General features: G+C 39.3%; 7 protein-coding genes and 3 long non-coding RNA genes across 23 annotated transcripts in view; 5 read left to right on the top strand and 5 right to left on the bottom strand.

The window, feature by feature from the left end:
• Positions 1-28,079, bottom strand: part of LOC111575742 (complement C3-like) — a 37,246-nt gene extending 9,167 nt beyond the window's left edge. The window contains exon 1 of the mRNA XM_055011074.1: positions 27,789-28,079. The gene's annotated coding sequence lies outside the window, so the exon portion shown is untranslated. The remainder of the gene's footprint in view (positions 1-27,788) is intronic.
• LOC118471855 (uncharacterized) lies at positions 2,121-3,346 on the top strand. The gene is made up of 2 exons (XR_008601876.1): positions 2,121-2,305; positions 2,965-3,346. It is a non-coding gene; the product is annotated as an uncharacterized LOC118471855 (long non-coding RNA).
• On the bottom strand, positions 11,744-15,093 carry LOC118469458 (probable serpin E3). The gene is made up of 3 exons (XM_055011075.1): positions 14,716-15,093; positions 12,219-12,417; positions 11,744-12,120 (listed from the first exon to the last, which is right to left on the bottom strand). The coding sequence occupies exons 1-3, from the start codon at positions 14,750-14,752 to the stop codon at positions 12,000-12,002; spliced, it is 357 nt and encodes a 118-aa protein (XP_054867050.1). The 5' UTR covers positions 14,753-15,093; the 3' UTR covers positions 11,744-11,999.
• A 9,898-nt stretch (positions 28,080-37,977) lies between the features above and the next one.
• On the bottom strand, positions 37,978-52,054 carry LOC111588482 (cadherin-6-like). The gene is made up of 6 exons (XM_023298895.3): positions 51,914-52,054; positions 49,978-50,033; positions 45,651-46,594; positions 43,794-43,911; positions 43,371-43,622; positions 37,978-41,040 (listed from the first exon to the last, which is right to left on the bottom strand). Exons 3-6 carry the CDS (start codon positions 45,657-45,659, stop codon positions 40,544-40,546), a joined length of 876 nt encoding a protein of 291 aa, XP_023154663.2. The 5' UTR covers positions 45,660-46,594; positions 49,978-50,033; positions 51,914-52,054; the 3' UTR covers positions 37,978-40,543.
• Positions 47,929-59,614, top strand: grsf1 (G-rich RNA sequence binding factor 1). 3 transcript variants are annotated; one of them, XM_035943182.2, is made up of 10 exons: positions 47,929-48,315; positions 49,985-50,132; positions 51,924-52,079; positions 54,211-54,354; positions 54,701-54,839; positions 55,195-55,328; positions 56,510-56,595; positions 56,680-56,815; positions 59,233-59,284; positions 59,509-59,614. In XM_035943182.2, the coding sequence occupies exons 1-10, from the start codon at positions 48,106-48,108 to the stop codon at positions 59,510-59,512; spliced, it is 1,209 nt and encodes a 402-aa protein (XP_035799075.1). In that variant the 5' UTR covers positions 47,929-48,105; the 3' UTR covers positions 59,513-59,614. The 3 variants fall into 3 exon arrangements, with proteins under 3 accessions (XP_035799075.1, XP_054867475.1, XP_054867476.1); XM_055011500.1 differs by having other exon boundaries at positions 59,233-59,310; XM_055011501.1 differs by having other exon boundaries at positions 47,931-48,315; positions 54,211-54,342.
• Positions 59,615-66,384: 6,770 nt separating this feature from the next.
• On the bottom strand, positions 66,385-122,531 carry rufy3 (RUN and FYVE domain containing 3). Of its 7 annotated transcripts, none has more exons than XM_055011494.1 (18): positions 122,024-122,531; positions 109,097-109,270; positions 108,653-108,770; positions 104,816-104,917; positions 104,362-104,485; positions 103,336-103,400; positions 100,542-100,607; positions 100,386-100,455; positions 100,162-100,251; positions 87,217-87,300; positions 82,541-82,708; positions 80,454-80,551; positions 75,187-75,306; positions 73,747-73,870; positions 73,580-73,665; positions 72,564-72,591; positions 72,365-72,442; positions 66,385-67,824 (listed from the first exon to the last, which is right to left on the bottom strand). In XM_055011494.1, the coding sequence occupies exons 1-18, from the start codon at positions 122,274-122,276 to the stop codon at positions 67,708-67,710; spliced, it is 1,965 nt and encodes a 654-aa protein (XP_054867469.1). In that variant the 5' UTR covers positions 122,277-122,531; the 3' UTR covers positions 66,385-67,707. The 7 variants fall into 7 exon arrangements, with proteins under 7 accessions (XP_054867469.1, XP_054867468.1, XP_054867470.1 ...); XM_055011493.1 differs by having other exon boundaries at positions 66,385-67,906; positions 122,024-122,530; XM_055011495.1 differs by lacking the exon at positions 122,024-122,531 and adding an exon at positions 113,958-114,135 and having other exon boundaries at positions 66,385-67,906.
• An 11,877-nt stretch (positions 122,532-134,408) lies between these two features.
• On the top strand, positions 134,409-228,103 carry slc4a4a (solute carrier family 4 member 4a). Of its 6 annotated transcripts, XM_055011188.1 has the most exons (28): positions 134,411-134,567; positions 135,160-135,261; positions 142,904-142,977; positions 156,564-156,737; positions 172,516-172,651; positions 174,852-175,012; positions 178,848-179,027; positions 181,073-181,168; positions 183,138-183,214; positions 191,494-191,651; positions 193,051-193,138; positions 195,237-195,391; positions 197,117-197,230; positions 198,954-199,128; positions 199,203-199,336; positions 199,986-200,260; positions 202,603-202,673; positions 203,086-203,271; positions 203,363-203,476; positions 204,621-204,782; positions 205,270-205,448; positions 207,746-207,818; positions 211,772-211,840; positions 212,019-212,192; positions 215,223-215,384; positions 218,472-218,565; positions 220,406-220,485; positions 224,468-224,605. In XM_055011188.1, the coding sequence occupies exons 2-27, from the start codon at positions 135,245-135,247 to the stop codon at positions 220,447-220,449; spliced, it is 3,342 nt and encodes a 1,113-aa protein (XP_054867163.1). In that variant the 5' UTR covers positions 134,411-134,567; positions 135,160-135,244; the 3' UTR covers positions 220,450-220,485; positions 224,468-224,605. The 6 variants fall into 6 exon arrangements, with proteins under 6 accessions (XP_054867162.1, XP_054867163.1, XP_054867167.1 ...); XM_055011187.1 differs by lacking the exon at positions 218,472-218,565 and having other exon boundaries at positions 134,409-134,567; positions 224,468-228,103; XM_055011192.1 differs by lacking the exon at positions 181,073-181,168 and having other exon boundaries at positions 178,848-179,000.
• On the top strand, positions 207,853-209,627 carry LOC129349114 (uncharacterized). Its single transcript, XR_008601975.1, has 4 exons — positions 207,853-208,705; positions 208,808-208,920; positions 209,006-209,117; positions 209,201-209,627. It is a non-coding gene; the product is annotated as an uncharacterized LOC129349114 (long non-coding RNA).
• On the bottom strand, positions 209,604-211,850 carry LOC129349113 (uncharacterized). Its single transcript, XR_008601974.1, has 3 exons — positions 210,271-211,850; positions 210,105-210,167; positions 209,604-209,992 (listed from the first exon to the last, which is right to left on the bottom strand). It is a non-coding gene; the product is annotated as an uncharacterized LOC129349113 (long non-coding RNA).
• A 44,506-nt stretch (positions 228,104-272,609) lies between the features above and the next one.
• The window catches only part of npffr2a (neuropeptide FF receptor 2a), a 43,291-nt gene continuing 27,542 nt past the window's right edge, over positions 272,610-288,358 (top strand). Inside the window, exons 1-2 of the mRNA XM_023288320.3 lie at positions 272,610-272,819; positions 281,748-282,082. Of these exons, the coding sequence (XP_023144088.1) occupies positions 281,755-282,082 (328 nt within the window). The 5' untranslated portion in view covers positions 272,610-272,819; positions 281,748-281,754. The remainder of the gene's footprint in view (positions 272,820-281,747; positions 282,083-288,358) is intronic.

Raw genomic sequence — 288,358 nt, 5'->3', positions numbered from 1 at the left:
TGACCAAACTGAAGCAAAAATTGCCATCAAAAGATGAAAAATGACCAAAAACAAGCATAAAATGCTGCAAAATGACCCCTAAAGTCAAGCAAAGCAAAAACAGCCATCAAAAGATGAAAAATGACCAGTAAACTCACTAAATTAACATTATGAGACAAATAAATGACCAAAATCAGCCAAAAATAACCATCAAAAGGTGCAAAATGACCACAAAAGTCTTTAAATTGACATTATGAGACACAAAATCAAGCAAAAACAACATTAAAAGAGGAAAGTGACCACTAAAGTCACTAAATTATCAATATGAGACAACTGACAAAAATGAAGCAAAAATGGTTACTAATAGATGCAAAACAGTCAAGATGTGGCACAAAATGAAGCAAAAACAGCCATCAAAAGATGAAAAATGACCAGTAAACTCACTAAATTAACATTATGAGACAAATAAATGACCAAAATCAGCCAAAAATAACCATAAAATGATGTAAAATGACCACAAAAGCCTTTGAATTAACATTATGAGACACAAAATGAAGTAAAAATAACCTTAAAAAAGAGGAAAATTACCACTAAAGTCACTAAATTATCAATATGAGACAAAAAATGAACAAACTGAAGCAAAAAGAGCCATAAAAAGAAAATGAACCCAAAATAAACATAAAAAGATGCACAATGACCAAAAACAAACAAACAGATATTAAACAGTCAAGATGAGACAAAAAATGACCAAACTGAAACAAAAATCAACATAAAAAGATGCAAAGTGACCACAAGTCACTAAATTAACAGTATGCAGTGTTTCCTGTGCATCCATTCAGGCACCGCTCCTTTAAATTCCTTTTTTTGTTGTTGTTGTTATTGTTGTTGTTATTGTGGCAAATCCACCACCACCACTTGTCTCCACCTTCACAGCAGAGTGCTGCACTGTGTCGGGTTCTCGTGAGTACTAAGGTAAACTACAGATAACTATCTCGTTTAGCATCTACTCTTTGATACGTTGGGTTAATATGACGTTAATTACTCGTCAGAGCGCGTCACGTCCAGCATCCAGGCAGCAGGTCACAGAGTCAGAGGAGTAACGTCTTGGAAAATAAGACAGCGACTTACCAGAGAAAAGTTATTAGCTCAAAACAACTCATAATAGATTCTACAAGTTAAACACATTCTCTAAATATTGATGTCCAGCTAAATTTTATCATTGGCACCAAAACTGCACAAAACACAAAATCCAACAGCTTGAACTGATCAGAAATATTAGAAAACAGATTCCAAAATAAACATTAGAGTTGGATAACAGACCCAGAAATGACTGTGCCTGACTTCCTCTCAAAAAATCCTCCCGTTCACTGGGAGCTTCATCACCAAACTCAGCCTCATGTGGGATCAGATCAGAGCAGGGGGCGCTACTGCCCTCTGGCGGACACAGGCGGTAACGACACTGTTATTATTAATTGTAAAGCTGGCGACATTACAGATGAGCAGCACTTCCTGTTTCAACGCAAAATTATTCTAAAACGTGATTTTGTGAGACTCAGAAGAATCTGCAGGATGAACCAACACGTATCTATGGACCACTAGCTTGCAAACTCCCTCAAATTGTGTTTGTTGTCATTTTACGTCCAAAAATGAACACGTTATAGCTAATGTACAAATGCATTCATGACCTAACCAGGACCTGGACAGGAGCTGGTCAGTTCTTGGACAGTGTGAATCCTGAGCTGAATAACTGAATTATTAAATGATTTAACATATTTTTATAATTTTGTGGGTTTTTTACATGTCATAATATTCATAATATTAAAAGGTCACAGTTTCTGATAGAAAGTGGTTCTATTAGTTCTACTGTGCTATAATCCACTATAAAACATAACAGAGAGCAGCAGTTTATCTGGAGTTAGTCGATTGCTGGTCACAGTTAAGAAAAAAAGAGAAATGCTTAAAATTGTGTTTTAAAATTCTATTTTTATTTTCACTGCTAAAAGTGCTTCTTAGTAGAATTTTAACGGTTAAACTGAATTTCCAGTTTAATGTTTTATTTCTGTCTGGTCACCTCCAGATGTTTGTTTTCCTCCAGAACAGGGCCGTCCACATCCTTCTGGCTGCTGACGATGACTCGGGGAGTGTTTCTACAGTCTGTCATTTATCCACAAACCCAAACATTAACATTTTTCTGCTGAGAACATCCAGGAGGAGAGGAGGCTTTCTGCTTAAACTCGCTTCCTTTCTCTTCGTCCAGACTTTGCATCAGTCCAGCTTCTTCCTTCACACGTTGTTGTGGATTAATGACCGTGGCTCCTCCCACCAGGTGAGAACCAATCAGATCAGCAGAAACAGCCTGACTGTGTTCAGTGACACAGGTAGAGTCTGAGTAATCTGATTACAGGATAACAGCAACCAGCTTTGTATGACAGACCTGAGTTTGGTTTCCATGGGACCAAGCTGCAAATGCTGCAGTTTCCTGTTTATTATCTGACTAAAGACTGATTATTGTGAATGTAGTCATCTCTGCTCATACAGCACAGACAGAATGAAACAATCATTGAGTTTCCATTAATGTATCCACTGTACAGGTTCAGGGAAACAAAGCAGCACAGATGGAGCTCTTCACATCAATTGTTTTAGTTTCATTCTGACTAAAGAACATTTAGTGGCCTGTCTGATCGCTGACATGTTCTTCTGTTTTGTCATGAAACTGGACAGCTGACCATGATGGTGATCAGCACCGTTAGGGTCACATTTTAGTTCCTGGGTCAGGTGTTGAAAATGAGGTAAAACATGTTCAAAATTACAAAAGAAATATTTCACCAAAAGCTGATTCAAGGTTTTGGAAAGGTGCAACAAGCTTAATACATGCCACTGTGATTTCCTGAGGTGGAGAGTAGAAGAGGAGACATGACAGGCCGGAATGCAGCAGAATGATCACTTAAAGTAAACTTACATGACGTGGATGTGTTGGTCTTGCAGCAGAACTCACCTGTAAGTCGTCTGGAGCTGCCATGTGGACGTCGCTGAGTCCAGCTGGGTTCCTGCTCTGCTTTTTGCTGCTGGATGTCGTTTCTTCAGCACCAGTCAGAAACAAGAAGTCGTCTGCCACAGCAGGGATCCAAAAGGACTAAAAACTGTCTAAATTAACACGAAACCAATCGTAAATGACACAAACTTCAAACTCAGAAATGTCTCTCAATGCTCAGAAAAGACTTACAAATGACTAAACTTTTTCCAAATTGATTTAAAAATTTGTCTTGAAATGTTTCCTACTGAACAAAAAGATGTTTAAAATGACTCAATAACTGTCCAGAAAGAATCCAGCGTGTCCAAAATGGAATAAATGTTGTTGAAAATGAAAGGGGAATGTCCAAAATCACAGGAACTTGTCCAATATGACTGAAAACTTGCCTAAAATGACTTAGAAACTGTTAAAATGACTACAACTTGTCCAGAACGGTTTGAGAACTCTACCTGGATGAGCAGGTATCAGTAGGTTGGCTTTGATTCTAGTTAATAGAAATCTGCTGCATGTTGTCCTCTCTCTCCACAACCTTTCTATCTTCTGTCCAAAATGACTTAAAACTGCCACAAACTGCTTAAAAGGCTTTAGAAAGATGAAAGTGTGCAGGCTGACAGCTGATGTAAATAATCAAACACAGACAGGAAATATTAACAGGTAGCTTCTAGAGATGATGAATCAGAACACAACCATTAAAACAAAAGGACTGAACCACGAGGAACAGCAGCTCTGGAACTGGGGGGAGTTCTCTAAGAACAGATTGGAGTATTTTAAAGCTCTGTGGTTTCTAGCAGGCAGAACAACATGGTTTCACTGATTTAGAAACAGGAAACACAGAGCAGAGAGATGTTTTTAGAAACCCTGATGACCACAAACAGTCTCTGTTGCACATTTACTGTCCTCATGTTCCTCTGCTGTAAACTCTGGATGTAGTTAGACCTGCAGCTCTACAACACTAAATACTCTGCTAAGCTGTCAGACGACCTGCTTTAAAGCCAACAAACCAGCAGAGAAGATAAATTAATGCCCTCATAGACTTTCTAAACACAACTGAACACCCAAAGCAGCAGTGAAAGTGTCAGATATATGAACTGTTAGGAAGTTGTGGTGAAGGCGCTTCAGAATGAGATGTTTCTCTGTAAATGTGCCTCAGTTACAGCTTTTATATCTTTCATATCCTTGAAGAAAAATGAGGATATGTGTTAAAAGCTAAAACTGTATTTAAAAGCAGAGAGAAGCAGATCTGGAATATCCTTCTGTATTTGAGCTCAGAGCAGGAATTCCAGTAAAACACTTCACTGATGGAACGACTGCAGACCAGATGACCCTCTGCTCCTCAGAGTTCCAGTTAAATCCGTTTCCTCCAGGGGGCGTCAGGAGAACATCCAGAGCTCTGGATCTCTGTGGACTAAAGCTCCTGCTGTGTTCTGAGTTTCCATCGCGGTCTGAACCCCGTAAAGCTCCGACTGATCAATCAGGAGATGTAAACAAAGAACAGACAGGAAGACTCTGTTACTGTCGATGAATTTTAAAAGCTTAACAAGGTCTGCACTTCTGTCAGAGGACTTCTTCTGTAGCTCCAGGGCTAGAAGGATAGCTTCTGAAGAACAGGGAGCAACAAACAAAAACAGCTGAAACCGTTGTCAGTTCCAGGATTTAAAATATTGCAAATTATACATTGAAAAAGCAAGAACTTGACTAATTGAAACCCTTCAGCACTGCAAAATGCCTGCCCTGAAAGGTCCTGAACCTCCAGAAAGTAGGATCATTCCTGGAGCTTTGTTTAGATGCTGGTTCTTCTGGTGGAGACGGTAAAGAACTCATACATCTTTAGGGAGCTCTGAGTAGAACTGCCAGCTGAGGTGATCCAACATCTGATCTGGGTGAAGGTCTCTCGCTGGAGGTCCCTCTGACAGGAGACCTCAAAGTCCTACAAGAAATAATAATAATAACCTGGAGCAACCTGAATCTGACTGGGTTCCAACCACAGGAATCATCGTTGTGGTTCCTCTTCAAGGACTTTTGTGAGGTTTTTCCTGTATAGACCTTCACGTCTAATGTCTCCACATTAAAAAAACTCCAAACTTCATATTTTCATGTGGTCCTGATAAATTTAATGGAAACTGCCAACACCTGCACCTGAATGTTCCCTATTTCAGACCTTGGACCCTCACTTTACATGTAGATCTAAAGTGAAAAAACATTCAATATTTGTAATGGTAAATTGTGAACCAAATATGGTAGCAGCAGGAAAGGAATGCAAAAATATGAGCGATCACCTCCTTCTTCTCACATCTCTACTGAAAGTTCAGGTCTGTAAACTGTCCTCCCTCTGCAGCTGGGTTCAGACAGAGATTCATCCTCTGAGGGTGATGAACACCTTCAGGTACAACCACTGACTACAGGATAAAGCATGACCATAAAGACTAAGGTCGTCTCTGTGTTTTCAGCTTCCTGCTGGGTTTCCTGTTGTGGACAAAGTGACCAGTCTGATTATTGAGGTCGAAGACACAAAAACAAATGTTACTGTGAGCTTCGCCATCTTCATCATCACTGAGGAGGATGAGGGGAGTGGGACTAGAGGAGGAGGGGGGTAAACAGCTGTTCTTCTGCTCATCTTGTTGTTTTTCTTCTGGTTAATAATCTTGGTTTCATCGTAGGCCAGACAACAGCAGCTCCGGCAGCAGCAGTGATGATGTCAGCAGTGAGGAAGTTACACTGCAGGACTTCCAGCCAATGGCATTACTTCCCCCTATGAGGCTGGAAACCAGCAGCCAGCCAATGAGTGAAGAGGACAGATCAGAAGAAATGACGATGGATCAGCCAGTGTTTAGTGCCTTCTCCAGCGGAGACAATCTGAACCAAAAGCAGACTCTTTCTGGTGACTTTAATTATTTTACCGACTCGCTCACTGAGTCTAACATGCACAAAACCTTTAGTGCTTCAGAGGACTTGGATTTTAACAGCAGCACAGAAAGCAGAGAGATAAATGACCAGAAAGGCAGGACTGGGTTGGATGATGTTGATAAAAACAGCACTGAGACCAATGAACCAATGTCCTCTCTGTCTGATGCTTTAGATGTTTTTGAACAACAGCACAGAAAGTGGACTGATGAAGGGTCAGCCCCCTCAAACCATTTTCAATAACTTTACTGACACAGGGACCGGGTCTGCTGTCTCTGGCACCTCATTACCCTTGGAGATCAGTGAAATAAACCCAAACCTTCAGAGTATCAGGTCAAGGGAAGTTGTTCTGGATTCAGTCTCACAGGAAGGGACAAGTTCCAGCTCAGAAGAAAGTAATGCAGACAGCAAGAACAAGGTTTTCTACAGTAGAAGTCGAATTAGCAAAGATTTCAGGTGGTGTTTCAGTCCATCCAGGAAGTTGTCCATCTGCTTTCAGGCAACCAGGGAGTGAAGGAACTGATGGGAGTGAGTGGTGACCATCATGAGGTTCAGGATTCAGTAGTTTTAACTTCACGGACAGATCTGAGGCCGAGCTCTGATGACACTGAGGAGAGTTCAGAAACGGTTCATTTTGATCCCAGAAAACAAACAGATGTTGGTTTAGATCCTGACAGTGATGAGAGTCTCGAGTCCACCATCGCCAAAGTCCAGCGAGGAACCAGTAGAAATTCCACACAGAAGATTATTGATCCTACAGCAAGTCAAAGTCAAAGTCAGCTTTATTGTCAATTCTTCAATATGTACATGACACACCAAGAATCGAAATTTCGTTACTCTCTCTTCGTGCAACAGTAGACATTAAATAAAGACTTAGAAAATAAGACATTAAAGGGCAAAACAGAACAAAGGAAGCAAAATTAGAGCCGAGCAACAACTAAGAACTAAGAAAAGTAGAACTGTAGAACAATGTAGAAACTGTTAGCTTAGCTTAGCACAAAGACTGGAAACAGGTTAGAACTGCTAGCCTAGTTTAACAAAGACTGGAAACAGGTGGAACTGTTAGCCTAGCTTAGCACAAAGACTGGAAACAGGTGGGAACGGTTAGCTTAGCTTAGCACAAAGACTGAAAACAGGTTAGAACTGTTAGCCTAGGTTAGCAGAAAGACAAAACAGGTTAGAACTGTTGGCCTAGCTCAGCATAAAGACTGGAAACAGGTTAGAACTGTTAGCCTAGCTTAGCAAAGACTGGAAAAAGGTGGAACTGTTAGCCTAGCTTACCACACAGACTGGAAACAGGTTAGAACTGTTAGCCTAGCTCAGCAGAAAGACGAAACAGGTTAGAACTGTTAGCCTAGCTTAGCAGAAAGACTGGAAACAGGTTAGAACAGTTAGTGTAGCTTAGCATAAAGACTGGAAACAGGTTAGAACTGTTATCCTAGTTTGGCAAAGACTGGAAACAGGTGGAACTGTTAGCCTAGCTTAGCACAAACACTGGAAAAAGGTGGGAACTGTTAACCTAGCTTAGCAGAAAGACGAAACGGGTTAGAACTGTTAGCCTAGCTCAGCAGAAAGATGAAACAGGTTAGAACTGTGAGCCTAACTTAGCAGAAAGACTGGAAACAGGTTAGAACAGTTAGTGTAGCTTAGCATAAAGACTGGAAACAGATTAGAAATGTTAGCCTAGTTTGGCAAAGACTAGAAACAGGTGGAACTGTTAGCCTAGCTTAGCACAAAAACTGGAAACAGGTGGGAACTGTTAGCCTAGCTTAGCAGAAAGACGAAACAGGTTAGAACTGTTAGCCTAGCTTAGCATAAAGACTAGAATCAGGTGGGAACTGTTAGCCTAGCTTAGCATAAAGACTGATAGCAGGTTAGAACTGTTAGCCTAGCTTAGCATAAAGACTGATAGCAGGTTAGAACTGTTAGCCTAGCTTACCACACAGACTGGAAACAGGTGGAACTGTTAGCCTAGCTTAGCACAAAGACTGGAAGCAGGTGGGAACTGTTAGCCTAGCTTAGCAGAAAGATGAAACGGGTTAGAACTGTTAGCCTAGCTTAGCATAAAGACTGGAAACAGGTGGGAACTGTTAGCCTAGCTTAGCATAAAGACTGATAGCAGGTTAGAACTGTTAGCCTAGCTTACCACACAGACTGGAAACAGGTGGAACTGTTAGCCTAGCTTAGCACAAAGACTGGAAACAGGTTAGAACTGTTAGCTTAGCTTAGCATAAATACTGGAAACAGAGGACCACGTTACCCATGAGCCTCTGCTCCTGGCTGGCTCAGAGACACGTTACCCATGAGTCTCTGCTCCTGGCTGCCTCAGAACCACGTTACCCATGAGCCTCTGCTATGATAATAATATGAGACAAAAAATGAACAAACTGAATAATAAAATAGCCATTAAAACATGCAAGATGACCCCTAAAGTAACTAAAGTAACAATATGAGACCAAAAATGAACAAACTGAATCAAAAATAGCCATAAAAACATGCAAAATTAACCCTAAAGTCACTAAAGTAATAATATGAGACAAAAAATGAACAAACTGAATCAAAAATGTCCATAAAAACATGCAAATTGACCCCTAAAGTCACTAAAGTAACAATACGAGGCACAAAATGAACAAACTGAAGCAAAAATAACCATAAAAACATGCAAAAGGACCCCTAAAGTCACCAAAGTAACAATATGAGACAAAACATGAACAAACTGAAGCAAAAATAGCCATAAAAACATTCAAAATGACCCCTAAAGTCACTAAATCTTTACTGTACACATTACTGCTCTCTGGCGGACACAGCGGGTAACAACACTATTATTATTTGAGGCAAAGCTGGCGACATTACAGATGAGCAGCACTTCCTGTTTCAACGTAAAACTATTGTAATGCTATTATGCTAAAACGTGGTTTTGTGAGACTCAGAAGAATCTGCAGTATGAACCAAAATGTATTTAAGGACCACTAGCTTATCGTCTCCCTCAAATTATGCTTGTTGTCACTATATGTTCAAAAATGAACACGTTATAGCTAATGTACAAATGCATTCGTGACCGGAAGTGTTAGCCGAGCTAGCGGAAGCGCTAACGGGGGTTTGATATGACACGGACTAATACCGTAACACACGTAGTTCTAAAATCAATTCTCTCCAAGACACAGAGCTCTAACTCCGTTTCCTGTCCCAGGTCTAATGTTTCAGCCTGATATCGTGATCAGCACCTTTTAAAGAGACGCTTCTGGTAGCGCTGGAGTTAGCTTGTCACTTGCTTCTGATTAGCTGCTAGCTCGCGAACGCTGCCATCACAAATGTAGCATTAGATTGTCATAAGCTACATTGTGGATTCATTTCCTGTTTGGACGTGACTTTTACGTTGAAGAGTAACAGGAAGTGCTGCTCATCTGTAATGTCGCCAGCTATACAGTTTATAATAATGTCGTGTCGTTACCGCCTGTGTCCACCAGAGGTCAGTAGCGCCCCCTCCTGTGACATGATTTTACATGAGAGATTAGATGACAGCAGACTCATAAAATACAGTAAAAAATACAGTAAAAAATACAGTAAAAAATACAGTAAAAATATACTAAAAAATACAGTAAACTACTGAAAATATATAGTCAAAATACAGTAAAAACACACCAAAAATATAGTAAAAATATTGCAAAAAATGTCATAAAAATATAGGAAAAATAAAGTAACAATAAAGACAGTAAAAAAATGTAGTACAAATACAGTAAAAATATAGTAAAAATACAGTAAAAAATATAGAAAAAATACAGTAAAATATAGTAAAAATATAGCAAAAATACAGTAACAAAAATACCTTCAATTATTACAATATCACTGTGATTCTCCACTGTGTATTATGCAGAATTGTAATATGATAGCAATTTATTTGTGTTGTGTTCATTATTGATGCCTTTAACCCTTCCATGCATAGAGGTCATGACAGTGTGCAGCTCTTCTAAAGCTGTTTTCTTGTATGTGCATAAGTTTTGATGGCATAGTTGGACATCAGCCACTACAGTGGATCCTATTGCATCATTTCTTCCACTGCCAGTGATTGGCTAGCCATTCCAAATTCTTTAAAAAAAGAGTCAAACCAAGATGGCCGGCAGGCAGCCAGAAACACCAAGTAGCTCATTTTCTTTTGTTCAAACCTTCTATAAAAAGAGACCTTTGCAGGAAAGAAAAATATGGTGACATCGAGGAACATCTAAGGAGTCATGCAATTGCAAAATTTTCCAAGTATTGATGTTATACTGGGAGGCAATTATGATTAATCTCATGTCCACTAAAGTGCACATCATGCATCACCAGCTATATTTCAACTACAATTCATTGACCACAATTAGGCTATTACTGCTGCTGTTCTTGAAAATATGTCATCTGAGAGACTTGGGAATCTATACAGGAGAGTGAATCCCTCAATGCTGTTTGAATTATTTATGCATCAATTATTTTATTTTATAGTTCACATCACATTTCACAGTTCAATACACTGTATATCATTTTATCCATTTGTTTGTTAAATCCATATTTCTAGAGCAAAATGCATGGTGGCCATCTCAGTGGACATGTAAATGTATTTTTTAGAAAAATGGGTTGAAATAAAATAAAGTTCAAACCTTCTTTTTCATGCCTAAAGATGAATAAAAACAATCGGGGGAAAAAAAAATCCTAACTGAGGTTATCATAATTCATGCATGAATGGGAGTTAGGTAAAGTTGGCAAGATATTCACAGATTTGGACTTCCGGCATCAATAACTCATGAGATATACATTGTAAAAACATAAACAATGCCTCTTTCAAATCGCTGTAATCTAGACAATGTGCTACGAGGCCAGTTTTATCAAAAGTCGCTGTCTTTCAAGTTGCAGAAATAGCACTGATGTCTATGAGCAGCCGGCTGTGCAACGAGTGAACAGGGACCGTCTGCAAATAGCAAAACCGCTGCAACAGCGAAGAGAGACAAATATTCAATTACTTAACTTTTATACACTGTAGTGTCACCAAATTTACTGCAGCCATCAATTGTCTCCTGCTGGTCATACTACAACTCTTGGTTTGACACTAAATAAAAAAAAATCTGAATTTTAAGGAATTTTTTATCATTTTATTAGTAATAAAATACAATAACTTCCCCCTTGTTTACTGTAGCGTCACCAAAATCATTGGAGCCTTCAGTTGTCTCCTGCTGCTCATACTACAACTCTTGGTTTGACACTAAATACAAAATCTGTATTTTAAGAAATTTTCATTATTTTAGTATTGTTTTAATAAATTCAATAACTTCACTCTTGTTTACTTTAGTGTCACCAAAATCACTGGAGCCTTCAATTGGCTTCTGCTGGTCATACTACAACACTTGGTTTGATATTAAGTACAAAATTAGAATTTTAAATAATTTTTATTGGTAATAAAATTCATTAACTTCACTCTTATGTACTGTAGTGTCACCAAACTCGCTGCTGCCATCAGTTGTCTCCTGACTGAGGAGACAACTGATGGCTCCAGCGAATTTGATGACACTACAGTGTATAAGAGTGAAGTTAATGAATTTTATGACTAATAAAATAAAAACTCCTTAAAATTCAGATTTTGCATTTAGTGTCAAACCAAGAGTTGTAGTATGACCAGCAGGAGACAACTGAAGGCTCCAGTGATTTTGGTAACACTACAATGTATAAGAGTGAAGTTATTGAATTTTATTACCAATAAAAATTATTTAAAATTCAAATTTTGTACTTAATATCAAACCAAGTGTTGTAGTATGAGCTTTTGCAAATTTTCAGAAATTTGGGGAATTTTTTTGCTGAATTTTTGGATCTTTTTTCAGACAAGGAAACAATATTTTTTGGTGCCCGTAAATGAGGACAACAGTAGGATTAATATCTATTTGTTATATTAATATCTATCATATTATCACCAGTAGCAGCAGCTGCTTTGGTCCCGTCCTCCGTGACTTCTATCCTGACTTCATGGAAGGCATCAGACACATAGAGACCCTCCTCCACTTCAGAAGGAACAAACTGTCAGATACCTGAAGAACCTGGGATTAAACCTGAAGGACATCCTGGATGTTTATGAACTGATGGACTGACCTGAGATCCCGGTGAAGTCGGCTGCTGTGGGGTTGAAGGCGTCACTGATGCCCATAGCGGGGAGCACCGACCTCAGGTTGAACTTGTTCTGCATTCTGAATCTGGAAACACCAGAAGAAGATCCATGTTTATGAACCAAGCCTCATGAAGAGTCTGCAAGTCCTGAACCAGTCTCTAATCCTGAAGCATTGTTCTCTACCTTGGGAGGAAGATGTCCATCCTGGTTCTGCGCAGGCCGGTGTCCCAGGACGCTAGGTGGCGCTGTGTGAGCTGAGCCTCCAGGGAGGACTGTAGCGTCTTCCTCTCGCTGGGTAGAACCACCTGCAGGCTCAGGGAGCGGCCCAGGAACGGCAGCTCCAGAACCGTGTAGCGCTGATCCGATCCCGTCCTGAGCTGACCTGAGGGGAGATCAATGAGGTCAGGACTTCTTCTGATTCAGTCATCAGTAGAGTTTAGCTCAGGTCTATTTCCACCTGATTTCACTTTAAACGTCACAGAACCATGTCCAACAGATTAAAAGAAAGACAACACCAGAGTAGAAACAGAAACGACTCACATCATTTGTAAATGCGAAACATATTTAACTAAACATTTTATTAAATATCGAGAAAGTGCAACATTTTCTCTTGTCACTGTGATAATAAACAATTATTGGATGGTGAAAGAAAATGTATTTAAATGTTCTGAATGGAACAAGGTTGTAATTAAATACAGGCAGGACTGGAAAATAAAGGGATTACAGAGATAACAGTGAGTTTCTAATAAATGTGGAGCTGCATGTCTGATAGAGGAACTGGTTGATGAGAAACAGATGGTAGAAGCTCCACTGGGATCAGCTGCAGAGAGGGATTAATGTCATTTAGTTCAGAAAATGACAAAGAAACAGTCAAACATCACCTTGATGATGATCAGAACTGTCACTGACAAATGTTATTGAACAACCATCTAAGAAGTTTAAATAACTGAAGTTCCAAATGTTCATAGAAATACTGCTCTTTTAAATTCACTGGATATATATATATATATATATATATATATATATATATATATATATATATATATATATATATATATATATATATATATATATATGTGTGTGTGTGTGTGTGTATATATGTGTGTATATATATATATATATATATATATATATATATATATATATATATATATATGTGTGTGTGTGTGTGTGTATATATGCAAAAGTATTGGCTCATCCATCCAAATAATCAGAATCAGGTGTTCCAATCACTTCCATGTCCACAGGTGTATAAAATCCAGCACCTAGGCTGCAGACTGCTTTTACAAACATTTGTGAAAGAATGGCTCGCTCTCAGGAGCTCAGTGAATTCCAGCGTGGAACTGTGATAGGATGCCACCTGTGCAACAAATCCAGTCGTGACATTTCCTGGCTCCTAAATATTCCACAGTCAACTGTCAGCTGTATTATAAGAAAGTGGAAGTGTGTAGGAACGACAGCAACTCTGCCACCAAGTGGTAGGACACGTAAACTGACGGAGCGGGATCAGTGGATGCTGAGGAGCATAGTGCCAAGAGGTGGCCTACTTTCTGCAGAGTCAATGGCTACAGACCTTCAAACTTCATGTGGCCTTCAGATTAGCTCAAGAACAGTGCTTCAGCAGAGAGCTTCATGGAATGGGTTTCCATGGCTGAGCAGCTGCATCCAAGCCATACATCACCAAGTGCAATGCAAAGCGTGGGATGCAGTGGTGTAAAGCAGCCACCACTGGACTCTAGAGCAGTGGAGACGCCTTCTCTGGAGTGACCAATCACGCTTCTCCATCTGGCAATCTGATGGACCAGTCTGGGTTTGGTGGTTGCCAGGAAAACCATACTTGTCGGACTGCATTGTGCCAAGTGTAAAGTTTGGTGGAGGGGGGATTATGGTGTGGGCTTGTTTTTCAGGAGCTGGGCTTGGCCCCTTAGTTCCAGTGAAAGGAACTCTGAATGCTTCAGCATACCAAGACATTTTGGACAATTCCATGCTCCCAACTTTGTGGGAACAGTTTGGAGCTGGTCCCTTCCTCTTCCAACATGACTGTGCACCAGTGCACAAAGCAAGGTCCATAAAGACATTGATGACAGAGTCTGGTGTGGATGAACTTGACTGGCCTGCACAGAGTCCTGACCTCAACCCCATAGAACACCTTTGGGATGAATTAGAGTGGAGACTGAGAGCCAGGCCTTCTGGTCCAACATCAGTGTGTGACCTCACAAATGTGCTTCTGGAAGAATGGTCAAAAATTCCCATAAACACACTCCTAAACCTTGTGGACAGCCTTCCCAGAAGAGTTGAAGCTGTTCTAGCTGCAAAGGGTGGACCCACGTCATATTGAACCCTATGGATTAGGAACGGGATGTCACTTATGTTCATATGCGAGTCAAGGCAGGTGAGCGAATACTTTTGGCAATATAGTGTGTATATATATATATATATATATATATATATATATATATATATATATATATATATATATATATAAGAGCAACCACAGGGAGAGCAGAAGGGAAGGATGCTGCGTGAAACGTGCAGCAGAAGCGACTTCAGATGAGTGAAACTAATCACAGAATTACACCCAGTCATATAATACACTGTATATACGCTCTATAACTAAACTGAACAGTTCCTTCTAACTGCATCCTAGAAGCTCATCCAGTGGATGATTCTGGTCTCTTACCAAAGCTGACCTCTGCAGCCTGGTACTTCATGGGCATCTTGATGGGAGTCCCATCAGACAGGATGAAGGGCAGGTTCTGGGAGTTGGTGAACAGAAACTGCTTCTGCCAGATGCCCCTGAAGGCCACCGTGTTGACCAGCGCCACCTGCAGGTGGTGTCCCCACCACAGGGCCTGGGCCTGGGCCTCTCCTGATCCAGAGAGCTCTCCGCTGCTGCTTCCTGACTGGAGGGGCCACGACTCATCTGGAGGGAACCAGGGAACGGCAGGGGTTAATGGAGAGGCCACGAGGCTGTTATCGACTCATGTGGTCTGATGCCATGAATAAATGAATGAACTGGATGACTCACAAGAACACAAAAAGAAAAAGCCGAACAAGAAAACAAAAAATCAGCCATCAGGTATCGCTGCAAAAGAAATAATCTTATCATGGACTGGGACAGGGGGAGGATTTTAACATCAGAGACAAACAAACATAAACGATGGATCAAGGAGGCCATCGAGATCAGGAAGCAGGCGAGCTGCTCCATGAACCGGGACGAGGGGGACTACACCCTCTAATAACTGGGACTCCATCCTCCAGAGACCACCGGACGGCGGGGGGCGTGGCCTATCTGACAGATTCTGACAGATCTGTCAGACTGGTCACATGATAAAAAGGACACGTCAGCACACGCCAGATGACGCTCTGAAGCAGACTGCAGTTGCAGTTGAAACATGTCAGCTAAGGTGAAACCATCTTATTTTTGATTTGTCGGTGTAAAAGAAATAACGTTATCCTATGATAGTCAACAACAAAATGAACACCATCCAAATAATAAAAGTTTCTGTCTATCTATCTATCAAAACATGATTACAGTGAAACAGCTTTGAAAGAAGTCAAAAGTCACACTGTTTTCCTGTTCAGTCCCTTCAAATTTATTCATTTTTCTGTTTTATTTTTGGTTATGTGATCATTTTGCATTTCTTTATGGTCATTTTGTGTCTCTTTGCGGTCATTTTTGTGTGTTTTTGTTCAAATTTTTTGTTTCTGTGATTATTTTGTGTCTTTTTGTGGTCATTTGGTCAACACTCAGGCTTCATTAGCTGTAGCACATTAGATCTAACAGTACAATTGATGATAAGCATTAGCTCTAATACGTTACTGTAAAAAATTAGCTGTCATACATTAGTTGTAGTATAATATATGCAATACATTAGTTGCAGTACAATAGATGCAAACAATGAGCTCTTATACATTTAAACTATTGCAGTAAAAGATGAATATTAGAGCTAAAATGCTGCAGTAAAAGAAGAATATTAGAGGAAAAATACTGCAGTAAAAGATAAATAATATGTGTGTGTGTGTGTGTGTGTGTGTGTGTGTGAGACACTAAACCACAGAAACATAACCTGTAGTTACTGTGCGTAGAACACAGCTGTGTTTACTCACACTAAGCTCCACTCTCCTTACTGAGCATTTAAAGGTTTGGAAGATCCTCCATGATGGCGGAGGGGACTGATTTCCAGGTCACAGTAGCAAAGAGCACTCAAGGAGTAAGTATAAGTTGGATACTTAGAAGCGCTATTGTTAAATATAGCAACTTTCATTATTTTCGAGCAGCTGTTTGCCACATGCAACCCTAAACTGTAACAGCTCTCCAATAGAAACACTTCTTGGTGAACAGTTTTATGACCAGGAAAACAATTTGGACTACAATGTACTCTTCATATATGTTTATATTCATGGAAACAAAACCATTGCTCACTTGTTGAACATTGAATGCAGTGGACACACACCATCAGAGTCAAATGGTTTGGACAAAAAGGAAGTCTCTTACTACTAAATCAAGACATCAAACTTGCGGAAGATCACGGTGGAGTTTCGCTCCAGCCATCCATTTGTAGCCTGAAGTCCTGCGAGAGGTTGGACATGTCGGCCCACTTCCTCATCTTAGAGAAGAACTGGATCAGACTGAGACAAGGACCTGTTAGGATTTATTTTTTTAAGGCACTGCTAGCTGAACACTGAACTTGATGTCACATATGAGTAATACAATATTGATATTTGTAATGTATAAAACAGTGTTATGGTCACTTTAAGAAGTACCTGCGCAAGGTATTATGGGATGCCTGTTACCCCATGTTTGGCAGTCTGGTCTGGCAGTTCAGAAGTAAACACATTGAAAGACACCACTCTCGTTTCGCCTCATTATATTTTATGTCTATATAAGATATACAGACATTACAATATTAATAACCATTTGTTGTGTAATTAATGTATGAGTTGTGTTGACCTGAATAGAGAGAGAGAATTAACCCCAGGCTCTGAAGGGTTAAATACATGATGGATACACACAGGTCAGGCTGGAAAGCTACAGCTGCGCGCGCACACACACACACACACACAAGTACAAAGAGTGTTTTCACACACACAGCACATTCCTATGTCCTTATAATAAAACAACTAATTTTACTGAAACCACTAAACTCAAGGTTGTTTAAGAGTGGAAACCATAATAATCCTCCCTATGAGACACCACCAGCAGCTGCATCACATCTCAGTTAACAGAGGAATAAGACTGACAGGTAGAGAGAGGGAAGAGGGATCTAGGAGGTTCTTTTACAGGATGGTTCCTGGAGATTGGATGAATTGTGTGCCAGAGATATGGACGTATCTGTGCACCAACCAATGGGAGAGCTAAGTCTACACCACGGTTATCCCCACCTTTAGCCAATCACTGTTCAATATTTGAATGATATGTTTGTGTTCAATAACCAATCACATTTCACAATACGGTATAAAATGTTCTGTTCATATCAGACTTTGTCATTTTCTGGGAGGCTGTTCCAGACAGAAAAGGTCCTTGATCAAGATTCTTTTGAGACACTGATGGCAGAAAATAAACAGCTTAATTGGAAAGTAGTAGTTTGTTTTCCATCTCAAAAAACGAACCTGCTCAACAGACACAAGTGTCAAAAAGCATTCACACAAAGCAACTAACTTTCCACTGTAAAATAATAAAAACAAGGGTTTTCTTGCAGTGAGAATTGTTTTACACCATCCAGAGGTTTGAGCAGGCACCAAAGGAAAATAATAACAGAACTTAGTATGAAATCCGTTTTCACATTTTGGGTTCCAAGTACTCAAGCATTATTGATGTGTCTGTTACTGAATAGTGAGAAAAAACAGAAAAATACTCAGATTTTTGTCAGATAAATTCACTCTACAGCATTTTATCAGTCATGCTCACTGCTGTGTGTGGTCAAACATCCATTTTAAGATAAGAAAAACTCAGCAGTAGGTTTAAGAATGAAACTAGCCCAGATGTTAAAGAACGACAAGTCTAAAAAAGAACAGGAAAACATTTTCAGTTCAGTGGCTGAACTAAATAGTCTGATACCAAGTCGAAGAAGTCATCTTGATGGTGTGGTTGCATTTTTGTTAAAATCGAAGATAAACTTTGCAAAAAACTTTTTAATATCACAACTCAACAACCACCTTGGCAGAGCATCTAAAGACAGCAGGTTAAACGCATTCGTTTTCTAATCCTGGATCATTCTTGTGTTGGAATCACCAGTTCACATATTTCTGTTTTCAGAAATCATATGAATAAGGGGCTGCTCTGTTGTTATCATCATATCACAATATCTCATTCAGAGTGCAGTTATTTCTTCTGTTACTGATCTACATCACCATGTAACACAGAACGCCTGCCTGGTGGCTAGTTTGGCCTCAAACAAAGAATGAGCAGCTTCTTCTGATGCTGCTACATCCCAATACTCATGTTAAAATAATGTGTTTTTTGAAAATGAATACTTGTAAACATTCTACTCGACCCACAAAATCAATTCGGAACCTCTAAATGTGTACACTATGGGCTCTCTGAGAAATGTTTATAACCTGAGGTAGCTCTGTGACACAGACAAAGAGGAGATATAAAAACAGGTCTACTGTGCTTGTTCACTGGCTCCTGTTTAAAATAACTCACTGAACAACTGCTGACATTTTTCAACTCCCTTTGGCAAAGCCTGAGTTTGCAAACACATAGTTCATGATCCAGTAGTTTGAAGGATTACACAGCTTTAAAAGAATAAAAGACATTTAACCAGAATCCATTAGTTATTTAAAATAGTTGAGTGTTTTTATGCATTGGGCCGTATTCAGAGGCAGGTTTTACTGGATTATTGTCCTGCAGAGGCGCCAGCGTCTGACCTGAGTTTGGACGAGTGAAGGATCCTCCCTCCATCAGTCCTTTACCCACTGTGGGAGTGGAGCCCTTCCTGCAGGCTGCATCCAGCCAACAGGCCAGCCAGTGCACCACCTCCCCCTGCAGAGACACACAAAGTGAACCATGTTAGCAAACAGCGGCGGCACAATCGTTCTGCTGATATAGAAAGCTTGATGACCGCTGGTCCGCTTCAAGCAATTTAAACAGAAGCATGAAAGGTTATGCACCACAATTACACATGTACACACACTTAGCTAAAACCTCTGCAAAACTTTAACAGCAGAAATCACAAGTGGTTGTTTTGACGGTGAGTCTGTTGAATGCCCCAGTGAGACATAATTGCACAGCATTTTAGCTGAGGTACTGAGAATTACATTTTTAGAAATAAAAGTCAATTAAAAAAAAAGCACAAAAGACAACTGCATTTGGTCTTCTCATTTTCAAACATAATACCTACACAAAACAGCTGACAGCAACAGCAAATTGGGTTTGAATTATTCTGACAATTATTTCATCTAATGCATCACTTTTTAAGAAAAAAGTCAAATGTGTGTATTTTCAGTTTTTTTATGTCACTGTAAGAAAGCATTTATGTCCACTTTATGATTTTAGATCCTGCATTTAGGTTTTCAATCTCATTTTCTCCTTCCTCTGTACGTTTTTGACATCATAGTAATTCTAATTATTATTATTTCCCACCTAACACATTTTGTAACGCACAGAAATGTGACACAACCAGGTTGTTGTTGTTGCTATTACAAATTCAATATATTCAGGTGTGTGGCCTGTTCAATCTGGCATCCCATATTTTTTTTTTTTAACCAATTTTCTGACAAGCGATTAACAGAATGATCAACTACTCATCTGGACAATAATCTGAATATTAGACAATAAAAAAAATAATAGTAGCAGCAGGCTGCACAGTAGCTTGGTGGTTAGCTCCGTCGCCTCACAGCTAGAAGATCCTCGGTTTGTGTCCCAGCCTTCCTGGGATCTTCCTGCATGGAGTCTCCATGTTCTCCTGTACATGCGTGGGTTTCCTCCAGGTTCTCCCACAGTCCAGAGACATGCTGAGGTCAATTGGTGATTCTAAACTGTCCATAGGTGTGAATGTTTGTCTCTCTGTGTAGCCCTGTGATACAGTTACCTGTCCAGGTGAACCTGTGATAGACTGTTACCTGTCCAGGTGTCCCCTGCCTTCACCCGCAGTCAGCTGGGATAGACTCCAGCCCCCCATGACCCTGATGAGGATCAAGAGGATCCGACGACTCGACGGACAGACGCTTTATTAATCCCGAGGGAAATTCAAAATATTCAGCAGCTTACATACAAAAACAAAAATAACAAAAAGGCAAAACAGACAGGTTAGTAACATGAACGTTAACGGTTAGTATATACTCTAAAAAACTTGCTGTATAATACTATAAACATTTCTAATTTTAAAATCTATAGAAATACAAATTGTATTAAAAGTCAATAAAACAGTGTTTACACCTTTCAAGACAACGTGGTTTAAAGTGATTTAAAATTATTTAAATGGTTTAAAGTGATTTTGACAGGTAGCACGAAAACACTTGTAAACTACATAAAATGCAGACATTCTACAATCACATTGGATCAGTCCTGATGTGCTCATGACTGCGTGAGTATCAGCTAAACAACACTTAAAACAGGATGATGAAATTTAAGAAAAACAATGCAATATATTATTAATGGTAATAACTTTATTTACACTGACCTTTCTCTCTGGCTGTGGTGAGCACTGGACACTTTACCACCAACAGCTGCTGGAAACTGCTTTTTGTTTCACACCTTTGCTTTTTCCTTCTGAAAAACAATCACAGTCCATAACATCTATTTTTTCAGGACAACTCAGATCATATGTCACATAAGGATGCAAGAGTGTGACCTGAGTCATGCACTTCATTTCAGTGTGAAAGAAACTTGAAAATGATCAGGTTGAAATGCGAACATTTTTCGACGGTGAATCCCTCATCCCTGGAACACACAGGAGAGAGAGAGAGAGACAACTGTCATGGGGACAGGAGGAGTGAGAGACAACTGTCATGGGGACAGGAAGAGAGAGAGACAACTGTCATGGGGACAGGAGGAGTGAGAGACAACTGTCATGGGGACAGGAGGAGTGAGAGACACCTGTCATGGGGACAGGAGGAGTGAGAGACACCTGTCATGGGGACAGGAAGAGAGAGAAACAACTGTCATGGGGACAGGAAGAGAGAGAGACAACTGTCATGGGGACAGGAAGAGAGAGAGACAGATCTGTCCTGGGAACAAGTAGAGAGAGAGAAAAACACCTGTTATGGGGGACAGGAGGAGTGAGACTTGTCCTGAGGGACATGAGCGAGACAAACAGGAAAACCTTCATCTTCATCAGTAACACCTGACAGGAAAACCTTCATCTTCATCAGTTACACCTGAAAGGAAAACCTTCATCTTCATCTTCATCAGTTACACCTGACAGGAAAACCTTCATCGTCATCTTCATCAGTAACACCTGAAAGGAGAACTTCATCGTCATCTTCATCAGTAACACATGACAGGAAACCTTCATCGTCATCTTCATCAGTAACACCTGACAGGAAAACGACACCTGGGCGGAGAACCTGGAAGAGAACGACAGGAGGGGCGACCTGGGCACAGAACTTGGAGGAGAACCTGGAGGAGAACGACAGGAGGAGCAACCTGGGCACAGAACGTGGAGGAGAACGATAGGAGGGGCCACCTGGGTGGAGAACCTGGCGGAGAACAACAGGAGGAGCGACCCGTGCACAGAACTTGGAGGAGAACGACAGGAGGAGCGACCTGGGCGGAGAACCTGGCGGAGACCGATAGGAGGGGCCACCTGTGCGCAGCATTTCGAGGAGAACCTGGAGGAGGACGACAGGAGGGGCCACCCGGGGGCAGAACTTGGAGGAGAACCTGGAGGAGAACGACAGGAGGAGCGACCCGTGCGCAGAACCTGGAGGAGAACCTGGAAGAGAACGACAGGAGGAGCGACCTGGGCAGAGAACCTGGCGGAGAATAACAGGAGGGGCCACCTGGGCAGAGAACGTGGAGGAGAACGATAGGAAGGACCACCTGTGCACAGCATCTGGAGGAGAACGACAGGAGAAGCGACCTGAGCACAGAACTTGGAGGAGAACCTGGAGGAGAACGACAGGATGAGCGACCTGAGCACAGAACCTGGAGGAGAACGACAGGAGGAGCCACCTGTGCGCAGATCCTGGAGGAGAACCTGGAGGAGAACGACAGGAGGAGCGACCTGGGCACAGAACTTGGAGGAGAACCTGGAGGAGAACGACAGGAGGGGCCACCTGGGCACAGAACTTGGAGGAGAACCTGGAGGAGAACGACAGGAGGGGCCACCTGGGCACAGAACGTGGAGGAGAACCTGGAGGAGAACGACAGGAGGAGCGACCTGAGCACAGAACTTGGAGGAGAACCTGGAGGAGAACGACAGGAGGAGCGACCTGAGCACAGAACCTGGAGGAGAACGACAGGAGGAGCCACCTGTGCGCAGATCCTGGAGGAGAACCTGGAGGAGAACGACAGGAGGAGCGACCTAGGCACAGAACTTGGAGGAGAACCTGGAGGAGAACGACAGGAGGGGCCACCTGGGCACAGAACGTGGAGGAGAACCTGGAGGAGAACGACAGGAGGGGCGACCTGAGCACAGAACTTGGAGGAGAACCTGGAGGAGAACGACAGGAGGAGCGACCTGAGCACAGAACCTGGAGGAGAACGACAGGAGGAGCAACCTGGGCACAGAACGTGGAGCAGAACGATAGGACGGGCCACCTGGGGGCAGAACTTGGAGAAACTTGGAGGAGAACGACAGGAGGAGCGACCTGGGCAGAGAACCTGGAGGAGAACAACAGGAGGGGCCACCTGGGCAGAGAACGTGGAGGAGAACGATAGGAAGGACCACCTGTGCGCAGCATCTGGAGGAGAACCTGGAGGAGAACGACAGGAGGAGCGACCTGAGCACAGAACTTGGAGGAGAACCTGGAGGAGAACGACAGGAGGAGCCACCTGTGCGCAGATCCTGGAGGAGAACCTGGAGGAGAACGACAGGAGGAGCGACCTGGGAGCAGAATTTGGAGGAGAACCTGGAGGAGAACGACAGGAGGGGCCACCTGAGCACAGAACGTGGAGGAGAACCTGGAGGAGAACGACAGGAGGAGCGACCTGGGCACAGAACGTGGAGGAGAACCTGGAGAACGACAGGAGGAGCGACCTGGGCGGAGAACCTGGTGGAGAACAACAGGAGGGGCGACCCGTGCGCAGAACCTGGAGGAGAACGACAGGAGGGGCCACCCGGGGGCAGAACTTGGAGGAGAACCTGGAGGAGAACGACAGGAGGAGCAACCTGGGCACAGAACTTGGAGGAGAACCTGGAGGAGAACGACAGGAGGAGCCACCTGAGCACAGAACTTGGAGCAGAATCTGGAGGAGAACGACAGGAGGAGCGACCTGAGCACAGAACTTGGAGGAGAACCTGGAGGAGAACGACAGGAGGAGCCACCTGTGCGCAGATCCTGGAGGAGAACATGGAGGAGAACGACAGGAGGAGCGACCTGGACGGAGAACCTGGTGGAGAACAACAGGAGGAGCAACCTGGGCACAGAACGTGGAGGAGAACGATAGGACGGGCCACCTCTGCGCAGACTCTGGAGGAGAACCTGGGCGCAGAACGTGGAGGAGAACGTCAGGAGGAGCGACCTGGGCGGAGAACCTGGCGCAGAACAACAGGAGGGGCGACCCGTGCGCAGAAACTGGAGAAGAACCTGGAGGAGAACGACAGGAGGAGCGACCTGGGCACAGAACTTGGAGGAGAACCTGGAGGAGAACGACAGGAGGAGCCACCTGTGCGCAGGTCCTGGAGGAGAACCTGGAGGAGAACGACAGGAGGGGCCACCCGGAGGCAGAACTTGGAGGAGAACCTGGAGGAGAACGACAGGAGGAGTATCTGGGCGCAGAACGACAACAGGAGGTAGGGCTAATGCAACTTTTGGTTGTTATTGATGGTGAACCAAGATGGACAGCGAGCGGGTGATGTTTTGCCCGTTTTGTGGGGAACATATAAACCGATTGACGCGGTTTTGTTTTTCGTGTGGTCGGTCTTTAGAGTGTTTAAATGGCGCAGATCAGACCGACAGAGTGCATTAGCCGCTCCTCATTGTCACTTCCGGTTCAATCCCGGAGTTGGGACATTCCCTTTCCGGTTAAATTTAATTCGTAAATTTGTTTTTGGATTTGTAAAAGTGTTTTGTCGCTTGTAAATTTGTCTTGGAGGTTGTAAAAGTGGTTTGCATCTTGTGAAATTGTTTTTCTAAAATGTAAATTTGTTACAGAACTTGTCATTTTGTTTTATGATATGTAAAAATGTTTTTCTAAATGTAAATTTGTCTCAAGTTTTGTAAAAGTGTTTTGCATTATGTAAATTTGGTTTGCACCTCTCGGCCACCGTATTGTCCTCTATCCTCGATGAATAATATCGGGGATAGAGGACAACCCTAGAGCAATATTCTGCTTTAAGCCTTCCATTAATGATGTATTTACATTCGGCTGACCCAAAGAACCTGAAAAGAATGACCAAGAATCCTTCCCTGAAAAACTCCATTGATAATTGGTATAAAGTGCACAAGCATATTGGAGACACTCCATCTATTTTCCGCTTTGCCCCGATATGGGGTAATATGCAATTCAGTGCAGGAAGGGCAGATGGTGGCTTTAAAATCTGGAAAAATGAAGGTGTGCAGAAAATAGAAGATGTGTGTTGATAATATTCTCTAAGGGCAGCCTCCTTACATTTGAACAATTGCGCCAGGTGCACGATATTCCGAAAAAACATTTCTTCAAATATTTACAGCTACTGGAGAAACTCACTCACATGATCAAAACATAAAAATGTAATGACTGAACCACCACTATCATATTGAAAATGTCATTATTTAAAAGGACAGAAGCAGGTTTCTTTGTTTTACGAGGCCTTGAAGTGTCATGATAAAGAGTCTGCCACTGATAGGCTGGAAGCATGGCAATCAGATATGCAAGAATTGTATATCTGATTGCCTCTGAATGGGAGGCAGCATGTATCAAAGCCCAGAAACAAACTATTAATACCAGAATGAACTTATTACAACACAAGTGGTTAATGAGAACCTGTATCACACCAGTGAAATTGAACCGTTTGTCCCCTGACGTTCTAGATACCTGCATTAAGTGCTCAGAAGAAAAAGGAACTCTGATTCACTGTGCTTGGGAATGTCCAAAAATCTCCAAGCCAAACTGTGTACTTTAGGTATATATCCAGAAAACTTTAAAACAATCGACTCTGATTTTGGACTCCTGCCGGCCAGGAGGACGATATCTTTATCTAGGAAGAAAATGGACATTCCTCCGATAAGCGTATGGGTGAAGGAGATGGCATACTGTACTGTATTGGAGAAACTCACTCACATGATCAGAGGTAGAACGGAGGTGTTTGAAAATGTATGGAAACAGCTGTTGGAATATCTTGAACAACAAGGTGCTGTGGGATGAACTGCTGAATGTTGAGCGTTGTGTCTGTTGTACTATTTTTATTTTATTTTTTTTCAAATGTATTCATTCTAGTTGTCTTTCTGTTTTGCCTTTTGACACCATATTGTCTGAATGTTTGTATAATGTTAAAATTGCAATAAAAATAGTGTTTAAAATTTTTTTTATCCAGATCTTAATTTCTAGGGCATCAAGGTTACGATTACTATAGATAAGGGAGATAAACTTTGCCAAATGTGAAACCCTGGGGCCTGGACCCTTCCATCCACAAAGTGTATTGGATTCTACCATATCTGGATAGGGTTCTGGACAGCCTGAGATCTTTGTAATTTGTAATTAATTTAGGTCCTTGACTTTGTTTCAGGTGACCTAATAAGAACCGAAAGTGGTAAAAAATTGTGGTTGCATTAAAATACACCCCATACTCGGCTATGCATTTATTGGGATTAACTTGTCAGTTCAGCAGTCTATATCATCATCATATCACATCACACAGTCTCTTTTTAAAACTGACTACCAGCTTTAAATGTTCAAACAATCAGACAATGTTTGAATTGCCAGTTAGTTTTGAATGATGTACTAAACGTACAACTGCAATGTTGTGGAAAAAAGAAATGTTTACTTTTGTTTAAAATGAATACCAGTAAATCTAGTCAATGATTAATATAAACACGTTAATTTTCTTACACCACACATCCTGACATTGGTCTTCCACGTTTCTTATCCTCCGAGAAGAAACGTGGAAAACCAAGAAGGGCAGCTGTCCTCCTGTTCTGATTTGTGTCCTACACAAAGTTAGACAAAAGTGAGCTCATGCAATACTACAGTTCTTATGGAAGTTCACATTGACAAATTCACACTAAACATACCTCTTTATCCAGGTACTGCATAACACTTTGAAGGGTCAACCTCCTGCTTGAAGAAATGGCTGCTTTATACAACTGCAAGAGAAAAAAAACCAAAATGAGCTGCATGTTTTGAAAAAGATAATGTGAATCAATTTTTAACCTATCTGCATCATCTTATATCGCATGAGTGAGTAAGAGTGAGAGGAAGAGATATTTTGGGTCCTTCTACATGAAACTGCATTTACGTTATCAAGTATTTCTACAAAGAACCAAAAAATCTACTACAACATTTAAAAAAAGACACAGGGATTGGATCTAACAAATATTTGATATTGTAAGTTGTACAGAAAATAAATTCCAGAATTTCAATCAATAAAAATAAATTAATTTCCCCAAATTTGCCTTTTACAAGCTCCCAAATTGAAAAAAAAAATTGCTCCATTGTTTTGTTTAATGTGACAGTGAAAATAATCTATTTGGGACAAATTTGAGGGTGTCAATATGAGCTTAATGAAGCTGTCATTAGGAATAAGAATTACATCAAACCAGATTTTTCTGAACTTTTATGGAATAATCAATTTAATGACCACCAGATTAACAGTAGACTGTAGGGTAAGTAGTAAAAGTAGAGAAAGATAAACTAGACAAGCCACACAGTTCAGACAGTGCTGCACCCTGACAGAGATCTTCATCCCCAGAGCAGCTGCGGTAGAGGAGCTCTGTTGTGATAGAGCGAGCAAGAGGATGAATACAGAGAGAGAGAGCGATGGTAGATAAACAGCGTGAATGCAAGAAATTCACAGTATTTCAGCTCGTTTCATTACTATACGCCGTACAAACACAAATGCCTCCCCTCAAACACTCGGACCATCGACAAATACGTTGACTATATGCAGTAAATATAAGCGTCCAAGTCTTTAGACTTCATTAACTTGTTATTTCACAAGTTAAAACTTACCGTGCAGATGGACAAATAGACAAATAGCGGCCCTTTTGATCCGGGGAGGGGAGGGGAGGGGAGGGGAGGGGAGGGGAGGGGAGGGGAGGGGAGGGGAGGGGAGCTCAGTTTCGCGGGCATACCGGCACAACTTTAACTGTGTGCAAACTAGCTAGCTAACAAAAGGGTAACGTTAGCCAGAAGTTGCTTGCAGGCAAATGTTGAATTCCAAAGTTTTTTTTATTGCTCCTGTCACGTCGGAAGCATTTCTAACCTAAATGAACGCCCCTCAACTAAAATGTCCGCCATTGACAACAGTGGTGTAGTTTACTAATGCGCCATTTCAAACTTTGATTAACGCGATGGATTAGCATAGAGAAAAACACGGAAATGTAGTCATATTCGCAAAGCTCTGTCAATGTGCTGATTTCATTCCATTTTATCACAGAAGAAACTGACATTGTTATTAAATTTTATCAACAAAAACTCAAAAGCACTTTCAGAAGATAACTTACCTCCTCGCTGTGTCTCTTCTCCCAGCAGAATGACGTATCCCTCCGCCCTGGTCAGTTGCACTCTGCTGCGTCACTGCGTCAGATTGCAGCTAGCTGGAAAAGGGTGTCCCTCCGCAGCTGGAAGTAGTCCGCCGCTGTTTTCTATATTGTTTTGTCAATAATTAAGTTGGGGTTGAAATACTGTGGTTTGTCCAGTTTAGACAACAGGTGAGGTCGACAGTTCTTGTATATCATAGAGTTAGGGTTTTATTTTTGATTAATCCCAAGATTATGGTATTTCTTCAGCAGGGGAGGGGGAGGCGGAGGGGGGTGGGGGGAGGCGGAGGGGGCCAAAGCACCTGCCCCTTTGCTCCTTGATGCCCAAAGTGCCCTGTTGTCAGTTTTTTTTTTAATTCTATTTAATTTTGTTTTTATTTGTAAGTGTGTGTGTGTGTGTGTGTGTGTGTGTGTAAAAGTCTCTGAGGACCAAAATAATAAATAAAACAAAACTAAAAATAATTCAGATCTACCGTCGGTCGGTCACGTGATCTACGTAGACATCCCTCACTGCTCTGAGGGGTCCAGATTGTGTTGTCTCGTTATTTTTTATAATAATCAGACGAGGCGTGTTGGCTGGTCTTGGCTTTTAATGCGGGCAGCTTCCACATAAACAATACAGTGCGTGGGGTTGCTATGCACATTTCCTGTATGTGGCATGCTGGGTAATTGAGTTCTTGTGTTACAACACTTCATAACATCACATCTTTCCCCCATAAAGAAAATATTTTTATTTTTTTTGTTTTGACCCATAAAAATAAAGCCCTGCCAAAGTGCCATTTTTTCCCAAACATTGCTTTGAATTAAATACATTGCTTTGAAAAAAATACTTTTCAATCTGTAACCAAACTTTACTTTTTTTTTTTTTTAACTTTTACCTTCTTCTGTGGTAAACTAATAAAGTGCAAACCATTCATATTAACATTTTGTTTCTTTCCTTCCTTTTTTTTTTTTGAACTTAACATTAAAACATTTTTAGCAACTTTCAACCAACCTCTTTGGAGGCTGAACACGTCTCTTAGGTCTAGACAGTTTCTCAACATGTGGTGACTTTAGTCCAGCAGCTCTTGGTGATGCACATGCTGCAGTCAGACCAGAGTCAGTGTTATCAGGTTCAACATTTGGTAGTTGTGTAGACTCAGCTGTATCCTGTTGAATCATCTCCTGAGCTGTAGTGTCCTTTTTGTTTTCGGGCCATCCTTTTTGTATTGTGCTTTTGAGTTCTTTCATTGTCTCATCTGCATTTGTCTCTCTCCGTATTTGTTCTGTTCTGTCAGCAGTAACTGGCAAAGATGTCACTATCATGTCCACATATGCCTGTATTTCTGCACTTTTCTCGCTGTCCTCGTGTTCTCCCTTATCCACTGCTCTAGACAAGGTGTCAGCTGTGTACATGTACTTCCCTTGAGTATATATCATGTGCACATCATATTTTTGCAGTCTGAGTAACATGCGCTGTATACGAACTGCACAGTCATTCAGAGGTTTGGACATGATGGACACCAACGGTTTGTGGTCAGTTTCCACCTCAAAAGTTTGACCACAGACATATTGATGGAAACGTTCACATGCATACAAGCTGGCTAACAGTTCCTTCTCGATTTGGGCATACCTGGATTCGGCGCTAGTCAACGCTCTGGATGCATAAGCCACTGGTAGCCACTGCTCATCATATCGCTGCAGCAGCACAGCTCCCAAGCCATACTGTGATGCATCTGCTGAAATCCTGGTGCTTTTTTCTGGGTCGTAGAACTTTAATACCGGCTCTTGTGTGAGGATCTCTTTCAGTTTCAGAAAACATTGTTCTTGCTCATGGGACCAGATCCATTCATTCTTTTGTTCGAGAAGACTCCTGAGAGGTGCTGAGATTGTTGACAGCTGTGGGACAAACTTAGCAAGGTAGGTGACCATCCCTAAGAAGTGTCTGACCTCATCTTTATTGCTTGGCCTTTCCATGTTGTTGATCGCTGATGTTTTTTTCGGGTCTGGCTTCACCCCTTCTTCACTGACAACATCTCTCACAAAAGTAAGTGTTTTCACTCCGAACTCACATTTATCTTTGTTAAGTTTCAGATTCACTTCTCTAATCTTGTCGAGTACTTGTCTCAGTCTAACATCATGTTCTTCTCGAGTAGTCCCCCAGACTATAATGTCATCCATCATTGTCTCTACTCCTGGTATGTGCTCAAAAATCATGTGAATAGTCTTGTGGTAGACTTCAGGTGCTGACAAGATCCCGTATGGCAGACGAAGAAACCTGTACCTTCCTTCAGGTGTGTTAAACGTACACAGCTTTGAGCTCTCCTCATCAAGCCTCAGCTGCCAGAAACCTGATGAAGCGTCAAGCTTACTAAACCATTTAGCTCCAGCAAACTGTGCCATTATTTCCTCTCTGGTTGGTAACTTGAAATGTTCTCTCTGGATTGCTTTGTTCAAGTCTCTAGGATCTAAACATGTTCTCAGAGCACCTGTTTTCTTTTGCAGAACAACTAGTGAGCTTACCCATTCGGTTGGCTCATCGATTTTCTTGATAACCTCTAATTTTTCCATGCGCGCTAGTTCCTCTTTCAGTTTTTCATGCAACGCAAATAGAATCTTTCTGCAAGGATGCACAACAGGAGGGACACTTTTATCCACATGTATTTTGTGTATCCCCGGGAGACATCCTAGTCCTTCGAAACAGTCTTTATACTCGTCCATGAGTGAGTCTTGATCATTTGCAACATTTGGTGATGTCACTACAAACACTCTTTTGACTAGATTGAGCTTTGTACATGCACTGAGTCCTCGGATTGGTTGTACACACATATCCACAATCAGTAGTTGTGCTCTTATCAGTCGGCCTTGTACAAGTTGTACAAGCCTGCACCACGTCCACAATAAACTCGTCGTCATCCTCTTCTTGCTCATCTATTGTATGAACTTTCTGTTTTGACGGTGCTTTACAGCATTTGGCATAATGATTGCCCTTTCCACAGTTGTTGCAGGATTTTCCAAAGGCAGGACACGTTTTTGGTTTGTGGCTGCCTCCACATTTACCACATTTGAACTCTTTAGATTTTTCTTTTTGTTTGGTAAATGTTTTCTTTGTCCTTCCTTCTTTCTGTATTGAGTGAACTGTTGTTTCACCTCTCCGGAGCTCTTTTGCTTGCGCTCGAGTGGTTTCTGCTGCTCTGCACATGCTGACACACTTATCTAATGTAAGTCCAGTCTCTCTGAGCAGTCTTTCTCTAAGTGTATTATCCACTGTGCCACAAACAATTCTGTCTCTGACAAGGGAGTCTCTCAGCGTGTCAAATTCACATGTTTTACTTAGTGTATGAAGCTCTGCCAGGTATTGATCAAAAGGTACTCCTTGCTTTTGGTCATGGGTGAAGAACTTGTACCTTTCAAAGGTCACGTTCTGACTTGGCACAAAGTATTCCTCAAACTTTGTCATTAACTGTGCCAAAGTCAGATTAGCTTCATCCATCTGAAAGCTGTTATAAATGTCCAAAGCATCTTCTCCAATAACATGCAAAAAGATGTGAGCTTTCAGTTTTTCATCATTACCTCCTGCTCCGCTTGCAGCAAGATAAATACTGAATCTCTGTTTGAAACGTTTCCAGTTATCAGCAAGGTTACCGGTCAGTTGCATAGAAGTAGGTGGGCTTAGCTTGTCCATGACTGCACCTCGGGGTCTCGGGATTTCCACAGCCCTATGTTGTTGCTGGTTTTCCTCTATTTCAGGCACGAGATCGTCTTCTAATTGTTCGATCTGTCTTTCATTCCCCGTTTCACTTCCACTGCCGCTCTTAGCCATCCCACGCCGCAGCAAAGTCAGTTTAGCATGTTGCTATTTTAGCACTTTTCACTCACGCATTTGTAGACTTGACTTTTGCCTTTCTTTTATTTTATCTCTCGTGGCTCTCTCGTGGCTCATCTTTTTTTTTTTGGAACTGCTCACGACCACTTCTGACACCATGTGTTGTCTCGTTATTTTTTATAATAATCAGACGAGGCGTGTTGGCTGGTCTTGGCTTTTAATGCGGGCAGCTTCCACATAAACAATACAGTGCCCCCGGTTGCTATGCACACTTCCTGTATGTGGCATGCTGGGTAATTGAGTTCTTGTGTTACAACACTTCATAACATCACACAGATGTTCCCTGTAGCTCTGCGCTAGCGCCGCTAGTCAAGAAACCGGAGACCCGAGGGAGGACATCAACAACTGATGGTCCTGATGGAGAGGAGGTTCTGCAGCGGGATTCGTTTATGTACGGTGTATTTTTGCAAGATGACTGATGAAGTGAGCATCCTGTGTGTGTGTCTGACTCTGCACACACACCTGTCATCAGTTCTAGCCGCTAGTTAACCACACAGCTGCTGAGAGGATAAAGTCTGCCAGGCTTCTTTTTGTTTCTGTATGTTTCTGTTGTCATGGGCAAAGTGCATCAGAGAGATGTATTATTTTACTGTCAGTGAGTTGCAGTGTGTTTCCTGTTTCTAGAGGCAATGAGACAGAGGTTATGTTATTTCACTGAAACTACGTACATGCATTTTCACATAATTTTGGACTATTGCAGTATAAATACAATAATAATTAGAAGAATTTGAATTGTGATTTTCTCAACCTCTCATTTAAAGATATCAGTACTTGTTTATAACATTGGTATATATAGACAAATTAAATATATTATGCATAAATAGAAAATATATAACTTTTATAACTTTGCTGTTGTAGTATCTGATCTGAGACATGTATTAGTTGATAAGTTAGTAGAATGGAATCTGTTTTGTCTATTCTAGTAGCTGACCAGCAATTTGTGGGAAAACTTACATTTCTTTTTTCCCTACGTAAACCGGTAGTCTCTGACATAAAATATATGCTTTTCTGTTTTGGTTCTGGGAATGTTTATGTTGAAGAGGCTTCTGTGCCTGGGAAATCTGCAAAGTGAAGTGGGGCCTGTTATTGAAGGAAGCCATAAGTTATGTTGTGTTCCCATACACGAACCTATATAAGTGAGTGCATACTATTATTCTGTGAGATTTTCATCTTGGCTGGGAAACTCTCCACAGGCAGACCATGGTGCCTGTTCAGATGCTGTCTTTTTATATAATAAAATTATATTATAAAAGCAACAGTGTCAACGGACATTTTCTTCAACATCTGCACATCCTTGAGGTCTAAGAGAAACTACGACATGAGAAACATCCCCATATCATGATGCTTGCACCACCATGCTTCACCGTCTTCACCGTGTACTATGGCTTGAATTCAGGACATCTGACAAACTGTCTGTGGCCCTTAGTTTTTATTGTTTTGAGCAGGTTTTTGAGGCATTTTGCATGTTTTAGCTTGTTTTGAACACATTTGCCCTCATTTCTGTCTCCTTTTATTCCTTTTCTCTCTGCAGCAGATAATTTAATGAAATACTGGAAAAAATGATCCCACAGAACAAAAGAAAAGGACCCTAAAAACTGTGTTAAAACCCCTACTAGAAACCAAACAGATACCACAGGAAGCATAAAACCATCTGATACCCACAGCCAACGTTACCCCCCCAGATATATGGAACACCCAAAATACACAAAAAGACACTGCACTGCACCCCATAGTGGACAGCATCAGATCAGTCACCTACAACCTTTATAAAGCTCTGGTAGAAATCATCAAACCCCTCCTTGGTACATCACAACATCACTGCAAGAACTCCAAACAACTGGACAAGAACTAAACCATATCACAGTAGAAAAAGAGGAGATATTCATATGACATGACGTAGTTTCATTCATCACTAAAACCCTGTAGACGTCACATTACACATCGTACAGGAACGACTCATGAAGGACAGGACACTGAAAGAACACACAAACCTCCCAGTAGACGACATCATCACATTACTCCGGTTTATTGCCAAATCCACCTGTTTTCAGTTGAAAGGAATAATCTACAGTCAGAAACCAGGTTTAGCAATGACACATCTGGCCAGGTCATCATTGTAAAGGAGAAACTGTTCTCATCTGATCTTACCTGGTAAAATAAAGGTTAAAAAAAGATCCACTTTCAGCCATAATGAGTAACTTTTTCATGGAAGACCTGGAAACCAAAGCCATCCCCGCTCTGCAGACCCACACTCTGGAGAAGCTACGTCCACGACATCCTGGAAATAATAAAATCTGGACACACACAAGAACTCACTGATCATCTGAACAACATGGACGACACGGGAAACATACAATCCACACACGAAGAGGAAATAAACCGGACCATTTCATTCCTGGACATGAACATTCACCACAGAGAAGACAGCAGCATCAAAATAACAGTTTACAGGAAACCCACACACATGGACCAGAACCTCCTCTGGACATCAGAACATCCACAGAACACAAACTACCAGTTAGAACACTATTAGAACGGACCAGAACCTCCTCTGGACATCAGAACACCCACAGAACACAAACTACCAGTTAGAACACTATTAGAACGGACCAGAACCTCCTCTGGACATCAGAACATCCACAGAACACAAACTACCAGTTAGAACACTATTAGAACGGACCAGAACCTCCTCTGGACATCAGAACATCCACAGAACACAAACTACCAGTTAGAACACTATTAGAACAGACCAGAACCTCCTCTGGACATCAGAACATCCACAGAACACAAACTACCAGTTAGAACACTATTAGAACGGACCAGAACCTCCTCTGGACATCAGAACATCCACAGAACACAAACTACCAGTTAGAACACTATTAGAACGGACCAGAACCTCCTCTGGACATCAGAACATCCACAGAACACAAACTACCAGTTAGAACACTATTAGAACAGACCAGCATCATAACCGATGATAAAGACAGACAGGAGGAGGAAAAACACATCAGAACTCACTCACACACTACCAATATCCCATATGGGCCATAAACAAAGGAAAACAACAAGCCAAAAACAAAGAGAAAAAACTAAAACAAACTAAAACAAAACATACACAAAAACCAGACAATAAAAATAAAGGCATAATCAGCATTCCATATATCCAAGGGACAACAGAACCCATACATCCCATAATGAGATAACAGTCACAAAAACGTCATTGTACGGTATGTTGTTAAAAGTAACGTCAGAAATGTTACACTTTAGTATGTCGTCAAAAATGTCATCAAAAAAGTCATAGTATGGTATGTCAACAAAAGTAACACAAAAAAGTCATAGTATGTCGACAAAAATATCGCAAAAACGTCATATGTCGTCAAAAATGTCAAAAAAAGTCATAGTATAGTATGTCAACAAAAAATATCAAAAAAACATAGTATAGTATGCCATCAAAATGTGATAATTATTATTGCTGCTGTAGTTGTTTCTACAAGTATGTGACAAATAAATGTTAACTTTTTCGAACAGTCTTCGTGGAAAGAAGTTTTCAAACCTTTAGTCTCGAGTATTTTACTAGTCTGGTTGTTCCTCGGCTCTCGTCATATTTGCTCTGGCTCTCTATGTGTTTTACCAGATTTGGAAAAGGCTCCAGCAGAGTTGGCAGCGAGCAGAAAACCCAAATCAAGGCTTCAGAACTTCTCTTTACTAAGTAATGGCTCTGCTAGCCAAACGCTGCATTCATGTTTTTCTGCAGTTTGCTGGTTGAGCGCCAAGTAGAAGCATTTGTCAGATTCAAACGAAGTCTGAAATGAGAGGTTCTGAGAGCTTTTTAAAGATTGTCTGTGCTGGAATATATGTGAACATCTCTGTTTTATGTCTGTCTTATTACAGATCTCACAGAGAAATGTTTGTGACATTTTATGTAAATATAATGCATGTTATAAAAAAATGTCATATTATGTTATGAAATGCCACAGTATTGTATATTATAAAACTAACATACCATTGTATAAAAAATATATATTTTGTAAAAATGCCATAGTATATTATGTTATAAAAAATCCTGTTATATGCTTTTTTTAAAAAAATATGCAAAAATAAAGCATGCAAAAAAATCATAGTATGGTACATTAATAAATGGTAACATATAGTAAATGAAATATTAAAAAAAAGTTAATAAAAAATTTAAAATTTGAAAATGTATAAATTTCAATTAAAAATGGTCAAAAATAGTGTAGTTTTGTACAAAAATCATAGCATACTATGTTATAAACATGTCATAGTATAGTATGTTCGGAAAAAGTAGATGGTGTAGTCTATATCAAAAACATGCTAACATATGATAAATGAAAAAAGTAATTTTAAAATGTATAAATTTCAATCAAAAATAGTCAAAAATTAAGGTCATATTGCATAAAAAAATCATAGCATGCTATGTTCTAAAAATATACATTTTATTATATAGTGTGTAGTAAAATTGCTAACAGAATAAAAAAATGAAAAGTAGGAAAGTTAACAAATTTTAATTAAAAATAGTAAAAAAAATGTAGTACTGTAAAAAAAAATCAGTGTACTATGTTATAAAAACATCATGGCATAGTATGTTATAAAATCTAGATTTTATTATATAGTGTACAATAAAAAATGTTACCATAATAAATCCAATAATTAAAAAAAGTTGAAAACATAATTTTTTACTAAAAATATCTTTTAAAAATAGGGTAGTATTGTACAAAAAAAAAATCATTGTGTACTATGTCGTAAAAAATTTCATAGTAGAATGTTTTTAAAAAACTAGATATATAATAAAAATGCAAACAAATATTTTTTAAAAATCAATTAAAATAGTAAAAAAAACACATAATGTAGTATTGTATCAACAAATCAGTGTATTATAATAAAAACTAAAATGTTTTGTTAAAAAATGAGAGGCTCTTGTAGCTAAAGCTTTTTATAGAGTCTATATGTTAACGTCTGTTTTCTGTGCACTGTCACACTGAACCATCTTATTCCAGATCTCATTTAGAAATGTTCACTAGTAATTATGTTATCAGATCTCGTCATTGTGCTGAAACTAAACGAGGCCTGTCTAATTCTTTGTTACTTCATCATTATTAATGAAATAACAATGCGGGGGCAATTTAATCGCCACGCCGCTGCCTGCAACACTTTCACCCGTTTGACCAAAGTGACAGCAGTGAGACACTTGTTATGCAAACTCCAGTCGCTGCAATGTGAGACCCTAAATTGCCGCCTGGTTGGAAACTGACCTTGTCTCTTCACACCTCTGCCTCTGTGTCTCTTTATCTGTTCTCCTTGGTCGACTTTCTCTGTTTCCCGCTCTGCCTCTCCCCACCCTGCACCAGATAACTTCCCACAGATGGCTCATCAGAAGCGCTTCATCCAGCGGAAATACCGACAGGAGCTGAAGGAGATGAGACGAGAGCGGGAGCGGCAGGAGAAGGAGACCGACGAGGTGGAGGAGGCCAGGAAGTGACGGCGCTTTTATTTTGGCGGGGTCGGAACCTCGCCTCCAGGCGAGAGCTTTGAGTCGACGACGATGATGGACTGTTTTTCTGTGGATGAGATTTAGGTGAAGACGAACCGCACTGCAAACATTTAAGAGTGAAATCACTTTCCATGTCCACAATTTTCAAAGTAAAAGCGGGACAGAAGGCAAACAATAAGAAATGAAGGCGTCATGTTTTATGCTGAGTCAAAGGTGGCCTTATGTTCTCTCATGTTTGTGTCTCTTGACTCGTAATTAAATACACAGTGAGTTTTAAACAACCCCAAAGTGTTACTGACACATGCCGAAAACTCAAAAAAATACCAAATTGTTAAACATTAAATCACAACTGTAAATAAAGTCCCAGATTTCTGCTCCATCCAATCTGATTTATTTTTTTCTTTTGCATTAAAAGGCTTGAGTCAGTTACATTCATCCACTAGTGTCACCATCTGCTTCACATCTGCCACTCATCCTCTAATAATCAAAATGTGATTCCCCCCCCCCCCCCCTTTTTTTTTTTAAACCTCTCTCTAAATCCGATTGGCTGTGTAACAGATCTTAATTATAGATTGTCTAATTAACAATTTCCTCAGCTTCAGTCGCCTCTGGATCCAGCTATTTAATGATGGCCGTCACATTAATAACTGTCTGACATGCAGAGTCGGAGTCTTTTATACTCAGATTTACTGAAAATAACACACCTGAGAGGGAGTTTAGATCGCTAGCCGGTGGCTGCTGTCACATTTTCCTGAAAAAAAAAACTCACAAAGACGGTGGATTTTTAAAGATATTTAATTGTGTCATATAAATATTCAGTACAAAATATCACGGTTTACAAAGCAGATCGATGAATGGCCCCCAATGGGTCCACCTTTAACACTGAGTTACATTAAAAGCAACACAGCCAATGTTAGGAAGCTACACTGCTGTTGTTTTCTGTATTTTAAACAATTGAAAAAAAAAAACAAAAGCAGAGCTGTAAACACTATTTGATCAGTTGTCAACTAATCCGCCAACCAACATTAGATTCAAACTTGCATAAACTTTTGGCCAACAAAAATAGAGCTGCAACTACTAAATTGCCAACTATTTAGATCATTTATTAGTTTCACCAAAGTTATTGTTAGTTTTTTCAGTTTTTTCACCAAATTCTGACATTTTAGAGATCAAATTACAAATCGATTGAGAAAACAATTGAGACTGAACGTTATCGTTAGTTCCAGCCCCACTTTTAACAAATGGACTTCACTGTTGTTACAGTAAAAGTAGTCGAAGTTTCTCAAACTGTGAAGTCCACTAGTTATTATGCAACTTTCTAGTCCTTTCAGAGGCCGAGAATAGGTTGGAATTTATGTATTCTGTAGAACAAGACTGCTGTTCTTGTAGTCGTAGCTGATAGTATGTGTTTTTCTGGGATACGTGCTTTCTATATATTTTCTTTAGCTCAAGAATGTTAAATAGAATGAAACCATATGTTGAAACGTTTACTTTAGCCATCATTCATCACAGGTTGACCTGTGGGTTAACCTAAAGGGACTAGGGACCTCCTGGCTCCCTCTTTCTCTCTTTCTTCTTCTCACGCAATGTATTCTAATCTATGCCAGATGTTGAAACCTATAAAGATCTAGTCATTGTAACTCTCTTCATTCATCCACCGCATGATGCTTGAATCACGAGCTCGTCCGTATTAAATGTACTCTTAATTTGATCTACCTGTGTCATCTCTTCATTGATGAACATCCACCTTCAGATCAACATCATTTCAGTAGCGTTGGCATCAATTTTTGGCTTTACATAGAATTTATCGGTTTTAGTGGCTCATAAGTTGCAGCTGTGTAAAAAAACACAGTAACTTCATTAATTCATGTAATTTTTAAGTGTTGACAAAGATGGAAGTACTAATCCCACATCGTAGAAGTCTTGCATTGAAACTGTTACTCAAAGTACTCAATACAGGGAAACTCCTTCTGTAACATATTATAATAAAGTACATCATTAATGTGAAAGCAGGATTGTCGTAAGAACCGGAATCGATGAGCAGAATCGATCAAATACAAGCAATACCCAACCTTAATTTTATCTAAAAGAAAAACTTGAAAGTAAGGAAGGTCATGTGGTACATTTATATTTTATTTCCTGATGAGAAAAGACTGACCCCAAAAATGAGAACATCTAGTTTGTAATTTTAGAATTTAAGGCAACTGTTAATTCATTTATGGGACTTTACAGACAGACAGAATCAAATTAGAAATACTTGTTTCTGCTGCTTGTTGCACTGATTCAAATCCTGTTTTCCCTTCATCACTTGAACGGATAAAACAAACCATTTAGGGGAAGAAAATAAAACAGCATAATGAATTTTAATGGTAACTAATGTAATTTGATGCTGTAGTTTCAAGCTCAGCGGCGTCGTCTCGGCACTGATTCGACTTACTGATCCTCCAACATTTGTGGGGTAAAGTGAGCAAAAAAAAAAGGCTGACAGGACCAGTATTTTCCTCTAACTGAGCCTAGAATATTTATTGTAGCGTAGAAAATAACACTGCTGTATACTTCACTTCTCAAAAACCTGCTCTAATGACATTCAGCTCAAGAAGGAAATATCTGCTATTTGGGCTCACCTCACAGCGGATGCTCGAAGCTGAAAAAATGACAAAGTGGTGCGTTTCTGAAGCCACAAATCCCACAATCCTGTACCGCGACTTTGAAGAACATTCTCCGCTTTTTGCTCCTCTCCCGTCCAATCCAGTGCAAGATTCTTCCCGTGGCTCAAACTCAAGGGTGGTTAATGTGAGGCAACCGTCGCTGAAAAGGGGGGGATCGTTCGGAAGATAGAAATCCCTAGAAAAACAAAACAACTGTACAGTGTATCGTATCATGTTACTGTACATACACAAGCTAAGATAGAACTCACAATATGCAGCATGTTTTTGTCCCAGAAACACTGAAAAATACATAGGCATATCTGTTGGTTTACAAAACTGCTTGTAGAGTGTGTCCATCACAGGCAGCTTTGGAAAAAAACGAACCAAAAGAAACTAAAACAAAAAAATATCAGTATAGATATATTTGGGCCTCGTGTACACCCCATATACACACACAAAAAAGTCTCGACACAAAGTCTCTTTTTACTGTGCGATCGCAAAAACGCAACTAACACGGACTGGACACACAATGCCTACGTCTGGTCACCGGAGGGACAATGAATGGTGGTCGAAGGTGGCGAAAGAGCGCTTTGGACAAAACCGAGCTCTTTCCTCTGTCCTTTAACTCACCGCACATGCACCAGAACTGCCCGAAAGTTTTCTACATTACTTCCTTGTCTGTGTGCCGAGGCTCTCGTTAGGAATCCCTGTCGTCGCCCCCGTACATGTCCGCCAGTTTCTTAAACCGCGGCCCCCACTCGCTCAGGTAGTTGTAGTCCTGGTCGCCCTCGGTAGTCACCGACTGCAGGGAGCTGAGGGACTCCGCCACCGAGCTGTTGCCCTCGTAGGCATAGTTGGCGAGGGAGTCGTAAGGCGGCACTGTCGGGTCGCTGTCGTTGTCCTGGAGCCTCTGGTTGATGAAGTCTCTCACGTCCCCGTTATTGTCCCGGGTTGGGGGCAGAACTGGCCATCGGACCGGAGGGTAGAAGGTCTCGGGCATGATGTCCCGCCGCTGTTTGCTCTCCACAATGGCCTCCGGGTTTCGCAGTGTGCCGATATCGAAGGCCTGGGTGTCCTCCTCGCCACCGCCCTCGTCGTTGTAGCTGACGATGTTGTCTCTGACATCCTCTTTGGAGATGATCAGAGGCTCCTTCTTCCTCTGCCTCCTCGGGGCAGCGAACAGCACCACGATCACTGCAGGGAAAACAAAGACAGCAAACAAAGAGAGTTTGGTGACTTCTGCTGTTGTTTCTTTGCTCCCCCTCCTTGCTCTGAAGGCCGGCCACCATCCAGGGGGAATTGTTGATGTTGCATGAGTGTTCACTGATGTTCAGGGACTTTGTAGAGCAGCCTCTGCTACCACAAGGATGCATTATGTATTCCTTCCTCCTCAGGGCCACTGCTGCTTAAGAACCTATAGGAGGCCAGTTGAAGTACACAGCGGAATGAAGTGTGTGTGCTACAAAGTCAACTTCAGTGCCATTAAGGAGCATTATGACATGTGAGTGATGACTTGAAGGTGACCCAGCCTCTCTGACTTAAAGGGATGGTTCTTTGAAGTGGGCTTGTGTGGGTACTTATCCACAGATGTACAGTAGATCGACACGCCCCCAGTTTGAAGCAGCAGAGAGGACTGCTGGAAAGGAAGCTAAGCAGTGAACGAGGTCAGCAGCAAAATGTATTTCCGCCACCTAAGAAAATCAATGGCCGTTTAAGCGTGCGCTATATTTAGAATATTCTCACCAGTTTCCCTTGCCGATAGACAGCCCTGTTCTTTAGCACTACATTTTATCTCCAGAACTTTCCGACGCACACACGTTACATACTGTATTATTTCACAGATCAGCAATATAATCCAGTCCACGGCGCTGATGCACACAAATACGAAAGGGCTGTCTGCCAGCAAGGTAACATTATTCTATTCAGTGTGGTCGAATGTAGGTAGTACTTTGACCATGAATAAGTACCTAAGTACCTTATACAATCCACTTCAACAAACAAAACTGTCTCTTCAAGGCAAACATGGAATCATTGATTATACAGTTGCAGAACTGCATCCTGGCCTCAATGAAAACACAGTTATTAGTGTCTAAAAGCAATAACTGATTGCGGTTGTGAAGTTGTTTTCTTTTGCATTTGCAAGAAAGAAGTGATTTGTAGGCATGAATACTATAGCTGAAGTATCTATAGTTTGTTATGACTAATGGAATTGGTAGTAAAGGTATGTTTTATGCTAATCCTGCTGCACTACTGATAGCAACAACTATCATTTCCTTAGTATAGAATGAAGTCATACTCCCTCTGTGTGAGCTTCTCTGTTGGCTGTTTTGGTGGTTGCTGGTTGTGGTTTTATGTTCGTGCATGTGAGTCCCTCCTGTTGAAATGATTGGGTTAAAAGTGACCCATATTCAATGGAAAATGGGTCTCTTATGACCCATGTCGTGCATCAAAAGGTTAATAAATGCAACAATAGCTGACTAGACACATGCCGATTGGATGTAGGAACCGCTAACATAGTTAATCCCAACTTCATTTAACATAAATGCAGCAGTCAGAGGTCATTAAGCATCACTGGAGACTTTGTCATGGAGCCCTTATTTTATCTAAACTCCCACAATGCTCTCTGCTTGATAACACAACATTGCCTGCCTCCTCTGGACACTATATTATTTAACAATACAAGCGGCACACTGACATGCTACAGCTAATCTGAAATGCTTGAAGTGTATTATGTACGAAAATGATGTCTGATTGGGATTTGATACGGGGAGATACTCAGTAATAAACTAGTCTGATCAAACTGGAGGCTAAGAAAGTTAATCTGGACTTCTCTAGTTTTGGGTGTTTTGTGTTTTCTACTACTGTGTTGCAGCTCTCATCTTTTCTTTGACTTCTGCTTCCTCAAGTGTGGAAACAGACATAAAGATCAAGACTAAGTTGGAATGAAGGGACTGTACCTAAATTAGGCACATAACAAATACTTTTGTGTTGTTTTGTTTTATTGGGCATTGGGTGAACATTGGACTGCACTTTTTGGTGTGGTCAGATTCAGTGGGAGGGACTCACATGCACACAAAATGTTGCTGGAATCACAACACTCACAGAGGAAGTGTGGCTTTGTTTTTTGCTAAAGATACTAATACTTCTCTATAGCTTTACATAGAAATTAGCTGCTTTATACATGTTCAAAATCTGGCCTTGAAAGCTGCACCAGGCAGTGGTTCTATGCAATAAAGACCACATTTGAATAAAGCACAGTGTCCTGTTCAGCCAGCTGAGATGCTGTAGATCTTTTCTGCTGGAATCAAATTAAAAAGACAGCTGTGGTCACTGGCAGGATTATCCGCCCACAGGAAGTGATAAATCAAATTAAGGGGCGAAATATAAAACTGTCTCTTTAACACCTGCTAGTGGTCGCTTTGCTTTAGTAAGAAACTCTAAATTCCTGTTGTCAGTGAAGCCTCCCTGGTTAAATACAGCTCAACCTGAACAACAAATGTGTTCCTAGAGCATCCGCTACTCACTGAGCAAGATGATGACGCAAAGCAAAATGGCCACCAGGGCTCTGGTGCTGAGTCCTGCCCTCGCCGTTAGTGCCTCGGCGTTGCACAGCTTCATGTTGCCTTCACGGTCGCAGGTGCAAACCCTGATGGTCAGCGTGTTGGTGCTGCTCTGCATGGGGAACTCTCCGTCAGAAATGACCACGGGGATGTGGTAGACACTCTTCTGGAGGCTGCTGTAGCTGTTCCTCCATGTGAGGATCCCGACCGTGTTGTCTGACAACAACACAATATCCGGTTACTAACCTGCATGAATATTTTACAGTCTACATGTGCCATGTGAGATATCAATAAAACATCCGCAGTACAGTTCTAACAGTTTGTCACCATGTATACATGCCTCATGGGAACTTTTTACAGATGATTCCTCAGCTCAGAGTTTGTTACCTTTGTTGTCACTGACAGAGAAGTTGGCTTTTCCAGCAGCTTCCTGTGCAAGACCGTAGAAGAAGCGATGTCCTGCGAGCGGCTCATCAGGATCCGTGGCGCTGATGGTTTGTCTCCTCTGGAACAAGAAAACGACTGCTCAGTAACACAGAAACCTCCAGCAAACACATTTAACCCTCTGGAATGAAGATGAGGTTGTAAATGCTCACAGGGTTTAAGAACCAGGCTAATTCCTGGGTAGATTTTCTGTGGTGCCAATGAAATCACAATGTAAAAGATAAACAGTATTCATTTTTGACAGTCTGGTCAATATTTGTGCAATACTTCTATCACTGAAATAGGAAATGTTCTTTTAAGATGCATTTTCATGTCGATTTTTTTTGCACAAAGTTACTTTTGTAATGTTGACTACAGTCTTTTTAAAAATGTTTCCCCCTGCACCATTTAACAGCAAAAAAAAACCCCAAAGAATCTTCCGATTTCCAATTTTCTGACAGTCTTTCAACTACTCATCAATGACTTGCTGTTCCATTGAAAAACTTAACCAAATCTAAGTTTAAAATGTGATATTTTGCAGTTTTCTCTAAACAGATTTTGTAAAAACGAAAAGCCATTATTAGTTTTGTGACAAAAATTCTGGGACTATCCAACAGAAGTTCAGAGCAGATTCAAGACAAATATGGAAGCAAATTAAAAACGTCAGTTGTGAAGAGTTTATCTCAACACTGTCTACAAACAGCTGCATTTAAATTCTGTATCTATGTTAGTTGTTGAACTTTGTAACTGGATACTTTCACCTCAGCTAACCTGACTGGTGTTTAAATGGTACATTATTAGTGGCAGCTAAGTTTGGTTGGGCTGTAAATTGATCGTTTCTAAACAAAACAGTGTGATTAAATGAGACTGAGTAAATTAAACACCTGGCACATGAAGGTATTACATGTTTTATACACAATAGGCCACATATAAGATAAAAGGTCCTTCATGTAATCAGTGATATTAAAGTGATTAATTTCTCTCGGCGTGCGTCTCTCCAACAGTAAACCATGTAATTAAAGATATCCGCAGTACAAGCTCATTCATGTTAACATCAGCGGATATGATAAATAACCTGGTCGTTTAATCAGATTAAAGGGATCCTTTGGTCTTTGGGGAATTCGCAAAGACAAACAGTTAAGGGCGAGCTAACGAGTAACAAACCTCGAGAGTTTTTCTGATGGTGTGCAGTAACACAAAACAAGGCTTAAAGGACTCAACAGACACACACCTAATACCTGTTTTATGTATATTACAGGAGTCAAAATTGGCAAATTAGCATGTTGTGGTTGGAGTAATGAGTACAAGTGTGGATTAAGCTACATTAGGATTATATTCAGTGCCTATTACAAGTATTCACCGTGCTTGAAGTTTTCCCCTTTTAGTGCTTTTCAACATCAAATCATGGTCAGCATTAAACAGATCTACAAGGTAATGCCAATTAATTAGTACAAATAAATGCATCATTAAGAAATAGAAGGAATGTGGCACATGGGCGAATCTGCTGGGAACAGGTCATCCTTAAAAATTAAGTGTTTGCAAGAAAGAGATTATTAAGGCCACCAAGACACCAATTCAATTCAATTTTATTTATATAGCGCCAATTACGGTCAAATTGTCTCGAGACGCTTTACAGAACCCATATGCCTGAACCCCCAGAGCAAGCCAAAAGGCGACAGTGGCAAGGAAAACACCCTTTTAACAGGGAAAAAACCTCGAGCAGAACCCGGATCTAATGTGGGGGGACCCATGCAGACTGTCAATTTCACAAATGTGTGAATGAGACAGAGTTTCAGAGGTCCCGGCTGATTAAATTCTCACCTGATGCATGTAGAGTGGAGCTGATGCGGTACAAAACAACAGCCTTGGGTTGCACAGAAATTCCTTTCTCAATCCACCGCCACCTCGGTGAACGATCTGGCGTCGCTCCTCAAATCGATCCTGGAAAGGTCACGGCACCGTTGTAACGGGCCACATTTCCACTGATCCGGGTCACGGCACCATTGTAACGCGTGTGTGCGTGTGCGTGTGTGTGTGTGTGTGTGTGCGTGTGTGCCTCTGAAAATCTGCCTTCACACCAGTTGTTATTGTCCTGCATTGTGTTCTTTTGTTTCTTGGTCGTGGCATAAATAAACAGACTGGCCTGTTGAATGTTGCTAAACATTTATTCCCGTCTCTCTTTAACGTGAAAATGATGTATGTCAATCATGCGTCCATATTACCGCTCTGTCTCTCTTTAGCATGAAGATAACATCCATTAATCAAGCGTCCATACCGCTGCTCTATCTTTCCTTTACGTGAAGACAATGTTCATTCATTTCATGTCTATCTCCGACGTACAATGTCCATCCAGCTCATGTCTATCTTCACCACGAAGTTAATGTCTATCCTCAAATAAAGAACCCATTCGGTCTGTCTGTTTTCTCCCGCGTCGTTCCGACGTATTCTCTTTACTTCCGGCGCAAATGTGACATCATCAAAACGCAACCTCTTAAAGAGACAGTACTAATTCCTATAACAATGAAAAGTGAAATACATTTTAAACACAGAAGAGGAAACAAAAAACAATTATTTACATGAATTTTTGGAAGTTGGTGGAATTTCATATATGAAAATATATCTGTTATTTCAACCTGGTTACACAGGGTATAAAGGATCAGTGTCATTTTCCAGGAAAGGCAGCAGAAAAATGAAGACTCAATCACTGAGCAGTCAGCAGGATGCCACCAGATCCTGGAAGTATTCTGAAGTTGGAATGGAATCAGCTGTGGAATAAGGAGACAAGGCAGCAGAATCAGTGATTTCTATTAAATCACTTCTTAAAACTGCTTTTTAACAGACATGCTCTTATGTGCTCTCTTTTACTGTCTTGTATACTGTGCTGTGGCATTTTGTCTTTTTATAATATTTTTTGTATCCACGGGTGCCTGTTCAACTAATTTATTTATGCTGAAATTCTGTATTTTATTTATGCGTTGTATCTTTTACTGTTTGAAACTCTGTTTCCCCCTTTCTCTGGTCTTTATTTTCTTTCTCTTTGAGCCTAGCTGGCTTTCTATTTTAATATTGTCTTCCTTAATATATATCCTCTTATTTGGCTTTTCTGTTGAAACACTTTGTAAACTGTTTTTTAAAAGGTGCCGCATTCATAAAATTATGATTTTATTGTATAACTTTTTCTTAACAGACTGTATTTGTTGCAACTATATAACTGTATTTATATTGCATGTTTTAGATAGTTTTGCTTAAAACGGTAAAAAAAAATGTGTGGGGCTGCTTTGTTTTTAAAATTTTTTTCTTTATTTCTTTTTTTTTGTTGGATGAGAACATGTTTCTTGTCAACAAATCCAGTGAAACAACCAAAAGCATCATTGTGTTGGTCTGGTTCTCTGTACCTCTGGGCTCACTGGTTTCTACTGAAGACATAAATCTTTAAAAATGACAGTATATTTGAAAATAAATGTTTTTTTTTTTTTCAATATTTGTCTTTTCAGATTTACTTCAAAGCATTTTTAAATCATGGTTTAGAAGTGTATTAAACTAGTAAAGTTCTTCTTATTGTTATTAATTATCATTATTATTGTTATTATACTACATACAATTATTATTATTAATATTTAGATAAATATCATTATTATTAATGATAATCAGACGAGACGAACCGCTGAAAGTAAGCATATTACTAAGCAGAGGAAAAAACTAACAACACAAACAATAGTTATAGCAATATAATAATAATAATAATAATAATAATAATAATAATAATAATAATAATAATAATAATAATAATAATAATAATAATAATAATAATCTTTATTGTTATTATTATTATTATTATTATTATTATTATTATTATTATTATTATTATTATATTATTATTATTATTATTATTATTATTATTATTATTATTATTATTATTATTATTATTATTATTATAGTTTTGTATTTTAATAAAGTGACTTTGAAAATTCACTGATTAATTTTTAGTTTATTAATTTTCTGTCAAATGACTATTTTCATCACTTGTCCCAAACCTATGACGTACTTATTCAATGTCTCGACTTTTATTGTGAAATCTCAAACCGGACGTGTGCTGCTGGTTGACGGTGAAAACGCTCGTGCGCTGTCTGTCCTTGGCTGTCACCGACGCACGTGAGCTTCGAGCTTCTCACCGGGACGTTAAACCGGAGCCCCGTTAAACTAACCGGCTGCATTCAAAGAGACCGGCTGATTTACTGACAACACACCGGCTGATTCTAACGGGACTAACGGTAGCATGTCCGGTACCGGGAGGTCTCTGCTGGCCCTTCTGCAGCGGTGTGTCGCAGTTACACAGCTAACGTTACCGGCGGCCGTCGTCAAAACAACACGGAGCGGCTTCACTCAGAACCGGACCTGGACCACGGCGGCCCGGACAGTCTATCTGCCGAGGCTCGGTGAGCTGCAGCCCGCCGTGAGCTGCAGCCAGCGCCGCTTCTGTACCAAGGTTAGCCCCGGAGAGAGTGAGCGTGAAGCGGTCACTGAGACCCAGGAGGTCGTTAAAACGGAGCTAAAGATGTTTCTAGAACACTTTTATAGGCCTCTACATTATTAATAATTAGCCGTTTAATCTTAAACAAGTACTGTGTTCAAGTACAATGTTAGTATTTTTAAGAAATTTTATTTTTTAGGTAGTTTTATTAGAAGGAAGCGCCTCAAAAATTAGCACCTATGCTACTTTAAACTTCTACTACTACTGCCTTTAAATTCAAAGGCAAATATATAATTATAAAATATATATATATAATATCTAATTATAATAATTTATTACCTCAGAACTATTGCTAGTATTACGTATGTGTTGTTACTATTCTATTAACTGCATTTATTCTCATGTATTATTGTTGTTGTTGTTATTATTATTATTATTATTATTATTATTATTATTGTTATTATTATTATTATAATATTCATTTACCAATATCTGGCACAGTAATTTTACCTCCATATTAACCAAGTTTTATTTTAACTTTATTATTCCCAAAGGGATTTCTTCACAAAATACAATTACATAATGTACGAGTGATAATTATTTAAAATAAGAATATTTATCCTACAATAAAACTAGAATAAATAAGTAGTACTTGCAATGATACTGAAGCAGTAAAGTCTTACCACACGTGATAAAGAAATACTGCAGATAAAATGAGAAGTATTACACGATAATAAAATATCACAGCTGAAAAATGACACATTTCACATTACAATGGCATGTGGTACATTAAAACTTAATTGTACATGTCATTGCAATATGCAATATTTCATTTTTCAGGTGCAGTATTGCACATTGCAATGACACACAGGTTTGTCTTAGATTATATTAATGAGAAAGAAGAGTTTTTATGTTGAATATGTTGTTATATGTAAGTAAAATTTATTTATATAGCACCTTTCACAGATACAAAAATCACAAAGTGCTTTACATGAATAATAAAACTGAATTAAAAACAGTAATAATATACACACACACACACACACACACACACACACACACACACACACACACACACACATGAACAGATAAAACGGGAAAACAGCTAAAATACAGTTTATCACAAAGAGTAAATAAAATACAGCAGCTAGAGGTCAGCCAAAAGCCTGTCTAAATAAAAAGCTGCCTCATAGAAGCTTCACAGGAGTCGACCGATCTCAGCTCTTGAGGAAGAGTATTCCACAGCTTTGGTGCGAGAGCTTGGAAAGCAGTCACCACGGGTTTTATTCTTGGTTAGTGGGACAACGAGTAACTTGTGTTGACCTGACCTAAGAGCTTTATGTAATTTATAAACTGTTGGAACTGGTATCTACAACAACAAAGAAAAGAAAGAAAAGTAGTAGAGAAAATTAAAATGTGTGTTCAAGAAAACCGTTTTCCCTATGTGCTGCAGCTCCAGCAGGTCTGTGGTTAAACAATTTATTGATTTTAAATCAAAATTGTGATGTGAAACAAAACATTTAATAAATCTCAAAGGCTCCAATTTAGGATACACGTGTCTGATCCATTCATGTCGACCTTCTTGTGTGATTGTATCTCGTGGTTATTGTCTGTTACATGTTTTAAGTCTGTTACACATTATTATCCCCAAATCATTCAGCTCTATCTGACATTTACCTTTCAGACAGGATCGTCTTGTGAGGATGAATACCCTCCACTGCCGGCCTACCAGCCTGAATCAAAACAGACACAGACCAAAGAGGTTTACATTGTCCAGGTGAAAGGTCTCCCGTGGTCATGCACCACTCTGGACCTCCTTCACTTCTTTGGAGGTGAGAGTCTGGAGAGCGATAAACCTTTTATTTATTACTGTGCAAGTATAATGTGTTTAAATCTAAGGATTTAGTCTTACTAGGTTGGACCAAGTAACAATTTTAGTTTTAGCATGGCACTAGTCTGAACAGCATGGAGCCACATTAACAGATAGGTACGAACAATTAGCGTATTTTAAGTTGTGTGAAGTGAGTTTGTGAAGACTTTGGGGACATTTTAGCATCATTATTGGTCCAAAAACACTTTATTACAAACTAAAACGTCCATAAAAATGAGACTTGAAGATGGAGACTTAACAGAGTCCTCAATAATAACAACAATTAATTCAGGATTTAACAGGAGCTGAATTGAATTTGTTGCTTCCAGCTGTTTGTAGGATTCTTTCTTCTGAGTTAATTAAATACTTGCAGCTTCAAACAGCAGCAGGATCCATATGAGCATCTCCAAAGAAAGAGAAACGACAGCAGTAACTTCAATAATTACCTGTAATTATAAATTATACCTGACATGGAGACCTAGATGCAGCAACAAGTAACACTGCAAACTTACTTTACCTCAGTAAGGTTGAGTTATCTCAGTTAATCAGCTCCAACACAACGGTCAGGATATTTTTTCGTACTGTTCGTAAAGTCGTCATTCAAGATTTAAGATTTTTTATTTGCCATTTGTGTGCAGACAGTCTAGGCACAAAGGAATTCTTGTGCAGGGCTCTAATCAAAATGGGAATTCCAAAATTTAAAAAACAAAAGACTCTACAAGAATAATAAAAGATAAAATACAAAAATATGATAAATAAATCTGAATGCTACAGGGAATTAGTAACGCACTAACAATTGTCTTGGAATATGTCGGGGATATTGGACATACGTGATGTCATGGACAGAACTTTTAATGTTTAGGGAGTCATAAATAAATTAGACGATTAGTTATTTAGACAGTTTGATTAGCTTTTTGTTAGTTTAGATGTATTCTTTATTAGTGCATTATCGTGCATCGCTGTTCTCGAGTTTGTCTGAATGAAACCACGAAGAACATTAAAAGTGACACAATGTCGGCATTTTTGCAGACCGATGGTAAAGTGAAGCTTCAATGTTACATGTACACCACTGTTCAAAAGTCTGGGGAAAAATTCAAAACAACCTCCTGAATTTCACAAGAAGTTTTCACACTTTCTTGAGGTGTTTTTGACTTTTAAAAAAAGAGTAAATGTACATATATGGGAGATAAACACCTTTTCTAAATGAGTTCTGAAACGTCTGATCAGCTGTTTCTTTCTTCGCATTGAGATTGAGACTGAGATATTTATTTTGAATATGTAAAGTCAAGTACCAAGAAAACAAGGAATTAATATTATATATACACATATACAGTACCGTTCAAAAGTCTGGGGTCACTCAGAAATGTCCTTATTTTTGAAAGAAAAGCATTTTTTTTTCAATGAAGATACCATTAAATGAATGATAAATCCAGTGTAGACATTGTTAATGTGGTAAATGACTATTGTAGCTGGAAACAGCTGATTTTTAATGGAATATCTCCATAGAGGTACAGAAGAACATTTCCAGCAACCATCACTCCTGTGTTCTAATGCTACATTGTGTTAGCTAATGGTGTTGAAAGGCTCATTGATGATTAGAAAACCCTTGTGCAGTTATGTTAGCACATGGAGAAAAGTGGGAGTTTTCATGGAGAACATGGCATTGTCTGGGTGACCCAAAACTTTTGAACAGTAGTGTACATCTTATGGCATATTTGAGTTGATGTAAATCATAAATATTACCGTGTTTCAGAGTGTAGGATCCGTGAGGGTGAGAGGGGGATTCATCTGTCTGTGGACCGGCTGGGGAGGCCGACGGGTCAGGCCTTCATCGAGATGGAGCACGAGGAGGACGTCAGCAAAGCTCTGGAGAAGCACCGGCAGTACCTCGGTCCACGATATGTTGAAGGTTTGTCTCTCTGGCTTCCACACAGAAAACTGGAATACACAGCGAGAAAATAGCACAGATGTGACTAAAGAGCTTTATAACAACTAGATTTCATTTAGCTGCTTCAGTTTTAGGGTCCTGGTAGTGTGTGTGCAGGTTTACTGGCCCAATGCCATGGTTTAGTGGATTTAAACAGAACTTATTAATGTTCTTAGTAACATCTGTAATTTCCAGGCAGTGACTCGAAGGACTGGAGGTTCTATCACCGCTTAATCCTCATTAGGGTCGTGGGGGACTGGAGTCTGTCCCAGCTGACTTAACCCTCGTGTCGTTTCAAAGTTTGAAAATGTATAAAAAAATATATCTTCACAGTGAAACTTCTGATTTCAACATTTCTTTGGTGGAAACAATGTTTCTTTAAGAACATTCATCAAAAAATCAACCAAAATCCAGCGAATTTCTCTGAATTTTGGTTGATTTTTTGGTGAATGTTCTTAACAGGCATGGCAATTTTCCGCCGTTCTGCGGAAATCCGCCGTTTTAATTTTCAAATTGATCATTTCTGTGAATCGTCCAAATCCGTTGAGAAAATTTTAGGGGGGGTGAGGTATGTTTTTGTTACTCTTCTCCCCGTTTTTGAGACGCGCTCGGCGTTGCTCCCGCAGCGTAACAGACCAAGAGAACCAGTCTAGCTCCTGCTGCATTGTAAAAGGCCTTGCGATTGGTCGAAATTGGTTAGCTGCCAACGATTGGACCAATCAAATTGCTCGATGCATTCTTTTGTTACAATTCATGGCGGCATGTTCGTGTTGGAATTTTGAGCTATTGGGATCGTTTTCGGTGGAATCATGAGGTTTTTATCGAAAGATCAAGAGTCATCGGTGCTAGAAATAGATAAAAGTGTCAAAAACAAGTTCCGATGGAATTGGCTTGAGAGAAAAGTGACGGTAAAGGTGAAAAATGGTTCAAAGTATGACGAGGGACGAGGTGACAAACACGTTTTTCATTCTAAATCACCTCTATTTTACTGAAACCCCCCCCCCCGAAGATTGTATACCGAACATTTTCAGCTGAAATCAAAATTTGCTGTTGCCATACCTGTCTTAAAGAAAATATTAGAAGTTTTACATATATATATATAATCACTTTAGATATTTTTAGGATTTTTTTGGAAGATATTTACTCATTTTTTTGAAAATATTTACAAGAATTTTCTTGCCTTTTTTTTTAGGGAATTATTGGAATTTTCTTCCTGAAGGTTTTGCAAATTTTCAGAAATGTGGGGAATTTTTTTGCAGAATTTTTTTCAGACAAGACAACAACATTTTTTTGATGCCCATAAATGAAGACAACAGGAGGGTTAAGGTGAAGGCAGAGGACACATGGACAGGTCACCAGTCTATCACAGGACTACATATAGAGACAAACAGTCACACTCACGGACAATTTAGAATCACTAATTAACCTCAGCATGTTTCTGGACTGTGGGAGGAAGCTGGAGAACTTGGAGAAAACCCACACATGTAGAGGAAAACATGGAGACTGCATGCAGGAAGATCCCAGGAAGGCCGCGACATGAACCCCAGTTTGCTTTCTGGGCATCTTTTAGCTGCAAGGCGAGAACGCTAACCACCGATCCACTGTGCAGTAGTTTGTTTTACAGGCTTTAGCAATGTCCCAAATGAGTGTTAAGATCTATATCTATCTCCTTTTTTATGCATTATTGTAAAACTCAGCAGGTATACTGTCATCTTTGTCATCTTTTCCTGTTTGTAGTCAGAACTTTTCAAATTAAGTACAGGTGATGCATTTCACGCCCTGAAAATACAACCTGCTATCTGAGACTTAAGCAAACATTAGCTAACTGGAAACAACAACCAGTCCACACAGCGTTGGGTACTTTATCCACATTCTATCAACAGGGCAGGTGTCTAAATCAACACTTAGCTGATAGAAATACTGTGTGAGGTTCTCGTTTGTGTAAAAACTCCAGAGACAGATTAAGTTCAACAGCAGGCGAATGCACTGATTAGCTACCACACAGTAGACATTAAAGCTTTCTTAAAGAGCACATTATATGCACATTTAAAGGTTTATAATTATGTTTAAGGGACAATTCTGTTCATGTGAATCATAAAAATCCTTCTCTCAGTGTCTGAGGTGACGAACAGTGATGCTGAAGCCATCCTGAAGAAAACCGTCCAGCCTCCATCAGATGGGGTTGTGATGCTCCGAGGGATTCCCTTCACCTGCACAGAGAACGACATTGTTCACTTCTTTTCGGGTAAACTGACATGTATGTTGGAAAAGTGTTGCTCATTGAAAGCTAATTGAAAGTGTGAGTTCATCCTTGAGATGTTTTGTTTTCATATTATAATTCTGTAATTGATCCAACTTTAGACTCTGTTAATCTCAAACTATCACCACAGGCACTCAGCAAATGTTATGATTTCACAGCTCAGTGTGCTCATTTCCTGCACCACCATTATAAAAGATGCTTTGGTTGGATGTTCCTTTATCAGCTGAGATCATTTTCAATATGAATAATGTCGATCAATCCTTTAAATTGACAGTAACAAATGTTGCCTTTGGTTACTGCAGGTAATAACGGTCACAGACTACTTACTTTCTGTGATTTGCAGGTTTGGATATTGTGCAGAACGGCATCACCATCGTCACAGATTCCAAAGGAAGAAAGTCTGGGGAGGCTTTTGTGCAGTTTACCTCTCAGGAAGCAGCAGACGAAGCTCTGCAGAGAGACAGAGACCTCATAGGAAGCAGGTAGGATGCTGCAGATTAACAAATTTACCAGATATTCTGAAACTGAAAAAAACTCAGTGTGAAAGCTTGAAATGTAATAAAAGTTTTTGCAAGATTTGCACTAAGATTTGAAGGTAATGCACCAGGAGAAGAAGACAAAATTGAAACACTTTTGAAAGAAAAGCTCAAATGCAAAATAATGTCTACAGGGATTGGATTGTTTTCCCAGCCTATCAAGACCTCATGTAAGCCTTTAAAACTATGTTTCAATCTTGCAAAAACTCAGAATCACTGTCAGAAAGTAGCAAGTGCGACACTTCAAATACAAACAAACTCGTCTTTGTGATTACATTAATTCTTCTTTTACTGTTTGCAGATACATCGAGGTGTTTCCCAGCACGAGTGAAGATATTCAGTCTACTTTGAGGAGGAGGACGAGCCCTCCTCAGACTCAGACCATCTCTCAGTCAGCAAACAGGAGGGTTACCTCTCAGGCCAACTCCAGAAGTGGTGAGGAGGTTTTAGGACTCATTATACATTCTTTTTCTATATATACACTCCTGTTCAAAAGTTTGGGGTCACCCAGATAATTCCATGTTTTCCAGTAAAACTCCCACTTTTATCCATGAGCTAACATAACTGCACAAGGGTTTTCTAATCATCAATTAGCCTTTCAACACCATTAGCTAACACAATGTAGCATTAGAACACAGGAGTGATGGTTGCTGGAAATGTTCCTCTGTACCTCTATGGAGATATTCCATTAAAAATCAGCTATTTCCAGCTACAATAGTCATTTACCACATTAACAATGTCTACACTGGATTTATCATTCATTTAATGTGATCTTCATTGAAAAAAATTTCTAAGTGACCCCAAACTTTTGAAAGGTAGTGTATATATATGAAGTGTTTTTGATATTATTAGCATTTAACTTTATTTTCCAACCTTTTCAGTAGAAATTTGATGCTTAATCAATTGCTCACTTAAATTTTTTCCTGGCATATCAAGTGGATTCTTACAGTTTTTGTTGTGCTGCTTGAATATTTACAGTAGTTTCATTACTACATCATGTACAACTATATACTTTGGCCTCTCACTCTGTATATTCTTGTATATACTGTTAATTCTTTCTTTTCTAGTTTATTTTATGTTACCTTCACTTTATACCTGACCTAATGTTCTGTGTCATCTTGTTAAATACCCAGCTGCTGTAACAACAGAATTTCCCTCTGAGGATTAATAAGTCTGTCTAAGTCCCTGGATATAGACTCTCTATGAGCCCCTACTTACTCATACAAATTGTGGCTCTCCAAGTGCAATCCACAACCAGACAGCCCGTGTTCTTTAAACTTGTATTTATTATTTAGATACACTAAATTGCTGCAGAATTTACATCTTAAATTGTCAAACACACAATTTAATTTAAATAAAACTGCAGCGAAAACTATCCCACCTGATCAACCTGCTTTTTCTGACTTTTTTTGAAGATATTGTGTTATGTCCATAACACAGTTTAATATGGATGTTGTAGACTACAGGTGATAACTGATCAGATTTTTACTTGAACTGGATTACTAGATGCTGGTGAAGTGGGGAGATCTTTGATAGATGTGTGAAGTCTTTACCTGTTGTTAACATTTAGTTTTTACTAAAAATGGTTCATCCTGGTGATGCTTTTTCTCCTCCAGTTTCCCCTCAGAGCTCCACCGTGCCGCTGCATTACATCCACATGAGAGGACTTCCTTTCCAGGTTTCTGGAGAAGATATCGCGAAGGTAAAAGAATGTTAAGAGACGCTGAAGCTAATTCTGCTGTCAGGAGCTGATGTGACTAGAAGGTATTTGTTCTTTCTCTTGCAGTTCTTCTATCCTCTAGTCGTGTCTAAGATCCTGATTGAATGTGGTCCTAATGGGAGGCCGAGCGGGGAAGCTGATGTTTACTTTAGTTGCCATAGAGACGCCTTGGCGGCCATGTCCAGAGACAGAATGAACATAGGTGAGAGCGTTGAAGAGTTTTTCAGATGTTTCAGACTGCTTTGAGATTAAACCAAAAAAACAGGCAAAACTTAATTAAAGCAAACAACTCACCCTGAACTAAGACCTAACCTGAGAATAATACAGTCTAATACAGCAGTTCTGCAATCAGTCCTCCGTTTGTGAAGGTTCTGATGTTCAGTTCTTGTTTTAAGTGTCTCAGAAATGTTGATTCACTTGTGTGGTCATCTAGCAGGCTGCAGATTTTTGGTGCTGTTGAACTTTATCATACAGAATGTTGTTTAAATGGGATAGCAGTATAATGCAGTACAATCCAGCAGCACTAAAAACTGCAGCTTTCAAGGTGACGATAGATGTTGAATCAACATCAAGACAGTTATAACAAAAGCAGAAGATTATAACCTTCATGAAGGGAGGATGAATAATAAAGGTGATTATTTTAACCCTGTAAAACCCACTGTTGCAAAAATACATCAGTTTTATTTGTTTTTGTTCAATTATATTAAATTTTTATCATCTATATCTAAATAAATATCTATTATTCTTGCTCATCTTTTTCTGTATTTGGGTTTTATAGATTATATATATATATATATATATATATATATATATATATATATATATATATATATATATATATATATATATATATATATAATCTATATAATCTCTATCTCTATATATATATAAAATTTATAGATTATATATAAATTTTTAACATTTTTTAAATAATTTTTTATATTGAAACAAATATAAATTTTGCTCATTTTTGTCTGAGTTCTACAGATTATATATACATATTTTGTAATTTTTAAAAAATTATTATTTAGATCTAAATAGATACTATTTTTGCTCCCTTTTTTCTATATTTGGGTTTTACAGATTATATATATGTATTTTTTTTAGTTTTAAAATTTCTATTTTTATTATTTATATCTAAATAAATTTAGATTTGCATTTTTTTTGTTATATTTGGGTTTTACAGATATGTAGCACTTGCAAATGGCAATAGGCTACCATTAGGTGGGCTAAGGGATAGGCTGTGAAAAGGTTCAGCTCTGGGAGCTGTGTGAAAATTAATGAAGACAAAACACAGAAATTAGGTTACCGGTAATGTATTAAAAATAATCAACAGAAAATATTTGAATGTATCAAGGCAAAACAATGATCAAAATAGTAATACAAAAATACAAAACAATAACAGAAAATCAGAATCAGAAAATCAAACCTTCACCTATCCTTCAATCAATCCAAATCACAATAAGCAGCTTCACTTTAAACAATATAAAGTGACTATGTGCTTTGTTCAATATCAATAGTCCACTGACAATTCATGGTTAATTCATGGTTGAAGTGAAAAGTAAGTTAATTCATAAAACAATTCCAAACAATTCCAAAATTTCCAACAAGTCCTACCACACCATTCTGGAAGGGATGAAGCTGTGGGGCTTTAGACCTGCCAATGAGTGGGGTGGGTGAAGGGGTGAAACTTGTCGGACGGTTTTCCAGTTTGGTCCAGGGTAGCTCGCCATCAGTTCAAGCCTAACCAATATTCAATGTTCAGCACAATGTTGGTTCAGGTGGGTGGCATCCAGAAATCCAAAAGCAGTTGAAGGTTTCCTCTTTGATGCTGTGATTTCCAGGTTTCCAGGCTTGAAAAAAGTGAATGGTTTCCAGAGATGAGTGGTGTGGGGTGATCCTTTTGTTCAAGTGACTGTGTGACTGAATGAAGCTGATGGGCTTCAAACAAAGGAACAGGGGTGGATTCCAGGTGGGAGAGGTGATTGGCTCAGGTGTTGAGAGTGACTGTGAGGAGGTCCAATAATATGGAAGTGACTGACTGCGACTGACTGCGACTGATTGTGACTGATTGTGACTAGCAGGTGTCTGTTCATGTTGGGATTCCTGATAGCCAACAATGAACTATTCCAGAGTGAATGCTACAGATAATCTAAGTATATACATATACACACACACACACACGTGTGTGTGTGTGTATATATATATATAAACTACGAATGTTTAAAGCATCTTAAATCTGCAATCTCGTTATACATTGTATAATGACAATAAAGAATATTCTATTCTATTCTAAATGCCTGAGATTTATTAAATAAAGTAAGAATAGTGAAATATCCCGATTTTAAACTGCACATCACACAGGAGTAGTTCTGTTGCAAAGATGAAAATCCAGAGGTTTATTCTATTTTTTTTAACACAATTTTTGTTCTTAATGACAGCATCCTGTTCAAACGACTCAGTAGAAACCAGAGGACACAATCTGAATGGTTTTATCTCATATTTTGGAACATTTTCCACATATTTATAATTTGTAATAAGAAATAATTATTACATAATGATCTTCACTGTTCACTGATCAGAATTAATCTTCACGTTTGTTTTCTGTCTGGTTTTTAGGCCACAGATACATCGAGTTATTCCTGAACTCTGTACCAGACTGTGATGGAAGGTGAAGAACACCAGAAATGCACATCTGTAAATGTCTCAGATCATCTTTCAGATTCATTAATTCACATTTTTAAGAAGACAGAATGCAGAATCTCTTTAAGGCAGTTTATAGTTTTTAAAATCTGGATCAGTGCAGCTTTAATTTAGTAAAAAGATGTTTTAAAATAATGTCGTTTTTTTTTTACCTCCAGACAGATGTGACTGATCATATTTTCTCTCCTGCAGGTGAATGTGGACATACTGATGCCAAACACACATACAGGAGAATCATATTTAACTTCCAGCCTGACATCAAACAATAAACATTCCTGGTGTCGATGAAACAAACAAACTTGTCTTCATTTATCAGAATTTATAGTAAAAGTTTCTTATACTGAGTGATTTGTAGCATTGAAATGTTGGGACAACGTTGTGTAAAAAGCACATTTAATCTTTTTCCAACAGAGAAATAAGATTAAAGCTACTAATTCAGCCAAAAAATATTAATACAAGGCCTTACAATATTATTTATCGTGCAGATTTGGCTTTATATTATGTATTATAACAAATTATCTTATTCTTTTAAAGTTTAGACTACATAAAATATGACTTCTGAACAAGATTGAGATGTGTTATCATTATTTTTGTTAACGGATATGTTTTTGCTTTATCTAAATGTTTTTTTTCTTGTATTTAACCCTCCTGTCGTCCTGCAGGTCAAAATTGACCCGTTTTAAAGTTTAAATTGTGGGAAAAAAAAAAATTTCACATTGAAACTTATAATGTCCACATTTTCAACATTTTTGGGAAATCTTTGAACATTTTTTGGTGGAAAAAAAAATGTTAAAAAAATATTTCTTAAGAACATTCACAAAAAAAATCAACCAAAATCCAGCAAATTTCACTGGATTTTGTTTGATATTTGAGAAAATATTAGAAGTTTTACTGATATATATGTAATCACTTTAGATATTTTAGGATTTTTTTTGGAAGATTTTTTTTTTTTTTTTTTTAAGTTATTTTTTTGGCCTTTTTGTCAGCTTTATTCGATAGGCGCAGTGAGAGAGACAGGAAACAGGGGAGAAGAGTCGGGGGAAGACATGCAGCAAAGGGCCGCGAGTGGGAATCGAACCCGGGCCGCTACGTCGGGGACCATCCCCTGTACATGGGTCACCTGCTTAACCTGTTGAGCTATACGGGCGCCCTTTTTTGAAAGATTTTGACTCATTTTTTGAAGATATTTACAAGAATTTTCTTGCCAAATTTGAGGGATTTTTTTTTTTTTTAAATAAAACTTTTAAAGGGAACTTTTAAGGAATTACTGGAATTTTCTTCCTGGAGGTTTTGCAAATTTTCAGAAATTTTGGGAATTTTTTTGCAGAATTTTTGGATTTTTTTTTCAGACAAGGAAACTATAGGTTACTTGCGTAACCCCAGTTCTCAGAGTAGCATTCGTTTTGATGTCTCACTATGAGATACGCCCCCTGTATGCCTCAGAAGCATTTATCTCATTACGCCAATCCTGATTGGCTGGTGATCGTGACACCTGCATCAGGTGGAGCCACGTACCCTTAAGTAGCCTGTGCTACCACGCAGCATCACTCAAAATAAGCACCTCTTCTCATTCGCCCAGCAAGAAGGGCTGTCTGGGGAGACATCTCAGTCACGCTACTCTGAGAACCGGGGTTACACAAGTAACCTATAGTTCTCATTCCTAGCATTCGTTTCGATGTCTCACTCTGGGATATGGACACTCCCGTATTGCCAGACATGCTTATCTCAAATCAACCACCAGCACTCCAGGAACGGTCCTCTGCCCTAAGTGGGCTCAGTACTCAGTACTGCATGAGCCAGGCTCAGAGCAGAGACGTCCAGCTTATAAAAGTGAACGAAAGTGAGAGGTGAAGACCAGCTTGCTGCTGCACAATCTCCTGAATTGAGACCCCTTTATAAAAGGCCCAGGATGCAGCAAGGCCACGTGTGGAATGAGCACGCAGGAACCTGCAGGCCCTGAGACGTGTAGGCCAAGGCAATTGCTCCCACAATCCGGTGGGAGAGCTGCTGATTTGTGATGGTCCCCTGTAGCCCAAGACACAAAGAGCTGGTCACTTTTCCAAAACCCCCTTGTCCTGTCCATATAAATCCGCGAGGCACGGACTGGACACAGCATGTGCAACCGCTGTTCTTCAGGAGAAGAAAATGGCAGTGGAGAAAATGCTGTAAGAACAATGGGAGAGCATGAGCCAACCACCTTGGGCACAAAAGCAAGGTGGGGCTTCAGTGACACCCTGGCATGCCCAGGAGCAAACTGAGTGCACGAGGAGTGCACTGAGAGAGCATGAATGTCACTCACGCTTGGCAGAGGCCAACGCCAGCAGCAGCCCTGTCTTCAGAGACAGGTGCTTCAAGCTAACCTCCTCCAGTGGTTCAAATGGAGCCCCAGAAAACCCATCCAAACCCACTGCCAAGTCCCATTATGGGGGGCCAGCGACCTGGAAACAGGAAGCGGCCTGCGTGCCGCTTTCATAAAACGGCAGACCAAAGGATATTGGCTGGCCGTCTTTCCTTCAAATCCCACATGGCATGCTGCAATAGCAGCCAGGTACACCTTAATTGTGGAGAAGGCTTTTTGTTTAACAAGCTCTGCAGGAAAGACAAAATTACACTAACAGTGCACTGAAAGGAGATGTGCCCTCTCCTCTGACACCACTCCTCAAACACCCTCCACTTACAGTCATAAAGAGCTCTGGTGGAGGATGCTCTAGCGCTCTGAATAGTGTTAATCACACTCTGAGGGAGCCCCGTAGTATTTAATTAAACCACTGATGGGCCAGGCGCTCCGGGTGTGGGTGAAATACTGCTCCCCCTGCCTGGGACAGCAACCCTAACCCTAACCCTCCCTGTGCAGGGGAATCTGCCATGGCTGTCCCCACAGGAGCTGATATATCTCCGCAAGCCAGTGCATGGATGGCCAATGCGGAGCTATCAGAATTAGTGTGTGGCGATGCTCTCTAACTCTGTCCAGAGTCGGAAGTATCAGAGCTAATGGGGGAAAAGCGTACAGGAGGACCGGCGGCCAGACGTGCGCGAGCGCGTCCACGCCGAGCGGCGCACCTGGATCGCGTATTGAGAAAAACAGCAGACACTGTGCGTTTTCTCTCAATGCAAACAGATCCACCGCGGCTCTGCCGAAGCGGGCTCACACCTGCTCTGCAATAGCTGGATGTAGCGTCCATTCCCCGTAGAGTGGCGCGCCCCTGGACAGCAGGTCCGCCCCCTGTTCAGAGCTCCCGGGACGTGGGTGGCTCTCAGAGACAGGAGATGCTTGCTGCTCCACAGAATCAGTCTGCGTGCCAGCATGTGTAGTTGCCGGGAGCGCAGACGCCCCTGGCGCTTGATATATGCCACCGTCGTTGTTTTGTCTGTTCTCACCGGGACATGATGTCCACTGAGAAACGGGAAGAAGGTCGATTGCTGTGAACCAGTCGTTCTGATGCTCATACGCAGCAGGGATGCGTGTGTGAGCATCCTGAACTTGTATGTTCTGAGGTATTTGTTCAGGACCCGGAGATCCAGGATTGGTCCTCCTCATTTGGGGACCAGAATATACCTGGAGTAGAAGCCGCTCTGACATTGCTCGGGAGGCACTACACACATTGCTCTCTTTGACAACAGCGAGTGAATTTCCTCCTGAAGAACACGAGCTGAATCTTGGCACACCTGAGAATGCACTATACCGGAGAAAGGGGGGGGGGGCAGTGGCAAACTGAAGCCTGTAACCCCGTGAAGTCGTTCTCAGAACCCAGGCTAAGCTTGTGATCGCTGCCCACCTCTCTCTCATCATAGAAAGAGATGCGACGGCCTCTGACACACTGCCTGTCACCAGGGTCTCCAATAACGGTGTTATGGGGCCCTCTAGTGGCACGATATGGTTGTGACCCTCGGGCGTCACTGCGCATGCGCTGAGGGTTAGCGCATTTACAGACTCTGTACCGCTCTGCGGCACCGGCACCGAACTACCTGTTGTGTTCTCATTTGTTGTAACTGTGCCCTTGACCGAAGGTCTGGATGCGGCAGTGAACACATTTTTATTAAACAAGAACAATGGTGTACGTTTGTGTGACTTAGATGAGGGACAGAACCTGCTGTCCTCACAACGAAGTCTCTTTCCCCCTCCGCTGGAATGCATTGTTGCTGCACCGGCAGCACATGCAGCGGTGGGGACTCGTGGGCTCGGGAAACCCGGAGTTGCACACTGTGGAAGAGAACCAGTGGGGCTGGTGAACGGGAACAACCAGCACGGGCACCGGTGGGAGGAGGGGAGGCTGACAGGCTGCCCTCTTCTTCTTCCTGGCCTGCTGACTGGCAGTCTGCGTGGTCTGAACCGGCGGAGCTGCTGTCATTGCGTTGCGGGGGCCTTTTTGGGCCAGCCGGTCCTCGCCTCCTGTCTGGGTGCAGCACTAGGGGCAGGATGGGCTTTAGGCTGTGTCGGGATTTTAAACTGAGAGACTGGAGGCCGCGGTGAAGCGCTGTCGCGGGGCTGGGGCCGGTGTGGGCTCGGCTTTGTGAGGGAGGCAGAGCTGGAGAGCTTTGTCCTCCTCCTTCTTCGCCTCGCAGCATTGCTGCATTGAAGTGAGAGCAGAGCCAAAGACGCCGTTTGGAATGACCGGCATGTCCAAAATGTCCTCCTCCTCTCTGTCCGATAGGTTGGTCAGGTTGAGCCATCTGGCTCTTTCCTGCAACACCATCATTCCCAGAGATTTCCCCGTGGCTTGGACCGCACAGCGCTGTACACGGAGGCAGATGTCCGTTATCACGGTAATCTCGTCCCACATCGCTGGATCAGGCTTGGTCGTCATATCCTCGCATAGCTCTGTTTGGTATGCTGTGAGCATGGGGGAGACGTTCAGTGCCCTGACAGTCAGCGATGCTGCCCTGTAAGCTCGCTGACCATCAAGGCGGACTGGAAGCGGTCTGCTTTGGACGGCAGTGTGGGGTTCCTGGAAGAGGTAGTCAGCCATGGGTGAAGGTGCATAGGTGCTCCATAGGGGGCATGCGGAGAATGCCAAGCTTCTCCATGCCCTCACAATCCAGGGAGGATGCTCCGTATATCGGGCTTTTGCTGCTGAACGGGTGTTCCTTCCATGAGGAGGACACCTCGTCCAGCAGCTCAGGAAAGACAGGAAGTTGCTGTTTTGCCATCCTCATAGCCTGGGGCAATTTCTTCCCTTCATAACAGGATCTGGTGGCTTCCGTTATTACTGCAGGCCAAGGGATGTAGCGTGTTTGCACATGGACTGCATATCGATGCTGGTGAAGAGGGAAGTGGCCTTCTCCCTGCTCGTCTCTGAGGGCAGCTACAACGCCTGGCATGGCAAACTGAGTGGAGGGGATGGGGACGTCGTCCTCACTCTCATCCTCCTCGGATATGAGGAACTCCGAGGCATCCTTGTCGTTATCCTCATAATCCAACTCCAGTACGTCCTCCATACGCGGAGTCGGAGCGGCTAGGTCTAGCTGGGAGCCCTAGCTAGCCGTTCATCATACAATGACGCACGAAACACGCTCGTCTAAAGTTCGCTCAAAAGTACAGCATTTATTATTGAGCCTAGTATATAGTATAGCCTTAAGGCTGGAATATACTTTCCGCACGAACGAGCCGCGCGGAAATCAGCCGCACGGAAATCCGTGCGAGAGAACGTGTGTGCATTTATAATCCGTGCGCGTCTGCTCCCAAACTGCAGGGGGCAGTGTATCTCAAACACACGTCTACCTGGTCTACTCTAGTAATAAACTAGAGAAGAAGAAGTCTGCTCCCAAACTGCAGGGGGCAGTGTAGCTCAAACACACGTCTACCTGGTCTACTCTGGTACTAAACTAGAGAAGAAGAAGTTTGCCATGGTTTACACCACTTACAACACGGCATTTTACCGAATAAAAGCATTTCAGCAGTTAGTTTTATTTCACACCATGAATAGTTCATAACCCGGTTACCACGGTGATCTCTGTGTGATGAATCGTGTAAGTTCACGTATTTCTAGACTTCAGCTACGAGTAGGTCCTGGCCCTCCGCCATGTTTTTCCGTGCGACTCCGTCCGCTTTGGTTAGAAAAATGTGGAGGTGCGCGGAGCGGAAATTTTCCGCACGGAAAGGCCGCTGGAGGGGCCGTGGGTGTGAAAATGACGTAATTTTTCCGCACGGAGCCGCACGGACCTCGCGGACGCGGTAAGCATAAAACAAGCTTTAATGCTACCGCGCAGTCCGGTGTCTGCGGCAGTCCCGTCCTTGGCCTCGCTGGTCACCCACGGGCAAGTAGGGGTCCTGTCCAGACAAGCTAGCTTGGCGTGCTAGGCGTCGTCAGAGACTCTTCATGGTGAAGCGGGAGCTGTGCCCGCATGAACCGGGGGCTTCGATAGCCTGTCGGGCGTGTTGCAGCCCACGGCAAAACGAGCAGACCTGGTGTGAGCCGCGGCTCGATATTTTATTGCCACAGGCACAGAGCCGAGCCGCGGAGTCGCCATTTCCCCTGGTGTGAGGAGCATGAACGTCCATCCTGATTAGCGGGATTGCTGAACAAGAGACGCCGTGAATTAGCTGGTGTGCTAATTAACCGAAACGGTATTAGCTGGCTTGCTCAATTGTGTGGTCAGGCGGCCGAATCTCCAGGCTACGGTGAAGGCTGGAAGTTCACAAATTTGGCAGCTGGCGTTCAGCAACGGAGCAATAGCCGAGTTAGCTCCAATCTATGAACAGTTAAGCTAGCCAGCGCTTAGAAAGTTGAGATATGCTACTCGAAGCGAGGTGTTTGAGTGATGCTGCGTGGTAGCACAGGCTACTTCAGGGTACGTGGCTCCACCTGACGCAGGCGTCACGATCACCAGTCAATCAGGATTGGCGTAATGAGATAAACGCTTCTGAGGCATACAGGGGGCGTATCCCATAGTTAGACATCGAAACGAATACTAGGAATGACAATATTTTTTGGTGCCCGTAAATGAGGACAGCAGGAGGGTTAAAATCACATCTTAGACATTTTAAAAGATTGTTCCTGAAGGAGCTGCTGTTAGTTTTTGCTTTGCAGGAGCTGAAGATGATCTGAAATAATCCAGTGCCGAACACCGTTAAGATCTGAAAAAAGTTTATTGTTGATCTAAGAAGCATTGTTTTTTCCACATCACGTTAATCAGCGTCGACAAGAAATGAGCTGTCTAGTTTTACTCAATCAGCAAAACGTGAAAACGGCAAATATGAAGCTGAACTTCAAAGCAGTCGGGCGTTCAGAAGTCTGAGACAACTTCACCCAAATATCTGCAGGTTTCTGATTGTTAGCCTTTTGCTAATGCCACAGCTAAAAAACTGTAGAAATAATACCCAGAATATTCAGCTTTGTAAACGTGAAAGAACAGCCTCATAACTTGTTAAATATTTGCCTTTTTTTCATACTTCGCCAGTAGAGAAAGTTAGCTTAGCTTAGCATTAAGACTGAAAACAGAAGGAGCTACGTTAGCGTACTTAATGTGCACCAATTAAAGCATAATACTGTAAAAATTGCTTGTTTTTTTGGTTTTGTGTAACAGTAGCTTTGTGAAAGTTCCATCCTTTGCATTGTTTTGGCACTTGGATTCTAGTTTTGATTTTAATTTTTAAGCTTTAAAGGTGGATTTTTTCACCTGTGGGGAGCACTAGGCTAAATTTCCCTTTGCTTTCAGTCTTTATGCTAAGCAAAGCTAATTGCCTGATATCCAAAAATATTAAATAAACTACTCCTTTGATAATTCTACATTCTGAACCCCAGCTGGATGAGACATTCATCAAATATTGGTATCGATATTGCGATAAGAGACTAGATATAGAAGCATATTTAAATATATAATCCAGTCTAGGATTTTTGGTTTTCATACATTGTGATGTAACCTAAATATTTGTCTTTTCCAGGTCTTAAATTCTGCACAATTTTCTGAACTCTCTGTGAGAAATAAACTTATTTAGGAAAATTTTTGATTCATTTTGTCAGTATTTCCCTGAACCTGAAGCCACTTTGTGCACAAATTGTTGGAGTGGATCATGAATCATATCCAAATACTGACAATAAATCCAGTTTTTCCTTCTTTTTCTCTCCATTTTTTAAAAGTGAGGTTAAAATAAACTTTGCATCAATAATCCACTTAGTGGACACTGTGGAAAGTCAGTTTTTCAACATGAGATGATTCACGCTGTTGATTAATATCCAGCCAGGTGACTTTTTCACGTATAGTGCAGGTTTTCACTTTAAAACCACCAATAAACACGATGTGAACCAGGAAAAGGCGATAAATTGCTTTCTTGGTGTTTAATCGTAAAAAAAACCTGCAAGACGCGGCTCTCAGCAGCACACAATTGGACACAAAGTAATTAAAACAACCCACAGAGTTCAAGACTCCAAGGATCTTTTGTGACGTTTGAAGTCAAAAAGTGCTTTTCTTTCTGCAGTTTTTACACGTGGACTCCTCCGGTTTGGGATCATGTCGGCATGGAGGCGTATTGCTGGAGCAGCTGGGAGTAGCAGGAGCTGCAGACCGCCTCTGGGAGGATGGAGGAGGGAAGAGGCAGCTCGTTGGACACACAACTCTCACAGAAAACACCGCTGCAGTTCTTACACTGTTTCTAGAGACACAAAGACACACAGCTGTGAAAGACGGAGGAGTCTTCAGCTGACAGGTGGATGAGTTCCTCAAGAAAAATCTGCTGTTTGTTTAACCCTACAGAGCCTAGCATAGAGCGGGCACTATGACCGCATATTCATTTTTGATTGGTGGTAGATTTGAAGCCAGATAAGATCGATCGATCATTCTTTTTGCATATAAAATCTGGGGAGTTACGCTAACATTACACTCATTCACCAGGTATCAGAGCGCTGTTGTGAAGCACGGAAATATGGGATCCCAGAATCAGTCATTTATAAGGGCTGACTGTGATCTCATAGTAGGGGGTGTTGAGAAACATGGAGGTATGAGATTCCAGAATCAGCCACAAGGGTGAGACTCTGGCAGAATAACAGCAAAATAAGGGAACATTGTGATATTATAACCTGTGATTTATGATCAAATTATGCCATAACCTGAAGAATGTGTTGAAGCTAACTCAAATACATATTTTTATAATCTTTGTTTAAGAAGTAACTAAGTCAGAACAGCAACTCACTGTGAAATGTGATGTTTTTGATTAATATGAGGAACTGATGCTTTATGAAATGGAAATGCTTTTAAGAGTTTTGATTACTATGAAACTGAGATGTTTTAGAGATTTAATTACTGTTAAACTAAGAGGTTTTTAACCTGGTAATAAGGTGAGAAGTCAAGAGCTAAGGTGAACTGGGGTCAAGTGTTCACGGTAAAGGTTATTAAGCTCGAAATAGACGTCAGGGATTTTTGTGAGTCTGACATCTGTTTCCTGACCGGAGGCCTGCTCTGAGCTGCAGATGGAACAAATACATCCTGTGGAATCCTAAGGCCAGTAACCTCCTAAATCAATCAAATTAATTAATTAACTGTCAGAGAATTACTGGACCAGCTCTCCATCTAACGGGTCCAGTTCCTGCAGGTCCCATCCCCCAGATGGGATCTGAGGAACGTTTTTAAGCTGGTTAATGAGAAAATTCGCCTAGCTTCTAACTGCCTCCATCCAGACGCCTATCCTGCTTCCTCTGATAACTAACTCAACTGAGTAGCCACTTTCGAATGGTCAAATTAATTACCAGTCACGTCTGTTAACGGCAGCTTTTCTCTTAAAGGATTCTGCACTTGGTAAGTTGCTAGGTTAAAGTTTAGAGGTTAGGAATAGAAAACCCCTGGGATAGGTTTAAAAAAGGCCACCCACGGCCCCAACGACTAGGTAACCTGACAGAACCTGTTTAGATGTAATGCACACAATAACCTGACTTTTTATAACCTGAGAAGATATATGTGGTTAATTCATCATCATGATAAAAATAAATAGAATTTCCAATCTATTAACTTTGCAGGATAAATGTTTTATTATAATTTCAGCAAGGGCGTAGCATAAGCTCCTAAATCACAACACTCAATCAAACATTAATATTCTTCCAATTGCGTAACCTGACTCATAACTGGAACTATGCTTTTATCTAAGAAGAGTAATAATCACCCAGACTATGTAATCTGGAGGGGGAGAGCAGACGGTGTGGCCACACCTGGCTGCTCACCTGAAGACCGACGAGCCACTGGGGCTCTGCTCCAGGGAGGAGGTGGAGGAGGTTCGGTCCAGATTTAGATCTGCTTGTATCCATTTTTGTTCTTTGGGCCAGTAAAAACTTTGTTAATCCATTCTGGTGTTAATCCTTTGGAAATAGTAGAGTTCAGTAATGTTCCTTCAGTCAGCCTTATTTTTAGATCACAGTCTTTTGTAATCCTCAAACAGTGCAGAAAGAGCACTCCTTCAGTCCATAATTCCAATAGAACAGTTATTCCTTTGCAGATCATGTTGAATCCCCCGTCCGAGTTACGTGGTAAAATCCCCTTTGCTCAGAGCATTTCTACCCTGGCTTGCAAGCAGTGACCACCTCGCAACGACTCCCAACTCGTGTCTCAATCCAGTGCAATTTATACAACAACTGAACCTTTTCCATATGCAAGAACTGCACACTTAATTAACATACGTGATGACAACATCCATCACCCTCCGTGCACTGCTTCCATCCACCGACCTCGTGGCCTCTGCATGCTCTGGAGGAACTAAAACCATCTATTCTGGACTGTTCCACCAGCTCCCCCCCAACTCATCCTAAGACCTCTCCATGTTTGAGGAACTGAAACCACCCATTTGGACTGTTTGGACCCTTCCACTCAGTCTCACTTCTCTATTAATTTGCTCCATCTGCAGCTCAGAGCAGGCCTCCAGTCAGGAAACAGATGTCAGACTCACAAAAATCCCTGACGTCTATTTCGAGCTTAATAACTTTTACCGTGAACACTTGACCCCAGTTCACCTTAGCTCTTGACTTCTCACCTCATTACTAAGTTAAAAACCTCTTAGTTTAACAGTAATTAAATCTCTATCTAAAACATCTCAGTTTCATAGTAATCAAAACTCTTAAAAGCATTTCCATTTCATAAAGCATCAGTTCCTCATATTAATCAAAATCACTTTTCACAGTGAGCTGCTGTTCTGACTTAGTTACTTCTTAAACAAAGATTATAAAAATAGGTATTTGTGTTAGCTTTAACACATTTATTAGGTTATAGCATGAATCAGTTATAAATCACAGGTTATAATATCACAATGTTCCCTTATTTAGCTGTTATTCTGCCAGTCTCACCCTTGTGGCTGATTCTGGGATCTCATACCTCCATGTTTCTCAACAGCGCGTTTTGGTTGCAGTGATGGGTTTGTAAAAATACACAATAAAGCGCACATAACAAAAATCTTTATTAACGAGACCACGGGATAGTGTGCAGCTTTTTTTTAATTTTTTTTATAAATTTGACGGATACAGCTATGCAATTTCTGTATTTTGAAATATGTTTTAAAAAAAACCCAAAAACAAATTTTTTTTAAGGTTTGCTGCACTTTTAAGCAATTTATTGTAGTAGTGAAGACATAAGTCAATATATATTAGTAAAACTTGGGATAAAAGGGTTATATTGATATAAAGCAAATAAAAATACTCCAAAAAAATTGCACTACAGTATGTAAAAAATGTAGGAATATGTCCTGGCAGACTTGCACAATGGTAGGTCTTAAAGGGTTAAGAAGAAATCAGGAAATTTTTCGAACAATTTCTGCACAACCATCTTTGATTTGCCGGATATTTACATAGCATGGAATATGGATATTTATAAAGATATTTGTAAATTCTTAGCTTGATATATCAAGTATTTTAAAAGGTTGAAAAACACCAAAATTCAGTTTTAATGTGGTGGTTTTAAGGGGTGACATGGAGAACAATGCTGAGTGAAGCTAAAGCTGCTTGAATACGATTACCTCCACCAAGAAGGTTGTGTTTTAATTACGATTTCTTCATCTGTTTGTCAGTAAGATTAGACAAAAGCTACCAATAAGATTTACATGCAATTTGGAGAAGACGTGGAGCATGGCTGAATGGAAGAATCTATTTAATTTTGGTGCTTTTTATTCGCAGTCAGTCCCAAAATATTGACATCAAAGGTGATTTTGTTAGTATTACCTTGAATATGATGCAAATTTGTGTACTAAAGTGTGACGGTGTATGGATGATCTGAGTAAAATCATGAATCACTACACACAAATCTGCAAAAGAGCAAAGCTGAGGTGGATATTAAATCCTTTTTGATCTTTAAAACATCAAAATTAGACATTTTCTAAACGTGTGCATGAAAGAGATGATTAAAGTTGTGTGTTTATAGCCAGTCAGGTGCCTTTTTCTTGTTTTTTCGTGTAAAAATCACACATAAACACATTGTTAACCAATAAAAGGAGAAAAATGGTAAAAACTTGCATCCACGTGGCTCTTAATGGCACCCATTTGGACTTTTTGTAACTAAAATTATCCTGCAGAGCTCAGGATTTGAAGGATATTTTTCCAGATCTGTTTTGGGTTGTGAAACCACAAATCATATAAGTGTTTTACTGTTTATCTTAAAATTCTTAGTTTCCACCTGTATTGGTAATTATTGGTTGAAACAGACTAATTTTTTTGTTTGGAGATTAAATGTCACTGATTTATTGAGTCTTACCTCCTCAGCTGTTGCCATTTTGTCTTGTGAACTGTCTTTGGCATCTTGTGAGAACAACTACTTGACTTTTTTCCTTCCTAAATTTGACTTTGTCCTTCTATTAATAAAGGTGGCGCCTGAACTGATTCGGATGTGGAGATCGCAGAAAAATTGGACTTAAATGAAAAGAAAGGACAAAAAAATAAGCTGATTTCATTATCAATTCCATGAAGAGATGCTATAATTGACTGTTTTTATAGAATAAAAATGACATACAGGAGGCTAAAACAGCAGCAGGTAATGTCGTGTTTTGAGCCACTTTCATGAATATTCCAGTAAATTTATGACTCAAATCCTGATCGCTATTTAAAACAACCTAAATGTTGGTGAGAAATGTGAAAGTAGTTTGTACCTTTGTCTTCAGGAGGGAGTCGTCCTGTTCACACATCGTACACAACGATGGCTCACTGATCTCCAGGAACGACTCGTCCTGAAAGAATAGTAATCTGGCATGAATTCAATAAATCACTGGATAATCGGTTGTGAATTAACTTGTTAATGACATTTTAATGAACCAGAGCAGCAGAAAGATACAGAAGGTCAAACCTCACCTGCTCATCCTCATGATGTGACAGAGACCTTTAAAGTAGAAGTGAGATGAGGCATAAAGAAGTCGACATTTTAACAAAACAAAAGGAACTTCTATAACACTGTTGACTCTAAACCAGGGATGTCAAACTCATTTTAGTTCAGGATCTGAAGTGGATCGGACCAGTAAAATCACAGCATAATAACCTACAAATAACATCAATTCCAAATATTTCCTTTGTTTTAGTGCAGAAATGTTCACATTTAAGGAATTATCTTTTTACAAAACATTATGAACAACCTGAAATTTCTTAAGAAAAGTAAGTTCAATTTCAAACAACAAGATAAAATATTACAAAACTGAGCCGCAAAACAACAAAAATGAGAAACAAAATGATAAAAAAATTAGACAAACGACAAAAAACAAAACAAAAAGACAAAAATTAGACAAAAAAGTTACAAAGCGACAAAACAATGGAGAAATGACAAAAATGAGACCAAAAAATGACAAAAGCAAGAAACTACAAAAAATAGACAAAAAACACAAGCGAGACAAAAGGAAACACAAAACAACCAACGACACACGAAACAATGAATTAACAACAAAAACAAGACAAAATATTACAAAAATGAGAAACAAAATGACAAAAATGAGATAAATGACATAAAACAAGAGAAAAAATTTGACAAAAGTTACAAAGTGACAAATGACAAAAACAAGATAAAGAATGACAAAAGCAAGAAACAAAATGCCAAAAGTCAGACAAAAAACAACAAAAATAAGCCAAAACATTACAAAAATGAGACATAAAATGACAAAAGAACAATGATCAATCTAGTATTTTACTTGAAGATCAAATCAACTTGTCATGGTCTAGAAATTATTTTAAAACTTATAGTTATCAAATTTACAATCTGCAGATAATGTCTTCTCTGGAATTTTTACACTTTACAAAGTCGTCCTATGGGCCGGACTGGACCCTCTAGAGGGCCGGTTTTAGCCCGCGTGTCACATGTTGGACACCTGATCTAAACTTACAAGCTGGAGCTCAGACTGGTTTTGTCCTCTTGTCCACTCTGGAACTGGTCATTCTCCCTTTTCACTGGTGAGGGTTCTGGGAGCTGCTGTTGGGTTAAACACACATATTGACATTACAGCTGCAGCTTAATGTTTTTATTGTAGCAGAAATGTGACCCCAGACGTACCTTCGGTATGTTCTCTGGGGCTCTCTTCTCCCTCCGAGCAGCACTGGTCTGTCTGGATGCAGCTCTAGCGTGATGCTCAGTCCTTCGTTCTCGCTCTTTTCTCAGCTCCTGCTCCAGACTCGACCTGAAACAACAGATCAAACCAAAACAAAGTAGGTTTGCACTTTGAATTAGGCAGTAATAAAGCTCTGGTTTGTTGGATAAAATTTAAAAAAACACCTGGTCCTTCAGTATCTTCAGGTATCAGCTGACCTCATTCTTTGGGAACATAACGTTGGTGAACCTGACCAACCCCAGATCATAACTCTAACCCCCACAGGCTGGTAGGCACTAGACATGATGAGGGCATCACTTCATCTGCCTCTCTTCTTACCCTGATGCCCCCATCACTTAAGAACAGGGTAAATCTGGACTCATCAGACCTCATGACCTTCTTCCATTGATCAAGAATCCAACCTTTATGCTCCACAGCAAACTGAAGCCTTTTTTCCTGATCATCCTCACTGATCAGTGGTTTTCTTAGAGCTACAGCTGTTTAGTCATGATCCGTTGAGTTTCCTTCATGTGGAAATGCTCTTAGTTTCACTATTAAACAGCCGCGAGTTCTACTGTTGGTTTCCTACGATCATCTCAGAGTTTGTTCCTGGAAGATGATGGTTTTCCATGATCCTTTGGGTTTTAATGATGCGTTGGATCTCACTGACCACGGCGAGATGTTGGGGACAGTTTGGTATCGGCAGGGTAGGAGATGGATGTTTGATTGGAACTTGGTAAGTCTGTTTGATTTGTTCACCAGGAGCTGTGAGCTGGTCAGGATATAAAAGGAGGGGTTTGGTGTCAGTATTTTCAGCGTGAATTGGCTCAGAGATCTGTTGTTTTTGTTGCTGCGTAGAACCAGCAGAACTTAAGACTGATCTGATCCAGTCTGGACTGAACCTGATTGGAGTTTTGTTGGTTCCACGTACCTGTTCTGGACAATACCTTGTGGTCTTTTTGCAAATTGACCAGTTTTACTGCTGCTGGGGGTTTTTGGAGATGCAGTAGTTGGCGGAATCAAAACATACAGGCAGAGATGATACCTCGGCTTGGGAACTTCGTGGGGATTCTTTGGATCTTTTGCAGAACCTTTGCTTGAAGAACCAGATGGAACGCCACTCTGGTCATATTTAGCATAATCGTGACAGTTCTGATCTGAGCCTATAGTGCCTGAACCGAGTCCAATGTTGAGAACAGGAGTCTCCAGGTTGAACTGGAAGCCTCTGGCTTTGGGCGATGGAGGAACTTCTTGTGACAGTTTGGTGGCAGAACAGGACTGTGGCTGATATGGACTCAGGGTTTGACGGTACAGATGTGGCTGATGTTGTCCAGGGATCCTCATGAAACCTAACAGAACCATAGAGTATATGACAACAACTCTACTGTAATTCTCTCTGATCTTACCTGTGTTTCCTGAGCTGCCCCACCTCCACCTGCAGACTCTCGATCTTGTCTCCAAACTCCTGCTTGAAGAGCCGGTTGGCCTCCACAGCCAGATCTCTCTGCTTCTCAGCCTGTTTGCATCTGGTTCGGGGTGAGTGGGTTAAAACAAAACTCATGGTAAAATAAAAACTTGATGGTCGGGAAGAGAAAATTAAAACAACACAAATGTGACAAAGCGGAGTCTGAACCCAACGAGGACAACGGGCGAGACTTTAGCCAAAGAAGATGCAGCAAAAGGCTGTTGTTTATTGTTTTATTAGCCTAATGATTACTACAGTTTACACCAATGTTATGTTCACATACAGTTCAAAATTAATTTTGCCCTTTTCTTCTTACTTTATCTTGCTCCTTGGCCGGCCTCTGACACTCAGAAAATAACAACAAAGCTCTTGGATATCGGCCCCTATGCATTGGACTGTTTAATTCTCTTCAGTCTCCGGAAAAAGCCGAACTCCTTGGAACAATATTACAGCAGAGTCGCTAAATCTCAAATATCCATGATGTGTTTGTTGGCACATCAGTCCACACCATGCCATGTACTCACCTAATGTTTGACAGAAAGCATTAATGGGGTCGTTTTAAGAAATGAAACTCAAAGTATAAACCCGGTGTGGCGAACACATCATCAGAGAACACAAAGGTTATGGGCTGCTAGGAGGATCGACTCGGTACACACTAAAAGCTGATGCTGGAGACCCACTGCAGGAGGTCATGGGAAGATGTTTCTTTATTTTTTATTTTCAACAACAAAGGAGCTTCGTACAGAAAAGATAACATCCTAGTTTGGTTATTTCTATATTAGGCAGGTTGTATTGAGACGTATGAAAGCGGGGAGCTACTGCTGCAGCTGGAGCAGCTTCCCTGCTGCTGAGTTCAGGTTTCTGGCCTGCTTCACCACATGTTTGTCACTGGATGGGAGGTTTTAACAAAGGCACATGAGCAAATGATGAAAAAATAATGATAATGGAAGTGGAGAGAGAGAAAAATAACATAGATAAGTGTTTCTGTGAATAAGAACTATCTCTGTAGTCAAAATTAGGGATGTCCCGATGAAATTGTGTTTGTTTCTCCCCAATCCCATCAAAGTCTTTTATATTTACTCGGCAAAGGAACGCGTTGGAGTTATGTGACGATCGGTGTAGGTTTGTCTGTCCATCTGTCTGTCTGTTAGCAATATTATTCAAAAACAGATTTGGATGAAATTTCCAGGGAAGATCAGAAATGACACAAGGACCAAGTGATTAGATATTAACAGTGATGCAGCTTATAGTCTGGATCCACGGATTAGTTAAAGATTTCTGTATCATTGCCAGATAGCAGCACGGCATCACTGTAACCATGACAACCAGTGAACACTACATCAGCTGCCTGCTGACGATCACATGATTGTGATGCTACTACAAATCCACCGCTGAGGACTTATCAGGACTTATCCGTCAGAAATGATCCAAGGAACAACTGATTAAATTGTGTGGGTGTTTCTGAGTCCCATCAATTCCAGCCGCCCGCTACATATTTAGGTCACGTGATTCGGTATCCATACATAACGTACACATGCAGAACACACACCTGTGCTCAGCGCAAGGTCATTTTTTTTCTTTTAAAGTTTTTTTTTTTTTTGCCTTTTATGGCTTTATTGATAAGTGCAGTAAAGACAGACAGGAAAGGGGGGAGAAGAGTGGAGGGGAAGACATGCAGCAAAGGGCCACGAGCGGGAATCGAACTCAGGCTACTGCGTCGAGGACCAGCCTCTGTACATGGGTCGTCCGCTTAACCCACTGAGCTATACAGGTGCCCGACAAGGTCATTTTTTATAAAAGATTTCTTCCGTCTGAAATGATACAGTGAGTGAGCAGCCTTGGTGGCGTACTGAGCTCTCTTAGTGCTTTTCTTGTTTAATATCTGCTGACACCATTCTCCTTTGAAAAACACACTTCAAGTATAGTCAATTAGCTGTAGTACCGGGTTATGCCACCAGGCTTACTGTTTAATACTGTAGCGGTCAGAGGAGGTGGGCGGTTCCATGGTGGCAAGCAGAGACTTTTGTGGGTATTTAGCTAGTAAATGGGCACCATGACAAAGACGTCTGTGAAGCTTAATGACCTCCGATTGCTGTTGCTGTATATATATATATATATATATATATATATATATACACACACACACACACTATCAAGAGGGAATAAATTAACACATTAATTCTTATTCTCAGTGGCAATTTTAACCCTTGGGGGTCCTGGGGGGACAATTTGACTGAGGTCCGTTTTTTACTAATTCTGATTTTACCTTTGTATTTCATCTTAAAAACTGTTGCTCTTGCTTTGCTTGGTGTCTTTTTTCAGCACAACCTCACCTGTGTGATTCTACAATTATTTATACATTTCTGATATAATGTATGAACTTCTGATATAATGTATGAACACACTTGATTTAAAATTGCAGAAAAATACAAAGTCCGAGTAGAAAAAAAGCTAGATTTTTTACTGTGGACACCATAAACATGTGTAACCAACCCTTTTCAGAACTTAGAATGCAAATATGAATTGTTTATATCATTAAATAATGTGCAAATTTAGCAGTCAACACAGTTATATACCACTATTTGCACTAAAATGCAGGAAAATTTTAGGCGCTTTTGCACAGCTATTTACAAAATTATCAGGAGTCACAATAAAATTTTGCATAATTGAATTTGTGCCACTCCTAAAAAGTTTTTCTGTCCACCACAGTCTCTACAATGGCAAAAACAATAGAACGGGTTTTAGGACCACGGGGAGAATGTGGAGTTCTGGTGTTCTCAATTGCTGGAATATGTTCATTATTATTATTATTATTTTACATCTGAAGCAAAGTCTTCATTTTCTTTGCATCTTGTGTCTCCTGTGTTTGGCAGAGAGAGTGATCTGTGGCCAAAGCCAGTGAAGGACGTACTGCTCTGTGATGGAGAGAGGAGAGTCAGCTGTCAGCTGCAGTCAGAGGCAGGGATGAGAATGACAAATGGAAAAAAACTCTGAAAATGTCTGCCGAAGGGTTTTACGCTTTGAAGCGTAAATCGGGTCCTGAGACTTAAGAGCTGCTATTGTGGCCCTTACTGCACGTCATGGCTTGGCAAGCAATATTAGCACATCACCAATAAAAAAAAGTGCTGAATTTATATGGTCATTGAATCAATTATTGATTTAAATCGTTGCACATATTAAATATATTATTAACAATTACAACAAATTAGGGCTAGGACTTCAACGCATTAATTCCGATGAATTAATTACAGAACAAATAACGCGTTAAAAAAACAACGCATTAAATCGCACCATTCCTCAGCTCCCTCATTTCTGGCACACCAGTAACACTGATGAACACTCCAGCCCAGTAGGTGGCACTAATGAACCTGAAGTCTGTTTGCCAGCCATGAAGAACATACACAGGAAGCACTATCAGCGCAGAAGAAAGTTTGGTGAACAGTGAAGGAAGACGAGACGCACTGAGCTCGTTGGGTGGAAAGCTTTCTTTTAAAAATTTTCATGATGGCAGCTTGGATAAAAAAAAGTGTGGTTGTGTGCAAATTGTACAACAAAGAGTTTTCTGATCACCTCAATGTAAAACATGTTGCTGTTAGCACCAGAGCTAACGTTAGCTACGACAGTCCTGGTACCAGCCAGCAGTGTAGCCATCCAATAATACAGTGGTTCCCAACCTGTTTGGCTTGGAGCCCCCCCATAAGCTGCACCCCAGCCCCAGCGCAGCACCCCCACCAGCACCAAAACCACCCCATAAGTACACTACAAAACATAACAGGGAAGTTATTGAATTATATTACTAATAGAAAATTCCCTAAAATTATTTTAAAAAAATAATATTTTGTATCAAACCAAGAGTTGTACTATGACGAGGAGGAGAGAGTTTATGGCTGCAGTAAATTTGTTGACACTACAATGCATAAGAGTTAAGTTATTGATTTTTTTTTTTTTTTTTAACTAACAAAATCCTGAAAATTATGATTTTTTTTTTATATCAAACCAAGAGTTGTAGTATGACCAGCAGGAGATGATTGATGACTGCAGTAAATTTGTTGAATATTTGTGTCTCCGCTGTTTGCAGCGGTTTTGCATTTTGCAGACGGTCCCTGTTCACTCGTCGCACAACCGGCTGCTCATAGACACCAATGTTATTCCTGCAGCTTGAAAGACAGCTACTTTTGATTAAACTGGGCTTGTAGCATATTGTCTACCTGACAACGATGGAAAAGAGGCATCGTTTATGTTTAGACAACGTATATTTAATGAGTTATTGATGCCGGAAGTCCGAATCTGTGAATATCTTTCCGACTTTACCGAACTGTGTTTTGTTTCCTGACGTCGTCGTAATTCGCTGGCTTCATGCTGTCATTTACGAGCATTTCACTACAAATAACATAATTCTGTCTCGTCTTTTAATAAAACCAAATTTACGGTAACTCTCGAGGTATAGCCGGAGTTTTTAGATACTGATGAATCTTCACCCGTTTTGCGTTTTTCAGACATCGTTCCCGTCAGTAATTTTCTAACTGTAACACAAACTAATGAATCTGGATGAACTAAAAGCCAACCTTAAGAAAGCGTGGAGAGAAGTTGAAAGGTCAAGGAGGTGTGGCCATCGAAGCAGCAAAGGATTTTTGAAGAAAGACCAAATAAAAGTGTTTTAAAAATGTTTTATAAGTAGACTTGTGATGACACAGTGAGTCTGTTACTCTGATTTTATCCAGAATGTAAATATCTGTTTTTTATAACATCACAGCCTCAGAGCAGACAAAACTTGGCCCCCCTCAGATCTCTGGCGTCCCCCTGTGGGGGTACGGACCCCAGGTTGGGAACTACTGCCATAATAGACCATTTTTCAAGACACTGGAAGTGCTTGAGTTTTCAAAAAGTCTTAAAATGTTGAATATAATCGCTATAATTGGACTTTAAGTTTGAAGTGATCTGCGAATGTAGCAGACAGATGAAAAATGCAGATAAATACGTTGCTATTTGACTAAATGTGATTAATCGCGATTAATTCATTACAAAGCCTCTAATTAATTTGATTAATTTTTAAAATGGCGTCTCACCACTACAACACACGTTTGCCTGCAGATATACACAAAGGATCGGGTTTGGGTTCTTGCAGACATTGCTAAGTTAAAAATTGCCTTGACTGAGGTTGGGACATCCCTAATAAAAACATATCATGCTGTACTAAAGTGTCCTCACCTGGTCTCTAGCTGTTTTATGGTCCCTGACATCTGGTTTATTTTCTCCTCCAGGCGCACGATGGCTTCACTCTTCTGCTTAGAGCTGGCATCTGCACTCTGAGGGACCAAATCAAGGTTAGTTGGAGGCAACTGGAGGCGATAACTCAGCGCACATGTGTGAAAAACTCTATTAGAGGCTTTTAGGGTTACCACGGCAACTTCAGGCTTTTCTTTCCCTCACAAGGATACACATGAATGTCACAGGTTTGTCCTTGTTCCATTTATCCCCCCACTGACTGCAAGAAATTTCAAAGCAGTGTTACTGTTCCACAGGTCTTTGTACAGCGATATAATCCTACACCAGAGGCCGATTAAAGCACTAAAGCCTTGTTCTTGTTGGCCTTCTAAGATTTGCACTAAAGCCTACTTACCAGTTTAATTAATGATTTTAAATGAGTTCTTTTCTTGCTCCAAAGGCTGTTAAACTCTGACAGGGTTGTAACTGAGCTGAACACTAAAACTGTCATCATAAGAACAGGCTACATCTAAGATGCACATTTTATACAATACTTAATTATAGATCTATTTGTGTCTGATGATGGGGTAGTGACACCAATGAGACAATTAACTTGCATGTTCACAGAGTGTAGATTGTTTGTCAGCTTTCCCTCCTGACTTTGGGTTTTTAATCTGTATTATATCTTTACAAATTATTGTTCTAGTGGGAAATATGTCCATATATGGTCATCTGGAGCCACTTTAACCTGAGTAAACTTGCACACAGCTGTTCAGAAACTCTGACTTGACTTACTGAGTTGATAAGCAGCTTAGCCTGACTGTGGTTTGTCGATAACAAAAAGATATTCATGGTATGTTAAAAATGCTTCGTAGTTCAGGCTCCAGGAGGTACAGGAGTGTTTGTGGTACCTCCTCCTACCTCATATGTTTTGAATTGCATCCTGTTTAGGTCACTTTAGGACAAAAAATATTTTAAAAAATGAAAAGTTTCGAGTCTTTTCATTAAGTTTTGCTTTTGTCAAATGAGGTTCAATCCTCAAAATTCAAATCAGCTGTAGTTACTGTGTGAAGTTTTCAGGCTGTTACTTCACCAAGAAACGTGGCGGAGTTATGTGATGATTGGCGTACGTTTTTCCGTCTGTCTGTCTGTTAGCAACATTACTCAAAAACAGACCAATGGATTTGGATGAAATTTTCAGGGAAGATCAGAAATGGCACAAGAACTTTGACATGGATGGCTCAAAGTAGAGAAGCCATCTCTGACCAGGGGGGTGGTCTGCGACATCATCTTTCGCCGATTTACAATCAGGTCCTTTCAAAACTCCCCAAAAGAACTACTCAGCAGAATGACTCAGGTGAGGTGGCTCATGCTAACGACCACCATTAGCATATGAGGGCTCGGTGAAACTCGCATTTCAATGACCCCCTTTGTCACTCCCTGGCTCCCAACGACCATCGTTGAGGAGCCAGGTGGGCCTTGGCAATGGTCGTCGGAATGTGAATAACACTGACCACACCTCACAGAGGTTATAAGCCGAGGCAACATCAACCACCACCAAAACTGAAGAAGCCTCTTGGATGAGAGGTGAAACATCTTCAAGGAACCTTCTTAAAGTCCAGTTGGATTGATTTAAACAACTTTGGGTATGTCAGATTGTCTAAATGGGTTGGAGTTTTAAAGAATTAATTTCGGAATAAATATTGTCAATTAAAATGTTAGAACGTTCTAAAAGCTGAAAAAAATGCAACTTTTTAGCAATTGCCGCTGACTCCCGCAATTTTATCGCAAAAAGTACGCTTAAAACATTGCAACTTACGTCACAATTTTTTAGAAAAGCTGCAGTGAATTCAGCCATTTTTGGCTGCAACAATATCAAAAAACGTCCGCAAAATCGTGGAAGGACTGAATTACATATATTGTAAACCCCTTAAAATTAAACCTGTCAGTAAAACTTTCCCTACAAATATGAAGACTGATGTGAATTTGAACATTCATGCATCCTCTTCTTGCCTCAGTATTCTCACATAAATCAGTCTCTGCTGCTTACAGTAGTTATGTGTCATTCATAAACTGGTCAGCATCTCTACCTGTGACTTGTGGCTGAGCTGTTGGTTGATGGCACGAAGGTCTTCCAGCTGCTGTCTGAGCTCCACCAAGGCGTCCTGCTTCTCACAGATGTCTTTCTCCAGCATCTTTATGGACAGCTCCATCTCCTGCTTCATCCCGATCTGCACCTCCAGCTCCTTCTCCACGTCCTGCACAGAGGCCAGTTGGAACTTTAGACTCACATTTACTTTGTCATCAGAAAAATATCGGTCTTGGTTGGTTGCAACTGCAGGAATTCACACTGATGTGAACACCAGAACTTCTGTTACATTCACATCTAGAGTCCACAGTGCTGCTGCATTTTAGGAGCCTTTAAAGAAACTTTTGGAAATACTGCTGCCCCCATTATAGTCTGAAAACTCTGATGTTGCATTTTATGGACTTACAGAATCAGAGAATTTTGGAAAGGATGAAGCCACATGTCCTTTCTAATTGGTCAGAATTGTCACTATCCCTCCCTGAATAATCACACCCCTCTAACATGACAATTTTCTAGAAACAAACAGAAATCAGCCTCAACTACACTGATTAATTCAACAGAGACAACAAAGTAGGCTACAGGTGTTGCTAACTTGTTGCTGATGTGCAATTAAAGACATCTCTGCTTGTACTTTTTGTTATTGCTGTTTTTCCTCTGTAGTACTTTCAAAAACTATTAAACTAAAATGTTTACACTGGCACTCACATGTCCAGTGTGTGTAAATGGTCATGTAAACAACATCCTCAACATCTCTGAATGATTCTCAGCTCGTTGCTGTGCTTTTATTGAGATCAGTGTGTTGCTGGAAAAAGAAGAAAATTCATTCAAAAAAGTGAAAATTTTGCTGCCAAAATTCAGGAAACAGCTACTGAAAATAGATTTTTCTGACATTTTCTCAGTGAACTTAAGGTTTCTGAGGCTGTAAATTCACCCCAAACCTGTGCACATAGACAACAGGAGCGTGCATGAGCAGAAAACCAACTGAATCCAGTGATCAGGATTTACAACTATGAGACATTTTATAAGCTATTTCAGGCACATATTTATAGATTATTCCTGAAATGGAGCTAAAAAGACATTAGCGTGGATGTAGCCTCAACTACACTATGAGCAGCAAAAAATGTGAAAAAGATTTAAAGAAAGTATAGTTAATGTAAATCATAATGGAAAAAACATCTAAAATTGCATTATTTCTTTTTTTTTCTCCCAAAAATAAACTTAAATATATCATGTACTCTACCGTTCAAAAGTTTGGGTTCACTCAGAAATGTCCTTATTTTTAAAAGAAAAGCATTTTTTTAATGAAGATAATATTAAATGAATGATAAATCCAGTGCAGACATTGTTAACGTGGTAAATGACTATTGTAGCTGGAAACAGCTGATTTTTAATGGAATATCTCCATAGGGGTACAGAGGAACATTTCCAGCAACCATCATTCCTGTGTTCTAATTAGAAATCGACCGATATGGGTTTTTCAGGACCGATACAGATTATTAGTAGTTAGAGGAGGCCAATAACCGATATTTGGAGGCGATATTCATTTGCAGTAAAAGTGTAAAAATTGGCGTAGAAAAATTTGAATAATGCAAACACTGAACTTTGTTTAAATGCCTAAAGCATGTTTATTTAATCAAACAAATTGAAAATAATAGCTCCAGAAGTGCATGGATTTCCTAGACTGAGAAGCATCTCTTATAAAGTTGAATAAAAGCTTAAATAAAGAGCTCCCTGAAATTTTTCCACAGTAAATAAAGTAAAATTTAAATATAACTATAATGACTTATCTTTGTTTTAACCCTTAGGAATCTGGGAGGACAATTTGACTGAGGTCCATTTTTGACTAATACTGATTTTACCTTTATATTTCATCTTAAAAACTGCTGATCTTGCTTTGCTTGGTGTCTTTTTTTCAGCACAACCTCACCTGTGTGACTGAAAAAATACAAAGTCCAAGTAGGAAAAAGTTACATTTTTTACTGTGGACTACCATAAACGTGTGTAAAGAATCCTTTTCAGAACTTAGAATGCAAATATAAATTGTTTCTGTCATAAAATAATGTGCAAATTTAGCAGTCAACACAGTTATATACCACTATTTGCACTAAAATGCGGGAAAGTTTTAGGCGCTTTTGCACAACTATTTACAAAATCATCAGGAGTCACAATAAAATTTTACATAAAAAAATAAAAACTATCCAAAAAACTATTTCTGTCCACCACAGTCTCTACAATGGCAAAAACAACAGAAACGGGGTTTAGGACCATGGGGAGAATGTTGAGTCCTATGGTGTTCTCCATTGCTGGAATATGTTTATTATTATTATTATTATTATTATTATTATTATTTTACATCTGAAGCAAAGTCTTCATTTCCTGTGCATCCTGTGTCTTCTCTGTGTCTGGCAGACAGAGTGATCTGTGTCCAAAGCCAGTGAAGGACGTGCTGCTGTCTGAGTGGAGCTGAGAGCTGCTCTCCCATAGAGTTACAACTGTCCCCTGACTAAAGACAATGATAGAAAGTTCCAGATCCGCACTTTGGCCGTCTGTCCTCTGTGTATTTCTGCAATATTCCACTGTCTTCCTAGTAACACAGAGACGCTCTGACTGAGAGTGTCTGTGCAGCTGCTCCCAGTCAGTGTCTCTGTCCCCCAGCTGCTCCCATTCAGAGTGTCTCTGTCCCCCAGCTGCTCCCATTCAGACCATTCAGAGTGTCTCTGTCCCCCAGCTGCTCCCATTCAGTGTCTCTGTCCCCCAGCTGCTCCCAGTCAGAGTGTCTCTGTCCCCCAGCTGCTCCCATTCAGAGTGTCTCTGTCCCCCAGCTGCTCCCATTCAGAGTGTCTCTGTCCCCCAGCTGCTCCCAGTCAGAGTGTCTCTGTCCCCCAGCTGCTCCCAGTCAGAGTGTCTCTGTCCCCCAGCTGCTCCCATTCAGTGTCTCTGTCCCCCAGCTGCTCCCATTCAGAGTGTCTCTGTCCGTCCCCCAGCCGCTGCAAGTGTTGAGCGTCTTTGTCCCAGGTGCTCCCAGCGGGGAGTCTCAGAGCTTGTGTCGGCTACAGAAGGCTTCACTGAACCTCCCGTTTAAGCTTGTTTTAAGCTTGTTTTATGCTTACCGCGTCCGCGAGGTCCGTGCGGCTCCATGCGGAAAAATTACGTCATTTTCACACCCACGGCCCTTCCAGCGGCCTTTCCGTGCGGAAAATTTCCGCTCCGCGCACCTCCACATTTTTCTAACCAACGCGGACGGAGCTGCACAGAAAAACATGGTGGAGGGCCAGGACCTACTCGTAGCTGAAGTCTAGAAATACATGAACTTATACGACTCATCACACAGAGATCACCGTGGTAACCGGGTTATGAAGTGTTCATGGTGTGAAATAAAACTAACTGCTGAAATGCTTTTATTCGGTAAAATGTCGTGTTGTAAGTGGTGTAAACCATGGCAAACGTCTTCTTCTCTAGTTTAGTACCAGAGTAGACCAGGTAGACGTGTGTTTGAGCTACACTGCCCCCTGCAGTTTGGAAGCAGACTTCTTCTTCCCTAGTTTATTACTAGAGTAGACCAGGTAGACGTGTGTTAGGGATACACTGCCCCCTGCAGTTTGGGAGCAGACACGCACGGAGTATAAACGCACACACGTTCTCTTGCACGGATTTCCGTGCGGCTGATTTCCGTGCGGCTCGTTCGTGCGGAAAGTATATTCCAGCCTTTAGCCGTCTAAAGTTCGCTCAAAAGTTTGCTCAAAAGTACAGCATTTATTATTGATCATAACTCTGGTTTTACTTGGCCGATCAACACGATTCAAAAACTGGTAGAAAGTTCAAAATCTGCACTTTTGAAACAAGTTTAAAGGGAGACTCGTCGACGCTTCATCTTCCTGTTTCATTCGATTACGCAGAGGGTTAAGTAATTCACAGACATGTTGGGAGGTAATAGGAGTTAGCAGAGCTGCCGCTAATGTTTACTCCGCTCTTTGGTTATTCTGCTGCTCACTGAAACGTTAGTAGTAGTTGTGAGATGTAGAGCACTGGGATGTTTATTAAAATTTCGGAAGAGTTTTCTGTGTTTACCTTCAACACGTGTTTTTTCTCTGGAGCTTCTCACACGAGAAAATTTTCCCTCTCTGCTGTGTGTGTGTGTGTGTGAGAGGACAGCTTCAGCTTCTTAACCAATCAGAGGGCTGGTTGGATCATGGGGGAGACAGAAGCCAGGAGAGAGAGGGGCGCGGCTGCATCCGAGCTGAAATAACCCAGTTTTAAATTAATTATTAGATTTTAAAAAAAGGCCGATGCCGATATACGCCAAAATTTCCAAATATCGGTGCCAATAATCGGCCCGACTGATAATCGGTCGATCACTAGTTCTAATGCTACATTGTGTTAGCTAATGGTGTTGAAAGGCTCATTGATGATTAGAAAACCCTTGTGCAGTTACGTTAGCACATGGATAAAAGTGGGAGTTTTCATGGAGAACATGGAATTGTTTAGGTGACCCCAAACTTTTGAACTGTAGTGTACAAATCTCAACAATAAAACACCACAGATGTGTTAGCTGCATGCATAGTATCCAAAACAGACTTTCTCTGTGATTAAAAACACACTACATTGGCATCTACTTTATAACTATATCTATAAATCCTCCTCATTATTAAAGCAGAGTCACATGAAGATGAAACACACCAATCGAAGCACAGTTTCCTCTTTGAGCTGCTTGCGTGTTTCACCCAGAGCCTGTCCGTCTGCTGCCGAGTCGCTTCTTAATGCCTGAAACAAAAAGAAAACAGGAATGTTTGCTTTAACCCTTTAAGACCTACCATTGTTCAAGTATGCCAGGACACATTCCTACATTTTTTACATACTGTAGTGCTATTTTTATTTGCTTTACGTCGATATAACCCTTATATCCTAAGTTTTACTAATATGTATTGACTTGTCTTAACTACTACAATAAATTGCTTAAAAGTGCAATAAACTTTTTTCACAAATATTTCAAAATACAGAAATTGCATAGCCGTATCCCTCAAATTTGTAAAAAAAACGAAAAAAAGCTGCAAAAAGATTTTTGTTATGTGCGCTTTATTGTGTATTTTTACAAACCCATCACTGCAACCAAATCACGCTCTGATACCTGGTGAATGAGTGAAATGTTAGCATAACTCCCCAGATTTTATATGCAAAAAGAAAGCTGCAAGCAGCGTTGGACGGGTCCTTGCGTCCTTGCTGGTCGGCGAATCTGCGCACGTCCACCAGGCGGCGCTGCGACCGAGAGTGCATGTCGGCCTACGGATGCGATGAGGGCCGGACTCTGATCACACGTGTAAAATTTCAGGCAGATTGGAGCATGTTCAGGCTACTTCTAGAGCTTTTCCTGTCCATCCACCAGGTGGCGCTGCAACCGAGAGTGTATATTGGCCTATGGATGTGATCAGGGTCGGACTCTGATCACACATACAAAATTTCAGGCAGATTGGACCATGTACAGGCTAGTTATAGAACATTTCCTTGAATCCAACAGGTGGCGCTATGACTGTGGCTGTATTTCAGCATGTGAATGTCATGAGGGCAGGACTCTGATCATACATGTAAACTTTGAGGCAGATTGGAGCATGTTTAGGGCAGTTACACAGCAGTTGATGTTTCATGGCGAAGCATCAAAATTCAGGAGGCCGCCATGGCCACGCCCTCAGACTTTTGCGGAGCATTTTGATAACTTTTGATCAACCATGCCTGGAGTACATCCTGGCCAAATTTCAGCTCTCTCTGTGTTACCCTGTTTGAGTTTATAGCTTTTGAAAATGTACAAAAATGACCCAAAATCGTCAAAACATATGACATATAATTCAAAATGGCTGACTTCCTGTTGGGTTTTGGGCATGGGTGTCAATTACATTTTTGTGTGTCTTGACGAGTTACATATGCCTACCAAGTTTCATAATTCTAGGTGACACGTACTGGCCGTAGTAACTGTTTGAAATTTTCCAGGTGGCGCTATCGAGCCATTTTGCAACAGTCATGGACAATTTGTCTAAAATATCAAATATTTCAGCAGTCCTGATGTGTGTGGCAATTTTGGCGAGCATATGAGCGTTCCTAACCTGTGAAAAAGTACATTGTTTATTACGGAAATGATGCGTTGCCACGGCAACAGAATTTTATGAATCGTCAAAATCTTCACACTGTAGCATCGTCCAGGGGGAAACACTGAGCTGACCAATTTTCAGAATGATATGACAAAGATTCTGGCAATGGTAGGTGCAAATGTAATGACAATTTCTTCCTTTTGCCAATAGGTGGCGCTAAGAGTATTTCTAAATTTATGAATGTGGATGTGTTCAGAACCTGACTGGTGTCCATCACATCAAGTTTGGTCCGGATTGGATCATTTCCAGCTGAGATATTAATAATTCAATTTTCAAGGCGAGAAATCGAAATTCGCCGCGCCGCCACAGACACGCCCCTTGACGACGAGTCACCATTTTCTCTGGGGATCATCATCAATGTGTTCAGGCTTATGTCACCACATTTGAAGTGATTCTGGTCAACGTGCTAAGAATAGTACATGAAAATGTAAAAAATGTCTATTTCTTTCTACCACAAGGTGGCGCTATGACTGTCAATGTACATAACCACATGGATGTCGTCAGGGCTGGACACTGATCACACATGTAAAATTTCAGGCAGATTGGAGCATGTACAGCAGACTTAGACACCACTTCCTGTTTCATGGCAAAGGATCCGTTTTTTTGGGAGTCGCCATGGCCATGCCCTTTGACTTTTGCACAGCATTTCGATAACTTTTCATCAGGAGGCAGTGTTGCATATACTGGCCAAATTTGACGTCTCTCGGACTTACCCCCGCTGAGTTATTAATCTCATCAAATTTCACAGCTAATTCAAGATGGCCGACTTCGTGTTGGGTTTACAGTATGGTCGTGATTGACTTTTTTGGGTTTCCTGATGTGCTGAATGTGCCTACACAACTTTGTAGCTGTAGATGAAACACTTTGCCAGTTCGCCTAATGACCAAATTTTCAATTTTCCAGGGGGCACTATGGAGCCATTTTCCCACACACATGCGCAACTCCCATAAAATATCAAATTTTTCGCCAGTCCTGATGAGCATGCCAAGTTTCACGCATTTTGGGGTATGATAAGGCCGCCAAAAAGGCAATTCAAAAGACGGGAGAAAAAATAAAAATAATAATTAAAGCTGCAAGCAGCGTTGGACGGGTCCTCGCATCCTTGCTGGTCGGCGAATCCGCGCACGTCCACCAGGCGGCGCTGCGACCGAGAGTGCATGTCGGCCTACGGATGCGATGAGGGCCGGACTCTGATCACACGTGTAAAATTTCAGGCAGATTGGAGCATGTTCAGGCTACTTATAGAGCTTTTCCTGTCCATCCACCAGGTGGCGCTGCAACCGAGAGTGTATATTGGCCTATGGATGTGATGAGGGTCGGACTCTGATCACACATGTAACCTTTCAGGCAGATCGGACCATCTACAGGCTAGTTATAGAGCTTTTCTTGTCCATCCACCAGGTGGCGCTGTCACCAAGAGTGTATATTGGCCTATGGATGTGATGAGGGTCGGACTCTGATCACACACATAAAATTTCAGGCAGATCGGACCATGTACAGGCCAGTTATACAGCATTTCCTTCCATCCAACAGGTGGCGCTATGACTGTGGCTGTATTTCAGCATGTGAATGTCATCAGGGCTGGACTCTGATCATACATGTAAAGTTAGAGGCAGATTGGAGCATGTTTAGGGCAGTTACACAGCAGTTGATGTTTCATGGCGAAGCATCAAAATTCAGGAGGCCGCCATGGCCACGCCCTCAGACTTTTGCGGAGCATTTTCATAACTTTTGATCACCCATGCCTGGTTTACATCCTGGCCGAATTTTAGCTCTCTCGGTGTTACCCTGTTTGAGTTCATAGCTTTTGAAAATGTCTAAAAATGACCCAAAATCGTCAAAACATAGGACATATAATTCAAAATGGCCGACTTCCTGTTGGGTTTTGGCCATGGGTGTCAATTACATTTTTGTGCGTCTTGATGAGTTACATATGCCTACCAAGTTTCAGAACTGTAGGTCACACATACGGCCCGCAGTAAATGTTTGAAATTTTCCAGGTGGCACTATGGAGCCATTTTGCAAAAATCATGTGCAATTAATCTAAAATATCAAATATTTCAGGGGTCCTGATGTGTGTGGCAATTTTGGCGAGCATATGAGTGTTCCTAACCTGTCAAAAAGTACTTTGTTTATTACGGCAACATTGCGTTGCCATGGTAACAGCGTGTTATGAATCGTCGAAATCTTCACACTGTGGCATCGTCAACGTGTAACCACTCACCTGACCAATTTTCTGAATGATATGACAAAGTTTCTGGCAATGGCACGTGCAAATGTAATGACAACTTCTTCCTGTTGCCAATAGGTGGCGCTATGAGTATTTCTAAATTTATGAGTGTGGATGTGTTCAGACCCGGACTGGTGTCCATCACATCAAGTTTGGTCCAGATTGGATCATTTCCAGCTGAGATATGAATAATTCAATTTTCATGGCGAGAAATCGAAATTCGCCACGCCGCCACAGACACGCCCCTTGACGACGAGTCGCCATTTTCTCTGGGAATCATCATCAATGTGTTCACGCTTATATCACCACATTTGAGGTGAATCTGATCAACGTGCTAAGAATAGTACATCAAAGTGTAAAAAATGTCAATTTCCTGCTACCACAAGATGGCGCTATGACTGTGAATGTATATATCCACATGGATGTCATCAGGGCTGGACCCTGATCACACATGTAAAATTTCAGGCAGATTGGAGCATGTACAGCTGAGTTAGACACCACTTCCTGTTTCATGGCGAAGGATCAATATTTTTGGGAGTCACCATGGCCACGCCCTTTGACTTTTGCAGAGCATTTTGATAACTTTTCATGAGGAGGCAGTGTTGCATATGCTGGGCAAATTTGATGTCTGTCAGACTTACCCCCGCTGAGTTATTAATCTTATCAAAATTCACAGCTAATTCAAGATGGCCGACTTCCTGTTGGGTTTAGGGTGTGGCCGTGATTGACTTTTCTGTGTTTCCTGATGTGCTGAATATGCATCCAAAATTTTGTAGCTGTGGATGAAACGTCGTGAAAGTTGGCCTAATGACCAAATTTTCAATTTTCCAGGGGGCGCTATAGAGCCATTTTCCCACACACATGCGCAACTCCCATAAAATATCAAATTTTTCGCAGGTCCTGATGAGCATGCCAAGTTTCACGCGTTTTGGGGTATGATAAGGCCGCCAAAAATGCATTTTCCACGTCCGTAGAAAAAAGCGGAATAATAATAATTAAAGCTGCAAGCAGCGTTGGACGGGTCCTCGCATCCTTGCTGGTCGGCGAATCCGCACACATCCACCAGGCCGCGCTGCGACCGAGAGTGCATGTCGGCCTACGGATGCGATGAGGGCCAGACTCTGATCACACGTGTAAAATTTCAGGCAGATTGGAGCATGTTCAGGCTACTTCTAGAGCTTTTCCTGTCCATCCACCAGGTGGCGCTGCGACCGAGAGTGTATATTGGCCTATGGATGTGATCAGGGTCGGACTCTGATCACACATACAAAATTTCAGGCAGATCAGACCATGTACAGGCCAGTTATAGAGAATTCCCTTCCATCCAACAGGTGGCGCTATGACTGTGGCTGTATTTCAGCATGGGAATGTCATCAGGGCAGGACTCTGATCATACTTGTAAAGTTTGAGGCAGATTGGAGCATGTACAGGCCAGTTATACAGCATTTCCTTCCATCCAACAGGTGGCGCTATGACTGTGGCTGTATTTCAGCATGTGAATGTCATCAGGGCTGGACTCTGATCATACATGTAAAGTTTGAGACAGATTGGATCATGTTTAGGGCAGTTACCCAGCAGTTGATGTTTCATGGCGAAGCATCAAAATTCAGGAGGCCGCCATGGCCACGCCCTCAGACTTTTGCGGAGTATTTTGATAACTTTTGATCACCCATGCCTGCTGTACATCCTGGCCGAATTTCAGCTTTCTCGGGGTTAGCCTGTTTGACTTTATAGCTTTTGAAAATGTACAAAAATGACCAAAAATCGTCAAAAAGTATGACATATAATTCAAAATGGCCGACTTCCTGTTGGGTTTTGGCCATGGGTGTCCATTACATTTTTTTGCGTCTTGATGAGTTACATATGCCTACCAAGTTTCAGAACTGTAGGTCACACACACGGCCCGTAGTAAATGTTTGAAATTTTCCAGGTGGCGCTATCGAGCTACTTTGCAACAGTCATAGACAATTTATCTAAAATATAAAATATTTCAGGGGTCCTGATGTGTGTGGCAATTTTGGTGAGCATATGAGCGTTCCTAACCTGTCAAAAAGTACTTTGTTTATTACGGCAAAGAGGCATTGCCACGGCAACAGAATTTTATGAATCATCAAAATCTTCACACTGTGGCATTGTCAAGGGGAAAACACTGGGCTGACCAATTTTCAGGATGATATGACAAAGTTTCTGGCAATGGCACATGCAAATGTAATGACAATTTCTTCCTGTTGCCAATAGGTGGCGCTATGAGTATTTCTAAATTTAAGGATGTGGATGTGTTCAGACCCGGACTGGTCTCCACCATATCAAGTTTGGTCCGAATTGGACCATGTCCAGCTGAGATATTAATAATTAAATTTTCATGGCGAGAAATCGAAATTCGCCGCGCCGCCACAGACACGCCCCTTGACGACGAGCCACCATTTTCTCTGGGAATCATCATCAATGTGTTCTGGCGTATGTCACCACATTTGAGGTGAATCTGATCAACGTGCTAAGAATAGTACATCAAAGTGTAAAAAATGTAAATTTCCTGCTACCACAAGGTGGCGCTATGACTGTCAATGTATATAACCACATGGATGTCATCAGGGCTGGACACTGATCACACATGTAAAATTTCAGGCAGATTGGAGCATGTACAGCTGAGTTAGACACCACTTCCTGTTTCATGGCGAAGGATCAATATGTCTGGGGGTCGCCATGGCTACGCCCTTTGACTTTTGCAGAGCATTTTGATAACTTTTTATCAGGTTGGGCTGTTGCATATACTGGCCAAATTTGGTGTCTCTTGGACTTACCCTCACGGAGTTATTAATCTCAAAAAATTTACAGCTAATTCAAGATGGCCGACTTCCTGTTGGATTTACAGTATGGCCGTGATTGACTTTTTTCGGTTTCCTGATGTGCTGAATATGCCTACAAAATTTTGTAGCTGCAGATGAAACGTCGTGCAAGTTGGCCTAATGACCAATTTTTCAATTTTCCAGGGGGCGCTATGGAGCCATTTTCCCACAGACATGCACAACTCCCCTAAAATATCAAATTTTTCGCCAGTCCTGATGAGCATGCCAAGTTTGACGCGTTTTGGGGTATGATAAGGCCGCCAAAAATGCAATTCAAAAAGCGGGAAAAGAAAGTATAATTAAAGCTGCAAGCAGCGTTGGACGGGTCCTCGCATCCTTGCTGGTCGGCGAATCCGCGCACGTCCACCAGGCGGCGCTGCAACCGAGCATGTATATTGGCCTATGGATGTGATGAGGGTCGGACTCTGATCACACATGTAAACTTTCAGGCAGATCGGACCATCTACAGGCTAGTTATAGAGCATTTCTTGTCCATCCACCAGGTGGCGCTGTCACCAAGAGTGTATATTGGCCTATGGATGTGATGAGGGTCGGACTCTGATCACACATATAAAATTTCAGGCAGATCGGACCATGTACAGGCCAGTTATACAGCATTTCCTTCCATCCAACAGGTGGCGCTATGACTGTGGCTGTATTTCAGCATGTGAATGTCATCAGGGCAGGACTGTGATCATACATGTAAAGTTAGAGGCAGATTGGAGCATGTTTAGGGCAGTTACACAGCAGTTGATGTTTCATGGCGAAGCATCAAAATTCAGGAGGCCGCCATGGCCACGCCCTCAGACTTTTGCGGAGCATTTTAATAACTTTTGATCACCCATGCCTGGAGTACATCCTGGCCGAATTTCAGCTCTCTTGATGTTACCCTGTTTGAGTTTATAGCTTTCGAAAATGTACAAAAACGACACAAAATCGTCAAAAAGTATGACATATATTTCAAAATGGCTGACTTCCTGTTGGGTTTTGGGCATGGGTGTCAATTACATTTTTGTGCGTCTTGATGAGTTACATATGCCGACCAAATTTCAGATCTGTAGGTGACACATACGGCCTGTCGTAAATGTTTGAAATTTTCCAGGTGGCGCTATGGAGCCATTTTGCAACAATCATGTGCAATTCGTCTAAAATATCAAATATTTCAGCAGTCTTGATGTGTGTGGAAATTTTGGCAAGTATATGAGCATTCCGAACCTGTCAAAAAGTACTTTGTCTGTCACGGCAATTTTGTGTTGCCATGGCAACAGCGTGTTATGAATCATCAAAATCTTCACACTGTGGCATCGACAAGGTGTGACCACTCACCTGACCAATTTTCAGAATGATATGACAAAGTTTCTGGCAATGGCACGTGCAAATGTAATGACAATTTCTTCCTGTTGCCAATAGGTGGCGCTATGAGCTTTTCTAAATTTATGAATTTGGATGTGTTCAGAACCTGACTGGGGTCCATCACATCAAGTTTGGTCCAGATTGGATCATGTCCTGCTGAGATATGAATAATTCAATTTTCATGGTTAGAAATCGAAATTCGCCGCGCCGCCACAGACACGCCCCTTGACGACGAGTCGCCATTTTCTCTGGGAATCATCATCAATGTGTTCACGCTTATGTCACCACATTTGAGGTGAATCTGATCAACGTGCTAAGAATAGTACATCAAAGTGTAAAAAAATGTCAATTTCCTGCTACCACAAGGTGGCGCTATGACTGTGAATGTATATATCCACATGGATGTCATCAGGGCTGGACCCTGATCACACACGTAAAATTTCAGGCAGATTGGAGCATGTACAGCTGAGTTAGACACCACTTCCTGTTTCATGGCGAAGGATCAATATTTTTGGGAGTCACCATGGCCACGCCCTTTGACTTTTGCATAGCATTTTGATAACTTTTTATCAGGTTGGGCTGTTGCATATACTGGCCAAATTTGGCATATCTCGGACTTACCCTCACGGAGTTATTAATCTCAAAAAATTTACAGCTAATTCAAGATGGCCGACTTCGTGTTGGATTTACAGTATGGCTGTGATTGACTTTTTTGGGTTTCCTGATGTGCTGAATATGCATACAAAATTTTGTAGCTGTAGATGAAACGTCGTGCAAGTTCGCCTAATGACCAAATTTTCAATTTTCCAGGGGGCGCTATGGAGCCATTTTCCCACACACATGCACAACTCCCCTAAAATATCAAATTTTTCGCCAGTCCTGATGAGCATGCCAAGTTTGACGCGTTTTGGGGTATGATAAGGCCGCCAAAAATGCAATTCAAAAAGCGGGAAAAGAAAGAATAATAATTAAAGCTGCAAGCAGCGTTGGACGGGTCCTCGCATCCTTGCTGGTCGGCGAATCTGCGCACGTCCACCAGGCGGCGCTGCGACCGAGAGTGCATGTCGGCCTACGGATGCGATGAGGGCCGGACTCTGATCACACGTGTAAAATTTCAGGCAGATTGGAGCATGTTCAGGCTACTTATAGAGCTTTTCCTGTCCATCCACCAGGTGGCGCTGCAACCGAGAGTGTATATTGGCCTATGGATGTGATGAGGGTCGGACTCTGATCACACATGTAAACTTTCAGGCAGATCGGACCATCTACAGGCTAGTTATAGAGCTTTTCTTGTCCATCCACCAGGTGGCGCTGTCACCAAGAGTGTATATTGGCCTATGGATGTGATGAGGGTCAGACTCTGATCACACATATAAAATTTCAGGCAGATCGGACCATGTACAGGCCAGTTATAGAGCATTTCCTTCCATCCACCAGGTGGCGCTATGACTGTGGCTGTATTTCAGCATGTGAATGTCATCAGGGCAGGACTGTGATCATACATGTAAAGTTTGAGGCAGATTGGAGCATGTTTAGGGCAGTTACACAGCAGTTGATGTTTCATGGCGAAGCATCAAAATTCAGGAGGCTGCCATGGCCACGCCCTCAGACTTTTGCAGAGCATTTTGATAACTTTTGATCACCCATGTGTGTAGTACATCCTGGCCGAATTTCATCTCTCTCTGTGTTACCCTGTTTGAGTTTATAGCTTTTGAAAATGTCTAAAAATGACCCAAAATCGTCAAAACATATGACATATAATTCAAAATGGCTGACTTCCTGTTGGATTTTGGGCATGGGTGTCAATTACATTTTTGTGTGTCTTGACAAGTTACATATGTGTATCAAATTTCATAATTCTAGGTGACACGTACTGGCTGTAGTAACTGTTTGAAATTTTCCAGGTGGCGCTATGAAGCCATTTTGCAACACACATGTGCAGTTTCCCTAAAATATGAAATGGGTTGCCGGTCCAGATATGTGTGGTAATTTTGGCGAGCATTTGAGCATTTTTAACCTGTCAAAAAGTACTTTGTTTATTACGGCAACGATGCGTTGCCACGGCAACAGAATTTTATGAATCGTCAAAATCTTCACACTGTGGCATCGTCAAGGGGGAAACACTGAGCTCACCAATTTTCAGGATGATATGACAATTTTTCTGGCAATGGTAGGTGCAAATGTAATGACAAATTCTTCCTTTTGCCAATAGGTGGCGCTATGAGTATTTCTAAATTTATGAGTGTGGATGTGTTCAGAACCTGACTGGTGTCCATCACATCAAGTTTGGTCCGGATTGCATCATTTCCAGCTGAGATATTAATAATTCAATTTTCATGGCGAGAAATCGAAATTCGCCGCGCCGCCACAGACACGCCCCTTGACGACGAGTCACCATTTTCTCTGGGAATCATCATCAATGTGTTCTGGCTTATGTCACCACATTTGAGGTGAATCTGATCAACGTGCTAAGAATAGTACATCAAAGTGTAGAAATTGTCAATTTCCTGCTACCAGAAGGTGGCGCTATGACTGTCAATGTACATAATCACATGGATGTCGTCAGGGCTGGACCCTGATCACACATGTAAAATTTCAGGCAGATTGGAGCATGTACAGTAGAGTTAGACACCACTTCCTGTTTCATGGCGAAGGATCAATATTTCTGAGGGTCGCAATGGCCACGCCCTTTGACTTTTGCAGAGCATTTTGATAACTTTTCATGAGGAGGCAGTGTTGCATATGCTGGGCAAATTTGATGTCTGTCAGACTTACCCCCGCTGAGTTATTAATGTCATCAAAATTCACAGCTAATTCAAGATGGCCGACTTCCTGTTGGGTTTACCGTATGGTCGTGATTGACTTTTTTGGGTTTCCTGATGTGCTGAATATGCCTACAAAATTTTGTAGCTGTAGATGAAACAATTTGCCAGTTGGCCTAATGACCAAATTTTCAATTTTCCAGGGGGCGCTATGGAGCCATTTTGCCACACACATGCGCAACTCACCTAAAATATCAAATTTTTCGCCAGTCCTGACGTGCATGCCAAGTCTCACGCATTTTGGGGTATGATAAGGCCGCCAAAAAGGCAATTCAAAAGACGGGAGAAAAAATAAAAATAATAATAATAATAATAAACCCTAGCATTTCAATAGGGTCTTCGCACCATTCGGTGCTCGGACCCTAATTAAAGCTGCAAGCAGCGTTGGACGGGTCCTCGCTTCCTTGCCGGTCGGCGAATCCACGCACGTCCGCCAGGTGGTGCTGCGACCGAGAGTGCATGTCGGCCTGTGGATGCGATGACGGCCGGACTCTGATCACACGTGTAAAATTTCAGGCAGATTGGAGCATGTTCAGGCTACTTATAGAGCTTGTCCTGTCCATCCACCAGGTGGCGCTGCTACCGAGAGTGTATGTTGCCCTATGGATGTGATCAGGGTCGGACTCTGATCACACATACAAAAGTTCAGGCAGATCGGACAATGTACAGGCCAGTTATACAGCACTTCCTTCCATCCACCAGGTGGCGCTATGACTGTGGCTGTATTTCAGCATGGGAATGTCATCAGGGCAAGACTCTGATCATACATGTAAAGTTTGAGGCAGATTGGAGCATGTACAGGCCAGTTATACAGCATTTCCTTCCATCCAACAGGTGGCGCTATGACTGTGGCTGTATTTCAGCATGTGAATGTCATCAGGGCAGGACTCTGATCATACATGTAAAGTTTGAGACAGATTGGATCATGTTTAGGGCAGTTACCCAGCAGTTGATGTTTCATGGCGAAGCATCAAAATTCAGGAGGCCGCCATAGCCACGCCCTCAGACTTTTGCGGAGTATTTTGATAACTTTTGATCACCCATGCCTGGAGTATATCCTGTCCGAATTTCAGCTCTCTCGGTGTTACCCTGTTTGACTTTATAGCTTTTGAAAATGTACAAAAATGACCAAAAATTGTCAAAAAGTATGACATATAATTCAAAATGGCCGACTTCCTGTTGGGTTTTGGCCATGGCTGTCAATTACATTTTTTTGCGTCTTGATGAGTTACATATGCCTACCAAGTTTCAGAACTGTAGGTCACACACACGGCATGCCAAGTTTCACGCGTTTTGGGGTATGATAAGGCCGCCAAAAATGCATTTTCCACGTCCGTAGAAAAAAGCGGAATAATAATAATAATAATTCCTTGCATTTCAATAGGGTCTTCGCACCATTCGGTGCTCGGACCCTAATAATAATAATAATAATAATAAATAATTCCTTGCATTCCAATAGGGTTTTCGCACCATTCGGTGCTCGGACCCTAATAATAAACCCTAGGGTTTCAATAGGGTCTTCACACCATTCGGTGCTCGGACCCTAATAATAATTCCTTGCATTTCAATAGGGTCTTCGCACCATTCGGTGCTCGGACCCTAATAATAAATAATTCCTTGCATTCCAATAGGGTCTTCGCACCAGTCGGTGCTCGGACCCTAATAATTCCTTGCATTCCAATAGGGTCTTCGCACCATTCGGTGCTCGGACCCTAATAATAATTCCTTGCATTCCAATAGGGTCTTCGCACCGCCGGTGCTCGGACCCTAATAATAATAATAATAATAAAAAACCCTAGCATTTCAATAGGGTCTTCGCACCGCCGGTGTTCGGACCCTAATAATAAGAAACCCGACCAATTCCAATAGGGTCTTCGCACCATTCGGTGCTCGGTCCCTAATGATCGATCGATCTTATCTGGCTTCAAAACTACCGCCAATCAAAAATAAATATGCAGTCATAGTGCCCGCTCTATGCTAGGCTCTGTAGGGTTAAACAAACTTCTATAGTCATTTAACATGACTTAATTATTATTTTAGGACTCTCCTTTGTTATAGAAATTAGTCTGGGGCACAGTCAGACCATCTTGAGGCCTAGTAATTATCATTTTTATCCATCAAAATCTAAAAATGTGGTTTTGGATGACTTTTATGATTTAAAAATAGCATTTTTTGAGCATCACTGTGCATTATAATCATTAGAAAAGGGAAAAAAATTGTCTAAATGCGTTCACCTTCCTGGACTCCAGCTGATACGAGCTCTCCTCCTTTACTCTCTCCACGTCTTCTTGTAAAGTGATGATCCTGTTATTTGCCACCGCGAGCTGTGGAGATACGAAACAGCTCCGTAACCCCAAAATAAAGAAAATATCTGCAGCAGGAGGGCTGACGTAGGTTTAGAGAAAAACACTGATGAGGAAATGAAACCCTCTTTGAAGCTGAGCTCCGATAGACTCACCTCTTCTGTCAGCTTTGTGTTGGACTTTTCCAGAGCATCCACCTTCGCCTGAAGGTTATTTACTGACGCACTGAAAACACAGACAGGAAATATGTGAGGAATTAACCTGAACAACAAGAAGAAGAAGAAAGAGAAGAGCTGATGACCTGGACAAACCTTAAATGTCTGTTCAGCTCCTCAACGTAGTTCTTCTGATCGAGAATAGCTGTGATCTGACCGTCGCTGAAACAAAGAGAAACATGAATTTAGCTGTTCTTATACACAATAATCCTAATAATTACTAATGTAACATTGGTTGCAGCCTCCTAAATAACAGGTAATATTTTTATGAAACACCAGAGCACACACACACACACATATACATATATATATATATATATATATATATATATATATATATATATATATATATATATATATATATATATATATATATATATACATATATATATATATATATATACATATATATATACATATATACACACACCTAACAACTATTCTATTAAGATTTTAAAAAACAAATTGAATAAGTTTATGAATTACTGAAACAGAAAATCACATCAAAGAATTATTATTTGTTGAAAGTCCTAAAGACTTTGTAAACAAGTACAAAACAAATGTTGTTTATCACCAGATAGATAAGTGGAATTGTTTGTTCATTTATATATCTCTGTCTATATATGTTTTTTTTAAACTTAGAAATGCCCTTATTTTTTGAAAGAAAATCATTTTTTTCAATGAAGATAACATTAAATGAATGATAAAGCCAGAGTAGACATTGTTAATGTGGTAAATGACTATTGTAGCTGGAAACAGCTGATTTTAATGGAATACCTCCATAGGGGTACAGAGGAACATTTCCAGCAACCATCACTCCTGTGTTCTAATGCTACATTGTGTTAGCTAATGGTGTTGAAAGGCTCATTGATGATTAGAAAACCCTTGTGCAGTTATGTTAGCACATGGAGAAAAGTGGGAGTTTTACTGGAAAACATGAAATTGTCTGGGTGACCCCAAACTTTTGAATGGTAGTGTATATTGTTATTACTCCGCCAAGGAAAGGGCGGAGTTATGCGACGATCGGCGTACGTTTGTCTGTGAATCTGTCTGTCTGTCTGTCTGTCTCTGTGAAACATTAGTGAAAAACTGAGCAACAGATTTGGTTGAAATTTTCAGAGAAGGTCAGAAATGACACAAGGACCAAGTGATTAGATTTTGGCAGTGATGCGGCTTATAGTCTGGATCTACAGCTTTGTGAAAGATTTCCCATTGGGAGATATAGCAGCCATGTGAACACTGTGTCAGTTACCTGCTGACGATCACATGATTGCATCCTACTACAAATTGACTGTGATTTACCAGTTGGAAATCATACAAGGAACAAATGATTAAACTGTGGGCTGTTTCTGAGTCCCATCAATTCCTGCCGTCCGCTACATATTTAGGTCACGCAATGCAGTAAACCCTAGCCAGACATGTTAAGCTCAGCTGTCAGCCTTTTTGAACACAAATCCACCTTTCTGTCCTTCACTCGTTCCTTCACAGTAAGAGCTTGTCTCCATTCCAGCTGCTTCTAAGTTTAGACATATCCTTTGCTCGACAGCAACAGCTGGAACCATTGTCTTTAATCTTTATTTGAATTTTCGGACTTTTCAGCAGCATCTTCGTCATGTCAAGAAACCGCTTCTTAGAGAATCACTTCCTGTGCTGCTGGAATGGTGACAAAATAAAAGCCCGCAACATTAAAAACACGTCTTCAAAATAAAAGCATGGAAGGAACGGTTATTTTAACAGCAGCAAAACAAAGGTTTGCCAAAAGTGATGAACTGATCAACAGACTTTCGTAACAGTAATTTACACGCAATTTGGTATCCATACATAACATGCACATGCATAACACATGCTTGTGCTCAGCGCAAGGTCATTTTTTATTAAAGATTTCATCCGTCCGAAATGATAGGTCAACTGAACAGCCTTGGAGGAGGACTGCGCTCTCTGAGTGCTTTTCTAGTTCTAATTTTATTGCTAGTGCTATTAATTTAGAACTTGCCACAGTCTTCCACAATTATGCAAACAGAATGCTGTGAACTGATTGTTTTAAAATGAAGATATTGTGTAAAACAAACAACAACAACATATGGACATGTAAACAAGGTAAAAAACTTGATTTTCACCAGAGGCAGCCTTTGTCTGTGAAGCATCTGCTAAACCAGATCACCGATCAGATTGCAGGTAAAACTATGTCTAAGAAATCTAGAACACTCAGAAAAGCACAAGAGCACAGTACTCCGCCAGAGCTGCTCAGTCGTATGATTTCCGACGGCTGAAATCTTGAAAAAAATTCGTGGCAGAAATCACGGCACTATAGAATGTGTCCATTTAATATAGATGTACAAACAAACAAAATGACCTTGTGCTGAGTACAGGCATGTGTACGTTATGTACAGATACCGGATCACGTGACCTAAATATGTAGCGAGCAGCAGGAATTGATGGGACTCAGAAACACCCCCACAATTTAATCAGTTGTTCCTTGGATCATTTCTGACATTTCTGAAGTCCCGATAAGTCTTCAACTTTCGATTTGTAGTAGGATCACAATCGTGTGTAGTGTTCACTTGTCATGGTTACAGTGAAGTCGTGCCACTATCTGGCAGTGATACAGAAATCTTTAACAAATCCGTGGATCCAGACCAGTCCTTGTGTCATTTCTGACCTTCCCTGAAAATTTCATCCAAATCCGTTAATCCCTTTTTGAATAATGTTGCTAACAGACACAGACAGACAGACAAACCTATGCCGATCGTCACATAACTCCACTGTTCCTTGGCGGAGGAATAAATAGGCAATATAAAAACACATAATTCCTCCTTCTGCAGACTTTACAGAACCTCATATTAACCAGGACTGCAATAAATATGAGAAACGATGAGGAAACAGGACTCACCCCTCTGCACTCTTACTACTGTGTCCTCCGTCTTTTAGGTACATTGAGAAATCAATCACCCCGACCTGAAAATAGGAACAGAAAATCAATTAACACTCTAATTTAAAAGAAAAATCAACATGCTGCTCCTGAACTTCAGGTTAGCTAAATGTTTTAGCATCAAATTAACTCGAGGTTTCACTTCACTATAATCCTGCTTTGGAAACCTGATCAGAAGCTGGCCCCCTGCCAGTCCTTCTGGCCTCAGTCCCAGTTTGACAAGTGACAGAGGAGGAAGAAGATTCCTGAGCACTTTAAAAACACAACAGACTGTCTGTGAAAATGAAAACAATGAAGGTAGAGACACTAATTTGGTTGCTTTAGAACTAAATTAGGAGCCTTTTAATGAATATGGAGAAGGACTGATGGTACACAGGTCCAATGTTTTACCTTCAGGTGTCTCCAAAGTGTAAATTGTAAAATTAGTTCAGTTTTTAGGCTTTCCATTAGTCTCCTGAGATTGTAAACATCTTTAAAAAACTTTTCTAAACTAATTTTTATCATGTTTCTTTATCCGTTACCTGAGGTGTAATTTTTATGTTTATTTCTAGATATGTAAGTTGGTCATTTTTCTGCATTTTTATCCCTTACAGCCCTTTCTAACTATGTTTTACATGATCTTATACGTATACATCTACACTGGTTGTAGACACCACAGTCCTATTATCACACTTGTTTTGTGGCTCTTATCCAAGTTGTTTTCTCCTGACTAGATCCTTGCTTGTGTTGTTTCTACTCTCAGATGTCTGCCGCTTTGGATAAAAGCGTCTGATAAATAAGATTGTACAATTGTAGAACTGTATACAATTTCATTTAAATTAAAGTAACCCAACTACACACTATTTCTGCTGGAACACTCACGTAGCAAATACCAGAATACCAGAAACTAAAGCCACAACTTTGTGTTAATACCCAGAAATATGATTATTTTTTTCCTCCTTTCCTTCCTTGATATGGGCGTTTCAGTGAAAGTTAAAGCAGACTAACCTGTGAGTCCAGATCTTCTCCCTTCATACACAGGTTGGCATCAATGACGTTTAGTCCAACGAGCAGCCCGGCGATGACGGCACCTTCCTCCTCCATCATCAACGCGTTCGGCTCGTAGAATTCACTGCAGGAAGAAGACTAGATTGTTGATTTTTTAATGTTTAATGGCTATAATGTCTGGGTCGACTAATCCTTTTGGTCATTGGACAATAATTGGTGTTATTCTGTTGCTTCCAGCTTCTTACCAGTTTCAACAAACGACATCACATCACAGCTATCCTGGCTTTCCTCCACTGGCTTACTGTTCCTTTTAGAATTGATTTCAAGATTTTACTGATCACTTTTAAAGCTCGCTGGGGTCTCGCCCCACGCTACATTTGCAATCTGTTGACCCGTTATAGTTGGTGTAATTTCACTCAGCCAAGACTTTCTTGGCAGTGCGTTTAAAACCCACCTGAGCAGGTCCTTTCTGTTGATGATGGTCTTCATGTAGTCAGAGAGCTTCTTCTGCATCAAGGCCAGTCGTAACCAGGCGCGACCTCGTCCTAGAGGAGTTCTGGCATCAATCACAGGAAAATTAGGTTTAAATTAGTGCTGTCAAATCATTAAACGTGTTAATCAGATTAATCGCCGGGTTATGGTGGATTAATTTCGATTAATCATGATCGAATATCATTCATTTTTAATCTGTATTAATAGCATTTCATTTTGTGTGAGCAAACAGATTCAAGAAAGAAGGGAATATATATTAACACTTAACATGTTTATTTAACACCTGTGCTTCGGTGAAAGGAAAACTCCTTCCTGTAGAGTGTTCATATTACTGTAAGTTGGTGGACTGTTCCGTTTTTGGGGGTGTTTTGTATTCAAAAAGAGGGCCAACATGCTGTTTAACGCAGGGGTGTTCAACTAAAATTCAAAGAGGTTCAGTCAGACAAAACTTTTTTATTTATTTTTATTATCCCTTATTAATCCCACGAGGGGAAATTCAGATTTTCGCATCTCTCCCCAATTGGGGGAGTCAGAGCGACGGGTCAGCCGCAGTACAGTGCCCCTGGAGCAGGAAGGGTTAAGGGCCTTGCTCAAGGGCCCAACAGTGGCCACATCGGGGCTTGAACCTCTGACCTTCTGATCAGTAGTCCAGAGACTTAACCATTGCGCCACCACTGCCCCTAAATGTATTAAAGCAAAGGTCCAGAAAATCTTAATGTCTCACTTGATTTAGTGTGACATATGTTAATGTAACCCGGTAGTTTTATTAGTGTCTACATGTAATCAATAACTGACCATCAAATCAAATCAATTCAGTACAGTTCAGAAACATTTTGACAACATTTATTAATATTTTAATATAACTGTACATCTGAAAATAAAGTGAAAAATAATGACTGAACAACCTGAACGAACTTATATACATATTTAACAATACCTAAATCTCAAAAAAATTAAACAGTTGAACACTTTTACATGTTTTCCAGTCTTCTATCACTCCCCTTATATTCCTGCTGCTTAATGGGAGAACTGGGCTGCCAGTTTTCTGAATCTGGTCTGAACGGTGTCAGGGTCATTCTAAACACATCTGGAGCTCATTGGTGAGTCTGGAACTATATTTAGTTTGGATTATATTCATAGTTGAGAAGCTGGCTGACAGCTAGATGTTGAGCCACACATAGTCAACGTGCAGGGCGACTTTCCTCTCGGTGTCGATTTGCTTATTACTCCGCCAAGGAACGGAGGAGTTCTGTGACGATCGGCGAACGTTTGTCTGTGAACACTGTCTGTCCGTCTGCAACATTCCTCTAAAACAGACCAACGGATGTGGATGGAATTTTCAGGGAAGGTCAGAAATGACACGAGGACCACCTCATTAGATTTTGACAGTGGTGCGGCTTATAGTCTGGATCCACGGATTTGTTAAGGATTTTCCATTGCGAGATATAGCGGCTGGCACGGCGTCGCCGTAACCATAACAACAAGTGAACGCTGTGTCAGTTGCCTGCATCAGTTCACTCGACCCGTTACATATTTAGGTCACACAATTCGGTATCTGCACTACATAACATACGCATGCACAACACATACCTGTGCTCACGCAAGGCAATTTAGTATTTATTTAGTTAGTCTGTGGGTGGTTCTGTAGTAAATGACCAGATTCTATGTTGCCGTGATTTCTGAATACACAAACTAAGGAATGGACAGTCTTGACAGAGCACTGCGCTCTCTGAGTGTTTTTCTTGTTTATCTTTTTGTCCCTCCTCCTCTCGTCTGTCACTCACCTATTTTCTGAACTCTGCAATGCAGAGACTCCATTGGCTGAGTAGCGTCACGTGGGATGGCTGAACTCGTACCTAATTGGTCTGTGTGTTTCCTGAGCTGATAAACTAATGCCTTAAACACTGGAAAAGCTGCGCCGATAAAATAGAAGCAACCCATCAAATTTAAAATACCTGAAATGCGTTGCCAGAGACGTTTCAGGGATTTTGAGTGATTCTGTGCTGCAGATGCATTAATTGCATCAAATGTTTTAATCTGATTAATTATGGTGCTGGATTAATCTGCATTAACGCGCTAATTTTGACAGCCCTAGTTTAAATACACTTATATTACAGAACTTGAAAAGAGAGAAACCCACAATGTGTCCAAAACAGTAGCTGTGTTTCCATATACAAGAGAATTTGAGGTGAACTTTTAAATATGACAAAGAAAAAAAAGTGAATTATTTTTGTTTCTATTAACTACTTTGAAGTGAATAAACAACTGTTAGCAGAAGGTGGCGCTAGAGTAGAAGAAGCTGGAAACAAAATCAGCTAAGAAAACTTTGAAGAAGAAACGAACAAAACTTTGGTTACTCATGAGAGAAAAATAGAGAGAAAGTTTACAAGTAAGCAAGTTGTATTTAGTGTTTAATGTCAGCTACTATCGTCCATGTTTAATTCTGTTTGTGGACAATGACAAAGAAGCAGCTGATCATTTGTGGTAGCGAATATTTGCTATGACAGAACTTATTGAGAAAAGGTGTTTCCATCTCCCATTTTCACTACTGTCACATCTCTCCATAGGGGTACAGAGGAACATTTCCAGCAACCATCACTCCTGTGTTCTAATGCTACATTGTGTTAGCTAATGGTGTTGAAAGGCTCATTGATGATTAGAAAACCCTTGTGCAGTTATGTTAGCACATGGATAAAAGTGGGAGTTTTCATGGAAAACGTGGAATTGCTTGGGTGACCCCAAACTTTTGAACGGTAGTGTATGTGCATTAACTCTGAACTGGAAAAGTGAAAAACCACTCCAAGAAAGCATGAAAACTTCTTCTTAAATTCAGGAAGTTATTTTTAATTGTTGTATTAACTGTTTCTGAAGCAATAATTCAAAATGTACATAAAAGTATGATGTCTGTGTAGATTCTCAGTCATCCAGGTCACGGTAATCGTAGAATCTTCAGTAGAAATGCATTTGCACGTTCTTGTAAGTCTTGAATCACCTGGAGTTGATTCAAGACTTACAAGAACCAACAGGGGAAGTTCAGTATAAGAAGTCCAGTATAAGTACAGATGCAGTAGATTCTTGTAAATCTTGAATCACCTGGAGTTGATTCAAGATTTACAAGAACCTACAAGAGAAGTCCAATATAAGCAGACTCTCGGTCATCCAGGTCATGGTAATCGTAGAAGCTTCAGTAGAAATCCACTGGACTTCTCTTGTAGGTTCTTATAAGTCTTGAATCAATTGAAGTTGATGCAATCAACTGAACAAACTGAAGTTGATTCATTCAACTGGAGTTGATTCAAGACTTACAAGAACCAACAGGGGAAAGTCCAGTATAAGTCCAGATGCAGTAGATTCTAGTAAGTCTTGAATCAACTGAAGTTGATTTCATCAACTGGAGTTGATTCAAGACTAACAAGAACCTACAAGAGAAGCCCAGTAGAAGAAGTCCAGTATAAATAGATTCTCAGTCATCCAGGTCATGGTAATCGTAGAAGCTTCAGTAGAAATCCACTGGACTTCTCTTGTAGGTTCTTGTAAGTCTTGAATCAAATGGAGCCGACTCAAGACTTACAAGAACCTACAAGTAAAGTCCAGTGGATTTCTACTGAAGCTTCTACAATAAAAGTACAATATGGAAAGATTAATCTTAAAGAAAGCCCCAAACTGCAGTCAGTCTTTTGAAGATATGAGCACGTTTTGGCATCACTGTCTGCTCTAATTTAGTATTTAAAAAAGGGGGATCATTATCATCAATAAATTCTCAAGCAAAATGATTAAAAGCAACGATAAACCGACTCACTTGAGGCCTGGCAGGTCTTTTACGCTGGCAGTGATCTCTCCTGCTTCAGGCGTCAGCTTCTCGACCAGCTCCAACGCCCCCCAGAACGACTTGTTCTGACCCAGGAAGGTCTTCTTAGCTGATGATTGACAAACATGGGATATACTTCATTTTGAGGAATACGAATTTATTTGATTGGTTTGAAAGTGAGGGATGATTTCAGTGACAAATACAAGGAAAAACCTGAACTTAGAAGAATACAAAGTTGTTCCAACACCTTAATAAAACCTAAATGTTTGTTGTTTTCTATAATTTGTCACCTATTTTTATGGAAACTGTCCATTTTATATGTTTTCTGTGACTGAATTAAAGTGGTCAAGGTCTCAGATGCCATTTTCAAACAATACAGGCCTATAAGTGTCAATAAACATGCAGCTTTTACAGTACAAAATGTGCTTCACGTACTTTTCAGTCCATGTTTCAGACAGTGCTCCATGACTACAAAGAACTGCTGAAGAGGTGCATAGTCTGAGTCGAGCGTACGTCCGAGGTTCAGAGCAGACTCGATCAGGCCCTTGATGCTCAGTTTGGCCATGTTCATCAAGTTAAGCCTTTCGATTGCAATAGGATCCTTTGGATCTAAAGGAGAAGGAGAAAAAAAGAACAGGAAAAGGTTTTTTATAGCTCTTGTAGTGCTGACACAGTCCAACAGCAGGAATGACTCAGGAGCTAAAACCTACTGAGAGTTCAGAAAAAAGGGTCTAAAATAGGAACAAATCCAGAGTTTTCCAGGAAGCAGAAGTCAAGATACACACAACAAGATGATAGAATGGAAAAACTATTTAAACAGTTGTATGTAATGAAGTTAAGAATCAACAACAAGCACTTAAACATGTACAAAAAGAAGAAAAGTTTCCTCATGACACCATTTCAGTCATGACTTTAAGAGCAAATACAACCATTCATCCATCATCTATGGATATGGACATTACCTATCCCTTAATTCTCTGTAGGGTTGGCTGGAGTCTATCCCAGCTGACTTGGGGTGAAGGTAGGGGACACCCCAGACAGGTCACCAGTCTATCACATATACATACTGGAACTGGTGGACAATATTATCCAGGTTCCCTTCACAGTCAGGACCTTTAGACCACTGGCTTCCTGAGTGGGTGATGATGGTTGGGAACTCTTTAGACTCACTCCTCCACCGGCTGACTAGCGCCTAAGGCCCTTTTGTTTTTACCGTGTTTCTCAACATGAGGAAAATAACTGACTCTTGCCTTTTAACCTTAACTCTGCTCAACTGTAGCTGCGACACATTCAGGATGGAAACCAGCTCTTGGTCACACTACAGCTGTTTAGCTCGGGTTTTTGGCTATGTTTAACTGTATTCTCACCTGTCAGTTTATCAATTAAACCCCTAAAACTTCACCTCTGCTCATCAAAATGACACATTTAAATTTTTTTAAATGAAAACACTGTAAAACTACTATTAACCCTAACCCTCCCAGACGAGCCCCCACTTGTTACAGCTTTACTCACAAAGCCGCCAAAAAAACAAGGAGACAACAAAGATGAGGTGACTAGAAAATGGTTTACTGCCACACAATACAGCCAATCGGTGTGCTAAAGACAGAAAACCAAAATCATGCTGCTGGAGCTCCACCAAGGCAGCAGCTCCTGTCAGAGAGAGAGCTTGAATGGATGTGGGAGAGATTAAGTGCAGCTGAACCACGGGACTGCGGGTGTGGCTCAATCAGGTGACGACCAGAACAGGTACACCTGGTGTCCAGGTGGAGGGTCGTCACAAGATACATGCAGTCATGGAAAAAATGATTAGACCACCCTTGTTTTCTTCAATTTCTTGTTCATTTTAATGTCTGGTACGACTAAAGGTACATTTGTCTGGACAAATATAATGATAACAACAAAAACTGCTCATAAGAGTTTAATTTCAAAGCTGATATCAGACATTTTCCTTGGATTTCTTGATAATAGCTAAACTCACATAAGGTCTTCCATCAATATCTATCTCATTGTTCTGCCAAAAACAGCTTTTAGGATTCCATTTTTTCTTTTCTGTCTGTTTTAGTCCTGTGATCCACACAGGAGTTAGTACTAGAGTAGCCCCAAACATGACCTGGTTCATTGGCCCTGTTCCACCCAGACTGAAACTACCCCAGATGGTCACTGATCCACCCCCATGTTTTACTGTAGGTGCAGACAGTCTGGTTTCTAGCTTCTCCAGGCTTCCTCCTAACCAGTAAGTTGGCTGGAGTGGACATCAACTGAAAACTGGATTCATCCCTGAAGAGAACCTTAGCCCAATCATCAACAGTCCAATCCTTGTGATCCCAGCAAAGAGTAACCGGGCCTTCCTCTGCCTTTCCTTGATGAAGGGCTTCTTCCTGCCCTGTGTGACTTCAGACCAGCTTCAAGAAGTCGCTTTCCAACTGTCCTTGCTGGACAAGTCACATTTCTCCACAGTGTCCACTAATTTTTAAGGTCCCTGGAGGTCTGAGGACGATTCCTGACACAGGAACGGATGAGTGACGGTCATCTGGTGGGTAGAAAGACATTTCCTGACCAGCTAGCAGTTTGGTAGAACCATGTTGGGCTGGTTTTTCTTGGTGGAATGAACGGCTGTCTTGGATATCTTCAGGTTTTTGGCTACCCGTCTCTCACTCATGATGGCTGCCTTTGTGTCTTCACATAATTCTCTAGTTGTAGGCATTATGTGAGAGCTGACAGCTTCTGAGTTGTGCTACGGCTTGAATGTCAGCAGGAAACCACTCTAGGCCTTTGCATGTGCTGCTGATGGCATGAAATGTCCTCTTATATACCCTGGAATACAACGAAGCTGAAGCAGGTCAGATAGGACATAAGCTGCATTTTCTGTCGTGTTCACTGTATTCTTCAGGTAATATACCTTTTGTGGTACCAGGCATTAAAATGAACAAGAAACTGAAGAAAACAAGGGCGGTCTAATCATTTTTTCCATGACTGTATATTGGAGTAATTCGACCACACGTTCAAATCAGAAAAGATTTTTTGTTGAAGAATAATGATACAGAAAGTCCCACTATGGAACTGGTGTTTTAGGTTTGTTATGAATGAAACTCTACAGACAAACAATCACACTCACACTCATACCTACAGACAATCTCGAGTCACCAATTAACCTCAGTAACCTCAGCCAGAGAACTCCGAGAAAACCCACGCATGCACAGGGAGAACATGGAGACTCCATGCAGAAAGATCCCAGGAAGGCCGAGACGCGAACCAGGGATCTTCTAGCTGCAAGGCGACGGTGCTAACCACCACGCAAATAAAGCAAAACCTAAAACAATGAACAGCTTTGAGTGATAAATTGGTTCAACTCTGAACATTTCCCAAACCTACTAAAGTTCACCCTCAGCATGATCCTTCTATACATCTGTGCCTAATGCATTATTTATGTCAGAATTTTAACACTGAGAGGCTTTTAGTGGAGGATTTCTGCAGAGTTAATGTCCTGCAGCATTTGTTTACATTATTAATACATTTACACATTTGGTTTGTGGTTTGCTTTTGCACCAACTTTAGGATGAAGCATGAAAATCTCATTTTTGGCAAAAAAAAAAATAACTGTAACTTCACAGCAAATTAGCACAGAAACCTGACATGCTGAGGCTAATACTGGATTAAAATATGAATAACTCAGATTTTAAATGAAAAGTATATAGAGAAATAAAATTCAAGCAGCTACATACTGAGATAGTAATAAATATTTAGCTGGTTAAGAGGGAAATGTATTTTCTGCCGTGTTCAATTATGTCAACCTTTTAATTTTTGTCTTAAGTGTGTTCAATTTGTTTTCATTATTAGTCTAATCTGACATTTTAAAGCACTTTGTAATGAAAGCTGCTAGACAAATAAAGCTATTATTATGATGACGATTATTAACAATATGTTCAGAAATGAGAATAAATAAGCCTGCGTGTTTACATACAAACCAAACTTATTTAAAATTTATAAAGTAAAATAGAAGACAAAAAGATGCTTAAAGTCCTTAAATTAAAATATAGACATTAGCTAATAATGAAGACAGACAAGCAAATAATGTCTGTTGAGCTAAAAATGCAAAGTGTTGTTTGAAAAATGTCACATGAAAATAAATATGACACATTTTTACATAGAAGTTGAAGCAGTTTTCAGGTTTCATACACCTGAAAAGCTTTGCATTTTATGTCTGTGGGCTATCACGCTAACAACAGGCATAATAATATTAATTTCACTACAGGACAAACTTAGTATACTGTCAAATTGGGTGGAAAAATACGTGTATCTATCACCAATCGACCAAAACGAGCCTGCGTACTGGATATCATTCAACATCATGCATCCCTGCTAGATGCATTATTTAGATTCAAACTGTGATTAAAAATGTTTATTTCAACATGATTTCTGCATTTTGAAAAACAGAAATCTATGAGTAGCAAAAAACCCCACTAAAATTAAGAAGCAAAAGGCAAAAAATCTGAAATTACAGTGAAAATACGTGTATAAAAAGCCTTTAGAGCGGCACCGATAGAAGCTTTTCTTGTGATAATACTGCAAATGCATAAACAATACCAATATAAGCTGAAATTAAACAACTGTTGATATATTAAATGATAAGATATGAGTGAAAATTACAACACTGGGCATCCCTGGTAACAAATACAGTGATAAAGCATGAGCAGCAGGCAGTTAGAAATCCACTCTGAACAAAACAAATCTTTGATAACGTTCCTCTATAGCATCATCACAGACAACTTTACACTGATGTAGACTGAAGTGCTGCAGTGTTTTATTTGCCAACTGGCCAGAGAAACGTCTGAACTGCCTTTCCTTCTTCTGGGAGACCGTGGAGCTGCCAATCAGCCCGTTCTGTACCGAGGGAAGGCGTGGCAAAGACGGCAGGGAGATAATTACACGTAAAAGGAGAATAACACAGCAAAGAGTGTGTTTTTCTGAATTTAAACATCTGCTTCCCGTCTAGCTGCAAGTGGGAGTTGTACTGTGATGATTTGCAAGATTACACACAAAAAAACACCAAATATTATCTACCTAAATAGCTCGTTTACAAGCTAATTAATTCTCACGAGAAACCTGGCACTTCCTGGTTGCTTTGTTGTTGTTGCACATGGTTTATTTACGAGCAGCGTCATCCCGCCGCTCAGCTGAAACCCATCATGACACAGCTCAAACAGGCCACGTTAAAGCATGTTGATGTCTGTCGGACCCCGTGCACCACCCACCACGCCCTAGCAGACATCACACCGAGCCGGCTCTCCTTTTTTACCTTCGTGGGCCGGCTCCGGGTCCGGCGTGAGCGAGATGTCGTTGAGCTCGCGGAGGCAGAGCCACTCGCCGTCGACGGACACGCGAAAGTTGCACAGATAGATGGTCTCCCGGGCGGCCTGGGTGATCTTGTCCGTGGTGGGGGTTGGGGTTTCGCTCTGAGGCGTCAGATCGGACATGATGACTCAGCTTATACACCAGGCGAGAAAAGCCGACGCCGGCGAGCGGGGAGAAGAGAGAGGAAGGAGAAGAAAAACAACAGAAAAAAAAACCACAAGGCGTCGCAGCTTTTGTTCCAATGAAGGCCACGAGGAGGGTGAAAAGAGAAGAAGGCCTGCAGGTGTGATGATCGCTGTTGCTGCTGTTTTTCCTCCTCTCTAAGCCTGCATCCTCCTTCCACCACTGACTGAATCCAGAAGGGCTGCCCTCCCCTCTATTCCTCCTCCTCCTCGTCAACCTCCCGTTATCCTTCTTTTGTGCAGACCAGAGGAGAGCATGAGGAGGGGGAGGTGGGAGTTTAAAATGCAACAGAGCACCGCCGGCCGCTAAGAAATCACAGCCCTCCTCCGGTCAGCTTAGCGCCGGCTGGCTGTGATTGGGCTGCACCGTGCCGCCGCAGTGAACGCTCTCCGGGTGGGTGTCGACCAAGATGGCGCTGGGGTACAGCAACGCTCAGTGTCACGTGAGCAGATGGTGCATGCGTAAGGGGAAGGGAAATAAAGAAGAGGAGGCGGCTCAGCCGGCGGGGGTCCCCAGAGTGAGCAGCCATGATGCCAACGATGCAGCAGAGAGGCTCATCCGTCGCAGGACGCTGACTGCAGATTGTAAATCGGTGAAACTATGAATTTAAAATCATTTCTAGACCATGACGAGGAAAGTTGTTTTGATCGTGGAGTGAAGTACTGGATTGTTCATTCTTCTTTTGTCGTTTTGTGTCTCGTTTTTTTCATTTTGTGTCTTGGTTTTGTCATTTTGCGTCTCGTGTTTGTCATTTTTTGTCCCATTTTTGTCTTTCATCTAATTTTTGCAAAAAAATTCTCGTTTTTCTCCTTTTGTGTTTTGTTTTTAGAATATTTTGTCTTGTTTCAGTCATTTTGTGTCTCGTTTTTGTCATTTTGTGTCTCGTTTTTGTAATTTTGTCTCATTTTTGTCATTTTTTGTCTCATTTTTGTCATTTTGTGTCTCATTTTTTGTCTCATTTTTGTCATTTTGTGTCACATTTCTGTTGTTTTGTGCGTTGTTTTTGTACTTTTGTGTCCCGTTTTTGTCATTTTAGTCTTTTGTCTAATTTTTGTAATATTTTTTCTCGTTTTACTCATTTTGTGTTTCGTTTTTGTAATATTTTGTCTTGTTTGTGTCATTTTGTGCCTCATTTTGGTCGTTTTGTGTCTTGTTTTTGTAATATTTTGTCTAATTTTTGTGTCTCGTTTTTGTCATTTTGTCTCGTTTTTGTCAGTGTCTTGTTTTTGTCATTTTGTGTCTCATTTTTGTCATTTTGTGTCTAATTATTGTAACATTTTGTCTAATTTTTGTCATTTTCTGTCTCATATTTGTAATATCTCGGATTTTACATCAGCGTCGGTGCCGTCTGTTGGCCGGGTGAAGCCGACGCGGCCAGCTTCTGCTGGCAGCTGCACCGGGGTTTACGGAGAGTCTCCTCGCCAGCGTGTTACCGGAGTTCATCAAAAGGAAAACCGTGAGTGGGATGGCTACCAGGGCCACGGCACGAGGAGACTGTCACGTGCCATACAGACGCACAAAATTTGCAAAGACTGTGCTCTCTGTAAAAGGCACCAAGTACTGGAATAGTCTTCCATCATCTATTAGAGAAACTCCAACACTTGCCACATTTAAGCTTCACCTAAAACAGTGGCTTAAGGAAAACCAGGCCTGTGAACATTTTTAGTGTAACTCTTCTTCTGTTTGTATTGTGATGTGTTTCTCTTTTTCTGTCACCTGCCTGGGGACTACAGATGGAAATTAGCATTTCTGCTATAATCTGGCATATTTACACTGCTATTGTTGCATGTGTTCATTAATATGCACTGTCCCTATTAAATAAACTAATAATAATATTTTGTCTTGTTTTAGTAGTTTTTTGTCTTTTTTGTCAGATTTTTAAGTTTAAGTATTAAGGTAAAAACCTAACAATATTAATTAGTTAATTAACCCTAACCTAACCTTTACTAGTTTATCTCAGTTACTAACAGTTAACTTCATTGTTACTAATCTGCTGATTACCTGACTGATAAACTGGAATCAGTTTATCTGGCAACGTCAACAAAGTGCAGATGTTTTAGTCAGTCAGCGAATCTGGAACAAGGAACTGCAACAGAGAAATACCAAAGATAAGACTGAAGTCATTTAAACATACGGGACTTCTCCTGACTCAGTCTTTGGTCCGTATTATATTACTAAGTTGTGTTTTCTTTTTGTATTCTATTTTTTGTTCTTATAATATTATTTGTTCTACCTCTGCACACACACACACACACACACACACACACACACACACACAAACACACATATATATTAGTGGTGGGACGTGATTAAAAAATTAATCGAATTACAGGCTTTGTAATTAATTAATCGCAATTTACAGTTTTGTCAAATAGCAATATTTGACACAATAAGTGAAGTTTTACAATTCAAATAAAACTGGTTGATAGTTGAATCAATGAATAGACATATACTTGTTTATAATTTAAAATTTATTTTAAAAAAGGAAAATGGGACATAAAGAAAAAAGTGATTTTGATGACTTAAAGCCTGAATTTAGTTATTTTTTTTTTCCACTGTATGGCACATAAAATCAGCATAAGTAGTTCAAGGAGCTTCAGAAAGTTGAAAATCCAGAGATTCATTCTGTTTTCATCTTTTCTGGGTCTGATAAATGGTGGAATTTTGATGGTTCTTTTTATAGGAATATCAATTTTTATTTATGTAATTTTTTATAAACAAAAAGTTTATAATTAAGTTATTAAAAGAGATATTTTTGTTGTTTAGGTTATTCCTCCTCCAAGGAGGCAGAGCCTCGACGGAGTAAAAACTTAAACCACAAAAATGTTTCATTTCTATTTATCTGCATTTTTCATCTGTCTGCTACATTCACAGATTACTGCAAATCTAAGTGCAATTATAGCGATTTTATTCAACATTTTAAGACTTTCTGTAAACTCAAGCACTGTCTAGAAAAGTGGTCTATTATTGGATGGCTACACCGTTAGCATGACTCGTAGCTAACGTTAGCTCTGGTGCTAACAGCAACATGTTTTACATTGAGGTGATACCGTCGGCTTGAAGTGACGCAGTGATCAGAAAACTCTTTGTTGTACAATTTGCACACAACCAGGCTTTTATCCAAGCTGCCATCAGGAAGATTTTTAAAAGGAAACTTTCTGTCCAACAAGCTCAATCTGGTCTTCCTTCACTGTTTACCAGTGCCTGACTTCACTCAGTACTTCCTGTGCTTCTTCTTCATGGCTACAAACAGACTTTAGGTTCATTACCGCCACCTACTGGGGCTGGAGTGTTCATCAGAGTTACCGGTGTGCCAGAAATGAGGGAACTGAGGAGGGTGCAATTAATTGCGTTATTATTTTTAACGCGTTATTCATGCTGGAATGAATGAATGAATGAATGAATGAATGAATGAATGAATGAATGAATGAATGAATGAATTAATTAATTAATTAATTAATTAATTAATTAATTGAAATTAACGCGTTAAAGTCCCAGCCCTGATATATGTGTGTGTGTATATATATATATATATATATATATATATATATATATATATATATATATATATATATATATATATATATATATCCCAATTTGTTTGAATTTGTTTGAATTATGCTAGTTTAATTAACTTTAATTTCTTTGTTTTCTACTCAATTTCTTACATTATTGTTGCACTGTCTGCTCTATGTGCCTTTTTATTGCCCCCTGGGGAGAAATAACGTTTTTTGATTCTGAGTCTGAATTTGAAAGGAATTATGCATGACAATACTACTTCTACACTGAAGGTAATGAGTCTGTGTTACATTATTTGGCAGACGTGTGTATTTTCTTATTCCTCACCATTAGTTAAATCAAAACGTCTATTATACCTACTGTTGACTCTTTGGAGGCACCAAAGCTTCTTCTATGAATGAAAAACTTCAGAAATAGTGTTACTATTACACTGCCTGTCCACCAGAGAGCACTGATTTATTTATTTTAAACCAGTAAAGTCTGTGAACTGCATCTTAACCACACAAAAACTGATCTGAGAAAGACATAAACAAGCCTGGTAACAAGTACACATAAATCTCTGAAACAGTAATCTAAAAATTGTTCATAAATTGGGGCAGTATTATTTTCTTGTTTCGATTAATTAAATATTAATTCTGCTGGTAAAATGTCCAAATATTGTGACTTATTTTTGCCTGAGCAACAGCCCAAAACGCAGAGATATTCTAATCTATTTATAATTAGAGAAAAGCAGCAAATCCTCACATTTGACACTAACAAATGTTCATAATGAATGACTTAAATCAGAGGTGTCGACTTTGCAAAGTGTAAAAGTTACAGAGACAACAGTAACTGCAATTAAAAAAGTAATGGATATTTTAAATTTGTCCACTCTACTGCCACAACTTTTATGTATTTTCTCAGTATGAATTCAGTACATTTGCAAGGCAGGAGGATAAATGAATCTTCCTCCTTAATAGTGAGTCAGTTCAGGTGATCAGGATTACCACACAGATGTGGAAATGAATGTAAATTTAAAATAAAATTTAAATACTATATTATTCAGTTCCAGATAGCTGTGACTAAATGTTTTGTTTCTTTTTAGACACTCTGTGATCTGTAAGATTTAATGTGTAAATGATAAACTGAGGCATAATGTTGTTGAAATTGCACTTATTTTCCAAAAGAAATGTAATTTTTTTCATAACGTTTTGCAAAAAGGCACTAGGACAAAGGGGAAAAATTAGGAGTTGTGGTTATTTACGTGGACGGGTTCTACGTGACCCTGAGATGATGAAAGCCAGTTACATCCAAACATTACAGACTGGACACATCCTGCAGTTAAACCGAGCACTGCATCATATAAGAACAGACTCTGGTTTACGTTCTTTACAACTCCTTTTGTTGCACAATTCTCATATTCCTCAGCAAATCTACAAGTAACATCATTTATTCTGATAACACATTCAGAATTTCCGTATTTTGATGTAGAAAACACATTTTTAAAACATTTTTAGAGCAGAAATGCACTGGGGCTGCATCAGCATTAGACTTTATTTTATGCTTTATTATTTGTCTTTGAGTGCCCAGAAAAGCGCTATTACGAATAAAATGTTTATTATTATTATTATTAATATTTATAGGCTATTATGCTCTGATGTTACTTGTCCGGTTCACTCAAGATCAAATTAAGATGTATGTGGCCCCTGAACTAAAATTAATTTGACACCCCTGATTTAAATTCAGTGATTGATTATGAGCTAATCAGCTTTTGGAGGCTATTAAAAAATATGAATTGAACTATCATTTCAGTATTAAACTCACTCTCTGTACTAAGAAAGACAAAATGAGAACTTTAGGAACAAAGTAAAGGACTAATCCAAAAACAAAACCTACTGAATCAAAAAGAAGTGGCGCTGGTTTGACCCAGATTCCAGAAAATATTCATATTCTATTACTACGTCTATTGCTACATAAGCTGCTGTAACAATGTGAATTTCCCCTGGCGTGGGGAGAAATAAAGGACTTATCTTATATCACAGTATCACTAACACTGGCAGAGAAACAGGCACTGACCTACTTCTACATTAGCGTGTTTTTACTTCCCTTTAACTCAAAATATCTGAGCACTTTAAATATTTAGGTTCTTGTTTATCACCCGGCCTCATCAGCCTGGTCCCAGATTTTTTCTGCAGATTTTACATTACGTTAAAAAGGAATAATTGCAAAACTTTCTGAAGCATCCGCTTTACTTTTAGTGCTTAAATGCGTCTAACCTCCTCTGACAGAGCGAGAAAGCAAAGCAGGATGGGTTTTGATGAAGCAGTGAGGAACTCTGTGAGGAAAGTGAGCTTTGAGCTAAAACAAAACCTCCAGATGCTGCGCTAAATTTATCCAACAACAGCGGGCGTCGCAAAGCCATTGATCAAAGCCTGTCAGAGAACGCAGCACAGCGGAGGGCCGATGGAGGAACGATCTCCAGGAAGAGAGATGAAGTTTAGAAACCACACTTATTAACTGACAGAGATGTCGCAGAATCACAGATGTTCAGGTTTTATTCAGTCAATTATGTAAATAAATCTGAGGATGAGAATCAGCTGTCAATAGAGGGGATTTATTTGGTTCCTTTACAGCAATATGTGCTTGCTTGTCTCTTGGGTTTTAACTTACAACACCAGTACTTCTTACACTTATAGTATTTTTTATTTTGAATTTCTCAGATTTAGATTTGAATATTTATTCTTTTACTGTCTATTGTTGTTGCTGAGTACTGCAACTCTTTACACCATGTCAAATTCCCTGTGTGTCACCTGGCATTAAAGGCTTTTCTGACATATTTTTTTATTTATTCAGGTAATTTTGTACAGTATATGACATTATAGGTTCTTAACGTTTAAGCTAGATGGGCTAGTTTGTATTTTATGAACAGCACTGGATCGACATTCTTTAATTTGTTTAGTTTTACCACTGAAACTACTTTACATCATATACTAAGAAAAGTTGTCTAACTTATTTTTTTCTAAAACTCTTCCTCTTTGAAATTTATAATATTTTACTGACAAGTTTAGATGAAAGATTAACCACTTTGTAATTTAATTACAAATGTAAGTCACAAGTAGTCCAGCTTGGCGACATTTATTCCATTAATGTAAGTTTTATCCTTGTAAAATGTATTTTAATTAATATAATATTTCACAACCAGCAACATCTAATTTTTTGGTTTGTTTTTTACAAAAATGGAATATATATATATATACATTATATACATATACATATACATATACATATATATATATATATGTATATGTGTATATATATATATATATATATATATATATATATATATATATATATATATATATATTTTTTTTTTTTTTTTTTTTTTTTTTTAATTTAAAAGAACCAATGCATCTATTCTAAATATTATGATATAGTTGATCATATTGTCCTGTTTAAAGTGAAAGTCTGGCCTGTTTACTCCATTCCAAAGTATTTTCCTGTCATGCCAAGTGTTAAATTACAGGACTTATTGTGCCACAGATGTTTCTTGTGACTACATTTAGAATATGACCTCTCCTATCGTTACAGTATCTGGCATCATACACAAGCAAGTAGCTGAGAAACAATAAATACATTTTTTCAGTGTTTTCTGTCAGCAACAGATTTGCTGTGATTCTTATTAACTATTTATGTGGGGTATTTTGAGATGGGTGAACTTTCTCTCCTCATCAGCACCTGATCTCTTCTCCTGGACTATTTAAAGTGTTTGTCACCCACATTACTACTGAATAATAATGAAGAAAACAACTTTACATAGATTATAGCTGTAATTTTAAACAGGACGAACTAACCTTGGATTCACTGTGGTGTTAATATGGAACACATAGAATGAAAGTAGGATGACCCAAATTTACTAGAGGGCAGTGTTTGTGTTTTACAGTCATTTTAGTGTGAAATAATTTGCAAATTGTGCAGTTTTAAGGTTAAACTCAACGAACTACTGGTTTGGGCTGAGACCCAAATGTGTCAGAATCGTAGTAACGGCCCTTATGTTGAGTTTTGAGCTTAATATTTGAATTATTAACACAGAAAATAACATTGTTTGGTCTAAACCTTGATTTTAATACTTGTTAGGTGAGATTTTCGTTTAAAATGAGCTAAATAAACAGCAGACTGAAGGTTAGCTGGCGGTTTCTGGTTGTTTCGGGACAAGTTAGCTAACAGTGCTAGCAGCTCAAACTGAAGCTAACAGTTGATTATCTCCGTAAATAATGCAGTAACGGTAGATAAATGACAAAGCTGGACTTTTAAAAATTGCTTTCCACTTACTTCTACGCCTGGAATCGATCCTTTCTATTTTGAAGTCATACTGTCGAAGCGGGGCTGGAGACAGAGATCCAGCCTTCCCGAACCTCAGGCTAGAGTCCAGCGCCTCCCTGAAGTAAATCACCGAGGTCGGGGACAGAGTCTCATCCGGACTGTCGGCGTGTCCGTTTTCGTCGGAGGAATTCTGCCTCCCACAACTTCCAGACTCCTCTGACTGCAGAGGCAGGTCTCCCGGTGGCGTATCCCGCTCCGCCATCCTCCCCTCCGGTCAGGTTTACTTCATGTGACCGGCGGGTGGGCTAAGCTAGCTAGGTGCAGTTAGCAAACAGTCGACGGGCTGGTGAGTCGGTTCTACTCCGAAGTGTGATCACTCCGCCTCCGGGTTCGGGTTAACCCGTCCTCCGCAGCCTCCTCCTGACCCGGAAACAGCCATGTACCAGCATTTTGGTTAAATCTGGTGCTAAATTCGCGAGTTTCCGCGTTGCGTCAGCAATCCGTTCACATGACCAGAGACCATAAACACGGCGGAAGAGGAGTCGCTGGTGGCAGATCCACGACGGAGCACCTTACCGCTCCCATGATTCATTGCGGTTTAAGTGGAATTCCGGGAACACTTGAGCCTCTTCTCTCTCTCAGACTCTCTGATGCACTATTTACACTACCAGTCAAAAGTTTGGACACACCTTCTCATTCAGTGGTTTTATTTGATATTTTATACTGAAGACATCAAAACTATAAAAGAATACATGCGGAATTATATTGTAAACAAAAAAGTGTTAATCTTCAGCATTAATCTACAATATAGAAAATAATACCAATAAATAAAAAGCACTGAATGAGAAGGTGTGTCCAAACTTTTGACTGGTAGTGTATATCTTTTTGCATCAATAACCACTAAAACATTTAGAAACAGAGCAGTTTGATACAAAACATTAAAATTAATTGAAATTAATTAAAATTAAATACAATTTATGATGATTAAACACTGAGAAACAACTAAAGGCTCCATCTAGATAACACATTTCAGTGACAGCTATTAATAATACCAGAAGAAATATATTTGAAAACAGAGGAATACTGTAAAGTTAAAAAAAACTGTGAAAATTACTTCATATATTTGTAAAGTACAGATATTTTGTGGGAGGATTTAAATACAATAAAACTGTAATTTTATAGCCACACATTGTGAAATAACTAATTACTATTTGTAAAAATACAGACATTATTTACAGTTTTGGCCTTTTTTAAATGCCAATATGTAAACTCATACTTTTTTCTATAATTTATTTTACATTTTATTTATATTTATTTTTTTAATTTTATTTATTTTTATTTTATAAAATTAGTTTTATTTAATTAATACTTTTTCTCATTTTACTAGATGTTATCTGTTATTTAACAAAACAGGGGAAACCTGTAAAATTTAAAAAAACTAAAAAATATAATGACATTATGCAAAAATATTGTGTCGCCTGACGATGATTCCAGGATGAACTTTTTTTTCTGCAATAATTAGCATTAATGTATGAAAACAAGGGGAAGAGGAGCAAAAAATGCATGAGACATAAGCTGTTAAAGACAATGTTTATGGTGTTAGAGTTCTTTAATTCTGCTTGAACACCAGTTTCAGTCTTGACAAACATTTAAATCAATACAGGATTCATTAAAGCTGCAATGTGGCTGAATTTTGCTTGTGTATTTTTAAAATGGGAGGCCATAAAACATTTTTTCTTCGATTGATCTTTATCAAATAAAGAGAGGAAGCTCTGCTGCTCATGTTATACCTAAAATGGACAAAAGGAGGTGAAAAAGGGATAAAGCAAAGGACTAACACAGTGGAAGACACTGTTAAATATGATTTCTTTTTCCTTGGATAAGTAGAACAACAATATGAATTAATATAAAAGGTAATAAATGGAAGTTTCCCTTTCAAATGTCTGAGGCATGCTTCCAGTTTTTAGGAGGAGGGACTAACTTTTATTAGCTTTATAATGTTGCTAAAAGTTTTGTAGATTCCTTTAAAGTCATTGAATGGAGTTTTCCAGGATTTGCATTAAAGCCCAAAAAATGAAGCACAGTCTGCTACATCATATATTTTTTTTAGTGTAGTATCATTAAAGTACATATTTTCTAGAGAGGAGGAATGCACCTGAAGGGATAAACCAGGAAACCAGCTTGAAAACTGCAACAGGGACTCAGACTGAGAGGAATGCCAACAGTTTGTACTTCTGCATGAATATATCAGTGTAGCTCCTCTTTTACGATCACAGGACTACATAAAATCACCATGGAACAAGGTGAAATATGTCAACTACTGAATAGATTTTTATAATATTTTATGCAGAGAATAATAGTTAACACAAGAGGATTCCTACTAACTTTGGTTTTCTCTCGACTTTTCATTCATGATATTCAGCAGGTTGACTGTTAGCCATGAAACTCAAAAATCTTTGAACTAATTGACATGAAATTTGACACATTATCCATGCTGCCTGGTGTATACACTTACTTATCCTATAACACAATCATAAGGTTTGAAGTTTGAGTTTAAATAATGAGTTCTAATAACTTCTGCCATCAGTAGGTAAAACAGTTTCCAATCTACGTTAATGTCTTTTCTATCATCTGAAGCTTTTCTTTGTGTTTAATGCAGATTAGTGAATGTCACCATACATACACGACAGTTCAAAAGTTTGGGGTCACCCAGGTAATTCCATGTTTTCCATTAAACTCCCACTTTTATCCATGTGCTGCTAACATAACTGCACAAGCGTTTTCTAATCATCAATGAGCCTTTCAACACCATTAGCTAACACAATGTAGCATTAGAACACAGGAGTGATGGTTGCTGGAAATGTTCCTCTGTACCTCTATGGAGATATTCCATTAAAAATCAGCTGTTTCCAGCTAGAATAGTCATTTACCACATTAACAATGTCTACACTGGATTTATCATTCAATTAATGGTGTCTTTGTTGAAAAAAAATGTGTTTCTTTCAAAAATAAGGACATTTCTAAGTGACCCCAAACTTTTGAATGGCAGTGTACATGCTAAGCTACGGTGATGAACATAAACATTACACCTGAGAAGAATCAGCATCTTATTATTGTCATCGTGAGAATGTGCCTTACTACTTTCTAACAGAGCTGAGGAGTGATATAATGACAAATCAGCTGCTCAAGTACCACACATTGCTCTCATATACAGCATATTATAGTACAGTACTGTCTTGTCAGCTAACAGACAAACAGACTAATTAGTAAAGTATAATACTGCTGTTTACATAATCAGTCAACTCCTATCACAACTGTAAACAAGAAAAGCACTCAGGGAGCACAGTACTCCGCCAAAGCTGCTCAGTCATATGATTTGGATGGATGAAATCTTGAACAAATTTGTGGCAGAAATCACAGCAAAACAGAACATAGCCATTTAATATAGATGTACCCTCAAACAAAATGACCTTGCTCTGAGCTCAGGTGTGTGTTCTGCATGTGTACGTTATGTACGGATACCGAAACACGTGACCTAAATATGTAGCGGGTGGCAGGAATTGATGGAACTCAGAAACACCCACACAATTTAATCAGTTGTTCCTTGGATCATTTCTGATGGATAAGTCCTGATAAGTCCTCAACGGTGGATTTTTAGTAGGATCACAGTCAGCTGATGTAGTGTTCACTGGTTGTCATGGTTACAGTGACGCCGTGCTGCTATCTGGCAACGATACAGAAATCTTTAACAAATCCGTGGATCCAGACTATAAGCTGCATCACTGCCAAAATCTAATCACTTGGTCCTTGTGTCATTTCTGACCTTCCCTGAAAATTTCATCCAAATCTGTTGGGTTTTGAGTGATGTTGCGAACAGACAGACGGACAGACGGACAGACAGACAGACAAACGTACGCCGATCGTCACATAATTTCGTTGCATTCCTTGGCAGAGTAAAAAGGAAACATGCGCAGAAATCCCTAGTGAAATTTCAGGAAATCTTTTAGCATTTATCTGTCAGAGAACTACAAATATGCCAGACTTCCTGTAGTCCTTTAATACAATCAGCTGACAACATAGATATAAATTCTGTGGTCATTTTATAAAGCAGGTAAAGTCCATCTATAACATTTATATAGTTGATGGTTTGGACAGTGATGGCAGTTTAATTTTCTCAATTAATCCGGCTGCTGTAGCTGAGTTAAATCAACAGTAAATGTTCTGTTGAATCGATCACTTTGTCCACAACAACAGATATTTTATTTGTTCCCTCCTGCCTGTGTGTTGTGAAGTCTGATCAGTTTGAGGCCAATAAGGGCTTAAGGTCACTGCAGGAGGATCAGAAGAAGCTTTTCTGTTTCCCTCACAGATCTCTGCGACATAACTTCAACTAAAACTTCACAGCTGTACGAGAACATCTGGCCAACATTTCCTAAACGCTCCAAACCTCCTTCACTGCTCACCAACACAGTGTTATAAACAGAGTGCAGTTACACAATCAGTACAATACAGTGTTCATGACCTTAACAGGATTCACTGTCAAACAGTGCCAAGTAGTTTTACGTATTTCAGGACAATTCTAGATACTCAAAGACATGAAATTCTTCTACACTGGAGTCTTTCCACCACCTGTGGACATTAATCCAGCAGCTCTTGTCTTGTCAGATCTGTTTATGTGCTCAGATTGCTCAGAATCCATCTCTGCTTCCGTTGTTCCACTTTATGGCCTCCTGTTTAGTTTCATTTCAGGGTTAATTGATAGTTATTTATATTTTTATGGCGTAGAATTTGTAGAATGTTTAAAAATTGTAGCTTTCGTCTTCTAAATAACGAATTTCAGGTCGGGGTATTGGTATCAAATAAAACTGAGATGATGTTCAGGATGGCCGCTTATGGCAAACATGAATAGATTGAATTTCAGTGAAAATTTGTTAAAAATGAAGCAATTAACTGTAATATTGAAGTTTTATTACCTTTGCTTGCTGATTATTTGTTGATTTATCACTGTAAAAAAATATGCAAGGGTGCCATAAATAATAGAGTAGAAAACAGTGGAATACTGTAACGTTTAAAAACTGAAAGAATGGTGAAAACAGCATAAAATATCTAAAATTATTATGTTTTTAAATTACTGACTTACAGATTTTTTAAATGTGAAAGTTATATACAGTTTTGGCCAAGTTTTCTATCTTAGTTTTTACAGTTAACATGTAAATTAATACTTTTATTTTTTTACTACTACTACTACTTAATTTTACTAGATATTACCTGTAATTCCTGTTTATCTGTAAAGAGGAAAAATAGGTAAAATAACCATTTTTAATCCTTAATCAACAAGCAACTCCTTTCAAACAACAGCACATATTTGTAAAATTACGTTTTTGTTTATATAATTCAGCATTAAAACCTTAAAGTCAACCCAACTAATGAAAATGCCCATTGAAACGAAAACAACTTGACCCTTCTTGAATTTTCAAAAAGACAATTAGGTCATTGTAGAACATCCTTGTATATTAAAAAAAAAAATTATTATAACAACTGTAATCATGAGCGTAGGTTTCTGGGGTAACTTTTGAGCATCAAACACAGACTTTCTTAAATTTAGTTGAATATTTATTCATTTTTCAGGCCTTTTCTGCTCTACTTTGCGGTGCAAATTTATTCATTTATAGAATGGAAAACACAATTCAGACACCAGACGACATTTCAAAATACACAGCCTGTCCAAAAAAAAAGCAACCACTTGGATTTCCCTAAATAAATAGATAAGAGCCTTCCATTGGATAATTACTGCAGTGATGAAGACGTTTCAGCTGCAAGAACTTCTTTAACCCGAGCTGATGCAGTGAGGAGCTTCTCATTTCTTTGACAACCATGTTGGAAGACGAATGCATCATTAAAACCTGAAGGATAGTGGAGAACTATCATCTTCCAGGAACAAATGTGGTCCAAACAAACTCTGAGATTATCATAGGAAACCAACAGTAGAACTCACGGCTGTTTAATAGTGAAACTAAGAGCATTTCCACACCCACAATGTGAAGGAAACTCAAAGGATCAGGACTAAACAGCTGCAGCTCTTAGAAAACCAGTGATCAGTGAGGATGATCAGATAAAAAGGTTTCAGTTTGCTGTGGAGCATAAAGATTGGACTCTGGATCAATGGAAGAAGGTCATGAGGTCCGATGAGTCCAGATTTACCCTGTTCTTAAGTGATGGGGGCATCAGGGTAAGAAGAGAGGAGGATGAAGTGATGCCCTCATCATGTCTAGTGCCTACCAGCCTGTGGGGGTTAGAGTTATGATCTGGGGTTGGTCAGGTTCACCAACATTATGTTCCCAAAGAATGAGGTCAGCTGATACCTGAAGGTACTGAATGACCAGGTCTTTCCATCAGTGGAGGTTTTCTTCCCTGATGACATGGACATGTTCCAAGATGATGATGCCAGGATTCATGGGGTCACATTGTCATTGAGTGAATCAGGGAGCAGGAGATGGATTGTCCTCCACAGAGTCCAGACCTCAGTCCCACTGAGAACCTTTGGGATGTTCTGGAGAAGACTTTGTCTGACTCTCTCATCATCGATGTGAGATCTTAGTAGGAAATTAATCCAACTCTGGACAGAAATGAATGCTGTGATGTTGCAGGAGCTAATCGAAACGATGCCACGGCGAATGAGTGTCGTTCTCAGAGCTAAAGGTGGTCCAGTGAAATATTAGAGTGTGTGCCTTTTATTTTGGATGGGCAGTGCATAATAGACAATAATGCAGGAAGACTTTCAGGCATTCTGTGTTGGTTTTAAGTATTTATTTTTCAATAGAACATTTCTCATTTAATGTGACCCCTGCAGAGCCTAAATTACCAGCAGGTAAATCATCTGGTTCATAACAAAGTTTCATAAAATTCCACCTGTTTATTTACTGTTACGGTTTGAAGAAGAAACAGGAGGTGGAATTACATTCCAGAGGACTTTTACTACAAAGGCCTGAACTGAATCTCCAAAGTAACATCAGCAGCATCAGATAGTCACCTTCTGCAGAACACTTTCAAGCTACAAACATCAATAAACCGATGCAAACCACCCCCAAAGCCTCCATGAAAGGGAAAATCAAGTCAAATACTTAATGTGCTTTGTGTTTCTGAAGTGTAATGTGAAATAAAGCTGGGGAATTGCGAAGCAGAGACAACTATGAGCTTCCTTTTTTTCCCCCTTCTTCTCACATAAAACTGGTCATACTTGGGGGGGAAACATGGAAATACTGACATGCTTGGAGTTGTAAAGATGTCAGACAGCAGCTGTTTTGCATTATACACTCATGTATGAGGGACGATCCCGTTTTCACTCTAACCTGCCTCAGATATGTCGTTCTGATGTTAGCCTTAACAATATTTTGTGTTGTGAATGAAAACATAAAAGACTGTTTTGAGAACAAATTTCCACTTGTGGAAAAAGTAAGTGGCTTTGGTAAAAACATAAGACAAACGATGTCTTTCCTCCGACTGAGGCAAGTCCAGGTTTTACACAATGTTCATAATACACTGAATTCACTTCACCTGCATACATAATGCTCACGCAGTGTCACAAATGGGTTCTTGTGTAACAAAAGATGGATTAAAATAGCAGTATTTGACTGATTTTTAAACATTTTTGTCAAGTATGTGAAGATGGCCAACAAAATTGATGTATAGGACACAAAAATACAGCTGCAGCAGTGACAGGAAAGATGACACATTTACTTTATATCATGGATATAATCAATCAGACATTAGAAACCAAAGAAATCTTTGCTTAAACAATCTAACCTTAAGAGAAAGTTCCACATTGTCATTTTTCTGACACAAAACCATAATTTTAGTGTTTTTCTTAGATACAGAGACCAAGTTTATGCAGAAACTATTTATCCAAATGTCCCAAACATTGCTTGGAGCCTTTGAAGCTTAAATGTTAAATTATTAATGGAATATACCAGAAAATGAATCAGTCTCCCGATGTTCAGAAGACAAAATTAATTTGGTGTCAGATATCCCTCCACTGACTCTGTTCTGGCAGCTTTCCAGAAGTGTCTCAGTCGACGTCTGGAACATCCCCAAGTAATGTTTAAACTGGATTTCCAAGTTAAACATTACTGTCTTGTTAGTGTGTATAATCCAGGGGACTACACGCTAACCTAGAGTGTGCAGACATTCAAAAAGCTGTCAAGAATTGCCAGTCAAGTTAAAAAAACAGACGAGAGCATGTTGAAACTCGGTGTTCCAGGTGTTCACTGACACCAAAGACAAAGTCTCTCTGCTTTTGAGAAATAGAACACTAATCGTATCTACGTCTGCTTGTCTGATTTTGAAAACACTGCGAAATGACAAGTTAAATATTTGCAAACTTAAGACTGGGTGATATGGAAGACACCAGTATCATCATATTCACCCAAAAGCCAAATTGCAGTTTAATGCAATGAACTATTATTGTGTTGTTACACAATAAAGACAAATGATAACAGACAAACCAGTGTTTTCACTACTAAATTTGTTAGCAGATGATTGTGTTGAGGTTCATGGTGTCCCTCTACAATTCTATGCAGCTTCTTGGTGTCTTTTAGCTCACTGTTTTGATTTTACGCCTCATTTATAGATGGTTCAGCCTCATTTAATGTCGATCAAGCAGCAGGAAATAGACGAGGCTGAAACAATTCATACCAAATATTGTTTTGGAGTGTCTTTATATCAGACCTGTAGTTCTCTTCTGTCTGGAAATGACATAAACAAGCAACAAAACATGGTAAAACACTGTGTTAGAAATATTAATGATAAAATTTAACAAATTATATGATGCTGTTTTTTATTTTTTACGCTTTTACTAAAAGGGCATAATGATTCTTATCCCTTTAAATTGCCAAGTTTTACCAATATGCAGCTTCTATAGCATTCTGATAATTGCTACAATAACCAATACTTCAACAGCTACTGCAGTACATCAGGACTTCCAGTCAATTGTAAGTTGTGGCAAAAACAAAAGAGTGTCGTGAGCCGCTATTATAGTCCATCCTGAAGGCAAAGTAGTGCATTGTGGCTGCTCATAATACAGGGAAAGGTAATAAAAGCAAGTATTTAACTGGTTTAAAGTGCCAGTGACCAAAGTGCTCCAAGTCAAAAAGTACAAGAATTTACACATTCAGAAAAACCTCAAGGGGCTTGGTCGGAAGCCAAAAGTAGCTTCTGTGATAGAGGTCAAGGATGACGAGGCCAAAAAGAATTCAAAGAACAGCACCAAGACTGTCCTGATTTATCTGAGCAGGTCTGGTACCAACATCTCAATCAGATACTGAACAAGGCTGATCTTCATGGACGGAAACAAAGGAGAATTCCACTTCTTCAAGGCAGACATACAAAGTTCATCTAGCCATTGCAAAAGTTCCCCTAGACAAAGAATGAAGCTTTTGGTCATCAGTTCTGTGGTCAGATGAAATGAAAATGGAGTTGTTTTTAGACAGGGACATTGCTTTCATTTGGTGATAAAAAAGAAAAACATTCAATCCAGAGAAAACCATCCCCATGGTCCAGTATGGTGGTGGTTTTGGTTTTAAACCAATGGTCCAGGCAGTGGTGCTCAAGTAAAGTGTACCATGACAGTAGAGGACTACATTAAGAGTGGGGAAGAAAACATCAGGCAGTCTGCTGAAAGACTTTTCCTTGGTCAGCATTAGACCTTCTAACAAGACAATGATCTGAAACACTCAGCCAAAGTGGTCAAAAAATGGTCAACATAAAGAAATATTAAGATTTAGTGGAGCTGAGGCCTCACTCTAATTTTCTGAACAAAGAAGCTTTGCAACCTCAAAGACTTGGACAGGAATGAGGAGTGCTCCAAAATCCCAGTGGAGACATTTAGAAAGCTGGATAGCAATTACAGGTACCTTCTGATTACTGTTACGGAAAATAAAAATTAGCATCTTTAGCACAATGTCTTCTGTCATTTTTATGCAGTTTTGATAATTTCCAGTCAGAATGACCCTACTGGTCAGATAAAAACTCTTCATTTTGGACTTAACTGTACAACCTCAACAGGATGATAGAATAGCCAACGGAGCTAACTGCTAACATGTTAACTGTGTGGACGGCAGCTATCTGTTGGCTACAGTTCTTCTTCAGCCCACAAATAACGATCATAACAGTAAATTTTAACATGTTAGCCAAGTATGGTTTGTTTTATTTTCTCTTACATCTTGCTGCCGAGCCTCCTTTTTATGCTGGATTCAGGAAACTTTCGCTAATCAGACTTGAGAGTGGTGTTTTTGTTTGTTTTTTTTTTTAGCCATGGCACTTTTGTGGCAGGTTATTACCAAGTGAAGCAGAGACACACAAAAAGTTAATATAAAATTATCTAAATCTATTGCATTAGTAAGTCCAAGGCTAATGTAAATGATATTTCCTACTTGTCTGCTCTCTCGAACGCAGCTAGCAGCTTTAATGAAGATTGAGTGAAGCATCGTTGAAGTACGCATGCGTGCACCGTTAAAACCGTTGTGAAATTTGGTTTTAAGAAAAAAATGCGATTATTTCAGTCCAGTATCGCGATTTTTGGGGTTTGAATTATTTTTCCGTAAAACAAAGTCAGTTCAGTTTATTTTATTTTGGTTCATTTAAGCTAGGAAAGTCTATAAAGTTATTTTTAATCTGTTGAAAATTTGCTAGCTTACATAAGCAACAGCACTGCTAAGATTACTGCAGATTTGTTTGTCATTTAATAGTCAATTGAAGTATCTGTGGTATCATTATGAACATAAAACTACCTAAAACGCTGTGACATGACTCTTGGAGAAAACAGGCATGTTTTAACAATCATGTTAAACGTTTGAGGCAGAACATTTAACGACCTACACCAAATCATTATATTCAGGCCGTCGCACAAGAGAGGTGTTCAGTACGTTAGAAGATAGTAAACCTTCAACTTCGCTTCACAGTTCACTTCACTAAAGAGTGAGAAAAAGCAGGAAGGTTTCTCCCTGGTTGGTCACATTCTGGTAAAGCTTTACACTCTTAGCTAATCTTTACTGTCCTTTACTGTGTATATACATGTTGGAACATGTTACTGTCTACTGTACGTCTGGTGACATGTTCTGTTTTACAGAAGCTTAGCGAGACCTACATTTTTCTAAGTGCTCTTTTGAAACCATTTTGACCCTGTAATTAATCAATAACAGGTTCTTGAAAGACACTACAACCCTCTTGCCAAATCTGGACGGGACAGAATGCAAATTACTAAGGATAAACTGAATTTATAGAACATTTTACTGGGATTAAGTCCACTCAAATCCAGGCCTAAGAGGTTCCACCAGAGTAGGTGATAAACGACAAACATTTTTCCTTCTTTACTTCTTACAAGAATGAGCACAGCCACTGAAGCTTTGTGTAAAACTCTATAAATCCTACTCATGGTAAGTCAGAGAGCTTGGACTTAATTTTAGACTTTGTAATCCTATAAAAAAAACAAGAGGACAAAGTGTAATAGTAGCTGGCACCAAAAGACTACGTAGGCATCACAGAAGAAAAAACTAAGAACTTCAGTCTCAGAAATTTTATTTATTTCTCTTTTATGAAATAAAGCTGGAATTCATTCTTAAAATATTCATGACCTGGTGTGAGACTCTGGTGATGAATTTTGACACAAATTCCCCTTGTATATTGATTGTTGACAGATGCTCAATGCATTTTACTGCTATACTGTGTATAATTGTGTTTGTGACAAATAAAGGTCTTGAATATTGAATATTTTTGAGTGGATACAACACTTTTTTTTCTTATTTTTTCTTATTTCAGCTAATCTTGCAGCGTTTCCTCCAACAGATGGCGCTGTATACTTGATCCACAGGAGAATTAAGTCTCTGCAAGTGTCCCATCATGAAGCTGCTGTAATGCTGGAATATTTTGCAGAACTATAAGTGACAGAAATGCACTTTTTGCACATATTAGAACAGGGGTGTTTTATCTGCAGGGTGTAGATTGTAATTTAAAGACAGCAATGTCTCATTATCAAGAAATATAAATTAGTAAATTTTGCTTTAATTGTGCTGGTGAGAGCAGAAATGATTGTTGAATTCCTGAAAGCTACAGCATTTCTTCTTTACTGCATATTTTAATGCACTCTATTCAGTTATATGCATACATTTTATTGTTTTTTTTTAACATGATATGGTTCTGTGACTGATTTTAACTTGGATCTATATAGATATAATATTCCTACTCCTGTGTGTGTACTCATGTGCTGTTAGTAATGACTAACTGTGCCTGCAGGCTCGGACCCCTGCCTGGCATGGCTGCACAATGACTTTGGTAGAATAAAGCGCGGAGAGGAGCGTCGGTGCAGCGGAGCAGCAGTTTGACCTCCCGTCGGAGGAGTGGCGTTGACAGAAGGATGGTCCAGCAGATAGAGGCGGCAGCATGCTGAGCCGCCGCTCCATGAAACATACAAACTTCACGTAGCGCTGGAAGTAGACTTCTTTACCTTCATGCCACCGCAGGGGTGACAACACACACGGAGCCAAAGATCCACAATACAGCGGTAAGTCATTTACTCCGGCTGTACCTCGGAGCTGTTAGCACTTCAAACTCATTTGCTCAGGCCTTGTGTGCGCGTAAAGAGACCAAACATACTAATTTTGTTAATTTCCCTGCAGCAGATTATAGGTAACTTTAACATTCTGACGGCTTTATGGTGTTTTGCGTCGTCTTAAATGTATTTTCAGTAATTCCGGCTTCTTGGTTTTGTTGAAACTAATTAAATTATCACTCGATTAAATCGAGTTGCGCGTAAAAAAACAGCTGGAGTGCTTTTGGTTTTGGTTAAGCTTTCGTTTTGGTCAACTTGATTTATGGTTCCTTTTCAAACTCCTCCACTTCTACATATCTGGAGTCAAAGCAGCTGCACTGCATCGCAGAGTCAGCTAATATTCTAGGATTTCTGACAGGATTACTACAATTACTCCACTGTTAACAGTGTCAAGATGATATTTGCAGCATTTGGCTGTATTCTGCTGTAAATGTATTTTTTTGCCCCAGTGTTTAATTTCCATCTGAGGTTTCAGTCCTCTTCTGTCAAACACTTGTGTGAACTGAGAGCAGAGAAATCACCTGTCCTTGTGTTACTTTGTCAGGTCAAACATCAGCAGCCGGTCTCTCCAGTGATCCGCTCTGCTCAGCACTTTCAGTAAGGAGATTTATTACACGCAACCTGAAGACATGAGTGGCACGAAGAAGTAAGTTACTTCATTGAGCTTTACAGGAAAGCTTTTCACTCTGTGCACAGCTACCTGACCTTACATCGACAGTTATGTGGCTCATCTGCATGTACAAACAGCTGCTGGTGGCCAAAAGAGAAGAAATATCTATTCATCAGGTGCACTTTAGGAACTAGTGTTTTGATAACAAGGGTGTAACTAGTGACAAGACATTACATAACTGACAAAATGGTGACATTTCACGCTTCCAATCAGTGCTGGAGTTGAAACTTTTCTGCATGTTAAGTTATTCTAAAAGATTAATCATTATATTGGATCTAAAGTGAGTTTAAATTCTGTCCGTACAGTCAAACTACAAAGCATGACATTATCAAGCTTCTTAAAGGTCACTTTGAGTTTGAACGTTAAAGTGTAAACGTCAACACGTGAACAGCCATGTCATTGCTTTGCAGGGATTTTAGCCTCAGAGAAAATCAGATCTTAGTCTGATATAATCGTGCAGTGACCCTAAACACAACACCTTTGTTGCTCTAATGCTAAACAGCCCACAGACACCATTCAAAAGCATTGAATTACTTTATGTTCCTGCATCTTAGAGGAAAATGTGCTCTTTGAATCACTTGTGCTGTACGACCAAACTTGCATGATTTTTTTTTTTAGTGTACTGGCAGCTCATGCTGCATCATGATTTCATGTTTCTCTGGTTGCACAGAGTCATCACCCCACTGATAGAAAAGAAAAACATCAGCAAGTGTGAATGAATTCATTCATTGAGTCCTGTGCAGTCTCCAGTAATGTTATCCTGCTGGCAAGGGCTGAATAGAGGAGAAGAAACAGCAGCATGTTATAATTCATTTACTAGAAATTCAGCCAGAATAGTGTCAATTTAAATCTTTTGTCATAAACACATTGGATCCACCCTTTCAGTACCCTAGTGTGTAGTATTATAGTATTTACTGAGACTGAACAGTGGAAACTTTTGCTGTTGTTTCTCGAACAGTAAAGATGAAAAAAGTCTTGAACTCAAAATTCATTACTGTCAAAACAAAACCCCAGTGTGGCTGCCACTTAAACAAAAGCTGCAGATATCCTTTTATTGTGCTGAGAAGCCCTCTGAGCTCCAGAGAAACCTGATATCTGATGACATTTCGCCTTCATTGCATGAGGGATTTGCCTTTTTACAAACTTGATTGGAGTACAGGATACAGATACATGATTCATATCTCATGTGATGATTACAGCAGATACATAACATGGTCTGGATGCCCTCAGGCTCTCTGATGTTTCTGTGGTTTGGACTCAGAGCCAACAGTTGGGCTACAGAGAATGCTCTCTCCTCTCCAAACAGATAGGGAATGTAGGCTACATGCCGATTACTGCAGGTCCAACAAGGACAGAGAGAGTCTGATATGTTATCTGCGAAGTGACTGTCAGATAGCTGCTAATATACAATGATGAGTGCAAAGTAACAGCCTGTCAGCTTCTGATTGCTTGTACAGCTTGTAATAAGATTGTTGGAAAGTTTAGATTAGTGCTGCAACTAACGATTATTTTAATAATCGATTAATCGGTCGATTATTTTTTTTAGATTAATCGATGAATCGGATTAAAAAAACAACACCTTTTTAATTTCCGCCACTTTATTCAGAAAGAGAAGATTTGGACTGACAGAGCAAATAAGATCATTGCAGCAAAGCCTTCGTCTTCAACCGTCGACAGAAGCCTCATGTCAGTGAGCATCATGTTGAGGATGCTCTCAGTCAAGACAGCTGCTTGCTGTGGTGGACATGATGTCTTTCTCATCATGAAGCCTGTCATTGTTTGCTGTTCATGAAATGAGAAAGATAGTATAGTATGTATTATAGCACAATTTATAACAACTCAGTAGTTATCTGGTTTTATTTGCAGTATTAGGTTAAGGCAAGTAAGTAGTTCAAAGAGCAAAACACAAAGTACGTACGCACGCACACACACACACACACACACACACACACACACACACACACACACGCACACACACACACACACACGTGCCCTATCACTGTCATTAATCAGCTAACAAACAAACACTAGCATTACACTTTTGCACAGCTTGCATGTTACGCATGTTTTTTGTTTTGTGAAGTGTGAAATGCTGCCACACTTTTGAGGACTTCGGTCAAACTGTTTTCTCCGTGTCGGTCATGTTTCATTTGTCGAATTTACTTTTCTTTGAAAATACCGCCTCTGCTCTGCATCCACTTCGCTCTGTTCAACTCGCTCTGCAGGTGAAGTAAACGGCCCCGTGACATGGCGAGTGACGCACGAATCGTGCAACACAACGAATCAATAATGAAATTCGTTGCCAACACTTTTAATAATCGATTTTTATCGATTTTATCCATTCGTTGTTGCAGCCCTAGTTTAGATATTGATTATTAATACATACGGAGCTTCAAATGTAGAGTAAAGGAAAAATCCAACCTGAAATACTTTAATCTTAAATGCACAGGTGTTGGTCATGTGAATGGTTAATGTGGATTAATTTTCCATTCTTTTATGTTGTTAGTAACTGAATGAAATGCAATTATGTCACTGTAATGTTACACCTGTACAGGTAAAACTCAGTTTGATAGATGAAAAATTAACATTAATCAACATTAAACAATTAAGAGGTGACAGCAAGACACAGTTACAAGCACATTCTGAGGAACTTACAATGACAGGATGGAGGTTAAAGAGGAGAAGGAAAGAAGATGGATGGATGGACGGATGGACGGACGGACGGATAGACAGACAGACAGTAAGACAGACAGATAGACGGATGGATAGACAAATACAGATAGATACTTTCTTAATCCTGAGGGAAATTCAAATATTCAGCAGCTTGCATTCAACAACAAAAGAGCAAGAAGACAAAACAGGCAGGTTAGTAACCAGGTTAACATTAACATTAATGTTAGTATATAGCCTACAAAGGTTGCTGTACAATACTATAAACAATGCATAATACATGCATTTGCACTTCTAATTTTAAAATCTCTAGAATACTAAATGTAATAAAAGTCAATATACAGTATTTACACATTTCAAGGCACAGTGATCTAAAGTGATCTAAAGTTAAACTTAACTTTAAAAAGTTAAAAGAATTAACTTAAAACAATGCAGTTTTTCCTGATTATAGGTAAACATGTATTCATTCTGTGCAGAGTGTTTTAAAAGGTTTGTGAGATGACTTTGAATCAAAAATTTAAAGGAATACTTTTGTATTTTTGAACCAATGCTTCAAACAGCAGGGAGCCCAGCTGGACAAACACTAAATGCTTTATTTAAAAAGACGTAAGTTGATTTCTTGTAACTGACACCAGACTTTTCCTCAGTTCCACTTCATCACTTGTCTTGACTGATATCTCTGTTTCTAAAGCTGAAATAATTCCTGTAAATGTGGTTAAGTGGTGTTTTATATTTTAACCAATGCTTGAAAATAGCTACAGAAAATGTTACCTTCAGCAGGGGTTTGCTCAGTCAATACAAGCTGATATCAGCAGCCATGAAAAATCTACAGGTTTAATTCAATTTAATGTGATAGGGACGGTGCGGTTTGACATAGTTTCAAATATACATAGTTGAAGAGTTTATAACTACTCTCGTCCCTAGCTGGGAGTACATTTAAAATGTACAGCCTTCATTCTCATAAACACACATTATAATACAGACATTGAAGCATCATAAAAATAATCATAAAAACATTAATTGTGATGTGCAACCATGGAAAAAATAACTACAATTAGCTTAAAATGGCCACAGCTGGGGCTGCACAGTGGCGTAGTGGTTAGCACTTTCGCCTTGCAGCTAGAAGATCCCTGGTTCGCGTCCCGGCTTTCCCGGGATCTTTCTGCATGGAGTTTGCATGTTCTCCCTGTGCATGCGTGGGTTTTCTCCGGGTACTCCGGCTTCCTCCCACAGTCCAAAAATATGCTGAGGTTAATTGATTATTCTAAATTGCCCGTAGGTGTGAATGTGAGAGTGATTGTTTGTCTATGTATGTAGCCCTGTGACAGACTGGTGACCTGTCTAGGGTGTCCCCTGCCTTCACCTGAGTCAGCTGGGATAGACTCCAGCCCCCCCGCGACCCTAGTGAGGATTAAGCGGTGTATAGATAATGGATGGATGGATGGATGGATGGCCACAGCTCTGGTTTGTCTTTAGTCACCCCCTAGCCTTTGTTATTAAAGATTTTATATGTGTAAATAATTTAATTTCAGTTGGTAATATGACCCAGTCCTTTCCAGAGAGAGCTGATTATCCAAAAATATTTAAAGACAAGATTATTCACTGCATTGCTTAACCTGCTGTCTTATAGCACAGAGGGATTACTAAAAATGAAGCAGAGCACTCAATCATCATTTATGGTAGCTTATCTTTCACTGTGCAATTTAAATCAACTAAAGAGTTTGTTAAATTGCTGAATGATGTCCCCGTTTCTTGATTACAACATAATCTTAACAGAGGAAGGCTTATTTGTTTTGGTCGCATGTCAAAACCACAAAAGCCAAAACCAGAAACTCTGCCAACTAGTTTATATTATTATTTTTCTTTCTGCTAGTGAAATAAGTCTCCAGACATTTGCTCTGTGGTTTGACTGTGATTGTTGTATGACTGTGTTTAACATCATATAAGAAAAAAAGAAGAATTAAGGGCAAATTAAACATTACAATCAGGGAAACTTGGTAATCTGCAGCTCAAAAAAAGTTTGAAAAGACGTGTTGTATGTATGTTGAGGTGGGGTGAAAAGCCTTCTGGGAAATGTTGGAAATCACTTTCTCAAGTAGAAACAGACAAAACTTGACAGATTAAGTTAAGTCAGTGTTTTAAAATCATAGAATAACTCCTGGAAAGCACATATCATCATTTAATTGCTCTCTTCTCCTCTTATTTTAGATTTAAAGCAGACGTGTGTGGCTGTGAGCTCAGTCTGAGTGGAGTTCGGCCTGTTATGTCCACAGTTGTTCCATAGGTGGCAACGAAGGAAGTAGGAACAGCGGTATTAAAGGGAAAGCTGCTGAAATCCAGAGATAAAAGACCTCAGCTTTTAGCTGCGGCTAAATCACGGTGTTATTTTAAAACTCTTTACAAGAACCAGAGCAGACAGAGTCACACATCAGAGCTAAAGCTTGACAAGTTGGTTTCTTGTTTAGATGCTTTTCAGTAATTTGGGTGATATAATTAAATTAACCCCACTTCTGAAAAAAAATGTCTTTCAGTTGGATACAAAACTTTCTCCTATAATCTTTAATGTGACATTTTGGCTTTTTACCTTCATGAAAAACTTGGACAGAAGTAGGTTTATAAGTTTAGGTGAGGGGGAAAACTGTATTTGGAAAAGATGCACAACATGAGCAGCCATATTTTTAGAATAATGTGTATGTTCAGCAGCTTGTACTAATAAAGTAATGACTAGAGAGTGGTTTTACACATGCAGGTTAGCTGGCAAAAAACATCAGAAAGGGTTAAAACAACTCTGATACATAGAAACCCTGGTAAAAAGAACAAAACGGATAATCTGCAGTGGTAAAACAAGAGACGGATAAAGTGATAAAATGTGTCTATATGACATGATTATTCTTTAGTTTGACTCTGAACAGGGACAGCATCCTGTCACTGAGTCGCTTCACACTGAAATCCAGAACAGCTGGTAGAAGATGACTGACCTCTAACCTCTGAGCCCCTGATGACCCGCTCGGCTCGTGCTGTTCAGCCCACTGTGACTCTGAATGGATTAAACTGCTGCAGGAGTATTAATGAAATTAGTAGAACAAAAGAACATCTCCTCAGCAAACAGGATTCTGAAGACAGAACATTAAGAAAATTGTTAACATGTGTGTCAGTCAACACTACTAGGTTTTAATGCAGCTATAATTTAAAAAATAGTTGTTGCCTTTTAAATTAATTGGCAGCTATTTTGAAAATTACCTAATCATTTTGAGTTTTTTTTTCAGAAAAAAAAATGAAATTTTCTGATTCCAACTTATTAAATGTGAATACGTTTCTGGTTTCTTTCCTCTGTGGTAGTAAAGTGAATATCTTTGGGTTGTGGAAGACATTTATCATCCTTGATTTTGGGAAACATTGATCGACATTTTTCACCAGTTTTGACATTTTATAGACCAAACAGCTAATTGATCATTTTAGAAATAATTTTCCAAATAAAAGAGATGCTGTATTCATTAACAACTGCTCTGCCACTTATTTTAGTGATCATTTTGTTTGTATAATGACAGAACACGGTGAAAAAGCACACTATAATATTCTATGTTTATATTTGGCAAAAAAGCAACAAATTCTCTCATCTGAGAAGCTGAAATCAGAGAATGTTTTTATTTATTTTTCCTTGAAGTATAACTGAAACGTATAATATTAAAATTAGATCAGTCGCTAATTAATTTTCTGTAGTTTAAGTAAAAGATCAGTCATTTAAAAACAGTTCTGAAGGTTTCCACTGGAGCAAAACAATAAGAATATTATTCCGAGTGTTTTTTAAACAAACCATGTTGTCTGTGATCCCATTAGAGTAAAACCCGTTAAGTAGTTCTTCTGATACCGTGTTTCTTAATGTGTGTCAGCGAATGAGCGGGATGTCAAAGATTTTGAAATAAAAATAATATGAGTTAGATTTAAATGATACAATCTGAAGTTTATGTAGGAGACAGCAGGGATTTTATTTCGTTCTGCTCAGCTGACTGAGAATACTGAACTATTATTGTGTTTCGGTCACCTCAAAATTAAACAAACTGCTTTTAGCCCGAATGAACCATTTTTAATCATGTTTGCTGGATAACAGTACGGCCTGTTTGGATGTGCCTGGAGACTTCTTGGAGAGCTGCAGAGTCTTCGACACGCTGGCCTGTTACGGGCTTCAGTGTGTTGTCACTTAAGTAAAGCCGGCGTAATCCTATAAGGGCGGATGAGGAGACAGACATGTGATGCCCCACTTGTTTCTTAGGTGGAGGGCGGTGGAGAGGGGGGCTGGCAGGCTTTACCAACCAGATGGAGAGGCTTTGTAGTGTGTGTGTGTGTGTGTGTGTGTGTGTGTGTGTGTGTGTGTGTGTGTGTGTGTGTGTGTGTGTGTGGGCGTGTGACTGATTAGACGCAACATTAACTGACACTCGTTCTGGTGTGGGTTTTTTTTGGCCAATAGTAAAACACAACACCTTGATTCAGTGTCCAATAGAGCGAAGTTGAGACGGAACCAGATCTAGTCTTTGTCAGGTTCAAGCCTCAGTCAGTCGGACATGTTTTGCGCCTGACTACCGCCAGTCACTCTGGCCATCACACTCAATTAGCAGACTTCCTGTCCTCTCCCTCACCCCCCTCTGCCAGATTAAAGCCATTACACCATCCATACCAATTGGCTGCGCACTTTGCCCTCCTCAAGGACGACACGCGTTGTCACAGCGAGGGTAGTTTATTGACTGAAAGTCAGATCTCACGGTGCTGTCTGGTAGGCAGTCCCAGGTAGTCAGTCCATGAGTTTTTAATGGGTGGAGATGAGCGCCACCAGCAGCACCAGACTGAGCCCCAGTCTGAACCTACTGCAGGTGAACGAGCCCAAGCGCTATGGCTCCACGCTGTCGCTGGAGGAGAAGTGTGAGCAGTCTTTCTTCCTCTTTTACTACTACAGGATGGAGGATGAGGCGGTGCTGGACCGGGGGGCGTCCTTACTGAAGCACATCTGTGATGAGGAGGAGGTGGAGGGTAAGTTTACCTGTTACACTACACTTTAATTCCTCTAATTATACCTTCAATGGGATGCAGATTGTAAGACGATATAAACCAAAATATTTAAAGCTGCATTTGGAGCCATTTGTCTAAAAACTGTGCTACCTAAAAGCTCAAATAATGTTGCTTTTCACTAGTTATTCTGAATTGTTTTATTTCAAAGCAAGAGCACTCATTGAGAAAAACAGGAAAGGCATCGATCAGCCTTTTAGAGACTTGCCAAAGTCGCGTACATCCTGCACGTACACCCCAGTGCTCACCTATTTGGTGAGCTGGCATGAGAAAGATGTAGAACAGAGAGCATGTGATGCTGTGTTTACCTCACTAATCCCCACAAAGACCTCCAGGACAACAAAGAGAGTGAAGAAAAGCTTGCAGTATGCTAACATGTCTTAATATGTTGAGAGTAAAACTAATGTAGATGTATTCTCTCTGCAGTTAAGTTGTGTTTTTTTCATTGTGGAGAGCCCAGCTACTACAAATGGTTCTCTGTTTCAGTGAATTACAATCTACAGTAGCTTTCCTGCTAAGTTTTTCCAATGTGCTGCATTTCTCTCATCTCTGATCGGGCTACCATACAGTCAGCTTATTGATTCAGCAGCCATTTACACTTTTGCTTTTACGTCAGCTCGTCATGCTTATGGTTTCTCAGGAATGAAGTTAAGTTTACATGGTGCTGACAATTCAATTCAATTTTCAATTTTGTTTATATAGCGCCAATTACAGTCAAATTGTCTCAAGACGCTTTACAGAACCCATATGCCTGAACCCCCAGAGCAGCCCTAAGGAGACAGTGGCAGGAAAACACCCTTTAAACAGGGAAAAAAACCCTGTTAAAAGGGTGTCAGGCATATGCTGATTAGTTTCATTTGGCTTCATCGATAAATACAACTGAGTGTCGTCAGCATAACAATGGAAATTAATACAGTACTTCCTAATAATATTGCCTAAGGGAAGCATGTATAATGTGAACAGTATTGGTCCTAAGACAGAGCCCTGAGGAACTCCATGATTAACCCTAGTATGCTCAGAAGAGTCATTGTTGACATGCACAAACTGGAACCTGTCTGATAAGTAGGATTTAAACCAGTCCAGTGCTGTCCCTTTAATGCCAATAGAATGTTCTAGTCGCTGTAATAAAAGTTTGTGGTCGATTGTATCGAATGCTGCACTAAGGTCCAACAAAATAAGTATAGAGACCAGTCCATTATCTGAGGCTATGAGAAGGTCATTAGTAACTTTCACCAGGGCTGTTTCTGTGCTATGAACTAACGACATTAGTTGGTTGTAGTCCAGCAGATTAAAGGGTCTGGCAGGGAACTTGATTTTACGTCCAAGAACCTCGTGTTTTGTTTTGGTAATTTGGTGGAAGTACTCAAACTGGTTCCAGCAAAAACCTTTGCTGCTAGTCCTAACTTTTGTTCTTGTCCATAAAAGATAAAACCGAAGCCAAAGCAAGAACAAAAACCCAGATTCTTTCTCTCCTGACTAAGAAAATGAAATATACTATCTTAACGGTTGTTAATGCCAGGCAGTACTTTACTTTGGTAGATATTGCGACTGCGATTTCAATCATGATTCTAGTCTGAATGTTAATTTTTGTATTTTTCTTTTTCACTGAAGAAAAATGATGTGATAATTTACTGCAGTTTAACCAAACATGTTCGTTGAATGAATAATATGACTTGTAGTCCACTTAATCACAGTGGTTTGTTTAAAATAGCATGTTGTAATATTTTTTACCTTTATCAAAAAAACTGCAGCTCTTTGGATTTGAATATTGTACTTTATTGCAATTTCAATAATATTTTGATTAATCATTCAGTCCTAGTTGATGAATTTTACATTATTTTTAGAGTTTCATATAATTTTATTTGTCGTTTCTGCACCATTATACTCTGCCACTGGTTTCCATTCATTGCTGCACATGAACCTGCTTAACTCCTGGGACATGAGTTATGTAATCAATCATCAAGTCATTACTTTTTTATGTTATTTTATCACTGCAGCACAGTTTTCACACCAAAGTACATCACCACACAGCAGTAAGGAGCTGATGATGGATTACAACCTTCAAAAATCTGCTAATTAAGTTTTGCTTAGTCATGAAAATAAAACAAAGGCTGTTCAGAATAGCTGTTGAAACAGTGTCATGGTTTTTTAACTATGATGAGTGGTGCAGTTGATTTGAACTAAGCTGTGTAAAACCACCAGAATAATACTTTAGGATACATGATTGTAGCCATGAGTAACATCAGAGTCAAGAGAGGAGCTTGGACAGAAGTCCTCCTCATATTAGAAGTCAGCATTTGGTCAGGTGTTGCCTCAGCTCGGACTCTGCTTCAGTCTCTCTAACTTCCTATTGGTAACCAGCGTCTCAGCTGTGGCTGCATGTGTCCTCGTCTGCTCTGTCCCTTTTTGGAGTTGAGCTCGCTGAGCTCCGTCTCCTCCCTGCTGTTCTCCCAGAGCCGACTGTTCAGAGAAACAAAAACAGATGAGGTGGTTCGACATTTCTCACGTTGTACAGGATAGTTCCGTAAGAGGAGCCCAGTGCAAATGCCCAAGATTGACAGTTTAGTCACGCAGCTCAAGTCTCTTTGACTTTTGACGACAAATTAAAGGAAAAACCTGAACCTTTGCCCCCTGCAGTGAGGGGATCTGGTGGCTCTGATATGCTGCTTTGGGGAGCGTTTCGCTGGCATGGCTTCAGCCCACTTGTCCATTTAAGCCTTGATTATATTCTGTTGCGGGCACACACACGGACAGTTGTGGGCATTATGGATGCATAGTTGTCATTACACTACTTTTGTAGTCCTTAGTATTATGGTACTTCTCTGGAGTCTGCTTGCATGACTCTATTCTAAACATGTGTATACTTTTAATCTATGTTTTCTGTGCATGCACACCAAAGCCAAGCATGTACACTACTGCCCTTGTAGTGTAGTCACAAATTTTGTTCTGTACGTGGATGTCCACAGAGGGGTCCCTATGGAGAATATATACTCACAGATATAGAAAGCATAACACTGGCCTTAAAAATAAGGGTCACTGAAAATCAATCCAGAGCTGTTGTCAGGGAGCACCTTCATCCTATCATGAAACAATTCCAATCTCTTCCAGGATAACAAGGCCTCTCCATCTATAAGGCACAAAAGGTCACTAAAAACTTTAATTAAAACTATGCAAATCATATATATTTGTCCTCTAAAGTCACCAGATCTCAACCCAACTAGATGCCTCTGAACCAACATGTTAAACAGTGATCTTCACCACCACCATCAAAACACTGAAAGAGAGCTTTTGGAAGAATGATGGTGCATTTCTGTAGTTGAATCCACCAAAAACATGTAAAATCAATGCCAAGAACATCTCACTGAGACACTTTATGTAGGTTTTTCCTTTATTTTGTCACCCATTCGTATATAAATAGTAGATTTTATATGTTTTATGGGACTAATGCGAAATTTCACTTTCAGACACCACAGACCTATAAAAGCCCAGAAACATGCAGTATTTACAGTACAAAGTTTGCAATACGTACTTTACAATCCATGTCTCAGACAGTGCTCTGTGATGATAAAGAACTACTGGAGTACTTGGTTGAACAAGTATGGGAGATTTTTGACAGTTATGATAGACAACGCTGTACGCCGCCTTCATCAAAAGACCAAATGAGGGACTATCTTTTGGATGACGGCTGTTCATCCATCCAGTAGAGTTAAGAGTCTTAGAGAATCTTCACTTTTCCTTTAATTTGTCATCTGTCTGCATTAGGGAAGCTGCCATGTACCTAAACTCTCACATCTGGCTTGACCTCATGTTAAACCAATGGAGTTGCTTTCTCACTGCTGAGTCATGAGTGACTTAAAACAGTAATATTTCTCCTGACAGAGACGCAGCAATCAACATCTGTCTCCTAATTCAGCGCTATCTTTTTAAGGCTGTTTAGTATGCTGTCAGTGCTGCATGGCGTGTTGCCATCCTCCTCACTGGTCTGGGCAGGTCCCAGTGGCGCGGTTACTGGGGAAACTGGCGGTGGCGTTGCCTCTCCTCAGAAATCTAGTGAGCTAAACAAACCTCCCAGCAAACACAAGGATTTCATTTCATTCAGTGTGCGCTTACAGGCAGATCCAAAAGAAGTTCTTCTTCCACCCCAAAAAAAGAAGAGGAAGTTGCTTCACAAAGCTGCCCTGGCAGAGTGCAAACCTTCCTTTCCAGCTCCTTGACTTGACTATTTTTTTTTATTCCTCCTCCTCCTCCATCACTCTCCTCTCATTGTCTTGACTACTTTCTTGTTGTCGTTTAGCCTGTGTAAACGTTTTTACGCCCGTCTTTACTGCTCATCTGTCAGCTCTAATGGCACTGTGCTCTTTATTAGCTCTGTCCGTCAATGTCTCTTCAATGTTCTCTTTTATTGTTATTGTCCTGCCATCTGCTTTCAGGTCTTCCTGTCATCCCCACTTGTGTTGTAAATCTAAATTATTCCATAACTCACTTTAATATTTATGAGCAAACCATCATTTATGTTGTTGTATTAATTCTGGACATTTATACTCTCCTGTTCAAACATCTGGGGTCACTTAGAAATGTCCTTATCTTGAAAGAAAAGCATTTTTTCAATGCAGATACCATTAATTGAATGATAAATCCAGTGTAGACATAGTTAATGTGGTAAATGACTATTGTAGCTGGAAACAGCTGATTTTTAATGGAATATCTCCATAGAGGTACAGCGGAACATTTCCAGCAACCATCACTCCTGTGTTCTAATGCTACATTGTGTTAGCTAATGGTGTTGAAAGGCTCATTGATGATTAGAAAACCCTTGTGCAGTTCTGTTAGCACATGGATAAAAGTGGGAGTTTTACTGGAAAACATGGAATTGCCTGGGTGACCCCAAACTTTTGAACTGTAGTGTATATGCCATGTATATTTCATTTTACGCTTTAGGTTGCATTACTTTAAAGCCTAACTGTCTTTCCAATGGATATTCCATTAAAAATCAGCCATTTCCAGCTACAATAGTCATTTACCACATTAACAATGTCTACACTGGATTTACCATTCAATTAATGTGGTCTTCATTGGAAAAAACTGCTTTTCTTCCAAACATAAGGACATTTCTGAGTGATCCCAAACTTTTGAATGGTAGTGTGTTTGGTGGAATTTCTTACTACAAATAATTTAAGATCAAATCATGACTGCAGAATTCTTTGAAGTTTTCCTTCAATCACAGCAGCAGAGAATTTATTCTAATAGTCTGTACATCCAGCATTAATTCTTTGCTTTCTTGCATGTTTGTCGTGGCGTTTAAAGTCCCTCACTGCACATCAGTCGTACATCTACAGGTGTTTTCACTTGGCTGATTGAGCTGCTCTGTTTGGATGTGAGCAGACTAAGCTTGTCTGGCATCTTCATCACTCTCCTGCTAGTTTTATTGCACCTGTTAGCTTAGTGTTCAAAACCCGACTGAGGCAGCACTGCTTTTATCCAGGCAGGTGTAGATTCCACTACGATTCTAATTTGCCGCTTTTACTTTACACCTGTGTTAGATTTATGTGTGTTTCTTTGCTCCTGCTGCTACATAAATCGCAGCACAGCCAAATAGAAAGCAGCCGTTCTTTGGTTACTTGGTGTAAATCTCAGCATAACTCCACTAAAGCTGTAATACTTTAAAGTACTGGTGTGGGCGTGTTTCCCTGTCACTGAAAGCAGGTGGATAATTCTGCTGTATGGATGCAAGTTCTAAAGAATGTCGGAGTGCTCTGTGAGTTGCATTCTGACATGACGGTGTAAATATTTTAGGGTCTTTTTCTTTACAGTTAACCTAACATTTGTAAGAAAATGATGGCTTGTAAATATTTTACTACTTCTATTTTTTATTTGTTTCCTTACCTGTCTCCTCTGTCTGTGTAAACACAACCTGTAGTGGCCACTTTCTAAGAAAAGTCTCAGAATTTTTGTCATGTAGCTGTCAGGCCTAACTTCCTGGTTCCACAGAGGAGTGTAGAATTTTAGTATTTTACAGAATCTGATTTGAGCAAACGGTTTGTTTTTGTTGAAATTATAAATAAGAAATGATAGAATAAAGTGATTTCAAATTATTTAAGATCAAATCATTACTGCAGAAATCTTTGTTTGCCTGCAGTCACAGTAGCAGAGAATGTAGTATCTATTATTATTTATTATTATTAGCCTGTAAATCCAGCATTAATTCTTTGTTTTCTTGCATGTGTGTCATGGCATTTAAAGTCCCATTTGGAGGAAATGTCACATTTGAAGCTCAGATTTGGTAGTACTCCCTATCTCTTACTGAACCACTCGATTAGTTGAAGAACTGTCAGAAAGTTGAAAATCCCCCAACTCTCTGTTTTTCCAGTTTCTGTCTCTGATAAATTGGGCAATTTTGATAATTAAAACAACTAAACATGCCTTTCCATCTTGACAACTGGTTTTGAGGTTAAAGAATATTTATAGTCATTGCATTTTTGCAATGAAACTTTGTTGAAAAACAACAGTATAACAAAGAACAAACAGCTTCATAAAAGCAAGTATTAAGAAATAAAAAGTATTTAAAAAAAAGTGTAACAGTGCAATGAGGTACAGTGTCTGCTTTAAAGTGTCTGATGCGAGTAAAAGGGGGAAAAAAAGCCTAGTTTGAGATGGTTATTGCACATGACCATGTTTGAGAGCAGCGGGTGGGTTTATGCTGTAAGTTGACATTAAAAACTGACTGAAGAATCAATAGTTTTAGTACAAATAAAAGTACAATCTTTTCAAACATCTTGTGTAAAAAAAAAATACAGCCAATCTGCAGGAACTTGGAAGAAGTGACAACATTAACTTTGCTGTTTTCTGAGGCTGCTGATTCATTCATTCAGTCTTTAAAGCCTGCTCTGGTTCTCTCTCTGAACTTGGAGTTTTGCTTCAGAGAGAAAAGGAATTGTGTTTGTATGTTTTGGAGGATGCCAGCAGGGCTTTGTACCGTGTACGACTGATCTTGTGTTTTTCTGTTTTCACATAAACATGGGAGAGGTGCATCTCTGTTGAACCTAAAGCCTGGTGGACAGCAGCTCAGCTGTGGGTGATGCTGGTTCTGTCTCTGCTGCTGTCTGTCTGTACACTTCACCTTCTGTCTTTCTGTCTCACATTTTTTTTTTCACTATTTCTCACGTGTTTACCAGCATTTATAGCATTGTCACTGATGTCATGTCATGTGGAGAGGGAAAGGTACCAAAACAAGCTGGTAGATTGAAGGAATATATCCTCTGTTTGTGTCCTCTGTACTGGACGTTTGTCTTAGCTCTATATCTTTGGACTCATTTTAGCTGCCCTATTCAAACCTGATGTGTTCAGTATGACAGCCTGGACTTTCCAATGATATCTCATGATTGAGTGGGAAAATCTCACTGTTGTTTTCATGCTGAGAGAAAAAAGAAACTGCAGCAAAACTGGCCTGCCAGGAAAAGAGAAAAGTTAAAAAAGTCAAATATTGTTAAGATATGGCTGTTTTACTGATGCTAATCATACATTTTCTTGTTTACGAACACATCAGGAATTAGAAATTGGGGTCAGAATTCAGTTAAACTTTCCGGAAAAATAATCTCCCCTTTCTGAATGTCAGCTGTAATGGATATGAAAACGATTTAATATATTTTCTATGTAAAGTAATTAATGTAATAAATAACTAGTTGTTTATAGCTACATTTTATTCAACCTCTTAAATTTCACACTATTGTTATTTAATTTAGTTTAATTTAGTTTCTCAAAGTTTCCTTACAAGATGGATCGGCATGTTTTCTTGTCAGTTTATTTTGATTTCAAAGTGTCGCTGTTTTTTTTTTTTTTTTAAACGGTAAAATCGTTCTGTTGTCTACTACAGTGAATATGCTGTAAAATCTAAAATAAAAATACTTTTAGAAAATTCTAAATTGTGAGTTGTTTCAGCTCCAAAAAGGAAGGAAATAACAGAAAAAAAGTTCAATTTTGAAAGATGCTTTTTTCCTCGGTTCCCTTGAGGATATATTCGTTGTTTTATCTGTGATCTGTGTTAACATTTAACCCTCCTATTGTCTTAATTTACAGGCACCAAAAAATATTGTTTCCTTGTCTGAAAAAAATCCAAAAATTCAGAAAAAAAATTGTTCAAAGATTTCGCAAAAATGTTGAAAATGTGGACATCAGAAGTTTCACTGTGAAAATATAGATTTTTTTTCCACATTTTCAAACTTTAAAACAAATCAGTTTTGACCCGCAGGACGACACGAGGGTTAAACATATTAAACCTTAAACTTTAGTCTGTTTCCGTGTATCTGCTCAGTATAACAGCTTTAACTCACTAAATCTGAAAACCATTCTGAAAAACTAACTATAGACAGAGGACAGTAAAATATTCTGTCCTGTTGATATTAGCCGAGACAGAGGAAATGTTTTAGGATGTTCTTCCTCTCTTACGCTCAGTATTAGTTTGGTATGTTGAACCGCTGGTGTCACTGAATTTAGATGAACCCCTAAAAACAAGGCATTGTGGTACGAGTGAATAATGAACGCTGTTGTGCTCCAACAGAGATCACTGTTTGTTGTGTTGAGGGGTTCAGCTCTTCCTGGTTGGGTCATGTGCAGTGCTTGGCTCAGCTTTACCCGACCTGCTCCAAAAGGGGAGGTTTGACAAGAATCGCATGGAGCCTTTTGTTTCAGGAGCACGTTTGACGCTTACTGTTCAAGGTTGCTTTTTACAGGAAGAATCCAGTGTAGGAGGTTAGGGTTGAGGTTTCAGTTCAAACTTTAGGGTATCAGACAGTAATATGCAGGTAATGAAGGGAATAAAAGGAATTAGGAATTAGTGGTTCTTATTACTACTGGAAAAACTTGTGCACTGGACCATAAATTTAGCTGTCAGTTTACGTGACAAAAACACATCCAGTTTAGCCCAGAAACTCTATATACAGCTTGGGAACCTTACTTGTGCTTCAACTTGAGGACACAGGGTCTAAATTAGTACTGCAGCAGTGATTTCTGCAGATGTTCAGGGGTTTGTTTGTACTCACGAAATTTACATTGATTAATGTCTTGGTTCAACAAAGTGCTACTCCTTGTTGTATACAGCATCATACACATTAAATTATACAAACAGAAGGCTGTTTTTAATGTAAAATCCTCCTATTTTATACGAATGAGCGTAGTGTAAAGAGCACCACTGCATCCTCCAAAAAGACCACAATGTTGAACAATTTGTACAAAAAGTGAACATTATAATCTCCATGAAGGATGTATTTCAGGACCGTTGCCTTAGTCTGCTCTAGTTTTGGCTCATGTACAAACAAACTTGCTAAAAAGTGTATATCTATATAAATTTATTTGCCTAGCATAGTTACTACAAGTGCAAATCCAAGTTCTTACATCAATAAAATAAATAAAAACAGAAAGGTAGCAGTGATAAAACACGTCAATAAAGTATAATAGCCTGTAATAAAAATAATAAATAGGTCTGGTGCTTGTGAATTACATGAACGCAAACCTAAAAAGACACATTTTAAGGTTTTATTTAAAGCTATCCAGCTGTTTTAGAACAGAACACTTAGAACATTAGTTTTACTCGGGGACATTTAAGACACCAGAGGCAGAGGATCTGGAGGATCTAGATGGGGTAAACCTAACCAACATCTGACATAAACTGGCAGGAGCTCATCTGTGGATAGATTTCACAACTTAAAACTTTTTCTGTACCAGGCTGTAAACGCATATATATCAGCTGTAAAGCTTTGCATTTTAAAACGGGGTCTGTGGGTGTCGACTTGCCTTTAAAGGTGCCCCCAAGGGACATTTGAGGAAGTGCAGTTTTTTTTTGTTTTGTTTTTAAAGTTATTTTTTTTTGACATTATGATGTCAGCTGACTCCGGGGATTGTACAGTCCTGGCCTTATTGGATCTCTCATCTGCTTTTGACACTGTAGATCATTCTGTTCTGACCAACAGTCTCCATGATCTGGTTGGGTTGTCTGGTTTGGTTTTAAAGTGGTTCTCCACGTATCTGTCAAGCAGAACTTTTAGTGTTTACGTGAACCAGATTGTGTCTGACACCACGGCATTATCATGTGGAGTACTGCAGGGCTCAGTCCTAGGACCTATTCTGTTCCTCTTGTATGTTCTGCCTCTAGGTGACATGATCAGGCAGTTCAGAGATGTCTCCTACCATTTTTATGCAGATGACATCCAGCTTTACTGTTCTTTTAAAGCTACTGAGCTTAATAAACTGTCCTCATTAACCGACTGCTTGACCAGCATCAAGCAGTGGTTGACAGACAATTACTTGCAGCTTTATTCTGCTAAAACAGAAATTTTAATAGTTGCACCTGAAGGAACAGCTCCTGAAATAAAGAGGCATATTGGAGACTTAGGCTCATTTGTTCAACCTAGTCTCATGAATTTAGGAGTCATGTTTGACTCGACAATGCCTCTGAATCAACATTCAAATCAACTAACTAAGAATAGTTTCTTTCACCTCAGGAACATTGCCAAATTGAGAGCTCTAGTGTCAAAAGTTGAACTAGAAATGATTATGCGTGCTTTTATTTCTTCTAGGTTGGATTTTTGCAACAGCTTTTTTACCTGTTTAAATAAAAAGGAGCTTGGGCATCTTCAATCTGTACAGAATGCTGCTGCTCGGCTTTTAACTCACACTCACAAAAGAGTGCACATCACCCCAGTCTTGGTATCCCTCCACTGGTTACCCATTCATTTTAGAATACATTTTAAAATGTTGGTCCTTACTTTTAGAGCTCTTCTTAATCAAGCTCCCTCATACATCTCAGACCTTATTCTTCCTCATGCACCAGCTCGTGCACTGAGGTCATCAGGTCAGAGGTTGTTGTCTGTTCCACGCACACATTTTAGGACCAGAGGTGACCGATCCTTTCAGGCAGTAACACCCAGACTGGAATGCGCTGCGTGTCTCCTGAAGATGCCTAGACTCAGCTGATTCCTTTAAAAAGCAGCTGAAAACTTTTTTATACAAGCAGGCTTTTAGTTAGGTGAGGGCTTTTACGTGTGTGATTTTACATGTGTGATTTTATGATCAATATGGTTCTATATCGTGGGGGCTTATTTTACTGTATTTTTATGTCTTATTTACTTTTTCTTTTACTGTAAAGCACTTTGTGATTTTTATCTGTGAAAGATGCCATATAAATAAACTTTACTTACTTACTTAAAAGCACAATATTAATGAATTCTACAATAAACGGAGAGACTGTAAAAGCCAAATAATGAGCTCTTTGTTTTTAGTTTTGGTGAGGAGACGTCCTGTTGCAGAAGATTGTTTAATCGTTTCCAAAGTATTGCAATAGTCAGGTCGGCTAGAAAGGAAGTCTCTCAGTGTCTTTCTTAGACAGGAAAGGTCACACATGGGAAGTGTTTTCCTGAACGGGTCAAATGCACTTCAAGTGATGTTTCTCTCCAGGGATTCAAAGGTTAGGTCACAGTCAAAGGTGACACCAAGGTTCTTAGCCCCGTGGCTTTTTGTTCATAGTGAGCATTTTAAAATGAGCACTAAGGTCACTCTAGAGTTCCTTTCACACCTCAGTTTGAGCTTTTTGTAATCCATTTTCATTGGATTTGGTTAACTTGAAGTTAGTAAGTAACAGTGAAACTTATGAGTTACTAATTTTAGTGACATAAAAACCGTTTTAAGTCCATCATTGTGTGTTTTCCAAGTAGTAATTACTTCTCCAGCATCTCACTAAATCGGTGGTTGTCAGTCGAGCTTCATATGTTTGATGTTGTTGTAAAAGAAGGTGTGTTTGGCGATATGGTTCATTGCTTCATGTAACCAAACTCACAGAATGTAGCACCCAGGAATGTGGCTTAAATTCCACCTGGAACCTTTTGTCTGCATTAATAACAAGTTGAAGTTAAGTTAGTTAAGAAAGAATTCCCTGAACCAGATAACTAGATAGGATCAGCTCTTTTGAGATCATGTTGGCATTAAATCCACATCCACCTGAACGGCATGCTCTCAGCAAACAGCTTTGTCTGCTTACCATAACTGACCCTAAACTACACAACTCCAGTTCTCAGAAAACTGCACGTCTGATTGGTATTGTGCCAACATGTATAACAGGGATGTGTTCATGCAGACAGTCGTGGCGTCTTCGCTGCTACGTGCGACTGCTTTTTCTGTCCAAATATTTATTTTGACAGTGTACTGCAACCTCCATTACCCTGCTCTGTTACGCTGTCTAGGGCCTGCTGTGGGCCACGTGAGCACGTTCCCTCTTGAAGCGAGCTGAGAAGTGGTCAAGAGTAGGTCGGGCTTACGCACAGGATTGTACTTCAGTTATTCTGCAGCACTGTAGGGACTTTCAGCTAACGGCTGACAGATTATCGGTTCGGTTTCTAGTTATTGCTCCCATTATTTAAAAAAAACTAGTTTACAATAAAATAATTAAAACTGTGGCACTTTGGCTCTTATACAGTCACCTTTACCTATCTGTAGTTTCCACTTCTGTTATATTTTGGTTACTCTGCAGCACTGTAGAGACTTTTAAAAGTGTTTTATGCTGAGAACCAATTGATTAGTGGTCTGATTTCAATTACTGGCATCATTATTTATAAAAAAATTGTAATTTACAATAAGATGAATTAATTAGAAATGTGATGCTTTGGCTCTGATGCATTCATCTTTGTCTATCTTCAGTTACCACTCTGTTCTATTTCAGTCATTCTGCAGCACTGAAGGGACTTTAAAAAGTGGTTTCTGCTAATACTTGGCTTCTTATTAGTCTGGTTTCCTAATATTGGCATCATTATTTTTGGGGAAAAAAGCTGTCTTTCTCTGTAGTCACCACCCTGCGGTTTATTACATTGGTTGCATGTTTAAACATATGAAAAACATACACTATCATTCAAAAGTCTGGGGTCACTTCAAAATGTCTTTATTTTTGAAAGAAAAGCAGTTCTTTTTCAATGAGGATAACATTAAATGAATGATAAATCCAGTGTAGACATAGTTAATGTGGTAAATGACTATTGTAGCTGGAAACAGCTGATGTTTAATGGAATATCTCCATAGGGGTACAGAGGAACATTTCCAGCAACCATCACTCCTGTGTTCTAATGCTACATTGTGTTAGCTAATGGTGTTGAAAGGCTCATTGATGATTAGAAAACCCTTGTGCAGTTATGTTAGCACATGGATAAAAGTGGGAGTTTTACTGGAAAACATGGAATTGTCTGGGTGACCCTAAACTTTTGAATGGTACTGGATGAGAACCGTAAATAATGACATTTCAGTGAAGTTTTGTGTCGGAGTTTGTGTTTTTCTAATTTTTGACATCAAGATTAAAATTTTCAGAACAAATGTATATCAGCAGTTGTCAGCCTCCTTTATCACTAATAATCCATTTCGACCATGAATAAACTATATTGGTCAACCCCCACTGTAGGCTTTTATCGTTGCATTTCCTGTTAGTGATTTAGAATTTACAAGTATTAAACAATCATTGCATCTTGATACCAATCAGAATTGATCAGGATGTCAGAGTCTCCTCCTTTTTGTTTTTGCAGGCCACCACACCATATACATCGGCGTGCGCGTCCCCAAGAGCTTTCGACGTCGGAGGCGTCACCGTCGGAGAACCACCCACAAGGACAGAAAGGAGAGGTTGACGGAGAACGCCTCTGACAAGTCGGACACAGAAAACAACGACGAGGCCAGCAATAGCATCCTCAAACCTCTCAGTAAGTTTTGATGGACTCCACGTCAAGGCTGATTAGGTTCCATGTCTGTCTTTACTGAAGGCTGCTCTCTTTCCCAGAAAAAAAAAAAACTCCCTATAACTCCCCGTGACCCCAACAAAGTTGCTGAGTCCACTTAGTGGCCAGAAATAGCCGTGCGTGTCCTGCTGAGTGACAAGTATGTTTGGATAGAGCAGAGTGAATTTTCATCGGAAGTAGTGGCTGCTTAGATGAAATAGCACCAGAGCTGATGTGAGTCTGTAGGGGACAGCATGGACGTGTGTCCTGTGATTCTGTGGACATACGTGTATCTGTGTTGGGTGTCATAGCTTCTATATGTGTCGGTGCTTGTGTTTGTGGTTGGTGGAGTGTAAAGTGCCCTCAGGCCGCTGCAGTATCTGGACAAAGAGGCTCGGCTGGTTGGAGGGAGGCTTGAAGGGAAGGAGAGAGGTTACACTGGATTTAAGATGGGAAAATTAAAAATGTAAGTTCAGCTCTTACTGAAGTCAGCATTTTAGTAACCCTTCAAAATGAGGTTACAGTAGGTGTGAGACCGAAGTCCTTTTTAGGATTCATAAAGATAAGATAAGCCTTTTTTAATCCCACTGTGGGGAAATTTGCCATGTCACAGCAGCAAAGGTGGCGCAAACATTTAAGGAATGTAGTAAAAAATAAAAAAATAAACCAAAATATGCATAAGTACTAGGTCTAGAAATAGCAGTATTGCACAGATTCCTTTGTAAATAAAGATACTGAGAGAAGTTAAAATATCGCAGGAATTCTTCCCTATATTCCACAGATAAATAATGATATAACACATTTTTCCGTATATGTAGAATGTAAAAGCTTTAGATATCCAGAGATCATGGTGAGTTTTTAGTGCTGAACAATGAATTGATTTCAGTTTGTAACATTTCCGTTAGCAAAATGCAAAGACTGCAATTCAGGATTTGTGGTTTTTCAATAATAGGCGAAACAGGCGAAAAGCAACATTTCACAGTGCAATGATGTATTTGTGACAAATAAAGGCAAATTATTATAATTATTATAATACGACTAATGTTGTAATTGAGTTTTATCTAATTCAAGCAGATTGAGACTTTCAGGGGTTGTTCATGCTAGCTATTGATTAGTTTATACTACATTGTTGTGTTTCTTCTGACATAAAACCAATCCTATGAACTAAAATCCACACCTTGTACATTTTACAGCACATCTGGGGTGCAGATGAATTACAATGTGAGGGAGAACCTCCTTAAACAGGGTTCATTTTGACAGTTTGGTCAATATTTGTACGATACTTCTGTCACTGAAATAGGAAATGTTCTTTTAAGATGTATTTTTACACTGGATTTTTTGTTACTTTTGTAATGTTGAATACAGTCATTTTAATTTTTTCCCCTTATGGTTATTGTTTTTGGTCAAAACACACTTGAAATGAAGGGAAATGACTACAAGTAAGACGTGTAGCTACAACAATAAATTAATGCACAAATATGGCCCTTGTATATAACAAGGAGATTTTTTTTGTTACATTCTCACTGGAATTATACAGACTCTTTCCCTTTCACTTTTGACGGCGTCTCATGTGGTTTAATGTTTCGTCACGTTTTAAATCTATCACACACTTAATATGGAACTTAAGCTTCACTTTAACAAATAATACCGCAAACCAAACTGAAATATCTGTCAAAAAAAGGAACGAAGCCAGAGATTGTGAGATAATTAACTGAAAAGAAAACATCCTTATCTAAACATGCTCATACACAAAAAGTCGCAAGCCAGAATGCTCGGGAAACACACATTTTTGTCTACATTTTGGTAAAGACTGGGATCCTCTGGTAACAGTAGCACACAGGACAATTCTGTGATTACACAAGGTTTCTGTGTAACTCCAGTCTGCTGTGGAAAAAGGCTTAAAACATCCTTGCATCCTGTCAAATCCAATAATGAGGCAGGCTGCTGTCATTTCTAGTGAATGATGTAATTTTGCACATGCCTGCTTGCACATGATGTGACGAGAGGACCGAAATATGCCAGAACCGGATTGTGCACATGTCACTCGATGAGGGGGGATTTTGTTTGGGACTCAAATCCAGTCAGAGAATAGATTACTGTCACCCCATCTGGTTGTTGCTGCTGACTGAGATAATGCACATTGAACAAATTTTAAAATTTTTTTTTTACAGATTTTAGTGGATGTTTGTTAAATACGGTGTCATTCAGTTACATGGAAACTCCGCTGTCCTTTTGTAATAAGCTTCCAGAGTTGTTGAATGAACAACTACTGATGTTGTGCCAGTGATTCAGATATCATGTTGCTTGCTGTTTAGAACACAAAGCAGTACAATGGTGTAATCTGAGTTTTTCTGTTACAGCTTCTTATGACACCCGACTCACAGGGTAATTCAATGCACCCTATCCGTCTGGTGAGAGCCTCTTAATAGCAAAGCCGTGATTATTTTGCCGGATATCTTTTAGTTCAACCAGCAAGATATTATTTTAAATTACAAATCATCGTGAAAACAGTTTCTAGTATCAAATCTCGCAGCAGCAGCATCATTCTACACGGTGATAGTCAAACATCCAAGAGAATTTAACAAAAAAACCCTCTTTATTCAGTGAGTCTAGTTATAGATGTATAATGTCTAATATATTTTATTTCTTATCGTACCTGCTGTGTTTCAAAACTTTTCAGGTTTATCATGTAAAATCCTATCAGCTATAGTTTGAAACCCAATTGAAATGACTGACTACATGTGACAAACACTCAGCTATAGAAGTGGATTTTCACGCCGCTTCTCTTTTGAAATGAATATTATTAAGTTCAGAAGAGGGTGTTCTTTCTAAATGACACTGAAGATGATTCTTTCCAGCCAGTAATTGTAGAAAAACAATTCATATTGTTGTTTCTCTCTCAAAGGCTGAAACTTGTGGATTTATTTTTCAGCCCCACTGGTCCATTTGTGCACATTGGGTTGGACAATATTATTATTGTAAGTTAAAACATGGACAGCTTTATCAAAGACCTTTTTTATTTGTGTCTTTTATTTATTTGGTGCAGGTAAATAAATGATTAATTGATATTTCAGTGTAATATCAGACAATAAATGCCAGCTTTATTGCTTCCTGCCTTTGCAGTTTGCTCCAGATGCACACTTGAGATAAATTCAATATTTTATTCTCAATAGTTGAACAAACAAGCTGGAAACAGACACTCACATAGTGTGCAAGTAGACATTAAAGACATGCGATATGCTCAAAATACTCGGTTTGTTTGTTATTTAGTTGCATTGCATAATACTTGAATGCCTTTGTGTCAAAGGGGAGGACGACCATCTTTCATTTCTAAAACACGCCATGTAGTCAGACTTTGATGTGGTAACACATGAAACCCTCCATTTGTTTGCAGTAACAGCAGTAATTCTCCATTCACGGAAAATGCGACTAATGTTGGCAAGAAAACACGAGCATTGATGTTTTGTTAGCAGTCAACACTGGGGTAGTCTGCTGGTTCATATGGGTGAAATTGTGTAAATGCTGTTGGTGTCATGGAAAATGAAGGCGTTAATGAAGTGGGCATTGAAATGGAAATACAACACAAACAAAGGCTGTATCGTTGGTTCTCATGTAAAGTCAGTTGTCCCTTTTATTTTATTGCATGTAAACAGACTTTTGTACACTTTATAGTCAATTTAATATGAACCATTAGGTACACTGTTGACAAAAGTCTCTTTTAAAGTTATTTACTGATTACTTACTAGATCAGTGCCATCTGTTCTCTCAGGACCATTTTTCACATGATTTATTACCTCAGTAAACATTTTCCTAATGAGATTTTGGTCTCACTTGCTAGTTTCAAGTCTCCTTCAAGTTGGCATAATATTTTTTTTAGTAAATTATGATCCTGTTTAGAGTAAAATAGACAATAAAGCAGGTTTTGTTTTAGGCAGGACGATTTTGTGATTAAAAGACTAACCTCCAGTTACCCAGTCAGATCCAACACTCACTGGTTATGTCTGGTTTCAAGCAACAATCCAATTCCAAACTTCACATTAATCCAAAAATCAACTTTTGCCCTGGTGGCTACGTTCATCTTTTATATACAGTCTATGCTAAAAACACCCAAAATGCAAAAGGCCCTCTTCAGACCCAGAGTCTGGTTTGTAGATACTTCTGTATTTTCTTCACGGTTCAGACTGTTCTTTCATATGCAGTCTTTCTAAATAAAATAATTACACATGGCATCCTTGATGACATGATCTGTATAACTCTTGTGAAAATTGATTTTAATACTAATAGAGGTATTTTCTGTCTTTACAGAGCTTGAAATTATGAGCAACTTTTAAGTAAACCCAAGGAAAAATCCAGCCTGTGATAGGGTGGGCATTTTTGGGTAGCTGTAGTGTTTTTTCAGTTATGAATAATATTTCTAAGAAGAGACTGGAGTTGAAGAATCACAGTTGTTTCTCTAACTAGTGATCATGCAGATCAGTTTTATTTATCACAAACTAACCTCTCAATGATTTCCCCTCTGCTGCTGCACCAAACAACTGTCTTTATCCTTTGAACCTGCAGGAATTCCTCCCGTATTTGCTCACCACTGGACTGTCAAATGCAGATTGACTGTGTTACAATTAGCATAATTCACACACTAAATGTATAGTTGATGATAAGGAGAGTTTTGGAAAAGATTTCCCTACTTTTCAAGCTCAAACAAGCTGTATTAGCCATCAAAATGCATTAGCTAATGTAATGAATGAACAGAAACTGATATCTTGTTGATTTGTAGAGCAAATAGTATTTTTTTTAGTCAGTTATTTTCATCATTTCCTTCTGCAGGCATGCTTGCCAGGTAAAAATACACCACAAGGACTCATATATACACGACTGTTCAAAAGTTACTCAGACAATTCCATGTTTTCCACGAAAACTCCCACATTTATCCATGTGCTAACATAACTGCACAAGGGTTTTCTAATCATCAATGAGCCTTTCAACACCATTAGCTAACACAATGTAGCATTAGAACACAGGAGTGATGGTTGCTGGAAATGTTCCTCTGTACCTCTATGGAGATATTCCATTAAAAATCAGCTGTTTCCAGCTACAATAGTCATTTACCACATTAACAATGTCTACACTGGATTTATCATTCATTTAATGTGATCTTCATTGGAAAATAACTGCTTGTAAACACTATTGCTTAAAAAATGAAATGGTTGTTCCAAGTTACGCTTTTTTTAGTTGTATTTTAAATACATTAGGGCTAGAATATAACTCTAGTGTTATGAGTGTGACTATTGTTTGTGTTGGGTGGCCAGGCTTGAGTCATTTTGCATCCAAAAATGAAATAATTAAACTTGAATTAATCTAATTTGATTTCCTTATTTTCCAGTTTGCTCACAACATGTTATACTGAACACCTGTGTTATATTATTTTATCTTTTGCCATCTAAGACTGTAAAGCAGCTCTGCCTTTTAAGAAATGTTTACCCAGCTAAAAGTGAAATGTGCAGGCACCTAACGTCCTACTGTTATTTACTGGGAAACTCAGCTGCCCCCAGGGGAAGCTCCTCATCTGTCTGGACTGAAATCCTCTTGTTTGGTCAGATGGACGCTGCAGGGACCGAAAGTACATCATCCTGGTTACATGCGTGTCCACTGCACAGCTTTTTGACCTCTGCTCGTTTTGATGCATGCCTTTGTTTTTGCCCATCTTTCTCTGCTTTGATCAAATGTTCTCCTAAAGTGGATTGCAGAGATTACACAGAAACTTGGCCTGCACTCAAATAGGTGTAATTTCCAAAAGTCAAGGAGAGCAAGCCATGACTGCTGGTTTATTTTATTCTATTTATTTATATTTAGGTGAACAGAGCTCTACTTTTCTGTTCATGTTTCATTGTTAAAATATAGATTTATAGTTTTCTGAAGAATTGTTTTTTAGTTTAGATAAACACAACAGATAGTCAAGTCAAAGTCAGCTTGATTGTCAGTTCTTTTATATCTATGTGACATATCAAGGATCCAAATTATGCTACTCTCTCTTCGTTCAACAGTAGACGTTAAATAAACACTTAGAAGGTTCGGAGATTAAAAATAGAATGGAAATTTAGAAATATAATGTACAAAATAAGATTTAAAAAAGCAAAAATTAAGTCAATTAACAGCTAGAAAAGCAAAAATTGGGTAAACTAGGAACAAAGGAAGCAAAACTAGAACTAAGTAACAACTAAAAAAAGCAGAACTGAGTGAAATGTGAACATGAATATGAGATAAAGTGGCATGGCAGATAAAACTTGGATGTTTTTCTTGTAGTTCCTGAAAAGCAGTTTGGAGCTTCCCAGCTTTCACATATCAAAAGCAATATGTATGACACCAGCTGTCATGATCAGGAAACTTTAGTTGTAATTAATGATTTAACTTTCTTTTCTTTTTATACCATTGTTAGTTTTAGATTAGTTGTTTTAGTGCCTTTGAGTGCTACATGTGTGCTGTATCATTTGACTTTTAAACCAACATGTGCCAGCAGTGGTGATGTCGTGTTATACAGAGTCCGTCAATGGATGCTCAGTGAAAGGCAGTAAAATGTTAGAAGTTAAGCATCTTGAGGTGAACAGATGATGTTAGGTGTCGCTAACTATGGAAAACAATTTCAAAATTGTTTCAAAAAGACCAGAAAGATGGACTTAGATGCCAGAGTGAGGAGGCCCTGTTGTCAGACTCATGAATGCAAGTTTGAGTTTATGGGCCTCATTAAACAAGACCAAGTGATGAAACCCCAGACTGGAAGAGGCTACAGCATAGAAGAACCATGGAGGGACCATAACGAGATTGCAAGTAAAGAGGAGGCCTCAGGAGAAGAGAAATAACCCCTGCAACCAGAACCAGAACTGTAACCAGAACCAGAGCTACAACCAGAGCTGCAACCAGAACCAGAGCTACAACCAGAACCAGAACTGCAACCAGAACCAGAACTGCAACCAGAGCTACAACCAGAACCAGAACTGCAACCAGAACTGTAACCAGAACCAGAGCTACAACCAGAGCTGCAACCAGAACCAGAGCTGCAACCAGAACTACAACCAGAACCAGAACTGCAACCAGAACCAGAACTGCAACCAGAATCAGAACTACAACCAGAGCTACAACCAGAACCAGAACTGCAACCAGAACCAGAACTGCAACCAGAATCAGAACTACAACCAGAGCTACAACCAGAACCAGAACTGCAACCAGAACCAGAACTATAACCAGAGCTACATCCAGAACCAGAACTGCAACCAGAACCAGAACTATAACCAGAGCTACATCCAGAACCAGAACTGCAACCAGAACCAGAACCAGCACTGCAACCAAAACCAGAACTACAACCAGAGCTACAACCAGAGCTGCAACCAGAACCAGAACTGGTTGTTGATTATGGTACCTGTATGTCACCTGTACTGGATCAACCAACTGCAAAACAGAACCCAGAACCAAAGAGGAGACAGGAAGAGGAGATGGAGGTTAAATAGGAAAGTAATTTAATGAGCTTAAAAGATGATAAAGTGGTTTGTTGCACTGTAGAAATGTATGATTAACTTTTTAAACAATTTCCATTTTGACAAAATGTTTATTATACTATAAAGGTGTAAAGATGAGAACAGGATAGCACTGTGGAAAATACCAGAGCGGCTGAGAGGACACAGATGGTTAGTAGAAAAATCGAAATATTAAATCTGATTCTTGTTGTCACACCACAGCGAATCCAAGAAAATCATGAATTGGACACTCAGAATAGATATACATAGTTAGGAGTGCTGAAGTGCGACTCCTAACTGGTAACAACAACTAAGTTTAAGGGTTTTATTTCTTTTTAAAGACTTGAATGAACTTCTTTGACACTGTTTTACCCCAAAGCCTCTCAGATTGAGGTGGGAGATCGAGCCTTTGTTACAGCAGCTCCAAAGCTTTAGGATGTCCTTCCTCTTGAAAATAAAAATACTGTAGCTTTCGCTTAGAAAACTAACTGTAATTATCTTTGAATGTATTATCACAGTGCTTTATATGCTCTAGTATGTGTCACATCACATAATTCTTATACGACTGCTGATTTCTTATCTGTTCAGCACATGATGGTCAGAAAAAGTTGTAGCGTTTGTGTTAGTGTTGTAGTTGTAAAGCTGTTCCTGAATGATTATGTTTTAGGTCTGTGTGATTACAGGTTCTGCAGGACATACATTACCCACAGATGTTCTTTACTTTCACAAGAAGACATATATTAGTTGAAAATGTATGTGGATGTTGACTTTATAAACCCTTGAAAAACTATAATTTTACCTGCCGTTATAGCTTTTACAATAAGCCTGTGTTCTTGTGAAAAAGTACATGTAAGTCCTTTAACTTTATTTTCAGCCAATGCAACCAAAATAGGATATAAGAGCTACATAAACCTGAAGAGATGATACTTCTCAGTCCTGACAGTGAAATGGATAAAACTGCAAGGAATGAAGACTGTAAGCTGCTCATTTTCACAAGCTTTTTGGACATGTGCAACTAGATATTTCATTCCACCTACTCTGGGGTTAGAGCTACATTTAAATACTTCAGAAAATGAGGTGGTCAGACAGTAGACATGAGTTTATTGCCATTAGTTGGAGGTGGTTTTACTGTAAGCCAGGTTTATGACTACTGCACAGCACTCAGCACGTTTTATATTGCATCTATTCCCCTTGTCCAGTGTTTCGTAATGGACTTGCAGACTGTATTTAAACTACTGTGAGCACAAAAATCGGAATATCTGCTGTTCTGTGATGGATTTTGGGCCCATAAGGCAGAACTGTGATTTTAAGAGGAAGGTTTTGCTGTTGAATTCTTAGCTACTGATACCATTAGATGAAAAATGCAGTTTTAGATAACTGCATCATGTTTGTTCTGCTTGACTGAAGCACACACTGATGCTATGCCTGAACTGTCTTGTCTAATTTTTAATAAATCAGTTATTGATGATCTGTAATCACGGCACTATAGAATGTGTCCGTTTAATATAGATGTACCCACCAACAAAATGACCTTGTGCTGAGCACAGGCATGTGTTCTGCATGTGTACGTTATGTACAGATACCGGATCACGTGACCTAAATATGTAGCGGGTGGCAGGAATTGATGGGACTCAGAAACACCCCCACAATTTAATCAGTTGTTCCTTGGATCATTTCCTATGGATAAGTCCTGATAAGTCCTCAGTGGTGGATTTGTAGTAGGATCACAGTCAGCTGATGTAGTGTTCAGTGGTTGTCATGGTTACAGTGACACCGTGCCGCTATCTGGTAATGATACAGAAATCTTTAACCAATCCGTGGATCCAGACTATAAGCTGCATCACTGCCAAAATCTAATCACTTGGTCCTTGAGTCATTTCTGACCTTCCCTGGAAATTTCATCCAAATGCGTTGGTCTGTTTTTGAGTAATGCTGTGCACAGACAAATATACCTCGATCATCACATAACTCTGTGGCGGAGTAACAATAAGACAAGTTGTCCAGACTGATCCGTTTACATTCATATGATTCAGTTTCTTTGGTTGGTAAATGCTTTAATTTTGTGTCATCAAACATGTTGTGTAGTTAGATCTGGTCTCAGTCTCTCTCTGACTGTGAGGTGTGGCGTCCCTCAGGTTTCTATCTTGGGGCCCCTGCTGTTCTCTGATTACATGTCAGCAGTCATAGCTGTGGTCATTTTACATTTCATTTGCATCCTCAGTGCAATTGAACTCTTCAATTCCTTTGAAAAGTCAATTTCCTTTTACACTGCCTGCATTAATTAAACCCAAAAGCCATCTAATCTAGAACATGAATCCTCATCCAAAATAATCCTACATTCAACTTTTTGCTTGCTTTATAATTTGAAATGATTTGGGATGGTTGTTGCTCGGACTCAGACTTAAATTTGACTCCACTGTGATAGGTTGGATTGTGCTGTTCATTCTGAAGCAGACAAAGAATGTGGTTGTGCTTTCAGTCTACCTGCAGACAGCAGCGCAGCGTTCATTTTATTTCAGGTTTTCTCCCCCCCAGTTGGTACCGGTATTTGTTACGTTCTCATCAGAACTTGCCTACCTCAGCTATCACAACAAAATACCACAGCGAGATGGTCCGAGTATAAATACTATGCTCTCAATGAACCTCCCTCAGGGTGTCACTCTGCATTCAGCCCGATCCCAGCTGCTGCCTGGACGCTAGCCTCCCAGCATACTGAACGTCACACTTTGTGGCACGGGAAAAAAAAAAAAACATTTCCTGCACTTTTTTGTTTTGAATGAGGTGACACGGAGTTACATTATCTGTGCTTCTGCAGTCACAAACAATGAACGAGCTAGTGGATCCCATGTAGCATTTTTACAGTGCGGAGATTTTCAAAAAGGTCAGAGGAGATGGAAGGTATTTGTGTAGGATGCATGTCAAGAGTGGGACTAAACAGGCCTTTAGTGGCAGTCACACTAAGCTTTCTGCTGGGCAGCAGGCATTCTTCCTCCATCCCCTATCCCATGAGCCTCTGCTGCTTGGACAAAGTCCTCTTTGTATGCCCATGGCTCTTGGCTAGAGCACACAGAGCTTTGAAATTGCGTTTGAACGATGGGATTTTCATTTCTATCCCTCCTTTTCGTGCTTGCTCTCACCCCACTTTGCTTTCACTCTGTACTGAACCTCACCCCCCCCGTCAACCCTTCATCACCCACCCTCCCACTTTTCTCTTAGCAACTGGTCAAGTGGGACAGTACTGCATTGACACCAACACAGTGCTTGCTACCAGCTTGGTTTTCTGCTAGATTACATGGATGGGCAACATCAGTTCTCATCAGGAATTATAAGACCTCCTCTAGAAATAGTTTTAGTCACCTACTGTGTAATAGAAGAAGCTTAGAGAATACATTTGTATTCTTATATACATATTCTTAAATACATATTTTTGACATCAAGTGACAGTTGTCACTTGAAAGTGGTAATTTCAAAACGCCCTGTACTGGTGTTACTCATAATAACTTGGAATGCATTTAAATATTACATAATCTTGTACAGATTGTGAGGTGTGGTGTCCCTCAGGTCTCTATCCTTGGACCTCTGCTGTTCTCTGATTGCATCCTTAATGTGATTAAACTCTTTCATTTCTGTGGGCTTGTTGGTCCCAGCTTGATCTTTTGCTAGAATGCATGGATAGACAGCATCCGTTTCGCATCAGGAATTAAAGAATCTTCTGCCTGCTGTTTATTAATGGAAGCTTATAGAATTAATATTTTATTCGTGAATTTCAGGTTTCTAGATATTTCTGATGTCAAGTGACAGCTGTCAGTGTGTCAGTGGTGATTTCTTTATTGTAAAATACTGTATATGCTGGAGATAAATTAATAATTAGTTTATAAGAACACTCTGTATTGGTGTCATTTATGCTGTATTAGTCTAATAACTTGGAATGCATTATAATATGAAATAATCCCATTAGTGATTGTGAGGTCTGGTGTCCCTCAGGTCTCTATCCTTGGACCTCTACTGTTCTCTGATTACATGGCAGTGATCATGCTACCTTTCATTTACAGCCTTAACGTGATTAAGCGTTGCGATTTCTGTCAAAAAAAGTGCTTGTTACCAGCTTGGTGTTTTGCTAGTTTTCATTGATAGATAGCAAAAGTTTATCATGAGGAATTTGAAAATCTGTCTTGTAAAAGCAGTTTTAATCATGTACTGTGTATTACGAGAAGTTCAGGGAATTCATGCACGTTTAAATATGTTCGAGGTCTTGTGATAATATTCAACTGAAAGTGTCATTCCTTTAGTGTAAATTACGATAAATGCTGGACATAAATCTGTAATTAGTAATAGATTGTAGTTTGAATATGCAGAATCAAACTGTGGATTCTGGTTGTGAACTTTTCCTTCTCTTGTGGTAAAGTTTATTTCTGCAAAGACAATGTGTTTCCTTCAGCACAATGGTTTACCTTGACTTCACAGGGAAGAAAATAACACTTATTATTTTACTATCACTGTCAACTATTTCATGCTGCTTGGTTGAAAAAAGTACCTTTACTGCCCTGTTCTTACAGTGCTTCTTATTTACTTAATTTTTTAAAAACACTACGCACATTGAAGGATTTCTGCGGTAGATGCTCTGTGTGATTCTGCATCCCTGAACTCTTTGCCCTTAGCTTACATTGTTCACATGCAATTTTGGCCCATATCGGTATTTAAAGCTTGTTTTCACTGTTTACTGTAATCAACGTAAATCGCTCTGGATACGAGTTTCAGCTGAATGTGTGTAACGCACATGTAAATTATTCCCCCTGAGGTGTTATTAAACAGGTTGTGGTGACTTAAGTTAGTTGCAGCTTGTGGAAATGTGTGTGTGTGTGTGTGTGTGTTCGTGTGTGTGTGTGTGTGTGTGTGTGTGTGTGTGTGTGTGTGTGTGTGTGTGTGTGTGTGTGTGTGTGTGTGTGTGTGTGTGTGTGTGTGTGTGTGTGTGTGTGCGCACCGGCAGACAGTTTATTCCCACCTAGTAATCTTTCAGCAGCTTGTCTGGCTCGTACCTGCTGCTGTTGTTGTTATTATGCTGCAGAAATCACAATAAGGGGAAACTGCAAGCCTTCACCTCATTTACTATTCAGCCGCACCGCTGACGGAATGAATGAAAGACTCAATGCAATGGATGATGTGATATTAAGTGAGGCGTGTATGTAAACGTCTGAATTTCACCTGCAAAGTAAAGTGCAGTTGAAGACTCAGCTCTTGGGTTAGAGTGGTTTATTGTCCTTCTTCTGTGGTGCAGCTTGTTTTTACCTTCACAGGTAAATAAGACAATGGCAGAAAGTTTTTTTAACACACTACTGCACACTTTCCAACTTACAAAAATATATTTGTGACATTTTGGTTCTTCATACGTTCTGATGAAAACAGTGAGTTGGAGTATGGTTGAAATACCTACATCAGTAAAACATTTGTAAATGTTACTGTTAGTGTTTATTTAAATGAACTCTTAATTCAAGACCAGGGTAACACACAAGTTTCTTTTCAGAGATTATTCACCACTTTTTCAAAGTCAACCATTTCATTTCTTTTGGTTTCTGTGGTCATTTTATTTGCTTGTGACACTAGTTTTAGACTGATGGCACTGAAATTCAGAGAGAAACTCTGAAAAAGTTAAGTTTTAACCAGGTTCAATCTCTGTCATCAACACTGGCACTGAAATATTAGCAGCCTATGATGTAATCAGATCAGCCAGCTTTGTTATTATCTCACAGGCACACACACACGCACACACACACGCACGCACGCACGCACGCACGCACGCACGCACGCACGCACGCACGCACGCACGCACACGCACACACACACACACACACACACACACACACACAGACGTTTTGTACTTGTGAGGACCCTCACTGACATAATGCAGTCTTTAACCCTTTCATCCAGCTCTCAACCCACAAAAAAAAACCCCTGGAAGAAAGAGGACCAGATAAAATGTCCTCACTTTCCAGAAAAGTCAAAGTCAAAGTCAGACTGGTAGTGTTTGTTATATAGAGAAAGACAATATATTCAAGTAGTTTTAGTCAAATAAGAGAACTGCACAGTTGGTATATTTTGTATGCAGGTCAACACTTCTCAGTTTCTTAACACAAAATGTGAAAAGACGGTTTGGAATAAACCAAAGTAATGTGGCAGATCTACATAGAAACCTAAATAAACCAAAATACTGAGTAAGAATCTAATGTTTCAGCTAAATTTAAAATAATTAAAATACTTATTTTCAAGTCCCAAGTGATTAAACCCATAAAAACTCATCTCTATGTACCAAGTTTACAAGTTTAAGTTTTTTCCCCTTTAAACAATCCTTTTTTCCCTTAAAAGGGCTTAAATGTCACTATATGCAGTTGCTTCCTCTGGAAAGTGTAGCTCTGTGCCTCTTTCTTCACTCATCCCTCCTTACCGACTGCAGCTCGAGCACACCAGCTCACCTTCAACTCTACTGTAAAACTGCTCTACACTACACAATGGCATGTAGTAATATGGCAGTAATTCAGTGGCTCATGTTTGAACTAGTAAATGATTCTGAAGAAGAATAATGATACAGAAGGATCTACTCTGCATGTAGACAGGATTAATTCCTTATATTTGTTACATACGAAGCCTGAAAATTTGGATTTTTGACACCATCATTATTACAGTTTAGTTTTCAGGTGTAAATGCACATCCATAGTGCTTACTGCTTATTTCACTCAGGATTTTTCTTGTAATGTATAAAATAGCACATTTTGGACATGTTAACAATTTCAAAAAAATTTCACTGGAGGGGGTCTTATTTAATTATAATAATTATAATTTTTTTTGCTGTAGACTTCATCCAGTGAGCCTCAACACAAGTACAAAACATATCATTAAATTAGAATTGCCACATCAAAACAAATCATAGTATTGCTGACAAATTGGAGTAAAATGTCATTGTGAAGGAATATCTCTTATACTAATGATCAACTGACATTATTAACATTTCACTCTTTATTAAGAGCTTAAACTTAATTAGAGATGCAACATTCCTACATTTACACCAGATTAAAATGAACTGATTTCCATCTGACTGCCTGCAGTCTAATGGATCCTTCTGAATGAAATGACACAGCAGGACTTCCATTTGCAGTGACCTTGCAGGTGAAGAGCAGCGGTAATCAATAACAATAATGGCTGCTGTGCTCCGTTTAGGTTGACAACGTCTTGTATTTGAGTATTCAGGCCTGTGTGCACCTGTTACACAATCGAAAGCAGAGATGGCTTCATTTTGTTTATATGCTTCTCTGTCATCCTTAGAGGTTTCAAGGTTCTTGAATTGAAGAACCTAAAAGAATAGTTGCTTTTTACTGAAGGTCCGAGGATTACCATGACCCGGATGACTGAGAATCTAAACAGACATGCTTTTCTGTAAATAGCTGTATCTCTAATCATGCGTCATGTACTGGTCTTGTGTGCTTGTTTGCTAATGACAGCACTCTTCACGGGGTGGAGACTGTTGGTGGGCCGTCGTTCACATCTTAGATATTGAGTGCACTTGTTGGAAGAAGCTGCGATTGTGTCGATGTGTTTGAACAGCACTGGAAAGTATTTATATATCAGTCCTGTTGGGATTGTGTTTGGCTTTTGTTTAGTGCTACTCTCTCAAAATTCAAATGAGAAGACAAGGGGAGGGAAAGCCAAGCCACAGCCGGAGAATAGGCTAGTTTGTGGACCATTTCCTAATTGTTAATGAGGCGCTTCAGGGCAGGTTGCCAAGGCTGGAGGGCCAATGGTTGGACGCCTGTTTGAACAGCGAAGGGGGGACAGAGAGGGAGAAGCTGTGGGGACACTGTCACTGAGGGGACCCTTAAAACCCCATCGGCCCCCTCCTACCTGGTTCACAAAGTCCTGGAGCAGGGAGCCGAGAGCCGCCGTCACTTCCCCCCGAGACTTTAATGAGGGTCGAGCTGCTGCTTCGGGACTTCGTTGGACTCTTCTAGTCTGATTAGCAAGCCCTGGGTCAGCTGGCTGGGTCACTGAGATTTTAAAGATGTCCAACAACAACAATAACCAAGAGGAGAAGGAGGAAAAGGAAGAGGACACCAAGGGGAAAGGAGAGGAGGTCATGGTGAAAATCCTCCCACCTCCACCTCCTCCCGAGGTCAATGGGAAGGGTCCAACTGAGGACGACAAGCCCAAACCTTTGCCCAACGACCACCACCGCCAGCCTATGAACCGCAGTATTTTTCCTCTCTCCACAGTCTCACCTGCGGCCGAGAGGATTCGCTTCATCCTTGGGGAGGAGGATGACGGTCCGGCGCCCCCACAGCTCTTTACCGAGCTGGACGAGCTGCTGTCTGTGGATGGACAGGAGCTGGAGTGGAAGGAGACGGCCAGGTAGGAATCTCAGAGGCTTGTAATGACGTTTACAAACCTTCTACTTTTACTAATGCAGGGCCTGTGAAAACTCCTCCACACAGTAAAACTTTTGTTAATTAAGCGTGTTAAATATACCTCAATGACTCTTTATTTACTTCAGAAGATGGTTTTAAACCCCAGATTAGAGAACATTTGTGAACTTCAGCCACTTGTCAGTCTAAAGTCAAGCTCACAGGGCTCCACAGGTTTCTCCTGTGTGGCCCACTAGTGGGATGTGATGGGATGGTTGTTTATACTTCATTAGCATTGGATGAGTGAAGCTCTCTCAGGGGGGAAACTGGATCCCTGGGCTGCCGTTTGAGACAGCAAAGGAGTTGATTTGCCTTCTTAATCTCTGACCAGATAGAAGTTTTAGGTGGTTAAAACTGTTGCTTGACTAATCTGCTATATCCAATAACTTTAATTAAACTTAAAAAGTATACTGTAAAAGTGCATTTTAAGATCAACTTCTGGTAATATTCTCATTAAAAGCTAGTTTTAAGTTTTGTTTGGTCCAGAATTTATTGTGACAGATGATAAATTTGTCCAGCTTAGATTGGTGAAGGATCAGCACCAATAGATTTTAACTGAATCTTTATGTCAAAATTCTGTGACACTATGTGTTTGTCCTTAATTTGACCTTAATTTGCCCAAATAAATCAATGAAAATGCAAATTAAACGAGTACATTATGGCATTTGATTGTGGATTATGACAACTGTTTGAGAAAAACTTATGAAAAACAAACAAAAAAGACCAAAATTGCAAATACTTGGCATTCCTTTAAGGATACAGCAAGATAGAGTCTCTTGTCTTTCTCTGAAAATGCAACATTTAGTATACAGTGGAATAAACTTGCTATGCATCATAAAGTACCAAGATATGCAAAAAAAAGGTATGATAAAAAGGAAATAAAACAAGCACAAGGATAGTTTCTTAAGCAAGTAGGAATAAGAAATTGTGTGTTACTCCTCAGTCAAGAGTGTACAAATAAAAAATCTATAGAATTTATCGATAAGAGGATTATCAGGGTTAAACTGTAAAAGTGGAAGTGGACTGCAGTACCAGATGCTTCACAAAAAGAACCTGTTGTTTACTATTTAAGTTTAAATACTTGTATATTTGTCTTACAAAAGGCGCAAAAAATAAATCCTGCATATTTAATGATAAACTCATTATTCTGCAAATAACTGCAGAGATTAAGAGGTGGTGCAAAGTCTCTCCAAGTGCACTCAGGGGCCTCAGAGTGAATAAAAGGTCTCACAAGTGCCGGGTAGTGCTGGAAATCTGCCAAGCGCAGCTTTAGCAGCCAAACTGGCCAAATAAAACACTGGTATAGAAACAGCTGCTCAGTACCAGTTCACTTTCTCATCCGTCTGACTCCGAGGGAGGCAGGAGGGGGACTGATTAAATACATACTGACTCAAAGACAAGTCAGGATTCTACATCTGAATTTAAGAATTTATCATTTTGCCTTCAGAAAAAACAAAAATAAAGAGAAAAGTATTGCACGCAGTCTGCAAAAATAGAGATGTTCATCAATTTCAGATGCACCTGTCTGACTGGTTTACATCACACAGCTTTTAATTTGACTTTAAGTAGAAATAAAATTAAATAAAAGACAGTTTGGAATGCTGAAGTGCATTTACTTACCAAATTTTGTGAGAATTTTTGAGAATTTATCACTTGTTTCCTGCTCAAAATACATTTCTTGTCATTTTTTTCCCGCCCAATCTTTAAAGGCAAAGGTTGATAGTCTTTAATTTCCTCCCACAAAATAATATTCAGATGTGATTTTTTCCACTGTGAGGGATATTTTGACATTATTGTGTACAGCTTCTATAATGGCAACAGGTGAGGCAGCTATAAGATATGTGGTGCATCTACAGAACCTCTAATATATAATAACAGACATGAAACATAGAGATGTGCATCATATTTATGTTTAATCTGGAAGAAATCACTGTATAACTTTGATATCAGCTTCATTTATCTTGATTGTGTGTCCATATGTTGTGACTGTCATGTCATCTAAGGATGCCATTTATGTTAATATATTTATTTGTTGTATGGAATTGCACTTCCATTTAAGTGTTTATCCTAGATTATGGCAAAAAACTGTTTTAATGTTTGGTTGTAACTTGTCCTTTTGCTCTAATTGTTTTTTCTTATCTTTCCAGGTGGATCAAGTTTGAGGAGAAGGTGGAGAAAGGAGGTGAGCGCTGGAGTAAACCACACGTGGCCACGCTGTCTTTACACAGCCTGTTTGAACTGAGGACCTGCATAGAAAAAGGCACCATCATGCTGGACTTGGAAGCTTTCACTCTGCCTCAGGTTGTCGGTAAGTTCACCTCTGGTCATCTTTTCTAATCAGTTTCCATCTCTGAGGACTAAAGTATCAGCCACTGTATCAAAATATAATCTATAGGCCTCATGCTGTTTTATTTATTTCAACAAAGGTAATAAACGGTGACTCAACTCAGCCAGCAACTATTACTGTCATGTGTATTTATGGCTTTCATACATTATTTGCACATTGTGATGCTGAAAGGAAAAGTAGTCAGACGAAGGTGAAGGTGGACGTTTGAAGATAGTAGTCTTCATCCAGTGTCACATCAATTCAGCATTTTACCTTAAAGTGTTTAACCACCGTCATAATCTGCTCCCAAACTTAACTTATATAACAAGAAAGGCACTCAGAGAGCGCAGTACTCCGCCAAAGCTGTTCATTCCCCCATATGGCATTGTAAGAAATGCAGCATTTTTTTTTAGAAATGCAGCATTTGTTTATTAGTTATTGATGATCAGAAATCAACATAGAATGTGTCCATTTAATACAGATGTACCCACAAACACAATGACCTTGTGCTGAGCACAGGCGTGTGTTATGCATGTGTATGTTATGTACGGATACCAACTCATTGTGAACAAGTTTCAAGGCATTCTGGACAATATTTAGTCATTTTGAACAAGCTTAAAATAATACTGGATCATTTTTTTTAATCTAATTTTGAAAAAAGTCTGAATTATTCTGAACAAAATTGGCATCATTTTGGACAATTTTTAGTTATTTTGAACAGGTTTTAGATAATTTTGGATAATTTCTTATCTAATTTTGAAGAAAGTCTGGAAAAGCTTCCAGTCATTTTGAACAAAATTTGCGTCATTTTGGAATCACATGACCTAAATATGTAGCAGGTGGCGGGAATTGATGGGACTCAGAAACACCCCCACAATTTAATCAGTTGTTCCTTGGATCATTTCTGATGGATAAGTCCTGATAAGTCCTCAGAGGTGGATTTGTAGTAGGCTCACAATCATGTGATCATCAGCAAGCAGCTGATGTAGTGTTCACTTGTTGTCATGGTTACAGTGACGCCGTGCCGCTATCTGGCAATGATACAGAAATCTTTAACAAATCTGTGGATCCAGACTATAAGCTGCATCACTGCCAGAATCTATTCACTTGGTTTTTGAGTCATTTCTGACCTTCCCTGAAAATTTCATCCAAATCTGTTGGTCTGTTTTCGAGTAATGTTGCACACAGACGGTGTAACAGACAGAAGGACAAACATACGGTGATCGTCACATAAGTCCACCGCGTTCCTTGGTGGAGTAACAATGAAAAGGATTCATAATTCTTGTTGCCTGGAGTGAATATGTATGAAAATATCGCAAAATGTGAAATATAATTTTACATCTCCAAATTAGCAGCACAGTTTAGGGTTTTGCTCTAAAATTTAATACAAAATAATCAAATTGTAGAGTTTTTAACTTATATTTTCTGTGGATTTATCATGCCTAGATGTCTAGTTTTTTTCTGCTGTATGAGGTCGGATAAAGCTCAACATCTTCCTGCTTGATGTGATCTGCTAGGTGATATTCAGGACATTCAGAGGTTTCTTTCCTTCCTCTCTTTTCTTTTAAGAGTAACAAAAGCCCACAGTAGAGCTCCAGGCTGCTCTGGACTTCTTTATTACAAAACCAGTTGGACTTAAATAATAGTTTGAACATTTCTTCACAAAAGCCTTCCTAATTTGAGGACAGCCAACCGTGTCCGGAGATGATAATGTCTCAGCTCTCCCATGCCATGCCACCACCCTGACGTTCGTGTCTGCATGACAGAGCACGAGGAAGAGTTCCCACTTGGACTGATTAATGTGAAGTAATTGAGTGTGCTGCACGAGGCCCCTGACTGATGGGCCATTAATGGCAGCGACGAGAAGAGAAACCACCCCGAGGCTGCTTTCTGTCAGCGCTCGGGCTTCTGACCTTCTTTTTTAAAAACAGGCTCGACCTTTTGATTGAGCCATTTCATGATGCCACGAAGACTGATGCAGGAGCTGTACAGTCTGGGAGGCTCTAATTGAGTCCTCAGAAGTATGACGAGGCTTTTTATGGCGACGTGGATATTGGCTGGGAGTGATGATGTGGCTAAATGAAGTCTACATGAAGGGACAAAACACGAAAACACGATTTAAAAGATCAACAGGTGTAATTTTAGGCATCTTAAACATTTCCTAAAATGTTCTAAAATGGGGCTTTTATTCATTAACTTATTCTTTAATCAGCACTTTTTGAAATAAAACTCTAAAATGTTCAAGTCGCTTATGTCACGTAATGCTGAAACAATTCAAATCAGATGTATTTGTTTCTAAAGCACTTTAAAACAACCAGAGTTGACCAAAGTGCTGTACAGAGGAGTAAAAACATGATCAGAGGATAAAAATAATAAAACTAATATAAAAACAATAGAACTAGATAAAAAAATAATAGAACTAAAAGCAAAATACACAATAAAACATAAACAACAAATAGACTGGACTGCGCATCCCAGATATAACATGTGCACACGGAAACAACAAACCTAGGCGACGTGAAAAGCCAAAGAAAAGAGGTGGGTTTTAAGAAAAGTTTTAAAATTAGACAGTTAGGAGGCCTGTCTGAATTCACACCTTTCCAGTAGATTAGATTTGATTAGAATCAACTTTCTGGTCTTTGCAGTTTAACATTTAACCAGACGTGCAAACGAAGCAGTAAAATGCGTTATACACAGTATGTTGCAGTATAAATAGAATAAACATAAAATTTTAATGTTTTTATCAAATTCACTGAGTTCTCCACGACTCCTTGAAAAATGCTCCAAATACAAACTTCTGGCACCAATCAGATTCTGGAAAAAAATTAAACTTTTTTAGGCATGTTTTGTGTTTTTTTTTATATGTGTTTCAAACTGTAAAGTCAGAAAAATCTTTAGATTTTCAGCTCTGATGGTCCCTGAACTAAACAGTTGCATCAAGAAAATTAACCAAATTTAAGCCTAAAATGTTTATATTCACTTAATTCGACATGCATTCTACATCCTCCAAATATACACCATTTGCAGTAATAAGATTCTTCAATAAAGTGAAAAATTTGAGTTTTTTGGTATAACTGAGAAGTTAAAATAACAAAAAACTTTAAAAAAAAATCTGCTGTTGGGTTTCACAGGCATGTTGTGTTTTCCAAAAAAATTGTCATGTCAGAGTAGTATGAACACACTAAGTACATGAATATAGTAGCTGTAGATATCAATATATTAATAGAAACAGTAAAGAATCCTTGTAAACCACTAAATTATTCATATAAATAGCCAAAATAATAATAATAAATGCCATGTCTCCCTACTGTCAGTGGTGGGAGTGTGTGTCTGTGGGCGTGTGTGTGTCTGTGTATGTATGGGTGTGTGTGTGTATGTATGTGTGTGTGGACGTGTGTACGTGTGCGTGCTCCTGCAGTTGTGTGCATATATGTATATATGGAGGGAGGGAGGGAGGGACGGGTTTCCTTCTTTTTAATGTTTTTAATGTTGTAAAGCACTTTGCGTTGCATTTTTAACTGTATGAAAAGTGCTATATAAATAAAGTTTGATTGATTGATTGAAAATACAAAGCATTTATTAATTGTAGCTTGCTGACACTCAGGCTGTGTGACCTTTTTTTTTCATTTATGTCTTCAGATTTCATTAACTTTTGAATTATTTTCATGTAAAGTGAGGAAAGTGCTCTGAAATGATACAAAAATTAAAAACAAAGTGCTGTTGTTGGGTATGATAGTGCAGCGTGATCAGACTCCAAGTCGTAGACCTTTTTTCTATATTTTTCCTCACTACCTTCTTCCTCTCTCTGCACCTTCAGAGCAGATCACCGACAACCAGATCGAGATCGGACAGCTGAAACCTGAGCTGAAGGACAAAGTGATGTACACGTTGCTACGGAAACATCGCCACCAGACCAAGAAGTCCAACCTTCGCTCTCTGGCCGACATCGGCAAGACGGTCTCCAGTGCAAGTAGGCTGTTTTCCAACCAGGAGAACGGTAATACTGGTGCCAGTTTGGTGCAGTCTTCTTCTTTTTTTATTTAGATTTTTAAGTAGAATAAAAAAATGATATTTAATTTGGGATTTTATGAGAATAATCTACTTGGGTTTAATTAGGATTTTATTTTAGTTAGAGTCTGAGGTGCACAGAGAGTTTTGGGGCAGTGATGAATGCCAGTGTCTGCTGCCCTCCTCTGCATGAACCTACTAATGTGGCACCAAATTGTCACAAATAAGATTCAGCTGGAACCAATAGATGCAGGAAAACTTTTTTAATTGGAGACTTTACCAGATTTTTTTTCCCCTTTTACTGGACTTTTAATGTGTTAACACAAAAACTACAGTACAGCTTGCTCACTAAACTCAACATTTAATTAGTAAAATAAGCTTGTGTAAATGTCTTCTATTTCATCACAAACTTTAGTTATCAGTCTAACAGCACTTTAATGTACTCACTGTAGACTACTGTACTAACTGCATTCATAGATTCATAACTTAATTGATCAGAAGTAAACTTTATCAGCAGCACCTCTAAGTGCAGCTGGAGATAATTTCAGATCGACATCAGCTGTAGTCTCATGATTTTATGACCCTGGTGAGAAAAGTCCAAGGCCCAGCAGAAATCATAAAGCTCACCAGTGTTCTGAAGCTGAGAGATTATCAGTTCCATCAGTCAAAATCTCTGAAATTCATGATTCATGCTTACAGTGAGGTTTCACTTCATTAACTATGATTAACCCTTTGATGCGCAGCATGGGTCAAATTGATCCAAATCCAGTGGAAAATGAAATCTCCTGACCCACACTGCGCATCAAAGCATTAAATGCACGTTTTATTTAGAGTATAATGTAATAACTCTTTTCCTTCACAGGACGGGCTGTTGCTTAATCTCACTGGAGACGATCAGAAACAGAATTACTTCAAGAAGAACTTAAGATTTATGGAAAAAAAACATAAATAAAAGTATGAAAATGATTTAATTTGCCACATTTAATTGGGTTTTCACTGCTGCTGTGCAAAATGGATTTAACGCCAATCCAGTGGATTCTGAATATCAGACTGCGGCGTGAAATTAAATTCTGTCACAAAATCCTCAGTTAATGAAATTTAAATGAACAGTTAAGTTTTCTGAGCTCTGAGCAGCGACTGAAAACGTCATTAAACAACAGAGAACAACATTAAAGTGATTCAGATCATCTCCAACATGAGAACAGTAACACCCCGACGACACGCTTATCTGACAATAACAATGATCGCTGCACACTGAATAAGTAGAAGTCTCACTTTGTGTAATTAATCTGTTATCAGTTGCGAGTCACTGGAGAGTAAAGTCATTTATTAGCTACTGTCAGATTTGGGAACAAATGGAAATTCACCACATTAAAGCCTGAACCTTTTACCCACATCAAAGCAACGATAAAAAGCTTCACCAATAATCACAAATTGATTGCATCTCTTTGAGGTAAAATCATTTTATTTGCTGACCTCTGAAAACCCAAATATTGAAAACAATTAGCAAAAATAACACATGTATATATATATATATATATATATATATATATATATATATATATATATATATATATATATATAAATAAAAAAATAAAAACTAGTAATTAAAAAATCTAAACATCTATTACATATGTATGTACATACATACATACATACATACATACTCTGTAAAACCCAGATATAGAAAAAAAATTGCCAACACGATGTATATTTATTTAGATACAAATAATAAAAACTACTAAAAAACAAAACTTACATTGTATTTTTGCAACAGTGGGTTTTACAGGGTTAAATTACAGTTTTCTGTCCAGTGACTCGTGGTTTATTTATTCATCGTCTTGCTTCACTGTTTCTCTGCACTAAATGCAGATAAATTCTGTCCCTCACATCTTTCAACAGCTTCTTGGTTTTGCTCCTTTAACTAATCTCCTGCTTGGCCTCAGTCTCTGCCTTCACCTCTGCCTTCCATCTGTCCTTCCTCCTTTTTGCTGCCTGGATGTGGTTCGATAAACCTGCTGCTGCTACTAAAAGCTCGCAGTCCTCTTGAGAACTCGGTGACCTGCCTGTCAGGTCGCATCTCAATGGAGGACCTGCAGACCCAGAGGAGCAGCAGCATGGACTGGCTTAGTAAGTCCTCCTGGACCAGAATACACTCACACTGTTCTCAGTTATCAGCATCTGTCAGCTGATTGGACTAAACTGATCATCTCTAAGAAACACCACTAAGCTGCTGTGTTTTACTTGGGCTGGACAATTTAAAAATGATACCTTAGTTGTGTTTTTTCTAACAATATTACAATGCGTAATATATTTTTTAAAGCTTCAGTTCAATATATATTGTGTACCCTATCACATGATACCATTTAAATATTAACATATTCTAAAACAAATATGAGATTTCAAAGGCATGCATTGCTTTAAATGTGTATTTATTACATATTCAAATGGCATAGAAGAATTTAAGTTTACCTTTATTTTATTTTATTGTATTTTACATAGCACAGGTAAAACAACCTGTCAGGCAGCAACAAAAATAACTGCAAAAATCAATCGATTTATAAATGAAAATAAAATATTATGTGTCTCATTTTGTGGATTATTTGTGAGTCTGTGCAGCTTTGTGTTGTTGATACAGAATCAGATTTATGTCCAATCAGAACTGAGCTGCAGTTTAAATGTAGTTGCGACCAACAGGAATGTAAAAATCTCATTCACAAGAATGCAGTAAAATAGATTTCATTTTTATGTGCTTAATACCGTTAATAAATAGCTTTTTTTTAAGTTGTGTTAGACATTTTTAAAAAAATAAAACCTTCCCTTTCAGATTAGGATTTATTTGGAGTATTTCACAGCAATAGTTGAGCCCTCATTTTGCATAATTTTATTTTTGTTGATCTTTTGTTCTATAAAACACTTTATAGTCTGATTTTTATTTCTAGTGGCTGCATCACACTGACACACACGTTATTACCCACAATGCTGAAGAGGCAGATGTTCCAAAGGCTACAGTGGCACCACATTTTGCACTCGTTGGGTTTTTTATTAGTGATCTCTGGCAGCTCCAGGACTGAAGTAAGGTCAAACTCTGCTGTCAGCTCTCTGATGCTGCAGTTTGACGAGCTGAAAACCAAAAGTCAGCAGTCCATCAATCAGCCTGACGTTCACCTGCTTCACATGAAGGAAGCACTTAGAGCACTTTGAAGTGAAAGGAAGGACACGAGGACGGGCAGATATTCTCCACAGTGAAGCTCAGATTAGACCGAGACCATCTGCAGCTGCTGCTCAAGCTAACTTTGCACAAGCTGGATAAGCATGAAGAAAGATGAATGAAGAATATTAATTATACTGTTTTATTTAAATTGATTAACTGAGACCAGCTGTCCTTTGAAAACAGATAATTTATTTGAACATATTCAACACTGAACTTTAAATACTGTCGATATAAACCCTCTCTGCAACAAACTATTTTTTTATTTGTCAATTAATCGGTTGTTTACTTGAATTTTAAAATATGAGAAAAATATTGATCAGATTTTCTCAAAGCCTAAGATGATGTCTTTAAATGTCGTGTTTTTGTTCGTTTTTGTTTTACAACCAGAAGATTTTAAGTTTGCTGTTACAGAGGAGGAAAGACACTAGAAAATCTGAATTTATTTATTTTTTAACTACTCAAAACAACGAGTCAATTATCAAAATAGTTGCTGATTATTTTAATAGTGGAGAATTAGTTGAATATTTGTTGCAGCTCTAGTGGTAGAATGTGAACGGTGACGTAGCACTAAGCTGCAGAATTCCAATTATTATCCAGTTATTATCCTGTCAGACATTTCTTCTATTTGCCGGACCAGTGTTGATGACTCGGACTCCAGACTTTATCACATGACGGTATAAACGACGGTCAGTGGCGTCTTTCTGTCCTACAGTTTGCATGAGTATCACTGCTGTCTTGGTAATTCTTTTATGGTGCTGCTTGTGGAGGAAACCCTCTGGGCCACTGTCTTTTCCTGGGTCTATGCCTTCCTCTTTTCCAAACTTAGTTATTTAGATCTCGGTGAAGGTGAAGCTGCTCTAACGGCTCAGTGTTGTATTTAAACAGACAGTCCGACTACGACCCACCGGAACCTGACGTCCAGCAGCCTCAACGACATCTCCGACAAACCGGAAAAGGACCAGGTGAGTTGACCTGGTTATACACTACCGCTCAAAAGTTTGGGGTCACTCAGAAATGTCCTTATTCTTGAAAGAAAAGCTTTTTTTTTTTTCAATGAAGATAAAATTAAATTAATTCAGCCTTGGGGCTTAAACATTTCGATGTCGTAGAATATAAAGATTTTCTGTCTGCTGTTCTGTTTTCTGATCAGATATGTAAGAAACTAACCATTGAATTATTAAGATCATGATATTGTTTATCACATAATTTCACCAGACAAGTAGGCATTGGTCCTCCTCATCCCAAAGGTATGTTATCTTACACCATGTATTAGAACCAGAAGCTGTAAAAAACAGAAAGAATGTAAACTTTCAAACTCATCATGGGTGACTTTTGGTTTTACTGGGAAAAAAATTAACCAAATCTGAGGTTAAAAATGTGATATTTCATTAAAATCTCATTATTCTACATGTCTCATTTAAAAAAATCACCAAAAATAAAGCATCAGTACTAACCGGATTCTGTAAAAAACTAAAAAATCTGCATTCATTTGTGTAACCGTGAAGACATTAATGACTCAGCTGTGACCAGCAGTCACATGACAAAAAATGAGGGAGTTTTCAGCTGAACTGCAGGCAGCGTTTACACAAAGTATGAAAACAGATTCATGTAAGTAGTAAAACATCATTAGTATGTAAAGTCACTCTTTTCTTTCCAGGATTGGAACCACCTGTGTCGTACATTTAGATTTATTCTGATAACAAAGACATTAAACTCCCATTTTCCCCCTTTTTTTATGATTATGATTGGGGGCAGTGGTGGCGCAACGGTTAAGTCTCTGGACTACTAATCAGAAGGTCGGTTGTTCAAACCCCGATGCGGCCACTTGAGCGAGGCCCTTAACCCTTCCTGCTCCAGGGGGCGCTGTACTGTGACTGACCCTGCGCTCTGACTCCCCAATTGGGGGGACATGCAAAAATCTGAATTTCCCCTTATGGGATTAATAAGGGATAATAATAAAATTTATGACATGACTTTGTCAAACTGCACAGAAGACATTTTTTAGTTTTGTTTCCTTCACGGTTGTGCTGTTTCTATAGAGGTACAGTACTTTATATATTGCAGTAAAAAAATTAGCCCACAGTAAGTAAAAATGACAGCAACAGAAACATGTTTCAAAAGCTAATTAAACCAGATGTAAAATTCAGCTTGATGGCCTTTTATTCTGAAAAACACACCAGGGGACATGTAGCATTAACGTCATGTGTAGAATCTTTTTTTTCCCCAATTAAATGTCAAAAGCAAAGTGACGCTCCAGTCCAATCAGGCCAGTAAAGGTGAGAAGAGTCAATCATTTATTTAACAGCCTGCTTGAAATGACATTTGTCAGAAGGAAAAGTCTTTCAAGCCTGACTGGAGCAGACGGACAGATGTAGCTTCATCCAGTCAGAGCAGAACCAGGCAGAATGTAGCTGCTGGTTCAGAGATAACATCGACTAAAGTGCATTGTTCCGTCGTCATGGTTCAGCTCGCTGCGTCTCTACGACTAGCATTTTATTCCAAGTCTGTTCTGAATAGACTTCATCTTTAGTGGTTAATGTGGAAATCTTTGGTGGCAAGATGATTCAGCAGGGAGGACGAGGCTGATAAACGTGGGAACAATTGGTAGCAGAACGAGAGAAGGGGGGAGGGGGGAATAAAAAGTAAATGATTACATTAGAATATCAGGACACACCCTGAGACTCTTCCAGTGTATTTCCACTTTACTCTGTCTTAGATTATCTGCCACTCCTGAGATACTGGATTTATTTTTTTTTCTCATTGTACTTCTCCTTTGGCCTCTGATGTTAGTATGACACACTTCTTATCAGTCCTGCTTTTAAGTGGAAAACCACAACACTGACTACAGCTACCATTAACCCTTACAAACCAACATCTACACGTTGAGTCTGAATAAATTTTCCTTCTAGCCTGAGCTGCTTTCGACGTATTTATTACAGTGTGGTGCAACACACATAAAATAAAACGGCATGACTTGACCTTTTCAGCGTTTCTTATCTGTGGGACAAAGTGTTGCGAAAATAAACTTTTTAAACTTTACGCCAATAGTAATTAAAGTTGCATACAGCTCCGTGTTAAACTGCAAATCACCATTGCATAAAGACGTTAGCCCTCTGAACCCCAAGCAATTTCTAAGTCTGCTTTTTATGCCGCCAAGGAACGCGGTAGTTCTGTGACGATTGGTGTACGTTTGTCTGTCTGTCTGTCTGTCAGCAACATTTCTCAAAAACAGACTAACGGATTTGGATGAAATTTTCAGGGAAGGTCAGAAATGACACAAGGACCAAGTGATTAGATTTTGGCAGTGATGCGGCTTATAGTCTGGATCCACGGATTTGTTAAAGATTTCTGTATCATTGCCAGATAGCGGCACGGTGTCACTGTAACCATGACAACAGGTGAACACTACATCAGCTGCCTGCTGATGATCACATGATTGTGATCCTACTACAAATCCACCTCTGAGGACTTATCAGGACTTATCCATCAGAAATGATCCAAGGAAAAACTGATTAAATTGTGGGGGTGTTTCTGAGTCCCATCAATTCCCGCCGCCTGCTACATATTTAGGTCATGTGATTCGGTATCCGTACATAACGTACACATGCAGAACACACGCCTGTGCTTCTTGTACTGTAAAAACAAATACAGCATGGATGACTAGACCTTATAATGACCAAGAGAAGAGCTGAAAAGTAAAAGAACTGAAATTAAAAAGTTGAGGGCTCATAAGGTTAAAGAAAGCGCAGGAGGTTAAATATAGTAGCTTCTACAACATTGTTCCAATTCCAGTCTTAAATGTGTTATTTAGACACTTCTGGTGGAATAAAAGCAAAAGCTTATACTAGCAGTGCTACGTTCTACGTGTTATCCATTAGTTCCCATGATAATTTAGATATAAAACTGGATGAGCAACAAAACAAATTCCTTCATAGGTGATTTTCTTATCCATAAAGCTGCTGTTCTGCTCCATTGTGTTTGTGCGTTGACCTCGGCCTGAATGGACACATCACACTCTACTGATAGCTGAATAGTTCCATTATCACAGTTCACAGCAGCCGTTTGTTCGTACGCAGGAGATCAGGATTAGATCAGAGCGGCCCAGTAAGCTGCTGTAGGACAAATAGAGTGAAAGAGACGACCGGACAGGAAGCACATCTTCCACACCCACTCGGGCTGTAAATATCACTCAGGAGGTCAAACGGGCTGAGAACGTTTCCACACTAGCAGCTTCACCAATAACCTGAAGCTAGTAGAGATAAGATGAAGAGTAGATGTTCATCAGATAATGTAAACTTATGGAACAGTCTGGATGATGAAATGATTTAAGAAACTATACAAAAATGACTGAAAAATATAATAATGTGGAACCGTAAAGGTGTTGTTGAGGTTTCTAAAGAACGTATAAAAATAGAAGGTTTGATGCAAACAGGAAACAGTAAGATATGAGATTTACGGACATGTAGCAGGTTAATGACTTCATCCTGCTTGTTTTCAGACATTTTAGCTTCTTGATTTGGTTTTGCAGATTTTAATGGCCAGGTGTGTATTTTAGAGATGATTTGATGATGATTTTATTCATGTGCAAACCTCTTCCGCACGGAATTTTATCTACATTGAAAGAAAACATGTTTCTCTCCACATTCCTGCTGCTTTAGATGGATCTGAATTACATAAACACATACAGGACACTATCTACTTCTAGTCATATCTACCCATGAAGATAGTTTGGTTACGTTTGTTTGGGGCTTTAGATATCAGACTGAAGTTTTTAGTTGCACCTAAAATATTAATAATCTTTCTGAGCCCCAACAAGGAATACACATTATATCTCATCACACCTGTTCTCAGATATCTGGATCAGCTTATGGTTGATTTCAGAATTGATAACAAAAAAAAGTACTTCTTTGTTCATAAAATCCTTCTGCATCGGGTAGAATGAGAAACAATACAAATTGGACTCTTTCTAAATGCGGAAAGACAGAGTTCATGCACCTTAACCCAACATCTGAGGAGACATTGCATGAACTAGATGGGTCAGAAATCTAAAAAGTTGAGCATTTCCTAGATCTTGGAGGCTACACCAACACAGCACATGATATAGAAACAAAAACTGGTAAAGCTTGGGGAGCTGTCAAAAATATACGTATCTCCAATTAAAACGGCACCAAAATGAGAGGATTCAAGGTGTCAGTGGAATCCATCTGGCTTTGTGGATCTGACTCCTGGTCACTATCGAAGAATCTCTCAAAAAGGATTGATGGGACTTCTACCAGAATGCTCTGGATGGAACAAAACATCTGGAAATCACACCTCACCAACAAGTCGCTATATGGCTCACATACACACTATATGGCTCACATCCACGCTTCAACCATCATTAGGCAACATAGACCAGCCCTGGATGGACATGTGGTGAGACTCAACGAAGCAGAATCATACTATCAGAAGGGTCGGCAGGCCGAGCACAACATTAAGGAAGGTGCTAGAAGAAGACACTGGTCTGGAAGGCAAAGAACTACAGAGGGAGCTGGAGGAAGAACTTCATTCATGTCACTGATTCCGTCGGATGCTATTGACTGACTGAAAATCTAAAATATCCTTGTATTACTGGATCTCTCTGACTGGAACCCATCAAACCCCTTAAACTGCTTTTGATTACCTCAGAAAATCTTTTTGTCATTGGGTTGAACTGATCCAACAGCAGTTAAAGAGACACAATCAAATAACTAACATTATTTCTGTGTGTTTTATACCAGTAATACAAGATTCAACTTTATTTACTTGTTACAGCAGCTCCAGAGTAGCAGAGCAGAGTGAGAAAGTGCTGGATTAAGTAAATGAGAGCAGGCTGAGGTGTGGGTGGTTCATTAGGGCAGTGTGGTATGGATTAGCTGTGATCGCACACAGGTCAAGATGTGTACTTACGCAGGTTTAACCTCTCGACTCAATCATTTACAGACAAACGCTCTGCCAAGATGGTTCAACGGGCTGTGATTGGATCCGTTTGGATCTCACCAGTGGAAGGTCACAAGTTTATGGGATTTCGGTCCTTCAGAGGTTGAGGACGGAAAGTTCAGGATCTGACAATGACGAATGTGATGATGACAGAAAGTCTGGCTTCATGTAGTCGTACTCAGTGTTTTAATTCTCTATCCTGATTCTGTTCTAGAGAGGATAAAATATTAGTCCATCCTCTTTTTTTGAGTTCTGTTATCATTTTATTTTACTTTAGAATAACAAAGCGGCTCTCAGACTTTATATCTTAAAGCTATTTGTACAGTGTCCTATGCATCGTCTACTAAAAGCTTCATTCTGATTGGAGGAAATGTTGCCGTTCCTGTTCTAACCCAGTTTAGGGCAGCTAAATTTCAGTTCACAGCTTGAAAGCTCAACAGCTCATTGTCTGGACAGGTGTAATATCAAGAAGTTAAATCTGTCTCTTTGTTTAGGAAACACAAAAACTAGCAAAAATAATGTTAACATGGAATAAACCTGAAGTCACAAAGCAACAGATTCAGATCGAATCAAACTGTAGTAAAATGGACTTTCCTTATTTTATTGCACTCAGTGAATGGAAAACACATTAGTGAGATATGAGGAGTATGCCACTGGAAATCTGAATGTATACTGTAAACAAAGCATTGGAAAACATCAAATAAATTACATGTTTACTCTGATATTTATCTTCCCAGTTGTGCTCATTTAACCACTGCATTGTATTTACTATCAGGCAATAACAGGCATTAAATTAGGCTTTTTTATTGTTAGTTTGCCAACACAGACTTGCACAGGGACAGTGTATGTTACTTTCGGAACAGGAATGTATGTATATTTACTTAAAGTGACAGTACTGTAGATCTATGAGGATTCATGTAACCTTTTCATGATATTTTATCTGTGTAATTCAGATTTGTAGCCTTTTTTGTGCTGCTGTAGTTGTTGATGATTTGGAAATTAGCGAACCATTTCAGAAACGTTAACTGAAATATACGTATGAAACACAGGTCCTGTACATCATCTCTGGCTGTCTGATGTTTTAATGTTAAGATACAACGCAGCAGTTTTCTGCAACAATCTTATCTAGATACTGTATTTATGAGTCGTTAACTTTCTTTGAAGTTTTATTTATTTATTATCTCAATCTGCTTATTTATTGGCCCTTTATAATTGGTCAAACTATATCAGTGGAAACCTGATGTGAACCCTAACACTGACCGATGTCGCCATTACCAAACTCTTCAGAGCTACTGTATCATAACATTTTCTCTATGACTTTGCTTTCTTTCCTAATTACAACCTCTCATATTCTTTGAATGTACACTCACCAGCCACTTTATTAGGTACACTTGTTCACATAAATAGCTAATCAGCCAATCACATGGCTGCAACTCAATGCATTTAGGCATGTAGACGTGGTCAAGACAACTTACTGAAGTTCAAACCAAGCATCAGAATGAGGAAGAAAGGACACAAGTGATTTTTAATGTGGCATGGTTATTGGTTTGAGTGTTTCATAAACTGCTGATCGACTGGGATTTTCACACATAATCATCTGCAGAATGGACAGACTGGTTGGAGATGATAGAAAGGCAACAGTAACTCAAGTAACCACTGGTTACAACCAAGGAATGCAGAATTCCATCTCACAACAATCTTGAAGAAGATGTTCTACAGCAGCAGAAGATCACACCAGATTCCTGTCAGCTGAGAACAGGAAACTGAGGTGACAATTTGCACAAGCTCACTAAAACTGGACAATAGAAGATTGGAGAAACGTTGCTGGTCTGATGAGTCTCCATGAGTCTCAGAACTTGGTGTAAACAACATGAAAGCATGGATCCATCCTGCCTTGCACCAACGGTTCAGGCTGCTGGTGGTGTAATGGTGTGGGAGATATTTTCTTGGCACAGTTTGGACCCCTTAGTACAAACTCATCATGGTTTAAACTCCACAGTCTACCTGAGTATTGTTGCTATCTCCATCCCATAATGACCACAGTGGACCATCTTCTGATGCTACTTCCAGCAGGACAATGCTCCACGTTACAAAGCTCAGATCATCTCAAACTAGTTGCTTGAACATGACAATGAGTTCTCTGTCCTCCAACGGCCTCCACGGTCACCAGATCTCCATCCAGTAGAACCTTTGGGATGTGGTGGAACGGGAGATTGGATCATGGATGTTCAGCTGACAAATCTGCAGCAACTGTGTGATGCTATCATGTCAATATGGACCAAAATCTGTGAGGAATGTTTCCAACACCTTGTTGAAAGTATGACAAGAATTAAAGCTGTTCTGAAGGCAAAAGGGGTCCAACTATTTACTAGCATGGTGTACCTAATAAAGTGGCCAGTGAGTTTAAAATGGTGGGTTATAAAACAAACAAATCAAGCAGATGATATAACGTGACAGGACAGTCCATGAAAAGAAACTATCAAACTACTCCAGAAAACCTTCTATGTGGATCAGTGCAGTTTGCTACACAATTCTGAAAAAAAAGTTCATGCACTTAAATCTTTGCTGTCCAATTCTTATTCCAAGCACAGAAAGTAAAACTATCCACATAATCCTCATTTATATGGAGCACAAACACTGTGCCGACTAAGCTGGTTAATCAGCTGCATCTTCCAATATAGTACCAGAATCAAACACAATCTGTGCACACTTTTGTAAAAACAAATCAACATCTTCAGGATGCCTCATGAATTTCAATAAAGATGATTTTCTGTGGGATTAATTGTCCATCATGCCGAGATTTGTCTTGATTTTCACTCTACTTTGAAGTACAGTCAACCCAAACAATAATTCTTCTAATTTAGAGGTAGAAACACGTGAAAAGCTATTTTCACTGCAGTATAAAGTCCTGCACCTCTATGGACAACAACACAATCACATCTAGAAGTAGACACAACTAAAACATGTCTCCTGTGCAGTTTGTGTTGTGATAGATGAAAACGGGCAAACACTTAATCAAAGACACAACTATAGGACTTAAATTTCCTTTAGAGATAAAATGTTGAACCTGTGGAGCTCAGCAGGTATCAGAAAGAAATACAGACCTCATGTTACCACTGGTCTCCTCTTTAGACAACAGGGAGCCTCCTGCTTTGGTATTTAGCCTGAATGGGATTGTCCTGTTTGATATAGGTTGTTTAATTAGTACTCTGTTTAGGACGGCTTGCTGGTGTGAATGTAACATTTAATGCCTCCTCCCATTCTTTTTCTTTTGTACTTTCAGCTGAGGAACAAGTTCATGAAGAAGTTGCCGAGAGACGCCGAGGCCTCCAACGTGCTGGTAGGGGAGGTGGACTTCCTGGACGCCCCCTTTGTGGCGTTTGTTCGTCTGCAGCAAGCTGTGATGCTCGGAGCCCTGACGGAGGTTCCTGTTCCCACAAGGTGAAATTCAGGAATAGGAGCTAAAGTGTCATGTAGAAAGATGCATCAGGCCTTGATTTCTGTTGAGAAGTTGTAGCTGTGTGGATGTAACTCAGGCTACTTTACACATAGACTCTAAGGTTTTAGAATACTGACAAAAATCAGGAAAAAACTCTTTAATTAAAAAACAAGATGTTAGAAAATATACAATACATATCCCTAATTAAAAGAGAATTTGGATGACATTTATTGTACTTTTCCTGTGTTTACCTAAAGTTATAGCTTAAACCACTGCTGCAGTTTAAAGACTGAAACTTTCCGATCATAAAAACTGAAATTTAAAATTTATTGCTGCACTGATGTCAAAGACTAGTTTGTAAAAGTGTTTTTCCTTTCTTCTATACTTTGATTTCAGACTGAGAAAACTTTATTTGTCCCCAGGGGGCAATTAAAATTAAAATTCAATTATACGCCTCTAAGTTTATAACTACCACAGATTTTCACCATGTGGGCCTTTAAAGTTTTATTGCTATAATCTACATGGAAGAGCACTTGTGAGGTAATTAAATGATGTCAAAACAGAAGAAAAAAATGTTCTTATCTTTAACTGTTGTTCTGTAAACACAGAAGCTTCCTTATCAGAGCGAAAAACTTTGTTCTGATGTTTAGGAGGAAGCTGTAAAACCAGAACAGATTCAAAACAAGAAAAGCACTCAGAGCGCAGTACTCCTCCAAGGCTGCTCAGCCGTATCATTTATGACGGATGAAATCAGGAAAATATCCGTGGCAGAAATCACAGCACTATAGAATGTGACCATTTAATATAGATTTACCCCCAAACAAGCACAGGCGTGTGTTCTGCATGTGTACGTTATGTACAGATACCAGATCATGTGACCTAAATATGTAGCAGAATTGATGGGACTCAGAAACACCCCCACAATTTAATCAGCTGTTCCTTGGATCATTTCTGATGGATAAGTCCTGATAAGTCCTCAGAGGTGGATTTGTAGTAGGCTCACAATCAGCTGACGTAGTGTTCACTTGTTGTCATGGTTACAGTGACACTCTGCTATCTGGCAATGATACAGAAATCTTAAACCAATCCATGGATCCAGACTATAAGATGCATCACTGCCAAAATCTAATCACTTGGTCCTTGTATCATTTCTGATTTTCCCTGAATATTTCATCCAAATCTGTCTGTTTTTGAGTAATGTTGCTGACAGACAGACAGACAGACAGACAGACAGACAGAGACAAACAGACAAATGTACACCAATCGTCACAGAACTCCACCGTTCCTTGGTGGAGGAATGACCAAATCACCTGGACAGATGCAAACATGAAAAGGTTGCCGATATTGACAGAATATTAGAATTTATTGCATTTATAATAAGTGCTGCTTTTCTTTCTGCAGGTTTTTATTCATCCTGCTGGGACCCAAAGGCAAAGCCAAATCGTACCATGAGATCGGCAGAGCGATCGCCACACTGATGTCGGATGAAGTGAGTCGCAGAGCCTCTGTGATTTCTTTTGTGTTTTTCATGTAATACAAAGGATCATTTTCTCTCATATCCTTGTGTTTTGATCGTTAATGTCTCATTTAAGGTGCACCCTGTAAGGCCTGACAACATTTTATTTTAACGTCTCTGCTGTAAATACTGTTAATGAACTCGTTAGAGATGGTTTTTAATTTGATTTACCTCTAAGCTTGTTATTTAGACAGTTTATGACTGTCAGTTCCTGTACATTTTCTCCTCCACATGTAGAATGACAGTCAGTTTCTTAGAATGTAGTTTCAGCTTCTTCTCAACATTTTCCTGTTTGAATTTGTCATGGTAAGATTTATTTACAACTTTGTTTACTTAGTACTACTACTGAGAACTAAAACGATCGCTCTGCAACTTCTGAGACAGACACCATATATAATTATAAGTTCTACCAGGAGGTAGAAGGACTGATTGTATTACTATTAATTAGGGCAGGGTCTTCAACGCATTAATTTCGATTAATTAGGTACAGCGGAAAATAACGCGTTAACCGTAATAAAGCAATTAATTGCACCCTCCTCAGTTCCCTCATTTCTGGCACAAGGGTAACTCTGATGAACACTCCAGCCCAGTAGGTGGCGGTAATGAACCTAAAGTCTGTTTGTAGCCATGAAGAAGAAGCACAGGAAGCACTGAGTGAAGTCAGGCTCTGGTGAACAGTGAAGGAAGATGAGATTGAGCTTGTTGGACAGAAAGTTTCCTTTTAAAAATCTTCCTGATGGCAGCTTGGATAAAAGCCTGGTTGTGTACAAATTGTACAACAAAGAGTTTTCTGATCACTGCAGCACTTCAAGCTGACGGTATCACCTCAATGTAAAACATGTTGCTTTTAGCACCAGAGCTAACGTTAGCTACGAGTCATGCTAACGGCTAACGGTGTAGCCATCCCATAATAGACCACTTTTCTAGACAGTGCTTGAGTTTACAGAAAGTCTTAAAATGTTGAATAAAATCGCTATAATTGCACTTAGATTTGCAGTAATCTGTGAATGTAGCAGACAGATGAAAAATGCAGATAAATAGAAATGAAACATTTTTGTGGTTTAAGGTTTTACTCCATCGAGGCTCTGCCTCCTTGGAGGAGAAATAACCTAAACAACAAATATATCTCTTTTAATAACTTAATCATAAACTTTTTGTTTATAAAAAATTACATAAATAAAAATTGATATTCCTATAAAAAGAACCATCAAAATGACAGCATTTATCAGACCCAGAAAAGATGAAAACAGAATGAATCTCTGGATTTTCAACTTTCTGAAGCTCCTTGAACTACTTATGCTGAATTTATGTGCCATACAGTGGGAAAAAAAAGTAACTGAATTCAGTATTTAAGTCATCAAAATCACTTTTTTCTATATGTCCCATTTTCCTTTTTTAAAATAAATTTTAAATTATAAACAAGTATATGTCTATTATTGTGTCAAATATTGCTATTTGACAAAATTGCAATTATTGTGATTAATTAATTACAAAGCCTGTAATTAGATAAATTTTTTTAATCACATCCACCACTACTATTAATACAATAAATAACTCAAATAAAAACTCAGATGCGAGCAGTAGCTCATTAAAGGAAATCTAAATTTACTTAGATCAAACTTTTAGGGGTTTATAAAGTCTGAAAAGCTTACATCTGCCAGTTTTCTCCATTAACTAATTAGTTGTTTGTCCTATAAAATGCAAGAATATAGTTAAAAATCTCAAGGTGACGAATGTCTACAACTAAAAGATCTTCAGTTTACTGTCACAGAGGAAGAAGGAAACCTGGAAATATTGACGTTTAAGAAGAATTCAGACTTTTCTTTGAACATTTATCATTAATTATCAAAATAATTGAAGATTAATTCAATAGTTGATAATCTATTAATCGTTGCAGGTGTAACATTCTGTGAGTGGATTTCTCTGATGAAACGCGTCTCTGTCCATCCAGAGTCACTCCTTTTCTTGTTCATTAGTGCTCAGATGTTACACTTGGCTGCTCGGTGCCTCTTTATGCTCGGACTCTTGTCTTTCACACCCGAACGCTTCGTCCTTCTCTGTCTGTGCTCAGGTCTTCCACGACATCGCGTACAAAGCCAAGGACAGACAGGACCTGCTGGCCGGCATCGATGAGTTTCTGGATGAGGTGATCGTTCTTCCTCCCGGGGAGTGGGACCCGGCCATCAGGATAGAGCCTCCAAAGTCACTCCCCTCCTCCGACAAAAGGTCCACAAGTTCAGTTCAGCTTTCTAGTTTAGGGGCTTGTATTAAAGAGAAAAGCTACCTGCTTTTAGATATTTTATTGAACATTAACCCTCGTGTCGTCCTGCGGGTCAAATTGACCCGTTTCAAAGTGTGAAAATGTGGAAAAAAAATATATTTTCACAGTGAAACTTCTGATGTCCACATTTTAAGGAATTTTTTGAACATTTTTTGGTGGAAAAAAGAAATGTTAAAAAAATGTTTAAGAACATTCACAAAAAATCAACCAAAAACCAGTTGATTTTTTTGTGAATGTTTTTAAGAAAATATTAGAAGTTTTACTGATATATATGGAATCATTTTAGATATTTTTTGGATTTTTTGGAAGATTTTGACTCATTTTTTGAAAATATTTACAAGAATTTTCTTGCCAAATTTGGGGATTTTAAATTGTGTTTAATAAAACTTTTAAGGAATTATCTGAATTTTCTTCCTGAAGGTTTTGCAAATTTTCAGAAATTTGGGGAATTTTTTTGCTGAATTTTTGGATTTTTTTCAGACAAGGAAACTATTTTTTGGGGCCCGTAAATGAAGACAACAGGAGGGTTAAAGTTGAGCGATTTCCTTGTTGTGATCTTATCTGAAAACCACGAGCGTTCACTGATTCAACAAAGACATCAGGCTGTAAATTAGTCCACCTGTCATTTCCATAAACATACAGAGAAAAGAACTGGTTTAATTCTGGCAGCTTACATCAAAGTGCCAACCAACTACATATTTTACTTGCAATGTGTTTTTCTCCTCCCTTTTATTCCTTTTTTCTCCTTTCTTTTCTTTCTTTTATTAGAGCCTACCTTTTATTTCATTTACTTTGATAACTGTTTTTTTGTCATTGCTTTTTTCCCCCAACAGAATCATTGTTGAATCATTTCTTCATGTTTTAATCCATCTTAACCATTTTTAAGAAAAAAAACTTTAAAATTTGACTTAAAATGGCATTAAAGAAGATTTTCGGTGGGATTAATGCTGCACTGTGCCAGCCGTTTTCAACCACTTTTGGACCAGAATGTTTCCACAGATTTACAACAACCTCTACTGAACCTGCTTCATTTGATAGTTTCTGCGACATACAGTCATAGAAACTGTCGTCGGCATCCTGGATGTGTTCCTGTTTTCTCATAATTCACCAGAAAAAACTTTAGAAAGTGACTTTTGGGTAAACTTTCAAGATTGCTAATGGCAATATGGGATGATTTGGTGAAACATAGATAAAGCCAAATTAAACTGAAACATTACCATCATCATCATCAGCCGCCTAACACACATTTATGATGCACACATGTAATTGCTGCTAAAGCACATTTACTGAGTTTGTGGTTGAAAACTGAGCCAATGAGCTCCAGACGTCCTTATTAAACATGTAAGAAGCTGCAGATCTGCTCTGGATGCTGCGTCTGCAGGAAATACTTCATGTTACAGAAGCTGCACAATCACTGAAGTGCATCCAGGTGAACAACACAGAGTTGAATTATGAAGGAGCAGCTGTAGGTTTCACATGAAGATGCAGTTTTAGGCAGCAAAGAATGCACGAGTGAGCTGTTTACGTGACCACTCATCAGCCTCTTTAACATCAGATGTCTCAGGGGTTGTGACTGTAAGATATGGAACTGTTTCAAAGTGATCAAATGGTCATAAAAGTAAAGTTTCCGCTGCAAAGACTGAACAAAACTGTACTTGTGTGTGTTTTAGGAAAAACATGTATGCAGGAGGCGACTCTCAGATGAACGGAGACATGCCTCATGATGGTGGTCACGGAGGAGGAGGAGGACACGAGATCGGAGAGGAGCTGCAGAAGACGGGAAGGTATGAAACTGTCAACAGCAGCAACATTAGAGGTGTCATCTAAACGGCTGAATATTTTTATTCACCTGTCAACCTAAACACTGAGCACTGAGGGATCCTTTCTAAGACTAAACATGTAAAAGTAAAGCTGTAGAGGAAAACACAAGAAGGTGAAGAAACTGTACAGCACTGAAACAGCAAAATGTGAGTTTTAGAATATTTCACAAGGAACCGAAGTGGAGCAAGACTGAGAAAATAGCAATAATTTGAAAGAAATCTTGAGATGAATTTGATAAACCTTCAATAATCCCACAGTGGGGAATAGGAGGGATAATGCAAAAATAAAGAAAATTTAAATAAACTACAAATATACAAAAGTACTGATGATATTGTGCAGATGCTTCCATATGTGCAAATTCTGATACTGCACAGATTCATAGCATTTAATTTTCAAAGGGGTCCTAAAAACACAAACACTGCATTATTTAGCACTGGAAATAGTCAAACACAAAAATCTTCTCACTCTCTCCCACCTCCAGAGTAGTAAAAGAAAAATCTGTTAAAAAGACCCACAAGCATGAAGGAAAACTAAAGCTGATTACTTGTAACGGATGTTGTAAAGACTAAATATTGAAGTACATGGAAATAAAGACAAAAAGCAGAAACAGACGATGATACCAGTAAAAGTATCCTCAGGAAGCAGAAAGTGGTAAAAGATCTCACAAACCCAGGAAGATTTTTCTAACCTGGAGGAGATTTTAGCTGTATCCAGCCTCTTTAAATATTGTAAAGATAAAGAAAAAAAGAATATTTGTCTGAATGTATGTGAAGATGTACATGAAACCAGAACTGTTTCAATTAAGAAGTTTAACATATTTAAAATGAACTCGACCCAGTGAAAATGCAGTTCACTGTGTCTATATACATACACTACTGTTCAAAATCTGGGGTCACTTAGAAATGTCTTTATCTGTGAAAGAAAAGCAGTTATTTTCCAATGAAGATCACATTAAATGAATGATAAATCCAGTGTAGACATTGTTAATGTGGTAAATGACTATTGTAGCTGGAAACAGCTGATTTTTAATGGAATATCTCCATAGAGGTACAGAGGAACATTTCCAGCAACCATCACTCCTGTGTTCTAATGCTACATTGTGTTAGCTAATGGTGTTGAAACGATAATTCAGAATCAGAAAAGCGTTTAATGCCAAGTGAGTTCACACACACAAAGATTGACATGGTGTATAGAGTGTCGGTACTCAGCAACAACAACAGACAGTAAAAGACTAAATATTCAAATCTATAGTTGAAAAATTCTAAATAAAAAATACTATATAAGAAGTATAAGTGTAAGAAGTACTGTGTAAAAGTAAGTGTCAACAAAGTACTGTGTCAGAAAAAGACACATTTGTGTAAGCAGGGTAATAAATTAGAGAAAAATTTAAATTATAATATTTCACATTGTTAAGGTATTGCACGAGGTTAAAACTGTACATGTATTGCATATTGCAGTGGTAGTGAAACAGGAGTCCTTAATGATTTCCTGATTGATGATTAGAAAACCCTTGTGCAGTTATGTTAGTACATGAATAAAAGTGGGAGTTTTAATGGATAACAAGAAACTGTCTGGATGACCCCAAACTTTTGATCTTTTTATCTACATTTGCTCAGAAATGTTGCTTTTTCTGTGTTTTTGATTTCACGTTGCAGAAACTGATGCATCTCTTCCGTCTGTTTCCAGGTTCTGTGGGGGTCTCATACTTGACATCAGAAGAAAACTGCCTTTCTTCTTCAGTGACTTCACCGACGCGTTTCACATCCAGGCCCTGTCGGCCATCCTGTTTATTTACCTGGGAACCGTGACCAACGCCATCACCTTCGGAGGTCTGCTGGGAGACGCCACGGAGAACATGCAGGTCAGACTGGGATCTGATCTTTGATGAATCATGTACACTGAACTATCCTCTAACTCGTCCCTCGGTGTGTTCAGGGTGTGTTGGAGAGTTTTCTGGGAACAGCCATCGCTGGTGGAGTCTTCTGTCTGCTGGCTGGTCAACCGCTCACCATCCTCAGCAGCACCGGGCCTGTTCTGGTGTTTGAGCGGCTGCTGTTCAACTTCAGCAGGTACGTCGTGTTTTTTAGTTTACCAGAGATTCAGTGGGACATTCAGGAAAATAGTTGTTCTCAAAATCTTGTTTATAGTAAATTATCAGCGTGTTGGGGCATTTTGAGGAAAAGGTTCTGGATTTTGAGTCTTTTTGATGTAAAAGTTTACATATTTTGAGCAAAATGTTGATATTATAATAATATATAATACTTAAATAGTGCTTTTCAAGATACTCAGAGATGCATTACAGGATTATGCGAATAAAATTATAACTTTTCAAAAGAAAAATATTGTAATACAAGTGATTATAGTGAAGAGCAGGTAGTAAGTTTTACCTCTCAATAACAAAGTATGACCTTTTTCCCTGTTTTCTCAATGTGTCATTTCCCTCATAAATGATTTCATTTTCTGGGTCTGTGTAAGACTTTGCAGTCATTTGTTCAATTTGTTCAATGGCCTCTCAGTTTAATTTTTAAATGTTTACATTTGTCCAGCTACACACAGTGCAGTATTATGTGTGGTATAGCTCATCCTTGGATAATTAAAGTTCAAAACCTTTATTTGTTTGATTATTTTTGAAGAGGTGCAGAGCCTGACACAGACCTTATCCTCTGTTGTATGGATCATTACTGCTTTTAAATATTTGCTGTTGTGTTTCCCGTTCAGAGATAATCAGTTCGACTACTTGGAGTTCCGTCTGTGGATCGGTCTCTGGTCGGCATTCCTCTGCCTGGTGCTCGTGGCCACTGACGCCAGCTTCCTGGTCCAGTACTTCACCCGGTTCACCGAGGAGGGCTTCTCCTGTCTCATCAGCTTCATCTTCATCTACGATGCCTTCAAGAAGATGCTCAAACTGGCCCACCACTATCCCATCAACTCTGACTTTAGGATGGAGTACATCACGCAGTACGACTGCCTCTGCATGGCTCCTGCTGTACTCGGTGAGATGTTGTTTAACTTCTGTTTTATCTAGGGGTCATAATAAGACACATTTCTATTGGTTGTTGCTGGTTTAGAGATCCTGTTCATGCACTGTCAACTGAATGTTACTTGAACTGCACAAAGCAAGAAGGAAATATCTTGTAAACTGACAGGAGATCAGTTCAAGAGAAATCATTTACTAGTCTGCCACGGAACGGCGGAGTTACGCGATGATCAGCGTTGGTTTGTCTGTCTGTCCGTCTGTCAGCAACATTACTCTCAAACGGACCAACGGATTTGGATGAAATTTCCAGGGAAGGTCAGAAATGACACAAGGACCAAGTGATTAGATTCTGGCAGTGATGCAGCTTATAGTCTGGATCCACAGATTTGTTAAAGATTTCTGTATCATTGCCAGATAGCAGCACGGCGTCACTGTAACCATGACAACCAGTGAACACTACATCAGCTGACTGCTGATGATCACATGATTGTGATCCTACTACAAATCCACCACTGAGGACTTATCAGGACTTATCCATCAGAAATGATCCAAGGAACAATTGATTAAATTGTGGGGGTGTTTCTGAGTCCCATCAATTCCTGCCACCTGCTACATATTTAGGTCACGTGATCCGGTATCCGTACATAACGTACACATGCAGAACACACACTTGCGCTTGTTTGGGGGTAAATCTATATTAAATGGTCACATTCTATAGTGCTGTGATTTTTGATCATCAATAACTGATAAATAAACAAATTTTGCATTTCTGATAATGCAATATGGAGGAATGGACGGCCTTGGTGGAGTACTGCACTCTCTGAGGGCTTTTCTTGTTGAAAAGGATGTTTAAAATGTTGTGGTTTTATTGATATAATGATGTTTTAAGGACTAAGAGAACATTCTAAGTAACTATATAGTCCTCTTGTCACATTTCTATCGACCGACAAGCCTGTGTGGGTTCAAGGGCGACTAATTCAAAGAGTCGCTGCTGTCATTTGGCTTAAATTACTGTTTGGTTGTTAGAAGTATTCCAGCTTCACGGCTGCTGAGCGTTCGTCTGTCTTTCTCTGTGGTGACCGAGGCTGAAGTGGTGGGTGTCCACTAATGACAGGGCTGGTAGTTCAAACTCCACGTGGTGAAACAGTTGAATGAAAAAACACATTGTAAAGTGTTTGTATATGAGATAATAATGCAGACTATTTACTATTTGTCATTAAGTGCTGAGCAATGAAAGCTCTTTTTAGTCAGACTTCTCTACAATGCTGGGCCCTCTTTTATTTTATTGTCTGATGGAGCATGTTGCTTTTAAAATGCAAAAAAATGGCTTATCTCAAAGACTTGTTAATCCCCATGTCAGTCCACATGCAGTAGAGACGCTGACTAGAAAAGACTACTAAAGGAGAAACAACAGATGCTTAATTTAGACGAGTAAACAGCTAAAACGTTATCAATTAAAAACAGTAAATCAGAGAAGCTCCTGGCTGGTAGCAAAGCCAAGATGCTGGAAAAAGGTCGTTGCTCAGTACTTTTAATTTATTTTTTGCTCAGATTCTTCCAGACAGCAACAGGAGTGAGCCGACGAGAAGTCGGGCAAAGAGAGATTTAAGTTGTTCGGCAGCTGGACTTACAGGAAGACGTTGTGGTTAATAGTGGGCCTGTTAAGTTACTTGAGTTTAAAATAACAAACTTTGCCTCAGAGCAGCTAACGTGTTAAATGATAGAATTTGGCAAGAATATCTACACTTACATCAGGATAATAATGTGCTGGACACAAGTGTGAACCTCAAAGAGACCATTGGTACAATAAAGATTAGACTGAATCTAAAAAAGTTGAGTCAAGTTTATTAACAAAGAACTGGTGCCTTAGTAACTATTGTACAACGGATAAAGACTCTCTCAGTTTCCCACACATTAAACACTGTAGTCTTGTTGCTATGAAACCTGTTTGTTAATATAAATATGGATGAATGATCTGTAAAAAAAATACATAAATAAATAAAATTACATTGGAGGTCACGATTTTAGTAGGAAAGTCCTTTTTATTCATTTCTTTTCCATTGAAAGAATAATATAAAAACGGTGATTTTTGTACCAAAAAGCACGTTCCCTTATGTCAGAAGATTTTGATTTGTAGGCCAGAGTGTTTTTATAGCACCACAATGCTTCATTTATTATGGTATGTTGTTACACATTTTATCTTCAGAAAACTGTAGTTTCTGCATTTTGGATATCACTCTTGACCATACTGTGATCATCAATAACATTCTGATTAATTCTTCAGCCCAACTTATAAATGAGAAAAGAATTGATCAAACTGTTTTTCTGACAGGATGTACCTTTGTTGTGTTTTTGTAGAAAACAGCACAGAGATCATTGGTGATCCTTTAGAAGGTACTTCAGTCTGGTACTGGAACAACACAGACCTGGTGAGTGGTTCCTGTTTTTACCCTTTAAAAAACAACTCAAAAACTCTTTTTACCCTTTATTATACTGTATTCTAGCATACTTGAAGTACCTTTTCAGCTAAAGTATTGTTCAAACTGAGAGATTTTAGCTGACAAGTTCCAGGGATTATTTGACATTCTTGAAAAACAAAACTTCTTGAAACTGTGTCACAAATCTCATGTTAACCACAAGTGGAACAAAGAGTGAAGCAGTGTGATAAGAGAAGCAGCTTGTTTCCAGTCTGAGGGTTACTGTGACAGTTTGTTCTTCAAAACACTGACAGTCTGAGGCAGCCACCGTAGTAAAAGCTTTGTTCCAGCGTTTCTGACGCTCTCTGTTGCAGTTCTGACACTCGTTTGTAAGAATAAGTGTTTGTTTATCTGCTGTGTGCAGCCGATGAATGCCACGTGGTCGTCGCTCACACGGGCCGAGTGCTTGAGGTACAAAGGCGAGCTGGTGGGGAAGGCCTGCGACTTCGTCCCAGACATCACCCTCATGTCCTTCATCCTGTTCTTCGGCACGTACACCTGCTCCATGTGTCTGAAGAAGTTCAAGACCAGCCCCTTCTTCCCCACCACCGTGAGTCACAGCGAACACAGACTCCAGAGAGTTAAACAGGCTCTTCCAGCAGCAGCTTACTCAGAAAATCTTTGTGTTTCTCTACATCCAGGTGAGGAAACTGATCAGTGACTTCGCCATCATCCTGGCCATCCTCATCTTCTGTGGAGTGGACATGCTCGTAGGAGTCGATACTCCCAAACTCATTGTGCCAAGTGAATTCAAGGTGAGAATCTTCAAAACCCCGGAACAATTAACGCTCTGAACTTCAACAGCAGGTGTGGAAGGCATTTTTTAAGATTCCACCATTTACCAGAGCAAGAAGCCATAAAAACAGGAAGAATTTGTGGAGTTTTACTTTTCAGACAGTCCGAAATATGTTTTATTTAATCAGGATATTTAAAAGATTTCATGTCTCATTCAGACATTCTTCAAAACTAAACTGTTACCATATCTACAGCAAAAATCCAGAGACTGTTCGGCTGAACTGCAGGCAGTGTTTACACAAAGCAGATAAAGTATGGAAACAAATGAAAAATCTCAGTAATAAAACATCTATAGTAAGTAGAGCCTCCATTTTAAACACCTGTGGACTTCTAAATGTTGGACATGTCGATTCCAAAGTTTTTTCAATTTTTGTTAAACAAATCATTTTTCTTTTTCATGATTTATCCCATGTAATAATTTGTTATGCTGCAGAGAAACCTGTCTGAGTTCTGTCTACTTCTAGTCATGGTGGTGCTGTTTCTATAGAGGTGCTGGACTTTATATTGCAGTGAAAAATGGGATGAGTAAAAAAAAGGAACCAGCTCAGGGCTGAGAGGATTATAGTGCATCCAAGATAACTTTCTCTTATAAATCCCTTCATAAAACAAGACAAGACTCCATGAAAGCCTCGTCAGAAAATCCTGCATTTGCGTCACCACGTGGTATTAATGCAACTTGGACTAAAAAATAACCTCATTACATTTTACAAACAGGTGAAGTTGATCATGTGGCTGTTTTTAAAGACAGGAAGAGTCAGCAGTAGGTTTGGTGGCAGAGAGATTGGAAGTTAACGGTAGGATTGTTGGTTTGATCCTCTGTTCTGACCTGGAACTGAACCTCAAAGTTTGTCTACGTAGGAAGAAACTTTCAGTCACTTTGGATCAAAACATCGACCAAATAAATGAAAAGTGAACCTCTCTGGTTTGGATTGAATTATCAGCATTAATATAAAACCATTTACGACTCCAAAAAAAGTGAGATGATTGATGTGGTTTATCAGAAACACCATATTTCTTCTGACATTGTGAGCCTGTGTGATGAGAGCTGCTGTAACTTTGTGTTTTTTGACTCACCTGTTAAAGCTTCTGTCTTCCTCCTCACAGCCAACGAGTCCAAACCGGGGTTGGTTCGTGCCCCCATTTGGAGGAAACCCCTGGTGGGTTTATCTGGCATCATCTCTTCCTGCCCTCCTGGTCACCATTCTGGTGTTTATGGACCAACAGATCACCGCTGTCATCGTCAACAGGAAGGAGCACAAGCTAAAGGTAAATAAGAGTAAATATTAAAGTAAATAATACAAATTTAACAAATAAAATCCTTGTACATGTGGTACATGAGAGATGTTTGTCACTTCTTCTTACCTGATTTATGTGACGTGAGGATTTTCATGGGTTTACCACAACAAACTGCAGCCCTGTACATACACTGGAAACCTTCACACTGTAGTTAAAGATCATTCTTCTCATGGGGGTGAGAGATGTTTCATGAGTGTGGCTGCACATGTTCACTTCAAAAAGCAGCTCCTCGCCGTGTTCGGGAGTCGCTGCTGAGGCCTGAAGCTTTTCTGTGATTCCTGTGGTGACTTGTCGCTTTGAGGACAGACGGTGAATCATTACAGAGCAGCTTTTTCCTCTTTTGTATTAATGATGAATCCATGTTGGAGGGTTTCAGGTCTGCATGTCTCTGCAGCTGTTCTCTGCATACAGTCTGAACATACGTGACCTCTGAGCCGGTGTTTGTTGTCTGAACCAGAAAGGTGCAGGTTACCATCTGGATCTGTTCTGGGTGGCTGTTCTGATGGTCGTCTGCTCCTTCATGGGTCTGCCGTGGTACGTCGCCGCCACCGTCATCTCCATCGCCCACATCGACAGTCTGAAGATGGAAACTGAGACTTCGGCTCCCGGAGAGCAGCCCAAGTTTCTGGGTGTGAGGTGAGAATGACGTGATGTCCAATGCTCAGGGCGGAAAACACAAACTGAGCATTTTTCAGATGCTTTAAATTGTTCATCTCTATCTGGATCCACATTAAAGAACACAATGTACGACGTAAAATGGCAGCCGATGTTTGTAGAAAGCACCACTAGACATTTAATGGAATAAGTTAGCTGAAATTTGGGCTGGGACTTTAACGTGTTAATTTTGATCAATTAATTACATAAAAAAATAACCCATTTAATCGCACCTTTTTCAGTTCCCTAATTTCTGGACATCAGTAACACTGATGACACTTTTTATGTTTTTTATGCTTTAAATGAGATCATTTAAAGCATAAAAAAACCTTCCTAAATATTGTACTTTGTAATACAGAGCTTGTTTTGGCTCAGCCTAAACTCTGGCTCATGGAATATACTCGTAAAATCTTGATGTCACTGACAGATAAAACGTAAATGGTGTCTTCTGTGTTTCATTCTTACGGCCAGGCATTTGGCACTGTGGGGAAAATCTGATAAACTAACAAATCAACAGTTATGTGATCTAGTAACAGAAGCAGTGGCTAAATAAATACGTATGTACACATCACAGCATGCAAGTAGGCCTTTCTTTAAACACATGACAAGACATGCTAAGTTGGTTATACATTATGTTTCCTATATCTCATTCTCGTTTATAACGGGTAATGAACCTGAAGTCTGTTTTCCATTGGTGAACAAAATGCACTGGACGCACTGTCAGCAAGCAAGAAAGTTTGAAAACAGTGAGGGAAGACGAGACGTCGTTGTTTGGATTGAAAGCATTTGAGGTTCATTAGTTTAATGACGGATAGTTTAGACATTTGATGAAAGTTTCGCGATGTCGGACCTCCACTCCCCTGAAACTACTTTATGCAAATGAGTACCTTAACAAGGTACAATGGACATGTAGCTAACCAACAGTCCTGGTACCAGAAAAAGGTGTAGCCATCCCATAATAGACCAATTTTCAGATATTTAAAGTCCTCAAGTTCACAAAAAGTCTTAAAATGTTGAATATAATCGCTGTAATTGCACTTTGAGTTTGCAGTAATCTGTGAATGTAGTAGACAGATGAAAAACGCAGAAAAATACAAAATTTTTGTTTGTTAAAGTTCACGTATATATCTATTCATTGATTCAGTTGTCAACCAACATTTATTTGAACTGAAAAACTTTGCTTATTGTGTCAAATATTGACACAATAAGGTGAACACGGATGGACAGCCGCGCATGCATCGTACATATACTGTATATGTACGATGCATGCGATATAAATGTCCGTCCGTGTTCCGTGCTCGGCTCGGACGGTGATTTCTGTTGCATTGCTCGCTCACTTCCGCTTTTGATGACGTATTGTGCTCAGACGATTCATCGTTAGTTGCAGCCCTATAAATATTGCTATTTGCCCAAAATGTGATTAATCGTGATTATTCACAAAGCCACTAATTAATTAGATATTGATACATGATAGATACAGGATTTTTTAAATCATGTTCCACCACTAGTTGAAATAAAGATTAGCTTTGAATTGAGCAATTAAAGGATTTTGCTTTTAGAAAAAAGTTGTGAGTCAGATATGAACAAACTACCCTCATATTTAATCAGTTCCTCTTTGAGAGATAATGGCTGTTATCTAACACGCAACCTGCAACAAAAACTAAATAATTGTAGTTCTAGGTGAGTAGTTATTTGTGTCTGGAGTTAATAGGCTGATTTGGTTTGTGAGAAAAGCCAAACTTCGAGAACATTTACACAGCAGGTTACTGTTGGATTCTAATCCTGGCAGCTCAAATACTGTTTGTTCCTGATTTTTAAAAGCTTCACTCTAGAGGCCAGTGGACATTTTTACAGCATGTCACTTAAATGAAGGAAATATTCCATTAATCTTTTCCTATGACTATTTATTAGTGATTCAACTAATTAGGTTTTATGATTTGCAGTATTAAAACATTCTATTTTCTATATTTTTGCTGTTAATAGCTGGCAACACTTTCTTCCCCCGTTTTTAGTTTGTTTTCATGTCTGTCTGATGTCCTCCTCTGCCTCCTGATGTGTCAGCTGTAAGCTGAGCTAACAAACACTGAAACATCCAAACCAACTCTGAACTTCCTACAAACTCTGGAGGTGTTTTTGCTTTTGTTAAACTAAAGTGAGAATCAGGAAATGACTGGAAATCTTCAGACTAACAGCACCGTTATTCAGACTGCTTCAGCTCAAACTTTATGTTGTAGAAGATGCAGAAATATCATGACATTTAATTTTCTTTTTGTTTGCAGAGAGCAGAGGGTCACTGGTGTGTGTGTGTTCATCCTGACAGGACTCTCTGTGTTCATGTCTCCAATTTTAAAGGTAATTAATCAAAGACTGTCTTCTGCAAAATGATTCAACTTTTGATGATGATAGAAACAAATACATAGAAACGTCTCTGTGACAGATCTGCTAACTTAGAGGAATAAAGTCCTGGGGTCCGTTTCACGAAGCAGGTTTAGTGAAAACTCTGAGTTTGTTAACCCTGAAATGAGGGAAACTCTGAGATTTCCGTTTCACAAAGGGAGGTAACTCAAACCAGAGACAGAGGAGTAACTCTAGCCTGTTTCACAAAGAGGGGTAACTTAAACTCTCGGTCAGTTACCATAGTAACAGACTCTATGACTCTAACCTGGTCGGGACCAGGTTTTTCTCAGTAAACCTCGAGTTTCTCTCTGTCTCCGCCCTCTTTCAGTCACATGCTATTTCATTTCCTCATTCATTCAGTCAGCTGGTGAGTTTTGGCGAAGTCTAATTCTGCCGTGTGTCAAAATGTCATGTCTTTTTATGAACGATCCAGTGGATGAAGGAGCAGAATTACTGCACAGAGAATTAAATATTCTTCGGGAGATTGTTTTCAGACCGTGCATAGATGTTCTCGCATTTCTCGACAGTTATCTTTTAGAGCGATACCGTTTCACGTCACAATCCATAATCTACATACGACCTCATCCGTCCTTACATCTGCAACTTTACCAACCACAGTCATGCTCTCACATCCCAGCAGATATTGTGTGTTGTGCTGCGGTTCTTTGCAAATGAAAGTTTTTTATACAACGTCGGAGATGCAGAGCACTTCAGTAAGGCCACTGTATGCAGGACGGTCAGAAATGTGTGTCTGGATCTGAAACGACTTTTACCGATCTTTGTCGTTTTCCCTGGACATAAACCTGTCAGAGCCATCAAGGAGGAGTTCCACAGGATTGCAGGTGAATGATGTAGAGATCTGTTAAATTAATTTTAAATCATATTCTGTTAATGGCATCGTGCTGCAATCTCAGACTGTGATTAGTAAATTTTATTTCTTTTAGGATTTCCCAGTGTGATTGGCTGCATTGATGGCACACACATCCCCATCACAGCTCCCTCACATAATGAAGCTGATTATGTGAACAGGAAGTCCATTCACAGTATAAATGTACAGGTAGGTTACAGGTAGATTGACTACGGTTTCAAAATGTTAAAGACTGCATCATAGTTCAACATCAGTCATTCTCTGCACTGTCAAGATCATATGTGATGCTGCATACATCATTTCTAATGTGGAGGCCAAGTGGTCTGGATCTGTTCATGACTGGAGGGTTTATCATGAGTCTAACATGAGCAACAGACTGCAACGTGGTAAACAGCCTAAAGATTTTAACAATATAATTCACTTGTCTCCCTCCTTAAATATACTCTAATGTATCCACTATACATTACAGGAGAGTTTGATGGCCTTCTGCTGGGTGACAGGGGTTACCATGCCAACCCAGGCTGATGACCTCATACCCTGACCCTGAACCAGGCCCCCAACAGAACTTCAACCAGGTTCACTGCAGGATGAGAGCCTGGGTGGAGATGACCATAAACCTGCTGAAAGCCTGTTTCCAGTGTCTACATCACCTCAGGGTGACTCCTGAGAGGCCTGTGATATTATTGTGGCATGTGTTGTTCTTCATAATATTACCACTATTAGAGGAGAGCAACACTCTGCCCTACAAACTGAAGACCCAGATGATGACCTCATCCACCTGCCAGGTATCCAGGACGGCAGAGCAGTCAGAGACACCATATGCAATAATCACTGCAGAGTTTAAGTCTCCATCATCACCACCACAGCAGTCAAATAAACACATGATACACATTTCATTTGGTCTTCTTTATTTCCTACAAATAAAAGAGCTAGTTTAGTTAATGTTGCAATAGTTAACATAATTCACCTGTGACCTGCATCCACCTCTGACTTGTGCTCCAGTATTTCAATTTCCAGATCTGCCCTCCTAATCTGGTGGTCCAAGTATTGCATTTCTTCATCTGTTTTTTAGATTTTTCTCAGCAAGTGCATTTTGTATATTTGTTTTACTGGTAACTGGGAATACACGGAGGGCATTAAATTAGACAGTTGCACATGAATTCCATGGACTGAACCTCTGGTGTTTACTGAACATCCATCTCACTGTGTCAATCTGTGCAGTGGAAGTTGAGGAAGCATCCTGCTGCTGTCCAGCCATGCTCTGTTAAAAAGGATGAGAATGTGCAATACTTCAGTGTAGGCTAAATGTCACACTCTATATTCCACCAGAATGTTCAGAAATGTGAATGGGAAGAGAACTATCACTAACATACCTCTAGATGCCTTTCTGGATCCCCCTCTGTAAAGGCAGCAGACACAGTTTCATCCTCTTCATCCTAGATGAGTGATATGTTTCAGTGGACTTAAACTACCATTTGAATATGTTTCAGTGGACTTAAACTACCATCTGGCTAAATCTCTGGAGTATTGCCTACTAACAGTTACAAGGTCTGTTGTGGTGTGAAGGGGCTCCACCAGGCAGATAGTACCATCAGAATTTGTTGGGCCAAAAGAAAAAAGACCCAAAAGAGAAATAAATATTTGTATGAATATGCTTGAAAACACACTGTGGGCTACACACACACACACACACACACACATATATATATATGTATATACACACAGGCATATTACATTTTATAAAAGCACTTGTGTCTTGGGATGTGGTCTCAGAGGATGAGCTCCCTCCAGGGATTCCCTCAGCCACTGGCCTTTCCAAATTCTGGCTTAGGACCAGCTCCTCTGCCTCCGTTACAGGTGGTGGTGCTGGGCCACCTCCCTTTTTACAGGCATCTGCTTTCTTTCTGTTGGCTGAGTGGAAGTCTGTGTTAGTTTAAATAGGCTTAATTGTTTGACAGAACATGATATGGATGCAGACATTTAGGCTGTGTGTGGAATAAAACCACTGCACAGTCAAACAGCCACCTAATATTTAGGCTACTTTACAATGTAAAACATGATCAAAATGAGGAAGCTCCATGAGATTATGCCGACTTCTTACCTGTTTTAAAAATGTTTTTATATTTCATCTTCAGCTGCTGCCACATGTGCTTCTCCCCTGCAGGATTGCACCTAAATGAAATAACTTAATAGTCTACTATTCAAACAGTTTTCCTGTAATATTATTGTGATTTAAACTTACGCATTGACCCAGGCAGCAATGTTCTCCCACACCGTCTCTCTCTCTTTTGCAGCTGCAGGTGTTGCACTTCTTTCTAAAAACGTGTTCGAAGTCGCCATATGAACGAATTAAGATGTCCAGTTCAAGTGGTGTAAAAAACGTAGTCCTCCGCTTCCCCGTTGCCATGGTGACTCGTCGAATCGGCGCTCCATTGATACTGGCTTTTCAGAGTTGTGGTGCACGCGCTTAACTCCGGGTGAAACTACTCCGAGTTGATTTAACCAACTCAAATCAGCCGTTGTGAAACCGAAAACTCAGAGTTTTCTATCTCAGAGTAGATCAACTCAGAGTTCAGGGTTAAACTCAGAGTTTGTTGAACCTGCTTCGTGAAACGGACCCCTGGTACCAGTGTTGTTGTTTTAGGCCAAGTTGAACCTATTTACGTCTCTGAATCTGTCACTTCTGAAACTGAAATCTACATCAGAATGTCACAGCTGAAATATTTCTATTGCGATTCTGATTTATGATCTGATTTTGAATCATCACTGAGACTAAATGCTTTGCACTGTGGGTTTCTTAGCAGCATCTACAGTAGATTTAACGGAAAGACGTTTAGAGTGACCTGTGTAGATTTCACACTTAAAATTCAGAACCAGTGGAATACAGTGGAGTGATTTTTCCCACATTAAGCTGAAATGTTCAGCTTGTTTTGTGAAAGCTGCATTTTTTTTAGAACAGCATTTGTGAATGTAAATGACAGAATGGATTGTAAGAGGAATGTTTTAAGTTCATGTGTATTTTTCCATCTCTATGCTCCAGTTCATCCCGATGCCGGTGCTGTACGGAGTCTTCCTGTACATGGGAGTCGCCTCTCTCAATGGAGTGCAGGTAAACGTCACACTTTCTATTCTCATCGTGAAATGAAACTAATACTATGGATTACACACTAAAGGAAGCTAATCTGAAAACACATTATTCATAACCTCATGAAAAGAAAATGAAAAGTTAAATCTGATCTCCAGAAAACTTCATCTACCTCCTGTTGTGTATGTCTGTGTGTCTGCAGTTCATGGATCGTCTGAAGCTGCTACTGATGCCAGCGAAGCATCAGCCGGACCTGGTTTACCTGCGACACGTTCCCCTCAGGAAGGTCCACCTCTTCACCTTCATCCAGGTGCTCTGCTTGGCTCTGCTCTGGATCCTCAAGTCCACCGTGGCCGCCATCATCTTCCCCGTCATGGTAAGACACCTTCATACAGGTTCATCCAGAAGTGACCTCTGAAAGACACAAGTTACATTGATTTTGTGATTAATTCATAATTTAATAAAATGCAAAACTAACGTAAGATGTATTTCATGTTACAAGAATGTGGAGTTTAAGTTCACACAGTACATGAATTTAAAAGTCTTGCATTCAGTGGAAATGACCTCATCTGAAAAAGTTTTACTCAGTTGTCAAACAGATTCATGAATCATTTGTTATCATGTGACCTTCCTCTAAATGTGTAACAGATCCGGACTAAGCTTTTAGGTAAGGCAGGTTTATTTGTAGAGCACAATTCATACACAATGGTAAAGAAATACACTCAGAAAAATGATTTAAAGCTAAAGATACATTAAAATCATAAAAATAAAACTGAAAACTGAAACAGAAAAAAGTGCATTAAAAGACAAGAAAACAGAGTGATCATCTAAGAGAAAGCTGCAGTAAACCATCTGGGTTTCAGGCCTGATTTAAAGAGCCGACAGGTTGAGCAGAACTCAGGTGTTCAGGAAGTTTATTCCACAGGTGAGGAGCATCAGAGCTGAATGCTGCTTCACTCTTTTTGGTTCTGGGAACACAGTAAACCTGTCCCTGATGACCTGAGGGCTTTGGATGCTTCATATGGAGATTATTAGTCCAGGATGGATTTCAGAGCTTTATAGACCAGGAGTCAGATTTTAAACTCTGTCCTTTCACTAACAGGAAGCCAGTGTAGTGATCTGAGGACTGGTGTATTATGGTCCAGTTTCCTGGTGTTAGTTAGGACTCTGGATCAGCTACGTGACTGATTTCTTGTTAAGACACCATTACAATAATCTAATCAACTGACTATAATGAGTGACAACAAAGACGACTACACCGGGAGTGTGAGCAGCGTATAGGTGGTGCATTTGTACCACAGCGATCTGCACTTCTATAGTAAAAATAGACCAGTCTTGTATTTATATTTTTAATGAGATGTCCTTGTACACTGAAATTAATTGCAAAATATCAATTTTTCTTAACTAGTATAAAGGAACTGACTTCATTCTATTCATTCTACTTTAATCACCCAATTTGCAGCAAGTAGCATAAAATATATAAAATATAATATAGAAAAAATCAATAGACTATACAAGAGTGACAGAATGTTCAAATGACATAAGAAGGTGCAGATAAGTTTACAGATATAATGATAACGTGATGATGATGTGTAGAACATATGATGGTTTAATCAGAGGGTAAAGTGATAAAGTCAACTTAGATGAAAACATAATATCACGGCACTGATGTAGCTCTAAAAACTGGAAACTCAACAGTCCCAAAATGAAAACTCTGTCTTGTTTTTGCCACATCTCTAGCAGCTGTACTTGTGCTGCAGATGTAGTCAGTAAAAATATAGATTCTGTGACAAATCTACTCAACTAACGGTTCAGAGGTTTGGGATTTTGGTTTTATGATGACAGCTTTCATCCATTTTCATGAAGCTGCAGCTAAAAGCTCCCAAAAAGTTCTCTGAGTGGAGCTTTTCATCAACCAGCTTTTTTTAAAGTCATAAATGAACAGGATGGAATACCAGCGTTTACTTTCAGTTTATAATTAGTTTTCTGTCACCAAACAAGATTCAGCTGTTTTTTTTCTAGGATGAGTGTCCAAATGGTATCAGAGGAGCGATAAAAGCAGGATCACAGCTTTGACCCACTTTAATATGTAAATGAAGTTTATCGTTTGTATCGTTTGCACTGAGAGGATTGTTTATCAGAGCGACAAAACGGCTTCACATAAAAACAGTTCAGGGTCACTAATGCAGCACGGAAGACTTTATTCAGTGATCTACTGAGCTTCAACCTGAACTTTATGTTTCTGCTTTTAGGATGGATGTGTTGAAACCAGCTTCATTTCACATTTCTGTTATTTGAACTAAATAAAACTAAATTATTTGAAAGTACAAAGGTGTCATTTTCAGTGCAGTGAAATACACAACATGAAGGGTTTAGTACAGGGGTCACTAACTGGTGGACCGCGGTCCGGATCCGGACACAGATGCCGTCTTATACGGACCGGACCTGTAATCAGTAAATTGTAACAGGATTTTAAATTTGACCGGTCGCTTCTGTTTTACCGGCACAGCTTTCCCAGTGTTTACGGCATTAGTTATCAGCTCAGGAAACACACAGACCAATTACGTACGAGTTCAGCCATCCCACATGACGCTACTCAGCCAATGAAGTCTCTGCATTGTAGCTGCTAAACATCACAGCTCTGTTCAGAAAACAGTTGAGAGGTGAGCGACAGACAAAAAGGAAAATGAATAAAGCGACACCGAGAGGGAAATAGTCCTGCACATGCTGACCATGTTTGGCTCAACATACAGCTGGAGGCACCTTTCTCAACTATGAACATAACAAACATGACAAAACTGAATATGGTTCCAGACTGACCAGTGAGCTCCAAATGTGTTTGAGAACGACCCTGACACCATTCAGACCACAATTCAAAATACACAATTCAAAAAATACTGGCAGGGCAAACTGCAGCTCAGTTCTCCCATTAAGCAGCAGGGATATAAGGGGAGTAACAAGACAGGAAAAAAATGAAAAAGTGTGCAATAGTTTACATTTTTTGAGATTTAGGTATTGTTAAAGATGTATATAAGCTGGTTCGGGTTGTTTAGTCATTATTTTTTCAAGTTCTGCACTTAATTTTAAGAAGTACAGTTATATCAAAAGTTATTTGTTAATAAATGTTGTCAAAATGTTTTTGAACCGTACTGAATTTATTTGATTTTATGGTCAGTTATTGATTACATGCACACGCTAATAAAACTTCTAGGTTACATCATCATATATCGCACTAATTGAAGGCAGACTTTGTGATGTTCCGGACCTTTGCTTTAATACATTTTCTCTGACTGGGCCTCTTTGAATTTTAGTTGAATACCCCCGGTTTAGAACTTAAATATCTGCTCTTATTTTTAAACAGTAAAGTTAAAAATTCACCGTCTAACTCTTGTTCTGCTGCTTTCAGATCCTGGCTCTGGTGGCCGTGAGGAAAGCCATGGATTACATGTTCTCCCAGCACGACCTCAGCTTCCTGGATGACGTCATTCCAGAGAAGGACAAGAAGAAGAAGGAGGACGAGAAGAAGAAGAAGAAAAAGCGGGGCAGCATTGACAGCGACGCCGAAGACGTGAGTTGTTTGAGTTGTTGTTTTAACGTCACTGAGAAACCCTGAATGCATCACCGCCACAAAAACAAAAGGAATGCCTGATTTTACTCCTGTTTATTTGTTTTAGCCCAAACTCCAGCACATCCTCACATCCCAGGTTTATTCCTTTCTGGTCCAAGAGAAGGTTTATCCACAAAATCAAGGTTCCTTTAGCTGGAAGTTTCTCTGTTTATTGAAGCTGAGGAGGTCTGACAACACAGCAGATACTAAATGTCCCAGATATTACGGATCTATGGTTGAAGTTTCAGGCAGAATTCAGCTTGGATTTATTTAGGACAGCAATCTAGAAGACATGAGCTTCTTTCAGTTCCTTGTACATGTTTAGAAAGTTGTCGTCTGAGTGTGTTTTAGGTTCACAGATGGATTCGTACAGTTTTTAATCTGGATTTTAAGATGGAAATAGAAGTGTTTGTGGGAGGAGTTTTGTCACATTTCTTGAACAGTTTCTTCAACTTGAGACTTAAATTTTCCCGTCAATATTTCAGGACAGATCCTCCGGTTCAAACAATTTAGGTTCATTTATTCTGGGTTGATTTTGTTTGTAGAAATGAGTCTAAAATGAGAACATAACTCCATTCAGTGAGAGCATATAGTATTCTGGATTAGTGAGGTGGTGTTTAACTGCTGCTTTATTCCATACAGTAGATCTGTAGTTCAACATGGCAGCAGTCTGGGATGTAAAATGTTTGCTTTTTGGACCAGTGGAACAACCTGAATAATTTATAATCAACACTGAGCTAATCCAACACTTGACCCTGGACTCACGGTGGGTTGGGTTCAGTTTGTTCTTTGGATCTGTTTGGTTGAAAAGCGTTTGTTTCATACTCGAGTAGATCGAAGCTGCAGCTGTGATTATGTTGTGAATATTCATCATTGCAGATAATTACATGTTTTGCTCCACATGAAGCTGTTATCAGTGTCAGTGGTGTCTCTTCTTTTGTGTCTGTTTGGATCCACTACATGTTCAGATCAGGTCTAATTATCCTTGGGCTGCTTTTTCAACAAATTCACTAATGGAGGTTGTACACCGGGAGGATTTCCTCAACAGAGTTTTGACCCATGAAGATCAGTAAACTATCAGCTGTAGTTAAGAAGATAAAGTGTCTTCTACTCATGACACCAACAAATAACTATTGAAGTTGTTGAATACAGAAAATAATTTCAGTTGCAACAGAAACCGACATCTTTAGTAGAGGTGGTGTTCGTTCCTGGTTTTAAGTCTGAACATAGTGCAGCTGTGAAGCAGCAACGTGGGCCAGTCAAGAAGTTGTGAGACTGTTCATGTTGTGAGTCCATGAAGTCTGTAACAGACGCTTGACTCGGTGTTACTCAGTGTTACTATTCACACTGGTGCTTACAAGTGGCTGCAATTCGCTCCATGCATCACAGTTAGATTACCAGTCGGGCCGATTATCGACGCCGATATTTGGAAATTTGACGCATATCGACATTGGCCTTATTTTAATCCAGCGGGTCGATATGAAGAAATCAATTTCAAACTGGGTTATTTTGGCTCTGATGCAGCCACGCCTCTCTCTCTCCTGCCTTCTGTCTCCAGCACGATCCACACCGCGCCCTCTGATTGGTTAAGCTTCAGAGGCAAACTGTCCGTGAAACTGTCCTCAAACATCTAAACTAGCCATCGGTGGAATGAAACCAGGACAGATTCAGCTGCTGCACAGAGTATTTCTGCCTCAAATGCTTTCAGAAATAATTTTCCCTGAAGTGTTTTTGAAATAAAAGGGAAAGTTTGCGGCTGAGCCGCTGTGTTTATCCGACTCATCTGCCGGACTGTCCAGCTGAAAGCTCTGTCGTGACCATGTTGTGGTCCGCTAGTGACCGCCCGCTGTCCGTGCGATTTTCAGATGCGGTGCGTTGCTGTGTGGGAAAATCACATCTAGTGGACACACGGCTTTAGGGAGAGACGTGTGAAAAACAAACAGGAAATGAAGACTTTGCTTCAGATGTAAAACAATAATAATAATAATAATAATAAACATATTCCAGCAATGGAGAACACCATAGGACTCAACATTCTCCCCATGGTCCTAAACCCCGTTTCTGTTGTTTTTGCCATTGTAGAGACTGTGGTGGACAGAAATAGTTTTTTGGATAGTTTTTATTTTTTTATGTAAAATTTTATTGTGACTCCTGATGATTTTGTAAATAGTTGTGCAAAAGCGCCTAAAACTTTCCCGCATTTTAGTGCAAATAGTGGTATATAACTGTGTTGACTGCTAAATTTGCACATTATTTTATGACAGAAACAATTTATATTTGCATTCTAAGTTCTGAAAAGGATTCTTTACACACGTTTATGGTAGTCCACAGTAAAAAATGTAACTTTTTCCTACTTGGACTTTGTATTTTTTCAGTCACACAGGTGAGGTTGTGCTGAAAAAAAGACACCAAGCAAAGCAAGATCAGCAGTTTTTAAGATGAAATATAAAGGTAAAATCAGTATTAGTCAAAAATGGACCTCAGTCAAATTGTCCTCCCAGATTCCTAAGGGTTAAAACAAAGATAAGTCATTATAGTTATATTTAAATTTTACTTTATTTACTGTGGAAAAATTTCAGGGAGCTCTTTATTTAAGCTTTTATTCAACTTTATAAGAGATGCTTCTCAGTCTAGGAAATCCATGCACTTCTGGAGCTATTATTTTCAATTTGTTTGATTAAATAAACATGCTTTAGGCATTTAAACAAAGTTCAGTGTTTGCATTATTCAAATTTTTCTACGCCAATTTTTACACTTTTACTGCAAATGAATATCGCCTCCAAATATCGGTTATTGGCCTCCTCTAACTACTAATAATCTGTATCGGTCCTGAAAAACCCTTTCGGTCGATCTCTAATCACAGTCAGCTGTGTTTTTTTTTGTTTTTTTTTTTATCTCACAGCGTAATCAGTTTGGACTCTTCACTGAATGTCTCCTTAAAAACAAAATGATTCAGGGAACTAATGTTGGTTCACGAATATGAATCCAGGTGTCCGTGTTGATTCCCTCCAGAGATTCAGTCTCAGGATGTGTTTCTCTCTCCAACAGTCTGACTATCCTTACAATGAGAATGTTCCCAGCATTAAAATCCCCATGGACATGATGGAGCAGAAGCCCTTCTTAGGCGATAAGGCCTCCGACAGTGAGTAGATCTACCTGCAGCACCGGAGGAAACATACTGACTCCTCCTCTTCAGCCTGATAACTCTTCCTTCTTCCTCATTCGGTGTCTCTGACGATGTCTTAAAGCCTCGTCGACTTTTCGTTTTTCTCTCTCTGCATGACATTAACATTTGTTCTTCAACCTCAGGTCTGAAACGTATGAAATCTAACCACCTTCTGTCCTGGATTATTATGTGTTCTAATTATTTTCTCTTTTTCTTTTCTCGCTTGCTTGACCTAACCCTTATTTTCCATCAGTTTACAGTTTGTGTTCCTCTTTCTGTTGGTTTTGTGATTGGTATTGTTGGATTTTATCTTCCAGCTTTAGTTTATTCAACTTTATGTACAAGACGATAATAAGAACACGTACATCTCATGACAAATTAATATACCTTAATACATAGTTACTGAGGTTAACACTAGAACAATTCCAATTCGTTCGCCGGCTTCTGTACCTTTTTTTTTTAACTGCTATTTGATGACTACAGCACCTTTTAAACAAGGCAGTCACTGCTGTTTTCAAACTGATGCTATACTGCTTTATTAACTTACTTTAACATTTTAATATTGTATATAGTGTGATATTTTATACATATATTTTTAAAACTTTTTTTACCAGTCTCCTGGAAAGCAAATTTTATTCAAATGTGCACCAACTAGTGTATGTTATGAATGACAATAAATAGTAAAATGGTTCTACATCAACACCAGCAAGGAGTACTTACAGTAGGGGTGTCAAACTCATCTTAGTTCAGTGCCACATTCAGTCCAATTTGATCTCTAGTGACCAGTAAAATCAGAGCATAATAACCGATAACAGCTCCTAATTTTTCATTAGTTTTAGTGCAAAAAAGATACATTCTAACAATGTTCACATTTAAGGAATTATCTTTTTACAAAATATTATTAACAACCTGAAATTTCTGAAGAAAAATAAATTCAATTTCATCAACATTCATCCTCAGTTTATCATTTCCACATTACAACTTCCAGATCACAGAGAGTCTACAAAGGAACACAACATTTAATCACAGCTATCTGGAACTGAACGATGTAGTGTTTTACTTTATGATCAAAATGACAAAAGTCAGGCAAAAACAAGAAAAAATATTACAAAAATGAAACGCAATATGACAAATACGAGACACGAAATGGCAAAAATTGAGACAGATGACATGAAACAAAACAAAAAGAGACAAAAAATTAGACAAAAAAGTTACAAAGCAACAAAAAAATGGAAAAATGACAAAAATGAGACCAGAAATGACAAAAGTGAGAAATAAAACAACAAAAAAATAGACAGACAACAAAAGCAAGACAAAAAGGAAACACAAAATCACAAAAACATGAGACAAATGACAAAGTCAGACAAAAAACAACAAAAAAGACAAAATATTACAAAAATGAGACACAAAATGACAAAAGAACAATGAGCAATCTAGTATTTTACTTTATGATCCAAGCAACTTGTCATGGTCTAGAAATGATTTAAGTTCTCTGTTCATGTTAATTAATCCTTTAGTAATGAAGCTACAATTTGGGTAGTCTTCTAAATCATTCGCATTAAATTTAAGAGCTACACTCCCAAGCTAATCATACTTAGTTTAAACAGATTCTCAAATAAATAGAGTGTATAAAGGTTCAGGGTGTCGGTCCCTCAAACATCTGCAGCAGCTGGTTTTATTGGTCGGTTCGTCCTCTCTGGTTCTAAGTGTTTCAGTGAATTCAGCTGCTGTTGTGTTTGATTTAGACTGAAAACCTGCCGAGAGTAAAATCAGTTTAAAGCTCGTCTCCTGCTCACTGATGTCCGTTTCCCCTCAGGAGAGAAGTCCCCATCGTTCCTTGAACGACACACATTGTGCTGAGCAGCTCCGCTACTATCAGGCCAACTGCTTGTCCAGGTGAGTGAGACTGAAACCCGACGTCCTCAAACCAACAGGACAAATAAAACAACAAGATACAGAACTGGCACCGGTAGTTCTTTCTGCGGCACCATCAAAGGTCGTAAAAGGTCACGAGGCGAGCTACCTAGCTAACCTGTAATGCATGTCTGAACTTTAAAGGTCAGCTAGGCTAATTAGCTTACCTATGGCTAAAGTGCATTTCTTCAGTGGGGACCAGAGCGCCGGGCACCATATGTCAGTTCAGCTGTCTCCTCTCTCATGTCTGTGGATGGCTTCAGTCTTATTCCACTGAAGAAACTGTAGAAGTTTAGCTTCAAGGAATATTTGACTAGTATTACCTGTAGTAATCTGTAGTAATGGTGGAGGTTGTCTGAGATCCTGGTGGAAAACAAAGAGGTTCTGTGATAATAATAGTGCTGTGTGAGTCTTCATATCGTCATTTAAAATAATTTTTTGGAAGGTTTTCTGTTTCCTTGTGACCTTTATCCTGCAGTTTACCTTTTAAGACTCATGGAGGCTGCACTGACCCTTGTAATTGAAAGTTTCAACTACATTTTGGGTGCAAACTTTACATTACATTTCATTCTTCAGGTCATTCTAGTCTTGGTTGAATCAGGATTCACTTCACCAGTAACAGACATTTTACTCCTTTTTAGACCTTTATTTGGCAGGTTACCTGGAAGTTGCTCTTCCTAAGGTTTCTTCCATTTCCCCCCCGTTAAAGGTTTGTTCTGGGGATAAATGTCCGCCACACTGCTCCCCTGGTAAGAGCTTTAGAGGAGACAATCGGTCTGGAAAAGGCAGAACAAGCCTTGTTTTTGGGCAAATATTTGGAGCGGTGATTATGATGTTCAGGATGAGATTAGGTTCCTCCATCATGAACGCGTCCTCTCATGATAACCGGGATGTGTCGGGTCACGTTTTCTTCCTGTATCGCCCCATCCGTTCTGTGATTGTCGTAACGCCGCTGATGAAGAGGATTAGTGTTTTGGGACAATGTGTGAAAAGCAGCTGGGATTATTTTTGTTGTAATTGTTTCTCCGCTGCAGAGATCAGACTGGTTTTTGATGACGACTAGGACTGAAAACATCGTCCTCTGACTGTTTTGATGATATATTCATCCTAAAAACTGTTTCTTCAGCTGTTCCCAGTCTTTTGACCAATTTAATTGTCTTTAACTATTAAAGACAGTCAGGAAAGGAGACAAAGTCAGGTTTTTGAGCAGCACTCTAGCTGAGTGCTGCTCAAAAACCTGACTTTGTCTCCTTTTCTGAATAGTTTGACCTCATGAGACTCTTAAAATCTTTCAGTAGTTGAGACAAGTGAGAGTCAGGAAGACTGGACCGGATCTGAATCACAGTAATGACATTACGCTGCCCTCCGTTAAAACTAATCCCGTCCCACTAAGACCGAAGCCAAATTGCTTTGAGCTCAGATGACCTCAGGAGTCATCAAACAGGGAACAGTGGGAGTTTCTCAGCAGCATTCAAATACCAAAGAATAAATGATTGTCAACTGAAAATTAACTGGCTACTACTCAGATAAATCATTTAAGCAGTTTTTTAAGCAAAAACGCCAAAAGGTCACTGGATCCAGCTTCTGAAATGAGAATATTTGGTCTTTCTGTGCCGTCTTCTTTGATAGTAAACAGAATATTTTAAGGTTTCGTTGCTGCTTTGTTTGCTGGGTTGACTGGTAATATCTACATATTATTATGACGATCAAATGATGATAAAATGTAATGCAATGCAGTAACAGCTGCGCTGCGTGACATGGTAAATTTTAGCGCTAAAACTAAAGAACCAGGACATGCTGGAGTTTGTTGAGGTTATTTAACCTCTAAAAGGTTTCTTCGGGTCTAACTGACTGGTTTTAGGCATTTATTTCCAGTGGGGTGTTATCTTTGGGACCATTTTGTGGGTTTCTAGAGTCTCTGAGAGGTGATTCGATGTTGAGCTAACTGGTAAAAGACCTCTGGACTGCATCCTAAGTGGCTGATAAATGGCATCATAGATCACCTCTTGTTCAGGTTTAGTTTGACTTAGACTGATTCTAAGACCTGTGTCCTTCAGATGGAGGTGGACCACTGAGTCCTGACCTGAGTTGACTCTAACATGTCGTCATGTTTCTATGAAGTGATTGTTTAGTTTCTCCAGTGTACAGAGCTGAAGACTCCTGACTGTATTGCTCTGTTTATGCCTCAGTGTTTAGTCCTCAGACTTAAACAGGTTAAACAGCGCAAGCAGAGAGCATTATGGGGATTTAGCTAGTAAAGGAGCACCATGACAAAGACTTCTGCAACACTTAATGACCACAACATGCACACACATGTTAAATAAAGCCGTGGTCATAGAAGACATGAACCACTGTGTGCGTGGTTAGTTTCATGCCCGTACAACAACAGATACTGTCAAACTGACCAATTAAAAACAGCCGTGATCAGGACTGACCACCAACATTGCAACGTGCTTTATTCAGGACTCAGCAAAACCTCACTGTCGAGACTTCAACTGGTTCAGAACGCTGCCGCTCGCCTTTTAACGGGGTCGCGAAAATATAACCACATAACTCCCATCCTCCAATCCCTCCACTGGCTCCCCGTGCACCTCCGTATTGATTTCAAATTCTTTTATTTGTTTTTAAATGCCTCCATGGTTTGGCCCCCCTGTACCTGTGTGATCTGCTGGTTCCCTACAACCCTTCTGGCTCACTGAGGTCAGCAGATCAAGCTCTACTGGTGGCGCCTATGACCAAAAAGAAACTGAGAGGTGATCGTGCTTTTTCTGTGGCTGCTCCTAAACTGTGGACTGAGATCCCATTCAGTATCAGACAGGCTGATTCCCTCCATATTTTGAAAATTCTTTTAAAAACATATTTTTTTAACTTGGCGTATGGCTCAGCTTAGAGCTGACTTTTACTGTACAACCTGTGTCTTATGTCTTATTTTTATACTGGCATTATTTTATTTGCATTTTTATTTGTTTATTTATTCATTTATTTTATTATTTAATGTGTACAGCACTTTGGTCGACAGTGTTGTTTTAAAGTGCTTTAGAAATAAAGTTGGATTTGGAACACAAAGAGAAAAGAACCTCAGACTACAGCGCTGTAACTTCAGTCTGCTGAGGATGCATCACTGCACCATAGCTTTATAGAACACATAGATACACTCTTATAATACACTAGTTCATTGTAGATACAGGGGGTCCTTGACTTACATCAGAGTTTTGTTCCTACAGATCGACGTAATTCGATTTTCGCCTTAAGTCAGAACTCCGGTGAAAATGTAACCAAATCTGTTACGTGCATCACGATATCAATCAGTTCTTCATAAAGTCATGAATACTTTCATGCATGTATGAATCATTTTACTAGAAGATAACAAAATATTGTAACGAACTGATATTGTTGTTGATGTTGAGGTTTCAATGTTTATTGTTCAGTTCCAGATTTACCTGATGTCAGTGAACGTGCCATGTTTAGTTAGCTCACCTCTGATTGGCTGAGAGTCAGCAGTAGTGTGTGTGTCTCTCAAATCCAAAAAACTGACAGATTTCCAGTTTATTTTAATCCTGTGTGTTTCCTATTAATGTGGCTGTTGTTTCTCTAAGCGTCATGCTAACTTTGCGTCTTCGTTGTAGAGATTTGAAAAGAAGTCGCACGAAATGGTGTCTAACGGCAACAACTGCAACTCTAACAATGCAATGAAAAAATAACTAATTACAGAAAAACACAGTAAATTTGTTTTCATGCAAGTGTCAAGCAAATTTAAATAGCGCTTCTGAATGGTTGAAAAAAAACATTAAAATAGGAAAATTTCTCGTTTTTTTTAGAACGCTTTAGAAGCTGTCAGTAAATCACAGCACTTTGCACATCTATCCATCCATTTATCTACCTATCTACCCATCCATCTACCTATCTGTCCATCTACCTATCTACTTATCTGTCCATCCCAACACAAGTTGTGTTTGTGTTTCAGCCCTGAGATGAGTCCGCTGAAGTCTGTGCCTCAGATTAGAATAGACATGGACCCAGACGATGATAATTCCTTCTTCTGGAGGAGCAGAGGATCTGAAACATCTCTGTAGAGCAGCGAGCCACCGCCCGGCAGCACCACAACACTCTGTATTCTACTGACTTCTTTTAACTCTGAATCTCCTCCACCAGTTCAAGACTTCTTTTAAATAAGTGGCGGTGGAACAAAAAGGGAAACTCCACTGGTCACAGTAAAGAAAACCTGTTATTTTCATCTTTTACTTTCTGCACCTTCGTCTCAACTCCACAGTAAACCGTTTGTGTTCAAACTGATTAACTCTATGCAACTCCTCCACATATCACTGATCAACAGTAAACGCTGCCCCTCCCTGCTCTTTTTATATAAATATATATAAATATCATCTGTCTGAATTTTTATATATACCGAATTACTCTAATAATGTTTTCCTGTAGCAGGAAAATTGTGTTTTTTTTTATAGCTCTACCTCTTGTTTTAGATCCGACGCTTGTTATGAACAAATGCAACATGTTGATTTTTAACGCAGCATGGGGTTTTGATATTTTCTCTGTCATCTTGTAGAGTTGACCCTAACCCTCCACAGGAATAAAATAGATATTTAAATTAATTAACAGTTAATTAACACTGCACATTTGTGTGTGCACTTGAGGTAAATATTTTTATCACGTTCTGATGCAGTTTTGATTGCTTCACCTTCCTCTTTCTAATTTTCTTTCACACATTCACTTCAAAGCTTTTGTTACTCGTTTAAATTAAATCATGTTTCTTTTTTTTAATGATTTTGTTGTGTGAATGTTGGTAACGTTTCTTATGTCTTTCTTTCTTTTCTTTGTGCGTAGAAAACAGTTCAGCGATACATAATGATCCAATTTTCCTCAGCCAAACTTAAACTCTAACTAGAAAAGCATATCATGATTGCTTGTGCTGCACAAACTACTTTACCTAAGTGGCTTATAAGGGATTGATCCAGACTGACATTCAAACGATTTGAAAAAGGATTACAATACAGGAACCATGTCCACGTAAAGCTCCGTGCAGTGGGACACCTTCAGCCAACAATGAGGATATTTCTGGTTTTCTCAGCTGGTGTTGGAATATTCTGATGTTTTTGTTTCATACGTTATGTGATATGTTTGGCTCTTATTAGAACTCTCTGATGCAGCCTCTTCTTAACCCTACTGTTGTCTTTATTTACCTGCACAAAAAATTATTGTTTCCTTGTCTGAAAAAAAAATCCAAAATTATGAAAAACAAAATTCCACAAATTTCTGAAAATTTATCAAACCTTCGGGAACAAAATTCCTTAAAAGTTTCCCTTAAAAATTTTACTTTAAAAAAAATCCCCTAAATTTAGCAAGAACATTTTTGTAAATATTTTCAAAAAATGAGTAAACATTTTCCAAAAAAATCCTAAAAATATCCAAAGTGATTACATATATATCAGTACAACTTCTAATGTTTTCTTAAGAACATTCACAAAAAAATCAACCAAAATCCAGCGAATTTTGCTGGATTTTGGTTGATTTTTTTTGTGAATGTTCTGAAGAAACGTTTTTTTTAACATTTCTTTTTTCCACCAAAAAATGTTCAAAAAATTCCTGAAAAATGTGGACATCAGAAGTTTCACTGTGAAAATATATATTTTCCACATTTTAAAATGGGTCATTTTGACCCGCAGGACGACACGAGGGTTAAACAAATTAGAGCTGCTGTTGTGTTCTGGAAGCTTCCTGGATGTAAACAGATCAACAAAGAAACACAAAAAGGAAGTTTCATATCACAACACTGTCATTTTTATCTGTTTGTTGAACTCAACCTACTTAAACCGAGTCAGTAAATGACCTCATGCTACTGAGAGCGACATTAAACCCAAACACATCCTTTAGAAGAACATTCACAATTGTTTATAGTTCATGTCCATCTGATAAAATAAGGCAGAAAATGTTCAAACTCCATGTTTCCATTTCACAGTGTTTCCTACAGAGTGGCCAGTAAGTCAAATAATAAACTCTCATATCTGACAGATTTCCAGTTTATTTTAATCCTGTGTGTTTCCTATTAATGTGGCTGTTGTTTCTCTAAGCGTCATGCTAACTTTGCATCTTCGTTGTACAGATTCGGGGAGAAAAGAAGTTGAACTAAAAGGTGTTTATCAGGGCAACAACCGCAACTCTAACAAGAAAAGCACTCAGAGAGCAGTACTCTACCAAGGCTGCTCAGTCGACAGATCATTTCTGACACATAAGTCCTGATAAGTCCTCAGTGGTGGATTTGTAGTAGGATCACAGTCAGCTGGTGTAGTGTTCACTGGTTGTCATAGTTACAGTGACGCCGTGCTGATATCTGGCTATGAAACACAAATCTTTAACCAATCCGTGGATCCAGACTATAAGCTGCATCACTGCCAGAATCTAATCACTTGGTCCTTGTGTCATTTCTGACCTTCCCTGAAAATTTCATCCAAATCCGTTGGTCTCTGTTAGAGTAATGTTGCTGACAGACAGACAGACGGACAGACACAGAAAAACGTACGCCGATCGTCACAAAACTCCACCACGTTCCTTGGTGGAGTAATAATTAATCCTGTACCAGAAGACAGAAAATCTTAAACACACTGAACTTATTTTCATGTAAGTATAAAGTGTAGCATCAGCGTCAGAAGGTGGCGCTGTCGGCTACGTGGCTGGAAAAATAGAGTACAAGAAGCTGGAAACAAAAAAAACAGTTGTCAACCACTAAAAAACTTTAGAGTTTTGTGGGAAAGCTGAGATTACTCGGAGTCTCGGAGCCGAAACCTCTCGTCAAATCTCTAATCAAGCACATTTCAGAATTGATCTTCATAAAACTGTCTTTTTTTGGTTTGTTTTCAATAACTTTCTTTCATTCTAATACTTCAAAAAATGCAGATAAAACCACATCATGCAAACGGTTTGAGCTAAACTGTCGATCCATCGTTCAACTATTTTCACTGAACCGTGGTAACTGATCAAAACTACATCCTGTTCATCTTATTTTTGCACTTTTCCAGCCATTTTTCCCACGTTTGCTTCGATCTCAGAAACATCTACAACTTCACACAACCTCAGATTTCTGTTTGATGATTAACATTTTTCATAAAGCTGTTGGTGCAACTCCTTCTTCTTCCCTGAATCTCTACTGGTAGAGAACAAAGTTATCAGAACTGCATTAAAGTGAAACACAGCAGGTTGAATAAACTTTAATAATTAATCCTTAGAGTCTAAAATGTGTCCACTGAATCTGGAGCACTGAAGCACTTTTTAAAAATTTGAAACCGTCTTCATCACCGCTACACGACGGCTCAAACCAAAACAGGAAACTCTAAAAGCACCAGGTGTTTGTTTTGTTTGGGGAGTTTTTAGTTTAAAGATCTACGACATGAAGAGAGAAACTTAACTCTAGAAAACAGAACACTGATACTTCCTTTCTTTTCTTTGGAGTAACTTTTTGTGACTTTCTAGACCAGGTGAAATGGTTTATTTTAGAATTTATATTTTTCAAATGAAATGTACATTGAAAATAGTTATCAAACAGTGACTGTGTTCTGCTCCTCAGTCTGAAGAATAAATGAAAACTGAAACACTTTGGAGTCCTTTTTATCTCTTGTTGGTAATTATCTATTAAATTAATCTCCATTAGTTTGACTATTTTTAAGGAAAAGTCGACATTTTCTGATTCTAGCATCTTAAATGTGAATATTTTCTGCTTTATTTCCTTCTTTATGACAGGAAACTGAATAGATTGTGGACAAAACGACATTTTTCACCATTTTCTGGACTAACAAACTAATGAATTAATCAGGACAATCACAGACGGAATGATCAGCAATCAAAGCAGTAATCAGTTGCAGCCCTGGTGCAAAGAAAATTAATAAAATGTGATTTTTAAGGCCACTTAGATAAACCACAATGTATTTTTGTTGCATTAAAAAGCTTAAATTTTCTTTGACTTATGAAAATAAATCATCATTTTGGGGTTTATAGACTTTAAATTAAACTAAATCAAATAAATAATGGGCCGTTTTCCTGATATTTCACTGAGTAAATGATTAATTGATGAAGCAAACAGCAGGTTAATCAATTATGTTGTTTTCTGCAGATGAAAACACGACGATCTGGCTTCTTTTTGCACTTTCCTTCAGAACATGAGATTAAAATAAATCAGCTTCTTCTCAGGATGAAAATACATTTCAGCTGCAGCGTTAAAATTAACTGATTAATGGACAATCAACTACTCTGATATGTAATTATAAAATTATTTTAGCATAAAAAGGGTTAAGAAGGATTGATAAGGTCATTTATTTAGGTTGACACGTCACATTTCTTGGTTCCAGCTTCTGAAATAAAACATGTTTGGGTTTTGGACTGTTGGAAACTTGTTCTGAGTGTTTTTAAATTAATTAACTATTGTCTGAGAAATAAGTGTGGGATAAATATCGGATTAATCATTAATTGTAGCCCTAATGAGACATAAATGAGCCAAACTACATGTGAGGATGTACTGCAGATGAACTTCATGCCCCACAATGCAATGCACTGAGAAAATGGAGGATCTACAGTATTTACAGCTGTGGAAAAACTGGAAGATTCAGTCAGAAAAGTCAGTGATTTGTTCCTGTTTCTACATTCCTTCAGTATTTACTGTCCATCACACTGCTGCTGTTCTCCTGATTACTGAAGCAGCGGCGCCATCTACTGTCAGTCCAGCAGAGTGACACCACAGAGGAGACTGAAGAAGCTGTTTTTACAATTCTACAATTTCATTTAGCGGACGCTTTTATTCAAAATATATACACCACCGTTCAAAAGTTTGGGGTCACCCAGAGAATTCCATGTTTTCCAGTAAAACTCCCACTTTTCTCCATGTGCTAACATAACTGCACAAGGGTTTTCTAATCATCAATGAGCCTTTCAACACCATTAGCTAACACAATGTAGCATTAGAACACAGGAGTGATGGTTGCTGGAAATGTTCCTCTGTACCTCTATGGAGATATTCCATTAAAAATCAGCTGTTTCCAGCTACAATAGTCATTTACCACATTAACAATGTCTACACTGGATTTATCATTCATTTCATGTTATCTTCATTGAAAGAAAAGATTTTCTTTCAAAAATAAGGACATTTCTAAGTGACCCCAGACTTTTGAATGGTAGGTTTTATCTGAGAGTAGAAACAACATATTTAACATTTACGTGATGCTCTAAATCTAATGTCAGCAGCTTATTTTAAAGATAAAGCAACTATGTCTGATCTTTATCAGTCAGACAAGTGATGAAAGCAGCTAAACATTACTGTAGGTGTGATACCAAAGTATTTACATCCTTTACTGAAGTAAAAGTACAGCATAAAAATAATCTGTTACAACTAAAAACTGCACTGAAAATGTCACTTAAGTTAAAGTACAAGAAGAAAAAAGTACTTAGGGGGATTCAAAGTAAAAGCATTCAATGCAAAAAGAAAAATAAAGTCTCCTTTGACTGCTATACTGTGATATATAATTAGAATATTATGAGTACTCAGATTAATGTAAAAGCTGTGTTACTGTAGTTTGTGGAGTTCATTTTGAACCAGCTGTTAATATTTTTTATTATGGATTAATCTGATTGTTAATTTTGATTATTATATGAAGCAATTGATTGATCACTTCATGAAAAATATAGAAAAAAATAGAAAACATACTATCATTAAATTTAATTTTCTGTCAGCTGACTCACTGATTAATCATCTAATTGTTTTAGTTGCACCTGTAGAAACTGTTGTAGTTTAACTTAAAACAAAAATATGATTTTTTAAAATGTTTTTTGTGCAACAGTCTTAATTAGTAAAGTAGAGTAACTAGAAACGTAACTAAACCTGTTAGTAAAAAGTACAACATTTGAGAAATAGTCCAGTAGAAGCAGTAAATACTGTGTTCAGGTGCAGTACTTGAGTAAATGTACGCCATTATATTCCATCATTAAAACCGACTTTAGATAATATTTAAAATAAAGCAGAAGACACTGAGGTTTGGTATTTCACTTAAAATAAAAGTCATGTGATCCAGTAGAGGATAAATGTGGGTTTTAACCTTAAGATCTGAACTTGTTGGGTAAATTTCTGCCATTAATCTTATTTCTCTAATCTTCTAAGTATTTTAGCTCAAACTCTGCTGTCTAAATAACAGATCAGCTGCACAAATACATGAAAAACTACACAAAAATGTGTTTCTATATTCAAACTAATCACAGATTCCTATGAAAATATGTCACTTTGAGCACAATTTGACTTTGAACAAACCTCATTTGAGTTTTGCTTTTATAGACAATAAACAACTTCAACAGTTAACTGAAGATCAAAACAGTAAGTATAAATTTCAGGTTCACGTGTTCACAAATCACTATAAATAAAAAATGATGCTTCTGCTGCTCCCACAAACTTTCAGCTCTTCCCCAGAGAAACTTTACATAACTTGCATCACCTTGGATGTGCTGAGGTAAACAGAGCAGCGACATTTCAGTCGGATCAAGTCTCTTTATGCGAGGTGGGACAGATGGATGGAGGAGGTCGAGCAGTTTGCCTGCTCACTTGTAAAGAAACCATTTTCTGCTTGTGATTCGTCAGCGAAGCAACCAATTTGTCTGCGCTGCAGCTCTCGAACGCGACACAAGCCTTTGTTCGGTTCGTAGCCTCCATAGCCATGATGGTGTGGGGCACGTCGGCACAAATTGTAGCCCGGTTCGGTGCACAGATATTCAGCTGTTCACTGAGTCCAGATGGGGCTCTGAGGACGAGGCACAGAGGACCGATACAAAGCTTTTCTCAACAACAAGGCTGCCTATCATTACTCGGGGTCACTGTATTTCAGCAGCACAAAAGAATTACTCGGCTCTTTGTCCACCATCTATACGTGATTCATCTGCATCACCCTCCTCCTCCATTTGTTCTTTCTCTGGCTGCAGCTCACATTACTGCAACATAAAGGCAAGAAGCTGAAAGAATAAGAAACTAGATGACTATCGCTCCACAACTGAGAAAACTAAAAGGTCAAAGGCTTGATATAAAAGATGTATATAGCTTCAGGGTGTATATCTCCAGTGATTTATGAGCCTCTTGATCAACAAAAGAGAAAGATTTCTTGTTTTCAAACAAACATGATCTGAGTTTATTACTCCTGTACTGAAGCTTTATTTATTTTATGCCATGACAATAATCGAGAACTTAATTGTTTTGGCATTCTGCCTTCACTGGACTGTGCAGAAGAAAAAGAAAAGATTATAGGATACGTGAGTAACAAGAGATGTGTTTTCATAATGGAGTTTTATGCACATTACTCATTTACACTAACTTGAAGTGTGTTCTGACTTTTTAAAATAACAGCTAATGCATTTTGTGGGAGATGGGAACATTTTTTTCTGAATAAAGTTTTTATATAACAAACATGACTTGATTTCTGATTTCATTTCTTGGATTGTCTTCACCTTTTGGCAGCATGAAACATGGCCAACACAAGCTAAGACTGACAAATAATTCCAACTTTTCCATTTTAAAATGATTCCTAAAGACTTCTTTCCATTCCATTCTAACAGATAGACAAGGTCATGTGTGTTTCTTGCATCTCCCTGAGATTGCAGTAGCTGGCAAACAGCTGGTTTTCCTTCCAGCTTCTACTTTGTTTATTACAGTCACATGTAGCGCCACCTTCTGATTAAACTACACAGCTCACTTTATTTACTCCAGACTAGTAAAACTGAAATATAAATAATTCACATTTTCTACTTACATTTTTATTCAACATTTCAAAAGTTTGCTTCAAATTCCCTTGGGAAATATATGGAAATGTGGCTAAAAACTGCTTCAGAGACAAATTTCTTATAGATTAACATAACATACCTACATAGGTAGTGTAAAAACAGCATTTTAGCAGAGTTTTAATGAACAGTTTGTAGCTTCACAGGATGCATTCAGAGAAAGTGCTTTGTCCTCGGAGCCAAGCACACAATCAGCCCAGTTATGTGCATGAAACAGAAGCGAATATACTCTGGGAATAGGATGAGTGAAATGTGATCTACGCTGATTAAAATAGCATGTATCTGCTCAGTCAGATGCATTTAGAACTGATCTGAACATACAGCTGAGTCACCTCCCATATAGACAGGCTTTACCACAAACATGTTAGCGGCTCTGTGAGACTGCACTCGACTAAATACTAACGTTAGGATGTTAAAAGGTTCAAAAGGTTCAATGGTTCTTTATTGTCATTATTTTATAAACAACAAGCAGCACAGCATCTCCAGTGCTGCAATAAATAGGCTGTAATAAAATTAAAGTGCTCACAGGAAAATAGAAATCTAAAATGCTAAAAATAACAAATTGCATAAAATGAGTCAGTCACAGTGTGGTGGAAGTGAGTGGAAATGTGTTTGATCCTAGATCTTGTGGCCATGGTGGGGGGTGGTAGGGGTGGGACGCTGTTGTTCAGGAGTCTTATGGATTGCAGAAAGAAGCTGTTGGCCATTCTGGAAGTTCTTGCTTGGATGGATCTGAACCTTCTCCTGATGGTAGCAGTTGAAGCAGATGGTGGGCTGGGTGTGAGGAGTCGCTGATGATTCGGCTGCAGGGAGCGGGAGGTGGAGATGGTGGTGATATCTGGTACCCTGATGATTCTACCAGCTGTTTTTATGACCTGCTGTATGGCTGCCTGCTCCGCCTTCATGCAGCTGCTGAACCAGACAGCCACACAGTCAGTCAGCACGCTTTCGATGGCACATCTGTAGATATCTACCAGCAGCTTCTGTGGTAGCTTCTCTCTCCTCAACTTCCTCAGATAGTAGAGGCGCTGCTGGGCCTTGCCGATGACTGAGGTGGTGTTGGTGTCCCAGGATAGCTGCTCAGTCACAGTAAGACCCAGGAAATTGAATACTGATGTAGAGTGGACGGTGCTGTCCTGACTTCCAGAAATCTACAATAATCTCTTTGGTCTTCTTGGTGTTCAGGCTGAGATTGTGCTCTCCACACCATGAGACCAACTTCCCTCCGATATGCAGACTCGTTGGTGATAAGTCCAAGCACAGTAGTGTCATCTGTAAATTTGGCAAAGTACACTGCCTGGCCAAAAAAAGTCGTCACCTGGATTTAACCAAGCAAATAGATAAGAGCCTTCCATTTGATAATTACTGCAGTGATGAAGACGTTTCAGCTGCAACAACTTATTTAACTCTAGCTGATGCAGTGAGGAGCTTCTCATTCCTGAAACAACCATGTTGGAAGACATCCTGTGGTCATGGAAAGGATGTTAATCTGTCTCAGAAGGGTCAAATTATTTGCCTGCATCAAGCAAAGACAACAACTAAGGAGATTTCTGAAACTACTACAATCAGGTTAAGAACCGTCCAACGCATCATTAGAACCTGAAGGATAGTGGAGACCCATCATCTTCCAGGAACAAATGTGGTCTGATGAGTCCAGATTTACCCTGTTCTTAAGTGATGGGGGCATCAGGGTAAGAAGAGAGGAGGATGAAGTGATGCTTTCATCATGTCTAGTGCCTACCAGCCTGTGGGGGTTAGAGTTATGATCTGGGGTTGGTCAGGTTCACCAACATTATGTTCCCAAAGAATGAGGTCAGCTGATACCTGAAGATACTGAATGACCAGGTCTTTCCATCAGTGGAGGTTTTCTTCCCTGATGACATGGACATGTTCCAAGATGATGATGCCAGGATTCATGGGTTCACATTGTGAATGAGTGAATCAGGGAGCAGGAGATGGATTGTCCTCCACAGAGTCCAGACCTCAGCCCCACTGAGAACCTTTGAGATGTTCTGGAGAAGACTTTGTCCGACTCTCTCATCATCAATGTGAGATCTTAGTAGGAAATTAATCCAACTCTGGACAGAAATAAATGCTTATTGAAATGATGCCATGGCAAACGTGTGTCGTTCTCAGAGCTAAAGGCTGTCCAACAAAATACTAGAGTGTGTGATTTTTTTGTTGGATGGGCAGTGTACATTTCTGCACAGCTTCAAGAAACTGTCCCAAGTGTAGCAGAAGCACTGGGAGTTGTGTATCGCTGCACAAGAAAATGACTTTGACGGGTAACCAAGTAAAGTTATAGATCAACCCTGGCAGTTTGAAGCTTCCTGAGATGACTCATGTTGCAAACTGGTGTCACATAAACACAATTGATTAATAAAAGAAAAAAAGTGCCATCTAATTAAAAAAGAGTCAGTAACGCAGCAGTGACAGCATTATTGTCACAAAAAACAGCTTCAGCGGCATAACAATGTTGTCGATACTTCTTTAGCTTCACACCCACACAGCACTGCCGGCAATAACAAAGAAAGTAAACACACAGGAAGAAATGTCTAAATCTGACTGGTGCTGCATCAAAACGAACTATCACAATTAACTGATTTAAAATGAACCACAGCAACCTGTTTAGACCAGAGGAACGTGCAAGAGAAGCTCAGTGAGTGAATATTTCATAGAGATGTGCATCACTGTCACCCTTCATGGAGATCTGAACCTCTCCAGACACACTGCTTATAGACGAGAAGTTAGCAGTTCTACAGCAACACAACAGAGTCCTGTTCTACGTGAACGACAAGCAACATTCATTCAGAGCTTCTCTCTAAATGCAAAAATGTGTGCGGTGCTCCGATCAGATAAAAGCAGATACTCCTCAAAGGCTTTTAAGGACGCGAAGGAGGAAGTTCGGCAGGCAATATAACATTTTGGCTTCAGAAAATCTGTGTCCTCTCATATATGAAATGCCGGATCTTTCAATTCCACTCGGATTAAGTTCTCATTTCCGTGTGTCATTTGCTGGCAAAAAAATCCATTTCATATCAATCTGACCTCTGATGTGTTCAAACGTGCTTCGCTGCCGATTTTATTAAATTTAGAGCAAAGTCTGTTCGATTACGGTATGCGTCAATTCATGCTATGTGCTCATCATGTTTTCTAGGATGGGATATTAAAACTGCTGCCGCTCAGACACGTTTTGTTGTTTTAAAAAAGTAAATAAATATACCCAGCGTCGAATCCAATCCTCCGTGTTTCTGAGATAAAAGGTGGGACATTTATAGAAAAAAATACACAGGAACAAAAAAAAAAAAAGCTAAATTAAATTCAACATCACAACAGCAGATAATGCGCTCTTTTTATTCAGCACTAATCTAATGGGTGAAAATGAACACATGTGCACTCGTGTCTGTCTTGTGTGAAGAATTTACCTGTGACCAAAGCAAACTGTCACTTCGCTGTTCTCTGAATCCAGCAGAATGTCTGATTCATTCAAACCCTGAACAGAAGTGTTGATGTTCACTGTGCAGGAGGAGAAATAATTCCTTTACTTTCACTTTGATCACATTTTCTCAGAGGAGGAAATTCACAAACAGATTCACATGCATTTGAAATACAGCTTGCAGAACTCATCTTCTATCCTTTTTTGTCAGGATGAGTTCTTTTCATGTTTTGTGAAGGTGTTTTTTTTTTTTTTTTTAAATTATTATTTATGTAGAGACACACCGTGATTCATTTCTTTACAAAGCTGCAGTCTTAAGCCAGGAAGGACATTAGAGCCGCAACTAACGATTATGATATTGTCGACGAATCTGTTAATTCTTTTCTTGATTAATCAATTGGTTGTTTAGTCAACAAAATGTCGGAAAACATTGACCAGTGTTTCCCAAATCCCAATATAACGTCTGCAACTCAGAGATGTTCAGTTTACTGGAATCAGAGAGAAAATATTCAATGTTAATGAGGTGGAATCAGAGAATTTTTGACTTTTTTTCCCTAAAAACTAATCCTCTGAACCTCAAAACCCACCAGTGGATTTGAAACACATGTTAAGATGCACGTTACTCCCTAAGATGTGGTCTAAATTACATAAATGCAAGAAGGGTTGTTGTTTTTTTCACGTTTTTTTCTGGAAAAACACCCAAACCCAAGTTTAAAATTGTGCCATTTCATCAAAATCACTTAATTCTACATATCCTGTTTCAAAATGTGTCAAAAATAAACCGATCACAGTAACCACATTCTTTAAATAACAAAAAAATTCTGTGCTCCTTAGTGCAACCAAGAAGCCATCTCTGCCTCAGATGTGAGCAACAGTCAAGTGACAGAAATTCAGAGACTTTTCACCTGAGCTAAGCTGAACTGCAGGTTGTGTTACAGAACAAAGAGGCGACAAGGACACACATCAAAAATGTAAGTAGTTAAATAGTAAATAATATAGATAGTAGGTGGAGCCACTCTTTTTTTCAGCACTGGTAAAATCTTGAAAAAATGTTGTATATGTTGACTCTAGGTTTTTTAATTGCTGTAACATTAATAACTAAGGAAATTTAACTTTAATTCTGTCTTTTTTTATGATGTATAGCATTCAAATTTGCAGCCATGGTTGCTCTGTTTCCATAGAGGTGCAAGACTTTATTCTGCAGCGAAAATAGGAGCACAGTGAGAAAAACATCAAAAGCATTGCCCAGAAACTGCCTGAAGTTCAAATGTTTGTCAAAAATAGTTGTCACCTAATTAATAATTAATTAATAATCATTGCAGCTCTAAATTAAAGTCATGAACATTACACATTTTTGTGTCTACATGTTTTAATCATTTTATATATAAAACACCAGAAACTGTGAGGGGCAGTTCGGGACATTATTCAAGTTAAATGTTTTTTATACAAAACTGACACACCATCAACTGAAAACATTCAGTCCACTACTGAGAATTTCTCATGGAAACTACTGAAAAGCTTCAACACGTGCTGGTAAAATGTGCTCATATCCTCCCACATACACCTACAAATATCACCGTTATACCACCACTACATTATATTATAGCACACACACATTCAAAGTGAAATGGCTTGATGACAACTGAAAATGTCCCATCAACACCAGTAAAACCTTTTCCACAGACTACTGAAAAGCCGTCTCATATACCACAAATTCAGAAGATTTCAGTTCAAATGGAAAGAGGTTGAGAAGAAAGTTCAGATGGAACATTTTAAAAGTAATTTTCAGACGTTATGTGTAACATTGCTGCTTCATCTGTTTGCTAATTGGACGTCATTCTGTCACTTTTATGTTAATGTTCCTCACAGCGTCAGACAAGAACAACATAGTGACAGAAACCTTGTTAAGCACTCACGCATGAAGGATTTTATACTGTGTAAAGTGGTTTATAATATATAATAAAATTGAAACTACCAGTAAGTTCATCAAACCGTCCAATTAACTAATAGCCTTGTTTATTTATTTATGATTTCGTTAACACTGAAAATTCAGTCCATGTATGATGATAACTGAATGACTTTATAAACAGTAAAATAATAACAGCTGTGAGTCAGGATAAATTATTATGATTAATATTATTATTATGTTCTGGACTCAGTCTAAAGAGGACTACGATGCAACAAATGATTTAACTGCAGCTGATAAACTGTGCTTTTTGTCTGAGGTGAAGTAAAAAGACAAAATGTGACTTGCAGTTAGATCCTGATCCATCCTGTCTCCATGTCAGAGATAATTTACAATTATAAGTAATTAATGAGGTGCCTGTAGCTCTCTGCTGCTGTCTGATGCTGCAGGTACTTAATAAACTCAGAGGAAAGACTCCTAAACAACTGGAAGCAAAAAATTAAACTCAAGCTCCAGTTAATGTTCCGTCAAATCCTGGACTACGTTCATAATGGGTGAGTCCTTTTAATCTGATCTGCTCTTTCTTCATCGCATTAACACATTTTTAAATGAATATATCAGTTTGAAATAGATGTAAAAATTGAGAAAGTGAATGAAGAGAGGTATTTTGTGAGTTTTCCTCTGTGATACTCTTAACAGGTGCTGAAATGTCTTCCTCAGATTGATTCGTACAAAAATGTCATCACACGTGTATCTGTCCATCAATGCAACTGCATGAGCTTCAGATCTGTGCTAAGTTGAAAGTTTACAGTTTGATATTTCATTGAGCAGACACTTTTACTGAAAGCAACATACATCTGAGAGTCGATACAACACAAGCAAGGATCTGGTCAGGAGAAAACAACCTCGATAAGAACCATAAAACAAGTTCAAGTGTGATAATAGTACCATGGTGTCTACAGGCAGTGTAAAGGTAATAGGGATTCATTTATTAGTTTTTTTTTCTTTTTGCAGTCTGTTAAGTGCAAAGGTATTCAGGGAAGAGCTGGATCTTTAGTCTTTCCTTGAAGACTGAGAGGAACTGCACTGTAAATACACCAATCAGCCACATTATGACTACTGATAGGTGAAGTGAACAATGTTGATCATCTTGTTATTATGAAATGTTCTGCTCGGAAACTTTGAGTCCTGACATTCATGTGGATGTTTGACATGGACCAAACCCTAACCCTAAGCACTGCAGATCAAGCAACCACCCAACCCCATTGCAGTCTCCAACAGCAGTCATTGATGCCAGCTGCCACCCTTAGCAGGACAATACACCCCGACATTCCACAAAAAATGCTCAGGAGTGGCCCAGGGAACAAGACAGAGCTCAGGACTTCACCCAGGTTCCACACTCCAAATCTTACTGAGCATCTGTTGGATGTGCCAGGATAAGTCTGATCTCAGTATGTCCCACCCTCTAACCCAAAGGATCCACAGAATTCAGTGCCACCATCCCATTACCTCTGAGGATGTCCTGTGCCCATGTCCCATTGGGTCAGAGAAGTTCTAGCAGCATAAATGAGGCCAACACAATATTAGACAGGTGGTCATAATGTTATGCCTGATCGGTGTATGTCATGAATGTTAATAACTTCATCTGTCAGTGGTGTTAATGCTGTGACTGATGTATATTCACCACCATCAGAACCCTGTCAAATGCAAGAACAACTGGACAAGAAACCAATCGTTCAGCCTCCAAGTGTGAACACGCCAGACGGTCGCCTCGCTTCACTTCCCTCCCACCAGTGGAACAGCAGCATATCGCCAACAGCTGCAGTTCCAGTCCAGACAGAATGTGCATCATGCTGTCAAAGACAGCAGTGCTTCAGCATCAGACATGATGCTCCTGGAGCTGCAGCTGGTACTAACATGCTGCTGCTGCTGCTGGCAGTAACATGCTGCTGCTGCTGGCAGTAACATGCTGCAGCTGGTAGTAACATGCTGCTGCTGCTGCTGGTAATAACATGCTGCTGCTGGCAGTAACATGCTGCAGCTGGTAGTAACATGCTGCTGCTGGTAATAACATGCTGCTGCTGGCAGTAACATGCTGCTGCTGCTGGCAGTAACATGCTGCAGCTGGGAGTAACATGCTGTGCAACAAATTCAGATGGAAATGTGACAGTAGCTCCTGACTGAGTGGCTGGCTACACGGGTGAAGATGTGAAGTGAAGATGACCGGCTATATGATGGTTGAAGTATTTTCAGCGTGCTAAGTGGTCTACTTTAAACACAGCCAGTTCTACTGACATCCACATTCTCTGAGTTGTACATCTTTAATGATGAACAAATCCAACAACGATCATTATTAACGATCTCGGCACAACATCAGATCAGGTCAAGTCAATTGTCGGTCTAGATCGGGGGTGTCCAACATGAGGCCCGCGGGTCAAAACTGGCCCTCCAGAGGGTCCAATCGGGCCCTCAAAGTGTAAAAATTCCAGAGAAGACATTAACTGCAGATTGTAAATCAGTAAGACTATGAATTTCAAATAATTTCTAGACCATGACAAGTTGTTTGGATCATAAAATAAAATACCAGATTGTTCATTGTTCTTTTGTCGTTATGCATCTCATTTTTGTGATATTTTGTCTTTTTTTGTTATTTTTTGTCTTTTTTAAAGTAAAATACTATATCATTCAGTTCCAGATAGCTGTGACTAAATGTTGTGTTCCTTTGTAGACACTGTGATCTGGAAGTTGTAATGTGGAAATGATAAACTGAGGCTGAATATTGTTGAAATTTAATTTATTTTTCTGAACAAATTTCATTTTGTTCACACTGTTGTGCAAAGAGATAGCTCTTTAAATGTGAATATTTTCACAATGTACCTTTTTTGCACTAAAACAAAGGAACAATTAGGAGTTGTGGTTATTTATAGGTTATTATGGTGTGATTTACTGGTCTGGTCCACTAGAGATCAAATTGGGCTGAATGTGGAACCTGAACTAAAATGAGTTTGACACCCCTGGTCTAGATCATTAAACTATGTATACAATACTAGTTAGCTGAAAATTTCAACAACAGCCATTAACCGGACAATAGTTAGATGGATGGTAGGTTTGTCACAATAATTACATATTTATCTGATCACAGTTATTCCTGCTGACAGGGTCTGTTTTACATGCTTGTTAGTATATTTTATCAGTCATTTTAACAAAAACAGCTGGATCTAAGTAACAGAAGTGCAATATTTCAATCATTATATTTACATATCGTTTCACCATTTCTGCTCTGGTTTAATGTGAACAACTGCTGAACCTCTAATATTTATCTGATTGCATTTTGATTAGGGTGTGTTGAGAGTAACATTAGGATTTAGTCACAAAGCTTAACACAACACCACTGTGGACACATTTCAGCATGAAGCCAAATAAAAAAGAAAACCCTCTTGTTTTGAAGAGATGAATTTGTCTGACTTGCAGCAAAAAGGTGGCAATTAAAGGTGCTAAATCAACTACTTGAAAACTAGAAGAGACATAAAATAAAAACAAAAAGACTACTCAAAATTACATGTATGAAGTGTAACAGTCAACTAAAACTTCATGATCCTGACAGCCCTGGTGGATGGTTCAAACTTCAGGTAAAGCTCACTGTATAAAGGCACCAGAAAATTTGACTGTGTCCAAGAACTTGTTCATAAAAGCAGGTATCCAAGACATGAAAAAGTCTTTAAATTTGCCCCACAGCACCACCAGCACCTCTGACAACCAACCTGACTGCTAAATAAATCACATTAGTGGAAATGAAACAAAAACTGCCAGGAGAAACAACCGACCATTAGAGCATTTTCCTAAAAGCAGAAACAAAATAAGGATTGTTCATCATGTCTCCCTGTGGACAGCAACAGCATTAATTTGGAGGCTGAAGAAATGACTTAATTGGACCTCTGGTGTTTTCTGTAGCCTGGTGAGCTATTACAAACCAAACTACAACTGTAAACCTGCATTTCTTTGCTCTTTGAAACAGGCAAACATTGCAGAATGCTTTAGAAGAGTTTCCTTAGTTTGTGTAATTTTCTCTGCATGCTTACAACACACCTGGCATGTTGATCACAGTTCCAAACTATGTAGTTTTATGTGCACTACTTGTGCTGGCTTTACTGTGAAACTTGTTAAACTACATCAGCAACATGTTGGAAGGCTGAAGCTATTATGGAGGGCCTGTGTTATCTAAACTGACAAACCCTGGCCAGCAGTGAGAAAGACTTAGCAGCTGTGCTTTAATTAAACTGAAATAACGTCTCGACAGTCAGCATTTCTGATTGTGCTTTGCAGCTGGGACGTTGCAGACTGTGGTGAGAGAATCGAGGGGAAGGAAGGAGGTCTGCAGCTCCACATTCATCATCTATCAATAGCAACCGGCTCTTGGCAGCGTGAAGAAACCTCCATAAAGTGCAGAACACTGACTGCACATAAGGACAGCTGTCGAACAATAAGAAAACAAAATATAGACTCAAAGAATGAAACAAGACGAAGCAAGAGGTACTTCACAATGTTCTCGGCCTCATCATAAAACATCCAAAGACAAAGATCGTCCTTGCATTGTTTTTCAACTTCAGTGCACTTGGTCCATGGATGTTCAAGCTTTGCTATCCTTTCATGGAAGAATGTCACATCTTGAGCCTCCAGATTGTCCTCAACAGCATGTATGACCTCATCATCAGTTTGGACAAGCAGGATTTCAGTTTGGAAGACAGAATTCAGACGGTGTAGGTTGGTGAGTAATATTCATGAAGCAACAGTTCAATGCCACATTTTCACTCGACTCTTTTTAAAGCTGACATTCTTGACAGCTTCCACCACGGTGAGAGCTAGTCCCTGTGGGGTCCACAATCCCACAATGCATCACTGAAGTGTATAAGAGTACATGTATGTATGACACAAGCTTGATTCCACCTACAGACCTTTCAGCCAAGGTTTAGGGAAAGCAACATAAAAGACCTTTCATGTTTCATGTGACCTTTCATGGAGGACTTTTTGAAGCAAAATGGATTGTTGGTCTCTCTGCAGCTCAGATTCTGCACAACGGATGTACTGAAACTGCTAGGGGTTTGTCGAGAAGCATGGAGATATGGGATCCCAGAATCAGTCATTTTTAAGGGCTGACTGTGATCTCATAGTAGGGGGTGTTGAGAAACATGGAGGTATGAGATCCCAGAATCAGCCACAAGGGTGAGACTGCTGGCAGAATAACAACAAAATAAGGGAACACTGTGATATTATAACCTGTGATTTATGATCAAATTATGCCATAACCTGAAGAATGTGTTGAAGCTAACTCAAATGTCTATTTTTATAATCTTTGTTTAAGAACTAACCAAGTCAGAACAGCAACTCACTGTGAAAAGTGATGTTTTTGGTTACCAGAGGAAACTGATGTTTTTGATGGGCTTGATTCAGATAGAGAACTGATGCTTTATGAAATGGAAATGCTTTTAAGAGTTTTGATTACTATGAAACGGATATGTTTTAGAAAGAGTTTGGATTACAGTTAAACTAAGAGGTTTTTAACTTAGTAATGAGGTGAGAAGTCAAGAGCTAAGGTGAACTGGGGTCAAGTGTTCACGGTAAAAGTTATTAAGCTCGAAATAGACGTCAGGGATTTTTTTGAGTCTGACATCTGTTTCTCTGTTTCCTGACTGGAGGCCTGCTCTGAGCTGCAGATCGAACAAATACATTAATAGAAAGTTGAGACTGAGTGGAAGGGTCCAAACAGTCCAAACGGGTGGTTTTGGTTCCTCCAGAGCACGCAGAGGCCATGAGGTCAGTGGATGGGAGCAGAGCACGAGTGAGGAGGGGGATGGATGCTGTCATCACGTATGTAAATTAAATATGCTGTCATTGCATATGTAAATTCTGAAGAGAGAAGTTATGCTATAAAATGCACCTGTTGGAAAGAGTTGTTGGGAGTCGTTGCGAGGTGGTCACTGCTTGCAAGCCAGGGTAGAAATGCTCTGAGCAAAGGGGATTTTACCACGTAACTCGGACGGGGGATTCAACATGATCTGCAAAGGAATAACTGTTCTATTGGAATTATGGACTGAAGGAGTGCTCTTTCTGCACTGTTTGAGGATTACAAAAGACTGTGATCTAAAAATAACGCTGACTGAAGGAACATTACTGAACTCTACTATTTCCAAAGGATTAACACCAGAATGGATTAACAAAGTTTTTACTGGCCCAAAGAACAAAAATGGATACAAGCAGATCTAAATCTGGACCGAACCTCCTCCACCTCCTCCCTGGAGCAGAGCCCCAGTGGCTCGTCGGTCTTCAGGTGAGCAGCCAGGTGTGGCCACACCGTCTGCTCTCCCCCTCCAGATTACATAGTCTGGGTGATTATTACTCTTCTTAGATAAAAGCATAGTTCCACTTATGAGTCAGGTTACGCAATTGGAAGAATATTAATGTTTGATTGAGTGTTGTGATTTAGGAGCTTATGCTACACCCTTGCTGAAATTATAATAAAACATTTATCCTGCAAAGTTAATAGATTGGAAATTCTATTTATTTTTATCATGATGATGAATTAACCACATATATCTTCTCAGGTTATAAAAAGTCAGGTTATTGTGTGCATTACATCTAAACAGGTTCTGTCAGATTACCTAGTCGTTGGGGCCGTGGGTGGCCTTTTTTAAACCTATCCCAGGGGTTTTCTATTCCTAACCTCTAAACTTTAACCTAGCAACTTACCAAGTGCAGAATCCTTTAAGAGAAAAGCTGCCGTTAACAGACGTGACTGGTAATTAATTTGACCATTCGAAAGTGGCTACTCAGTTGAGTTAGTTATCAGAGGAAGCAGGATAGGCGTCTGGATGGAGGCAGTTAGAAGCTAGGCGAATTTTCTCGTTAACCAGCTTAAAAACGTTCCTCAGATCCCATCTGGGGGATGGGACCTGCAGGAACTGGACCCGTTAGATGGAGAGCTGGTCCAGTAATTCTCTAAAAATTAATTAATTAATTAGATTGATTCAGGAGATTTACTGCCATAACCTTTCAGGTTTTTACAGGCTCAAGAGGTTAAATGTAAGACTTTTCAAATACCATGAGGTCAAAATTGGCAAATTATATCCTATTTTTCAGTACATCCTTGCTGTATATGGGAATTATTTCTCACAATATAATTAATCAAAGTAATGCAAACCAGTTGACAGAAAATTGATGGAATACCTGATTAAAAATGACATTTTTGTAGATTTGACACTACAAACTGACAGTAGCTGAAGGTTTGATGGTGCCGACTGAAACCTGGCATCTATTATTGTGTGATCCATATTTAAATAAACAGCATGTGATACTTTCCATTAGATTTCTTATTTAATATAGCTTAAATAACAACAAATTAAAATGTCAGGGACTGAAATATTGGCACTCTTAACTTGACATTTTGTAGCACAAATTTTGTTGCGATCGAACAGCCCCATCCCCCCACCCCCTTTTTTTAAGCTTTTCATGATATTTCTACTCTTCTCAGCTGGTAGTTTGAGCCACTATTCACAGAGCTACGTTTTCCTAACTTTGAATTACAGCTCATCGCAGGCCACTTCGCCTCAATGTTTTGTTCTCATCCATTCTTGGTGCTTCAGATGTATGTTGTTGAGCCATAATAGATCTCCCTGATTGTGCACCATTTTTCCCTCATCAACACCTTAGTTTTCTTCTGCTCTCATTGTGTCCTGCACTGATTCAGCATGTGCTGTATTTGAAAAGCAGCCCCATAACATAAGTCAGCCTCCTCTGTGGGGATGCTGCTCTTTTCTTTGAAAGCTTTGGATCTTTCTCTGAGCACAGAGCTTTATTTAGTGTCCAAAGGACACTTGCCCAGAAGCACTGTGTCTTGTCATATGCATTTCAGGAAACTCACAACTGGGGTTTTTAGGAGTTTCTTCTTAAAAACGAGTCTTCCTGACTCTCCTCTGTTGGAGTCCATTTTTATTCAGAAAGTGTAAAGACACTGTTGAATCATTGGTCTTGGAGGACTTTTCCACCATCCAGATTATTTTTCTCTTCAATCTAGGGTCAGTTTGAATGCTAAAGCCACAACCACGGAAGTTAGCTACGATTGCATGGATCTTAAACACATTAAAAAACATCTTGGAGATGATCTTGCCTATTATTCTTTCTAACCTCTTCAGACACAATAAAATCAAACAGCACAATGAGCACGTTGCCCTTTTAAAATACACTGCCTGTCCAAAAAACAAATTCACCACCTGGATTTAACTAAGCAAATAGATAAGAGCCTTCCATTGGATAATTACTGCAGTGATGAAGACGTTTCAGCTGCAACAACTTCTTTAACCCGAGCTGATGCAGTGAGGAGCTTCTCAAAGCAGAGTTGTAGTCTTCCACACCTCTCTGCAGTTTCCTCACAGCTGTCACCCTCCAGTAATTCAGTTAGCTTTATTGAGACTGTGTCTGTCCCCCGACCACCAAAATTCAATAAATTAAGCAAATCAAAACTAAACAAAAGACATAGTAACCATAAAAATCTAATTAAAATGAATACCACTATTTCAACTGAGCGAAGAAACAGGACAATTAAATGTGGTCTGTTAAATATTAGATCTCTCTCTCGTCTAAATCTCTGTTAGTAAATGATTTGATAACTGATAACCAGATTGATTTGTTCTGTTTGACTGAAACCTGGTTGCAGCAGGAAGAATATGTTAGTCTAAATGAATCAACTCCTACTAGTCATACTAACTGTCATGTTCCTCCAATCACAGGCCGAGGAGGAGGAGTGGCAGCAATTTACCTCTGTAGCTTAAAAATGAACCAGAGACCTAAACCTAGTTACAGTTCATTTGAAAATCTTACTCTCAGTCTCTCTCATCCAGATTTAAAAGCTCAGAAACCAGTTTTATTTGTTGTTGTATATCGTCCTCCTGCTCCTAACTCTGAGTTTTTATCTCAATTCTCAGACTTTTTATCTGATTTAGTGCTCAGCTCAGATAAAGTCATTATTGTGGGTGATTTCAACATTCATGTTGACGTGGACAGTGACAGCCTTACGACTGCTTTTAATTCAATATTAGACTCAATTGGTTTTTCTCAACATGTAAATAAACCAACCCATAGTTTTAATCATACCCTTGACCTCGTTCTGACTTATGGCATAGAAATCAAACAGTTAACAGTATTTCCCCGGAACCCTCTTCTTTCTGACCATTTTATGATAACATTTCAATATACAACAATAGATTGTATAGGAGTTAAGAATAAATATCATTACAGTAGATGTCTGTCTGACAATTCGGTGACTAAATTTAAGGGAATAATACCCTCTCTATTTAGTCCAGCACCACTTACTGATATAATGGAAGGGAAATATTATAATTTTACCCCCACAGAAGTGGATTATATTGTTAATAATGCTGCAGCCTCACTGCGTACAACACTTGATAGTGTTGCACCTGTAAAAAAGAAAGTTCTATCTCAGAGAGGACCTGCTCCTTGGTATAATTCCCAGCTGCGGACTTTAAAGCAGGCGTCCCGAAAGCTGGAAAGGAAGTGGTACTCCACTAATTTAGAGGAAGTTTATGTAGCTTGGAAAAAAAGTCTAGTAATTTATAAAAAAGCTCTTCGTAATGCCAGGACAACATATTATTCATCTTTAATAGAGGAAAACAAGAACAACCCCAGGTTTCTCTTCAGCACTGTAGCCAGGCTGACAAAGAGTCAGAGCTCTGTTCAACCTTGTATTCCTTTAGCTTTGAGCAGTAACGACTTCATGAGCTTCTTTACAAATAAAATTATTACGATTAGAGAAAAAATTAATCTGGCCCTTCCTACAAATGTCACAGATGTATCATCGAGTACAGATACTTTAGAATTGGCTGTAAGACCAGATGGATATTTAGAATTTTTCACTCCCATACATCTCTCTGAACTCATTTCAATAGTTTCTACATCCAAAACATCCACATGTCCTTTAGATCCTATCCCAACTAGACTGTTCAAGGAGGCTTTACCTTTAATTAATTCCTCAATGTTAGATCTGATTAATCTCTCTCTAGTAACAGGTTATGTACCACAGGCTTTTAAGGTTGCTGTAATCAAACCTTTACTTAAAAAGCCCACTCTAGATCCACATGTTTTAGCCAACTATAGACCAATTTCTAACCTCCCATTTCTCTCTAAACTTCTGGAAAGAAGAGTTGCAAATCAATTATGTGAACATTTACAAAGGAATAGCTTGTTTGAAGAGTTTTAGTCAGGCTTCAGAGTGCATCATAGCACAGAAACAGCTCTGGTGAAAGTTACTAATGACCTCCTCATAGCGTCAGATAATGGACTGGTCTCTATACTTATTTTATTGGACCTTAGTGCAGCATTCGATACAATCGACCACAAACTTTTATTACAGCGACTAGAACATTCTATTGGCATTAAAGGGACAGCACTGGACTGGTTTAAATCCTACTTATCAGACAGGTTCCAGTTTGTGCATGTCAACAATGACTCTTCTGAGCATACTAGGGTTAATCATGGAGTTCCTCAGGGTTCTGTCTTAGGACCAATACTGTTCACATTATACATGCTTCCCTTAGGCAACATTATTAGGAAGCACTGTATTAATTTCCATTGTTATGCTGACGACACTCAATTGTATTTATCTATGAAGTCAGATGAAACTAATCAGCTAGCTAGACTGCAAGATTGTCTTAAGGACATAAAGACCTGGATGACCTATAATTTCTTACTACTAAATTCAGACAAGACTGAAGTCATTGTATTTGGCCCCAAACATCTTAGAAAATTGCTTTCAAAGCATATAGTTACTCTGGATGGCATTACATTGGCCTCCAGTACTACTGTGAGGAACCTCGGTGTTATCTTTGACCAGGACATGTCCTTTAACTCACACATAAAACAAATCTGTAGGACTTCCTTTTTCCACCTGAGAAATATTGTGAAAATCACGAACATCCTGTCTCAGAGTGATGCAGAAAAACTAATCCATGCATTTGTTACTTCTAGGCTTGACTACTGTAATTCCTTATTATCAGGTTGTCCCAATAGCTCTCTGAAACATCTACAGCTGATCCAAAATGCTGCAGCCAGAGTACTGACGGGAGTTAGCAAGAGAGATCATATTTCTCCTATACTGGTTTCTCTTCATTGGCTCCCTGTTAAATCTAGAATAGAATTCAAAATCCTTCTTCTGACATATAAAGCTCTTAACAACCAATCTCCATCATATCTTAAAGACCTGATAGTACCATATTATCCTAGCAGAACTCTTCGCTCTCAGACTGCAGGCTTACTTGTTGTTCCTAGAATCTCTAAAAGTAGAATGGGAGGCAGAGCCTTCAGTTATCAGCTCCTCTCCTGTGGAACCAGCTCCCAGTTTGGGTTCTGGAGGCGGACACCCTCTCTATTTTTAAGACCAGGCTTAAAACCTTCCTTTTTGACAAATCTTATAGTTAGGACTGACTGGGGGACCCTGAGGGGGTCAGCTGGAGTCTTCCTCTTGGATGTCCCTTAGTTCTGCCCCTAGTTCTGCTGCTACAGGCCTAGGCTGCTGGAGGACCTCTCTGGATGCACTGAGCCCTTCTCTATCTACCATTATATTTAATATATATATACCATTATTGCATTACACTCACTCTGTTTCTTTCTGTGTCCTTTCTCCGAGTGTCCCTGATCCCAGAGCTGGATGCTTCAGATGTGTGGTTGTTCTCCCACCTCCAGCTGCCCATTTCCATCAATCTACTCTGCATTGCCATCACTATACTTGATTTGCTCATCTAGATATTTTTGAATTTACCACCAGCTATATATGTAGTATATTTAATGCCAGAGCTGTACACCATAGCAGTAAACTATAATTAGTTTCCATGTTAGTTGTATTTTGCATGTATCATCTGTCTTATCATGCATGTATTATACTGTCTGTTTTATGGTCCTTGTGTCCCCCCCACCTCTATCTCTCTACCTCTATCCCTCTATCTCTATCCCTCTATCTCTCTATCCCTCTATCTCTACCTCTCTACCTCTTCTGTCCCTCTCAACCCGTCCGGCCAGCAGCAGATGGGTCCCCCCACATAAAGAGTCGGGTTCTGCTCGAGGTTTTTTCCCTATTAAAAGGGTGTTTTCCTTGCCACTGTCACCTTAGGGCTGCTCTGGGGGTTCAGGCATATGGGTTCTGTAAAGCGTCTCGAGACAATTTGACTGTAATTGGCGCTATATAAATAAAATTGAATTGAATTGAATTCCTGAAACAACCATGTTGGAAGACATCCTGTGGTCATGGAAAGGATGTTAATCTGTCTCAGAAGGGTCAAATTATTTGCCTGCATCAAGCAAAGACAACAACTATGGAGATTTCTGAAACTACTAAACAGGATAAGAACCGTCCAATGCATCATTAGAACCTGAAGGATAGTGGAGACCCATCATCTTCCAGGAACAAACCCTTAGATGATTGTAGGAAACCAACAGTAGAACTCATGGCTGTTTAATAGTGAAACTAAGAGCATTTCCACACCCACAATGTGAAGGAAACACAAAGGATCAGGACTAAACAGCTGCAGCTCTTAGAAAACCACTGATCAGTGAGGATGATCAGATAAAAAGGCTTCAGTTTGCTGTGGAGCATAAAGATTGGGCTCTGGATCAATGGAAGAAGGTCATGAGGTCTGATGAGTCCAGATTTACCCTGTTCTTAAGTGATGGGGGCATCAGGGTAAGAAGAGAGGAGGATGAAGTGATGCCCTCATCATGGCTAGTTCCTACCAGCCTGTGGGGGTTAGAGTTATGATCTGGGGTTGGTCAGGTTCACCAACATTATGTTCCCAAAGAATGAGGTCAGCTGATACCTAAAGATACTGAATGACCAGGTCTTTCCATCAGTGGAGTCCAGAGCTCAGCCCCACTGAGAACCTTTGAGATGTTCTGGAGAAGACTTTGTCCCACTCTCCCATCATCAATATGAGATCTTGGTAGAAAATGAATCCAGCACTGGACAGAAATAAATGCTGCAATGTTGCAGAAGTTTATTGAAATGATGCGACAGTCAATGAGTGTCATTCTCAGATCTAAAGGTGAATCGATGAAATATTGGAGTGCAACTTTTTTTTGGACTCGCAGTATATAATGATGATAAGATACAGGACGCCTGTGATTCTAACTGAAGGTGGTGGTTTGACGATTATTTACCACCACTTCTAACAAGCATCGATATTTTTGTCCAAATCATTTTTAACATCTTTATACAAAAAGCAAATAACCTTTTGATCTAAGTCTGACATTGAAAATGCAAAAACAATTTTATTGAACATTTTTCTTTGTTTCTTTGATATGTTTTTATATTTAGGCATTCAAAACATATATGCAGTATTTCTCCAACCCTGTCTAAAAAAATACATTTATATACACCTCTACTGCATTCTCAATTACTTTAGGAAAGAAATGTACTTTTCCCCAGTCTGTTAAAGGTATATTATAGTGGTAAATATTGACACTTTCACAGAGCCATAAAGTCCACATAAGGAAGATAAAGAGGTGAAGGTAGTATTAGTAAAAAAACAGACCTTTCATTCAAGAGAAGGGGGTTTGTGTCCATGTGGGACCAATTATTCAACTTATAGAACCCTTTCACATGTTTGAAGCTTCTCCTCCATTTTCAGGGTCACCAGGGTAGGAAATCCTGCCACATCTAATATAGGATTGGTTGGCAGCGAAAAAAATGACCACAAAGCAGGAAAATAAATGTCAAAGAAATGTTGATGTGGAAGAAATTTGTGATTGTCACAAAGAAATTCAGTTCAGTTGTGTAGGAAGATAATTTTTGGGAGACTAGTTTGTGAAAACTCAGAATGAGAACAAACCCCTGTACAAATGTACACATTTTAAAGTAATAGTAATATTTACAATAATATAGTTTTGCTCCATCAGTCTATGAAGGAAATAAAACTGACTTCTCTGGTCTAATGTTCCATCACACATTTGTTAGTTTGCAAAAAAAGCTTCATCTTCCACAGATGTGTATTTTCCTGTGACAGCTATACAAGAAGAAGAAAAAAGTTATTATCATGGCTTGGAAGAACTACAAAGGCATACTGGGTGGGTGCAGACAGCATAATAAATTCTTACTGCTGACTAATTCTCCCTCCTAATAACCTTGTTTTCTGCAAGCAGCTCAGTTTTATCTAAGAGTTCAAAGTTGTTGGCTGGTGGGTGTATCAATAAAGAAAACTATACTGTTTAGCAAGTGTTTCTGTTTTAACAGAGAGTTGTACAGCTACACAATACTGAAAAAATGACATTGAGATAGCTTCTTTACCAGCTAAGTATACTGCGATATAAAAAAATAAAGGATTTTTCACCAGATGACTTGAAGACCTCTATATGGAAAGAATTAATTTTTCTCTTTCTCTTTCTAACCCCTTTTTGATACGGTGTCAAAGACATTCAAAACAGTTTCAAGGTTTGGACGGCATTCAGATCTGACTGCTTTCTCATCACACAGCAACTCAGTCTCCACAAAATTAGCTTCTTATACAACTAGACTGCATTTTCAATTACGTTTTGAGGAAAACTTATCACAAATAACTTTCTAATCAATACATCTTTGTCATTTATTTTACTGCTTCACTGCCGTTTCTTTATTTATCTCAACCAATCATATATTAGATGTTTCTGGACTTTTAAGTCCGGTAACAACACTTCAAGCATATTGTGAAAAGGTTGTTTTTAACCCAAACCATTTTTTTTAAAAACCCTAACAAGGTTTCTAACATATGGAAATATCTAACCAAGCATGACATTTCCTTAAAGCCAGCCGCATAGTTTTGGTGCCTGAACTCAACCAGAAAATGAAGGAAAAACTGAAAGCAAATAAAACTTAAGTCTGAGTCTCTCATCCATCACAGGATGCAAAAGTGCTTCCTCTGGTTTCTACCTAAATCCTCCTGTTACCTCCTAAATACTGACTTTATCACACTTTTAAACTAACCTTCTCTACAACATCACAGATCACAAATTCTATTTAATTAAAAACAAAATTAAGTTTCCCTCAAAATATATTTGAGCATGGAGTGTAACTGGATAGGAGCGTAATTTTGTTGAGACTGTGGGTTACATATAGAACTTTGTGGTGCTGATTTAACAGGTCAAACAAGCTAGTTAAGTTGCCTCATGCAGTGGCAACAACTGCACGATAATACTGACAGACAACCTGATTTTGGTCAACATCAACCTTTCTGTTGCTAAAATATTTCCATACAACTGAAGCTGCTTTTCTTTTTGCAATTAATTCTTCTTTCTCACTGTTTCTCTCCTGTTCCTTGCTTATTTTGTGGTGCAGATGCGCATGCTGAACATTGAACTCTGCATTTTGTGATTTTTTTTTTCTGTATGATAGACCCATAAAAACAGAGCAAAGAATGTTCTGTGAGACAGACTTCTAGTGTAGATTAATCATGACAAATGAGAGCCATTACAGTTTTCCCTTTGTATCAAACTGCAAAAACAACTTGTGGTGGAAGTTCAGCGAGGTCGAGGGAGGACAAGGTGGCAGACTCAGATGACTTAGGTTGTGAGTAAGGTTTACTGAGATCAGGAGAAGTGACACCAATAGAGCAGCAGTTCATGCAAGCAATGCCAGCATCAGTTCTGAGGATTCTCTCTGCTCTTCAGGTATATAATGTAGTTGGGAGAAGGTCAGATTTAGACTACAGACCAATATGGAGACAACTAGTCTGCTGTCTGTCACATCAGAATAGACAATATCTAACCTTAACCAGAGCAGAGAATCCTGGCATATTTTCTTTTTACAGCGTCTGCCTGTCTGAAGGCCATTATGACCTTAGAAAGGGGACAGAGTCATTTTTCCTTCACAAGCATGTGTTTGAGTTAATTTGCCCTAGGCCACATCTGACTATACTACATACGCATATGGCAGTGTTGAGGATCAAATGATCTATTGTGCAGCCCTAGCAAACTGATTAGGTTTCACAAACACTGCTCAGATGCAACATAATGTACAAAACGTGCAAGAATTCAAAGTCTAACAAACATTTACTCATTATTGTAGCAAAAATAATTAGCACTGCACAGGAAACTCTGCAGGATCTTTACAACAAATGGCTTTAAAAGAGCTACGAATCCATTGTGTCTAATAATGCCCAACCTCTACTTCCTTCTTCAGACTTCCACTGGCTATAACTAAAACATTCTTGCTCTCGTTTATAAGCTCGGTTATCTCTCTCCTATACTGCTGGAGGAATGTTCAAAGTAACTGGTTTTATGTCTTAACAACACATTTATTTTTACTGTCTTCATGTTGCATTTATGTTTTTAGTGGTGTATTTATGTCCCCTGTGTTTTACATGTGTTCAATGTATGCATCTCACTGTTGCATATCGAGCTGTTCTGCCATAGTACACCTGCAGCTAATACTGCTTTCATTAATTTGACTAATTAGGTTAATCTGTCAATTGATTAGTTGTTTGATGTCTATAAAATGTCGATTAAAAGCTTAACGTGACATATTGAGATGTCTTTGTTAGTGTCCAACCCAAATACATTCAGTTTTCTGTCATGAAGAAAGAAAGAAATGGAAAATATTCTAATTTAAGCAGCTGAAATCAGAGGATTTGGACTTTTCCCCCTTGACTGGAACTGATTAACTGATTAACAGGATCAAGATCAACAACTTGATTATTCAATTAATTGTTGCAACTTTACATCTGGGATAAATAAAGCTGACTGACCCACTGAAAGATTGATTTTTATTTTATTTTCTGGGGCACAGGTGCAGTTTCTGACCCACGTTGTCTTCTCTGCTATCCTCTTGGTGAAATTTTCTTTTTCAGTTGTGTTCTTTGTGTGTTTTTGGTTGACATTCAGCTTGGCCTTCTGCACCACACATCACAGCCTGCCGTTTTGTCACTTCATGTCCCAAAATTTCTCTCGGCTACAGTTACACAACCTGAGGTCACTGTCAAAGCCTGAGATCACGTAAACAAGCACATCCAGAGGGACGGAGTTGTCTCTTGGCTCTTAGATCCTCAAGCAAAGACAGCCGCACAAGTCTAGACTGTGACTTTGCCATCCAGCCTGCTTGAATATGGATCAGCTGACTTTCTTTGTGAACTCACTGCTGGATAATTTAGGTTTTATACATCATCATGTATTATTTTTATACAGCAGCATTATGTTAAACATCAGTGCAAGTGGACGCTACAAAAAAATCTTCTCTTGCTGTTATTTTGGCTCACAAGCTCCTCTAGTGCAAGCAGCAAGCTGCAGAAGATTTGATGAACATATTGAGAGCTGATATCAGAGGGAGGAGGACTGGGAGAGGTGGTGGGGGGCTCCCTGCAGGAATGACATGCTCATATGAAACAGCTCTCACTTATTAATTGGTCTCCTGGTTTTCTTATTGGTATTTCCACTTCAAAGGTCCCCTCTAGCTCCAGAGCTTTGTCAGATAAGCTGTAATATTACCTGAGCCGGAGCTGGGCAGCTGTTCAATCCCAATACGACCATCACTACAGAGCTCACTACTGATTTCATGATGTGAGATGCAAAGAAATGAGCTGTAGTAGCTTTCAAAAGAGGCTCACTATATATATATATATATATATATATATATATATATATATATATATATATATATATATATATATATATATATATATATATATATATAACAACGGTGGCATCTAATCACTGAATCTCTTCCTTTTAATTGAAGATATGATAAAAGTGATACAGGATATGCTTTCTCTCCTAATCCAGTTGCTGCACATGAGAGTCGTTTTCATCACTCGTATGCCCACAGTGCTTTTTGACGTTTTGAAATTCATGCACTGATGTAATAAATATGGTTTGAAGACAGGGTAATTCCCTTTTGGGATGCAGGCTTGTGTTTGTTTGAAACAAAGCGAGCTTCGCCATGCAGGATATACGTTTCTGGCAGATGGCAATGTGACATTATTTGGAGAATCGACTCTCAGGTGATTGTATATTTTGTCTTTCCAAGCTTCACAGCACACTCAAGAAAAGACAAATCCCAAAAGGAGCCCCGAGTTACTGTCAAACAGTAGACGGATATTTCTGTTTTTATCTGAGGTACGTGATATTCTATACTTTTCGTATAAACAAATGTCATAAAAAAAACAAAACCAACAGTGAAGTCTTCCTACTAACAAGTAATAACACCAAAAGAGTCTTAAAGGGTTATAAAATTTAAGTATCACCAAGTTTTTAGCAATCCTGCTATTCTCACTGATCAAGCCAGTATTTTAACAATACTGCTGTCAGTAGTTTTTATCATTTTGCAAAAGAGAAACTAATTAAGACAGAATCAACAATGCCTTGTGTGTGTGTGTTTATATGTGTGTGTGTATGTATATAGAGAGAGAGTCTGGTAATTTTTTTCTTCCTCACTTGTCAGTTTTAATTTAAAAAAAAACTGAACATAAGGCATTTTCTTTGACCGTATTTTTATTGCGTGCTATTAATTATATTCATGAAAAAGCTTTAAGGGGTTCTTGTAGCGCCAGAAACAACATTCAGTTAGAGGACTAAAATAAAGCAAGACTGTCCTCGAATCACTAAATCCGCCTGCTCTGAACTCTGAAACTGAAACTTGACACTTCATGACACTTCAAATGATACTGTAAACATTTCAGACTGAATTTCTGAACACACCCTCAGATAAATGAGCATCTGGCTAATGCATTCTTAAACTCCCTAACCAATGTTTGTATAATTTAGTTAACCTCTCATGAGAGTTCTCGGCTGCCAGCCAAAGATTGTACATAAAAGGTGGACGTAGCCTTCGGCTCTACAAAGTGAAGGAAACATGAAAGCAGTTTTGCTAAGCCTGAGTATTCAGTAGAACATAATGATCACTTCATTATCATTCTGCTTTAGGGGGAAAAACAATCATCGTTGGCAGAGGTAAGCGAAAGGTGCAGCTTTGGTGTTCCCTCCAAATACTGACGGGTGAAATTGTTTATGTGGAATATTTCCATACAAGGAGGTGAAGAATGTCCATAAAATGGATTATCCAGAAGGAAAAACTAGCAGCGGTGCCTTACAAAATGAAAACTGAAACTTGTTGTATACGTTGCTGCCTGGAGGTTGTTGTTCTTGTTTCCTGTACTCGAGTGGATTCTGGTGCAGATAGTGGAAGAAGAGGAGAAAGCTGCCTGAAATGAGCAGCCAATGGTAGGATTATACTCATAGTCTACATCTGATGAGTCAGAAAAACGTGGACGAGACTTAAACCTGCATTCTTTCTAATGGCCAGCAGGGACAGATTCCTCTGGTCCCAAATCAGTCTGACAGTGCACAAGTCTACTACAAAACACTTTTTACTTGTTACCTCAGTAAACATTCCCCTAATGAGTTTATGGTCTCACATAGTAGTTTTAAGTGTCCTTCAATACAGAATGGTGCTGAATTTGCAAATTCTGGTTGTATTTGGGGAGGAAAAAAAGATATGCATTAGGGCAGATCTACTTTACAAGTTGCTACGGCATTGATGTGCAAGTTTCCAGTCCAATCCATCCCTCGGTTGTTATGTACCGTCTCAAAAGACTAACATAGCAATATCCAAATTCCAAAATCAAAGCCTCAAAACTGTAGTTCACCAACTAATGGGAGACACTACAGTGGCTATGTACATGAACAGAACAGAATTGGAAAGCACTCCTGTCATTGTATTCAAAATACAGCAATAATTGGAGTGCTATTCCAGCTTGGTGCATTAGAGGTAAAAAGACAAATATTACATAACAATGTTACAAAAACACATTAAGCACACCATGAAACTATTGCACATAATACAAAAGAGGTAGCTGTGCAGTAAAGTGTCAGAGTACAGTAGTTGCTATTGCTCAGGTCTCAGTGGTTATTTACATGTCCACTAAAGTCTAACATCAATAAAATGAATATAAAATGTAATATCAGTATAGTGAGAGGGTTATTGTGTGAACAGTCTATGCTGCTAGTATACCTAACGTAGTAACGAGAGATGAAGTACAGCTGGGAAAAAAGAAACTACACTTTCTTTTCTGCCTGCGTGTGATGGATTTTAACTAGATGCTCTACCAGATTGATCGTGTTTCTGCTCTTTTGTGTTGCTTTGTAAAAACCAGTATTGTCAGCATCTATTCCAGTGAAGTAAAACTACACATGTAGATGCTGAGTTCTCTGTTGTTGCCGCTACAATCAGGGTTTTTACATCTCTTTGTGTGTTCTGCACAGAGCTAGGAACAGAAAAAGCTGCCTCCAGTCTTCATACAGAGGCCCAGAGAGACAGATATATCTCCTCTGCAGCGGGAATGAGGAAAATGCATCATAGACTTGGTGAGACAATATGTGCAAATTAAACACTTATGGGGCCATAATGAAAAGGAAATCTGTTTTCTGAATTTCTCTACTACCGACAGAAGCACAGATAAGAGTTTACTGATCCTGTGGTCTTTAATACATTAACACTAGTGCCTGTTTAATACCAGGATTCTAGAATCATCCCTAATTAATCCACAGCCAGAATTAGTGTCTGACAAATGTACCATTTATCCTGTCTGAGCAGCTTTCTTTTAAAGTTTCACATCCTCAGTGGGAATGGATTGCCTTGGCGTTGAAGTCCTAAAAATTAACACATTGATATTTTGGTCTCTTTATGGGGTCACATGACAAAAACTAAAATATATACGAGTGCCAGCTTTATCCTGACCATCCTATCATACGATGTACTTGAATGTAATTCCATATATTTCATTGTTGAAGCTGTTTCATGGTTAAAAAGTAGATTTTTTTCTACTTTCGACACAAAACCACTGATTCAGCTTTAGCTTGAACATCCATCCATTATCTATACACAGTTTAATCCTCATCAGGGTCGTGGGGGGCTGCAGTCTATCCCAGCTGACTGAGGACGAAGACAGGGGACACCTGGACAGGTAACAGTCTATCACAGGGCTACGTATAGAGAAAAACAATCACACTCACATCTACAGACAGTTTAGAGTTACTGATTAACCTGAGTTGTTTTTGGACTGTGGGAGGAAGTCACAGTGCCTGGAGAACCTGGAGAAAACCCACCCATCCACAGGGAGATCTTGGATCCTCTGGGGATCTTCTAGCTGCAAGGCAAAAGTGCTACCCACCCAGCCACTGTGCAGCTCCTTCAGCTTGAACAACCATTCAGTATATATTAAGCCAGTTTAATTTGGAATTAAAACAAAAAGACAAAGTAAAGCACAGAAGTCAAGCTATATGGGAACAAAAGCACTACTGAATCCTAACAACACCTGATTCAATGACAGATTATTGGTGTGAGAGGTAGCTCTGAGACCAGCTTACAGCTTGTGTGCTCCAAATGCATGAGCAGATATAGATAGCACCAAAATTTGCGATGCTGATGAACCTGTGGCCTCCAGCATGGAGCCTTTTAGGTGCTGAGACACAGACGTGTCAGCAGTATCAGCCACAGTTGACCTGGATGTCGGTGCCAATCAGGATCCAGGCTTTGTTCCATTTCATCCACCACTGTCCTGAATTGTTTTTGTGAGCACTCATCCCATCCAGTCACTTCACCTGACATCACGGTTTAATCAGTAACCGGAGGTTTAGTAGCCAAATGCAGCTAACTTGCATAAGAGCATGGCAAGAAATAAAACCATAAACATCCTGACAGACATTTCCCATTGTTTATGCACTTAGTTTAAGACACAAAGCATTTTTTAAAAAAGGAAACCTGTGGTAGTGTCTATCTGTATTAGCTTTATTAAAGACGAATCAAAGCCTGATCATTTGTTTCAGTCCAATTCAGGCCAGCTTCAGGCGTTGCCGACTATGCGGAAGAAGATCAGCTAGGTTTTATAGATAGGGTCGTATAGACAGGCGTCTCCATCGTCTCTTCAGTTTCTCTAGATTTGCTGCTTTGTCATTTTGACTCCCTTGTGTAGTTTGGAGCGCCAAACTGCTCGGTCCGTGCAGGACGTCCATGTTGAAGTCTTTAAGGTCCCTCTTCAGGACGTCCTTGTACCTGAGACGAGGTCCTCCAACGGGCCTCGTACCCTCTTTCAGAACACTGTGAAGGATCTGTCGAGCCAGGCAGGATTAAAGCATTCCGTGTACGTGCCCAGACCACCGGACACGGTTGAATTTCAGTTGTGATGACAAGGGATGGGAATCGGTGATATCAAATAGTCTCATTTTCATCTTGTCTTTCCATGTCACACCAAGGACAGATTCCTTGTGTGAAAGCCGTTCAATCGGACTTCTTAGCGTGGGTATGTGGTCCATGTTGCAGATCCATACATCACTACACTCACGACATGCTTCACAGACTCTCACCTTAGATTTCATAGTTTGATCACTGGTTTACGTCTGCTATAATACGGGTGTCGTAAAAGGAGAGCACAGTTTGTAGTGGGACACTAGTGATGCAAGTTCTAAATAATTTTCTTCATTAATAGTGAGTAGCATTATCAATCAATAATTCATTATTTGAACACAAATTTAGCCAAATGGACATCTGTCGTGTGGTGACGTAGCTTTAGTCAACACATGATCTGGGCCACAACAATGGGTCTTTCACAAATAGCACTGGGATAACGGAACATCTGACTGAAGCACGTGAGATCTGGCTGGAGGTCATTAAGCATTGCAGGAGTCTTTGTCATGGTGCCCATTGCCGGATGAATTCCCACAATGCTCTCTGCCTCCCAAAACAGAACCAGCTGTAGTCCAAGTGACCGCCTCCTCAGGTTGCTACAGTATTTAAAGGTAAAAAGTTCCACCTGGTGGAAGAACCAGGTACTACAGCTAATCTAAAAGATATTTACTGGCATGCTTGTAGAGAATATATGTTTTCTCCATCTTTAGGAGCCACGGTACACCAAGCCCTCCATAACACTACAGACAGTGTTCTACTGAAGCTGTTCTACAAGGTTCCTTTCTTAGTGCACTGCGGAGCACTTAAGTTGTCAAATATCTGCCCCGGATGCATTTAACAACATTAATGTAATTGAAATGTGTATTATCTTGATTCAGTCGTAACTAAGTGTGATTCAGTATCAGCAGACACTAATTATTAAATAACTCAGATAAGATTAGAGGCAAAAAAAAAATTGCTTGGGACATCCCTCAACATCAGCTCATTGTTCAATTATCTCTTGGTATCTGATGTAAGAATTTCTCTCTTTTCCACTTCAGGTAAAATATTTTTGGAGAATTGTGTTTAGTAATGTACAGATAAATTTTAGTATGATAATTTGACTATTTACTAGCAGGCTCATGGCATCACAGTTCACCAAAAACTTCTCCTTTCTTTCTGTTTGACAGCCCAAAGCGTGTGGCTTTTTATTCTGATTTATTCATGTCTCCTTTATCTTCCTCATCCGGCTCTAACAGCATGGGTGAAGTGTTTGTGGAGGCTTCCAGTCCTCTAAAGCTCTGCATGTTACTCCAGCTACATGCTGTGTCATATTCATGAAGCTACAACCACATTTGGACAAGCCAATCAAACCCGAAGGATTAGATAAAAATCCCTGACAAAACTAAGCTCAGTGTTACTCAGGAAATATACTACAATAGGGAAGATAAAGATGCACCACGTGCCACTTCATCTCGACTTCCACATCTAAAACTGACATAGAAAGACCTGCTATGAGGTATTTTTGTGTTTTCTACCACCATTAAATTGTGTTTTTTATGTCTGTAAAATGTCCCAGATGATTCGTTTTAACTGCTATTTGTTCTGCTGCTCAGTATACGTCCCTGCTCCAAAGGTAGGAAATCATAAAATTCAGCATACAGTGATAAATCACGACTGTGTGAATTTCCAACTCTGCCTGCAGTTAGTATTCAACCCCTTTCTGGTGCAGTGTGATAATGCTTCTTTACACATAGCTGGGTCCATACAGAAATTATTTTCCCAGCTTTGTGTGAAAGAACAGATCTCACCTTCGACCAAAGAGCATGTGTTATTTTTTCATTAAAAACGCAACAAGTGCTTCCTGTTTCCATGTACAAAGGGGTGACAAATTAAAAGAAAAACCTTAACAAATCAGTAGACAAACACAGCCAAGGCAGATGCTTCCACACAGGTGCACTGCATGGTGCAATTTAGCAATGAACATCCAATCATGCTCTGTAGAATGAATAAACATGCTGGGAGTATCAAGAGCCAAACATCTAAGTGACTTTGGAAGAGAGTTGTATTGTTTGGACATGGATGGTTGAAGCTTCACTCACAAAGTTTGCTCAACTGGCAAGTGTTTGAATAACAGCAGCAGATAAAGTAGCATTTAGATCCATTGGAAAGACATCAGTAAACAGTCTGAAATTGCGGTCAACGGCAAGCGTTTGATGATATGTAAGAAGAAAAAGGAGAACAACTGCCTCCCAGGTGGCTGAGAAAGGCAACGCAGGATTAGATTGTCACAAGAACAGTTGCATAAATGGAGCTGTTATAGTAGAGCTGCAGCACATATGTCTTATTACAAAGACTAATGCACATTTGAGAGTTCAGAGGTGCAAAATCCAAAGGCGCTGATCTACAGAGAGGTGATGGAAAAGCGACAAGGTCAGATGAGTTATCCTGCACCATTTTCCCAGCAAGTGGGCGAGTGCAGTCAGAGAGCAGCATTGGTCTTAAAGCTTGACACCTGCAGTGAGATCTGCTGGCTCTGTTTAGCTGTACGGGGCATTTTGCTGGCATAGATTGGGCCCATTTGGCTTGTTGCATGGAAGGGTCACTGTGAATCAATACAAAGCTGTTCTGAGGGATTACTTTTATCCTATGATGAAACATTCTTCCAGGAATGCCTCCACTCACAGGGAATGAGGGGAATGGCTGGACAGGTGTGAGTCACAGCCACCAGATCTTAACCCACCTGGTTACCTACTGGCATGGGCCAACGTGTCACACAGTATTCTCTACCAGCATTATCAAAACACCAAAAGAAGCAACATCTTCTGGAAGAATGCTGTTCGATTCCTACAGTGGAGCTTCAAAGACTCAGAGAATCAATGTCAAGTTGCGTTGAAGCTGTTCTGGCAGAAACGCCCCACCGAGCGCCTCTATGTGGCTTTTCCTTTAATTTGTCACCCATTGATGTCACCATGAAAGTAAAATCAATTGTGACCTCTCTGGTTATCATCTATTCATCTGTTAATCATCTGTTAGTCTATATTATCTGCTTGTATGTTCAGTTATTTTCTGATAAAATTAATTCTTATGTGATCAGAGTTGCAGGTTCTTCTGCTTACAGTGATGTGAGATGTGTCTGTTGTACAACAAAAACCAACAGCTCTATAATCTCAGGTCTTCTCCAATCCATAGTTTCAGCCTGAAGAGGTTTCTTTGTAAACTTGTGAAATGTAACCTTGGCTATAGATCCCTCTAAGAAGAAGCTATAGTCTCATTTCTCAGAAGCTGTTCTGTCTAATGAATTGTAGGACTTAAGAGTCTTACATGTTCTATACAATTAGGTTCAAACTTACAACCTATACACAGCAAATGGACAAGGTATTTGTGTTCACTATTATGTTATAAAAAATCTGCCATTCTTATTCTTTTTCAGGAGAGAGAGGAGTGAGGTCTCTCCTTTTGCAATGATGTACTTTTATATGGTATACAATATCAGATTTACCCATGACCCTGCAATGTCTTTGTTTTCTTATTTAAGATTATACAAGTCTTGACTATTTTCCACTCAGAAACGGCAACAGTGAACCTTGACGTAAGAAAAAAAAACACTGCACTTATACAAAGAAAAAACACAGACATGCTCTCCTGTTTAAAATTTCAAATTGCATGTAGAAAAATCGGCATCACAGGCCCATTATGGTGGCTTATAAAGTCACAAATGACAGATGAGGAAATTTACTGGGAAATATGCTCAAATTAAAACAATATAATGACAAAAATGCTAATAAATTAGGTAGTTTAGGAAGAAGGCATGTTGACTTTGGCACCAGTAAAGTCTTTCGATGCTACTGAGGCTCTGAATTCTGACACACTGAGCAAGTGACAATGCTGACATATTGTCCTAAAGCCACCACAGCAATAACACATTTTTAACTGTCAAATAGAGCCTCAACTGCCTATAAATAAAAATAAAAAAAACTCAAATGTAGTATTTTATGTGCACTTCTGCTGCTGGACAGTTAAAATATGTGTGAATCTACCAGCTCAGTGGACTCGTGCCGACACTATCCAGACAATGACTGAGGGATTTCTGGTTCTCTCTCCTGCCAGCTCAGAAACTCAGAACTCATGCAATAGCTCAGAGGATAAAACAGTCACTTCAATTAGCATCCTGTCTGCAGCATCACTGGAGGCTGTGCTGCATGCAAGACTTCACAGGGAAACATGTTCTTCTGTCACCCAGAGGAAAAACTTACTTTTTAGATTTCTTTTGTTTCTTCCACAGTTTCTGTAAGATCAGTCTGGATTCTTATGACAATGCTGCAGTTTGTAGTTTAACTCCAACATAATATCAATTTCACACGTACGTATTAGACTCGCTGACTAAATGTTTTAACCAGCTGCTGGAGGTAATGTTAGTGATATAGAAACATATCCATGTTACCTTTGTGCCTATTTAAAGATGACAAAAATCAGCCACAAACACCTGAAATTTTAAACATCTCAATAAATGATTATATCGAGGCAGTGTGGTCATAATTCTGCTCCTAATCATCTAAACGATTTAATTTATTTTAGACCAAATAGTCCAGAACAAGGTGCCTAAAGTGCCCTGGAGTGCAATTGAGAAATAAAAAAGCTAAATAACACATTTCATCCACACATAAACAACCATCAGTCATTTCACATGTATGATTGTTACTGCACTTATATTTTGGGTTAATATTTGATATTGTTTAAAGCATAAAAAACCTTTTTTTTTTTTTAGAAGGACTTGATGACATTGGAGGACATTTTAGAGGCAGGATCATGTTGTTGGACATGATTTTGTTAAAGTAAAATCAATCTCGAGCTCTTAGGTTATCATTTATTATGCACGTGTTCAGTTTATGTGCATGTATCTTTGCTGCTGTGGAACTATTTATGTCAGTGGATTAACCTCCTGGTAGCTCAGCATAATACAGTGGTGGAAAAGAGTTTTGGGACACCCTTAAAATTTTACACAACCTAAAACATTATCATGAAATATTTATGTATTTTGTTGTGTTTCAAAAGGTGTAGCTGCATTAGACACACACAAATACAAATGATTTTCTTTTGTTTATTTTTTACACGAAAAACTAACAAAACCAAATTCTACCAAAATGACCCAATACTCAAAATTTCTTATTTTTATGGAATCATTCATTTTTAAGTATTTAATGGTTTTTTTAAGGATTTGTTTAGTATTATGGCTGTGACTGTACTAAAAAAATGCACTTGAAGAGTGAACCTACAAGTGATTCTTAATGCAATACATATGCAAATGTATGAGGTGTCCAAAAACTTTTTCCCACCACTGTAGTTGAAGGAATGATAGTCAAAAGGTCTGAGGTCAACCAGAGAAGATAAGTTTACACTCCTAAAGACATTTTGGACTTTGGACAAACTGTTTCTTTCTTCATATTGCAAACATCATAAAATCTGCCAACAAGCCAGCAGCAAGTGTTTTGTGTTTTCTGAGTTTCATGATACAGCAAATTTGCATAATTTCATGGATGACAAATGATGGATTTTAGACATTCAAGTACCTGGCTGCAGCTTTAAAGCCCCACATGACCAGGGTGTAGATCAACTGAATAGTAGAGAATATCTCACACTAGCAGCTCGAAAACGTTTTGACCAAATTGGCTAAATTCACCTTATTCTAGTAGCAATGCTGAAAATTGATTTTGAACTTTTTCTTTAAGTCTAACTTCAGTGTAGTTCATTAAGTGCATGGGACATGAAGGATCTCTGGTTGGTAGATGATCTGAAACTGTGCCCAGGTTACACTCAGCAGCACTGCTTTCACATATTGTGTTGTGTAATTCACTACAAATAAGACAAAGCGATGTCATGTTAGTGCACTCAAATAGCACCGACATTAACCCTCTGAACCTCAAAACCCACCAGCAGGTTTGAGAAGCGTGGTATCTTTACATGATTTCAAAGGTCTCACTATTTATCAGAGCCACGAACAGAAAAACAGAGTGAATCATTGGAATTTGAATTTTCCAACGGTCCTTGAACTACTATTATGCTGTTCTGTCAAGAGACTTAACCAAATCCAAGATTAAAAAATGCCAAGAAATAAACCATTTGGACCAAATTCTCTTATAAAATTCTACACTCTTTGTACAACCAAGAAGTAATTAATGACTCACATTGTTGTCATGTGACTGTTGGCTGCAGCCGAGTCACTAATGGCTTCAAGGTCGGAGACCACAAGTATTTATTTCTTACAGAATCACATTAATGCAAACAATTTATTGGCAATTATTTGGCATTTTAAAAAAAAGATGTAGAAAAAAGTGTTTTTGATAAAATACAACAATTCTAGGCTTAGCTTTGGGAAATTTTCCCCACAGAACTACACGTCAGATTGCAGTTCATAGATTGTTGGAAAATTGAAAAAACAATCATTATTTCTGTTTATACGGTTTCTGGCTTTGATAAATAATGAAATTTTTTTGATTTTTTTCAAAGATAACATGCCTTTCAATCCTGCCGGCAAGTTGTGAGGTTCAGAAGGTTAACCTGAATACCGCTGGGCTTTGAATCGTTAATTGGACAAAAATAGAATATGAAGAATTGTAATAGTTGAGGTCTCTGTTATGGACAAAGGCGAAAATTGTCAGCAGATTAACTTTTTAACACTTAAAATTCTGACCATGGGGGTGATTATGAATCACTTTTGAAAACACAAAGCATTACTAATCAAACAGTGCAAATCATTTACATATACCAATGTCACAGCAGCAACAGCAGTTCCTAACTTTTTAATAAGAATGTACACATAACAAAACAGTAGTTTCTTTTCTTCTCTGTCATCTATAAAGGGAGACGCTTGTTCAATCACTACATGCAGCATAAAGTTTAAACAGCAAGTCCAACAAGCAAAACTCTTCCAAGTGTTTCTAGTTTAACATTTAATAAGAAAACAACAGAGAAAGACAGGTCCAGTATTTAAAATGTAAGAATTTGCATCTACAAAAAACAATTCCTGACAGTTTAATCAACAATCATTTGTTATATCACTCAGTAGCGACATTAAAATGCAGCAAAAGTCTCCAGTCAGACACACTGTCAGTGCATTAAACCTCCAAACTGACAGCATGCCTCAATTGAAATGATTAATAATGGCAGCAGCAGTTTCTGTATTTAAACAGGCCTGGTTTATAGATTTGGGTGGACACTGTTAGATCCAGACAAAACATAAGCTAAAGCAGTGAAATTTATTTTTAGGTTGAAGCTTGTTGTGGTTGTGTTTGAGGAGTAGAAACCTGCAGTGCCAAGGTTTACCTTAAAGGTCCGAAACGGTAAAAATCTAGTTTTATTGTGTTTTGTGGTTGTTATAAACTTGGAGGTGTAAAATAAAAGCTGCTAAGATATGAGGATGTTTACTTTAAACAAGTGGTATTCCACTAGTTTAGAGAAAGTTTATGTAGCTTGGAAAATTTGTCTAGTAATTTATAAAAAAGCTCTTCGTAATGCCAGGACAACATATTATTCATCTTTAATAGAGGAAAACAAGAACAACCCCAGGTTTCTCTTCAGCACTGTAGCCAGGCTGACAAAGAGTCAGAGCTCTGTTCAACCTTGTATTCCTTTAGCTTTGAGCAGTAACGACTTCATGAGCTTCTTTACAAATAAAATTATGACGATTAGAGAAAAAATTAATCTGGCCCTTCCTACAAATGTCACAGATGTATCATCGAGTACAGATACTTTAGAATTGGCTGTAAGACCAGATGGATATTTAGAATTTTTCACTCCCATACATCTCTCTGAACTAATTTCAATAGTTTCTACATTCAAACCATCCACATGTCTTTTAGATCCTATCCCAACTAGACTGTTCAAGGAGGCTTTACCTTTAATTAATTCCTCAATGTTGGATCTGATTAATCTCTCTCTAGTAACAGGTTATGTACCACAGGCTTTTAAGGTTACTGTAATCAAACCTTTACTTAAAAAGCCCACTCTAGATCCAGATGTTTTAGCCAAATATAGACCAATTTCTAACCTCCCATTTCTCTCTAAACTTCTGGAAAGAAGAGTTGCAAATCAATTGTGTGAACATTTACAAAGGAATAGCTTGTTTGAAGAGTTTCAGTCAGACTTCAGAGTGCATCATAGCACAGAAACAGCTCTGGTGAAAGTTACTAATGACCTCCTCATAGCGTCAGATAATGGACTGGTCTCTATACTTATTTTATTGGACCTTAGTTCAGCATTCGATACAATCGACCACAAACTTTTATTACAGCGACTAGAACATTGTATTGGCATTAAAGGGACAGCACTGGACTGGTTTAAATCCTACTTATCAGACAGGTTCCAGTTTGTGCATGTCATCAATGACTCTTCTGAGCATACTAGGGTTAATCATGGAGTTCCTCAGGGTTATGTCTTAGGACCAATACTGTTCACATTATACATGCTTCCCTTAGGCAATATTATTAGGAAGCACTGTATTAATTTCCATTGTTATGCTGACGACACTCAGTTGTATTTATCTATGAAGCCAGATGAAACTAATCAGCTAGCTAGACTGCAAGATTGTCTTAGGTGCATAAAGACCTGGATGACCTATAATTTCCTACTGCTAAATTCAGACCAGACTGAAGTCATATTTGGCCCCAAACATCTTAGAAAATTGCTTTCAAAGCATATAGTTACTCTGGATGGCATTACATTGGCCTCCAGTACTACTGTGAGGAACCTCGGTGTTATCTTTGACCAGGACATGTCCTTTAACTCACACATAAAACAAATCTGTAGGACGATCCTTTTTCCACCTGACAAATATTGTGAAAATTAGGAACATCCTGTCTCAGAGTGATGCAGAAAAACTAGTCTATGCATTTGTTACTTGTAGGCTTGACTACTGTAATTCCTTATTATCAGGTTGTCCCAATAGCTCTTTGAAACATCTACAGCTGATCCAAAATGCTGCAGCCAGAGTATTGACGGGAGTTAGCAAGAGAGATCATATTTCTCCTATACTGGTTTCTCTTCATTGGCTCCCTGTTAAATCTAGAATAGAATTCAAAATCCTTCTTCTGACATATAAAGCTCTTAACAACCAATCTCCATCATATCTTAAAGACCTGATAGTACCATATTATCCTAGCAGAACTCTTCGCTCTCAGACTGCAGGCTTACTTGTTGTTCCTAGAATCTCTAAAAGTAGAATGGGAGGCAGAGCCTTCAGTTATCAGCTCCTCTCTTGTGGAACCAGCTCCCAGTTTGGGTTCTGGAGGTGGACACCCTCTCTAATTTTAAGACCAGGCTTAAAACCTTCCTTTTTGACAAATCTTATAGTTAGGACTGACTGGGGGACCCTGAGGGGGTCAGCTGGAGTCTTCCTCTTGGATGTCCCTTAGTTCTGCCCCTAGTTCTGCTGCTACAGGCCTAGGCTGCTGGAGGACCTCTCTGGATGCACTGAGCCCTTCTCTATCTACCATTAGATTTAATATATATATACCATGATTGCATTACACTCACTCTGTTTCTCCCTGTGTCCTTTCTCCGAGTGTCCCTGATCCCAGAGCTGGATGCTTCAGATCTGTGGTGGTTCTCCCACCAACTGGCCTAATCTCCATCTGTGGGATGCTGCTGCTGCTGACCTTCCTCCAGCCCACTGCTTCCAGCTGCCCATTTCCATCAGTCTACTCTGCATCACCCTCACTATACTTGATTTGCTCATCTACATACTGTTTATGTAGTATATTAATGCCAGAGCCATACATCATAACAGTAAACTATGAATCAATTTCAATATTAGCTTCTATTTTGTATGTACCATCTATCTGATCATACATGTATCCAACTGTGTGTTATATGTTCCTTGTTCCCCTCCCCCCTCCATCTCCACCCCTCTACCTCTATCCCTCTATCTCTATCCCTCTATCTGTATCCCTCTATCTCTACCTTTCTACCTCTTCTGTCCCTCTCAACCCGTCCGGCCAGCAGCAGATGGTTCCCCCACATTAGAGCCGGGTTCTGCTTGAGGTTTTTTTCCCTGTTAAAAGGGTGTTTTCCTGCCACTGTCTCCTTATGGCTGCTCTGGGGGTTCAGGCATATGGGTTCTGTAAAGCGTCTTGAGACAATTTGACTTGTCGTTGGCGCTATATAAATAAAATTGAATTTAATTACTTCTGCCACTCCTCAGTTCCCCCTACAACATGATATTCTCCCAGCATTACATGAGTTCCACTATCTCATTACAAACCATTAGTCGTCTAGCTCAAACTGTGTACTATCCTGCCTCCTCAGTGTTACTAAGATACAGCGCTGTCCACCAGGTTTATTTACTTTCTGGAGCTTCTTCTTCCACTTTGAAAATGAACAAAACACACCAAATGTTCTTCTGTTGGCTGTAGGAGTGAACACAAGGGTCTGTGCACTCCCAGCATCTGAGGAAACTAAACAGCCAGTAGATTATTTTATTATTGATGGTAATATCCCCACAACGATAGAAAATCCTTAGCGTTAGCATGTTGTGTGGCCAATGCTAGCATTAGCTTTAATCGTACATCTGCAGGTCAAAGCTCTGTGGAAACTCTTTCTGAGGGACATTTGAAGATGGTGGAAACTTTAAGACTGATTTGAAACAAGCAAACAAAGACTGTGTTGTGACTCAGTCTGGCTGCTGAGGGCCAGGGATGATCAGGCAGCTTCGTCCAACACACAGTCAAGGAATCAAATGTTGGAGTCCTTAAAAAATTCTCAAGAAAGTCTTCGAGGTGAATAATGTTTTTTCAATACAGGGCTGTAAGAACAAACATGAGCAAAATCTCCAGATTTTAACTGACTACACAAAGCATTACATTGTCTTTTATATCTTCTTCTAAACATTCCTCTTCTGTTCTGGAAGCCACAACCCATCGTCTGAAGACCCAATCAGGACATATTTGATGTAATCGTATCAAAGGTTTAACCACCTCCTCTTTTTATTTCTGCTATATTGGCATTATTTCTGCTTAGCTCAGAGTGACCGAAGTTTCAACTCACGAGTGCAAACGTAGAGAGGACATGAACTTCCCGTCTCATGTCTTATATGGACTTCATGGGCTTCTGTTGGGTCGCCGCTTTCCACAGGATTATTTAGTGTACTCACAACTTCAGCAGACACATTAGGTCTTCCAATCTTATCATTGTTAGCTCTAAAATTAGATTCACACATCCTATTCATCTAGTTTTATCATTTGTTCAAGCTTAAAATGCTACAACAACTGAGTGGGTTACTGGGTCTTTATTACAACCCGAACTCAGCCAATGTTTCATCCCTTTGCTTCTCTCCTGCTCCCTGTGCTCACATTTACCACATTTTCTATTGTCAGACAACAGAACAAGTATTTAATAGCAACCGAAACACAGCCAATTAAGACTACATGTTAACCAGCAGTCACTTCAGGGACATTTCCAAGTTGCTGCTCTGCAACACCTAATACTGATTCTGTAACCATAACGTCGCCTAGCAAACTCGCCAAACACATGAGCTAAAAACACCAACTGTGCCATGACTCCAGTAATACTTCCACGTAAAATGAAGCAGAAACAAAGTTAGAAGTAGCAGAAATTCTCTGCTCGAACACATTCAGTGGCTCCGTGCTGTCAATCACAGACACAGAGAGAGTCTTCTTCCTGAAGGGGCAGAAGCTCAGCTGAGTTTAAAGACACTGAAGCAGCCTGTTGGGAAACCGGCCAAATGGTCAAACGAACCATCTTTGCTGGATTTTGAACTGAAATCTTAAAAGACATATTGAGAACATGTGAGACTTGCATTAATTTCTTCAAAGAAGGGAAACGTAACCATCTTTAAATTTTAATTAATCCAGATGATTGGAGTATCTAGTGGAATAATTATTGAAAAATACATTTTGAGTGATTAAAATGAGAGTTAGAGATACATTATACATTTTATTCAAAAATCAAGGCTATCCTCTCAGTAGCTGAACGCTGCACAGCTCGATTTCCAAAGGCTTCAAAAAGTAACAGTTTTAAGAGACTCAGTTTAATTGTTCATTCTGACACAAATTTATTAATTAACTAACCCGGCCTTCCTGGGATCTTCCTGCATGGAGTCTCCATGTTCTCCTGTACATGTGTGGGTTTTCTCCAGGTTCTCCAGCTTCCTCCCACAGTCCAGAAACATGCTGAGGTTAATTGGTGATACTAAATTGTTAATGTTAGTGTGAGTGTTTGTCTCTATGTGTAGCCCTGTGATAGACTGTTACCTGTCCAGGTGTCCCCTGCCTTCATCCTTAGTCAGCTGTTAAAGACTCCAGCTCCCCTGTGACCCTAATGGGGATTATTGATAATGGATGGATGTTTTATTCAGTTTACTGGCACCTTTACCCTCCATACCTCTGGAGTCCACACAGACTCCCTGATGCTTTAAATTGGATTATTTGAACATTTCAGACACTAGTCACGTAACTACGATGCAAGCAGAAGCTGAGCAGAGCTTTTATCCTGCTGTGGACATTAATTCTCATTTACAGTAGGATGTACAGCAACACTGAGCTGCCTGCTCAGACCATCTGTGATCTACCCTCTCACTTCCAGCATCCCATTAGTTTTTTAAAAGCTGACTCTTGACATTTCACAAGCAGCAGCTGGAGGAGATCAGGGGGGATATCATTCAACCATTAGCCTGTTCAGTCAGCTCTCAGCCCACCCCCTCGGTTCCGACGTCACCATCAAATAGGGACGGATCGGGCTGGAAATCCTCCACTGCGCTCGGAGCGGCGGTCTGAGCGCATCGTGAGCCGCATGAACGCTTCCCAGCGACGCGCATGAAGCCGGACTGAAAGCAGCTCGACCGTTTTCTCCACGCTTCTCGGTGTATTTTCTCTATCTGTGATAAACGTATGTCTTGTTCGGAGCAAATTGGACTTTTTTTACTTTCTTTTTTCTAAAGCGCACTAACTGCCTTCAACTTGATTTGAAACAAGGTAAGACGACTTCAAATTAACTGTGGCAACAGGTGGGAAATTAACTATACAATTGATTAAAAAAGAAAATAACTAATTTCCATTTGGACTGACTTCTTCAAGTTGGACTTTGTCGCGGTTAAATCTGGTTAAAGGCTGATTAGGGGCTTTCAGTTGCGCATGATTTGTGCGCATGGACAGCCAGTTGTCGCAGCTTTGATGCGCAGATCTGCATTTGGTCACAGAAACCTCTTTGTCCATGAGCAGTCAGTCATGCGTGTCTTTACGCATTGTCAGATCCTCGTATCTCCATCCAGTTCACTATTTGATGCACAAAGTTCTCGGTGTGATCCGTCAACGCCTGCAAAGTGGAGACTGCTGTGAGCGCCCCGTTTGCGCATGAAGCTGCGTGTTTTCTCTGGTCTTAGTTGCTGATGGAGTCTTGATCACCAGAAGCAGAATTTTAAAAAATGTTTAAATTACAGAATCTACTGTTGGATTGTAATAAAACGACTAAATTTTGAATTTGAGTTGGGTTTTCATGCCATATAATTAGATAGTAAATGTCCAGTGGCATCTCCTGAACATTTCCATTAAGTGTTGATGGTTGTTGTGCTGGAGAGTGAAAAATATCCTAGACTGAATAGAACCGTGGTTAATGCAGCCATTCTGCAATGACTGTTTTCACACATGCAAAATGGAAAACAGAAATATAAAACCTAATTATGGTGCAGGAAGGACTGGAATGGCACATTTACACATATAAATATAGTTAAAAATTAAAGAAGTCATATGGTATAGTGACCCCTCTAGAGGCTCATAAAGGCTCAGTTTCTTGTTTTATGTGGGAGATGTGCAGAGTGTTGCAGCACTAGCCTCAAAACCCGCTGGACCTGCATGTTAGGACATAATATGAAGCATGTTTGCCACACGCTGCTGTTGTTCAGATTAAAACTTAGTCAGTCCGAAGGGAAGCTCTCCGGCCTGCAGTCCTGCTCTGGGTAAAAATCTCTCTTCACTGCTAATGAACACACTGTTGTGGTAGTTTAATGAGATTATACTGTAAGAAAATGTTTAATTATTCCTCGGATTGGCTTTAAATCCTGCACAGGAAATTTGTTTGCCAAATAAAAAAAACGAAAAATTTCGACAAAAGATAGGATTTGTGACATTTTTTGGTGAGAAAAAAATCTGAGTACCATTAAATTGAGTGTAATACATTATCTCTGCACCGTGCAGTACATTGGCAAAACGCAAACCTCTCATTCATAGTCAAGCAAACTGCTAAAAGCACATCCCAATTCACATCTGGATCCATGAAGTCCTTATTGAGTACACTTCTTCTTGGATGTTTTGAAATCAGCTTGCATTGTTCTTCCACTTTTCCACTTCCAGTCTTGTACTATTGAGTGATGCTCCTGATAAAAAATGGGGCTCAGACGAGAATGTGGAGAACGGATTCTTCCATTATGAGCTGCTGCTAATGTTAACCCCAGCTTAAAGCTTTCAGTTTCAGCATAAACAAAACCACTAATCAGAGTTAAGTGTTAGCCCTGTCTCCCAAAAAAATACATTCCTATACAGCTAAGGTGCGATATCAGCTTGGTTATGAAGGAAACATTTGATCTCCTCAATTGTGCTCATTTGTGATCACAAATATGTTTCAAATCAACATTGTACTGCTTTCCTGTTGCTTCTTTTCAGCCAATCAGTCACATATTAGAAGAGGTGGGACATGCCACTCTCCTAACCCAGAAAAATGGAGGAGAAGCTTCAAACATGCTGTAGAAGTGTCAAACTTCAACTCAAAACATTCTGTTTCCTGAACTTAACCAACTCATTTTGGTGCCTAGACCTTATCAACACCCTCAGAAGCAGTTAGTCGTTAAAAGTGTCAACCAAAGCACGATATTCTCTGTAGTGTTGGTGCCTAAACTTGACCAAAACACAATAAAAACAAGTAAAACTTTAGTCTAAGAATAATGGTCCCATTTGAGTTCCTCCTTGGTCCTGTTTCTGATTTCTGCCTCCATCCGTCTCCCACAGACTCTTTCAATGCGGAAGTCTTTCCTACTATATCACAGTGCTACAGTGAGAAAATATGTTTGTTTCAGAACTAAACTAGATTTCTTTCAAACTGCTGCGTGAGAGTGCAGTTTGGCTGTATAGGAATGGAACTTTTGGGAGGACAGGGCTGCAGTGGGACCACAATCTTCCTGGAGCATAAACACCAAAAGCAATCAACAATCTGACAGTGTACAGCTCTGAAAAGATGTAAAGCTGTGAGCGTATGTGAGCGTGACTACAGGAGACTGGATATTGTGAAAACATTGAAGAAATACAAGCAAAGCAACTCCTTGGTGTAGAGAGAGATGGAGTGAACTCTTAGTTCTTGCATGCTGTTCTTACATATTTTTGATGCTCATCACATCCTGAACTGTCCTCAACAGCAGATGTGACATGTCAGGTCTAATGCAAACATGACGGGTGTTATATGACCTGGGGTTCAATGTTTCAATGATCACATTCTAATAAGTGTGACCCTGAGGAGTATTGCTCTCCCTCGTCTTTTGATGCAAGAACAAATCTCATTTCTAGGTGGCATTGGTGTTGCATTTACTGTGTGAGATGACTGATGCTGATACGGACATATGTTTTAATATTTATGAAAGCTATATCCATAATTTTTTGCACATATGTCACGCTAACAATGCACATATTAAATGTTAAGTATACAAAGTATTGAGCTGATAATGGAAATATGAACATTACCTTATTGGTATTTTCATGGAAATTTTCAAGAAAAATTAAATTTTTTTTAAAGGTTCAAACTCATTTTTTTCCAGTGAAATATGGAATGAAGCACATTTTTTAATCGTAAAATCAACAATATCAACACATTACGGTAAATGAAGAAAATCTTTCACTGTAATTTTATGGTTGCATTCTGAAACCACAGATGCTGGAATATTATCATAAAAATACTTTTTTTTTTACAGTACATGTTATAGCTGTTTTGTGGCTCTTCTCTAAGAAAGTAATATGGCAATTTATTGCATTTATCTTATATTAAAAATACAGTTCATACCTTCTGCCAGATTGATGTACTTTTGTGTTAACAGACATATGCGTTAATATTTATGACAGCTTGAACCAGAATTTTTACATATATGTCACGCTAAAAAAAAACACAGCTGGAGCTGGATGCTTCAGATCTGTGGTGGTTCTCCCACCTCCAGCTGCCCATTTCCATCAATCTACTCTGCATTGCCATCACTATAATTGATTTGCTCGTCTACATATTTTTGAATTTACCACCAGCTATATATGTAGTATATTTAATGCCAGAGCCATACACCATAGCAGTAAACTATAATCAGTTTCCATGTAAGTTGTACTTTGCATGTATCATCTGTCTTATCATGCATGTATCATACTGTGTGTTTTATGGTCCTTGTGTCCCCCCCCTCACCTCTCTATCGCTACCTCTACCCCTCTATCTCTACCTCTCTACCCCTCTATCCCTCTATCTCTACCTCTCTACCTCTTCTGTCCCTCTCAACCCGTCCGGCCAGCAGCAGATGGGTCCCCCCACATAAAGATCCGGGTTCTGCTCGAGGTTTTTTTCCCTGTTAAAAGGGTGTTTTCCTGCCACTGTCTCCTTAGGGCTGCTCTGGGGGTTCAGGGATATGGGTTCTGTAAAGCGTCACGAGACAATTTGACTGTAATTGGCGATATATAAATAAAATTGAATTGAATTGAATTAAATGTTAAATACAATAACTGTTGTGTTGATAATGAAAATATTAATTTAATATTTATAGTATGTCACAAACACTATCTTAGAGGTATTTTCATGTCAATTTTTAAGCAAAACTACATTTAAAACATTTTTTTCCAGTAAAATACATAATGAAGCACATTTTTAACCGTAAAATCAACAATATCAACACATTTCTTTACTGTAAATGAAGAAAATTTTTCACTGATTTTACAGTAGCCTTCTGGAAACCACAGCTGGAATTTCAATGTATTTTTTTCTTTTTAACAGAGTATGTTATAGGTGTTTTGTGGATCTTATCTTGCTGCCTTTTACACACAGGTGTTAAGTAACCAGGCTGCAAGCCGAACACAGAAAAACACCATTAGCTGTGTGCAGGATTCATTTGAAGCCCCAGAGAGAAAGGGACTGTGATTGAAATCTTAGAAATTGCACAGTTTTAGCTCTAATTAGGTCTACATTCGCCTCAGTCCTTCAGCTCTTTAGTAGTCATTAAAACAGCAGAGTTGGCCATTAAAGAGCTTTCATAGTCTATACTTCCCTCGGTTAGCCACCCATGCCCGCCATTTGCCCATTCATGTTTTATTCACATTTATTTTTTATTCATCTCACATGGAGAAAGCAGTGGTGAGCCTTTAGTGCAAATTTACCAGCTATGAGGTTTATCAGTGTCAACGGAGCGCAGCCACATTCCAGAAAATGGCCCCGACTTGGAGCCATTTCTGTTGGCACCAGTCATAAAGGAGGGAGTTTGAAATGGTCAGGAGATGTGAAAGGAGGTAATTTAACGTGTAAACATAAGTAAAACACTGTGAGCCAGCTTGACAGCAAAGAAAATATGCTTTCTTCCACCTTAATTTTGCTTTGGTTCTCAAGCAAGCAAGTTGTATCCGATCAGGATGACAGTTTCCCTCAGACATAATGAGAACGATTCATAACCACAAGAGCTACACTCATCTGATGCAAAGCTCTAAAATTTCACAGGCAGAAAGCGTACGTTTGAAATTTCCAGGGAAGGTCAGAAATGACACAAGGGCCACTTGATTACCGTAATTTCTGGACTATTGAGCGCACCTGAATATAAGCCAGACCCATTAAATTTAAAATGAAATTGTACATACACAGGCCGCACTTGTCTATAAGCTACAGGTGTCCGCGTTGTAACATGAGATATTTACACTGAAAGATTTTTTTTAACTTTTAATTAAATAGATGCTTTTTTTTTTTTTTTTTTGAACAGTGCCAGCAACACGGCAGTAACACGGCAGTAAAACGCACTGAGTCAGTTCTTCACGCTGCCCACTCCAACGTCTCTCCATGGACTCATTGATACTAGCTTACTGCAGCAGCTCTATTTCCTTCTTCGACAGGCAGATCAATTTCCTTCAACTCAAAAGCTGCATCATATGCATTTCTCTGTGTTTTCCATGATGAGGGTGTGTGCATGAAGCCCAAAATAACTGATCTGAAGAATTTAGTGTGAATGTGTTTGATTTAATTCAAACAGTTTCATTGGTCCACTGTGACCCGTTCGGTAATTTCATTCTGATGTGACGAGGCTGAACGTATTGACGGCATGAAGCTCATTTGTCCGTAAAAATCCATGCATTAGCCGCATTGTTGTTTAAACCACAGGGTTCAAAGCCTGAGAAAAAAGTAGCGGCTTATAGTCCGGAAAGTACGGTAGATTTTGGCAGTGATGCGGCTTATAGTCTGGATCCACAGATTAGCTAAAGATTTCTGTATCATTGCCAGATAGCGGCACGGCGTCACTGTAACCATGACAACAAGTGAACACTACGTCAGCTGCCTGCTGATGATCACATGATTGTGATCCTACTACAAATCCACCACTGAGGACTTATCAGGACTTATCCATCAGAAATGATCCAAGGAAACTGATTAAATTGTGGGGGTGTTTCTGAGTCCCATCAATTCCTGCCGCCCGCTACGTATTTAGGTCATGTGATTCGGTATCCGTACATAACATACACATGCAGAACACACGCCTGTGCTCAGGGCAAGGTAACTTTGTTTGTAGGTACATCTATACTAAATGGCCACATTCTTTAGTGCTGTGATTTCTGCCACAACTTTTTTTTTCCAAGATTTCATCCATCGGAAATCATACGACGACTGAGCAGCCTTGGAGGAGGACTGTGCTCTCAGTGCTTTTCTTGTTGGCATATTTTCCTGGATGTTTGCGTGAAGCTAAATTCAGTAAACGGGTAACATTTCCAAGTACTGCAGACAATAATAGAAAATCAACTTGTAAAAGGCATTTTCAGTTACCCGAATAAGACATGAGGTTGAGAATTTAAATTTTAATCACATTATTAAACAGAATGTCGTCCATAAGTTTGAAATTATGCAATTTGCTTTTAATTAATGAAACTTTCAGTCATCAGAAATTCTACTGAAACTTTCTCCAACAATAGGATCTGCTCTATAGCATCATGTATTTAATGGGTTCTGCCTAATGAAATGGAAATGGCTATATTAGCAGCAATTAAAGGAAAGAACACGTAGATGAACAAGAAGGTCAGCAGGTAGAAATGATGGGTGCAGCAGGTTTTTGTATGTGTTAGAACCAAAGTGCAGGACAATAAACCTCCATTAAATCCAGGGCAAATGAGTTCACATGGCCCTGATTAAGCCCATTAGCACTGGGTAGATTTGTCTGTATTTCACAGTATATCACAGAGTTTTAAATCAAAAGTCTGAGGGGTGTTTTCCTGCAATGGTGAACCAGAGGGAAGTATCTGTGGAGATGCAGTAGAAACAACAGGTAGCAGTACGATGGAGCGTTTAGAGGAGTTTCTAGGACTGAAGATAAGAAAGAAACTTCAGAGAAAACATCTAAAAAGCCATCAGCAGCAAGGAATATGGTACGGGCTCACATCAACAGACTGAGAGTTTTTAGAGACACAGTGTAAAAGGTTTTCCAGGACAGATTCATTAAAATTCGTTGTTATATCACAATGTCAAGTGAAACAGTCGACCAGAGCCTTCTGTAAGTACTCTCACTGCCAGAAGAGGGAGACAAACTTTTGTACTGCGGTTTTAATTGAATCCGTTTATCCAATCAATTTATCCGTTTATACAAATAGTCAAAGGTTACAGGAGTCCAATGTGGCTTTCTGAAATTAGTTGCTTTGTTCGAAAACTTTCCCAAATAAAACATAATTTGATTTACAATTAGCCCTTATTTACAGAGGAAGGAAACGAATAAGGAAAATTTCATTGATAATGGAAGTAAATGCTAGGTTTAACTAAGGCTGAATGACATATACTAATGTGAGTCACAATTTTATATTTCTTTTCCGCTGAAACAAATAGAAAAACGTTGATGTGAATTTTACTGCAGTCTGTACCAAACAAGCATATTACACCTAGAGTAAAAACATTATTGGATAGGAAATCTGTGTATCATCACAACGCTTTATTTATAAAAGGTATGTTCAGGCACATTGTACCTTCAGCAAATAAACTGCTAAGGATGTGACAGAGTGATTTACCTTTTGAAAAATCACTAAACTTCGGGTTTTGGCAGCAAATCATCACATTTTTGCACGAAACGGTAAGAAATCACTCAAAAAACATCCTCAGCTGAACAAAATGCATCGCAGTTGTCTTGTTTGAGAATGCGTTACTGACTTTGGCTTTGTTCTTTCTCTGCTTTCAGTTTTATCTCCAGAGAAAAACAGTGTTACTCTGATATTGGTATTGCTCTCTATATGTATGAGGCCTGTCATTTAGAAAATTACTAATTAGGTTTAAGTACAGCTGATGGAACTGAACTGTAAAAAAAAAAAAAAAAACTGTTAACACACAGGAAGAGCAAGGTTTTATCCAAATCACAGATCTTCTCTGAAGTCCCTTTCATGCATCTCTTAGTTTGCTTTTTTAAAAAGATGATTATCTTTCTGCCCTTTATTCTGTTATTCCCTCCTCGTGTAGGGTTGCTGCAGTTTGACAAACTGAAGTGCTTTGAAGCTCCTGCTGTGTGCTCTATCAAACCGTTTCTATCCATTACACGTTAATTAAAACATGTCAGACTGTCGGAGCTCTTAATGGCTGTTTGGCTTGACTGTGTAACAGCTGGCATCAACTTGTCAACATGCAGCACTTTTACCACAAAGAACTGTGTAAAGAGCTCAGAGGCTTTGCCATCATGCTAAATTATGTACATCCATAAGGAAATAATGATCACTTCACACGTGTACTGCAACCAAAAATTGCCACTTAACATTATATATTAATAATGGGTCAAACAACTCACCGGAAAACAGCTTTCACCTGCCTCTCAGTTCCCCTCAGGTCCTTACTGCTCTCATGTGTTCATACATTGTCACCTGCCTTATTCACTTATGTGATGTAGCATATTTTTTATTCAAACACTATTTTGATAGAGAATGAAGAATTGCTCAAAAGCCAGTTAAAATCTCTGCTCCTTAGTTTGAATTAGAATAAGGCTTTTGGGCGATATATCGATCAGGACTGTAGGGCTGAAATACAGGATTTTACTGAAGCTTATTCTAGTATTGGAGTCAGTCATTAAAAAAATGTCAGAAGCATGGGAGGGAAGAAGGAGACAGAGACTTGCTTAAACTGTAACTGCCGTGAACTAAAATGAAAAATTAAAAGTTCACTACTCAGTGAAAATGGAACCCTGTTTCTGGTTCCATCACTAATTAGTTTCACAATTCATTTGTCATTGCGTGAAATAAAATACTGATTGAGGTTGAACATTGAAATGAGATAGAGACAGCTAAACAGACATCAGACACCAAATCCGGCTACAATATTGGCACACAGGCACCAAAAACAACACATGGAGTCTACCAATGAGCTGTGATAGATTAAAGAAACCCTGCATATGCTCCAGACAATCAGGTATTACTGACGTGGGCACATTACATTAAAGTTTCACTTATACAAAGAATTCCTTTCATCATTGCAGTATCAGAAATGTTAAGAGCTTTTCTGAGAGGTTACATTAAAATATCTACCAACTGAATGTAACAATGTTAATTTATGAGGTAGAAGTAGTAAGTAGATGGAATTTCAGTTGAGATAAAACTCTCAGGCCTTAACTACTTTGTCATTCTCTGAAACCGCACTTTAAAAACTGATTCACCACGAAGTCTTCTGCTTCTATTTTGCAGGTTTAAAATGAACGAAGGACCCGATAACAACTCGACTCAACTGTATGACAACTGGACGTTTTACAACTCCTCCGTGGAGTACGTCATACCCAGGAACAACATCACATATGTTGGATTTTACCTGCACCAGCCGTCCACAGCGGCCATCTTCATCGTGTCCTACCTGCTCATCTTCCTCGTGTGCATGGTGGGGAATGCAGTGGTTTGCTTCATCGTGCTGCGGAGCAAAAACATGCGAACTGTTACCAACTTGTTCATCCTAAACCTTGCTGTGAGTGACCTCCTGGTCGGGATTTTCTGCATGCCCACAACACTGCTGGATAACATAATTACAGGTGAGCGGGACCACAATTAGAAGCCTTCAGTGTGTTGTCTGATGAGTTGTGTCAAAGCTCGAAATGTTTACCTGAGCTGGCAGAGCGGTCATGGAAAATGTGAATCAGTCAGTTGGCCCTGACTGGAATACTTCAACAACTACTGGATGGACTCGGTAACACATTAAACTCCACTCCAGGTCAAACAAAAACAACCAAGACAACACCAAACACTTCGGTTCATTAAAAAAAATGAACCCCAAGCAGTTTCAGGTTGTTTTTACTCCTTTTCACCACATATTTACTCGCTGTAAGCCTGTTTTTTACTGCAGTGTCTGTCCTGTATCTCTATGGAAACAGCTCAAACATGGCCAGAAGTAGAGAGAATTCAGAAATGACTCATGGCTGCATAAGAGAGTTTAAGTTTTTTATATTATTTGACAAAGTTGATAAAAACTTTGCTGTGCTGTTCAGGCGAAAATAACTTTTGTCAAATGTCTGTAGAGCAGAGTCACTAATGGGTTCTTGGTTGCACCATGGAGTACAGAATTTTTTTTGCTTCTTTGCATACCTTAGTAACTGAAAATGTGTCATTTGTGGCAAATTTATGCAGAATGAATTGATTCTGATGAAATATCAGGGCTGCACAGTGACTCGGTGGTTGCAGCTAGAAGATCCTCCTTCCTGGGATCTTTCTGCATGGAGTTTGCATGTTCTCCCTGTGCATGCGTGGGTTCTCTCCGGGTACTCCGGCTTCCTGTTGAGATTAATTGATGATTGTAAACTGTCCGTAGGTGTGAATGTGAGTGTGATTGTTTGTCTCTATGTGTAGCCCTGTGATAGACTGTTACCTGTCCAGGTGTTCCCTGCCTTCACCCTCAGTCAGCTGGGATAGACTCCAGCCCCCCATTCGACCCTAATGACGATTTAGCAGTGTATAGATAATGGATGGATGTTTTATTCATCCATTTTATGCACCTTTTCCCCTCCATACCTCTGGAGTCCACACAGAGTCCCTGCTGCTTAAAGCTGGATTATTTGTACATTTCAGACACTAATCACATGACTACAATGCAAGCAGAACCTGAGCAGAGATATGGATGGATGGATGGACAAAATTTTAAGCTTTACCAGACTTTCAATAAAGTAGTTTAGGTGCCATCAAAAAGCAAAAAATCCAACGATTCTTTGCATTTTCAGTTTCTGGCTCTGATAAATGGCATAATTTTGGCAGCTTTTTGAAAGATAACATGTTTTTCAAACCCACCGAGTTCAGAGGGTTACATTGCCTAATTGCTGTCAGTCTCAGTTGCAGTTTAATGTTTCTGTGGAAAGCTTTAAAATCATGTTAGTTAAAATGTGTAATTCTTCTGTGCCAAACATCATCAGCTAATGAGCTTCTGGAGCAAAGCTCATCCACAGTTCTCTGGAGATGCAAACCATGGATTAACTGCCTCATATCTGACAAACGTTTAGACACATACATTCTCATTTGGCAAACCATTACTATGTTAACACATTAGCATTACAGGTCCCACATTGTGCCTCTTTTTTAGCAAATTAATGAAAGTCTCACATGTCCCAAGAAGGTGTCTTACAATTTTTCAGCTTAAAAATACCACAAAGATGGTTTTAACCCTGCTCTGAACAAATGTGTTTCAGTGTCTGTAGCTTTAAATGCAAATGATCTCTTATTTAACATGGCAACTTAAGGAAGAAGACTATCTCTGCATGTGCGAATGTCAGTGTGGAGAAAAGCAGTTGACCACACAGCAGCTGACAGTTCATGACATTCGGTCACTTCTAACTTTCTCTCTGAGCGATCGTTTGATTAGGACATATTGACAAATTAATAGCACGGCCGTTGTTTTGGCCGACAGTGTAGCGGTTATCAAAGCAATATTTCAGTGTTGCAGAGCAGCAGGCGAAAAGGGACTGCCAGTTTACATGCAGTCTTAATTAAATTATTAACCATTTCACTACTTTATAGTTGTTCCACTGTCTGACACAGAAACAGAAAAATTATGTAAAAGAGAGTAGTTTTATGATAAATTTGGCTGTATTAAAATGCAGTATATGTGAGCACAGTAGACCAGGAGAGGAGCAGACAGATGGAAACAGCAGCTCAGGTTAGGGTGCACTGAAAAACAGAAGGTGACAACACAGTGAGCCACCCAGTCCTTGTTTATTGACTTCAAATCACTCTTTAAGTTTCCAACATCTCTGAACAGCCCTCAGCTTATTTATTGTTTGTTTATTTATTTATTTGTTAGGGACAGTGCACATTAATGAAAGTCTATTTAGACAGCAATAGACGTAAATATGCCGGACTATAGCAATAATACTAATTTACATCCACAGTCCCTAGACAGGTTAAAACAAAAAGCATAACAGTGAAACATAGAACAATAGGTCACAATAAAAGGACAACAGATCACTATAAAAGGACGATAGATCACTATAAAAGGACAACAGATAACAATAAAAGGACAATAGCTCACCATAAAAGGACAATAGATCACCATAAAAGGAGGATAGATCACTATAAAAGGACAATCGATCACCATAAAAGGACGATAGATCACCATAAAAGGACGATAGATCACCATAAAAGGACAATAGATCACCTTAAAAGGACAATAGATCACCATAAAAGGACCATAGATCACTATAAAAGGACCATAGATCACTATAAAAGGACAATAGATCACTATAAAAGGACAATAGATCACTATAAAAGGACAATAGATCACTATAAAAGGACGATAGGTCACCATAAAAGCACATACAAAGAGTACACAAAGAAGTAAAGGGTCATAAGACTGGTTGACTTTCAGCCACTGTTTTAAGTGAGTTTTGAAGGTTGGCAATGTGGGACACTCCCTTATGGAGCTTTACAGCTTCCATAGAGCTCTGACCTGTCTGTATGCTAAACTAATGCTAACTTTAGTCACAATGACCAGGCAATGTACTAACACAAGAATTGTCCTATTGTTGTGGGGACATTGCCATCAAAAATAAAAGCAATCCATTGGATGTTCAGCTCCTCAGGTGCTGGGGGTGCACAGAGACTCTTGTGTTCACTCTTGCAGCCAACAGCAGGACATTTGGTGTGATTTGTTCATTTTAAAGTTAGCAAACACAGCAAGTACATAAATCTGTTGGACTGTGATGCAGCTGCTGTTTCTGAAAGGATAATCTCAGAGGAGGCCTGCAGTGACGAGGCAGGATTACACAAACATTTAGCTCAGTGACTATTGGTTACTCGACATCTACATGGAAACTGGATAAAGTTCTTACTGGCTTGTAAATCTGGGAGCTTATATAGTTGTGGAGGAGCTGGAACAGTGACAGTGCTCAGCCTCTTCAAATTTGTAGAGCTTTTATTGCACACCTCAAATCACAATAAAACACATTTTTACTATTTGGGACTTTCAAATGGACAGACTGTTACCTGTCCAGGTGTCCCCTGCCTTTGCCCAAGTCAGCTGGGATAGGCTCCAGCTCCCCACGACCCTAATGAGGATTAAGCGTTGTATCGATGATGGATGGACTTTCAAATGACATCTGTAGGTCTGCCTCTAAAGTCTGGGATTTCCTAAAGTAACCAATATCCAGAGCACAACTCGTTCTCCGGTGGTGCCATGCTCAGGTCAATCTTTACATTTTTCCTTCCATTGTGACAAGAATGAGAGAACTATGTGGAAAAACTGTCCTCTCCCCTTTTCCTCGGACCAGTTATGTTGCTCTCTGGTGTGCAATGAGGCTTTACAGTTTCACAAAGCTGCCTGCCTTTTACTAACCTTCAAAACTAATCCATAGTCACTGATATTATTTCACAAACTGCAGGGCTGCCTTGTTTTTTTAGCTTGCATTAAATACGGGCTTTCTGGTGAGGCCGGTGGTGTACATTGTAGTCGATGTTGTGAGGTTCCAGAGAGAAGATATGCCTTCCCGCCCTCACAAGTAAGAACAAGGCTTTTTGCACATGGTGCTAATTTGACTTGACAGCTGGCTCATGATGACATAAATTTCACAAGAGGTTTCTGAGGTGAGTGACAGGAGCCGAGTGTTCAGAGTCTTCATATTTCTCATATATAGCAGCTGCAGGGAGTTCTTAACCTTTTCTGTTCCCCAAATAATAATTCACCATGATTCCCGAAATGACTGAACTTGAGGCCACCAGTTTTGAAGAGTAAGAGGATTTGGATGAAAATGTATTTTTTCAAGCCTTTTGAAATGACTTTGATATTAATCTAGCACAATGTGGAGAGTCACTTTGAAAAGAACGAAAAGCCTGAAAGCACGTCTCTTTAGTTAACCATCAGAATGTCCATGAGTGACAAAAGATTTCCTGCACAGTGACTGTACATCAATTGCCTTTTTCATTTTCCTATAATAATAATAATTTTTTCTTGCAAGGAGGAGTTTCTAGCACCCCCATTAGAGGATTTACCAAACATGAAAGGAAAATCCCCAATGCCAAAATAATAGAAATGTAATAATATTAAATAAATATGCATAAGCAGAATGGACATTTCTGTTTATGAAATGGTCAGAAATAGAAGGAAAATGGATCGATTTCTGTCACATAACATGACACAGATTGATTTTGCTTCCCGTCATGAGTAGACATCCCCCGAAGGCCCAGACAGAGTCAGGAGAAGCTTAAAGATGTGATACAATGATTAAATCGACCAATTGGTGAGATTAAAGTTACACATGAATTATCCACCTCTTGTGCCGTTGCAAGAGCTGAAAGTAGCAGATTAAGCATCCTCCCCCCCAAAAATAATCACGAAATCAGGAACACGTCAGACCCTGACGAACAGTTTGAGGAAATCCAGCTGGATGCTTTGTAGGATTTAATCCCTGCTGCAATGACATAACTCAGCATTAAATCGTGAAATATAAACAGACAGCTTGCAGCTACCATAAGTAAACAGAATGAAAGCTTATTAGCTTTGCAGCAGATTATTCAGCAAAGACAAAAGCGAAGATAATCTCCTCAAAAACCCCTTCTTAGAAAGGCAACAACTATTCATAGTGAAAGTATTGAGACTGTGAAAGCTCACCAATATGGGAGCTGTGTACGACGAGGAAATAAAGTTGGCTGAGAACACAAACGCTACTCCTCAGAAGACACTATGGCTTACGCAAGCTCTGCTCATACGAGGTAAAAGGAGGATCCTCGCAGCACATTTTACCTCTTTTTATTAACCCTCTAAACCCTCAAGCAGTTTCTCAGCATCTTTGGCTCCTGTCAAATTTTTACTCACTGTGGGCTCATTTTTCACTGCAGTTTAAATTCCTGCACCTCTATGGAAACAACAACCACAGCTAAAAGTGCAGAGAATTACAAGAAAAAGTCTTCTGTGTAGTATGATGGCTATATCATAAATCATAAGAAAAAATGAATAGTGAGCTTCTTTGATTATTTATTTTACAAAAATTTAGCAAAACTATTACTGTTTTTTTTAAATAAAATGGTGCCTCTACATACTATAGATATTTTTCTACTGACATTTTTAATTTTCCATATTTCTATCTTGTAAACGCACCCTGCAGTTGAGTCCAGTTCATCCAAAAAGTCCCTGAATTTTTTTCATGCGGCTGTTGGCTACAGCTGATTTTTTTTCCTATTAGTAGGGTTTTTGTTCGTGCAAATGCTTCATTTTTGGTGAATTTGTAAATAAGACATTCAGAATACAGGGGGTCCTCGGTTTATGACGTCCTCGACCTACGACGTTTCGTTGTTACGTCAGAACTGGTTATGTGGAACTAGTTGACGAGGGCAGCGGATGAATACGTCGTCACGCGGCGCTATCAGACGGCTTTGTTTCCATTCTCCGGTTGTACGCTACGCTGGATTGTGCTACATACGTTAACTTTTTGCCCTTCATTATGGCTCCCAAGTGTGATAAAGTAGATCAAGTTGTCAAAACAGTGCAACATATGCTGTTATCTTCTTGTAAAATGACTCATACATGCATGAAAGTCATTGGTGTTCATGAGTTTTCTGAAGAACTGATCAATATCATGATGAACAGGGTCAGAGGAGTAGTTCAAGTACCGTCAGAAAGTTGAAAATCCAACAATTCTTTCTGTTCTTACCTCATAAATGGTGTAATTTAGCCAATTTTTAAAGATAACAAGCCTTTCAAACTCATCGGCGGGTTTCAGGGCTCAGAGGATTAAAACTATTTTAATCAGTTTCTTTAATTTGTTGGTTTGCATCCCTTTAACAGGAGTCACAAAAGCCCAATGATCCCTGGTACAGTTCTGTTAATAATAAAA

Source organism: Amphiprion ocellaris, chromosome 6 (genome assembly GCF_022539595.1).
Source record: "Amphiprion ocellaris isolate individual 3 ecotype Okinawa chromosome 6, ASM2253959v1, whole genome shotgun sequence".
Classification (NCBI taxonomy): Eukaryota; Metazoa; Chordata; class Actinopteri; family Pomacentridae; genus Amphiprion; species Amphiprion ocellaris.
Note: the sequence above shows the minus strand (reverse complement) of the source record. Positions and strands in the feature narration are given on the sequence as shown.

Coding starts and splice junctions, on each gene's coding strand:
- LOC118469458 (XM_055011075.1), bottom strand. CDS start 14,752: ATGCCCATGAAGTACCAGGCTGCAGAGGTCAGCTTTG. Junction 12,418..14,715: donor GGCTGCAGAGGTCAGCTTTG/GTAAGAGACCAG, acceptor ATCTCCCCTCAG/GTCAGCTCAGGACGGGATCG. Junction 12,121..12,218: donor ATGGACATCTTCCTCCCAAG/GTAGAGAACAAT, acceptor TGGTGTTTCCAG/ATTCAGAATGCAGAACAAGT.
- LOC111588482 (XM_023298895.3), bottom strand. Junction 43,623..43,793: donor CTCTGTCAGTGACAACAAAG/GTAACAAACTCT, acceptor TGTTGTTGTCAG/ACAACACGGTCGGGATCCTC. Junction 41,041..43,370: donor TTGCGTCATCATCTTGCTCA/GTGAGTAGCGGA, acceptor TTTTCCCTGCAG/TGATCGTGGTGCTGTTCGCT.
- grsf1 (XM_035943182.2), top strand. CDS start 48,106: ATGTCCGGTACCGGGAGGTCTCTGCTGGCCCTTCTGCAGCGGTGTGTC. Junction 56,596..56,679: donor CTGGAGAAGATATCGCGAAG/GTAAAAGAATGT, acceptor TTTCTCTTGCAG/TTCTTCTATCCTCTAGTCGT. Junction 56,816..59,232: donor CAGAGACAGAATGAACATAG/GTGAGAGCGTTG, acceptor TCTGGTTTTTAG/GCCACAGATACATCGAGTTA.
- rufy3 (XM_055011493.1), bottom strand. CDS start 122,276: ATGGCGGAGCGGGATACGCCACCGGGAGACCTGCCTCTGCAGTCAGAG. Junction 87,301..100,161: donor ATCAGCTGGAGTCCAGGAAG/GTGAACGCATTT, acceptor TTTTTGTTTCAG/GCATTAAGAAGCGACTCGGC. Junction 72,592..73,579: donor ACCAGTCTGAGCTCCAGCTT/GTAAGTTTAGAT, acceptor TCTACTTTAAAG/GTCTCTGTCACATCATGAGG.
- slc4a4a (XM_055011187.1), top strand. Junction 142,978..156,563: donor TGATGAGGAGGAGGTGGAGG/GTAAGTTTACCT, acceptor TTGTTTTTGCAG/GCCACCACACCATATACATC. Junction 179,028..181,072: donor GTTTTCCAACCAGGAGAACG/GTAATACTGGTG, acceptor TGCTACTAAAAG/CTCGCAGTCCTCTTGAGAAC.